The sequence below is a fragment of the Melanostigma gelatinosum genome (assembly GCF_949748355.1).
Source record: "Melanostigma gelatinosum genome assembly, chromosome: 14".
Taxonomy (NCBI): Eukaryota; Metazoa; Chordata; class Actinopteri; order Perciformes; family Zoarcidae; genus Melanostigma; species Melanostigma gelatinosum.
This window is the reverse complement of record NC_136647.1, coordinates 22,527,597-22,815,954: the sequence shown is the minus strand read 5'-3', so window position 1 is coordinate 22,815,954 and position 288,358 is coordinate 22,527,597. Positions and strand designations below refer to the sequence as shown.

The 288,358-nt window shown below is 44.6% G+C and overlaps 4 protein-coding genes across 6 annotated transcripts; 2 read left to right on the top strand and 2 right to left on the bottom strand.

Annotated features, from left to right (window-relative positions):
* Positions 1-110,904: 110,904 nt before the first annotated feature.
* Positions 110,905-117,670, bottom strand: LOC306787730 (pannexin-3-like). 2 transcript variants are annotated; one of them, XM_079282978.1, is made up of 6 exons: positions 117,622-117,670; positions 117,221-117,413; positions 113,596-113,738; positions 113,131-113,345; positions 112,037-112,788; positions 110,905-111,591 (listed from the first exon to the last, which is right to left on the bottom strand). In XM_079282978.1, the coding sequence occupies exons 2-6, from the start codon at positions 117,402-117,404 to the stop codon at positions 111,533-111,535; spliced, it is 1,353 nt and encodes a 450-aa protein (XP_079139104.1). In that variant the 5' UTR covers positions 117,405-117,413; positions 117,622-117,670; the 3' UTR covers positions 110,905-111,532. The 2 variants fall into 2 exon arrangements, with proteins under 2 accessions (XP_079139104.1, XP_079139103.1); XM_079282977.1 differs by lacking the exon at positions 110,905-111,591 and having other exon boundaries at positions 111,613-112,788.
* Positions 117,671-119,737: 2,067 nt separating this feature from the next.
* pknox2 (pbx/knotted 1 homeobox 2) lies at positions 119,738-228,150 on the bottom strand. Its single transcript, XM_079283953.1, has 12 exons — positions 228,062-228,150; positions 204,257-204,338; positions 168,240-168,346; positions 165,487-165,623; positions 136,422-136,593; positions 132,349-132,534; positions 132,032-132,167; positions 129,836-129,933; positions 125,485-125,604; positions 125,183-125,259; positions 124,426-124,598; positions 119,738-122,658 (listed from the first exon to the last, which is right to left on the bottom strand). The coding sequence occupies exons 3-12, from the start codon at positions 168,324-168,326 to the stop codon at positions 122,378-122,380; spliced, it is 1,467 nt and encodes a 488-aa protein (XP_079140079.1). The 5' UTR covers positions 168,327-168,346; positions 204,257-204,338; positions 228,062-228,150; the 3' UTR covers positions 119,738-122,377.
* Positions 228,151-229,852: 1,702 nt separating this feature from the next.
* Positions 229,853-236,397, top strand: tmem218 (transmembrane protein 218). The gene is made up of 3 exons (XM_079283842.1): positions 229,853-230,276; positions 231,242-231,344; positions 235,736-236,397. The coding sequence occupies exons 1-3, from the start codon at positions 230,173-230,175 to the stop codon at positions 235,868-235,870; spliced, it is 342 nt and encodes a 113-aa protein (XP_079139968.1). The 5' UTR covers positions 229,853-230,172; the 3' UTR covers positions 235,871-236,397.
* Positions 236,398-249,146: 12,749 nt separating this feature from the next.
* Positions 249,147-276,554, top strand: robo4 (roundabout, axon guidance receptor, homolog 4). Of its 2 annotated transcripts, none has more exons than XM_079284231.1 (19): positions 249,147-249,270; positions 251,745-252,068; positions 261,485-261,642; positions 262,075-262,195; positions 262,322-262,460; positions 262,576-262,703; positions 264,609-264,724; positions 264,811-265,042; positions 265,137-265,258; positions 265,380-265,551; positions 265,661-265,858; positions 267,349-267,391; positions 267,627-267,739; positions 268,430-268,753; positions 268,999-269,103; positions 269,254-269,389; positions 270,548-270,775; positions 270,957-271,288; positions 276,079-276,554. In XM_079284231.1, exons 1-19 carry the CDS (start codon positions 249,213-249,215, stop codon positions 276,267-276,269), a joined length of 3,240 nt encoding a protein of 1,079 aa, XP_079140357.1. In that variant the 5' UTR covers positions 249,147-249,212; the 3' UTR covers positions 276,270-276,554. The 2 variants fall into 2 exon arrangements, with proteins under 2 accessions (XP_079140357.1, XP_079140356.1); XM_079284230.1 differs by having other exon boundaries at positions 270,954-271,288.
* Positions 276,555-288,358: the final 11,804 nt, after the last annotated feature.

The window sequence follows — 288,358 nt, the reverse complement described above, 5'->3', positions numbered from 1 at the left end:
AAGAGGAGCAGTGCGGATTCCCTCCCGGCCGTGGAACAGTGGACCAGCTCTTTACCCTCGCAAGACTACTGGAGGGGTTCTGGGAGTTTGCCCAACCAGTCTAGATGTGCTTTATGGACTTGGAGAAGGCTTTCGACCGGGTCCCTCGGGGGTTCTTGTCGGGGGTGCTGCGGGAGTATGGGGTGCCGGACCTGTTGCAACAGGCCATCCGGTCTCTGTACAACTGCAGTAGGAGCTGTGTTCGTATTCTCGGCAATAAGTCAGACACGTTCCCGGTGGGTGTTGGCCTCCGCCAGGGCTGCCCTCTGTTACCGGTCCTGTTCGTGACTTTAATGGACAGGATATCTAGGCGCAGCCGGGGGGCGGAGAACGTCAGGTTCGGTGCCTACCGCAAGCGAAGGAGTTCAAGTATCTCGGGGTCTTGTTCACGAGTGAGGGTAAGATGGAGCGGGAGATCGACAGGTGGATCGGTGCGTCTGCCGCAGTAAAGCAGGCGCTGCACCGGACCGTCTTGGTGAAGAGGGAGCTGAGCCGGAAGGTGAAGCTCTCAATTTACTGGTCGGTCTACGTTCCTACCCTCACCTATGGTCACAAACTCTGGGTCGTGACCGAAAGAACGAGGTCGCAGCTACAAGCGACCGAAATGAGTTTCCTCCGTAGGGTCGCCGGGCTCAGCCTTAGAGATAGGGTAAGGAGCGCGACCCGACCCCGGAGAAGCGGTAGAAAATGGATGGATGGATGGACAATAAAATATGATAAACAAACAATTAACTGTACGTTAAAACAAGTATATTATAAAAGTGGCAAGTGTATTTTAATATATAAAGGATGTACAAGGGTGTGTAACAGTAGGAAATTGTCCTGGGGATGTCAGAGTCACTGGTGGGTTACATCGGTTCAGTGGTTCCCAAACTTTTTTTGTCGAGCCCTCCTTTGATGGTATAGGAACATTGTAAGACACGCGCCGCAAGCACACCCCGTCGTCAGGTCCGTAAATCCTCGGAACAGGACGCGGGGCAATCCGACCGAAAAGGCCCAGACTAGAGGTTTGAACGCGGGTGCCCGAAGACGCTCGCGCGCCTCTGAGGGTTGGATCCCCCGAACGGCTATAGACGAGACTTTTTACTCGTTTCTTCGTGGAGAAAAAGGTACCATTGGAAAAGCTGGTGTCGGTGACAACAGACGGCGCTCCCGCGATGACTGGCCGGCATGCAGGCTTCATTGCGCAATGCAAAGGTGACCCAGACTTCGCAAAATGTCTACATTACCACTGGATCATTCACCAGCAGGCGCTATGTTCAAAAAGTTCAAAGTTCAAAGTTCACTTTATTGTCAAAGTTTCCACATGTGTTATGCATACAGAAAATTCGAAATGCCGTTTCTCGCAGTCCCACAGTGTAATATAGACATGAACATATAACATATAATAGAATAAAAGAATAAAATAGAATAAAGGTGCAAAAGTAACCGGCTTTAATCATGTGTTGATACGAAAATATCAGAGATGTGATACCTCTGACTTTCAAATGTTGAAACGGATTAACAGAAATAAAAGTTGCATGTTTAAATATGTATGTGTGGCTATACCATCATTGTTGTGGAAATCATTATTAATAATTATTGTGAGGAATAATTAACTGACATGTGATCAAACAGTCTCTTCACATATATTATTATTATTAAGGTGATCTGTGCAACTTGATTATTCAGGAAGTTTGTATCAAACAAGTAGCCCTTCGTACTACTCGGTACCCTTGAAGTAGCTCTCAGTTTAAAAAAGGTTGGTGACCCCTGCATTATAATATATAAACTCTATAAAATATTTGTTTGTCTTTCTAAAATAAGTACATATCACTTCACTTTTCCACTTCACAGTTTATTGTTAAGTATGTTTTACTGAAGAAAAAAAATAGCAATAATAAAATCAATTTCCAAAAAGATTGGACTTTAGATAGCTTTCAAGTAGTGCAGACATATTAACTGCATTACATTCTTGAATATATTTTTAAGTAAAATTTACTTAAAATGTTAAAATTGAAGTTGGAAACAGTGCAACAACTTACATGTCCACATTTAACAGCAGGTTCTCTCAAACAAGAAAATAACATATCCAGCAATGATTGATTTACTTTGTTCTGATTGCTTTCAATAAAAGCTTTTTGTGACAGTTTGTGCTGTCTTTCAATTATGTCCATTCAGGACATTTGTTTAATGCATTTCATTGTTTCTTGATCATGATTTAAATTGACGATTTGAGTGCCACAATGTAGTTTCAAGGTGCTTATTCACATGATCGGGGTGGTGTTTCCAAGTGTCCAAGGGGGCTCTCGTGTACAAGAGGTTACACGAGAGCCCCCTTTAAAGGGGGCTAGAGGGGGGGTGACAGAGTACACAGGTGTACAATTCATTTTTGCGAAACAAATAAAATGATATTTGATGACATGTCATATACCTGTGTAACAAAGACATTCTGGGCGAAACCATGGGAGCCATTTTACACACTGCAAAACACAATTATACATGAATTAAGATCATATCTAGAAGATATCTATACGTTTTACCACAATACCATGCAAAAAACTGCGTACTATGCTCTTTGTTTGGGTCTCTCATGAGAAAGCGCGCAGTGATCATGGCGGATGAAGACATTCCGGAGGGGCGTGATTCGACCCTGCATCGACTGCCGTTCTCGAAATCACTCTTTCAAACCGTTCAAAAGTTATTTTAGTTAAGCCAGCCAGAGCTCAGTAGAAAATAAATTGGGTAAAAAACTTAGCTTTTGCTGATTTTCGTGACGAAAAAGGGATTTATTCCATTGAAATTTGCAGCAGCTGTATTTCCTGTCTCCCCTTCCTGTCTGTGACGTGAAATGGCGGCTCTGAGAAAATGAATGAGAAAATGGTAGAGGATTCAGCCAGCTAGACCAATGAATGTAGACAGGGGGGTTTTGCCAGCATATCGAGATTTTGACTGTGTAAACAGAGCCAGAGCTGCTCAAACACCCCCGCATGGCTTCAGTTAGACTTTTCCAGATCCAACAAGGTGTCACATGATTAAATCGGCCAATCACAGGCCTTACCAAGCTTCCAATACACACACATTATCAGGAATTTATATTTTGAATGACAGATATGACAGCTCAAAACTGCTCAAAATGAATCCAAATGATGCCAAACTGCTTTATTAGGATTATTGAACACTCTTAGTGATAAGACAAGTTAATATATAGTTAATATTTAGTTATATAGTATATAAAATTTGAATACAGCAGCGCAACTGCTGGTTCCAAAAATGAGAATTCTGCATGCCTTTGCTTGGTTTATGCTGGCCTGCTTCACTCAATCGAAGTCAAATCTGTTTTAGAGACTGTAAAACCTGTTGTGCTATGACTGTGGCTACTCCATTGACATTTTAGGCATTATTTCAAGTAATATTTTAGACACAAGTACTTTTTTTCAGGCGAACCTGAAACTTTTTCAATTTGAGCTGTGCCATATGTGTATATGTTATTAACCAGTATAATAACATATATATATATATATATATATATATATATCGTGTTAGATCCTGGGTACTTCTGGCCCGATACGGGGCTAATTACTGACTCAGCTCTCTATTAAAAGATTCTCGAGCTGGTGTTCTGGCGAGGGAACTCGCCTGGCTCCGCTAACTGCCGTTACTCCCGACGTCTACCCTGCTTCCTCCGGTCAGAGCGCACTCGGCCGAGAGACCAGTCCTGGCCCCGGGCGCTCCCACCAGTCGCGTCGGTTATGGCAGCTTCCCTCTTATGGATCCGTGCTCTTGGTAAATGCCAGGTTAGATTTTAACGGCTAGGATTAATTCTTGCTAAAACCGTAAGGGGTTGTTAAGTGGATTCGGTCTCTAGGATAACCTTTCAGAACTCAGTTGTTAGACATACAATAGCTTTAACTTTTTACTGTCACGAGGAACTCTTTACTACATCAGCAAATTAATGCACTTGAGAATTTCACTTTAAATGCAGATTAGATATTTATTGCAGGTTATATTTAGTTAGTTTGCAGGGGTTACAGCTACAGCTCACATAAAATGTCACTACACATGATTAGTCAATTTAATTATCTTCTTCGATTATACTCATTAGTTTTAGTCGCCGAGACGGCTCGGTTGGAGCTGGATTTCAATGGTGCGATGATGGTTCTTTTGGAGTTGTTAGGAGCGAAGGTCCGGCCGGACCCTCGGTCCTCCTGCTCTGCAACGGAGCCCGTTCAACAGTTCCTCAAAACTCAGTACAAAGTCTTTCTAGGCTGCCGCGGCTTCTCCGTCGTCCAGATGTTAAAAGTCAAGCAGTGGGGAGAGTTAGAAACTTCGTCTTTTAATCTCAATGTCCACGAACAGAGGTCTCCTTTCCGTGAACAGAGACGAAGCCCTCAATACATCAGTTGCAGGCGTCTGTATCTTCCTCCGATGCACTTGGTACGGCATCCGCGATGAAATCCCAGCTTGCTCTCCGCAAGCGTCTGCTTATATTCCTCATATGGGCTGTGATCAGCCCCCACCTGTTTGGTCCATGACTCATCCCCCCTCCCTCTGGAAAGGGCGTTAAGCCGAACATTGCCTGTATGACTCATTTATTTCATCAGTTTCTAGATCCTTCTCTCGACTACACCCAACATCTGGTCTTGATTACAGCAATGTCATTCTTGCCCAATACATTTCTATTTCAGCTCCAGTCTCACACAGAACACACAGAAACATTCATTACATTTGTTTAAATCACTTCTATGCAGTTAAACATTTGTTACATAATTGATTAAAACATTTCGTTATATTTATTCATACATTTTATCTGTTTGATTTCACTTCAGATTTGAATATATGCTTTGCGCTCACAGCCTGACTCTCTTCTCCCTTGAATGTGTCGACATGTTACCGAGGCAGCTCTGAGAGGTCAACTCTTCTTGACACCCCCTTCTTGAGGTCTCAAGCTGCCGCACCGTGCCCTAGGTAATCCTCTAGGAACTCGTCGTCGTCCTCGGCGGTGATGATGAGAACGTCATCCTCCGGCTCGGACTCGTGTTGCCAGCTGTCGAGCACCATCAGGCCTTCCAGGCCTGGTGGCTGGAGATCCAGGAGGGCGTTGTCATCTTCCTCGTCATCTATGGCATCCTTCATCTGCTCGTCCAGGCTCAGTACCAGGGCCAACACATTCTGGTTCAGAATGCTGTCTGGGGAGAGGGAGGCCGGAGTAGGGACGGGGCTGGTTGCTGCTTTGTCCTCCTCCTCGCTTGGAACTATCAATCCTTCAGGGATTACCTCCACCAGCTCGCCGCAGTCCTCGTCGTATCCCCACATCCCCATTAGATTTGGTACTACTCCTGCGAGCATCGTCTGGCTACCCACGTCTCGGTGTTCCACACCCGTGATGCTTGCCGTGTCGTTGTCTTCTTCTGGAGTTGGTACTGGATACTGCAGGGCGGGCAGGCGTGGTCCAATGACGACGAAGCGGCCATCGGTGAGGTGGGTGCTGGACACCCGGATGCCATCAGGATACGCCCATATTTTTGTGTATACTGGGCAGTATACACCATCAGCATAGAGCAGGACCTCCGGTGGGGTTCTTCCAGCGGAAGTCCACACTGGTTTTGCTTTAGCCTCTAATTCCATACAGTCGACTACATTCATCGCAGGCATATAAGGGGTACTTCCTTTGCAGAAGAGGCCGCTGGCTGCTCCTACCGGGAATTGCCCCAGGTAGCATTGGGTGCACCATAGGGCTTGGTTTACCTCCCACAGGTGCAACATTAGCTCCGGAGGAATCCCACAGCGGACACAGCAGACCTCCTCCTGAATGTTGTTGAACACAAAGACTTCATTAATCATTACATTTTTCAGCGCATTTTTACAAGCCAAGCTTTAGCAAGCAGGGGGTGGTCTTATTTTCATTCTTTTTTAAGGCCCCCTCTCATTATTGGAGCGCTTTGCAGAGCGCCGTTGAGCCAGAGAATGCAGCCATGGAGATGCCAACACCATTGGAGGAGGTGTTAGGCCTGGGCTTGTAGGCCTAACCCTTCTTGGAAACAAAGGCTCATACAGCATGAGCCAGGCTGCTATCCCGATTGATGATTCAGAACCCGACCAGTAGATGGCGACAGTTATGCCCCAACCTATGCCCCAAAGAGCAATGGCGCCGATCTTGTGGAGCCAACGCCCTCTTCCTCTTTCTTTCATAGCCATGGTCATGACCACGAGATACGTCAGGGCCGCAACCGCCAGAAAGGCCTCGACGATTGCCGAGACCATCTTCAGGGGGTTGTAGAAAACTGCAGCGACGTCGATTACCAGCCAGATGATCACCATTCCACCCTTTACTAGACCGCAGCGAGTAGAGTCGATGTGGATTCTCCCCAGGAGGTATGTAGCGAACCATGTCAGGGTAAGCCACAGCGATCCTCGATAGATGTTTTCAATCGCTGTTTTCAGACACCCTACAGCCAGGGCCAGTATTCTTAGCGGCTGATTCATGGACCATTCGCCCATGCAACAGTAGAAGAACCATATGATCTCAAGGACCCAAAAGTCCAGGTCGGTTAAGCGAATAAATGGCCTGCATCTGCGTGCTGTGTCGGAGGAGTTCTGTAACGCTTCAGTTACACTCATTCCGAAGGTGGTCATGCCTGGAGGTACAATAGTTGTGGTGTTGGTCATACTCACTCCGAAGGTGGTCATGCCCGGGGGATAAGTGGTGTTCATGCCTGGAGGTGCAATGGTTGTGGTGTTGGTCATGTTGGTCATCTTGGCTTTCTTAGGTTTAGTCGTTCTTATTTCAGTATGAGGCTCTTGGTTGAGGTCCCGGGTCAGCAATGGCTATGGCGCTCCTGTTGTTCACCCTTTATAGGTGGGTGGACTCCTCCTTCCTTCGTGGGAGGAGTCCCTTCTTCACTTCTCCTTTTTCCTTCAACTTCCCCTTAAAGCACGAGGCAACAGTGGCTGCTACCCCGCCCTTAATGGCGGCACAGATTATCAGGCCCAAGATCACAATTCCAACTATCATCATCAAATAAGGCCAAAGCCAGGAGAACAAACTCCCCATCCATCCCTTTATGACCGAGAATCCTTCTCCAATCTTCCCTGCCACTTCTTCCACTACGATGGTTGCGGTCCCGGCTATGGAGGCGCCCGTTAGTTCGATCCAACTGCACTCGTGTTCTCGTCGGCCGCTCCCGCAACTCAGCCAGTGTTCTTCTGGCTCGTAGCATGTTCCGTTCCCGTAGAGGCGGTTAGCTCCTACCCATTCAAATCCTTTGTCTTCTTTACCTTCGCAGAGGCTTTTCCTGAAGGCGTGGCCCTCAGCTAGAAAGACTGTAGGGTCGGTTACTGGGGGAATGATTTGGCCGTTCACGTTCACTCTGTCTTTCATGCGATGGCCCAGGATTAAGTTGGTACAGCTGCTGGTCAGGGGCCCTGACCGTCTCCATTTCTTGTCTTTATCCTTCACCCAGGTTACCTCTTGCACGTGGGTTTCATATTCTGTTCCATAGTGGGTCTGGCAATGGTCTTCCCATCCTGGCACGGTCTCACAATGTCCCCCAGCCAGGCTGATGTTGCAGGTCGTGTTTCCTCGATTGCATTCCATCTTCCAGGGCCGCGGGCCTACATATGGTTCTGGTCGGCTCCAAACCCCAGGCCAGATGTCTCTTTCTTTCGAGTATACTGTGGCCAGGTACTGATACTTCACCCAGTAGTTGTTGGTTTGAGTTAGACATGGCACCACCCATTCTAACACTTCATCCTTCTGTAGGCCCCACCAGGTTGAGCTGTCATCCCGAGTGTGGGCCTCTTTCCATGCCTGCAGGGTTCCCTTGATCGTCTGGTTCGTCTTCAGGCCTGTGCAGTCATATAGCCACGTTCCCCAAGCCCGATACCACTCTTGCCAGAGCGTGCATCTCGGGGAGGCGCCGTCGGCTAGATACTCTGTTCCGTTCAGAGCGATGAACATTTTGTTGGTCACACAAGTGTCAATTTTTTGGAAATCCCCTCTTGGGGCTGTCATTAAATCCTCGGGTTTCGGCAGCTTTTGTACATACATGTCGGTCGTCCTTGGTCCCAAAAGGCCGTAGCTGGCTCTGGAGTATCCCTCCGTGAAGGCTCCTTTGAAATGCGTTAGCTCGGTTATCCATATCCACGGCAGGGTGTTGTTGAGCCAGGCCTCGTGCCGGGCATTAGGTTCGGGTAGATAGATGAACTTATGAGCCTGATACTGTGGTTTGTTTACCGGAGTTATTACGAAGTAATTCTGACCTTCGCAATAAAAGAACACATTCCAAAAGCACTTATCTAGGAGAGGGAGCTTGTTCTTTTTACAATGCTGCGTCCATTTCCTGCTCCGATTTCTCCGAAGACTGTCACTTGACTTGAATAGTGGCAGCTGCGGCTGCCCTTCTTTTTCCTCTGGAACCGTCTCTGAAGCCGTAGGTTGTACTTCCTCTTCTTCTTCCTTCTCCTGCGTGTCATTCACGGCTCGGCTGGTGAGGTTGTTCCGCTGGCAGTCGGTGGAGTTACCTAGTGTGGTGTTACCTAGTGGCCTCACCTTAACTGTAACTTTCACCCGCTGTGGTTTACGTCGCGGTTGTGTGGCCTCACAGGTGAGATTGTAGTGTCCCCAGAACATTCCTTCTGCCGGTAAAATCATCAAACACGTATCATTGCGGTGGCTCGCTGCATAGGTTACCTCGGGTTTCCAGTATCCCTCGTTCCCTTGCTCTGACCATGAGACACAGGCCCATGAACAGTACCAGCCTGGGACACCGTTTTCGGGGTAGATCCAATTACACTGTGCCCGTTTTTCTTCTTGTGCTTTCTTCATCATTACCGTAATCTTCATCTCCGCTTCCAGCGTAGATACTTCATCTATCCTCCATGTCGAATTCTCTATTACCTTCTGGAATTCGCCTGCCCAGTCTGTTTCTTCACCCGTGTCGTTGATTTTCGAATCGTTGATTTTCTGTTCCCAGATAGTCATCCACGCGATGATAGTAGCTGTCAGGTTCGGAGCCGTCCCACCCCCTTCTTGGACTTGATGGGTTGCATTAGAGCCAACCTCAAGGTCCAACCAGGGCGAGGCGCGCTTCTGTCCAGCGAGTTGAGAGAGAACGATCGTTCCAGAGTCGACCGTCCAGCATGTCTGGTCGAACTTCTTTGTGGTAGTGTAGGACACCCTCACATGAGTGAGGGCCCATGGGATACTACCATAGTAGTACAGTATAGCCAGGACTAGGCATAGTCCTGTTAATACTGCGACTACTTTAGCCATTAAGCAAAGCCATAGTCGGTTTCCATTCCGAGGTCGTTCACTTGATTGGTCCAGTCGCTTGCCGGGGCGTCTTAATGAGACGGGGGTAAAGGTTGAGGATCGCCTAAATTCATGAACTCTCCCGTGAAGTAGCGGGAGATCCATGGTCTCGGGTTCTGCAGTGCTCGGGTCGGTAGCACTTCTGGAAGAGGTGCTAGGCATCCGGAGCTGAGGCGCGGGGGAGAGTCAGGATCGCACTGACTAATCCTGCCCTTCAGTAGCTGGTGATATAGCACCGATGGGTATCTGCCAATGGCTAAGTCCAGCCCCCTCCACACCCATTGGTAATAGGTGACGATTAACGAGGGGGAGCAGGGGGGGGGTCCAAAGCAACCCTCGTTCCCAGCCTTTTTTTGGAGCCGCAGCCATGCGTACACCTGCCTGTCCACCGGGTCGATAAGTTTCCGGACTTTGGCAAGAGATGCGTATAATGGCTGGCCGTCGTCCGTCTGGAGCTCTGTTACTTTAGCCCATGCTGCAGCGGGTTCGTGAAGGGCAAACCCCCAAGACCGCAATCGGGAAGGAGGCAATGCCCTCATGTTCAGGCATGGGTCCGGGTTCGGTGGGCCAAGGCCTGGCAGGCGGTAATGCACCGTACGCAACTGCATGTCTTGGTTCTCAATTACACAGCGCGCGCTGTTTTTCACGTGGAGCGCTATGAGACGCTGCATGACCGGGCTGGTGGTCCAGAGTAAGTTCTCACCGAGCCAAAGATCAACATAGTCGTCTTGCAAATAGTCAGCATAGTTAGGACCCCAGCGCAACTTCAATCGTAGACCCATAACTGTGATGAAAACGGTATTCAGGATCCAGGGGGACTGGTCAGGACAAGGGAGGACTGGCTGCAGCCACCACGGATGGGTCCAAGTGACCATGGCTCTGTCATATTGGAGTTGCCATCCTGTGCGAAAAGCAGTCAGTAATTCCGCCTTCCCGGGTATTGACAGGTCAAACGAGCGCCTATATTCGCCATTGCTGCAGAAATAGGCGCCGGATCCACAGAGGCCTTTGCGGTACGCAAAATCGCGTTGGGGTCTGTCCAAATAGACACTTTCGTTAGGCAATTGCAGATATGGCCTTTTTTGCGCGAGGAGAGACAGATAGACTATTGGTAGGTCCCTGCAATCTTTGTTTGGCGGGTTTGGCAGCGACATGTTGACAATCAAGATCCGTTTTTTCCAGCAGCTATACTTTCCTAAGTGCTGCTACTGCGAGGCTTTCCACCCCGCTGCAGTTTCTGAAATGACTTCCGTGCCCAAGCGGTCAAACCTTTTGCGTCTGCGCGTGGGTTCGGAGGAGGCACCGCCTCATCCGCTCTGGTCAGCTCCACCCCGACGGAGTACACACCGTCGAATGGAACCATCACGGTTTTCAGCGTCACCATGACGCGCATCGTGCTGGCCTCCCATGTAGGCGTTGGTGCTCTGGCCGCCCAGGAGCCCGGTAGTTGCATAACACCGTCTCTGCGCCACCCCTCTGGGGTGACCGTGAAAATCTTACTCTTTTCCTTGGTCCTGGCACAGGTGTGGTGGAAGGCATCCAGATCCGTGATGGTATACTGGAGATTTGTGCCGCGAGCACCAGCTTCTGTTGGCACCGGGGCAAGCTCATGTATTGGTACATCAGGATCACAAAACACATCTTCGATTAACAGACGCCAGGTTGTGAGTTCCCAGGGCCCCAGCCACCCCTCTCGTGTTGCCATTTCTAAGCGGCAATCGGGTAAGGATGCTGCAGTGGCTGCGTACCCTGGTGCATCAGGGCTGCGATAGACCCTGAAGGCCGCTGGGATCTGTATGGAAGCCAGCGGTGGGTTGGTTACCTCAGCCTGATCTGGGCTGTATGGCCAGTTCCTTTGCACCGACTCCCACCAGGATCTCATGGGGACATCACTATGGTTTCCACTTGCTTCTTGTGGGTCGCCGTTGAGTGGGCACATATATGGTGCCGAGGGTGTCCCAGTCTCCGCGTCGGGAATTATGTCAACCGGAGCGGCAGCACCCTCACCTTCCCAAGAGGCGGGAGCCAGGGTTTGTATTGGCTGAAGAAACTTCCTCACTTGCCATCCGTCGGCTGTTCCAGCACGCACCAGCATTCCATTCTGAGGACTCTGAGTCGCTGTTGTATTGGGGTTCGATTTCCTGGGCTGCTATGCAGCTCTTTTAGGTCTGTTATTGTCATTAAATTGTAGGGGCCTAGAGCCCATACAACTCCTTTCCAGACGCCAAACGGAATCTTTTTGATGGTTCCGTCGGCTAGTTGAACAGTCAGGTGTCCTTTTGTTTCAAGGCATTTGCGGGTCATCGACACTTCGGCACCAGTATCTACCTGATAGGGGATTCCATCCACGTCGGTGTATATGTCGTCCCCCACCCAATAGGCATGATCCACTGTGACCCGCGCCCGCTTAGCCATTACTTTCTCTGCCCTTCGCTCCCAGCTTCCATGCGGGAGACACGAAGGGCCTGTTTCTGTTCTGGCGTCAGCTTGTTGTAATCCTCGGAAGAGAGAAAACCGCTCTTGTTGGCTGGTGGGGGCCGTGGCCCCTCCTGTTGTTGATCCGGCTGGGCCCTGTGGTAAACGCCCTGCCTCTGGAAGCCTTCTTGCCTTGGAGCTCCCTGCTCCCTCTGGTTGCCTTGTGGACCCCGCTGAGGTCCTTGCTCTCGCGGGTAGCCTTGGTAGCCTTGAGAACCCCTCCGGAATCCTGGCTCACGCTCGTAGTTTTGTGGACTCCTCTGGAATCCTCCCGACTGCCTTCTCTGTGTCTGTGAAGGACCGGGTCCCTCTGTGGGCCTTGCGTTGTCATACGAGGGCCTGGGAGCCGGCGGCTTCGGCTGGTTTCCTTTTTCTCTTTTGTCTTCCAAGTGTTTTTTCTTCAAATCCCACTTTCTTACTGTTTCTTGGATTTGCTCTGTGGTACTTTTGTTGATGTTTAGGGTCACAAAATCGATGTCATTCATTAGGCCCTTTGTCAGCTTCCTAAGGACTTGCACACTTCTGTCCGGCGGAATCGCCTGTCGCAAGGCGTACCACGCCTGGGTGAGAGTTTGCCCTTTGTCTAAGCTTTTTCTTGCCTTGTCGATGTGTGACTCCTCGTCTTCGCAGTCTTCCAACACTAATCTTCGGTAGTGCTGTTCCGCGGTTTCTTCGGGACCCATTGGTTGGTCCGTCACATGAGCCAGCCACAATCTTTTCGCCTCATCGTTTGTGGAGCTAGCTTTTACCATAAGCCATTTCTGCGTCAGATATTCTTGCACCGATTCTTTTGGGTCTCGGTTTGTCACCATCGCCTTGATCTTTTTGAACTCACCAAAGCTCTGGGTGGAAGCCTGCATTTTTGTTATGCAGTCGTTTTCGTCAGCGGTGGTGGGACAGCTGCTTCGTGCGAGGCCCTGCCCTTGAGGTGGATGTTCGTCTTCGCTGTCCGAGATGTCGTGCTGCAGCGCTTTTTCTTCCTCCGCAGCCAGCTTGTAGGCTGCTTTCTTCAGGCGTCTCAACATGACGTCGTACACGATTGTCACAAAGCCTGTGCGAAAGTTACCCGTTAGCTCCGTGGCTGTTGCGAGGGAGCCGTAGGTCGGGGTCATTAGAAAATTCGCCCATTCTCCTTTTGTCGCGTAGACCATTGTTCCTTTCATTCCCTCGAGGTCGTGTATCCATATTTCTGGAACATCATAACCTGTTTGACCGACCTCTGGAGCATAGGCTTTTCTTCCGTCTTTGGTGGTCATGGGCCCGTAACGTTCGTCTCGGGGGAATTTCTGCGAAGCCGTGTACACTGAAACAAGGGGCAGCGCGTTCTTCTTGCCTTTTCTGCTTCCCATCTTCAGGTCGGTTATTCCTCCCGGAGCCTCGTATTCGATGGAAGTCAGGCTTGGCGCTGTTTCTTCTTCATCTGAACTCACATCTGCGTCTTCTTCCCGCGCCTCTCTTTCTGGCTCTGCTGACGGCGAGGCCGGCTGAACTGGTTCTGGTGTTCTCTGTGGAGTCCTCGGACTCTCCCTGATCCCGCCGGGACCTTCGAACCTTATCATGGGCGCTTCTCCGCCTCCGGAGTAGCGCATTCTCTGCATGCCGACGGACTCTGCTGGGCTGGGGATCCCCCGTGGTGGTCTGGTTGGCCCGGGGGATTCCTCTTCTGTCTGTACCGCTACTGTCCGGGGAGAGGGGATTGGAGTTCTTCTTTCCTTTGGTGGTTTTTCCTGGCTTGAGCTGACCTGTGGATGTCGCTCCTCCCGTCCTGACGGACCGGGTGTTGATTCCTGGTAGCTCCTCTGCTCGGTCCTGGCTTCTTTCTTCAATCTTGCTGATTGCGGGAGCCGTGGCAGAACTGCTTTCACAACTGGGGCGTCCTCGTCCTCGTATGTCGGCGGTCCTGCCCTCCAGTTGTTTGGCCCCTCAGTTTTGAAGAGGGGTTTCAGTATTCTCTCTTTTCTCTCGTGGTATTGGGCCACCGAGGTGACTATCACCAACTCGCGGATGTTGTACCACCCGTGGGAAGCTTTCATCAGGAGCTGCAGAATCCTCATTGCCGCTTCTTCTGCTACCTCCCATGGTAGGTTGCCGGACCGGGCCCCGTCGTTACATATAACGACTCTTTTGAAGGACAACTCGCTCGCTCGGGTGACACCTTTTTCTAATGCCTCCTCTATGCTGTCCCGATAGGCGTCCAGATTTTCGCCATCTTCATATCTTTCGATCGGTACGTGTAGCACCGCAAAATGGCTTGATTCTCCGCCGCTCGTAACCACCACCTCCTCCTGTCTTTGTCTGCATCCGTGGAGGCGCACCTCAAGTTCTTCTTTGTAGGGGCTGCCTGCCTCTCTTACCAGACTCTTTCTGAACCGGGAGATGTGAGGCTTTAGATGTGAGTTGGTTAAGACAACCAGTCCATGGCTGTCTATGTCCCAAGGCTCTCCGAAGTGGTTATATGCGGTTAACCCTGTCTGGTTTGCATATTTTTTGGTCCCCTTGGGCATTTTTTTCAATTTTTGAAGATGCTCTTCTGGGTTCGGGGAGTGAACATGTCTGGTCTTACCCCGAGCCTTCTTGGGCCTCCCCGTCACCGGGCCGTTGTAGTCCTGCAGGACCTTTTTTACTGCAGCGGCAGCGGGAGTCCCGGATTGCATGAAGGGCGGGAGCGGTTGGTACGCATCGCTTCCGTCCAGCGTTGAGTCGTCCCTCACTTCGTCCTCCTCCGCGATCTCCCCGTCGCCGCTGCTGTCCTGTCCGTCTCCTTTGTCGGATTCCGAGGACGCCCCCGCGGAGGAGTCCGTGTGCACCTCGGTCCCTTGGGTGCTGAGCTGATCGTCGCCGGTCTCCTCAGTATAGCTTGGGTTGTTGGCTATGTATGCCGCCATTGCGTCTTGCTCTTTTTTATTTTCTTTATAGCGGGAGGTGGCTATCACTTTCTGCTTTATAGTCACTGCCCCCGCTCCGGTTTCTGCGGCGAGCATCTTCACGACCGAGTCATATTCTTTTGACGGGCTAATAATGGTGACTATTTTTCCTTTAATAACCCTCATTACTACTAGCCACCATTGTAGCCACTCTCCCACTTTCTGTTTGCCTGAGGGGGGTCCTTCACACCCTACCACTGCCGCCACCATTCCGGACTTATGGGTGAGGGGAGCAAGATAACCCCCCTCCCTTTCGCAATTCTTTTTTACTTCTTCTCCCACCTTCGCTCTATCTGCTTCTTCATGCAGCACGATTAGGTGTTGTTGAATAGATTTGTCCCAGGAGTCCCATCCTCTGCCATTCAGGATGATCTGATGTTGGACGTTGCTTCTGCCTCTTGGAGCCGGTATCGGTGCTCCCGATGTCGCTCCTTGTAATCCAGCGGCGTCCGCGTCCTGGTCCCTGCTGTCGTCTGCTGCCTGGTCCGGGATCGATGTCGCTGGCGCGTCCTGCTGAGTCGTCGCCGTCGTCTGTGGGCTGCCTTCGTCGCCGTCGGGTCCGCTCTGCTGTCCGTTGGCGATTCCTCCATCAGGGCCGTTGGCTCGTCCCGCTGGGTCGCCTCCGCCGCCATCGGATCCTCCGGGCGATACGTCCATCTTGGACTTTGTCTTTGTCTTTGTTGTCTCGAGTCGCCTTCTTCCCAAAGCCTCTCGTCGCGCGTTGAGGAAGGGATGGGATCAGGCTCTGGTCCCTCTACAGGTCGGGCGAGTCTGGTCGATGCTCCCCGTCGCCTGCGGATTCTCCTGTGTTGGCCTGTAAATACCACACACAGCTTCGATTCGTGGATGTCTTCGCAATCGGACTTCTTCGAGGCTTGGGCAGCTTTGCTTTCTACCACAACGCCTCACCTCAGGTCTTTTCGTACACGAACGACAGCCTCTCTTAGCTGCCGGGGTTCTTCTTTTGGACTCAACGTACTCCTTTTCCGTCGAGCCCCACGTTGGGCGCCACGTGTTAGATCCTGGGTACTTCTGGCCCGATACGGGGCTAATTACTGACTCAGCTCTCTATTAAAAGATTCTCGAGCTGGTGTTCTGGCGAGGGAACTCGCCTGGCTCCGCTAACTGCCGTTACTCCCGACGTCTACCCTGCTTCCTCCGGTCAGAGCGCACTCGGCCGAGAGACCAGTCCTGGCCCCGGGCGCTCCCACCAGTCGCGTCGGTTATGGCAGCTTCCCTCTTATGGATCCGTGCTCTTGGTAAATGCCAGGTTAGATTTTAACGGCTAGGATTAATTCTTGCTAAAACCGTAAGGGGTTGTTAAGTGGATTCGGTCTCTAGGATAACCTTTCAGAACTCAGTTGTTAGACATACAATAGCTTTAACTTTTTACTGTCACGAGGAACTCTTTACTACATCAGCAAATTAATGCACTTGAGAATTTCACTTTAAATGCAGATTAGATATTTATTGCAGGTTATATTTAGTTAGTTTGCAGGGGTTACAGCTACAGCTCACATAAAATGTCACTACACATGATTAGTCAATTTAATTATCTTCTTCGATTATACTCATTAGTTTTAGTCGCCGAGACGGCTCGGTTGGAGCTGGATTTCAATGGTGCGATGATGGTTCTTTTGGAGTTGTTAGGAGCGAAGGTCCGGCCGGACCCTCGGTCCTCCTGCTCTGCAACGGAGCCCGTTCAACAGTTCCTCAAAACTCAGTACAAAGTCTTTCTAGGCTGCCGCGGCTTCTCCGTCGTCCAGATGTTAAAAGTCAAGCAGTGGGGAGAGTTAGAAACTTCGTCTTTTAATCTCAATGTCCACGAACAGAGGTCTCCTTTCCGTGAACAGAGACGAAGCCCTCAATACATCAGTTGCAGGCGTCTGTATCTTCCTCCGATGCACTTGGTACGGCATCCGCGATGAAATCCCAGCTTGCTCTCCGCAAGCGTCTGCTTATATTCCTCATATGGGCTGTGATCAGCCCCCACCTGTTTGGTCCATGACTCATCCCCCCTCCCTCTGGAAAGGGCGTTAAGCCGAACATTGCCTGTATGACTCATTTATTTCATCAGTTTCTAGATCCTTCTCTCGACTACACCCAACATCTGGTCTTGATTACAGCAATGTCATTCTTGCCCAATACATTTCTATTTCAGCTCCAGTCTCACACAGAACACACAGAAACATTCATTACATTTGTTTAAATCACTTCTATGCAGTTAAACATTTGTTACATAATTGATTAAAACATTTCGTTATATTTATTCATACATTTTATCTGTTTGATTTCACTTCAGCTTTGAATATATGCTTTGCGCTCACAGCCTGACTCTCTTCTCCCTTGAATGTGTCGACATGTTACCGAGGCAGCTCTGAGAGGTCAACTCTTCTTGACAATATATATATATATATATATATATAACAGATATATTTACACATATCAGCACATCTCACAAGTGTTACCTGTATTATACAATCAAAATTATTAAAATAGACAATTGTTGTGGAAATAAAGCTATCTTCCACACTAAGAGCGGATTTAAGAGGACAACGAAAGCTCTCAAGAGGCGTTATGTTATATCAAAAGCAATAGGTTTATTATCAACAGAGTTGTACAGCCCAGCAGTTATATGTGCACGGGTCTCTAAGGCTTCTCTCTCAGTCGAGATCCACCGCAGAAGAACGCTTGAACAGAGCAGCGCAGTAATTCATATAGGTTCTTCTTATGGAAGCCCATTGGTCAAAATCAAAGAAGCAGGCGGAGCTTGTTTGTACAAGTAAGCCACCTGGTTGGAGCCTGAGCATATCCGCCCACACTGGCCCATTCCAGAAGGCGTTGTCATCTATCAGTGTGTGGTGAAATGTTGTAGACTGTGGGGGCAGGGGCGTAGAAACTAGTTTAGTCCCACCGTTGGGGCGTTTGTCACTTCCCTAAAACTGTCTCATGTATTGTTTTACTTAAGATAGCGGCCCATCCCTAAGGTGGCGGCTCTCTCTCTTTTGTGACGCAGTTTAATCAGTATTTTTCACTGTCTACTCCCTTGCCCTAGCGTGACTTCTGTCTGTTGCGTAAGCTGCTATATTACAATACAATGTAGTTGCAGAAATACACTCTTTATTATGGGTATGCAATTTTTGAGCAGAGGCCTAAAAATAGGGCTAGTGTTCAAGAGTTAATGTAGTGGGCTTCATACTGTCTGCCTTCAGTATGTTAAGACACACCTTCTTAGCTCGGAGCCTTCTAGCTCTGCTATAGCTTGATGAGGGCTAACGTAGGAGACGTACCGCACCTCAACGGACCTCACCGGTAGGATTTCGCAAAAAAGAACAGCGTGTAGGCAAAATACACGTGTTCCTAATCCAGTTTGTAAGTGTGCTTCATACAGTAATTCAGTCACTTCAAATTTCAAATCAATATACTTTACCGGCTTGCTGCGGTCTGTCCCTCGTGGCCAGCCTTCAGAAGACGTTGATTGTCGGACACTTTCGCCTAAAATTCCTATTTCTACTGATGCAGACTTTTGTTAAAACGGCTCCGCGCAACCTTTGGTCGTGCGCACTCCGAAAGTGTCCAACGATCCACGTTCCTTCAGCCTTCTCCGAGTCCAGTTGAGAGATCATGTTCCGGGAGTCACCAAATTTGTTAGGGTTTAAACAGAAGGATGCGAGGCTTCAGCAGGCTGCAGGGAGATTTCTGCTTCAAGCTTCCTACTGCGCACGCGCATCAGAAAAACGGAACTGGATCCCGTTTAAAATGAAACAATATTTAATGTACTACACAAAGTTCACTTACAAACCGAATCAACTATCAATAGTAATGTTCTTGAGAACAGAGACCACATGCACGCATCCTCCTCACAGGTCTGGCCACTCCAGGTGCTGAAAAAGAGGGGCGGATGCAGTCTGAGGAATGCTCTCTAGAAAAGTATTTTATATGTCATAAAACGTGTGACTGATCCTCCGTTGTTCAGTGATTGGCTCCATTTGAATTCTGTCCACTCCCTGGATCGATCCTTCAGCGAAACATCTTTCTTGGCTCCACCTCTGGTTAGTTGTCATTTGACCCATCCCATCCTCCATTTGCTGCATGGCTCACTCAGAATCCCGATCTGACCCTCAATACTATTCTTACAGTTTTAATACCTTGAGTGACTATACTTTTATGATTTAATACATTCAATGAGTTAATATACTGTAACATATAATATCCTCTATAAGTAAGAATATTGTAAACATATTGTGACTAATATATTATTGTGACACCACTAGGGGTGTTATTTAATCCTACTTATAATGTGTTTAATACTGAAATTCTCCACAGTTTCCAAGAGGATGGCGTCTCCTCTCCGAGAGGTGAAATGGGCATTAATCAGCTCAGAACGGCAGAGCTTCCTTTATCAATATTCAGGGCCCAGCCACCTTAAAGTTCTGTATGTTAAACATTTCCCCACATAGCTCCGAGGAGCCTTTAGTAGTCAGTGTCTGAGGGAGGAGCTCACTGTAGAATTTATATGAAGACTTAAAGTGTTATGAAAGCAATATAAGTTTCTGGGCTGTTTTTATAGAATCAGCTTTTTTCCACCAACTGTAATGGCAAAGTGAACTCACTGAACCATAACAAGGAGTTGATTCCCAATATAATAACACACAAGTAGCACCGCTGTAGACGACAGACTAAAATAACCAAATATGAACATTTCACCACAATTTCACTCTGTAATTGAAGGAACACGGTGTTTTTCAACCTGGCCCCCATTTCATGTTTTGGTGTCTAATTGACTAATGGGGACAGCTACTTCTTAAATTGGTCTAGTATTGAGAAGGAACGCTGCAGTTGCTAAACCCGCTACAATGTACTCCTTCCAGGCCAGGCAACTCCTTTCCGTCAATGTACGTCCACTAAAAGTGCTGGTTTTTGCCAATGACAGGCTCAGATTGTTATCATACATGTTTGTCCACATTATTCTGTGTTCTACACATGACATCTATTGCTTCTGTCCATCCTGGGAGAAGGATCCCTCCTCTGTTGCTCTCCCTAAGGTTTCTCCCTCTTTTCGCCCCGTTAAAGGGTTTTTTTGGGGGAGTTCTTCCTGTTCCGATGTAAAGGTTCCAGGACAAGAGGATGTCAAATGTGTACATATTGTAAAGCCCTCTGAGGCAAATTTGTAATTTGTGATTTTGGGCTTTGAATTTAATTATGGAAAGGACCAACAGAAAAATAAAACCTTTGTCTTAATCTTTTGCTCCATCCACTCTGTTTGTGATTGTGTCATTTGACTTGTTGCCGGTAGCCATTGGTAGAAACGTGAGTGAGAGATGGAGTTCCGGTGTTATCAGATTTCGTTGTGTTGGAGGACAGCAATCGTAGCTTTTCAATATCATGAAAATATGGTCCTGCAGTCCTGGGTTGTCAGTCCGTACCGTCTACCACCGTCTTCAAACCCGTACCGTCGATGCCGCCTGCCATCATGAGTCGTACCACGGGTACCACACAGTTGACTCTGCCTGCCTTCCAGTGTCGGTCCATGGGAAAACCACATTGTCGATCTCGCCTGCTATCCTGTGTTGGACCACGGGTACCACACAGTATCTTCTGCCTGCGTTCCGGTGTCGGTCCACAGGGAAACCACACTGTCACTCCTGCCATCTGTCCGGTGAAAATAAAGTCTGTTCTGTATCGGATTCTGTGTCCTGTGGTTGCTATTGGATCCTATCCTGAACTCCCGTGACAATTAAACAGATCGGATCAAGTGGTAAAGAAAAAGGTTTTATTTCTCTGTGTTGTGGAAATTTATCATTTCGTTCTTTCAGTTATAACTTGTATCGCTTAAACCTGTATATATGCAGATGATGCTAAATAGACTAATTAAAACCCAAATAATAAATGTTATCATATCAAAGGCATATCATGTATAGCTTGATATGACGTCATCCTGATTTCCCCACTTAATCCTCTGCGCAGGAAAACAATACCAAGGCTGGGAACCTGGTCTGGATGCATCGGCAGGCAGAGAAGGAGGACATCTGCAAGGGGCAGGGGGCGGGGGAAGACGAGATAATGTGCATATATACTCTGCTTTAACTATTCATTGTTAGTCCGCCGAACCATCTGTGGGGAAAGAGCTCTATCCATTCCGCTGAATTATTGTTAGTCTGTTCAAAAACTGTTTTTTATATTTTCTCATCTGTTATTTCTCACAGGGAGGTTAAAAAGATTATTTTCCACCACACTCTGTACACTGTAAGACATTTCAAGTCAGTTAAACTTGCAAACGAAAGTTCACCTGCTGCCTTGAAAATGTGAGTGTTAAGAATGAAGATCGAGTGAACAGACTGAGATCGAGGCGTTTAGCTCAATTCAAGCAATAACATTTATTTGTGACAGAAGTATTATGTCCAGCAGTTAAACGTGCACGGACTCTAGCAAAGGCAAAGAGTGCAAAAGTGAAACGTAAAAGCGCTTATACAGAGTAAGCAGGCGTGTCCATCTGGTTTTCCTTGTGGAGCCATTGGTCAAAATCAAAGCAGAGGCGGATTTGTTTCTAGCATTCAAATAGCCTGATGGAGCACTGGGCAACTTCACCCACAATGGCTCACGTCCGGAACCCGCCTTCTCTGGAACGTCACTGTGTGTGAAATGTTGGTGTACAGCATATTGTTAACACTTAAGGTGCAGAAAAGGAAAGGGTGCAGTTCTAAACTATTTCGAAATCTCTGTGTGAATAGATAAAAAGAGCTCTTCTCCTACTCTAAGATGGCAGTTTCTGCCCTAATCTGGTGGTTTAAGCAAGCGTTACTTTCAGGGCCACTGTATCTGTTCCTATCGTACGAACGGGTGACGGAATGCCCCATTCTGCGTTTTTGACCTACTTACAGTGACCTCACAACTCCGCAATATAAGCTTTACAAGTATAGCGCATATTATTTAACACTGAATGAATATATTTTATTTACAAATCCCCCTTTTCACACCTGCTAGGTGTGAACTTCTTAGACTGGTGTGTCGTCGTCTAACTGGGAGTTAGTCAATGAACGCAACTCTGGCTCTTCTTCCTGGTCCCATGACCCCTCTGGGTCAGGGGCCGGCAGGTCTCCATTCAACAGTGGATAAGCACCATGTGGAGGCGGCTGCCTTTCCTTGGAGAGAGCTGTGGTAATAAGACGGCCTATCAAAGTTCGGAGGCAGGGGATGCAACAACAGCCACAGGTGATGAGAATAGCTAAGAAAACCGCAATGGAAGCCGCTATGGACATGATGAGGGCCTTCCATTTGCCAAACATGGATTCCATCCAATCAGAGAAGGGATTGTCTATGCCTGATGCCGCATGCATTTCTTCCGAGAGGGTGCGCAGACTATTTAAAGCCCGAGTGACCGAACCGTCTGGGGCAGTGTTGTTCGGAATGATGGTACAACACATTTCTCCAAACATTGAGCAGACACCCCCTTTTTCAGCTAACAACATGTCCAAAGCCATTCTATTCTGCATAGCCATAAGAGAGGTCGGCGCGAGTTGTGCGGCTAAGCCTTCAACGGCGTCCCTAGTGAGGTTAACAAGACGCAAGACATTGTAATGGACATAGTTTATGCGGTCCACGTTTTTGTTGGGAGTGATCGGAAAGAAGGCTGCGATTATGGGAATGTTTTCAAAACCTGCGGCGACTTGGTCAGCTAGTTTGTATTCGTTAGGAACGCCTCGTGGGATGCCTATTGAGTCTATATAGGTGGGGCCTCCAGTAAGCTCGAAGGAGCCTGAGGCAACTTCTCTCTTGATGATGTGTCGCCTTCTGCGTTTGGTGAGAGAAACGGCTAGACCGTCCGCTCGTGCTAATCTATGACCTATTAGGGTAAGGGGCATTCCGAGTCTGACCATTGCACAAGTTCCGACGGTTTTGCTAGCTTCTATTCTAGGTACCAAGCGCAAGTCTCCGCAGTAGTAGAATAAACCTGCTCTGGCCCAGGGCCCAATGTCTGAGCCATCGCGGGGCTCATTACACCAATCAGGGGAAATTTTGCCCACATTCAGCTGTGGTCTGACTGCTGTGAAATTAAAACACATGTACCTGTTAGCCTGACCTCTCATGGCGGAAAATTGGCCCAATTTTGTTTCATTTACGATAGGTGGAAATATCGCGGCAAGTGTGGTACAATTTGTGGGCGTAGCTTGTCGTGTGAGACCTATCATACAGGCATAGCCCTGAGGATCAGTTTGCGGGTAGAGAGGGGCTGGTTCGGTGAACATGGCAGGTCGGGCGGAGGCGCAGGCCACGCACCCTGTCATATTTTGTCTGTTAGCATTATCAGTGATTTAACCAAACAATTTAACCAAACATTATCATTGCCATAACCTGTGGACCTTCGCAAGACCTGCAGGGGAGTCATTCCAGTATAATCTTGAGAAAACACTACGGGAGTGTTGGCAGCTGGAGATGCCAATGCTAGGGCAGACTTGGGCTGGGTGTGTTCGTTCTCTACCTGGGGGAATATGTTGATCTGGATACCGACCAAGGGATCTTTGTGTGCGATGTCGACGCCTAAGATGATCCATGCCCTGGTGTTACCGTAAAGACTTGCTGTGATGTTGTTTATCGAGAGGGTAAGAGGGTTAGTTGTGGCGCTAAAATCTCTCTGTAGGCTAATTTTGCTCCACCACCTATACGCTGGGCTGGTGGTTGTCAAACCATTGGGGACCCATCTTCCGGTGTACTTAGTTACAAGACCCCAATGACTGCACCACCCGCCCGTAACTGGTCGGGGCGTGCCGCTAGTCTCGCAGCTTTTCACTATTGGGGGTGTGCCACAAAGATAAACATTATAGCCCCGCCAACCCCTTATATTGCCGTTACAGGTTACAACGTCGCACAGATCAAATGTGTATGCACTGGTGGAACCGGCTGTGTAGTTCAGAACGAGTTTGGATCCACATGCTGTTGTATGGACCAATATTGGGGTGTTACGTCTTGTTCGGCTGTGAGTCATCGGGGATGGACAGGAAAAAGGGGCAGGTGAATTAGAAGTCTGATTTGGGAAAGGGGCGGTAGAATTAGATGGGTGCTGGTGTGTCTGATACATGGTTTGTAGTCCCCACAGCATGAGGGCAGCAAGTATCCCCATACCCACCCCCATCATAGTTTTCTTCACCTCGGCGGGGTCTACATGAGGGGCCCCTAGAGAGCGTCTAGACTCTCTGTGCATTTTTCCAAATTAGTGCGAATTTCTCCCAGTGTTCTGGTTGGTACCTGGTTGGTGCTGGGACACAATGTGTCAGGTGGTGCCAAATTATTTCTGCATTATTGTAGCTCACAGTTTCAAGTTAAAATAACTTAACCATGTGTATACAACTTGCCATTTCAAGTTAAGAGGATTTCAATTCTAAATTGGTTTCAACTTACATATAAAAGTTAACTGCAAGTTTGCTTTGTCAGAAAATAAAAAAAATTAAATCACCCATAATTCTTACTGCCGATTTAAAAATATAGCATTTATTTGATGAAAAGATACACAAGCTTGAACATTGTGTTTAAGTACATCTCACACATGCCGACACTAAATAGCTGTGTTTAAAACAATGTTACCACATACAAGTGGAGGCAATCTGAGAGAATGGGGTTGTGGACATTTTATGGACCTCTTTTAACTATCTCACATTTGTCACAATACAACTGTGAGATAATTAAAAGAGGTTCATAAAATCATCCACAAAAATGTTGCATACTAGTACCTTAAACAGGCCATAACATCAATACAGTCATGTTCAACACATAATATTAATATATAACGTATGTTGACAAATAGAAGTGTTGAGGTAAAATGTGAGATAATTAATAGTGTCATAAAATCTCAATACAAACAAGAACATTGTAAACACAGAAAAAGGGCATGACATAGTTGCATACTTTGAGAAAGGGGGAATGAGAGAAGAGATGCAGAGGTAAAATGTGGGATACTGGAACTTTATAAAACAATTCTTAAGATTTTTTTTGTGTTTTCGTTATAAAAGTTAGTGCATCGCGAAAGTTGTTTTAATGTTTAAACAACCAACCTACAGTTCAGAACAGTCTGTAAGGTTTTTCACTTTTACATTTTTCAACAAAACTTCACTTGCTTTGTCTATACCCAATATGCAACTCCTGTTAAACCATGAACAGTGTTTGTATGAACAACAAAGTTAGAGTCCAGAATAACAGCCTCCTCCAAGCAGGGACTTCAGATATGCCTTCATTTGTTTACTTGCGATATCTGAGCAGTTTGTTTCTGAGCCCATGGACTCTTGCTGAGCATTGGTCCGGTTTAATGTTCATAATGACCTTCTGAAGGAACTCACAGGTGAACTTCATATTCCGGGGGTACTCCAGGTTAAGGCAATAGATTGCGGCCATTAACATGGCAAAGCCTGTGGGGATGTCTCCGAGCTTATGTAGGATGATCTTCTCCTCTGCTACCACAGCCACATTGAAGACTTTCAAAGGAAATGCATCATGCAGAGTGCCTTCGTGTCCAATCAACAGTCCAACCTGCATTCCTTTCATGATCACGTCAAGGTTTTCTCCATGGGCCTGAAGATGTATAAAGACATTCAAATCTTAACCGACATCACCAAATTTAAAACATAACTGCCACTCTAATTAATAGACTATAATTTATTTATTTTTTCCAATAATTTGAAGACTTATAATATCATCAGCTCTGCTGCAGTAAAGCTACCATTACCAGCTCAACCAATAGTAATAGACAGGGAGAGCGCTGAAGGGTATGGTAATAACTCTAATGAACATGAAAAATGTTACCATTGTCACATTACAAAAATTTAGTGTAGTAAAGGTGTAAATACAGTTTCTTACGTCACACATCCGGATTATGTCGGTGGAATCCTCTGAAAGATAGCATGGAAGACCAAGCAGGGCGGCTGTTCTTCGGTTTTGGTTTGTGTCCTAAAAGAACAGGCAAGAGTAGATTAATGTGATACCAAAGCTATAATCCTAATTTTAATACACAATAACAAGAAACTTGTTTTCAACACAGTACATACCTCCTTTTGCAGACACTGCAGCACACCGCTCAGACGCAATCTCCTATTCGATGAAACACCTGCTTTGTACAGCTCTAGAAGACTTGGCACCAAGGCATCTAGTCCATCCAGGAATGACTCCAGCAGGTCTTTAGTGACAATCCTACTGAACTCGGCACTCAGCTGAAACAGACAGATGACAAAATGCAGAGAAATATGTATGAGTGAGGGAAAATAAGAGCACTATTGAAATGAAAATACAGGATTTATATGCTATACTCGGTTGGCAAAACATTACCTGTCTTTCACTAAACAATGCAGGCCATCTGTCCATGACTGCAGAGATGAGTGGCTCGTTACCAATGATTTCACTTCTTCTTTGCGAGAATGTTGCAATCATCAGATCATCCAGAAGCTGTGAATCTGGTTCTTTCTTCTGCACTTCTAGAAGCATGGTCTCGCGATCCTTCTCAGATTTACTGGCAGTTTGTCCCTCAGGTGGCTCTGGCAAGAAATGGATCTCTCCCTTTTTTGACCTCTTGAATGGCTTGCTGTTTCCCCCCCCTTTTCTTTTATTTACAACAACTTCTGGGCATCCAGCTGCCATCATCTGCTGACGATAATTGCCCATCTTGAATCTCATGCTGAACACCCAGCAATACCATCCTTTACCAGACCCTTGCTCCCTGAGACAAGGATGCTTTGCAACCAGAGCTTTGGCTACACATTCATAATGGTCTTTACTTGGATAGGCAGTGATTTTTGATACGATATCAGCTAGCCTGTCCAGTATTTCACTCTTCACACCCTTTGAGAGAGTCATCACAGTTCCATCCTTGGCATTGGCATCATTTGCTACCCTCAGCTGAAACTCAACGTCATGGGAGAAATCTGGAATAACAAAGGGATCTGGCCATTCTGTTGAATCAGCACTACTCGGGGAACCAACGCCTACAGTATCCAATGTAGAGTCAGAAACTGGTCCAGAAGTGAACAAAACCTTCAGTGTAGCTCGTTCGGTTGGTAGGTCCTTGAGGTCTGTCAAATTGCAGAGTTCATTCCAAAATTCTGGATCTTCAAACTGTAAGATGAAGCTCCCTTTGAGGCCCAGAGCGTTGCGTAGTACCATACATAGCTCATCGACTGACAGGGGAATATTCTGTAGGGTGACGCGCCTTATTTCCTGGGGTGAGACAATAACTCGAAGAAGCATTGTTGAGAAGGAACCAACAGCTGAAACACAGAGAAAAAACAAGAAAACTTGAAAATGAGTTGTAAGTGATCTGAAAGAAAATGAATCAGTAAAAAAATAAACGGTAGAGGGTAGATGTATGAAATTGTACAGTAAAAGAGGAGCATGTTCTGCAGTTAAATGTATGTGATTGCATTGGTCAAGCATTCATCCTGTTAAGCGGTCCAAGATTAAGGGTGGACATTGCGCAACCTCAAATCAAACATTACCTTAATGTAACATGAATGTCCTTGGGGTGATGAGCAGCTTTCCTTCAACAGGGTATGCAGCAAGGGGGATGTAGTCATTCAGACTGTCAGGATCAACAACCACAGTTACTGCAGGGTCTCTTTTGGCGAGCTGGTAACACCTGAGATGCTCCATAAAGGCTGCTGTGAATAGTTCCATAATGAATGATATGCCACCATCCACTACACAGATCTCCAGTATTCTTCCAAAATCTGGCAGTCCACTTGTCTGTCCAACTGAAAGCACCATTCCTTTAGAATATTTAGTCCCATTCAAGTAAGCGATGGAGGTGAGTGAAACAGAGTCCAGACCTGCAAACTTATTCCATATAGCCTCTCTGATAGCAGCATCCAAGATGCCTACGGACTCAACTGATACTCGCCCAGTCTCAATGTTTGGCTTGAAAATAGTTGGCATTTCCAAATAATATGCCAACATCAGTTGATGTCTTGTGGCCAGAGTGTGCAGAATATTTTTGAAATTGCAAGCATCACGAGCTACCTTTTTAAAGAAAGAATGTTTGGCCTCAAATCTTATTGTCCAATACTCAATTACTGGACCATATTTCTTGATTAGCACAGGATAATGTTCAAGGTAATGATGTTTTGGGCGTAATTTAGTACCAGGAAATACTTCTAAAAGCAACTGTCTGTGGTCAGAGATCTTGGCTTGCAGGTAGCACAGGGTCTCTGTCGTGAATGAAGGGCTGGATAACAGCTCCACAATGTCTTTCAATTCAAGGACCACAGACTTGGTCTGTGGTCTGTGGTCCTTTTTTCACTCTCTGGAATACGGTGGCCAATTAAAAGTGGAAGAAATCTCAGAAGGGCCCAGTTCTCATGTCCATTACCACCAATTGTTCCTTTTTTTGAAAAGTTTGTTTGTCTTATCTGAGGTCTGTTAGTTTTGTCACAAAATTGAAAGGGAAATGATGCTATTCTATCATTTAGGTAATTCAATGTGAAATACCTTTTAGCAATCAGAGCTGACAGACATGCAAAGTTCCACAGGCACAATTCCTTCTAATGCATCGTGCAGAAAATCAGGTGGAAACCCTTTTGCAGGATGGAAGTGGGCAAGTCTTCTTAAAGGACAGTCTTTCTTCAAACCATCAACACATGAGGCATCAGTTGTCTCAAGCACATTAACAGCTTCATCATACAATTCTGGTGTTCTCAAAGTAAAAGTCTCACTTCTGACATCATGCTGCTGAATGTCTTTACGGCTAGCCAAACAAAATCTGCAAAACTTGTCAACATTGAAAGACTCTTGGTATCCAGTGTTAGATCCTGGGGTACTTCTGGCCCGATACGGGGCTACTTACTGACTCAGCTCTCTATTAAAAGATTGTTGAGCTGGTGTTCTTGCGAGGGAACTCGCCTGGCTCCGCTAACTGCCGTTACTCCCAACGTCTACCCTGCTTCCTCCGGTCAGAGCGCACTCGGCCGAGAGACCAGTCCTGGCCCCGGGCGCTCCCACCAGTCGCGTCGGTTATGGCAGCTTCCCTCTTATGGATCCGTGCTCTTGGTAAATGCCAGGATAGGTTTTAACGGTAAGGGAATTTGGGCTTTATGGCAAAATTTAACATGGGGCTTAGTGGGCCACCGACACTTGTGTGACACGGTGACAATGTGTCGGACAAACGGCCTACCTCCCATGCAAACTTTTTGGAACACTTGGGCCGTTGAGGGCAGAATGTGTAGGAAGTGGTCAAATCCTATAGATGGCGCCCTTGACCAGTGGCCGAAAAAGTGGGAGGGGCCAGGCCCAAAGGGGTGTTTTGGGACTTTCGGGTGGAAACCATGGAAACGGACGGGGAATGGACCGGTCAAGGTCCCGCCCATAGAAATGGGCGGGGCATGGCCAAATGGGGCGATTTGTGCCTCTCGGGTGGAAACCATGGAAATGGATCGGGAATGGACCGGTCAAGCTGGCAAACATGGAAATGGGCGGGGCATGGCCAAATGGGGCGATTTGTGCCTTTCGGGTGGAAACCATGGAAATGGATCGGGAATGGACCGGTCAAGCTGGCAAACATGGAAATGGGCGGGGCATGGCCAAATGGGGCGATTTGTGCCTTTCGGGTGGAAACCATGGAAATGGATCGGGAATGGACCGGTCAAGCTGGAAAACATGGAAATGGGCGGGGCATGGCCAAATGGGGCGATTTGTGCCTTTCGGGTGGAAACCATGGAAATGGATGTGGAATGGACCGGTCACGCTTCCAAATGGGCGGGGCATGGCCAAATGGGGCGTTTTCTGCCTTTCGGGTCCAAAGCCTTGGAAAACATGGAAACGGATCACGTATCACCATATGATGCCACAAACATGTCGGAATGTTCCTGAAAAAAAACAAAATACTTCCCAAAGGGCTACAGACTTCTCCTTTGGCATGCTGACTCGGGTCATCGGAGGGAGTGTGTGGTGCAAAATCCAGACAGTTTCAACCTTCTTTACCCGAATTATGGTCAATTGTTACACATTGCACAAATTGCACCAATTTCGGCCCCTGATCCTGTTTCTGGGCACCTTAACTTGGACCTACGACCTCTAGATTTGGATCATTTAACCTACACGACCCTCCCTTCATTTAGAAAAACAATGTATTCCTTTATCTTGCTTTAAAGTATTTTTAATGAATTAAAAGACTCTTAATGATGTGTACATGTTGCTGTTTCTGTTGGGTGCAATAAAAACACTTGTAACTGGCTTATCATTCCATAATTGACATATGATGGACATAAGAGGACACTCTACAAGGTTCAATTGGATTCAAGTCGTTAGCATGCTGCTACCGGAAGTTAGCTTTCCCAAGGGTCTACAGATATCTCGCTTTAGATCCTGCATCAGCTTATCACAGGCGACTGATTTATGCAAAAATCAGGCACTTCCAACCTTTCACTGCGATTTAATGGCCTGTTTCTCACCTGCCAAAACAGGCCGAAAGATGAGGTCATATGCCTCAATTTTGACCTTTGGGGCTGTTTTTGGGAACCTTAACTTGCAGCTACGACCTCTATATTTGGATCATTTAACCTACACGACCCTCTCTTAATTCACAAAAAACAATGTATTGCTCTATCTTGCTTTAAAGTATTTTTAATGAATTAAAAGACTCTTAATGATGTGTACAGTCATTAGCATGCCGCCAACAGGAGATAGCTTTCCAGAGGATCTGCAGATTTGCTGCTCCATGTGCTCATTCAAGTCATCAAGGGGAGTGTCTCGTTCAATTACAACACAGTTCCAACCCTTTTCTGAGAAGTTATGACATTCAATACTTTCCATTCAAATGTAGTCGGAATGTCCCTTTTTGGAAAATGGGCCATTTCGGATTGAGAACAAAGGTCAGTTTTCCCTCAGTTTTCACTCTTTGGTTTCGGCGGGAGATTTTTGCCGGCCCCTAAAAACACAAATGAATGACATTTTTGACATGTAGTTGACAATTCTTGGACAAAATTGAACACTCTACTGGGATTGATTGGTTTTGTAGCATTAGCACGTTGCTAACAGAAGATAGCTTTCCAGAGGGTCTGCAGGTTCTATTGCACCATTTTCACATTCACGTCATCAAGGGCAATGTTGTCATGCAATCTCCCTTCAAATTTAACCATGTTGTGAGAAGTTATGACAAGTTGAAGGATGGGCCGTTTGGGTAATCACTTTCCATTCATTTCATCCTTCAAAATGGACCCATTCAAATGTAGGCCAACTGCCCCTCTTCCCGCGCAGGCATGCTAAGTGCTAGGGAGTCCCATCCAACTTGAATGTGCCTCATTGGGGCCTGTCTACAACATATTAAAAAAGCAGGGCTCTGACATCTTCAGAAGTAAAAATTGGTCTGATCTCATCAAGAGTACGACAGGGTGTACAGCTTAAGGACGTGTACCCCATGCTGAAGTCTGAGTTTGATACAGGCAAAAATCAGTTCTAGATAATCTAGAGGGATTTTTTTCAGGTGGTCATATTGTAGGCCTTGTCCACAATGTGTGTGCACAATTTGGGGGTTCTAGGACCCATATTTGATAAGTTATGGCCATTCTTGCATATGGCAAAAAATAAGCGAATAAGGCCCCAATTAAGCCCAATTAAGCCCTTTGTGGGTGTTTTTGGGGACCTTAACTTGCAGCTATGAGGCCCAGATTATAGGTGTGTAATGGTGACGAGCCCCTCTTTGAAGCAGAAAAGGATTTAAAACCCTACCCCTTTTTAAAGTATAAACATTTTGAGAAAAGACTGGTAAAATCTGGATTTTGACCACTTTTTAATATTGGTCAATTTTCAAACACTTGTAAATGGCCTTCTTTGATGAAATTCAAATATGATGGACAGTACAGGACCCTCTTCAAGGTTCAAGTGGATTCAAGTCGTTAGCATGCTGCTACCGGAAGTTAGCTTTCCCAAGGGTCTACAGATATCTCGCTTTAGATCCTGCATCACCTTATCACAGGCGACTGATTTATGCAAAAATCAGGCAGTTCCAACCTTTTACTACGATTTAATGGGCCGTTTCTCACTTGCCAAAACAGGCCGAAAGATGAGGTCATATGCCTCAATTTTGACCTTTGGGGCTGTTTTTGGGGACCTTAACTTGCAGCTACGAGGCCCAGATTATTGGTGTGTAATGGAGACGAGCCCCTCTTTGAAGGAGAAAAGGAATCAAATTTCTACTTTGAATTAAAGTGGACATTTAATAATAAATGTAAAATGCCATGAATCACTATGGGAAAACTGTACAGAATTTCCCGTTGATATTCACACCATTTCATCTTGGGGCAGAGGTTGACTTAATGTGAAAATTTAAGCCTCCTAGCCCATTGTTTTCTAGGTGTCTTTAGGCAGAATTGAGTCAAAAGGCCGTAATTTCTACGTGTACGGAGTTTACCATAGCAGAAAGTGTACCATCGCAGAAAGTGTATGGAATTTCCCCTTGATTTTCATACCACATGGTCATTGGCCAAAGGTCGACTGACTGATAAACTTTCAGGGTCCTAGCCAATTGCTTTCTATGGGAATTTGGGCCGAGTTCGGTGAGAAATCCATAATTCACTATGGGAAAAGTGTTTGGAATTTCCCCTTGATTTTCATACCACATGGTCATTGGCCAAAGGTCGACAGACTGCTAAACATTCAGGGTCCCAGCTCATTGCTTTCTATGGGAATTTGGGCCGAGTTCGGTGGGAAATCCATTATTCACTATGGGAAAAGTGTTTGGAATTTCCCCTTGATTTTCATACCACATGGTCATTGGCCAAAGGTCGACTGACGGTTCAATTTTCAGGGTCCTAGCTCATTGCTTTCTATGGGAATTTGGGCCGAGTTCGGTGAGAAATCCATAATTCACTATGGGAAAAGTCTTTGGAATTTCCCCTTGATTTTCATACCACATGGTCATTGGCCAAAGGTCGACTGACGGTTCAATTTTCAGGGTCCTAGCTCATTGCTTTCTATGGAAATTTGGGCCGAGTTCGGTGAGAAATCCATTATTCACTATGGGAAAAGTGTTTGTAATTTCCCCTTGATTTTCATACCACATGGTCATTGGCCAAAGGTCGACTGACGGTTCAATTTTCATGGTCCTAGCCCATTGCTTTCTATGGGAATTTGGGCCGAGTTCGGTGAGAAATCCATTATTCACTATGGGAAAAGTGTTTGTAATTTCCCCTTGATTTTCATACCACATGGTCATTGGCCAAAGGTCGACTGACGGTTCAATTTTCATGGTCCTAGCCAATTGCTTTCTATGGGAATTTGGGCCATTTCGGATTGAGAACAAAGGTCAGTTTTCACTCTTTGGTTTCGGCGGGAGATTTATTCCGGCCCCCTAAAAACACAAATAAATGACATTTTTGACATGTAATTGACAATTCTTGGACAAAATTGAACACTCTACTGGGATTGATTGGTTTTGTAGCATTAGCACGTTGCTAACAGAAGATAGCTTTCCAGAGGGTCTGCAGGTTCTATTGCACCATTTTCACATTCACGTCATCAAGGGGAATGTTGTCATGCAATCGCCCATCAAATTCAACCATGTTGTGAGAAGTTATGACAAGTTGAAGGATGGCCGTTTGGGTAATCACTTTCCATTAATTTTATCCTTCAAAATGCCCCATTCAAATGTAGGCCAACTGACCCTCTTCCCGCGCAGGCATGCTAAGTGCTAGGGAGTCCCATCCAACTTGAATGTGCCTCATTGGGGCCTGTCTACAACATATTAAAAAAGCAGGGCTCTGACATATTCAGAAGTAAAAATTGGTCTGATCTCATCAAGAGTACGACAGGGTGTACAGCTTAGGGACGTGTACCCCATGCTGAAGTCTGAGTTTGATACAGGCAAAAATCAGTTCTAGATAATCTAGAGGGATTTTTTTCACGTGGTCTTATTGTAGGCCTTGTCCACAATGTGTGTGTATAATCTGGGGGTTCTAGGACCCATATTTGATAAGTTATGGCCATTCTTGCATATGGCAAAAAATAAGCGAATAAGGCCCCAATTAAGCCCAATTAAGCCCTTTGTGGGTGTTTTTGGGGACCTTAACTTCCAGCTATGAGGCCCAGATTATAGGTGTGTAATGGTGACGAGGCCCTCTTTGAAGCAGAAAAGGATTTAAAACCCTACCCCTTTTTAAAGTATACAAATATTGAGAAAAGACTGGTAAAATCTGGATTTTGACCACTTTTTAATATTGGTCAATTTTGAAACACTTGTAAATGGCCTTCTTTGATGAAATTCACATATGATGGACAACACAGGACCCTCTTCAAGGTTCAATTGAATTCAAGTCGTTAGCATGCTGCTACCGGAAGTTAGCTTTCCCAAGGGTCTACAGATATCGCGCTTTAGCTCCTGCATCACCTTATCACAAACGACTGATTTATGCAAAAATCAGGCAGTTCCAACCTTTCACTACGATTTAATGGCCCGTTTCTCACTTGCCAAAACAGGCCAAAAGATGAGGTCATATGACTCAATTTTGACCTTTGGGGCTGTTTTTGGGAAGCTTAACTTGCAGCTACGACCTCTAGATTTGGATTATTTAACCTACACGACCCTCTCTTCATTCACAAAAACAATCTATTCCTCTATCTTGCTTTAAAGTATTTTTAATGAATTAAAAGACTCTTAATGATGTGTACATGTTGCTGTTTCTGTTGGGTGCAATAAAAACACTTGTAACTGGCTTATCATTCCATAATTGACATATGATGGACATAAGAGGACCCTCTTCAAGGTGAAATTGGATTCAAGTCGTTAGCATGCTGCTACCGGAAGTTAGCTTTCCCAAGGGTCTACAGATATCTCGCTTTAGATCCTGCATCAGCTTATCACAGGCGACTGATTTATGAAAAAATCAGGCACTTCCAACCTTTCACTGCGATTTAATGGCCCGTTTCTCACTTGCCAAAACAGGCCGAAAAATGAGTTCATATGCCTCAATTATGACCTTTGGGGCTGTTTTTGGGAACCTTAACTTGCAGCTACGACCTCTAGATTTGGATCATTTAACCTACACAACCCTCTCTTAATTCACAAAAACAATGTATTGCTCTATCTTGCTTTAAAGTATTTTTAATGAATTAAAAGACTCTTAATGATGTGTACATGTTGCTGTTTCTGTTGGGTGCAATAAAAACACTTGTAACTGGCTTATCATTCCATAATTGACATATGATGGACATAAGAGGACCCTCTTCAAGGTGAAATTGGATTCAAGTCGTTAGCATGCTGCTACCGGAAGTTAGCTTTCCCAAGGGTCTACAGATATCTCGCTTTAGATCCTGCATCAGCTTATCACAGGCGACTGATTTATGCAAAAATCAGGCACTTCCAACCTTTCACTGCGATTTAATGGCCCGTTTCTCACTTGCCAAAACAGGCCGAAAGATGAGGTCATATGCCTCAATTTTGACCTTTGTGTTTGGGGACCTTATCTTGCAGCTATGACAGCTAAATTTGGGGGAATTCATATTCACAAGCCCATCTTTAAAGGGGAAAAGGAATCAAATCTCTACTTTGAATTAAAGTGTACATTTTCAGAGAAAAGACTGTTGAAGGCCATATCATCCTTATGACTCAGAAAGGGACATTTCACCTACATTTGACTGGGGTCTCGTTTAGTCCAAAAATCCCAACCCGATCGGCCCTTCTGTTCCCAGACGTCCCAAACAATATCTAGAGTAGGCTCTGGGCTAGGAGGTTGACACTTATGAGGGGGCATACCTGGGAACAGCCAAACAGGTGTGCAAACTTTCAACCAAATCGGATGACTTTGATTTTTGGGCAAATTCAATGACATTGCCTCAGTTTGCCTGAGATACCAAAATTTCACAATTTGAGGGGCTAGCCCCACCAAACTTGGTGTGTGTGTTCATATGAAGCCACAGACCCTGTGTACCAAATCTGGTGGCTGTAGCACATTTAGATCTAATTGCACCATATATGGTGACGAAAAAGGGCCGTCCCGACTACATTTGATAGGGCTCTCATGTAGGCTGCATCTCCCACAAATCCAAGCCTGAATGGCATAAAGTGTCCCTACAGGCTTTGGGGACACCCGGGACGATAAGTGCCACTTGGGTTGGGATTTTTGGCATAAACGAGAGCCCCATCAAATGTAGTTGGAATGACACTTTTCCAGTTATAAGGGTATTTGTCTTTGTAAAAGGGCCATTCCGACTACATTTGATGGGGCTCTCATGTAGGCCGCATGTCCCACAATTAGTGCCATTTGGGAGCTTATCCTTAGAACTCAGAAAGGGACGTTCCACCTACATTTGACTGGGGTCTCGTTTAGTCCAAAAATCCCAACCCGATCGGCCCTTCTGTTCCCAGACGTCCCAAACAATATCTAGAGTAGGCTCTGGGCTAGGAGGTTGACACTTATGAGGGGGCATACCTGGGAACAGCCAAACAGGTGTGCAAACTTTCAACCAAATCGGATGACTTTGATTTTTGGGCAAATTCAATGACATTGCCTCAGTTTGCCTGAGATACCAAAATTTCACAATTTGAGGGGCTAGCCCCACCAAACTTGGTGTGTGTGTTCATATGAAGCCACAGACCCTGTGTACCAAATCTGGTGGCTGTAGCACATTTAGATCTAATTGCACCATATATGGTGACGAAAAAGGGCCGTCCCGACTACATTTGATAGGGCTCTCATGTAGGCTGCATCTCCCACAAATCCAAGCCTGAATGGCATAAAGTGTCCCTACAGGCTTTGGGGACACCCGGGACGATAAGTGCCACTTGGGTTGGGATTTTTGGCATAAACGAGAGCCCCATCAAATGTAGTTGGAATGACACTTTTCCAGTTATAAGGGTATTTGTCTTTGTAAAAGGGCCATTCCGACTACATTTGATGGGGCTCTCATGTAGGCCGCATGTCCCACAATTAGTGCCATTTGGGAGCTTATCCTTAGAACTCAGAAAGGGACGTTCCACCTACATTTGACTGGGGTCTCGTTTAGTCCAAAAATCCCAACCCGATCGGCCCTTCTGTTCCCAGACGTCCCAAACAATATCTAGAGTAGGCTCTGGGCTAGGAGGTTGACACTTATGAGGGGGCATACCTGGGAACAGCCAAACAGGTGTGCAAACTTTCAACCAAATCGGATGACTTTGATTTTTGGGCAAATTCAATGACATTGCCTCAGTTTGCCTGAGATACCAACATTTCACAATTTGAGGGGCTAGCCCCACCAAACTTGGTGTGTGTGTTCATATGAAGCCACAGACCCTGTGTACCAAATCTGGTGGCTGTAGCACATTTAGATCTAATTGCACCATATATGGTGACGAAAAAGGGCCGTCCCGACTACATTTGATAGGGCTCTCATGTAGGCTGCATGTCCCACAAATCCAAGCCCGAATGGCATAAAGTGTCCCTACAGGCTTTGGGGACACCCGGGACGATAAGTGCCACATGGGTTGGGATTTTTGGCATAAACGAGAGCCCCATCAAATGTAGTCGGAATGACACTTTTCCAGATATAAGGGTATTTGTCTTTGTAAAAGGGCCGTTCCGACTACATTTGATGGAGCTCTCATGTAGGCCGCATGTCCCACAATTAGTGCCATTTGGGAGCTTATCCTTAGAACTCAGAAAGGGACGTTCCACCTACATTTGACTGGGGTCTCGTTTAGTCCAAAAATCCCAGCCCGATCGGCCCTTCTGTTCCCAGACGTCCCATACAATATCTAGAGTAGGCTCTGGGCTAGGAGGTTGACACTTATGAGGGGGCATACCTGGGAACAGCCAAACAGGTGTGCAAACTTTCAACCAAATCGGATGACTTTGATTTTTGGGCAAATTCAATGACATTGCCTCAGTTTGCCTGAGATACCAAAATTTCACAATTTGAGGGGCTAGCCCCACCACACTTGGTGTGTGTGTTCATATGAAGCCACAGACCCTGTGTACCAAATCTGGTGGCTGTAGCACATTTAGATCTAATTGCACCATATATGGTGACGAAAAAGGGCGTCCCGACTACATTTGATAGGGCTCTCATGTAGGCTGCATGTCCCACAAATCCAAGCCCGAATGGCATAAAGTGTCCCTACAGGCTTTGGGGACACCCGGGACGATAAGTGCCACTTGGGTTGGGATTTTTGGCATAAACGAGAGCCCCATCAAATGTAGTCGGAATGACACTTTTCCAGATATAAGGGTATTTGTCTTTGTAAAAGGGCCGTTCCGACTACATTTGATGGAGCTCTCATGTAGGCCGCATGTCCCACAATTAGTGCCATTTGGGGGCTTATCCTTAGAACTCAGAAAGGGACGTTCCACCTACATTTGACTGGGGTCTCGTTTAGTCCAAAAATCCCAGCCCGATCGGCCCTTCTGTTCCCAGACGTCCCATACAATATCTAGAGTAGGCTCTGGGCTAGGAGGTTGACACTTATGAGGGGGCATACCTGGGAACAGCCAAACAGGTGTGCAAACTTTCAACCAAATCGGATGACTTTGATTTTTGGGCAAATTCAATGACATTGCCTCAGTTTGCCTGAGATACCAAAATTTCACAATTTGAGGGGCTAGCCCCACCAAACTTGGTGTGTGTGTTCATATGAAGCCACAGACCCTGTGTACCAAATCTGGTGGCTGTAGCACATTTAGATCTAATTGCACCATATATGGTGACGAAAAAGGGCCGTCCCGACTACATTTGATAGGGCTCTCATGTAGGCTGCATGTCCCACAAATCCAATCCCGAATGGCATAAAGTGTCCCTACAGGCTTTGGGGACACCCGGGACGATAAGTGCCACTTGGGTTGGGATTTTTGGCATAAACGAGAGCCCCATCAAATGTAGTCGGAATGACACTTTTCCAGATATAAGGGTATTTGTCTTTGTAAAAGGGCCGTTCCGACTACATTTGATGGAGCTCTCATGTAGGCCGCATGTCCCACAATTAGTGCCATTTGGGAGCTTATCCTTAGAACTCAGAAAGGGACGTTCCACCTACATTTGACTGGGGTCTCGTTTAGTCCAAAAATCCCAGCCCGATCGGCCCTTCTGTTCCCAGACGTCCCATACAATATCTAGAGTAGGCTCTGGGCTAGGAGGTTGACACTTATGAGGGGGCATACCTGGGAACAGCCAAACAGGTGTGCAAACTTTCAACCAAATCGGATGACTTTGATTTTTGGGCAAATTCAATGACATTGCCTCAGTTTGCCTGAGATACCAAAATTTCACAATTTGAGGGGCTAGCCCCACCAAACTTGGTGTGTGTGTTCATATGAAGCCACAGACCCTGTGTACCAAATCTGGTGGCTGTAGCACATTTAGATCTAATTGCACCATATATGGTGACGAAAAAGGGCCGTCCCGACTACATTTGATAGGGCTCTCATGTAGGCTGCATGTCCCACAAATCCAAGCCCGAATGGCATAAAGTGTCCCTACAGGCTTTGGGGACACCCGGGACGATAAGTGCCACTTGGGTTGGGATTTTTGGCATAAACGAGAGCCCCATCAAATGTAGTCGGAATGACACTTTTCCAGATATAAGGGTATTTGTCTTTGTAAAAGGGCCGTTCCGACTACATTTGATGGAGCTCTCATGTAGGCTGCATGTCCCACAAATCCAAGCCCGAATGGCATAAAGTGTCCCTACAGGCTTTGGGGACAACCGGGACGATAAGTGCCAATAGGGTTGGGATTTTTGGCATAAACGAGAGCCCCATCAAATGTAGTCGGAATGACACTTTTCCAGATATAAGGGTATTTGTCTTTGTAAAAGGGCCGTTCCGACTACATTTGATGGAGCTCTCATGTAGGCCGCATGTCCCACAATTAGTGTCATTTGGGAGCTTATCCTTAGAACTCAGAAAGGGACGTTCCACCTACATTTGACTGGGGTCTCGTTTAGTCCAAAAATCCCAACCCGATCGGCCCTTCTGTTCCCAGACGTCCCAAACAATATCTAGAGTAGGCTCTGGGCTAGGAGGCTGAAACGTATGAGGGGGCATACGTGGGAACAGCCAAACAGGTGTGCAAAGTTTCAACCAAATCGGATGACTTTAATTTTTGGGCAAATTCAATGACATTGCCTCACTTTGCCTGAGACACCAACATTTCACAATTTGAGGGGCTAGCCCCACCAAACTTGGTGTGTGTGTTCATATGAAGCCACAGACCCTGTGTACCAAATCTGGTGGCTGTAGCACATTTAGATCCAATTGCACCATATATGGTGACGAAAAAGGGCCGTCCCGACTACATATGATAGGGCTCTCATGTAGGCTGCATGTCCCACAAATCCAAGCCCGAATGGCATAAAGTGTCCCTACAGGCTTTGGGGACACCCGGGACGATAAGTGCCAATTGGGTTGGGATTTTTGGCATAAACGAGAGCCCCATCAAATGTAGTCGGAATGACACTTTTCCAGATATAAGGGTATTTGTCTTTGTAAAAGGGCCATTCCGACTACATTTGATGGAGCTCTCATGTAGGCCGCATGTCCCACAATTAGTGCCATTTGGGAGCTTATCCTTAGAACTCAGAAAGGGACGTTCCACCTACATTTGACTGGGGTCTCGTTTAGTCCAAAAATCCCAACCCGATCGGCCCTTCTGTTCCCAGACCTCCCAAACAATATCTGGAGTAGGCTCTGGGCTAGGAGGTTGACACTTATGAGGGGGCATACCTGGGAACAGCCAAACAGGTGTGCAAACTTTCAACCAAATCGGATGACTTTGATTTTTGGGCAAATTCAATGACATTGCCTCAGTTTGCCTGAGATACCAAAATTTCACAATTTGAGGGGCTAGCCCCACCAAACGTGGTGTGTGTGTTCATATGAAGCCACAGACCCTGTGTACCAAATCTGGTGGCTGTAGCACATTTAGATCCAATTGCACCATATATGGTGACAAAAAAGGGCCGTCCCGACTACATATGATAGGGCTCTCATGTAGGCTGCATGTCCCACAAATCCAAGCCCGAATGGCATAAAGTGTCCCTACAGGCTTTGGGGACACCCGGGACGATAAGTGCCACTTGGGTTGGGATTTTTGGCATAAACGAGAGCCCCATCAAATGTAGTTGGAATGACACTTTTCCAGTTATAAGGGTATTTGTCTTTGTAAAAGGGCCGTCCCGACTACATATGATAGGGCTCTCATGTAGGCTGCATGTCCCACATATCCAAGCCCGAATGGCATAAAGTGTCCCTACAGGCTTTGGGGAACCCCGGGACCATTAGTGCCATTCGGGTTGGGATTTTTGGCATAAACGAGAGCCCCATCAAATGTAGTTGGAATGACACTTTTCCAGTTATATGGGTATTTGTCTTTGTAAAAGGGCCGTCCCGACTACATTTGATGGGGCTCTCATGTAGGCCGCATGTCCCTCAATTAGTGCCATTTGGGAGCTTATCCTTCTGACTCAGAAAGGGACGTTCCACCTACATTTGACTGGGGTCTCGTTTAGTCCAAAAATCCCAACCCGATCGGCCCTTCTGTTCCCAGACCTCCCAAACAATATCTGGAGTAGGCTCTGGGCTAGGAGGTTGACACTTATGAGGGGGCATACCTGGGAACAGCCAAACAGGTGTGCAAACTTTCAACCAAATCGGATGACTTTGATTTTTGGGCAAATTCAATGACATTGCCTCAGTTTGCCTGAGATACCAACATTTCACAATTTGAGGGGCTAGCCCCACCAAACTTGGTGTGTGTGTTCATATGAAGCCACAGACCCTGTGTACCAAATCTGGTGGCTGTAGCACATTTAGATCCAATTGCACCATATATGGTGACAAAAAAGGGCCGTCCCGACTACATATGATAGGGCTCTCATGTAGGCTGCATGTCCCACATATCCAAGCCCGAATGGCATAAAGTGTCCCTACAGGCTTTGGGGAACCCCGGGACCATTAGTGCCATTCGGGTTGGGATTTTTGGCATAAACGAGAGCCCCATCAAATGTAGTTGGAATGACACTTTTCCAGTTATATGGGTATTTGTCTTTGTAAAAGGGCCGTCCCGACTACATTTGATGGGGCTCTCATGTAGGCCGCATGTCCCTCAATTAGTGCCATTTGGGAGCTTATCCTTCTGACTCAGAAAGGGACGTTCCACCTACATTTGACTGGGGTCTCGTTTAGTCCAAAAATCCCAACCCGATCGGCCCTTCTGTTCCCAGACCTCCCAAACAATATCTGGAGTAGGCTCTGGGCTAGGAGGTTGACACTTATGAGGGGGCATACCTGGGAACAGCCAAACAGGTGTGCAAAGTTTCAAGCAAATCGGATGACTTTAATTGTTGGGCAAATTCAATGAAATTGCCTCTTTGCCTGAGATACCAAATTTCACAATTTGAGGGGCTAGCCCCACCATACTTGGTGTGTGTGTTCATATGAAGCCACAGACCCAGTGTACCAAATTTGGTGGCTGTAGCACATTTAGATCAAATTGCACAAGTACATTTCATGTCACCCAACACCATACTGCCTGAATGGCAACTTTTGTCCCAAAAATATTGTTCCGCTACAATTTAACGCTGATCCAAGATATCTACGTTTGAGGGCGAGATATTGAACGGTTGAAGAGATATGGCAGTTTAAAATGTCAATCCTGAAGTCTGCGGAGGTGGCCCTCGAATGTCCCTTTCGGTCTGATTCGTCCCCCCAAATGGCCCGATTTGACCCATTCGGCCCCCCAAATGCCCCTTTGTGTCCCCGGTGACATGGGGCCTATTCTGCCATTCCGGGGACAGGCCCCCCTAATGTCCCTTTCTGTCCCCGGTGACATGGGGCCTATTCTGCCATTCCGGGGACATTTCCCCTAATGTCCCTTTGTAGGCCAAATGGCCCGTCCCGAATGGCAGTTTTGTTCCCAACTCAGTTTTGGGCGTTTGCCCCCTGGTGGTCGCAAACCATAAAGGGACATTCGGGCACATGGGTCAAAAACTTTGGAAAATCATAACTCGCTGACCGGAGGTCCCAAGGGAACGCCGTTCCCCCACCTGAGACCTGCCACCCTGCCCTACGGGACGAGCACCCCTCCCGATTTTTAGCGGCACTCCTTCGGTCCGTTAGGTCGGGGACAAAAAGACCCGATTTTATCCTTCTCGCTAATACAATTGTACTCAGACTGTCCCGGAGCGACCTAAGGCCGGCTAGGATTACTTCTTTCTAAAACCGTAAGGGGTTGTTAAGTGGATTCGGTCTCTAGGATAACCTTTCAGAACTCAGTTGTTAGACATACAATGACTTTAACTTTTTACTGCCACGAAGAACTTTTTACTACTTGAGCAAATGAATGCACTTGAGAAATTTACTTTAAATGCAGATTAGATATTTATTGCAGGTTATATTTGGTTAGTTTGCAAGGGTTAAGCTACAGCTCACATAAAATGTCACTACACTCGATTCGTTACGTTAATTTTCTTCTTTGATTATACTCATTAGTTTTAGTTGCCGAGATGGCTCGGTTGGAGCTGGATGTTCAATGGTGTGATGAAAAGGTTCTTTTGGAGTTGTTAGGAGCGAAGGTCTGGCCAGACCCTCGGTCCTCCTGCTCTGCAGCAGAGTCCGTTCAACAGTCCTCAAAACTCAGTACAAAGTCTTTCTCGGGCTGCTGCGTCTTCTCCGTTGTCCAGTTGTTAAGAATCGAGCAGTGGGGAGAGGAAAACCGCCGTCTTTAAATCTTATTGTCCACGAACAGCGGTCTTCTTTCCGTGAACAGAGACAAAAGTCCTCAATACATCAGTTGCGATCGTCCGTATCTTCATCGGTGCATTTGGACAGCACCCGTGTTGAAATCCCAGTGTGCTGCCTGCAAATGTCTCCTTTTATCCATTATTTGGGCTTTGTCGGCCCCCCTTGTTCAATACATGATCTCATCCACCCTCCCTCTGGAAAGGGCGTTGGGTTCTGAACAAGTCCGGACAAGTCCAGGCTTCATCCTGTATCCTGCCTGTATGACTCATCGCTTGCAACAGTCTCTTCCTAACTCCACCCATAACATCTGTCTCTGATTTCTGTCAAGTCATTCTGACTAGCACTTTTATCGCAGCTCCGGTTACACAAGACATTTGTTAAACACTTATTTCAATTGTTAAATCACTCTATGCATTACACATTCGTTACATATTGATTAGACATTTTGTTATATAATGATCATACACTTTATCTTTCGATTACACTTTAACTATTGATTTCTGAGTATATGCTTTGTGCTCTTATATCCTGACTCTCCTTTGAATGTGTCAACATGTTACCGAGGCAGCTCTGAGGGGTCAACTCTTCTTGACACCCCCTTCTTGAGGTCTCAGGCTGCCGCATCGTGCCCTTAGTATTCCTCTAGGAACGAATCATCGTCCTCGGCGGTGATGATGAGAACGTCGTCTTCCGGTGATGATGGCTCTGATTCGTGTTGCCAGCTGTCGATCACTACCAGGCCATCCAGGCCTGGTGGCTGGAAATCCAGGAGGGCGTTGTCATCCTTGGCATCCTTCATCTGCTCGTCCAGGCTCAGTACCAGGGCTATCACATTCTGGTCCAGAATGCTGTCTGGGGAGAGGGAGGCCGGGGTAGGGACTGGGCTGGTTGATGCCTTGTCCTCGGACCCACGATAAACCGCTAATCCCTCAGGGATAACCTCCACCAGCTCGCCGCAGTCCTCGTCGTATCCCCACATCCCCATCAGATTTGGTATTATCCCTGCGATCGCTGTCTGGCTGCCCACGTCACGGTGTTCCACACCCGTGATGCTTGCTGCATCGTTATCCTCTTCTGGAGTTGGTACGGGGTACAGCAGGGCGGGCAGGCGTGGTCCAATGACGACGAAGCGGCCATCGGTGAGGTGGGTGGTGGACACTCGGATGCCATCAGGGTACGCCCATATTTTTGTATATACTGGGCAGTATATACCATCAGTGTAGAGCAGGACCCCTGGTGGGGTTCTCCCAGCTGAACTCCACACGGTTTTTGCCTTTGTCTCTACTTCCATACAGTCGACCACATTCATTGCAGGCATATAAGGGGTACTTCCCTTGCAGAAGAGGCCGCTGGCTGCTCCTATCGGGAATTGCCCCAGGTAGCACTGGGTGCACCATAGGGCTTGGGTTACCTCCCACAGGTGCCATATCTGCTCCGGGGGGATCCCACAGCAGATACAGCGGGCATCCGCCTGAATGATGTTGAACACAAAGACTTCATTAATTATTACATTTTCAGCGCATTTTTTACAAGCCAAGCTTAGCAAGCAGGGGGTGGTCTTATTTTCATTCTTTTTTTAAGGCCCCCTCTCAGTATTGGAGCGCTTTGCAGAGCGCCTTTCAGCCAGAGAGATGCCAACACCATTGGAGGAGGTGTTAGGCCTGGGCTTGTAGGCCCATCCTTTCTTGGAAACAGAGGCTCATACATCATGAGCCAAGCTGCTATCCCGATTGATGATTCAGAACCCGCCCAGTAGATGGCGACAGTTATGCCCCAACCTATGCCCCAAAGAGCAATGGCGCCGATCTTGTGGAGCCAACGCCCTCTTCCTCTTTCTTTTATAGCCATGGTCATGACCACGAGATACGCCAGGGCCGCAAACGCCAGCATGGCCTCGACGATAGCCGAGACCATCTTCAGGGGGTTGTAGAAAACTGCAGCGACGTCGAGTCCCATCCAGATGATCACCATTCCAGCCTTTACTAGACCGAAGCGAGTGGAGTCGATGTGGATTCTCCCCAGGAGGTAAGTAGCGAACCAGGACAGGGTAAGCCACATCGATCCTCGATAGATGTTTTCAATTCCTGTTTTCAGACACCCTACAGCTAGGGCTAGTATTCTTAGCGGCTGATCTATGGACCATTTGCCCATGCAACAGTAGAAGAACCATATGATCTCAAGGACCCAAAAGTCCAGTTCGGTTAATCGAATCACTGGCCTGCATCTGCGTGCTGCGTCGGAGGAGTTCTGTAATGCTTCAGTTATACTCACTCCGAAGGTGGTCATGTCTGGAGGTTCAGTGGTTGTGGTGTTGGTGGCGTTGGTCATCTTGGCTTTTTAGGTTTATTCGTTCTTATTTCAGTATGAGGCTCTTGGTTGAGGTTCCGGGTCTGCAATGGCTATGGCGCTCCAGTGGTTCACCCTTTATAGGTGGGTGGACTCCTCACTCCTCCGTGGGAGGAGTCCCTTCTTCGCTTCTCCTTTGTCCTTCAACTTCCCCTTAAAGCACGAGGCAACAGTGGCTGCTACCCCGCCCTTAATGGCGGCACAGATTATTAGGCCCACGATCACAATTCCAACTATCATCAACAAATAAGGCCAAAGCCAGGAGAACAAACTCCCCATCCAGCCCTTTATGACCGTGAATCCTTCTCCAATCTTCCCTGCCAATTCTTCCACTACGAGGGTTGCGGTCCCGACCATGGAGGCACCTGTTAGTTCGATCCAACTGCACTCGTGTTCTCGTCGGCCGCTCCCGCAACTCAGCCAGTGTTCTTCTGGCTCGTAGCATGTTCCGTTCCCATAGAGGCGGTTAGCCCCTACCCATTCAAATCCTTTGTCTTCTTTACCATCGCAGAGGCTTTTCCTGAAGGCGTGGCCCTCAGCTAGAAAGACTGTAGGGTCGGTTACTGGGGGAATGATTTGGCCGTTCACATTTACTCTATCTTTCATTCGATGGCCCAGGATTAAGTTGGTACAGCTGCTGGTTAGAGGCCCTGACCGTCTCCATTTCTTGTCTTTATCCTTCACCCAGGTTACTTCTTGCACGTGGGTTTCATATTCTGCTCCATAGTGGGTCTGGCAATGGTCTTTCCATCCTGGCACAGTCTCACAATGTCCCCCGGCCAGGCTGATGTTGCAGGTCGTGTTTCCTCGGTTGCATTCCATCTTCCAGGGCCGCGGGCCTATATATGGTTCTGGTCGGCTCCAAACCCCAGGCCAGATGTCTCTTTCTTTCGAGTATACTGTGGCCAGGTACTGATACTTCACCCAGTAGTTTGTGGTTTGAGTTAGACATGGCACCACCCATTCTAACACTTCATCCTTCTGTAGGCCCCACCAGGTTGAGCTGTCGTCCCTGGTGTGGGCCTCTTTCCATGCCTGCAGGGTTCCTTTGATCGTCTGGTTCGTCTTCAGGCCCGTGCAGTCATATAGCCACGTTCCCCAAGCCCGGTACCACTCTTGCCAGAGTGTGCATCTCGGGGAGGCGCCGTCGGCTAGATACTCTGTTCCATTCAGAGCGTTGAACATTTTGGTGGTCACACAAGTGTCAATTTTTTGGAAATCCCCTCTTGGGGCTGTCATTAAATCCTCGGGTTTCGGCAGCTTTTGTACATACATGTCGGTCGTCCTTGGTCCCAAAAGGCCGTGGCTGGCTCTGGAGTATCCCTCCGTGAAGGCCCCTTTGAAATGCGTTAGCTGGGTTATCCATATCCATGGCAGGGTGTTGTTGAGCCAGTCCTCGTGTCGGGCATTAGGTTGGGGTAGATAGATGTACTTATGAGCCTGATACTGTGGTTTGTTAACCGGAGTTATTACGAAGTAATTCTGACCTTCGCAATAAAAGAACACATTCCAGAAGCACTTATCTAGGAGAGGGAGCTTGTTTGTTTTACAATGCTTCGTCCATTTCCTGCTCCTATTTCTCCGAAGACTGTCACTCGACCTGAATCGTGGCGGCGGCGGCTGCCCTTCTTTGTCCTCCTGAGCCGTAGGTTGTACTTCCTCTTCTTCCTCCTGCGTGACATTCACGGCTCGGCTGGTGATGTTGTTCTGCTGGTAGTTGGTGGTGTTACCTAGTGGCCTCACTTTAACTTTAACCCGCCGTGGTTTACGTCGCGGTTGTGTGGCCTCACAGGTGAGATTGTAGTGTCCCCAGAACATTCCTTCTGCCGGTAAAATCACCAAACACGTATCATTGCGGTGGCTCGCTGCATAGGTTACCTCGGGTTTCCAGTATCCCTCGTTCCCTTGCTCTGCCCATGAGACACATGCCCATGAACAGTACCAGCCTGGGACACCGTTTTCGGGGTAGATCCAATTACACTGTGCCCTTTTTTCTTCTTCTGCTTTCTTCATCATTACCGTAATCTTCATCTCCGCTCCCAGCGTAGATACTTCATCTATCCTCCATGTCGAATTCTCTATTACTTTCTGGAATTCGCCCGCCCAATCTGTTTCTTCACCCGTGGCGTTGATTTTCTGTTCCCAGATAGTCATCCACGCGATGATGGTAGCTGTCAGATTCGGTGTCGTCCCACCCCCTTCTTGGACTTGACCGGTTGCATTAGACCCAACCTCAAGGTCCAACCGGGGTGAGGTGCTCTTCTGTCCAGCGAGTTGGGAGAGAACGATCGTTCCAGAGTCGACCGTCCAGCATGTCTGGTCGAACCTCTTTGTGGTAGTGTGGGACACCCTTACATGAGCGAGGGCCCATGGGATACTACCATAGTAGTACAGTATAGCCAGGACAATGCACAGTCCTGTTAGTACTGCTACTACTTTAGCCATTAAGCAAATCCATAGTCGTTTTCCATTCCGTGGTCGTTCACTTGATTGGTCTAGTCGCTTACCGGGGCGTTTTAATGAGACGGGGGTAAAGGTTGAGGAGCGCCTAAATTCTTGAACCCTCCCATGTAGAAGTGGGAGATCCATGGTGCCTGATTCTGCAGTGTGATGACCGGTAGCACAGGGTCCGGAAGTGGAGCGGGACAGCTGGAGCTGAGGCGCGGTGGAGAGTCAGGATCGTACTGAACAATCTTGCCCTTCAGGAGCTGGTGATATAGAACCGATGGGTCTCGGCCAATGCTCCACACCCACTTGTAGTAGGTGACGACCAACGAGAAGGGGCGTGGGAGGGGTCCAATGCAATCACCGTACGCATCAGAATGTAACCCAAGCCATGCGTACGCCTCCCTGTCCTTCAGGCTGACAAGGTTCCGGACTTGAGCGAGAGCTGCGTATAATGGCTGGCTGTCGTCCATCTGGAGCTCCGTCACTTTAGCCCACATATCTGAGCGATTCACCTGCGCGTGCATCCAACTCCGCGATCTGGTAGGAGGCAAATCCCTCATGCGCAGGCCCGGGTCCGGGTTCGGTGGGCCGAGGCTTGGCAGGCGGTAACTCACCGTACGCAATGGCATGTCTTGGTTCTCAATTACACAGCGCTCGCTGTTTTTCACGTGGAGCGCTGTGCGGCGCTGCATGACCGGGCTGGTGGTCCAGATCATATTCTCACCCAGCCAAAGATCAACATATTCGTCTTGCAAATAATCAGCATAGTTAGGACCCCACCGCAACTTCAGCGGTGTACCTTTCACAGTGATGAAAGCGGTATTCAGGATCCAGGGGGACAGGTCAGGACAACAGAGGACCGGCTGCAGCAGCCATGGATGGGTCCACGGACCATGGCTCTGTCATACTGGAGATCCCAGCCTGTGCGAAAAGTAGTCAGTAAATCCACCTTCCCGGGTACAGTCAGGTCCGGGGAGCGCCCATATTCGCCATTGCTGCAGAAATAAGCGCCGGATCCACAGAATCCTTTTCGATATGCAAAATCTCGTAGGGGTCTGTCCAAATAGACTCTTTCATTTGGCAATTGCAGATATGGCCTTTTTCGTGCTCGGAGAGACGGAGAGACTCTTTTTAGTTTCCGTCCTTTATTTGGTTGGTTTGGCAGCGACATGTCGACAATCAAGTTCCGTTTTTCTGGCAACTATGCTTCTTAAGCGCTGCTACTGCGAGGCTTTCCACCCCGCTGCAGTTTGCGAAATGACTTCCGTGCCCAAGCGGTTAAACCCCTTGCATCTGCGCGTGGGTTTGGAGGAGGCACCGCCTCATCCGCTCTGGTCAGCTCCACCCCAACGGAGTATACACCGTCGAATGGGACCATCACGGTTCTCAGCGTCACCATGACGCGCATTGTGCGGGCCTCCCATGTAGGCGTTGCCGCTCTGGCCGCTCTGGCCGCCCAAGAGCCCGGTAGTTGCATAACACCGTCTCTCCGCCACCCCTCTGGGGTGACCGTGAAAATCTTACTCTTTTCCTTGGTCCTGGCACCGGTGTGGTGGAAGGCGTCCAGATCCGTGATGGTATACAGGAGATTCGTGCCTCGAGCACCAGCCTCTGTTGGCACCGGGGCAAGCTCACGTATTGGCACATCTGGATCACAATACACATCTTCGATTAACAGGCGCCAGGATGTAAGTTCCCAGGGCCCCAGCCACCCCTCTCGCGTTGCCATTTCTAAGCGGCAATCGGGTAAGTTTGCTGCGGTGGCTGCGTACCCTGGGGCATCAGGGCTGCGAAAGACCCTGAAGGCCGCTGGGATCTGTACGGAAGCCAGGGGCGGGTAGGCAACTTCGGCCTGAGCTGAGCTGTATGGCCAGTTCCTTTGCACCAACTCCCGCCAAGATCCCCTGGGGCCAGCAATACGGTGTCCACCTTCTTCTTGTGGGTCGCCGTCGAGTGGGCTCATAGAGGGTGCCGAGGGTTCCCCAGTCTCCTCGTCGTGAGATGTATCAACAGGAGCGGCAGCAACTTCACCTTCCCATGAGGCGGGTGCCAGGGTTTGTATTGGCTGAAGAAACTTTCTCACCTGCCATCCCTCGGCTGTTCCAGCTTGCACCAGCAGTCCATTTTGCTGGAGTACGGAGCAAGACGCACAGAGGTGCAGCCTGTGTCCATCCCATTGGCAGACACAGTCCTTAAGGTTCAGCTTCGTCCCACGTAGATCCCACTGGATGACGAAGAGCAACCTTGGTGACATCTCTATACGACATAAACCGCATACATATGCATCCAAAACCTTCACTGGTTTGTGGGTCATACGGTTAAATTATTTTCTTCTTCCTGTGACCCGGAGTGGTTTCTTGTTTCCGGGTCCCTGCCATGTGAGGTCAAGGGTGGTCGGCTGCAGGCAGACCACACAATCATTCTTGATTTCTCTCCATGTCAATACTTCTTTCTCCTCTGAGAGAAAGCCTTTCTTTGCATATTCTAACTTCTTCAGGGCTCTTCCTGCCCAGTAGTACTCCTTCTCATGTTAACCACCCCTTTGACATTGGCCACTCTGACAAAGGGTGGTAAAGCTTGTATGTTAGTGGCCATTCTTGAGTTCCTGGTTTTCTCCTAGTACGGAACTGGCTTCAGCTGCCCTACTCCTTGGATTCCTTTCTTCTTGAGTTGAACAGTATTACTGTCCAAAATCTTGACAATTATGTCTGATTTATCGTACTTGGCCTTGACTGCAGAGTTAGAAGCACCGACCTGAGCCTTGATCCAGACGCGCTGTCCTACTCGAAGTGGCACCTTTTGTTCAACCTTGGGCTCTTTATCTTCTGAGCCCCGCCCCACTTCCTGTGATGTGAAGGGGCGGCGCATCAGCTCCTCCGCAGGGGAGGGCCTGTCACTTCGGTAGCGGTCGTTCAGGGCCTTGGCGATTTCCAGGGTCTTAGTGCTCCATTCTCTCGAGTTGGCATTTTTCCCAATCCAACTTTTCACCAAGCCAATGGTCCTTTCCACCACCCCGTTGGCCTGGGGGGTGTATGGGGGAGAGTAGATCCTCATTACCCCATGCTGTTGGCACCACTGGTCCACTTTTGCGTTGCGAAAATGCGTTCCGTTGTCAGTCCTGAGCTCTTTAGGCAACCCTAAGTAGCCACAGACTTGGTCCAGCATGCTAACAACACTGTTGCCATTAGCTTTTCTTACTGCTTTTGTGGTTACATACCCTGACATGGAGTCCACTAGCACCAACAGGTACTTTTCTCCACTTTTACCCGGTACCCCTAAGGGTCCTGCCACATCCATGCAGATAGAACCCCAGGGTACGGTACTTTTAATGGTGAGTCCTCCCACTCTTTGTCCTCTCCTTCCTGCATTGTATCGACCACACAACTCACAGTCTTGAAGGATTCTGCGGACTTCTTTTTCAGGAATCCAGAGTCGCTGCTTTTCCAGTTCCCTTCGCGTTGGAACGGTGCCTGCATGTCCAAGTGCTCCATGCACTGCTTGCACCACCTCCTTCACATTCTCTTCTGGGACTACCCGTCCTTGGGGCAAATCTTCCCACTTCTCGATCCCAACAAAGACAATTTGTCTCATCTGGACGAAACGATCCACTTCTTCGTTTCCTTGCCAATGAGTTCCTGCTCGCGTGTGGGCCCTCTGGTGCACCACTTCGAGCTCCATTGTTAGCCGCAATTCGGCAATTTTTCTCCATAGGTTTTCGTGAGCTACTTTCTTGTTTTTAGCACTCTCAAAACCATTTTCTTCCCATATGGACAGGTCTTCGTTAAGGGCCTGAGCACAGTAATAACTATCAGTTATGACTCTAGCTCTTTTCACCTTTCTTCGCTCCAACTCGAGCAAACCTTCCAGTATCGCTGTCACCTCCCCGGTCTGGGCACTGCCGGGGACTTGGCCTCGTTGTCTGAAGCGCTCCTTCTCCTTGTGCTTGAGAATGAAGCCCCAGTAGGCTTTCTCGTCTTGTCCTTTTCGCGAGCCGTCGGTGTATAGAGTCCACTCTAACGGTTCGGATGGCGTCTCGTCCTGAGTCGTCTTTTTCTTACTCACGGGTTGTGCAGGGCCGATTTCGAGGTCTGGGTCCAGCAGGATGTCTTCCCAACATCCCCACCTCGCGTTCGTCGCCTTCGTGCTCTCTACTGTGGCTTTTCTTAGGAATCGATGGACCTGGCTTTGCGTGAGGACCCTGATGCCCTGCCCTTGAGCAAGGTCTTTCAGGGTGCTCCAATACCTTGCCAGAACTGCCAACTCCTTCTCTTCTGCTGGATATTTCTTTTCCACGGAGGACAGGGTGTAGCTCCACAAAGTGACTATTCCCCCGCCCTCGTTGCACACTTTTACCACTGCGTCGTCGTCGTTGCAACTGACCTCTGCCACCAGCTTCGTTGTAAGGCTTCGTGGCGCCAGCCGCAAAGCTTCTTTAATGGCTGTCCGCAGGTTTTCCAAACTGTTTTGATCCGTTGCGGTCCATTCCCACTTCTTGTGGGCATCTTCTGGCTTTTCTTTTCTTAGTTTTACATACAGCGGTCTTGCATACTTCTGGTAGCTAGGGACATGGTCCCTAACGTAGTTGCAGAGTCCCAGCACCTTCTGTAGTTCGTTCAGCGAGGTTGGCGGGTCGATCTGCTCCACTTTTTCCCGGAATCCGTCCGAGAGTCCCAGATCGTTGGAGACCTGGAACCCCAGGTAGTTCACTTGAAATCGTCCAAATTGGCATTTTTTCAGATTCAATTTCAAGCCTGCTGCTGTTAGTCGTTCTGTGACTTTTCTCAATTTTTGCAGATGTTCTTCTTCGGTGTCATCTGCAATGAATACATCATCGATGTAGATTGTTGTCTCTAGGCCGTCGAGTATGTCCATTACGGCCGACTGGAAAACATTCGGAGAGTTTTTGTAGCCTTGCGGTAGCCGTTCCCAGACGTACGCTTTACCTTTGTGGGTGAACGCTGTCTTGCCTTGGGAGGCTTTGGCTAGCCTCAACGAGAGAATGCAGGATTTGTACCTCTTTAGTCTCAGTGTTTTCAGCGTCCCTTGGGGGTTGATCAGGCTGGCTCGGTTGGCGACAGTCCTGCGGTTGAGGGCCTTGAAGTTGATAACAGGTCTCCATCCTCCTCCCGATGACTCAGGCTTTTTGACTGCCTGTATTGGGCTGTTTGTGATGGGATTTGGCTCCTCGCGCACCACTCCTAGTTCGCTGAGCTCCGTGACTATCAGGTCCATTTCTGCAACTGCCCCGGGATTCAGGGGGTATTGGCGGACGGGCGGGTGTACACCCCCTTCTATGGTGTGGGTGTACTTCGCACCCATGTCTCCACAGTCATTTTTTAACCTAGCCACTCCGGCTTTGGAAAGTATGTCTTCCAGCGTTTCTTTTCCCTCCGGGGAAAGGTCGCTGTCTTCTATTTGTTGCTTGGTCACTTCTGGAATGTTCACCGGTTTGTACCACTCCGGTGATAACGATCCCATTTGGATTAGTTTTGCCCCGAGGATTCTGAGTCGCTGTTGTATTGGGGTTCGATTTCCTGGGCTGCTATGCAGCTCTTTTAGGTCTGTTATCGTCATTAAATTGTAGGGTCCTAGAGCCCATACAACTCCTTTCCAGACGCCAAACGGAATCTTTTTGATGGTTCCGTCGGCTAGTTGAACAGTCAGGTGTCCTTTTGTTTCAAGGCATTTGCGGGTCATCGACACTTCGGCACCAGTATCTACCTGATAGGGGATTCCATCCACGTCGGTGTATATGTCGTCCCCCACCCAATAGGCATGATCCACTGTGACCCGCGCCCGCTTAGCCATTACTTTCTCTGCCCTTCGCTCCCAGCTTCCATGCGGGAGACACGAAGGGCCTGTTTCTGCTCTGTTGTCAGCTTGTTGTAATCCTCGGAAGAGAGAAAACCGCTTTTGTTGGCTGGTGGGGGCCGTGGCCCCTCCTGTTGTTGATCCGGCGGGGTCCTGTGGTAAACGCCCTGCCTCTGGAATCCTTCTTGCCTCTGAGCACCCTGCTCCCTTTGGTTGCCTTGCGGACCCCTCTGGGCCCCTGGCTCTCGCTGGTAGCCTTGGTAGCCTTGTGGACCCCTCTGGAATCCGGGCTCACGCTGGTAGCCTTGGTAGCCCTGTGGACCCCTCTGGAATCCTCCAGGCTGCCTTCTTGGTGTCTGTGAAGGACCGGGTCCCTCGGTGGGCCTCGCGTTGTCATACGAGGGCCTGGGAGCCGGCGGCTTCGGTTGGTTTCCTTTCTCTCTTTTCTCTTCCAAGTGCTTTTTCTTCAAATCCCACTTTCTTACTGTTTCTTGGATTTGTTCTGTGGTACTTTTGTTGATGTTTAGGGTCACGAAATCGATGTCATTCATTAGGCCCTTTGTCAGCTTCCTAAGGGCTTGCACACTTCTTTCGGGCGGAATCGCCTGTCGCAAGGCGTACCACGCCTGGGTGAGAGTTTGCCCTTTTTCTAAGCTTTTTCTTGCCTTGTCGATGTGTGACTCCTCGTCTTCGCAGTCTTCCAGCACTAATCTTCGGTAGTGCTGTTCCGCGGTTTCTTTGGGACCCATCGGTTGGTCCGTCACATGGGCCAGCCACAATCTTTTCGCCTCATCGTTTGTGGAGCTGGCTTTTACCATAAGCCATTTCTGCGTCACATATTCTTGCACTGATTCTTTTGGGTCTCGGTTGGCCACCATCGCCTTGATCTTTTTGAACTCACCAAAGCTCTGGGTGGAAGCCTGCATCTTTGTTATGCAGTCATTTTCTTCAGCGGTGGTGAGGCAGCTGCTTCGTGCGAGGCCCTGCCCTTGAGGTGGCTGTTCGTCTTCGCTGTCTGAGATGTCTTGCCTCAGCGCTTTTTCTTCCTCCGTTGCCAGCTTGTAGGCTGCTTTCTTCAGGCGTCGCAACATGACGTCGTACACGATCGCCACAAAACCGGTGCGAAAGTTACCCGTCAGCTCCGTGGCTTTTGCGAGGGAGCCGTAGGTCGGGGTCATCAGAAAATTCGCCCATTCTCCTTTTGTTGCGTAGACCATTGTTCCTTTCATTCCCTCGGGGTCATGCATCCATATTTCTGGAACATCATAACCTGTTTGACCGACCTCTCGAGCATAGGCTTTTCTTCCGTCTTTGGTGGTCATGGGCCCGTAGTGTTCGTCCCTGGCGAGTCTCTGCGCAGCCGTGTACACTGAAACAAGGGGCAGCGCGTTCTTCTTGCCTTTTCTGCTTCCCCTCTTCAGGTCTGTTATTCCTCCCGGAGCCTCGTATTCGATTGAAGTCAGGCTTGGCACCGTGTCTTCTTCATCTGAATTTACAGCTGCGGTTTCTTCCTCCTCCTCTCTCTCTGGTTCTGCGGACAGTGAGGCCGGCTGAGTTGGTTCGGGTGTTCTCTTTGGAGTTCTGGGACTTTCCCTGATCCTTTCAGGAGTTAGGAACCTTAGGATGGACTCTTCTTCTCCTCCTCCGGCGTAGTGCATTCTCTGCAGGCCGGTGGACTCTGCCGGGCTGGTGATCCCCCGCGGTGACCTGGTTGGCACGGGGGTTCCCACTTCGGTCTGCACCGCTACTTCCCGGGGAGAGGTGCTTGGAGTTTCTTTTTTCTTTGGAGGTTTCTCCTGGCTTGAGCTGACCTGTGGACGTCGCTCTTCTCGTTTCGAGGGACCGGGTGTCGATTCCTGGTAGCCCCTCTGTTCTGCCGCTTCTTTCTTTAATCCTGCTGATGACGGGAGCCGTGGCAGAACTGCTTTCACAGCTGGGGCGTTTTCGTCCTCGTATTTTGGCTGTCCTGCCCTCCAGTTGTTTGGCCCCTCAGTCTTGTAGAGGGGTCTCAATATTTTCTCTTTTCGCTCGTGGTATTGGGCCGCCGAGGTGACTATCACCAACTCCTGGATATTGCTCCAACCGTGGCAAGCTTTCGTCAGGAGGCGCATAATCCTCATTGCCGCTTCTTCTGCTACCTCCCAGGGTAGGTTGCCGGACCTGGCCCCGTCGTTACATATAACGACTCTTTTGAAGGACAACTCGCTTGCTCGGGTGACACCTTTTTCTAATGCCTCCTCTATGTTGTCCCGATAGGCGGCCTGTTCTTCGCCATCCTCATATCTTTCGATCGGTACGTGTAGCACCGCATAATGGCTTGATGCTCCGCCGCTTGTAACCACCACCGATGGCTGGTTCTCTCTATATCCCTTGAGGCACCCCTCAATTTCTTCTTGGTAGGGTTTGCCTGCCTCGTTTACCAGTCTCTTTCTGAACCGGGAGATATGAGGCTTCAGATGTGAGTTGGTTAAGACAACCAGTCCATGGCTGTCTATGTCCCAAGGCTCTCCGTAGTGGTTATATGCGGTTAACCCTGTCTGGTTCGCATATTTTTTGGTCCCTTCGGGCATCTTTTTCAATTTTGGAAGATGCTCTTCTGGGTTCGGGGAGCGAACGTGTCTTGTCTTAGCCTGAGCCTTCTTGGACCGCCCCTGCACTGGGTCCTTGTACTCCTGCAGGACCTGTCTTACTGCAGCGGGAGTCCCGGATCCCATGGAAAGCGGGAGCAGTTGGTACCCATCGCTCCTGTCCAGCGTTGAGTCTTCCCTCACTTCTTCCTCCTCCGAGATCTCCTCGTCTTTGCTGCTGTCCTGGTCGTCCCCTCTGTCGGACTCCGAGGACTCCTCTGGCTGGGAGTCCGTGAAGCCCTCGGTCCCGTTGGTGCTGATCCGATCGTCGCTGGGCTCCTCAGTATAACCTGGGTGTTTGGCTATGTATGCCGCTATTGCGTCTTGCTCTATTTTATTTTCTTTGTAGCGGGAGGTGGCTTTTACTTTCTGCTTTATAGTCACTCCCCCCGCTCCGATTTCTGCGGCCAGCATCTTCACGACTGCGTCGTAGTCTTTTGACGGGCTGATTATGGTGACTATTTTTCCTTTAATCGTCTCCATTACCACTAGCCACCAATGTAGCCACTCTCCCACTGTCTTCTTGGTATTCGGGGGTGCTTCACACCCTACCACTGCCACCAGCATTCCTGATACATGGGTGAGGGGAGCAAGATAACCCCCCTCCTCTTTGCACCGATCTACTTTTTCTCCCAGCTTTGCTTTTTCTTCTTCGCGGTGCAGTTCGAGTAGGTGTTGTTGGACAGAAACGTCCCATGTGGCCCATCCTCTTCCGCGCAGGATGACCTGCTGTCGGACGTTGCTTCTGCCTCCTGGATCCGGTGTCGGTTCTCCCGATGTTCCGCGTGCTCCAGCGCCGTCCGTCTCCTGGTCCTTGCTGTCGTCTGCTGCCTGGTCTAGGGGCGATGTCGCTGGCTCGTCCTGCTGAGTCGTCGCCGTCTGCGGGCTGCCTCTGTCGTCCTCGGGTCCTTCTGCGGGCCTTCCATCTGGACTTTGTCTTTGTCTTTGTTGTCTCGAGTCGCCTTCCTCCCAAAGCCTCTCGTCGCGCGTTGAGGAAGGGATGGGATCAGGCTCTGGTCCCTCTACAGTTCGGGCGAGTCTGGTCGATGCTCCCCGTCGCCTGCGGATTCTCCTGTGTTGGCTTGTAAATACCACACACAGCTTCGATTCGTGGATGTCTCGCAATCGGACTTCTTCGAGGCTTGGGCAGCTTTGCTTTCTACCCCAACGCCTCACCTCAGGTCTTTTCGTACACGAACGACAGCCTCTCTTTGCTGCCGGGGTTCTTCTTTTGGACTCAACGTACTCCTTTTCCGTCGAGCCCCACGTTGGGCGCCATGTGTTAGATCCTGGGGTACTTCTGGCCCGATACGGGGCTACTTACTGACTCAGCTCTCTATTAAAAGATTGTTGAGCTGGTGTTCTTGCGAGGGAACTCGCCTGGCTCCGCTAACTGCCGTTACTCCCAACGTCTACCCTGCTTCCTCCGGTCAGAGCGCACTCGGCCGAGAGACCAGTCCTGGCCCCGGGCTCTCCCACCAGTCGCGTCAGTTATGGCAGCTTCCCTCTTATGGATCCGTGCTCTTGGTAAATGCCAGGATAGGTTTTAACGGCTAGGATTACTTCTTTCTAAAACCGTAAGGGGTTGTTAAGTGGATTCGGTCTCTAGGATAACCTTTCAGAACTCAGTTGTTAGACATACAATGACTTTAACTTTTTACTGCCACGAGGAACTTTTTACTACTTGAGCAAATGAATGCACTTGAGAAATTTACTTTAAATGCAGATTAGATATTTATTGCAGGTTATATTTGGTTAGTTTGCAAGGGTTAAGCTACAGCTCACATAAAATGTCACTACACTCGATTCATTACGTTAATTTTCTTCTTTGATTATACTCATTAGTTTTAGTTGCCGAGATGGCTCGGTTGGAGCTGGATGTTCAATGGTGTGATGAAAAGGTTCTTTTGGAGTTGTTAGGAGCGAAGGTCTGGCCAGACCCTCGGTCCTCCTGCTCTGCAGCAGAGTCCGTTCAACAGTCCTCAAAACTCAGTACAAAGTCTTTCTCGGGCTGCTGCGTCTTCTCCGTTGTCCAGTTGTTAAGAATCGAGCAGTGGGGAGAGGAAAACCTCCGTCTTTAAATCTTATTGTCCACGAACAGCGGTCTTCTTTCCGTGAACAGAGACAAAAGTCCTCAATACATCAGTTGCGATCGTCCGTATCTTCATCGGTGCATTTGGACAGCACCCGTGTTGAAATCCCAGTGTGCTGCCTGCAAATGTCTCCTTTTATCCATTATTTGGGCTTTGTCGGCCCCCCTTGTTCAATACATGATCTCATCCCCCCTCCCTCTGGAAAGGGCGTTGGGTTCTGAACAAGTCCGGACAAGTCCAGGCTTCATCCTGTATCCTGCCTGTATGACTCATCCCTTGCAACAGTCTCTTCCTAACTCCACCCATAACATCTGTCTCTGATTTCTGTCAAGTCATTCTGACTAGCACTTTTATCGCAGCTCCGGTTACACAAGACATTTGTTAAACACTTATTTCAATTGTTAAATCACTCTATGCATTACACATTCGTTACATATTGATTAGACATTTTGTTATATAATGATCATACACTTTATCTTTCGATTACACTTTAACTATTGATTTCTGAGTATATGCTTTGTGCTCTTATATCCTGACTCTCCTTTGAATGTGTCAACATGTTACCGAGGCAGCTCTGAGGGGTCAACTCTTCTTGACACCAGCAACTGAGTGTGCACCCAAATTGTCTGCAGACACATACAAAACAGTACCTTTGACATAAGACCCAAGTCTTTCTACAAATAAACCTAGTCTCTAAATGCTGAAGATCTCTAATCAGAGGCTCCAAAATCTTGCTGTAACCATAGTGCTTTATGTGTACAGTTTTGCACAGTGCAGCTAAATAAATTGATGATGTTGTTGATCTATGTCTTATAGGTAAGTTAGCTATCACCCAATACACACCACACACTTTATGTTTCTTTCTCGAAGTCCCCAATGGATTACAAACTTCAAAATCGTCAATGTACAAGCCAAGAGCTATGCCTAGTTCTTCAGTGAGAAGTTTGTTTTCTTTAAAGTATTCACCATCTTGAAATAAACTGTATTGACCTTCCCGTTCATTGGATCTCTGTAATGTTTGAAGAATTTCACTTCTTTCCAACAACTTACTTAACACATCTAAAATAGGAACATAAACAAATGAATGTTTTTTTTCTTGTGCATTTAGTACATACTCGACCGGTTTAATAACCGTAAAGTTATTTCTATAAAATGACTGCCTTTTACGCTCTGTACCCAAAGGCCCCTCCCTTGAAAGAAATTTGAGTGGGTTCAAAGATTCCAATTCATCAGACAATAGTGTTACAACTGAGGCATCTGCTGCACAGTTATTTTCCTCCGATACTTTCTCTATAATTTTCTTAATATTTTGATGAGCAAATTCTCCAATTTCAAATAACTCATCAATTACCTCCTGTACTGCTGAATTTGAAACATGTAAAATTGTTTGCATGCGGAGAACTAAAGATGCCAACTGATGTTTAATGGCCTCTCCATTTTGAAGAGTGGGTTCAGCCGCAGGTACAGAATCATAAGGTGATGCCTCAGTATCAGAAACAGAATCCTCTTCTATTGCATTTGTAAGCGTATGATGTACAAAAAGCTCTGGTCTTAAACTATTTAGGGTGGAAAACTTATGATTGCGACTTCTATGAGCAGTAAATGTTGACAGTACACTAGACTTAAATAAGCAACCTGCAAATGGACACTTAACAGTTTCCCTGTTCCTCAAATGAGTCTTCAGATGAGCAAAATATGTGTTAATGTTACTTGGCTCTGAGAATGTACACAAATCGCAGGACAACTTATTCACAATTGTATGACCTTCTTTCAGATGTTCCTTAAAATGTCTTTTAAGTTCAGCTTGGTTTTGAAATGTCTTCAAACATTCATCATAAATACAGACAAGGCCTAAACACCTACGATGATGTCCATGATGCTGTTTATAATGCTGGATTATTTTTCCTTGTCCATTGGAGGAGAATGCACAAAACCTACATTTCCACGTCATGAACTGGACATTCTTGATGATATCTGTAAACAGAAAAAAAATAAATGAATTGCATGTTTAGTGAAAAAAGCAAATATATGTATTCAACACAAATACAACATTTATTTCCTTTATGATTAAATTATCAATCTTTACAATTTCAAAATACTTAAAACAAAAACAGGGATCAAGTGATTTTGAAGCAAACATCCTCGAGATTAGAAAAAAAATGATAAACCAATTCATACATCTAATTTTCAAATACACTTATTCAGTTTATTGAGTTAGCTAAATCGTGTGCAGTATAATAATAGCCCTGCAAGAGTTTCAAACTTGATGATGGTTAAAATATTCAGTTTTAGCTTTGTTTTGTTATAAGTGAGACAATAGATTGTGATGTTGAAATGTATTACATTTACTTGTGTAGAGTACGAGAACCGCCTCTCAATATAATCCAATTCAACAGCGCAAGTCTCAGGAATGAGTAAAGGAAGTCTCTGAAACCCTCCAACCTGTCAAAGATTACTAGAATAATACATATATAATTTATTGTTTAATTGTTAGTATCAACTTGTTTGTAGACCATTTAGTGCCAGGCCCTAACCTGCATAATATATCTCATTATGTATGTCAAGTCTAAACATTACAAAAACAAACTACATAAAGTTGTACTTTTCAACAGTGTAAATAAAATATATTCATTTACTGTTAAATAATATGCGCTATAATTGTAAAGCTTATATTGCGGAGTTGTGAGGTCACTGTAAGTAGGTCAAAAACGCCGAATGGGGCATTCCGTCACCCGTTCGTATGATAGGAACAGATACAGTGGCCCTGAAAGTAACGCTTGCTTAAACCACCAGATTAGGGCAGAAACTGCCATCTTAGAGTAGGAGAAGAGCTCTTTTTATCTATTCACACAGAGACTTCGAAATAGTTTAGAACTGCACTCCTTTCATTTTCTTCACCTTAAGTGTTAACAATATGCTGTAGATCAACATTTCACACACACTGACGTTCCAGAGAAGGCAGGTTTCGGACGTGAGCCAGTGTGGATGAAGCTGTCCAGAGCTCCATCAGGCCATTTGAATGCTAGAAACAAATCCGCCTCTGCTTTGATTTTGACCAATGGCTCCACAAGGAGAACCAGATGGACACGCCTGCGCACTCTGCTATAAGCGCTCTTTGGTTTCACTTTTGGCACTCTTTGCTTTTGCTAGGGTCCGTACACGTTTAACTGCTGGACATAATACTTCTGTCACAAATAAATGTTATTGCTTGAATTGAGCTAAATGCCTCGATCTCAGTCTGTTAACTCGATCTTCATTCTTAACAACAGTTAACATTAAACTGGCTAACAGCACTATGGCCTCACTGATCCTGTCTGCTGATGTGGAGACACACTGCTGGTAATAGGAGGGGCTGGTTGTAACAAAATGTCAACTGTTTGGAGACCCTTCACTGAACAAGGCTCAACTATTTGCGTTTAACCTACAATTGACGTTCGACGTAGTTAATTCAACCATTTGCCAGCTCCGTTTGTCTGTGTAAAACATACCAGTGATGAAGGGAGTTGACTGCAGAGGGGAGCGGTCAAAGACACGTGTCTGAATAATTCATATCGTCTCTACTGGAGGATTTGTTGTCATTTTAAATGAATGTTTTTACTCTACGACAGGAGTAAACTATAACTAAAAGTCCGTCTCTTCATCTCTGTGCAGTTTCTACTCTGCTGTCCGCGGAGTTCAGCATACTCTCGTACAAACATGCACGTGCGCACACACACACACACACACACACAGCAGAGAGAGAGAGAGAGAGAGAGAGAGGGAGCGAGAGAGGGAGGGAGAGAGGGAGGGTCGGTCAAAATGTCTGCTTTCCAGTCTTTGCTCTGAATGCAGTTGCGTTCCTAATGAGCGGCATGCTCCGCATTAATATAACGTTAAGTAACGTTACTGGCATTAAAATATAATATAACGAGGAGCAAAGCATAGGCAGCGACTCAGCCATTCAATGTGAATCCAGTAGGCATGAGCTACTTTAAGACAGTAACGTTAGTGGAGGCTAGCAAACTTGCTGACTAATGTTAGCTAGCTAGCTAGCTAGCTCGTTTTTCACTTGGGGGGGTGGAGGTGTTCAGCGAAAAACTTCAGTGGCACATATAATAATGAATAAAAAATAATCCTAGCGAAAAAAATCCTCACTGCGCTCTGTTCTGTCCACTCTTCTTGTTGCAGGCAGAAAGTAACGTACTCTTCCTCCGCCTCGAGTCATTGGCCGTTGTCAGGTATATAGTGCCCCTCCGCCGGTGGCAATAGTCCTTTCTTGTTTACCACAAAATGCCGATATTTTTATTGGAATTTAAGTATGTGACTTATCTGCAGTGTTTAACCAGTAGATTATGTAAAAGCTTCAACCTGGCCATGGTTTAAAAAAGAAAGTTTCCCTAAAACTCAAACATTGCAGCAAATGTTTTTTTTCATTCCCCACTCCCGCCTTCTGTCTCTTTTTTTTTTTTTTTTTACTGATAACTTAAAATCACAAGTTCAATCAAAACTTCAAAATCTCAAAAAGTCAACACAATGAATTACTGTAAGTTTACCTTTCAAGAACTTGAACAGCTGAGTTCAAAATGTAAAATGTGTCAGAGCTCTTTGAGTTAAAGAGAAGAAGTAAGTGGACATAACTAAACAGGGCTGTGCTGTTTTACAGTGTAGGTTTTTTCAATTATTGTGTCTCTTACAATAACAATCTGAGCCTGTTAATGGCAAAAACAAGCACTTATAGTGGAAGTATATTGACGGAGAGGAGTTGCCCCGAGGGATTACATTGCAGCCCGTTTAGCGGCCGTCATCTGTAGCGTTCTCCTTCAATACTGGTCCAATTTCAAAAATATTGCTCACTTTGGCATGGGAAAATAGGGTTCAGGTTGAAAATTACAAAGTTACCCCTTGAGTCGGAGCTGTTCCTTAATGCATTCCTGACAAGGGACCACTAAGCCTATTGTGTTAACTGTCAATTTGTTTATAAGAGAGATCCCATTATGTTCTATAACTGTCCAGATAACTGAACGCTGCATGCATACTGTATTAAACTGCCTGAAATGCATTTACATTTCAGTTGAGGATGGAACTCATCAGTTAAAAGGTCATACTCTTTTTATTGCTGGTCTCTTAGGGTATTTAAGCTGACAGCCATGGGCTCAGCATAATGCATTGGTAACGTGTCCTGCATGAGTAGTTTTGGGACATGACTCAACGCTGAGAAAAGCAGCAGCAGGGTGAATACGCAGGATGAATGAACTCCACACAGTCCTCTACAGTACCTTAATAAAATGAAAATCCACTGAAAATGTATCAACCCACAGGTGCCTCAACTGAAAGGTTTTCTAAACTGAGACATCTCCACCTCGCCATCAGGAAGGACACCCGAGTATAGTTCCAAATTAACACAGCTGTACGTTGACAAAATGCTAATCAGATCTATTTGCTTTGAGGAGGAATAATAATGACCATCCTGTCCCATCAGATAAATAGAAGCCCACGAATCCAATTAGAGCTGGCTATTATGATGGATGAAATGCACTCACTGTAATGGTTTGTTAATAAAACGCACAACTGCACGTTTGCACAACAATGGTCGAATTAGGAGAGACTGTTGGGATGTGATCCAATTGTATAACACATCTGCAGCCGCTCACCATCACTGTGATTCACTGGTGTTTGAAGTGCCAAAATTGTGACAGATGAGTGGAAATAATGGTAGGTAGCAGAGTCGCCCCGTGACTGAGTGCTAGGCATTTTGGGTAGGAAGTCATGCATGTCCTGTGGGCGGACAAAGTGCCAACAAGCCAGGGGTACAATCAAAAGTACAGAGAGAGCTTTGTGAAAAATAACTGAACTTTCTTTTGTCATCTATCAGCTGCTTCTCAAAACTAAACAGATACATATGATACATATGAACTGAAAATTATCAGCGGTTTGATCCTATTGTGATGCACGGACTTACAGCAAAATACGGAATGACAGCAGTGCAAAGAAATGTTTGTGCCACTTGTGTAAGGAAAAGCCAGAAATAAATATATTAAAAGTCACATCACTCTTGTAGATATTGATTACCAAATAATTTGCTCAACGTGACATGTAGTCAGGTGCTAACTTCTGACCATATCCCCCTTGTGTCGTTAGCTAAGCCACGAGCATCAATGTATTCAAGTAGCATTCATCATCAGATAATAGTTGAGTTATTTCATTCGTTACCTCTTTGTGTCTGCAGTAGTTTCATAAACTGTAGGTGCAATTTACTATTGACTAATTTGTGATTCAGCGCTAATGGAAAGCTTGGACTTAAAATAACTCTAGAGGCCTAGAGCACAAACATGGCTTAAGGTTTACAGCCACTATTGTGGCTCTCTAAAGACAAATAAACAACAAATAAACAACTCAGAAATGCATAATACTCAAATGCGACTATTTGACATCCAAACTTGTCATGCAGCAATTTTCATTTGTTACAGTTGCAACAAAGGTTTAACTAGATTTGTTCAGGAAGAATATTATTGTTCGATATTTTTGGTAGGGGTATAGGACAATGCTTAATTTGGTTTTGATCAGATACTAACTAATACTGAGCCAGAATCTGCAACACCGATACCTTTTATTATTATTAAAAGGAGCTTTTTTACTTTCATGTAGGCGAGAGCAGTGTTTTATGATATATGACATGAATGTGTCATCAATAGGCTAGATCTGAATTTGCTCAGCTAACACTGCAATAATGTGTCGGGTTAATCTAGTTAGGGTGTGTATCGATGTGCCAACCCCTACCTATTGATTGTCTGTCTGAGGTAAACCTGTTGTAAAGCCTAGCTACTCTAAGATAGTTCATTGAGTTTCCTGTTAGTGAAATGCTCTGAAATGATTTGAGTTCCCGCTGGTTATGCATATGTATAATGGTGCGTTCACACCAAACGCGGCGCGAATTATTCGCGTGAGTAGATTACATACAAAGTCTATGCACAGACGTGATGAGACTGGAGGGACGCGAATTTGCGATGGCGCGGCGCAATTGACGCAAATTCGCCAAATCGCCCCAAACGCGTGAGTTGAAATTTTTCAACTTCAGCGAAATATTCGCGTTACGCCCCGGCGAGATAGCCTATCAGCGTTGAGATGTTTCTCCTGTCATCACTGACTGCCGTTGTTGAATCAGGAAATAAATACTGTAGCTGTCTGTGGTCACCCAGACCTCTACGATACCTCATATCAACAGAGACCGGACCAAACTATGTGTATGCATGTGTGTGTGTAAACCATACGGTACAAACAATGAATAGACGCTGCCGTATTTACGTCTACATTACTTTATTCTGAGTGTTGGTGGAGCTGCTACTGATTTATGTCTCATCTATTATTAGCCTCCAGCTGTGCCAGAATGGGATCGCCATGTTTTAACAATCCAATGGCTTTAGCAAATAGCAAACAAGCAGCCTGATCTCAATAATATAAGTGAAAGACCTCTTGACAGCACATTGCATTGTGGTGGCAGTTTATTCGTCAAAATTACGTGCCACCATCACAAAAACAATTCCAATGGAAAGTCAATTGGGATCGTTTGTCACAGGTTCAACAAAAATATGTTTTAATCAAAGTCTGCATTGGGAGGAAGTTAAGATGGGTGGATAGGTCGAACACGGGACTTTCACCCAGGAGACTGACTTTTCCTCTGGTGAAGTACCAAAGCTGCATCAGAAAACAACTGTCCAGACAGAGCAGAGTATTTTAATTACAAGCTGAACACAACACACCCACAGAGCTACAGGTGTATAAGAGGCCAGCCACATTAGCCCAGTTTCATGGCAGGTCGTGAACTAGTCATGAAATGCAATCTGTTGGTTCTGGCTACAGAGACACAAATTGTCAGGTTATTTTTGTGTCACTCAGCACAAAAACAATTCTAATGAAAAGTCAATTAGGATCCTTTTTCGTGGTGGACACAAAGTAAATGCATCCACACGACTATGTAATGGTCAGACCTGGTGACCTGTGTTGGGATCTAAAGGAGCGTGTTTGGGTTATCAGCATTTAAGAAACTGAATTCTTGACATCAATAGAATTATTGATGTATGTAACAATTATTAATGATTATTAATATAAACGGGGCACCACCCTGCGAACAGGGACCAATAACCAAACGATAAAACTAAGTCTCATAATTAGTAGTCACTCATAATGTCAATAGTCTGCGTATGACTATACATTCAGTGACAGTGAAGGTTTTAAGTTCGAGCACAGGCTACTACATACAGTCTTATCAAATACATATGCACAAGTAATCACAGACGACTGCTCCTTAAAGTATAACAGAGTTTATTAAATCGAAATAATAAATGATAAAATCAATTAATATTGCAACCAACCAACGTTATCATACAATTTTATATGCCTAAACTAAAGAATGAATAAAATGGATGAGGGTGTATGTCTGTGTGTGTATGTGTGTGTGTGGGTCTGTGGGTGAACAGGAAGGAGTCTTACAGCTACGCTAAAGACTACAAAGATGGCGGCGTCGAGTGACGCTGGCCAAAGGGGAGGGGCCTTAAGAACTACAGCTAGAAACTACAAAGATGGCGGAGTCGAGTGACCCGGACAAAATGGCAGAATGGGGCTGCTGTACGTAATTCACGTGTGCCGATGCAGCACGTGTGTGAGGCGCTCGTTTGAACGAGGTTCCCCAGGGGTAGAGCTAGGAGCTGTGTGTGCGTGTTACGTGAGAGGAGGAAAGAGAAAAAGGAGCGAGAACTCGAAGTGAATCACGCTTCGGCGTGCGATGTGGTAGGGGGCCTGATTGCTGGTTCTATCATGCATAAATATACCGCTGTCGTCTTTGAACTGCCGGTAACTTATGCCGTGATAAACCACGCACCTCAGCTCGCTCACCGAGTCGAGTTAATGAAAAGAGAACTTCCACACGGAGTGGAAGACAATGAATGAAAATAATCCCAAAGAAACAGTCATAGCAGTTAATACACGAATACAACGGAACTTCTCTGGTCCGTAATGATTGCGTAATATCTCGATATCACGCGACAGTAATTTAAACACACAAAAACACGGGAATATCAACATATAAATGAATGACCTGAATTAAATTTACGTTAATTTAAGCTAAGCTATGCCCAAATGCCAAGAACCTTACTTGTCGATGCTTCGTTGCAACGTTGAAGTGTTCGTGAGCAAAGCTGTCCGTTTTCCTCGTCGGGAAGGGGGACAGGGGGGGAAGCTTGCGGGTCGGCGCGGCTTTGCAGCGGGCGCTGTGTGTCGCGCGGCGTTGAGCTGGCGCTGTTTCGGTCCGTCGTGGCGTGGCTCTGGAGCAAACGCAGACGTGAACTATCCTCGCTGCAGGGAGGACAGTTTAACTTCGGCTGAGACAACGTGGTCCGTAGGTCTCCCGGTAATCATCGGTCAGGAGAGGAGCGAGGCTTCGTCGGGCTCCTCTGTGCCGGTTTGTGCACAAAATAAAAAGAAAAGCGGAGAACGGATCGCTGATGCGGGTTCGTCTCGCGGGCTGGTGGAGCCGTACTCAAAGTGGAACACTGTCGTTTCGTCCAGCAAAACGGCTCGTGACCTGACAGGGTTTGAGGGTTTGAGGGCCGTTGTTTCCTCGTGGCCAGCGTTGCGCTGGCGGGGAAAGTTGGTTCTTCTGTGGCCTGGACGGGGGGGGGTCCGGGCGAAGAGAGCGGTTGTGTGCCTCCTGTTAACCCCGGAGGGAGAGTTGGAAAAAGCTTTGAGTTGGGGGAAGCAGATAGTTTTATAGAACAGGGGTCGAACCACAGGGGTCCTGGGTTCGCCTGGCCTTCGGCCAATGAGATTGGACCATAGTTTTTTGGGGGGAGGGGGAATTCACACCTGAGTGTGAAATTTCACCCAGAGGAGGTTTGTTCTCTTTGAAACTACAGGTCAGGATGAGACCTTTGCTTGAAACAGTGAAGGCCCGATTCTCTTTGTCCACAGCACATGTTTAAGCCATAGGCCAGAGCCCAACACCTGGGATTAAATAATGAGAAACACCACTTATGATTGGCAGGTGGATTGGTCCAACAGACGCAGGATTTTCAAGCCAAGCGACATGAAAAGAAATGCACAATTTGTGTCACTCAGCTGGAAAGCAATAGATTGCATTTTGTGACTATTTCAAATGTTTAAAAGAGACACACAAACTGTTACACTAGCAGCTGTAGATACGGTAGTTTGCTGACTAAGACACAGACTGTTGATGGATATGACTGTACAGTTTAATTCAAAACTGTGTGTGAGGTTTGTTCTTTACTGGCTATATATTGAGCATGTATTTACCCTTGTTGTTTCGAGCAGAGGAGGAGATTATTCAAGGTGAACATCAATAAAAGAGTTCCATTCACTACCAACATGAATGAGCCTTAAGATGATCAGGATTCCCTTCAGGTGCACAGCTTCAACAACAAGGAGACTGCTTGCTTTTCTAGCAGACACACTACTTCATCTGGATTGTTCTCCTGTCCAGGCAATTTGAATTCATGATGCAATTTTGCTTCATGGAAATAATCTACTCTGGTCCACTCTGTCATCTTTTATTCCATGCTAATGAGTAATTGTGCTCAAAAATACAGATTTGTCTGGATAATCTGAGATTGGATGCATGAATAAATGAAAATGCTGGTCCCAAATGATTCTGACCTTTACCTGTGTGAGATGAAATCCTGCTGGGTGATACCTTACTTGAACTTCAATTGAACGAACAAGTACCAGCTGAACATGCGCTTCAGCTACAGCAACAAGGCACATCTCTGAATATGTTTTGTTCGCTCACAGTAGGTGCAGAAACAATGGCATGTGTTCATATATCTCTCCTGTAATATACATTGCAGCTATGTATTTTCTTATAGGTCAAAGAGTAAACTTGCATATAGATGATCCCACTTTTTGGACGAGCTAATGATCACCAAGGTTTAAAGGTTTCTCCCGTACAGCATATGTCAGGTTTTAACTGCATAAAGTCTATTTTACCAGAGTGCTCAGGGGGGAAATACCACCGAACTTGAGTGGAAAGGCAAATGTTAATCACACACACATAAAGCAGGGCCAACAAGTCATTTAAATCTCATCAAGAAGTTTAATAAGAACAATGATATATGCTGATATGATTACTGTGTTTTGCAGATTTAATGAATTTGAGAAGGACTTTGAGAAGGAGCAACAAATTATATGTTCTATCTCGAAGCTGATAAACCATATGAAGTAACAGCACATGGTCACAGACATTACCATTCTCAGCCAGTTAAACAAGATAATTTACTCCTCCATGTTTTCTGCCATGCATGCTCTCTCACCAGAAACAACATTATTGTTTGTGTTTTCAATCACAGAGAGCTAGAGCTGCCTTCAGATCCTACATGTATGTTTGCAGACATGTATGTTTGCAACTCCATCCATCGGCACCAGCATCAGCCCAGCACCCTTTTCAGTTGGTGCCATAACCACATAGGCCTCTGTGCTGTAAATCCATTTTGAAAGTTAAATTACTCCTGAAAAAAGGAGCAAAATAATTTTCAAAAAGGACATTGTCTAACATATTTATTGAAGAAAAGAGACGAAATGGACTAGGCGGACCTTCATAACTACAGGTTCAAAAGGATTAAACAGCTTTCCCACAATCCCCCAGGGAAAGTTCTGTTCTGGTTGTTGTGACCAAAGCTAGAACTGCTGCAGAAAGTAGAACTAGACCAATGAACTGCAGAGGTCAATATATCGTCCACTTATTGCAGACATACTGGTTTTGGTGTTAATGTCAGCCAATTGGTAATAATAATAATAATAATAAATGAATGAATTTCAGTGGTCCATGTAAAGACTGTTTGTTTATGTTCGGTGTTTATATTTAAAATAAATAATATCTGCTGACATATTGACACCAGATTCTTTTTTTAAATACCAGTTATCAATGTTATCAAAAAATCCAGTAGAGGTTGGGCAATAACTTGTTTGCAATCACGTGACTATTATGATGCGCGGAATTCAGATGGAGGACAGGAAGTGAAGAACTGATTTACTGCGTGAATTGGAAATGGAGCAAAGTGAATTCATAGAAGGGTTGGTTGAGTCTGCACCCAGCAGGTATCGCCAGAATATAGAAAGACATATTGGATGTTATCCCTACAAAATGCCACAACTTGACTGATTTGCCCGGTGTGGAGGCGATCCACAAATAGTTGTCATTTACAGAGAAACCTTTTGAGACTTTATAATAAGAATATTTAAAAACACCATGCACTCTTTATAAGAGCTTTCAAAGACACTGAGAAGCCCCCAATTAAAAAGACAAAAGAAGATGTGAGTGCTGTTTAGTTGAGCAGGATGTCTGAAAATCAAAGTGTCCAGCCGCACCTTCTGCCGTGTGTGAGATGCTTGGATATAAATTATCTTGTCTACTTAAATACACTTTTAATGCATTTAGCACTTAAACAAAATAAATGCATAAAACAAAACAATATTACACAGCATGAAAACATAAAATGTACATAACAAAAGCAGACACTCAACAACAGAAGGGGGGGGGGGATTAAATAGTGTTGGAGCTAAAATGGCATTTTTAAGAGCAATTGGTCAGAATTATTGGGTTAGGGTTAGGATCATTACAGAAATGTGGATGGTTTTGACTTTGATCAGGAGGATCTCAACTCCTGTATGAAATAACTGTTTCCTCACTGTTCTGAATTATTATAAGCTATAATAACCTGTTTATGGGTCACATATCTTGTCTGCATGCGTTAGTTCCATGTTGTTGACTTTGTAGTTGCTGTGGCTGTTGACTTTCTCTCAGAAACTTTGATTGACTTTCATCATCTCTGACCCGGCGTCATCACACTTTCTTGTGAATAATAGCAAAAAGTCTGACAGAGAAAAGCTAATTTTTGTTCTCTTTAAAATTCCCAAACGATCAATCAGCATTGTGAATAGATTTTTCACAGAGTGATTCAAGGCAACCTGCTGAGCCTAACGTACATGGTCAACAGTCCCCGCAGTCTGCCCCTCCACACGCCCTCCTGAGATTGGCAAATTGCCTTGCATAGCATTACACAAGAGTTTTCTTTGAAAGAGTCTCCTAGTTCCTTCTCTTTGTAAATCAGGGGCTTGATACAAACACAAGTACACAGTAATCCCTCAAAAGAGACAAACAAGGTTGAACCAAATGATTCACTGGCTTCTGGGTTGCAGGGAGCCAAGAGACCTCTTCAAGAAGTACTACCTGAGACTTCCACTCAGCACTTCTTGTATTCGTATTAGTTAGTTGCACTTATTACATTTGTTTCTTTCTGCACTGTGCAGTTGCTCTGGTTCATGCTCTTAGATGCTTGTTTAAAAAAGGAGATGTAGTTATGACTTCTGGTGACTAGTAGTTCTAGCCGGTCTATACCGATGTTGAATACACTTATTGTAAGTCGCTTTGGATAAAAGCGTCTGCTAAATGACTGTAATGTAATAAAAATGTAATAAGACTGAAGAATTCAAATAAAACAAGAAGAGGTGTTGTTTGTTTCTCCTCACTATGTAAAAATGATATGATTATAAGAACCTGCCAACTTACATTTTTGTTTTAACCAACTGATGAAAAGCTGTGATGTTGCTGCTATAAATGGTCAATGCTCTCTAGACTGAACACGTTTGTTTTTTTTCCATGTCAACAATCTCTCACTGACTTTAAAACCAACCTTTCACAGGCACTGATAAACAATGTTGTCCTGTCCCATGGTTGTCAGATTGAAAACACTCAAATGAGTCAATTTGGAAGGCAATGGCAAATGACCTATTTAGTTGTTTAGGTTGAGAGACTTGTTTGTATTCTGGACACAGCTGGTAGGATTTATTCTCGGAAAAATTTAACGCCAAACACAAAGTGTTTATTTTTATGTTTCCTGTGGGACAAACCTTGGTTTGTGTGGAACATATAGGGAAAAGGGTAGAGAGAGCACAACTGCTGTCACCTTGGCTGAGCAGACAAAGAATTGAACACCATACAAGAGACAACAATGAATATAGATTTATGATGTACAAAAGGGACCACATCTGTGCCAAATGTAAACACCCCCAAAGATTTAGAAAGAGCTCTCAAAGATTAGAAGGCAACATGACTTCTCTTTTCTCTTTGTGTATTTTTCCCAAGCTTATCTCAGTCCATTTAAAATGTGTTCATTATTACTGTATATTGGGCTCCATGTGTCTCAATAATTAAATTGTCCTTTCAACGAAATTGAGCAGATGTATTTTCAGTGGTATGTATCCACATACATTATGTGAATATGTTAATGAATCCCATTCATAAAAGAGAGGAACACTGATATAACCAGGCTGATATGAAATATATTTATGAAACGTAATTTTGGTTCAGGAACATCGATAGCCAATTCATCCCCTGGTTTGCCGAAAAGTGTAATGACAACATTTTTTCTGGCGACTTGTGTTGAGGATTCAACACATTCATATTCACAAGGCACAACAATCAATGACATCGACTTCATAAAAGCCTTTGTCATTTCCCTGTCATCTGCTGTGGATTTACAAAGACCACACAAAAGCAAACACAGTCATTAAGCTTTCTGGCAAATGAATATGTGCAATCATCCTGGCTTACATTGTGTTTGTCTATCGTATATGCCACTAAGCACAATATTTACACGGAAAAACTGATTGTACAGCCCCGCACGGTGTCTCACATGTGCAGGATTTTCAGTGAGAGGGTTGAGGACAGCAATCCCTTTGTCCCTCTAACGTTTGAGTAGGCAGTCATCTTGGATGCAAATTAAAATATTTGAAAAGAGGAACAGCCTAGAAATGACAACGCCAAGTGATCCAGCCTTCTATAATATTCACATTAGGGATGGAACTGCCTTCACGCGGCTGGAGATATTGGCAAAGAAAAATGAGCACATTCTTTTGTTAAAAAAAGCACTAAAGTTCTGTAAATCATGCCTATAGACTATTAAGTTCTGTAAATCATGCCTATAGACTATTGATTGAGATTAATGCCCAGGCTCATGGGAATGAGTTCTAAAACAATAAGCCATTATATTGGCCAATTGATCATTTGAAAAATCTAGAGCAATCCTTTCCACATGCAAGAATTAATGTCTCTGTGGTCCATAATTCATTAACTGCATGGCATACTCATTGGCCTTTTTTCAACCTAAAATGCAAAACGAGAAAAAATCTCCTGCTGACTTGTTACATAAAGTCACTGGACATTCCCTGATATCTCTCAAGGCCATTCTGCATTTCCAAATTTCCTTGTTGTCTTTCAATGTCAACTTTTTAAAATGTACATCCGTAAATGGACAAAACCATTATCTTTATCAGGTATTTTTGTTGCATTTTTGTTTTGCTTTGTTTCAATTATCAACATTAACAACGTGTTTAAAGCGGCTCCATTAATCGGGGAGAAAATACATTTCCCTCCAAACGTAAGACAATGCAGTAATGGAAATGCAATATTGTAGGAGACCTGGTTGGTGAGGGACAATGATGTCAGTGTAAAAGGTTAACCAATTGTGCACCATGTCTGGTGTCTTTCAAAAAGTAATGAAGTGTTGTTATGAATTGCAGGATTCTTCTTGATTAAACTCGACACACAATACTTGTCATGTCCCTGCAAACCTAATGCCCCTATACTTAAAGTATGATGATGGTGTGCATAATTTGAATTAGTGTCACAGTGGAGGTAACCTATAATCACGTCTAGTCAATGGTCGTGTACAAACCATTTTGTCGTGGACGTGGATGACCTCTCTAGTGTCTCTAGCAGTTCAGGCACATTGAATCGCCTCGGCTTCTTGTTCTCAATGCAGCAAACAACTTTCAAATGTGTGGCACGTTCTTAAAGGTGCTGGAAGACATGCTGATGACCCAGCAAGTGATATGCTGTCATTAAACATTTGAGAAAAAAAAAACTGATGTCAGATCTCATGTGATGATTATAAGCCCTGTTCCAAAGTTGAAAGATTTGTCTGTACCTTCAATTGCAGCAGAGCCAAAGGTAGCCAGGCTGCAGGAGGATTGAGAGAGTGGATCTAAGTGGCCTCATTTTGCAGGAGGGAAGCTGGGCTTTCACAGACTTCTGCAGGGCAACGACATCGGTATATCCAGGATGTCCACACACCCTGCAGGCACTAAGAGCTTTTGAAAATCTGCAAGCACACAACACATTTTAATCATCAGAGGGACACAAAGAAATGCTGCATATCGACAGTCACATAAGCAGCTGTCAGAGGTTGGATTAGTAAGAATATCAATTGTAATTCCAATGCATCTTGCTGGGTTGATGAATATCTTCCGTTTCTGATGGAGGGGGCTGTTGGATTTTGCTATTTTATCCTTGTTGCTGTCATGTTGGCGTGTGTGTTTGTGTGGACAAGAAGGCTCTGTCAGCCTCCCTCTGAGCCTGACGTGAAGGACTGAGCAGCAGATGAAAACTAGTCTGGCCAATAGTTCTTGACAACAACACCATCAGACTACAGCACATTGCTGGTACTTGATGTCGCGCCCCAGCAACTGACATCCAAACTGATTTGCTGGCTCGAGTCTGAGGCGCTGAATTGCAAATCGACTGAACTCCAGCAATCCTTTTACAAGAAGGACAACTTCTAGGCCAGGTTGACCAGAATGGCTGAGAGAGCAGAAGAGGAATCTAACTTTCAAAACGAGTCATTTGCCCTTTCGAGATTGCTTTGCGTATTATTGAAAAGAATTGTATGTTCATGTATGTTTTTATACTGTACATATCAAACAATGTAGCTTTAATGAAGCCTGCCACTTTCACACCTAAGACCTTTGTACCCTCAGTGTTATGATCCCTCAGGCTACATCCACACTAATACGTTTTCAAACAAAAACGATCTCCGTCCACACGGCCGTTTCAGCATCGTTTTCGGAATGATCTCCGTCCATACTAACACGCCTGAGAACGAATATCACGTGACTCTTCACGTACATTGGGAATGCAGGCGGGTGCCGGTGTAAACAGGAAGTAGATTGGTTGCGTAAGTTTAAAAAATACGACAGAGTAATAAAGTAGTCTTTAATAGTGAAAGGTCACGCTTGATACTTAAGATCTTTCTCTAAAATCTCAAACTGACACATTTCATGGTGTTTTCATTTTTAGACTTTAGACTACAACGCTGTGGTTCTTATTCTATCTCTCTCTCACACACATCAAATTTACTTTAAAATGAACACTTACACAATGGTTTACTAGATTATGGGTCCATAAATGTGGTCAACACGCGTCTCACTCATTTCCTCAGTTTTGTTGTTGTCTGTTCTCACTCGTAGCTCTGCTGGTGTCTGAAGTCTCTATGGTACTGGACAGCAATCAATGTTTTGTTCCTTTATAGTTTATGTGTGTGGACTTCACAATAGTTGTGCAGAACTAAATAAACATTAATAAGAAAAGGTAAGTCCTCCATTTTGTCTCTGTCTTCCCCTCAAAGCCGCTAACAGTTTCCCCACTGGGGATTAATAAAGTGTTCTAATCGAATCGAATCTAACCGTGACTTCAGATGTCCGCTCCGTAGGTCTGATAACGCCGCTGGTCACGCCGCTCGCTAATCGCTCCAATAACAGCTGCTGCCTCTGCAAAAATGCAGAATTTAACTGAACAACAGCTGCTAGTAAAGACAACAAGGTCAGCATCACCTGTAATCAGTTGTCCATGTTAAATGAACCTGGTAGTCGATCAATAATCAAGGCTGCTGTTGTTTGTGATTTTCCGGGAAAGGCTCACGTGATACGTTTTCAAACATTTCCGTCCTCGGGAGCATTTTCAAACGTATCCATTTTTCGGTGCTTGAAAACTCCGGCGTAGTGTGGACGCTCAGTGTAAACATAGCAAAATGTTAATTATTCATTTTAATAAAATTAATTACTTTATTTTAAGATGCACATTTTTCAAAAGCTTTCTGTTATGTCAGTTATTCTTCAATCCAGCCCTTATTGTACTTGAAATGAGAAGAACATCTATTTATGTATTTCTATTAGGGGTGTAACGGTTCAAAAAATTCACGGTTGGGTTGGGTACGATACAGTGGAGCCACGGTTCGGTACGTTTCGGTACAGTAGAAAACTATAAATGCCAGAGAAATGTACTTGATTTAAAATATATTTATTCATTACAACTAACATCATGAAGTTATTCTTTGACTTTGAACAATGATGAATGAACAATGAACTATACCTGAGTGACCCATCTTCTGGGGTGTCTTCTTAGCAACACATAAGCATAAAAAACACAAACTGCTCCTTAATATTATGTAGTATTGTTACTTACATCTTGTATTGTTACTCACATTTTGCAAAAGAGATTTTTAATCTCAATGGGACTACCTGGTTAAATAAAGGTTCAAAAAAACAAAACGTTCTTATTCAAACGTATTGTTCGGTTCGTCATGCGTACCGAACAGTGAGCCTCGTACCGAACGGTTCAATACGAATACGCGTATTGTTACACCCCTAAATTCTATGTATTATTTATAATCCATCCAGTTAAATTTGAAAACTAAGAATAATAATTGTTAAAATATAATTGATGTGTACTTTCTTTATTTGATTTGATAGTTGTTGACTACACAGAGACGTTACTACTACTAGGCTTCTGCAATATATTTTTATATATATGGCACTGAGTAGCGCGAGTTAGATATTATTGTCATGTTTCGGACATTTGCAGAGGACACTTTCTCAATCTGGACCTTTTGGAATTTTAGTTGAAAACCCCTGGTCTAAGGGAATAAAGGATTGAGGGAACATTCCTTATGGGGCTGAGAGAACATGGAGCTAAGGGAAAATAGGGATGAGGGTATATGGAGTTGAGGGAACATGGGACTAAGGGAACATATGATTAAGGTAACATGGGTCTGAGAGAACACAGGACTGAGGTGACATGGGGCTGAAGGAACACAGGACTGAGGTGACATGGGGCTGAAGGAACACAGGACTGAGATGACATGGGGCTGAAGGAACACAGGACTGAGATGACATGGGGCTGAGAGAACACAGGACTGAGATGACATGGGGCTGAAGGAACACAGGACTGAGGTGACATGGGGCTGAAGGAACACAGGACTGAGATGACATGGGGCTGAAGGAACACAGGACTGAGATGACATGGGGCTGAGAGAACACAGGACTGAGATGACATGGGGCTGAAGGAACACAGGACTGAGATGACATGGGGCTGAGAGAACACAGGACTGAGGTGACATGGGGCTGAAGGAACACAGGACTGAGGTGACATGGGGCTGAGAGAACACAGGACTGAGGTGACATGGGGCTGAAGGAACACAGGACTGAGATGACATGGGGCTGAGAGAACACAGGACTGAGGTGACATGGGGCTGAGAGAACACAGGACTGAGGTGACATGGGGCTGAAGGAACACAGGACTGAGGTGACATGGGGCTGAAGGAACACCGGACTGAGGTAACATGGGGCTGAGAGAACACAGGACTGAGGTAACATGGGGCTGAAGGAACACAGGACTGAGGTAACATGGGGCTGAGAGAACACAGGACTGAGGTAACATGGGGCTGAAGGAACACAGGACTGAGGTAACATGGGGCTGAGAGAACACAGGACTGAGGTAACATGGGGCTGAAGGAACACAGGACTGAGGTGACATGGGGCTGAGAGAACACAGGACTGAGGTAACATGGGGCTGAAGGAACACAGGACTGAGGTAACATGGGGCTGAGAGAACACAGGACTGAGGTAACATGGGGCTGAAGGAACACAGGACTGAGGTGACATGGGGCTGAGAGAACACAGGACTGAGGTAACATGGGGCTGAGAGAACACAGGACTGAGGTGACATGGGGCTGAAGGAACACAGGACTGAGGTGACATGGGTCTGAAGGAACACAGGACTGAGGTGACATGGGGCTGAAGGAACACAGGACTGAGATGACATGGGGCTGAGAGAACACAGGACTGAGGTGACATGGGGCTGAAGGAACACAGGACTGAGGTGACATGGGGCTGAGAGAACACAGGACCGAGGTAACATGGGGCTGAAGGAACACAGGACTGAGATGACATGGGGCTGAAGGAACACAGGACTGAGATGACATGGGGCTGAAGGAACACAGGACTCAGGTAACATGGGGCTGAAGGAACATAGGACTGAGGTAACATGGGGCTGAAGGAACATAGGACTGAGGTAACATGGGGCTGAAGGAACACAGGACTGAGGTAACATGGGGCTGAAGGAACATAGGACTGAGGTAACATGGGGCTGAAGGAACATAGGACTGAGGTAACATGGGGCTGAAGGAACATAGGGCAGAGTGAGCATAGGGTTGAGGGACCATGGTGCTCATGGGGATCACAGGACTGACCCCATCGTAAAGATTCTATTAAAGCAATAAAGAAAATTACAGTTTTATATATTACACGTATGACAGTTATAAATCAGTTTTCCTTTTGCACATGCCATCTTTATTTATTAGTACACAGTGTACTAACCATTATTTGCCATTCTAACTGACCTTCCTCTTCCTAACCTTATGATTGTGGAAATCAAAATCAATTCATCATTTTAGGTTCTATCCTTTTTCTACTTTCACATTACCTCATGATGCATGTAATTTAAAGTCTTGAATATTTTGTTGGTTCATTTTCATATTTCTTCATTACAAACTCGCAGGTCCTTTGAAATCGCCCTAGTGGTGGGTGGACTGCAAATGTTATTCAGGGTTTTTAATCACTTGTATGAATCTGCCTGCTCGGCTCTTCAGCGTGGCTTTAACCTAATGTAATTTAGCATAAAGGAACATCATGCACCGCACAGAGCAGGGGGCCTCAACACATATTTTGACGTTAATCTTCAGCACATACACACACACACACACACACACACTTTTTCGCCATACAGGCCCGGTTGTGGTTTGGATGGACTACCCTTTCCTGAGGCCCCACAGCTTTGGCAGTTAGGTTAAAACACTTCAAAAAATCTGAAAAAAATTCAGCTCACTTCAGATTTCATATACAACCTGCACAACTTCAATACACAGCAACCTAATTCTATAGTGGTATAGGCAGACATTTCTATTTTTGACAAAAGTGTGACTTATGAGGACCAAAAAACACTGTTGGGTCTTTAAAGGAACAATAAGCCCGCCCTCCTCATTAACATAAATACACACTAACCTGACAGGACACAGCATTACTGGAACAGTTCATTTACAGTTTTTTTCGATTGCTAAAACACATTTCTTGAAACGGTCACCCATTCTCTCAAAACTGTAAACACAAAACCTCATCTTCAAGCACTATTTACAAAACCTCTGAATCCTCTTGCAAAATGAAACTTTCGCCTCAAAACAGTTTTACCTGTGCTCAAAATCAAACACTGCTCTCAAATCATAAACAAAGTGATCAAAATAAGATACACTATCAAGCAGTCAGTGAACAATACACCAATAAATAGAAAACACATTGTTCAAAACATATAGTTCTCAGGGAGAAGTAGATTTTTAATCTCAAAACAAATTTCATATGAACGAAAACATGTTCCATTACAGTAGCTCAAAATTGATCAGAAATGACTAATGTGCTTTGCTCTTTGCAATTTCTTTTGTTCTTCCTCCTCCTTGTACCCCAATTTTTACAGTACTGTACCCTGCATCTCACAAACGTGTCCTTTGTCTCTGCGATACTGTAATTACAGTTTTTCTCGATTGCTAAGACACATTTCTTGAAACGGTCACCCATTCTCTCAAGACTGTAAACACAAAACCTCATCTTCAAGCACTATTTACAAAACCTCTGAATCCTCTTGCAAAATGAAACTTTCGCCTCAAAACAGTTTTACCTGTGCTCAAAATCAAACACTGCTCTCAAATCATAAACAAAGTGATCAAAATAAGATACACTATCAAGCAGTCAGTAAACAATACACCAATAAATAGAAAGCACATTGTTCAAAACATATAGTTCTCAGGGAGAAGTAGATTTTTAATCTCAAAACAAATTTCATATGAACGAAAACATGTTCTGTTACAGTAGCTCAAAATTGATCAGAAATGACAACTGTGCTTTGCTCTTTGCAATTTATTTTGTTCTTCCTCCTCCTTGTACCCCTATTTTTACAGTACTATACCCTGCATCTCACAAACGTGTCCTTCGTCTCTGTGATACTGTAATTCTTGTTCTTTGTTGATATGAACCTGCAACCAGTCAAAATCTATTGAGCAGTCAGTGCTGTTACTGTAACAAATAGAAAGCACGATGTCCTCTCACATTGTTTCTTCTATCCATTCTCAGACTTTCTCCTTCCCACCTTCAACCACCTGTTTGCTCTCTGAACTGGCTTATATTGGTTGTGTCACATCATTTGATACAAGTGAAATCCATTTTGAGTGATTGTGTTTAATCAATGACATGTGTTCTCTATTTGTATTTGATTGTTGCCACTTGTGTTTACCAGTATGGATGACATGTGCATTAGAGTGCAGAATGTGTTTTGAGACTGAGAATGTGTTTAGAGTTTTGCTGAAAAGTCTAAGTGAGATCTGCAAATTGTGTTTTACCATGTGACACAGTTTAAGGTATTGACAACAGACTGCACAATTAGCTAAATGAGTTCAGGCAACTGAGAACTTTGTTCAGCCAATGGGTTTTAGTGTTTTAGCAATTGAGAAAAACTGTAAGTTGAAACTCAGGCCACAAGGAACCAGACTTAATTTTTTTTGTAAACAACTCTTGTTTGACAAACAACTCGACAAACCGGAGAGAACAAGAGAGAGAGACAGAGAGAGCGAGAGAGAGACAGAGACAGAGAGAGAGAAAGAGAGACAGACAGAGACAGAGAGAGAGACAGAGAGAGAGACAGAAAGAGAGAGAGAGAGAAAAAAAGAGAGAGACAGAGAGAGAAAGAGACAGACAGAGAAAGAGACAGACAGAGAAAGAGAGAGAGACAGAGAAAGAGAGAGACAGACAGAGAGAGAGAGCGAGACAGAGCGAGAGAGAAAGAAAGAGAGAGAGACAGACAGAGACAGAGAGAGAGAGCGAGACAGAGCGAGAGAGAAAGAAAGAGAGAGAGACAGACAGAGACAGAGAGAGAGAGCGAGTGAGCGAGACAGAGCGAGAGAGAAAGAAAGAGAGAGAGAGACAGAGAGAGCGAGCGCGACAGAGAGAGCGAGAAAGAAAGATAACTGTTTTTTTCAGCTGTTCCCCGATTCCGAACGAAGTCTCTGACATTTTGCACAGTTCTTTGTTCCAAGACTGGTCCTTCTACCAACTTGCAGTGACTGCATTCGTTCTTGGAGGCCAGGTGACCTTTACGAATGTGATTTTTGAAGCTGCATTACTGCTGCAACCAAATGCATCGGTCTCCTTGCATGAGATTAATGTGTTTTGTACATGAATGATAATGGGGTTGTTGCCGTGATAACTTCCTTCTCAAAATCCTTCCATAAAGTATTATTAGCCATTGTGAATGTTATGGCTTCTGATAAACCTTAAAACTATTACTAAAACCCGCTTAAAGCTATTTCCAAGAGTGCCGAGACAAAACAATAAAAAGTGAGTCAGTCGGTTACTGTATAAATATGTATGGACTACAACATATTTTAAATAGGATTAGTCAAGCCTGCAATTTTCTTACCAGACCAGGAGTCTCTGGTCACAGTGAAAATCAGGGTGAAACATTTAAATGGGTCCAATGAGTGTAGTAGACTCATTCATGTGTGCCTGAAAGGGGTATAATGAAATTCACTACGGTCATGTTATGTTTTACTTTATAAATAATGATACATTTTTTGACAGATCTATTAGCCTATGTTGTGAACCAAGGATTATTTGTCATAAGTGTTTCATTATAGAATGGTTTGTACATTAGAACACAGCAAATATACCGACCCAATACCCGACCCAATACCCTAATATAAATAATGTAATTAAACTTAAGTTTACCTTTCCAACCCTGTTGTGCAAATATTCTTAAAAAACAAAGTGCTTGACACACACACAAACAATACTGACTTACACTTGGACAAGCATTTAATGAGATGGCTGTCCCAATAAAACACACGACAGTCAGGCAGCTGCACACACACCCTACCAACATATTGGTATATATTGGTATATTTAGACAATATCTCATGTCCTCATATACCACCCGTCTCTATAAACCAGAAGAGGTGACTACACACACACACACCCTACCAACATATTGGTATATTTAGACAATATCTCATGTCCTCATATACCACCCGTCTCTATAAACCATAAGAGGAGACTACACGCACACACACAACATATACATATATACATATATATATATATATATATATACACACACATATATATATATACACACATATATATATATATTCTTGTGGAATATCTCTATGAATAGTCGGGACAAGAGTGTAAAGTGTTTTCAAATCAATGTCAAATGAAACAGTCTTGATGAAGGATCAAAGTTGTAATAGTCAATTTATTTGCTTGCAAGCAAAAGAGAGAGCAGTTCTCAACAGACACGTATCGCAGAGTCTTGTGAGGAGTACCCTAAAATGATCTTCATGCATGCTACCTTTATACCCACAGACAAGAGAAACCAGCTGAAACAGACCAGGGGAAGAATGATGGGAGTCAGACATTTGTGTAAACTGTGCAATGTCTGGTATATTCTCTGCAACAGCAAAAGTAGGCCTGGTTCTATGTCGAGGCCATATATGGCCTGCAAATGTCTCCTCCTGTGCTCTGACCTATGTGAATGTGTATGTTTATGTGGAGTTTTATGTTAGACCTATGTGAATGTTTATGTTTATGTGGAGTTTTATGTTAGACCTATGTGAATGTTTATGTTAATGGGGAGGTTTATGTTAGACCTATGTGAATGTTTATGTTTATGTGGAGTTTTATGTTAGACCTATGTGAATGTTTATGTTTATGTGGAGTTTTATGTTAGACCTATGTGAATGTTTATGTTAATGGGGAGGTTTATGTTAGACCTATGTGAATGTGTATGTTTATGTGGAGTTTTATGTTAGACCTATGTGAATGTTTATGTTTATGTGGAGTTTTATGTTAGACCTATGTGAATGTTTATGTTAATGGGGAGGTTTATGTTAGACCTATGTGAATGTTTATGTTTATGTGGAGTTTTATGTTAGACCTATGTGAATGTTTATGTTTATGTGGAGTTTTATGTTAGACCTATGTGAATGTTTATGTTTATGTGGAGTTTTATGTTAGACCTATGTGAATGTTTATGTTAATGGGGAGGTTTATGTTAGACCTATGTGAATGTGTATGTTTATGTGGAGTTTTATGTTAGACCTATGTGAATGTTTATGTTTATGTGGAGTTTTATGTTAGACCTATGTGAATGTTTATGTTAATGGGGAGGTTTATGTTAGACCTATGTGAATGTTTATGTTTATGTGGAGTTTTATGTTAGACCTATGTGAATGTTTATGTTAATGGGGAGGTTTATGTTAGACCTATGTGAATGTATATGTTTATGTGGAGTTTTATGTTAGACCTATGTGAATGTATATGTTAATGGGGAGGTTTATGTTAGACCTATGTGAATGTATATGTTTATGTGGAGTTTTATGTTAGACCTATGTGAATGTTTATGTTAATGGAGAGGTTTATGTTAGACCTATGTGAATGTATATGTTTATCTGGAGTTTTATGTTAGACCTATGTGAATGTGTATGTTTATGTGGAGTTTTATGTTAGACCTATGTGAATGTTTATGTTTATGTGGAGTTTTATGTTAGACCTATGTGAATGTTTATTTATATTTCATCCTTACTGACCGCCAGAGGCAGTGCTTAACACTGGATATCTTCCGTCGCGCGCATGCGCAGGTCGAATATTTATATCAACAAAGTCACGTGTGACCTCGGATGACCACCGTCGTCTATAAGTTCCGGTGTCATACTGAGCTCAGTCCTTTTTTTCTTCTCGCGTCGCAGGTTAGCTACCATGGTAGCATAAACAAGGATGTGTCTACGATCAAGACATATTAGAGCTCGTCGCTGTAGCCTTGTGACTACCGGTCGGAGTTGCGGTTCTCTCGCCCTCCAAAGGCTGCGACGAGCTGTCCCTCTTTGGAGGGAACGGTGTGTTCGCTGTTCGGACATCGAGCCCCGGACTGGTGGACGCCCCTATCATCGGTCGTCACCAGTCTGATAAGGGCCAGCTAAGTCGTGATGACAGCAATCGGTAAGATCAATTAACATTGTTTTCTATAACAGTTGTTTGTTCCACGGTTGGCAGAGCGCTTCCGCTCTAGTAATCGAGTGGCGCGCTAACGAGAGCGTAGAATTACGCGGTCGGCCCGCCCTTCACAGTGTTACGGCTATCACAGTTAGCAGAGTGTTCCTGCTCAGGCAAACTTTGTGAGACACTAGATCCGCATTGGCGTTGTGTACATGGAGATTTAATCTTTACATCTGACGTAATTCGCAGTTAGCAGTGTCTTCACTCAGGCTAACTTGGATGCTAGCTGGGACTGCGTCCATCAACTTTGTAAACCTTACGGCTGTCACAGTTAACAGAGCGTCCCCGCTCAGGTTAACTCAGTGGGAAACTAGCTAAACAAAGCTGATACTGGGACTGCGTCCATCAACTTTGTATCCTTACGGCTGTCACAGTTAACAGAGCTGTCACAGTTAACAGAGCAGCCCCGCTCAGGTTAACTCAGTGGGAAACTATCTAAACAAAGCTGGTACTGGGGCTGTGGCCATCAACTTTGTAGCATTACACCGATCACAGTTAGCGGAATGTGCTCGCTCAGGCTAACTCGGTGAATGCTAGTTATACTAAATCAACATTGAGGTTGTGCCCATTGATGGTTTTTACGCATTACGGCTGTCGAGTTCGCTCCGGCTAACTAGACTAAGCTAATACTCGGATTGTGTCCATTGATTGTTGTAAACATTATGGACATATCGGTAGCGGATATCAGTTAGCAGAGTGCCCTCGCTCAGGCTAACTGGTAGCACACCAAGAGTTACAGCACCTGTCCAAGTGAAGAGTGTCCTCGCTCCCCTCTCACTGTAAGGACTGTGGTTTTTTTTTTTTGTCCGTTTTCACAGTAGCAGAGTGCTCTCGCTCAAGCTAACTGGTGGGGCACCAATATCTGCAGCAACTATCCGAGTGAAGAGAGTGTCCTCGCTCCCCTCTCACTATGAGAACTGTTTTCCTGACCTGTTCCACAGTGGCAGAGTGCTCTCGCTCAAGCTAACTGGTGGGACACCAATATCTGCAGCAACTAGTTTAGTGAAGAGTGTCCTCGCCCCTCTCACTATAAGGACTTTGCCTGACCTGTTTCCACAGTGGCAGAGTGCTCTCGCTCAAGCTAACTGGTGGGACACCAATATCGGCAGCAACTATCTTAGTGAAGAGTGTCCTCGCTCCCCTCTCACTGTACGGACTGTGTTCTGTTTTGTCCGTTTTTTACGGTAGCAGAGCGCTCTCGCTCAAGCTAACTGGGGGGACACTAATATCTGCAGCAACTATCTTAGTGAAGAGAGTGAGCTTAGAGAGTGTCCTCGCCCCTCTCACTATAAGGACTTTGCCTGACCTGTTTCCACAGTTGCAGAGTGCTCTCGCTCAGGCTAACTGGTAGGTCACCAATATCCGCAGCGGCTGGCCAAGGGAAGAGTGTCCGAAGGATCACTCGCCACTGACTGCCCCCTGCCTGTTCTCTCAACATTCAGCAGAGCACTCCCGCTCGGACTGATTTGGAATTCCGCATAAACTAGTGGGACAAGGGTTCCACCAGAATCGCGGCCATGTTAAACTCTCCCGGCTGTAGGACCTGTATAGCTCCTCTTCAGCCGGAGGACGGCCCTGACCTCTTGCCCTAGCAGGGAGAACCCAGGCAGGACCTGCGGCATCACGCCTTGAGCAGTAAGGTCTGCTAGGCTGGCCGAAGTGGAACACCTGATGCGGGAGGTCTACCTCCCCCTGTCAGGGCAGCTGAATCCAGACCAACCTACCCTGGTCATTTGTATGGCGCTTGCACGCCGGGCATACACAGCAGCTGGAACATCCACCTGTGAGTGCCTTCTTCAGGCACCTTCCCGCACTCACCACCTTTTCTGTTCCTCCCTCCGAGGAATATCTGAGGGAGTGGCGTGCATGGTGGAGACACCAGGGCTCTCTCCCGCCTTACATCAGACCATGCAGGAGGTGGCAAATCTGGCCTTGCACGTATGCCAGCCAGTTAGACGACTATGGCGTCCATCAGTTTCCCCTGAGGAGACTCTGAGGCCCGATGCCAGGTGCCCTCGACCCAATGTCGGGTCAAAGATGACCTGCTATCCAGGGCTTAGGACACAGCAGCGCTGTGCACCGTATCGACAACTCCCTCTCCCACCTCATGCTTTCCCTCGCAGATTCTCTGCAGCGGGCTACTTCGACGCTTCTGCTCAGTGATGCTTCATTGCAGGCGTTTGCGCTCATATCGAGGGAACGTGGATGTATGATGTCCACCCTGGTTCAGACTCGCCGCCAGGTTTGGCTGGCGCCGTCACCCCTATCTGAGACATGTAGGAGGACCCTCCATACTGTCCCAGTGGAGCCTGGTGAGCTGTTCGAGTCAGCTGCTGTACAGGTGCTTCAGCAGACTGTTAGAGCTAGCCAGACCAGGCAGCAGTTCTCTGGTCTTTGCAGGGACATGCCTGCACCCCCAGACCTAGGGGTCCCATTTTTGGCCCACAAGGCCGTTTTCTCAGCCTCCAGCTTACCCTAGTAGCCGCAACAGGCCTCGGCGTCCTGCTGAGAGGCCGGGCCGCTACCTATACAACCCTACTTATGTCCCCGTCCCCCCCGGCAGGGGTGCCAGGAGATGTCTCCAGGCCGGCTGTCGGGGTTCTTTCTCCCATCAGCGGATTTCCAAGGGAGAGTGGTTCACGTCTATTGACGCCTTTTCCCATGGTGCATCACCACAACTTTCAGTCCTGGGTGCTTCCATTCGGACTCTCCCATCTCCCCATGGGTGTCCACAGTGTGTTACTGCTGTCCTTTCCCCCTGCAATCGCAGGGCGTGAACATACTGCCGTACTTAGACTGGCTGACCTAGGCGCCGTCCCGGCTTCAGGCGCCACAGGACACTGCTCGCCTTCTCTCACGTGGCCCGGTGGGCCTCAAGGTGAACATGGAGAGGAGCTACCTGAGCCCTTCTCAGAGCATAACCTTCATTAGTGTGGCCCTATGAGGGCCTGTCTGTCGCCCCAGTGCGGATGGCTGAACAGCCTTCACTTGGATGCCAAGTGGCACAGATACAGGGCAATGATATTATCGAAACAGTGTCTATTCATCTATTCACTATCCCCATGGAGGGAGTGCATATCTGGCGAACAGTGTCCCAGGAACCGAGCCCCAGGGGCTCGGTTCCATTCCACCAGGAGATTGTCACAACAGATACCTGCCTCTCAAGGCGGGGTGCAGGGTGACAGAACAGGACAGCCTGGGGGCAGTTGTCTGCTGAAAGACCGCAGGTCCAGGTTCTAGAGCTAGCGCTCGAGCACTTCCTTCCATGTTTGAAGGGAAAGCATGTGCTTGTCCGGTGGACAGCACCTCTGCTGTGATTTCCCATGAACTATCGATGGGGCACCAGATCTGCAGAAGTTGCTACGGGGATCACCGTGGCCTTCTGACTTGGGAGGCCCCTCGCCTGACCAGCCTGTGGGCAATGTACCCACCAGGAGAATGGAACAAGGTTGTGGTTTTCCTGTTCCGTTACAAGCCTCCACAGGGAGAGTGGCGGCTGCATCCAGACGTGTCGACCCACTGCCCCCACTGGGTCTCCCTGACGGAGGACCAGCCCTCTGGGTCAAGATGCCCTGGCTCACACGTGGCCAGAGGATCTTCTTTATGCCTTTCCACCAGTCCCTCTGCTTTTGCTATAAGCTTGTCAGAGTTCTTCCCCGACAGGAGGGATCTCCTGTCGCAACTAGAGGGTCGGATTTGGCATTCCAATCCCTGCCGCCTTCAATTAGGGGTCACGGGAGGGCCCGACCGGATTCTGAGTGGCTGCATAGAACCAGTCTGACGGACTATTCTGAATGCCAGTGCGCGGTCTACCTGCCTGCAGTACAAGAAACAGGTGGAAGCTGTTCTCCGACTAGTGTGCGGCTCAGAACAAGGTCCCAGTACAGCGCCCCGTGCCTGCTGTACTGAGCTTCTACAGTCCCTCCTGGATAAGGGCCGGTCTCCCCTGCATGCGACCTACCCTTGGTACTGGACAGCTTATGCTGGTCCTTTTGAACCCCTGGCACAGGCGGAGCCTAGATGGCTATCAGCAAGACGGTTTTCTCCTTGCTGTCAATTCAGCTCAATGTGGGGGCGAGCTGCATGCCCTATCAGTGGAAGAATCATGTCTGAGGTGGAACTCAGATGGCTTGGGTGTCACTTTCTGGCTTAAGGCAGTGTTTCTCCCAAGGGGGTGGATACATTCACATATAAACCGGCCTATCCAGCGGGCAAAGTTGACCCCCCCCTCCCCCATCGGGAGAGGAGAGGTCAAGGCTGCTGTGCCCAGTGTGGGCCCTCAGAGCTTATATGGAAGCCACCGCCTGCATAGTCAGTTATGGTGAGCCTAAGAAAACACTAAAAAAAAAAGGAAAAACAGCACCTGTCCCACTGGATAGTGGAGGCCATTGCCGATACATACAAGGCGAGCGGCTGTGCTCGGCCATCCGGGGTGAAGGGTCACTACCAAGAGTGTCTCCACACCGAGGGCAAGCCTGAGTGGTGTGCCTGTGGGGGATATATGTGCGGCGGCCTCATGGGCATCACCGAGCACATTCACCAAACACTACAGAGTTAACATTGCCGACCCTCACCCACTGGGGAGGGTTCTTGGCCAATTTTCTCTGCCGGAGCTATAAGGGGTAGTTACTGTGCTTCCTCGTGACTCTTTTGGTATAAGTCATCCAGTGTTAAGCACTGCCTCTGGCGGTCAGTAAGGATGAAATAGAACGAAAGTTACGAACGTAACTACGGTTTTTTCCTATTACAATATACACACATATATATATACATATATATATACACACATATATATATATATATATATATGTGTATATATATATATATATACATATATATATATATACATCCATATATATATACACACACATATACATATATATATACACACACACACACACATATATATATGTACATATATATATATATATATATATGTATATATATATATTGTAACAGCCCCCCCGGGGTGGTCAGGGGTGTTACTGGACAATATGCAATACTTATAAAGACACGGAGACTTAAAGACGTGGCAATCAAATACTTTACTGGGGTATTGGTAACGACACAGCAGCCACACAGCCAATACAAGTCCGTTAAGCAAGAGAAGGGTCTAGGTGCAGTTCCGGGGTCTGATACACAAGGCGCAATTCTCGTACGGTCCAGGGATTGGGCAGGGGCGTCGTTCTCCTCCAAGCAGGGGTCAGTAGCCGGGGGCAATCCAGTTGGGGTAGTCTTCCGTTCCAGGGTCGGTTGCTAAGTAGTCTCACAATATCTCACCGTCTTGAATGGTTTCACCTAAGTTACTCCCCCGACTTCACATCTTCCTTCTCCTTTTATATCCGCCCATGAAGCTCCACTGGCCGGCTCTCTCAGGTGTGCCTTGTTGCGCTGATTGCCTGCTGGCACTAAGGGAGCGTGTGCAAAGTGCAATCCATTTCTCTCTGGTAGTCTGTAGTATCTTCCTGCCATCACTACTCCCTGGGCTCGCCCACCCCGGCTGCCACACACCCCCCCCTTAAATCTGACCTGGGGGGAGGACTGCTCCAGGAACACCAGGCGTCCCTGCGGGACAAGGCATCGGCGTTTCCGTGAGCGGCACCGGATCTGTGGACGACAGAGAAGGCATAGGGCTGCAGAGACAGAAACCAGCGGGTGACCCGGGCGTTATTTTCTTTATTTCTCGACATCCATACCAATGGGGCATGGTCGGTGACCAGAGTGAACTTTCGTCCCAATAAGTAATATTTGAGCTCGCCCAGGGCCCACTTGATGGCTAGGCATTCTTTTTCCACTGTGGAATATTTCTGTTCCCTGGGCAAGAGTTTTCTGCTGATGTATGTTATCGGGTGTTCCTCACCATTTTGTACTTGGGCCAGGACGGCGCCTACCCCGGTCTCTGATGCGTCGGTCTGGACCACCAACGGTTTCTCAAAGTCCGGGGTCACCAACACTGGTTCTGAACACAGCACCCTCTTGAGGTTCTCGAAGGCCTCCTCTGTCTCTGCTGTCCACTGGATCCGCTCTGGCAGCCGGTTTCCTGTTAGGTCCGTCAGGGGAGCTGCAAGGGAGGAAAAGTGGGGGACAAATCGCCTGTAATAGCTCGCCAGTCCAATAAATGCCCTTACTTGTTTCTTGGTGAGGGGGCGGGGCCATTCCCGGATCGCCTCGACCTTCCCTACCTGGGGCTTGACGCAACCTCGCCCAATGGTGTACCCCAGGTAATCCGCATCTCGGAGGCCGAGGCGACACTTTTTGGGGTTAGCTGTTAGCCCCGCTCCCCTCAGGGCTCGGAGCACGGCGTCGACCCGACGCAGGTGGGTCCCCCACTCCTCCCCATGTACGACGATGTCGTCTAGGTACGCCGCGGCATACTCTCGGTGGGGCCGAAGGACTTGGTCCATCAGCCTCTGGTAGGTAGGTGGGGCCCCGTGTAGACCGAAGGGGAGCCGTTTGTACTGGTACAGCCCCTCGGGGGTGGCGAAGGCTGTCTTCTCTCTGGCCTCGGGGGCCAAGGCCACTTGCCAGTAGCCCTTCGTGAGGTCCAGGGTGGTAATGAATCTGGCACTCCCTACCCGTTCGATCATCTCGTCCACTCGTGGCATCGGGTAGGCGTCGAATTTGGAGATCTGGTTGAGCTGGCGGAAGTCATTGCAGAACCTGACTGAGCCGTCAGGTTTGGGGACGAGGACGATGGGGCTACACCAATCGCTTCTGGAGGGCTCGATTATGTCCGCCTGCAACATTTTGCGTACCTCTGTCTCAATGGCGGTCCTCCTGGCTTCTGGCACCCGATACGGCCTGAGACGTACCTTCTTCCCAGGTTCGGTATGTATGTGATGGTGGATGAGGTCGGTGTACCCCGGCTCTGGGGAGAAGACGTCCCGGAATCGGTCCACTAGCTCGCGGAGGTCTTGCTTTTGGCTGGGGGTCAGCTGCTCTCCCATGGGGACCTCTACTGCCTCCGTCTTTCCTGTGGTGGGAGGGGAAGAGAGAGAGAGGGAAAATAGGGCCTCACGGGCCACCCATTTTTTTAGCAGGTTAATGTGATACACCTTTGTTGGATGTCGTCGCCCTGGTTGTCTTACCCTGTAGTTCACTTCTCCTATTTTTTCCATTATTTCATAGGGTCCATTCCACCGAGCCAGGAATTTGCACTCAGATGTGGGGACTAATACCAGGACTCGGTCCCCCGGGCTAAATTCTCTGGGCTGGGTTCCCCTATTGTAGACCCGGGCTTGGGCAGTCTGGGCCTCGGCCATGTGTTCTCGAACCATCGGCCAAATTGTTGCCATTCTCTCTCTTACCTCTTCCACGTGTTCCACCAGCGTACGGTGGGGTGATGGCTGGTGTTCCCAGGCCTCTTTGGCCAGGTCGAGGAGTCCCCGGGGCCGTCTTCCGTACAACAGCTCGAAGGGGGAAAATCCCGTGGAGGCCTGGGGAACCTCACGAATGGAGAACATGAGGAAAGGGAGCAGCTGATCCCAATTACGTCCGTCTGCCTCCATGGCTTTCCGGAGCATCCGTTTCAGGGTCTGATTAAACCTCTCTACTAGGCCGTCTGTCTGCGGGTGGTATACCGACGTTCTTAACTGGTTTACCTTCATTAGCCCGCACAGGTCCCTCATGATTCTTGACATGAAGGGGGTCCCCTGATCAGTCAAGATCTCGTCCGGGATGCCTACACGAGAAAATAACATCATTAATTCCCTGGCAATACCTTTGGTGGCCATGGTCCGAAGGGGAATGGCCTCTGGGTAGCGAGTGGCGTAATCCAGCACCACCAAGATGTACTGGAATCCCTTACTGGACCTTGGGAGGGGTCCCACCAAATCCATCGCAATCCTACTGAAGGGAATTGAAATAATGGGTAAGGGGATCAGCGGATTGCGATGGTGCGGCTGGGGGGCGACCCGCTGGCAGTCAGGACAGCTCCGGCAGTAGTCCTCCACCGTTTTTTTCACCCCGGGGCAGTAAAACCGGGCCTTGATTCTTTCCAGGGTTTTCTCCACCCCCAGGTGGGCCCCCAACAGGTGGGTGTGGGCCATCTGGAGCACCACCGACACAAAAGGGCGGGGCACCAATAACAACTCAAGGGGTGCCCCGTCCTTCATTACCACTTGATACAACAAATTAGCTTTAATGGCAAAGTGAGGGTAAATTATTTGTCTTACCCCATCCATGGGTTTGCCGTCCACCACGGACACCTGTCGCAGGGCATTTTGGAGGTTGGCGTCCTCCAGCTGGGCGGTCCCGAAGCGTCCCGCTAGAGGGGCAGGCAGGGGTTGGTCCTCGGGGTTTAGTGGGAACAAATCAGCCCAGGCGTCCTCACTGGCCTGGCTTGGATCCCTTTCTTCGGGGGCTGGCAGAGGGTCCTCCTCCCTGGCTGGACGAATGGCGGCTTCCGCGGCCCGGACGGCGGCGCTGGCGGCGCCTTCTGAGAGGGGGGACGTGGAGCTCAGGGGGTCGGCCCCCTGAAACCCACACAACTTTCCTGGCGTGCGGTGTGGTTTTCGTGGTGGGGCTTTCTTCCCGTTGGCCAGGCCTCTCCATAGCCCCGGGAAGACAGTGGAGTCCCTTCCGATCAGGAGGTCCACCGGTAGGTCGGGTACCACCCCTGCCGGTCCGGTGCTCTTCCCCTGGGTGGTGTGAAGCTCTAGGATCGCGGTGGGGTAGTCTCTGGTCTCCCCGTGAATACAGGTGACTGATACTGTACTTTTCAGGTAGGGTAGCTCGACGAAGTCGGGGCGGACGAGGGTGACGGCGCTGCCGGAGTCGACCAGGGCGGCCGCGTCATGCCCGTTCGCTCGTACTGGGGTGAGTGGGGCCGAATCGCCCTGTTGGGCCCAACAGGTGGTCAGTAGTCCACAGGGGTGACTAGTCTCGCTAGCTGTGGGCATGGGGGCGTCCCCCCGCTGTGGGCAGTTCCAGGCAATATGTCCCATCTCACCACAGTCATAACACCTGCGGGTGTCGGGGGTTAACAGGGATCTGCGCTGGGGGGTTTCCACGGGAGGGGTCCTCATGGCCGGCTCTCGTGGGGAATCTCCATGTTTCAACAGTCGGGGCCGGGTGGATATTTCCATCTTGGGCGGTCTTCCCCCACGCACCAGAGCCTGCGCCGCTTGCCAGCCCTCCATTACCTCAGTCAGTTCCTCGAGACTGCGGGGATTTTTTTGTCCTGCCAATTTTTTTGCTTCAAACGGTAATGACCTCAGTAACTTATCCATGATTACCCGATCAAGGGGGGAAAATGAGAGGGGCTCCGACATCAGCCAGGCGGTAGTGATCCGCGTGATATCATACAGTTGCGCTCTTGGAGAGAGGGTGGCATCATAATTCCACTCATGAAATCGCTGCGCTTTTGTCAGAAGAGTCACCCCGCTACGCTGAAGCACTTCCTCCTTCAGTGCTGCGTAGGTGACGGGTGAAATATTGGCTAGGTCTTGGTAAGCCCGTTGCGCGGTGCCCGTCAAAAAAGGAGCGATCAAGTCTGCCCACCGTTCCTCGGGCCATTGTTCACGTTTTGCAGTGATTTCGAAAGTCAGAAGGAAAGCTTCCACTTCGTCACTGGCTGTTTGTTTAACCAGGAAGCGCGAGGGATTCACTCGCTCCAGTCGTTTCACTTCCTGTTGGTTGGTTTGCAACTCCATATATTTTTCCATTTGCTGGTGGTGTTGGTGGTGTGTTTGCTGTTGAAGTTGCAGCATTTGTACTTGCATCTGCATTGCCTCTTCGTGCCTCCTCTGAGTCTCCGCATTGCTGGCTATGAGACCTGCGAGAAGCTCCTGCACAGGGTTGGGCGCGGACATTTTGATGTCGATACGACGCGTAATATAAATATTAGATATTGTCCAGAAGCCGGTTAGAATGCCCACATTCTCCACCAATGTAACAGCCCCCCCGGGGTGGTCAGGGGTGTTACTGGACAATATGCAATACTTATAAAGACACGGAGACTTAAAGACGTGGCAATCAAATACTTTACTGGGGTATTGGTAACGACACAGCAGCCACACAGCCAATACAAGTCCGTTAAGCAAGAGAAGGGTCTAGGTGCAGTTCCGGGGTCTGATACACAAGGCGCAATTCTCGTACGGTCCAGGGATTGGGCAGGGGCGTCGTTCTCCTCCAAGCAGGGGTCAGTAGCCGGGGGCAATCCAGTTGGGGTAGTCTTCCGTTCCAGGGTCGGTTGCTAAGTAGTCTCACAATATCTCACCGTCTTGAATGGTTTCACCTAAGTTACTCCCCCGACTTCACATCTTCCTTCTCCTTTTATATCCGCCCATGAAGCTCCACTGGCCGGCTCTCTCAGGTGTGCCTTGTTGCGCTGATTGCCTGCTGGCACTAAGGGAGCGTGTGCAAAGTGCAATCCATTTCTCTCTGGTAGTCTGTAGTATCTTCCTGCCATCACTACTCCCTGGGCTCGCCCACCCCGGCTGCCACAATATGTATATGTATATACAACATATATGAAATATATAAAATACATATATAAAATACAACACTCACTTTCAACAAAACCCATGAAGCGAAATCTAGCAGGCAGCATGTGTTATGTAGACAATGGGCACAATGGGCTGGCCACTGCGTGTTGGAAACACTGAAACAAAAGCAATATCAGGGGAATTCTGCTAATTGAGAATCGGGGAAACAAAGTTTGCTTCAATGAGAATAAATATTTATTAGCAACGCCAAGCTGTTTCAAGGTGAAGGCCTTCATCAGGGTTTCTGAAACAATTCATTGAAAATGCAGATATATGTTCATGAGACTGAATACAACATTAGAGACAGCTGAAATAAGAGCCATGCACAAACACAGGATAGGATCGTGCGATGCGTCACATACTCTTCCCAGAGTGGAAAGAACTTTATGTAGCCAACGTTTGACCTCATGGTAAAGACGTGGAGGACCAAAGTGCAGAGACTCAGAGCCTCAGTTGGTTTTAAGTCACTTCAAACTCAAAGATCTTCTGCACTTGATACTTTGGTGTTGTCTGTTGCACAAAGTTTTGCAATACTGAGTATGCAGAGGCACTGTGCTACATTTCTATTGTTGGGAAAATGACGATTGTGCAGCTCTAGACCAAATCAAGTCTCCAGAAAATAAATGTTGCCATTGTACATTACTACAGACGACGGGATTCTGAACTAAAAATACTTTTCACATGTTTCACATCATCCTCCTATCACGCTTGAAGAAACGCATAATGCCAAGTGGTTGTCTTTGTGATATCATTGGTTAGTTTTAGGTAATAAAACTACTTAAGGTTAGAATACAGATAATGGTTTATGTTAAGATAATAATGCAGTGACGTAATAACAGTAACAACGTAACGACCGGAAATAAAAAGAAACTTCCCTTAGTAGACTTTCCAGGGAACATAACGTGATGTAACAAACGTAAAATCAATGTTAACTTTTAGTGACACGCACATGTCCTTATCTAACAAAATGTAAAATGAATAAATGTATCGTTTTGGACTTTGGCTATGCTGCCATTAATAATCAATTCTGTCAGCTTCCTACTGATCGGAAGTCTGCCAATGGCCATGAAGTGGAAGGAGAAAGGTTTTATTCATAACACAGGAAATCAGGGATTGCTTTGGATTTAGTAAATGGCACACTGTTACAGCAATTCTGGCGTATGTACTCAGTGCTAACCCGAAGATGTTTGCGGAGGAATAAAAGAACGTGAGGCATCACTTCTGTTCAGTGGAACACTTTTTTGTCCAAAGTAAAACTTAATCGACACATGTCAACTTCAACACTTCTTATTGGCTGTTCTCTTTGTCCATCACACAGTACCTGAATTAACTCTATAAGGTCTGCACATGACAATACAAATAGATAACATATAATTGAGAACACATTTCTTCGTGTATGTTAACACACACACACACACACTGTGTTTTACCAGGTTTGCTGTGAAATGCGAGTTCTGTGATGAATTGGTTTTGCTCTTTCCCACTGATACCACTGGACAACACCACGAATTGAATTTGCCACTACAAGGGAGAGGTCAAACTGTTTCCAACTGTTCCACTCATGCAAATGAGTTTGGGTCTTTGGAAATCGTCCGACATCAAACTGAATGGACCCGACACATTCTCAGGCTCCTGAAGAGCTGCATAACCATGTACCTGATTCAGCATGAGCAGTTACACCAGCAACATGGACTCATTCAAGGAAATGAACGTGGTGTTTTCTGTTGCGTCTCTTACAGAGTTTGGAGCCTGGTACAGACTCATCCTTTATGTGAGATATATTAGACACCGCCTTGCACTACAAATCTGTCTCAAGGTCTATCATCCTGCACCAAACTGGATATTTGGGATTTTATAACAGCTTTCCCCTGAAGGCATTTCCTTGCATCTTTTGATCTTTCAAGACCAAACTTAGTACATCGCCTTAGGAGAATACACACACCATTTACTGACACACTAGTAAAGGCAGTTAAGGAGGAGGTGGTGGTGGGGAACGGGGATGTTTACTGCTTGATTGCAATTACTACAGACACAAGGGACTAAGCCGTGAGTGTGGTGGATGAAATGTGAATTACTATCATGTATAAGTGTGAGGATCAAATCACTTGTATTACTGCTGGGTTATGTTTTCCCATTAGTTAGTTTGTTCGTTGGCAGGAAATGTCAAGAGCCTAAGAACAGATGTCCAATGAAATCTGGTGGACAGATTGGACCTATTGATTGGATCCTGGTCGTCATCTGGGCGTGGGGTTTCTGCCATTTCGAGAATTACCATTTCCTAGCCACCATTATGATACTAACAGAAGTAGACTTTATTTCAAATCCCAATAATATGCTTGCAGAGTCCAAAAACTGATGTCAATGAAGGGTTTGAATGTGACAGCAGCTTGAATAATGGTTTAGTGCTGCAGCGTTGAGCATCTTTAGTGTTTGAACTTAAGCTGCATTTTGTACAGATATATCAAAATCTAAATGTACAAAACCATAAAAATAAACTCATGAAGCAAGATTAGTGTATGATTATCATCACACCAGAAGACGTAGGCCTGTAAAAGCAATGATTACAGATATGTCTGTGTTTGCATGTCGCAGCACTTGCTCTCTCTAATGTGATGTCAGTTCTTTTGTCAAACAAGCAGCTTATTATTTTGGAGTATGGCGTGTAAATGACTAAATGAATAAATGAGCTGAAATGATCCGGTCACACTCACTCAACACTCTGCAGTGGTGGAGCAGAGAAGAGATAAATCCACCTGTCAGGACATTATCAATGTCAGCAGCTGACAGCACTGACTCAAATACAATGTCAGCCCCACCTCTTCCTGTGTCATCCCACATCCTTACCTGCTGACAGCTGTTCTTGACTTTGGCACCTGAGGTAAGCAGCTTGCCAGCACGATGAGTCGGCAGTGAAGGTCAGACCTGGCTTTGTGTTCCATAAATGCAGTTTCAAGCAGATCTTTTATGTTCATGTAAGGAAGAATTCTGCAGTTGTTTTCCCCTTTTTTGTTATGTTAGTTATGTTATGTTACTAAAATTGCATCATTACAATCACTTTGACATGTTTAGTAATTTGAAGAGAAAAGAGAGCTGTCATGTGTTTCAATTGTGTAGAAATGGGATTATGTGTATTTGTTGGAATGAGCAGCCTAGAACATTGTGCTCAAGTAATAATACTGTTACTTTAAATACATAGTACTCAAGTAAAGCTGAAAGTATTTGTATAAAAATGTAAACCACAAATAAATGTAATCTGAGTTCATTGAACAACAGAAAAATGTATTTTGAACCACCTAGTTGTATATTTGCATGATCAAAAGAATCGCTAAGTGGATCAAATTAGGTTTCAAAATAGTGAAAACAAGCATTATCCTCTGCTGTACACACTGGGGCATGTCGACTCAACGCTCTGTATTTTAAAAATAATTCTCATGTCAAAGAAACCGCCTCGTGCAGAATCTCGTGTTTTGGATGTTCTCATCATATTATCTGTTGGTGATGTGTAGGTGTTTTTGTTCCGGTCTTCTGATACCTACCCGTCCACCTGCTCTCATCCACGGCTCTTTGAAGCTCAGTGCGATACGTTGTCTGGCAAAAACGGGGATTTCGGGGCCATGGAGGTTCACTGTTGGGCTACAGCTGGTCTGATGAGGTGTCTCTTGGTAAAATTGTGTTAGGGTGTGGTTGCCTACACTCCTACACAGTAGTTACTATAGACTACTTACTAATTATAACACACACACAAGGCAATTTACAGTATGCTGATAACTCTTGAAGCGTGAGGCGAAGACAACAGTATTTGCACTTTTTGGTGATGCTGATTTGACTGATATAGGCCACGCCCATTAGTGATTATGACATTTTCCCACCATTTGGGATATTTTGGTGTACAAATTTGTTTTCCCTTGTTTGGCATGTATTTCATCAAATTGCTACATACCATGGACATAGTTCATTTGTGGGTATCACACACCATTTGTATGTAATTAGTGTACCAAAGAGTAATGCATCAGACCAGGCCTTTAACGGGCCATGGCTCTTCAATCTTTAATTTGATTGCAACCAAATTGGGAATGTTGTTCATATCGTCACATTGCACAGGTTGTTTTTCTAACATCTCATACAATTCTACCTACAAGGGGCACTACAGCAACAACATGCTATTTCTGCAATGTGGTTGACTTATGTAAAATGAAACCTGGTAAACAAATTCCCCATGATCATGTGTGTCGTGTTTAGAAATAAACGTGAGAACAGACTGCTCTTAACTCAACTCTTTATTCCAAGCTGCTCCGGTACATTAACGTTACCCCACAGTCCAGACCCCTTCCCAGGTTACCCTGCTTCACCCCCATTCCCCTGGGTCCTAAGTCCCCCCACGTACAGCTTCCCATAACATCTATGTGACAAGTATTTATAACAAATACCACATCTCCTCTTTCTAGAGAGCAAAGGGTAGACTGCCTTTGTCTCCTCAGACCTTAGAGGATTATTCTGGCTCTTTTGTTGGAAGGTCTGTTCCTATCTAAATCCTGACAGAACATTGGTAACATAGCCTCTGTGATTATTCAACCAAACATACTTGGGCGTTTACAATTCTTTATATTTCACATGTGCTCAAACTACACTTTTAGAAAATGAACATAGGCTGGATTTCTTTTCTATCCAGTAACCCGTAACAACCACATAACTTTTCTTCTTTTATTTACAAGTTTACAGGTTAAGCCTACGAGGTTTAACAATGGCTCTCCCAGACCTAGATCTGAGTGTAGGAGTCTCTGCAGGTGTGACTTGGGGTATCACAGCAGGTGACACAGGAGTCTGCTCAGGAGTAGTCTCTAGAGTTTGTTGCTGTGATGGAGAACCTCTGTCTCGTGCCAATGTGTGTAGAGGTATCAGGTGCTGGCGGTTGCGTCTCACCACCCCCTGGGGTAGTTCCACTAAGTAGGACCTTGGAGTGGAGTGGTGCCGAAGCACAGTTCCAGATAACTTTGCATCAGTTACCCAAACCTGTTCTCCTGGTGACAAAACACTGAGAGTTTTGACACGGTGGCGCCTATTGTAGTTCTCAGCATCTGATATCCCCTTCTCCTTCTCCTTCGAAGCAAACGTGATGCTGTCAGGCAGTGCAGGCCCCAGCTGAGAAGGAAGAGTTGGCACTGTGGTGCGAAGACGTCTCCCCATGAGTAGCTGAGCTGGGCTATAACCACTCTGAAGTGGTGTGTCTCTATAGGCCAGCAGAGCCAAGTAGGGGTCTCCTGCCTTTTTCAGTAGATTCTTCACGGTCTGAACTGCTCGTTCAGCCTCCCCATTACTCTGCGGAAACCTTGGGCTGCTGGTAACATGCCTAAACCCATACAAAGCTGCAAAGGAAGTGAAGGCCTGCCCAGAAAACTGTGGTCCGTTATCCGACATCAGGACCTCTGGAATGCTATGGCGGGCAAAGATTGATTTCAAAGAGTCAACGACATCGGTGGCCCTGGTGTGAGACAATGGTGCAATCTCTACATACCTTGAGAAACAATCAACGACAAGGAGATAAGATTTGCCTCCCAGAACAAACAGGTCCGCCCCCAACTTTTGCCATGGTCTTTCAGGGCGTACTGATGACATGAGTGGCTCCCTGTGATTTTGTCGCTCCTTTATGCATGTCCTGCAGTTGAGCACCATTTCATTCACTTGCTGGCTGAGTCCAGGCCACCACACAGACTGGCGAGCACGCTCCTTGCACTTCACCACTCCTTGATGTCCTTCGTGTATTTTGGCTAGCACATCATTCCGCATCACTGAAGGTATTACAAGCCGTGTGTCCTTCAGCAGTAAGCCATCTTTCACTGTGAATGTAGCTCGCTCTTGCCAGTAGCTTTTTAGCACAGGTTCCTGTCTTGCGTGTACGGGCCATCCTTCTGTGCACAGCGGCATGACACGTGAGCAGACACTGTCAGCTCTCAGCTGCTCTCTCAGCTTTTCCATGTATGTGGGACTGACATGTAGACTTTGCATGACACAGTCCACGTAAATGTTGGTACTCTCCATTAGCTCCTGTTCTTCCGTGGACCTACATGATTTCACAGGTGAGCGTGACAGTGTGTCTGCTGTCCAAAGTGACTTTCCAGGCACATGCTCGATGGAGTATGTGTAGCGCATCAGCCTCATCCTGAAGTGCTGGATTCTCGGCGGAAGAAGATCCAGTGCTTGTGATCCCAGCAGGTTGACAAGAGGTTTATGGTCAGTCTCCAGGCAGAAACGTTTGCCTATCAGGAAATCACGGAACCGTTCACAGGCCCATGTGAGACCCAGAGCCTCCTTTTCCACCTGTGCGTATCGCTGTTCTGTTGGAGTAAGCGACCGCGATGCATATGCAATAGGCTTCCATTCCTCCTCCCACCTCTGGAGAAGAACACCTCCCAAGCCATACGATGATGCATCCGCTGATACTTTAGTGTCTCTGTTCGGGTCATACATGCCCAACACAGGAGAACAAGAAAGTGCTCTTTTCAGCGTTTCAAACGCCATGGCCTGGTTCACATCCCAGACCCAGCAATATTTCTTTGAAAGAAGGTCGCGAAGTGCCTTGTCTTTATCGGCCAAGTGAGGAATGAACTTTCCCAGCTGATTGACCATCCCAAGAAAACTCAACTCACTGACATTTGTGGGCGCCTTCATCTCCATGATGGCCTCTGTTTTCCTTGGATCAGGGCGGATGCCTGTGGATGTGATGATGTGACCCAAGAAGACCAACTTGCTCTTCGAGAGTTCGCACTTGTCCACATTCAGGGTGATGCCTGCCTTTTCCAGTCTTTGTAGCACAGCATGGAGCCGAGCGTCATGCTCTTCTTGATCCCGCCCCCACACCAATATATCATCGATGTGGCAGACCAAGCCTTCTAGCCCCTCTGTGACCTCAGCTATCATACACTGGAAATGCTCAGGTGCTGAGGCAATGCCAAATGGAAGACGGTTAAAGTGAAACCGCCCAAAGGGTGTAATAAATGTTGTGTACTTGGCTGATTCCTCAGCAAGTGGAACCTGCCAAAACCCCATGTTGGCATCCAGTTTGCTGAATATTTTCGCTCCGGCAAGTGTACCAAGGCTCTGTTCCACTGACGGCAGAATGTACTTTTGCCGACACACATACTCATTCAAACCCTTCCCAGGTTACCCTGCTTCGCCCCCATTCCCCTGGGTCCTAAGTCCCCCACGTACAGCTTCCCATAACATCTATGTGACAACAAGTATTTATAACAAATACCATAATGTGCATGACATATTCAAGCACTATAGGTAACAATAGATAACTGACGTATATCTTTAATGTAATATTCCACTCAAAGTTGAACCTATGTCCCTTGTACTTACTGTGAAAATGCAATGTATGTTTTGACAATTTACAGAACGGTGATTATTGTAAACAAAACATCCATCACCAGATGCCACAGCAGGAGATGCAGCAATCACACACATTTTCTTCAAGAAATGCAATAGTTTCTATTTGTCCTGAGCTGTGCGACGAGAAATTCATTAAAAAAAAGAAGAAAATGTTTGAAGGGCAACAGTTCGTGTTTGATGAAAAATGTTTCATAAAATGTGGGTTTTATCCACTTTTGCTTCCAAGACTAATTGAGCCTTGTGCACATATGTTAGTAACAAAGCCCTGCACTATTATATTATCAGCTTCCTGCTTGATGACTGCACTGAACTACATAAACACAGAATCAGCAAGATAATTCATCTTGTGCATTGTCTTCTTCATTTATTCAGCCTCAGATGGTGTCAGATCATTATCTCACTGCTTGCTCTTGCATATGTTTAATGAGGAAGGTTGAGCTTCATAAAGTGCAAGATTTCTAGATATTCTCCACGAATGTCTGAGATTTTAAGGAAGAAATCCCTGACAACTTAACAGGAGAGTGAATCTTTTAATTAACATGACTGTTGCACTGGTTTGTATTTCCTGCAGCAGCAATGGTGCTTTTGGTGATAAGAAATTACGAAGTACTCAACATTTAAAGTGTTAGCCAACATGGCGAAGCAAAGAAAGAAGGGCCACTCAATCTGAAAAGAGACAAAGATTAGTCCCTCAGAGAAGGGAAGCATGCTCAAAGAAAACCTGTGAGTCAAATGTAGAGTGAAGATGTGAAGATGTATTCCTGCTCTCCATGCTGAGAGGGGTCAATAAGGACTGCTGCAGATTGGCTTGTTTTGTCTCTTCTAGTTCCTCTAATTGGCCACAGTCTATTATTCGATTATATCGTTGAGTACCGTATACAATGCAAAAGCACTGAAGCAAAGGCTCCTTAAGTTATTGAAGATCTTGCTAAAAATCTATAACAGAATTTTGGTTAAAATGTTGGAAATATCTTGTGTACAATTCTCATCTTAAGAAATATGTCCAATAGGTCTTGTTGAATTGTATTATGTCCCACTATAATCACACCCACGCCCTGACAGGCAGCCATGGCCTTTCAAGGCTCCTCTAATCACTTCGACAGCAACACAAAAACTGCCTGTGTGTGTGTTTTTCTGCTCGGCGTGGCCATCGCTTCTGATTTAAGGTTCTGTCTCCATTAAGTGGCCTTGTGAGCAAGGAGGTGAGCTACAGTAGATCAATTGTGTCATGAACTGGAGGTCACCTCAGCTGTGCTTACCGGTTTACTATCAGCTCCTGTCTTGCACGCTGTCACAACTTTAAATTCACTTTAAATTCTTTAAGAGTCTGATCCGTGGGCATCTAACCTTGGCTCCTTTACAGCCAGCAATCGAAATGGCAAAACAGGGTATTAGTAAAACCACAACACGGAGGAGTTTTGCTGTATTTCATGTTAGCTACAGTTGAACTTAAAATGATTCAACCCCCATTGAAAATGAGGTTTATTGGCAAAATTGACAAACTTTCAGCTGTTTTCAATAAACATCTCAAACAAGGACCATTTAAATAGCTCAACACTACTAATACTACAAGTGGTTTCTCAAAATTCAACAAAAAAACTTCACTTTTCATGACGACTGCAGTCTCAAAATGATTCAACCCCTTCATGACAAGCATCTTTAGTAGAGCACTCTTTTGCTGTTATGACCTGATGCAAATGTGATGCATAGCCAGACTCATGTTCTGACAGTGTTCCTGAGGAATCTTAGCTCATTCCTCACGGGCAATGGCCTCCAGCTCTCCAATATTCTTGGGTTTGCGAGCAGCAACCGCCTTCTTCAAATCGAACCAGAGATTTTCTGTGGATTTTCAAGTCAGGCGACTGTGACAGCCACTCTAGAATCTTCCAGGACCTTTTCAATGTGACTTTCACAGATGTAGTGCAATGTATAGAACAGTGCGCAATGTTGAACATGCATAACATGTCGAGCTTCTGCATCCCTTGTCAGATGGCAGCAGGGTGTGGCTGGGTGGCTATTGTCCTTTATGTCCTTTGTGCAGGCACCAAGGCTCAGTATGGGTACCAACGATGTTCTGGACGGTTTTGATCAGCCGCTACAGCCCTCCGTGTGTTTACACAATGGAAAGAAAAACAATTAGTGCACACTTAACTGATGTTTTATCTATTCCCATCAGGAATGGATAAAGTTGATTAGTTGATTTCTAATGCGGACCTGAGGGAGAAGTTTAGGGCAGATAGAGTTGTCAAACTGTATTTGCTTGGATCCCGGACAGAGCCCACTGCTGGACTGTGAGCTGCATGACTCATGGAAACCCTGTGATGGTATCGGGCCTCAGCATTGTTTGGATGTAACAGAGTCATCGCCGTGAGCCAGGCAGGCTAGAATGACAGCGTAGAGCAGGGGTGTCACGGCCTGCCACGGCATTTTATGTGGCCCGCGAATCCGCCAGCAAAAATGAAAAGTTAGATGTGAAAATAAAAATATCCCCATGGTCGAAATTATGAGATAGAAAGTTGAAGTGATGAGATAGCATGTTGTCTGTGTGCCAACATTAAAACTATCACAACAGGTGGACAGGAGATGCAACAACCCATAAAGAGGATTTCCAACAAGTGATCGTGCCTTTCTCAACATGCGTACTTCTCTGTGCTTGTGAACTCGTGGACTTGTGAAACGTCATCAGTCTCAGCCCAAGTACTGTTCCAATTCAAAGTTCACATCGAGCCAAACACGGTCCTAATGCCCGGATGTGGCTCCGCCCATTTTACCGGGGATGCATCGGAGGTGACTTGTCTGTACTTGGGACAGCCAAATATCCCAGAATGCATTTTGCACCAGCAACAGGAAACAATGGCGGAGGAGAAATCACACAACTGGAAGTTGAAACTTTCGAAATACTACTGTTGTTAAGTCACAGAAAGTAATTTCAGGATGTTTTGAGGCGAGAAGTTAGTTGTTTAAGCACCAAATCTGTGGTCAGTTTGTCAAGATTCAGCCGATTTAAAAATCTGCTCCGACGATTTCGGAGATGTGAGGTGTTGCTAGCGGGATCTGATCCACATACATTTATTTATTTATATATGTATATATATATACATATATAATTGTATGTATGTATATATATTAGTGGTGTCACGGATCGATCCGTGATCCGTTCGGATCACCCCTCACAGTTTGGATCACTCGTGAACCGCGGATCAATCGAGTATTTTTTTTCTTTATTTTTTTACAGTGTAATCATAGTGTGTATGTGGCGGGCGTGGGTGGCTCAGCTGTGGAGGGGCGGAGTGTGGGAGTGGTTCGGGGAATGGTGCCGGGAAGGGACTTAATTAGGCGCAGCTGAAACTGATCCTGATTGACTCACTCTCAGCTGTATTTAATCCCACAGTAGTGACGGAGGCAAGAGGGCAGCTCGGGAAGAGCACAGAGTTATGCTGGGACGGACAGCACGGAAAACTCCCGCGGCGTGTGCTCGGAGGCAAGGCAGGAACGCACACGGCCAAGCCCAGTTAGGATGTAGGAAAATAAAAACCATTTGAACCTGTCATTCCACCTGGCGTCATTGTGCTCCCCAGACCCACCGGGTAGCAGAGAACCTGCTACAGTGGAGCCCAACGTGGGGCGAGCACGGAGACATGGACGGAGCCGCACCGGAGGCGCCGACGCAGACGATTATGGTGCTGGGCCAGATGCTGGGAGGGATCGCGGCCATGCAGTGGGACCAGGCTGAGGTGAACCGGCAGTTCCTGGGGGCGCTCCAGGTGGAGCGGCAGGCCCACGCCCTGGAGCAGCTCGCGGTCCGGGCAGCGGCAGGCCCGCCGGTGACGCCCCCCTCTCCATTGGCGGGGGTGGTCCTACACAAGATGAGTGCCGCCGCCGACGTGCAGTCATTTCTGGACACATTCGAGGCGATGGCGGAGGCGTGCGGCTGGCCCGTGGCAGAGTGGGGGGTCCGGCTTCTGCCTCTCCTCACGGGGGAGGCACAAACAGCGGCCCTGGGGCTGCCACCGGCAGCGAGGCACTGCTACGCGGACGTGCGTAAAGCTGTCACGATCGCCTGGGCCTGGCTCCAGAGGACCACCGGCGGAGGTTTCGTGAGGCCAGACTGGGACCCGAGGACCGGCCCTTCGCCTTCGCTCAGCGGCTGAGGGACGATGCCGCCAGGTGGCTGCAACCAGAGAGTCCAGGGGGGGCGCAGAAAGTAGTGGAGAAGGTGGTCCTGGACCAGTTTGTCGGGGCGCTGCCTGCTCGCACGTCAGCTTGGGTCAGATATCACCGCCCCCCGACCCTGGGGACCGCCATCACCCTGACAGAGGACCACCTGGCAGTTCATTCCAGCGGCCCGGGAGACAGTGGCCCACCGCCCAAGACAAAAAAAAGAGGTTAGGGGGTTTTTGGGGCTGGCGGGTTATTACAGGCGGTTCATCCCCAACTTCGCAGATCTGACCAGCCCCTTGACCGACCTGACCCGGAAAGGTGCCTCAGATCCGGTCCAGTGGTCGGAGCAGTGCCAGTTGGCGTTTGAGCAGGTAAAACAAGCCCTTTGTGGGGAACCACTCCTTCATACACCTAACTTCACGGCTGGGGGCCGTGTTGTCCCAGCAGGTAGAGGGGGTTGACCTACATCATGAACATGATCTACATCAGCCGGAAGCTATCCGAGAGGGAGACCAGGTACAGCACGGTGGAAAAGGAGTGCCTGGTCATCCGGTGGACGGTCGACTCCCTGCGCTACTACCTCCTGGGACGCTCTTTCACCCTCTGTTCGGACCACGCCCGCTCCAGTGGCTCCACCGCATGAAGGATACTAATGCCCGGATCACTCCGTGGTATCTGGCTTTGCAGCCTTTTAACTTCAAGGTGGTCCAAAGGCCGGGGGCGCAAGTGGTCGTGGCCAACTTCCTCTCTCGCCCTGCTTCCCCCATCTGTCAGCGACGGGGGACACTCCGTTGTAGAAAACAAAGGATTTCTAAATCTGGTTAAAATGCTTGAGCCACGCTACGAAATCCACTCACGCACCCACTTCAGTGTGAAGCTGTTCCAGGCCTCTATGGGAAGGAAAAGACTGTAGAGACTGCTTTCACCACACAGGCGGAGTGATTCTTAGTCCGGTGCTGTAGACACGCCCCCTCTGTGAGAGTCACACAGACACACACCTGGGGCAGGTGCTGTAGACACGCCCCCTCTGTGAGAGTCACACAGACACACACCTGGGGCAGGTGCTGACAGAAGCATCAGAGTGAAGCTAGACAGGCCCAATAGTATTCCAGTCACCACAGAAAGGTCGACCCTCTCCCCAGACAATGGAGATATTCTCATCTTTTTGAAAATAATGTCACAGTAATGGTAAACATTATTGTGTATTTGAATGGCATAACCTGACAGGAAGTAAACACAGACCCAAGTTGTTGCTGAGCAGTTCGGTTCAGTGTAAACAGTGGAAGCTAGCCCACTGGCTGTTTCTTTCTTTCAGTATTGATGAAAGGACGAGGATATCAACATACCTCATGTTGCACTTAAACTTAACAGAATTAACAGAATGTATTATTTTTATTTATTTATTTCATTTTGTTTCAAATTGGACATCTTCAATATTTTTGTTTTCATGTAAGGCTATAGCCCAAAGTTCTTTGCTTTAAGTGTTCTTGAAGTTCTTTAATTAATAAATGGAAAGCAAAGTTATATTTGTTTCCTCCCCTTTTCTTGGTTGATCCGAAAAATTATCCGAACCGTGACTCCTGAACCGTGATCCGAACCGAACCGTGAGGTTTGTGATCCGTTACACCCCTAATATATATGTAAATAATAATATACCATTTTTGTTTTTAAATGAAAACGAAAACAGCAGGGTTGTCATATTTAGTTTGATTGTAAAAATACTTTACAGAAAAAACCCGATTAAACTTATGAGACCAGCTGAGGTGGTGATGTCATCAAGTTAGCTGCTGTTCCAATTGTCTGTAGGGCTGCAACAACGAATCGATAAAATCGATGAAAATCGATTATTAAAAGAGTTGGCAACGAATTTCATTATCGATTCGTTGTGTCGCGCGATTATTCCGCCACTCAATAAGTCGCGGAGATGTTTGAGTATAAAAAAAAAGTTGAGTTGAGCCATTTGCGCCGCCGGTCTTGCCGGGGGCTATTTGTGTTCATTCGCACTGGACACGCCGGAGAGGGGGCGTGGCTTATTGCCCTGAAAGCCGTTCAACTGTCTGCCATTAACCATGGAAAGAATAACCTCTATTTCTGCTTAGTGGGTGTTATGTTAGGAGTAGTTACATTTACAACAGGCCCTTTGAGGGCGACCCTGATGCTGATGTGGCCCCAGAGTGAAAATGAGTTTGACACCCCTGGCGTAGAGCAACCCGAGGGCGCCTTTGATCTTTCATTTCACTCGATCAAATCCTGCTTTTAAGTGTGAGCATTGTGCCCAATATGTTGGAAAACACTGAGTGCAAACAGTGGAAGTTGGTGTCCGGCCTGCTGACGTAGCTGAACCCGATGAAGATTGCCAGCAAAATTCTCGATTCCAAAAAGGCAGTTCTCCAATCGCAGCAACACCAGCCTTCTCACATTTACTGACTCTGGGAAATTGGCTGCGGCACAGAAGGTTTTACAGACTCTGGCAGAGGAGTCTGGACCTGCTGAATGCCTGATAAGGCTGATTTGAATGAGACTGCATTCCCTTTTGTTTTGATTACAGGAATTATAAATATCAACACTGACCCCACTTGTGATGTGGCCCTAAATTAATATATTGCAGCTATCAAATCAATGCGGGCAGTCTGGTTTCGGCATGACGCAATTATGCCCTCAAGTGGCCAGAGCCAGCCAGCTACAGCACAGACAACAGCAATGGCATCACAAACAGCAGACAGCTCTATGTCTGCCTTTATGAGGCTCTGAATTAAGTTTATTCTTCAAAATGCACATTTGAGAATATTCATCACCATCATCTGTCTGCCTTGTTTCTAGCTCTGTTCCTGATGGAGGATGGAGGATGGGATCTGATATGCAAGACAGACTTCCTTTAGTTTTACAGCGGAGCAGCGCGGAAGCCTAACAATTATTATGACATAGAAGAAATCTAGGAGGTTAAAAATGCCTTGACTGTAAATTGGCCCGTGGCTTGTGACTACCAGACTGAAAAAAACACACGCATCGTTTGTAATTGGACTTCCAAAGGAGGCACTTGTTCATTATAAGTCTCAGATCTACATTTTGCTCCTGCTGTATCAATGGCCCCTATTACCCACTAGGCAACTTGCCGGCCTTTGTGTCTTTGAATACATCAAAATAATTGCACGCTTTCTCTGTGGATAATTCACAGTTGCTGCACAGTAGTCATTCGGGGTTCATTCGGTCAACACACATGGTGGCACAGTGTGCTACATATATTTCCTTCCCAGGGCTGCTTCTTGTAAGAGAGGCAGTGGGTCTCTAATCTGTGTCCAGGGAGACCTCCCCTCTGATGGCGTTGGGTCACTGAGGAGCACACAGCTAAAGTGGATGCCACACATTTACTATCTGGTGATTGCTTGCTGTATCATCTGTTTAATTATCAGTTAACATGAATTACAAGCACGTTGATCAAAAGCAACTCTCAGTTAAATAACAGCTGTGTTGGAATGCAGACACATACAACCCATGCTGGATTCAAATGAGCACATTTGAATAAAAATGTTATTTAATGCTCGTAAATACGGTGACGCCAGTGACAATTCGTACAATATTGAAAATAGTCTACATATAAACTAATAAAAATGCAAACGATGACCTCAACAAGAGTATTTTTTTCTATCTTCTATAACAAAAGAATCCAACATCTGAGCACAGAAACAGCAGTGTTTGACTTCCTCCACCTCTGAAATTGCATGTTCTAAAAATAAAAGCACAAGAAGGTTGAGTGGCTCTGTGCTGTCCTTAATCAGTTTGACTTTGTGACGCACTTACCCTACCTTATAAATAAGATGACTCAACTGCAGAACTTAAAACAAATATAATCATGGATGCATGAGGATATTGATGAAGGAAACACGCATGATTACACACACTTCATTTATTTACTATGACATTGGATAGACCTGGTAATTCACAGACAGATACAACTCTATTTGCTCTTAACGTAAATAACAGTAGAAAGAAGCAAAGAAGAAAGTGAACAATCTTCTAAGTTCATGGACAGTATATTACTGACAATGGAATATAGAGTTGCTGCTGACAATGTTTTTCTGCCTCGCAATTGACGAACATACGTAAGCCCTCATAACTTCTCACATTATGATAAATATATTTGGTACATCGTAATACTACGCTCATACGTATGCTTTGTGTTCTCTCACCATAATTACAACAGACACTTTAACTTACATGCTCCACTTTGACCTCTAGCCATCACTGCCTCCCTGAAACAATACACAAATCTAAGAGACAGAAGAAGGTCTGTGGCAGCTTCATGCCAGAAAATAACATAAACTAAATCCATTGACATTTTCAGCCTGAACACTTTACCCTGTAATTCTAAAATAGGTTTTTATTGTTGGTCTTCAGACCACGGGAACTCTTCATTGATGTCCACAGCCTTTGTGGATACAGTACTCTTGAAAATCGACTGTAGAGAGTGTCCCAACCCCCCCACTGATATCACACTGATTCAGTCCATAGGAGGCCTAGTAATGACTAAATGGTGCAGTCTCCTTCAACTCATGGTAGCCCTGGTGGTTTGGCTCTGTGAAGAGACAGAGAGGGCAGTTAGGGCCAGGAAGTACCACAGATCCATCTCCTCTACATTAAGCAGTGCTTTTAATATACTCTTTTAGAAATACAGGCAGTTCAGTCTGGCTTTAAAAACAAGAAAGAGAAGAAGCAACACAATAAAGAGAGAAAAATACTTAATTAACAACATTTGTATTTACTTGAATTTGCTTACAGTTGCAAATGTTTCTCAAACTGCTTTCTCAGGTCCACCTGGATACGAGCTTATTGTGTATTCAGTGTCTGTTCAGAGAGAACTGCTTATGCTGTCTTAAATTTGAAGCACTTGCTATTTATTTTTCAGAGCCTGTATCTGTAGACTGGAGGTCACTTAATAATTTTCTGTACATCCCAGATTATGAAGGTAAAAATAGCCACTAGCAGAATGCGTTTGAGTGTGTAGATAAGTGTTACGGTACCGAGACTCATATTCTCCTCCACCAGAGGCCTCGTCTCGCTGCAGTTCACTACTCTTCCCTGCGCCGCTCCCAGAATAGTCATGATATCCACTAGGTTGAGCTTCCCTTCCTCCTTGGCCTCCTCCACCTCCTCTGCCAGCTCCATCGCAGCCTCCTCACGCTCTTCCATCTCCTCTTGGGTCAGCATTGCACTCAATCCCTGCCCTGCGGTGGTGTTGCCCACCTGTGGTGGCGCCAGCGAGCACAGTGCCCTCACCTTCCCATAGGACATCAGGTGAGCTACGTTGGCACGCAGGAACAGCAGGAGGACATTGAGGTCGTTTAATGGGCAGCCCAGTTTACGGCGGTTGATGAGGTCGAGGGCTGGGAGGACCTCGTAGACAGAGAAGAAGGTGGTGTCCCAGACGAAGAGCCGAATCAGGCTGAAGAGGACGATAGGAGCCAACAGGACGTAGATGGCACCGTTTGCCACGCTTATCACCTGAAAAACCAACTGGCCAATCATTTTGCACTGAACCAGTTCAGGAACCCAGTTCTGATCACGCAGCATGCCCGTGCGGACAAAGCAGCTGAACTCGTCCTGCAGGAAGGCAGACAGGTGGAAGTAGGCCAGGTAGAGACAGGCAGCTGTTATGAAGGTCAAGAGGAGGAAGCCTCGCAAGAAAAGCATGCTGACGAGGAAATAGGAGTTTTGCTTGCACTGCATGTATCTCTCCAGAAGAGGGTACTCAAAGTATCGCTTCTTCTTGGCCCTGCAAATGGACAAGGGAAAGCAATTCAGCACCATGTTCTCCTTCATGTTCATCAATCCCAGCTGGGAGCACCCCTACCCAACCCCAATCCTAGGAGCTGCCAACAAGATGACTTCTGTATACCCTTTGAGCAATATTTCTTACTAGCAGATATTTTTATTTGCTACTGCAGTGACCCAATTTCTCTTTTGGAATCAAGTTTAATCTAACAAGGCATATTCTAGTTTGGGGGGCAAATCAAATCAAGGCTCCCTGAGATACTGAAAACATGGATATGGAAGCATTTTGTTTAAAAAAGACATAAACAGCAACGGATATTATTATATAACGCTGGTCTCTTACCTTTGCAGTTCGGCCTGAAATGTGAGGGGGTTCTTAGTGTTCTGGCGCATGTCAAGAATGCTCTGGGCCATTCGGATCGAGCGGTTGTACGACTTGTCCAGTTCGTCAATTATGAAGAGCAGGTCTGAGCCCAGCGTGGGCATGACAAGCTGGCGCCAGATTAGAGCCGGCAGGTACATCAACACTGCCATGGCCAGAAGAGAGTAAGGGAACATCTGGATGGACAATGAGAGAAAAGAGTTGAATCAAGCAGTTGAGTCAAATCAACAATGACTTCACAACCCAAAAAAGGTTTTAGCAACAAAGCATACTGTGCTTCATATAAAATGTGGCACACTGACATTTTTAACTGAAGTTTTGCAAGTTACAGCGAGGAGAAAGAGGGTTTCAGCAGTTTAACTTCGTCAGCCACTCTCGGTGGGAAAAAACAAGTTAAGCACGCTTGATCAGAGTCTCTCAGCTTACTTTGTGTACCCAGAGCGAGCGCTCCTCAAAGTTCCCATTGCTGTCAAACTCATGATGCATGAGAGAGTCCCAGCAGTATGTGTCGACATAGCTGGCTTGCTTCATGGTGAAATTGCTGGGAGGGAAACAGCTGATCTGAGGCCCTGCAGAATAAACAAATGTTGATTTGTAACAGTATCTGCTAATATGGGGAATAACTATCTGCTTTATCAAATTGCCTGTAAGCAGTTGCTCAGCACTTGATTTCACACACACACACACACACAAACACGCACACAACCTTGTACTTCTATCTTTGTGAGGACACTTACTGCTGTCATGCATTCCCTATAGCCCCTGCCACTAACCTTAACCATCACAACTACATGCCTGACCCCAACCCTTTTGTCAGTTGGCCCTAACCAAAGCCTAATTCTAACCTGAATTTTAAAAAAACAAGTCTGAACCTTAAAACAGGCGTTTGAAGGTCCGTCCCAAAGTGAGGAGCAGCCAAAATGCCTTCACTCTCCAAAAATGTCAAATTGGTCCTCACAAAGACAGCTGTACAAGTAGATAGATACACACACTCACACACACACACACACACACACACACACACACACACACACACACACACACACACACACACACACACACACACACACACACACACACACACACACACACACACACACACACACACACACACACAGTACTGTGGGTCCTCTACCAGACATGAACATGTGAGTTTCTGCGTTCCCTTTTCTTTTCAGTGGAACATCATTTCACTGGCGAAAGCATATGTTTCCAAATGGCAACCTGGCATTTAAAACCCTGGGCCATATTTGGACTCCTCCACCTTATATTTAGTTCACCTTGATATAACCACATGTAGTCCAACCACTTGAATCCATGCTCCATGCACCCATCTGTCATTTCCCAAGGGTGCTCCACCCTAAAGAAGAGAGCTTGGGAGGGAACACACCAAGGGTGTGCCCCACTTAATGCAGAGCCTTAAAAGAAAAACATGGAGCTTCTATTTTTTTTACAACACCACATCTGCCCAGCTTTCTGTAAGTAGAACCATACTGCCACTAATTCACTGTCAGGATGTCATTTATCCTGCCAGTGCACCTCTTTATAACTGTTACACGGTCCAGATATACTCCAGCGTGTGTGTATGTGTGTGCAATTAATCAGCCGGATCTTAACATATTGATGGCGACACCTAAAATGTAATTTTTGGCAGCTGAGGTTATGATGGAGGATATTCATTTTGCACTTAGATACACAAGAAAGAAGAGGTTGCGGTTTGTATTTTTAGACTCAAACTGATTATGTATTGTCTATGTTGGTTAGTTCCCCATATGGTTAGCTATGTCAGATCTATATTCTTTCACATACTGCAGGTGAAAGCTATTTGGTACAGCAGCACCGGCCATAAGGTTCCTCAAATTTCAGCTTTACTTATCTTAAATATCATATACAAATTGCCCAAAATGAATCTACTAAATGTACATGATACATTGAGATATTAAAAAAAGTATTGATTGTTCATTCATAACATGTTTCACGGCAATGCATATGCATTGTGGGCCAGCTTGTAAAGACATATTGAAACCCTATTAAAAGCAGATTCTATGGGAGGCAAACATGGTGAGGCTAATGTTGGGGACAGATGGTAGAAGCCGTGAGCAGAACAGCGGTTGGTGCATCCATTATTGGCAGCCCCGTAATGAAATGATGTTAGTGTGTCATTTCTAAAGAGGTTTTGTCGAGCTGTCACATTCTTTGTCTTCAGAGTTTCACAAACCCCCAAAGGCAGCATGGCAGAGCAACTCATGGAATCTGCTTTGAATTGTGCAAAACATGTTACAAACATTAAACACATAAGTGGAATTTGTGTTGTTGTTGTTACTCAATGTTCTTATGTTCTTGGTTGTAATGCTATATTTTGCTGAACTGAAGCTGCATTGGCACTTAGCTTTGAGTCACTGTGAGTGCTGTAGTTATAATACTATCTGACGCCACTGTATGTTCCAATGCAGCTCACTGTGGGAATCCGTTTTTCCGCTATAGGTGCATGTGTGGGCGGATGCATTGACAACTCACCCTAAATAAAAACAACGACAGCAGATGCCTTCTCATGAAATCTTGTAGAATATTCTCCCGCTCACTCCCAACCCCTGTGAACCATTTGGCAAAGTGAGGCAACCTACATTTCTGCCACTGCTCCTATCTCCGACTCCCACTCCCCAATTAACGTTGGCAGACCGTCCCCACATGTTGTGCTTTGTACAAGCATTCTTGGCTGAGAGTCCAGGTGCAAGTAAACCAGACTCCAGACAGCAACGCAATCAAGCACTACTGTGGAACTGACAAGCCAGCAGATAGGCAGCCAAGATCCATCAGTAGAGCCACGCACCCCCGCCACCACATCATGTTCTACGACCCCCCCCCCCCCCCCCCTCTTGTTAATCAACATATCCTCTCATTTGACTCAAACAAGGGGGAGCTGCCACAGAAGAACTTGGCCTTGTAATTACAGCGTGCCAGCGTTAGTGAACGCTGCTCTCAATCATCCCCATGGCAATTAGCATGAGGAGCATCCGGCTGATTGCAGACCAGCTCTGGAGAGACAACGTTTAGTTCAAGCCTCCTCAACGGCAGACTTGTACTATAGTATTGCCACGTATACTTTGGATTGTCAGCTCCGCTCTTTGTGTTCCTTGAATGACCATGGATGGACAGGTTGTTGGCATGTTTCATGTTAAAAACCGCCCATTGTTTTCAGAACATGTTTTTTTCCTCTGGTCCAAAACACTAGGCAACAGCAGAACAGTGAATGAAGATGAATGGAGTCCAAGAAGATTGTGACCTTATGTTTTCGGTAATATTGTGTTGTCACATCATGATTGCTGCGGTGGTATGCACTGTATTATGCTGAGGAGGTCACATGGTTACATGGTATTTTTCAACTTGGACACAATCTCTCATGTTTTTGTGTCCAAGTGACGAAAGAGGACAACACTTTTTGAAATTGGTCCAGTATTAAGCAGGCAGCTGCTTAAGGGGCTGCAAATTAAATGCTTCTGGGCAGTTGCCCACCGTCAATGTGCGTCCACTAAGAGTGCCTGTTTTTGTTTCCCTTTAATGGAGTCAGTCTTCCTTTTATGATAAGTTGTTGTTAAAGTGTTTTCTCCCTCTTGCTTTACGGAAAGTGCCGTGAAATGACCACTCTCGTTGTTGTTGCTTATACATTTAAAAGGGAGGAGTGAGGATTGGGAAGATGTACTTTAGTGAAAAGATCAAAGCCTGCAGGGAAAGAACACAGACATGCTCACTTGCCATGATTCAGGACTTTAAACTCAGCTTTGAAATGATACGTTTGGGTCACTACTTCAGGACATTCTGTCCAAACCCTTGTGTTTACGTTGAACTAAATACCACGGGCCACAGGAGTTTCTAAGTATGATATTCCTCCATATCAGAAGGACAACCAAATGCAGTTTAACAAGTAGAATATAACAAATCAAGGACACATTAACATATGAATTAACAGAGGATACCGCTTAACAGTGTGATTGAAACACAGAAAATACTTTCACATGGTTTAAAGAAAGGATAGAGACAGGGAGTTGCTCACCCAGGGAGATCTCACGAGCGAAGGCCATGGTCACCAGCATCAGCGGAAGGCCGACGGACACAAACTTGATGACCTTGTCCAGAGGAAGCTCCAGCTCCAGGTGGCTGATCCGGTTTAACACGGGGCTGTCCTGCAGCAGGGCATCAGATAGCATGGCCTTGGCCGCCGCCTGAGCGATGGACATGTTGAACTCCTACCCAGTGATAAGAAACGGTTTCAGTACAAATCAGACTGCTTTCCTGTCTCTACCCATGGTCTCTCTCGCTCTTCACTAAATGTGATACAATAAAGCAGAAATACCTATAAATCTGCATTCATAAAAGAAAAAAACTTTTCCTATTTGGGGGAAATTCAATTAGAAATGCAAATCACATTATTCCAAGCAAATGTCCTGAACATACCGTAAGTCTTCCAGCTTTCTTTGAGAAAATATGTTTGCAGAGTCAAAGAGTTCCTCTAAAGACTGGCATGGTGTTGGAATGATGCTTAAGTATTCAGGGAGGGCCTCTGTAAATGAGAGGTTGGATCTGGGCTGGACCGGGCCGAGCCGGGTCTGGCTTTAATTACAGGGAGGACATCTGGGAGCATGTAGGCGCCCAGATGGCACTGACTGCAGCAGACCTCCAGCACTCAGTCACACTGGGCAATGCAGTTTGCCCAGTGTGTGTGTGTGTGTGTGTGTAGCACGGTGGCTATGGCCCACTTCAAACAAGTGAACCATCGCCAGTGGCTTTTTCAGCCTCTGTCATTGGGAGACTATTTTTACTGCTTTACAGCCTCAGAGCGACGGCTGGCTGAGATAATGTAGCATACAACAGGGATGGTCATGTTTCTGTTCACTGCAGTATATGTGTTATAAGAAAAACTAACAGTGTGTAAACATGTATTTGCTTACACAGATCTGACAGGACTCGAGAACTTGAACTAAAAGGAACAAACTAGCTTTTGGCTCGTGCATGCATGGGATCTGTGTTATAGTTCTGTGTAATAATCTGTGCTGTAAATGAGGGAGAGCCACAGTGCAGTTCAGTGTCAGACATGGTGTGTTGAATTGCGTTTGAAAAAAACAAAAGGGTTTAAAAGAACAGCACCGCTTTGTGAAATACTTCAAGTAAAAGGTTCAAATCAGCTTGAAGTCACAGGATCTATGCACATCAAACACAGGGTTTGATTGTTGTAATCACACTTTTTTAACCTGATTAGAATGTAAGTCATGGGGGATGTAAGTCATGGGGGGCAGAATCCACAGCCAGCAGGGGGCGACTCCTCTGGTTGTATATCTATGAGAAAATGACTCTACTTCTCTCTTGATTTATTCCCTCAGTAAACATTGTAAACATGAGTTTATGTCTCAATCTCTAGTTTCAAGTCTTCTTCAATACAGCATGATGTTCATTTAGTACATGATGGTCCATTTAGAGTCACACAGACCATAAAGCAGGGGATGCTTTAGGGCGGGGCTACACAGTGATTGACAGGTCTCTACGACAGTGTTGTCCCGGAGTTGTCCGTGTTTTTGTCTTAAAACTTTAATCCTTGCAGTGTGTTCTCAGTTCATCAAAGTTAATTGTAACATTTTGGTCAACCAACAATACTGTACTCAGTGTTCAGTTGTAGTTAGCTCCACCCTCTTCTGGTTGCAGATGCTAACGGCCAAAATGCTGAGAAAGCTTCACAATGACACCTTTACAGCAATTGGATTGGATGCAGAAATATATAATATGTCAACAGCTTCACGATGCGCTACACATGTGGTGAGTAGAACATTTTATCATCCTGAATAACTGAAAGGTATGAACGCAAAAGGAACAGCTTCCTTTGTAGAACCCTGCCATGGTCTGAGGTAAATCCAGCTGTGTGTCACGCAAAGGATGCAGCGGTGTTTCCTGTTTTTTGACCTTTGGTTTCACGCGGGACACGAACAGTGGTCACCGGTGAAAGTTCTGTGTTTATTTGGCCCACAAAATCTATAAAATAATCTATCCCTTTTTTCACATATTCTTATGAAAAAAAGTATTTTTGCTGACCATTCTGGCATTATTAAATATTGTATTTATTGAACCTTGAACCCTGCTGGTCTAAAGTGAACCACACTGTACCCTAACAACCCCAAAACGATGCTGGTAAATGATTTATGAGCGGTTGTGCTGCTGTATATATGCTGCCCATGATCAATTAAAACGCCTACTTTATACTGCTGCATGGGATACATTCATACATTTACATTTGATCCTACTTGCTGTTTTTACTGGTCAGCTGCTACTTCCCTCCTGCTGTACAGAGAGTCCTGTGGAACAAGAAGAAATGCTGCGATGCCCATTCTCTCAAACGTTTTATTAGATCACTTTTAAAATACGATGATTTCCTCCCACACATGAGACCTTGTGAGTGTTGCTCTCTCATGGTAATGGTAACGACAGATATTTAATAAATGATGCCGCAATTAAAGAATGACCTTTTGTAGGGGGGGGGGGGGGGGGGGGGGACAAAGCAAGGATGCTATTATACACAAGCATTACAAGCCGTGTAAACAACAATATAATGTGGCTCGGGCAGCAAACACCCATGGGAGTGATTACCATTTTACTCCGGGAGGAGCAGACTCCACATGTCAGAAGCTGAAGGCTGTGGTGGAGAGAGCTCTGCTGGGCTCTGGTAGGCGGGGGACCATTTGGGCGGGCATCTTCCAGCCAGTTAAAATCACAGGCTACAGCAATAACCAGTGGGTGGGAGACTGCACATGTGACAGGAAAATGAGGGAAGTTAAACCAATATTTAGACGACTAACTCTATAATCTGGAAATAGGTTACAATGAAGCCGGAGCACGAGGGGGATGGGACATGAGCCTCGCTCTGTTAAGATCCTGGCTTGGATATGTGCAGCGGGAACAACGCTCCCGTTAATGATCGAGTGTGTTGTTCTTTTTATTTGGTGCTTTTCATCTCTGAATACTCTCGTGAATCAAACTGTTTGGGAATCTATGGCCCTGCATGTGTTTGCTCAGCCGAAACATATGCAGAACTTTCACATCACAAAGTCAACATCAGTACCTTTACATGTTTTAATTATTAAAATTGGGCTATTGAAACACAATAGATTATGACAACCAAGTGTATAAATGAAATATAAATATTCCCTATTGTCTGTCACTTGCTCTGGAAGATCCATTTTTTTAAAAAGCAATCAAGAAAAGAATATTATTGAGCAACATACTTCACGATGGACAATCAGAACATTCAATATAACATCTTTTCACATTAGAAACGAGCGCCTGCATTTGTGTGTTTTAGTACAAAACAGAGAGCTGAAATAGTTTCACAGTTTCTTCAAAATCCTTCACATGAAATTGAAAGAGACGTCGCTGCTGAGTTTTTACTCTCTTTCTCGTTTTCCTCGGAATTGTCATCTTTGTCTCCTTGAAAGAGTTTGTCAGTAGCAGACAGTCGGCTCTGTGGGTTGGGGATTCCTGGCCTTGTCTGTGTCCTTTCCCTCTGTGTGGAGCTGTGGCTGAGACAGTTCGTAGAGCGCGGCAGTGCTTTCCGTGCTCTCGTTGTGTGACCGATTCAAGGTCACGAAAAAAAAAACACAAGCAATTCTCTAAGACTGACTTGATGGCTGAAGTATGTGCATGGCCACCTGCTGATACAACTTATTCAGAAAGTTTGCAAAACAGGGGTCCGCCACATACTGGACTCTATGGTCAAAACTCCCCTCCAATCACGGGCATGCAGTTCAGGACAATCAAGATGTGCCTGCAAGACCTGCATGTCCTCCTTGAGCCGGTGAATGTGGTGTGCTGGGCGTGACCACTCACTGTCTTTTTGACCCCTGCAGGATTAGGCCATGCCTCCACCCAGTTCAGGTGTGTGTTACCTGGGGTGGCTTCGTTGCTGTGGGGGCCAAGCTTATAAAGAAGTATGTGAGCTGCGGTGAATAACCTTCAGCCAGTCAGGATCAGACTGGTTTGGTTGATGTTATGTTGCGACAGGGCTTGTATTCCTGGGGCTGTGATTGGCAGGCAAGCCTTATGCAACTCTTCAGTGGACGAACACGTGCTCGTGATTGGACGAGAGTATTACCCATCGAGTCCAGCAGAGGGCTCCCCATGTGCTTATAGACCTGAGGTTACAACAACGTAACCTTCCGCTACGCAGAAGCAACTGCCATTGTCTCGTTGTTCCTCGAGCTACCATCTGAGGCCACGCAAAAGAAAAAGAATAAATATGCAAGCCTTTAACACCAGAATGCAAACATATGAAAAATCTGCTGCACATATAAGTGTAGTCAGTCACTGGTTTACTACAGTTTTTTTTTTTTTTCTTTTTTACTATTTGCACATGAGAGAAGAAAAAAATGAACTAAGATTGTTGAAAAAGTCATGCTCTAAAAGGTTTGCTGGAGCAATGAGTCAAGTGTTTCGCTCATGAGGAAGAAACACGGCGACCTGAGAACCTATGGATCATTGAAAAGGCGTGAACGATGTCGCAGCAGTGGAATCATGACCTACTGCACATATTTGGACAGCATTCCCATTTTTTTGTTGTTGAATTCTCTTCACTCCTATTTTAGGAAGCAAAATGACACAAACTGCAATGTTACATGTAGATCGTTAGTTGAAAATTGAGAGAACTTTCAGTAATTGTACGGTGTCATGATATTTGGACAGATTATATTCAATTTTAAAAGTAGTTGTTTTTCACGTACATACACATCTTCTTTTTTTGATCCACTGTTCCCTTTTTCAGTTCACAGTAAGCTTTGCTTTCAAAACTGCCTTAAACTTTCTCAATTTAAAAGTGGCAGCGATCTCTTCAGCTTCTGAGTTCCTGTGCCATTTGTGTCCATAAATAACAGGAGCTATAGAGTTCAAAAATGTGCTACTATCCAAATATTCCGAGAGCTCACTGCATTAGAACATTCACTAGTAAAATGAAACAACACATATTCATCATGAAAGTCACATCCGTCCTGTGTAAACGTGATCATGATGGTCATTGTGTCTGACGAGAGTTGCTCTACATCAGAGTCTGGTGAATATGTCCTCACATGCTCTCAAGAGTCACTTAGCATCCGAGCTGTCCGAGTTCAGGTTTGAATGAGGCTGTGCTCAGGGGACACGTGAGGTCAAAGTTCATGTGGTTTTTTCCTCTCGTCGACTACTCTAGTTCCTCCCTATGCTCCATGTGCAGATCTCTCCTTTCTCCTCCTCCTCCTCCCCCGGTGGACATTAGCCTCCCCCTGTCATTTTCCTCCTCTCCCTCCTCCTCCTCCTCCTCCTCCTCCTCTTCCTCCTCCATCCCTTCCTCCTCCTCCTCTTCCTCTTCATCCTCCTCCTCGGTGCCGTCCATGGAGTCATCGGCTCCCAGCATGGCCTGCTGCATGGCCAGGGTGGCCGAGTCCGAGGACAGCGACTGGAGGCTGTCCATACTCAGCGGGTCTGAGGGGAAGCAGAGAGACAGAGAGGGGGGAGAATATTCAAAACCCAGTGACAGACCACATCCATTCCCTCCGCATTCATCCGCGCTCCCTTCTGTACTCAAGTTGCTTTCAGCAGCTAAGGTACGGTGGCCCAGGGAGGCCATTTTAGTGACTTTAAGTCCCAGTGAACCAGAGGTTAGTGTCTTTGTCTCCTGTACTTTGCTGGCTATTTACAGTTACAAGAGGTTAAGCCTTTACATTTGATTGGACAGCGAACAAGTGTCCGGGCCTAGAATGATGCAGAGCTACAGAGGGCTGTGGCTCCATGCACACCTCCCTGCACTACAAGCTGTAGATTGATTGAATGGACATCAAATTACTGGTAGAAGTTGGCCGGTAGCTTATAAAAGCAATAAATACAAAATAAATATAAAAGCATGTTTTGTTTCAGAGGCGAAACAATTAGTGGACTTTGATATGGTATATACACACAATTATTATTCTTTTTTTGAAGAACATATGCACATATTTTAGAAATAGGTGAACATTTGACCGAAATGTGATCTAAAAGGTTTAAGAATAAATGTTTTATTTCATCTCAACTTTAAATACCAGCGACAGCATGGTGCAGACTCATTGATTGCACTTGGTTGATTCAGAGTTTAATTAAGATGGTGGTTGTTTACGAATGTAATGTCATATCAGAATATGTTAAGTTATGTATTTGGCAGTACTTACACTGAATACAAAGGTGCATACTAATTATGCACAGTTTACTCCTGCCTAGAGGCACAGCGTCCTTATGTCATGGCCTGGCTGTGCTTCTGCTTATCTCAGTGTTCAGTGTCTATTATGTCTCTCTCTCTTTTGTCTCCCAGTGCCCCCCACTTCTTCCATGTTTTATGTGTGCGGATGTATGCGGGTCTCTTCCTGTCCTACCATTAACCTGGGCCCAGACTACCGTCACACCTGCCTGTAATCGGCTACTCACCTCCCTTAGCTCACACACCTGCCATTCGTCAGCTCTTCATCTCTGCAGGATATCCACCCCGGCTCTTCGCCAGATCAGTGTCTCAGCTACTGTGGTTGCTACACTTATAAGCCGAGCCTATAAGTTGAGTTCATTGTAGTCCTGTTTCCTGTCCTGCAGGATTCCTGTCCTGCCATGTCTGCTCCCCCTGTGAAACCTCAGCCTGCCCACATCACCCTTGTCCAGCCTGGTCTCTCAATAAACCTTCGTAAAACTCCACCAACCTCTGTATTGTTTTACATGGGTCCATCCTTATGACTCCACAACTAATGATCCAAATCTTCCCCTGTCTGAATGAAACCTACGCTGAAGAATCTCATATTACTGCTGGCTCCGTTACAGAGATGACAGTGAAGTTTGCTTCTCCACGCTGCTCAGTCTTTGCCTTCTACAGCTGCAGTGCAGAGATAGCACATAATAAAATACACCCGATGACTACAATCTATAACCTAAGATGGGCCATGGATGACTGAAATATATTTCTCCATCTAACTATCCTCTCGAGAGTTGGACCCCTCGTGATTCCGAACACACACTCAGATCTAATTTAAGATTCCCGTAGAACAAATGCTGATTTTTTTACCCACCAAGAATATTATACTACTTTGTTGTTGACTTTTGCCCTCACGTCTTCTCACATAAGTAAAAGTCAATAGTGACATCTAGTGGGGACATTTCAAACACAGTGTTTGAATTGAAAACTTAAGGGGTTGTTTTGTCTTTTTCATTTCCTGGGAAGTGTTAGCGTTATCTTACTGTCGGAGTTGTTTCCTGATCTGTGCGCCTGCAGAACTCCAGCCACGATGGAGTCGGGCCAGAAGCGCTGTGTCGGACGGTGCTGGGACTTCATCTTCTTGGCTTTAGGAGCTGGGTCTGGGTTACTGGCGTCCAACATGGGCTGAAGGATACGCCGACGAGCATTGATGAACCTGAACAAGAACAGGACAAGGCTTTCTTCTTTCCTGATATACAGTCCATTGATCAGTCATGTCACCTATATATCACCAAAGATACCAATTCTATAACATTGCCGTCATCATTTTTAAATATTAATTTTTATGAAATACAGTATTAACGGCTAGTACAGACATGTACAAGACAATTGTAAATGATGGGAAATAAAACACATGCTAGATAATATCATTTAAAAAAGCATCTTTCATCTCAACCAATCAGTGGATCAAAAGGCTGAATTCCAAAGTAGCAAATTGTGCACCTCTTTTCTTCAAATATCTTCCATATCTAAAAAAAACTCAATACTAATCCTAGAGATCAAAAATATATCAAGGAGTGACACATGACAAGCAGGGAGGCACACTTTGTTCTGAGGTGTACCTGCTATATAAAAGCAGGAGATGGCACCACAGAGCCAGCAATGTGCTGGGGAGCGACAGTATGTTCAAGTCCAACTCAATCCTCCACTCCACACATAACTCTACTACAATAATAGAGTCTTCCTGTCCCCCTCCATGAGGACTTGAGGCAGTATTCTTATAGGAATACAGCATCTTACCAGTTGTTCACTTGTAAAAGCGTTAGATTAGTTTGTGCTGCGATCTGCCTCTTCTCGTCTTCTGTTGGGTACGGGTGCTGAAAGAAGGAAGAAACAGAGTCTCAGTTGTTAAAGCACTTCTTCTCTAGTTAACAGCATTTGTGTGACACTCCCTGATTAGCTCTGACTTCTAATGTGAGAACACTGAAATGCTCTACTCTTCATAAACCTCTCCATATACATCCCTCACATCATCAAATAGCTGCCACTTCAAAACATTTCTCTTGAACAGGCCAATGTGTATGACTCACACTCTGCCTCACCATGAGATGCTGAAAGAGCCAGGAGCGCATGATGTTGGTGGCGTGTTTGGGCAGGACCCCCCTCTTATTCTTTGACTTCTTGTCTTCGCTGTCCAACAGGGACGACAAGTCCAAGTTTACCTTTACAATAAACACAGGAGGAGAAGGGAAGGGAAGAAAGGGACAAAAAAGAAGTGGATGGTAGGTCTTACTTATTGTTGCCACGGAAACAAAGGGAGACTACCAATTACCTATCTTTTTTTCCAGTGACAAGGGCAGAAACACCTCCTCAGGAGTCACCATGGAAACTGAATTTGAGTAATGACTTAAAATATGACTTAAAATATCAGAAAAGCAGCGCATTGACTGTGGTAACACAAGAGGGTCAGTCGTCCTGTTGGTGCTGCGACGAGGAGCATAAAGAGTCGAGGGTCAGCCGAGGCTTTGGTCTAAAGTTTGGATTTCACACTTTGGTGCTGAATTAGTGACGCGCTACTCCAAAGTGTGACTGTGTTTGTCTTTCCTTTTCATTTGTGTTGAGCTAAGCCTGTCTTTGTGTTCAGTGAGAAATCATTATTCAGATGTTATTGTTTGGAGTGCAAGTGCTGAAGGACGAGATGCTCTCAGAGTATTGACAGTGTTTGGCAGCCTGCGGTGCATATATGGATGTGTGTGTGAGTCCATGGGTTTGGTCTGGCTGAGCCGTACTTGTGAGGACCGACTTCGTTGTCCACTGTTCTTCTTTTTTTTATTCATTGGTTTATTTGAACGGGACTGTGCACATTAATGAAAACATTTCTGCAAATGTGCCAGAGTTAGCCAAAAGGCTATTTTTCATCTGTAGTCCCATCTGTAGTTGTGAGGACATTTAGGGCTGTGATGGTCATCCGTGGGTCTGTGGTCAGTGAGGGTTAGTAAATAGTGTGGCTGTTCCAGGTAAGAGGAGAACTGAGAAGAAATGGTAATATGTTTCTTTTTATCGACAAACAATAAAAGAACCAAACCACCAGTGATTATATCAACTAACAAGTATTTATCAATGCCTGATATCTCTTCCTTCCTCTGTGCCATAGAGCTCCAGTAAAAACACATCAATGCACTGGGTGACATGTTCCTTCATCACCATGAACACACACACTAGTTTATTTTGACTCAATCCTACATACACCGTCCCGCTGCCACAAATACTCATAAGAGCACACAGTGTGGATTAATCCACCACTGAAAATAGTCCCCGAAACATGACATATTTTACTATTTAAGAATCGTTTCATTCAGTCTACAGTGGCCAGTTGTTTTAGGAAATGACTGAGCCTATTTAAAAAAATAAACAATATATTTGTGAGCCATTAAAAATGTATTCAATAAGAATCAATGGAATTGGGGCTAAAGTGCAAGAGGCAAGGTAGGCAATTCAGAAAGTATTGGGAAATGCACTCATTAATTGTTACGGTCTTTTAGTGGGATTTGTTTAAAATCACAAAAATATTTAAAAAAACACTAGATTGATTCTTTAATGTCAATAAATGTGAAATATTTTTTAAATGTGATTTCTTGTGTGTGTAGGAAAGTGTCATGTGGCGACTCCCCTCCTAAATGGGGAGTTCTTTGTGTCTTCTTTGACACTGTTTCTATCCATACACATGCACCAAGTCACATGGCACAATGTCTTTTATTGCCTGCATAGTTGTACTAATGTAATATTAGACATAACTTTTTACATTCTAATTGTACCATGCAGTACCATCCACTTTGAGTTTTTTTCATGATTTCTTTGAAAGAGGTACCCATTTGTGAAGGCTACAACACTTCAGAGGGGAGCATACTGGATGAACATTTCTTATGCATAAGCATGGAGGACAAAAAGCATGAATAAATAAAAGTCTTCTAAAGAATATAAAATTGATAAATTTAATGAAGAGCGTAGTAGTAGAAAGAATGCCTGATGTCTTGGAGATAAATAACAGACAAAGCTATATGCAGCCAACAACATGCAGTCCCCCCCCGCCCCCCCCCCCCCCAAGAGGCCCATAAATACACATCCACACATACTAACATCCCCCTCTCATACTCCCCACACGAAACAACAGTCCTTACAGTTGCAGCTCGGTGTCACGTAGATAACCCCTCCTCTAATATTATACCCCCCCCCCCCCCACAGCCCTGGGAGTGTGTGTGTTGCGGGGGAAAGCAAGGTTGAATTAATTGGCGGCACCGAGCTTGTGAGTGTGATTACTCAGGGCTTGTCGGCAAAGTAGCAACGGGGCTGTGTTCAATTCCCAGCCCGCATGTAGCCCTCTGCCTCAGCTGGGTCGGGCCTATTCACAGAGGCCTCCTTTGACTGTCAAGCACAGAATTACCTGCCTGAAACTGAGCCGCTCTTCAGGCCACTGCCGCTGCACAGGGATCACTGTTTGAACTCCCAGTTTTTATTTATATCTATAAGCGAGTGTTGAGACTGTACAGTCCAGACAAAGACTGGCCGCACCAGTGATGCTTTCAATTCACTTAGCATAGCTCAGATTTCTTGAACTTCTTTGTATGAAGCCAAACGGAGACATTCGTCCTGTGAGCAGACCTAACAAGGGCTCAATTGCCTGATGGCCTCTACTCTCAATACTCTTAGACCGCCATCCCAACAGAGGAGGGCCTGTGATGGTGGATACAACAGGAAAGTCATAAAGGTTCTGTTTGCCAACAGTCATCTCCTACATGTAGATTATCTTTCAACAAAACAATCACACTTTTGAAAAGACATAAATAACATTCTAAATGCTTACCGCTGGCCTAAGAAACATGAAGGCAACAAACAACGCATCATCAGGGTTAGATGCTATATTGAGCTGTGATGAAATGTTAAATTGTTAAGCTCAAGTTAATAAGCACAGGTAAGCAAGTATCAAATCAACTCTGACTCATCATTCAGAGAAAAACGGAGGGAATGATTAAAAGAAACAAAGAGAGAGAGAGAGCACTGAGGCTAAATAGTGGTTCACTAATAGCAACGTTTGAGCACAACTACAGCTTTACAAAGCTTTTTACAGTAGGCTTCATCTCTAATATTAGCCGATGGTTTGCCCCTATGCATGACTATGATCAAATGACTTATGTTGAATGAGTTAGCTTTCAGCTAAATTTGTAATTGACCCTTTGCTAAGCCTTGCATTCTGCTCCTGCTACTTCAGCTGTCACTAACAATTACAAAGCTAAACTGACTGACGGGTCTAAAATCTGCGTTTGAAGGGATACAGGTTGTTAAACTGATTCAGCAGTGAAAACCGGTTAAAAAGACAGAAGCTAAAGCTACAGATCACAGTGTGAAAGTAAACCAGCACATCACCTGGAGATACATATGGAACACACTCAATGAAGGAACAACAGTGTTGCTGGAAAGCCGATTGGTCTTTATTCACTCTTACAATCATTAAAAAGCAAACGCAGCATGTGTATACATTCAGTATACCTTCAGTAGCTAGCATAGCATAGAAGTGCTAATGCTCGTTAATGATGTGCTAACATACTCTGCTAATGTTAGCTCCACCAGTTTTTAAGTGGAAACATAACGTTTTATGAACGTATATCTCCTTCCAACCTCTCCGGGTAACCAGTATTACTATAACAAGCTCCACATCCACTAAACCGGCCTGACCATGGAGACTATCTGAAACGATTAAATACGATTCTATAGAGCAGAGCCAGATAGTTGTTGGACGCTGGTCTGGGTTGGCCGATGCTACGCTATGATAATAACCAGTCTGCTCATGGGCGTTGATTACTAGGAGCAGGTATGAGGCTCATTCATCTCCCAAACAAGCTAACACTCAACAGACAAAAGAACTGTGAGTATCCTAAAATAACTGCAGAAGCCTTTTGAGTTGGAAAATGGGAAATATTAAGACCACAAATGTGGCCTTGTGTCATAAAAGAATCCAACTCCAGGAATTCATGTGGAGGCAACTGTTCTAAAGCCTTTCATGGAGAGGAGATACAACATTATTATACATACTGATGTATTAAAGGTTGAGTGAGTAGGAGAAAAAATGCTGTGTATTATTTCCTGTATCCGTGTAAATCACACCACGTAAAATATTGAATCTATAGATAGTCTTAAGTGCATGTCTTTACATGACTCGTTCACAGTCAAACCTGACAGGATCCTTTAAGTGCCCTGAACATCATAGGAAGGAACTATTTCCATGCTGTCTGTCAGCGGGGGTGCTGTGTTCAGACAGAGACAATGAAAAGGTGCCCGGGGGGGTTTCTGTGAGATGTAAAGAGCTTCTTTTAATAATAACAAATGAAGAGTTGCTGGCGAGGGCACAGGGAGGGAGCGAATGTGTCGGCTAAAGCATCATCGGTCAGACGGCTTTACCTGTGAGTTCTGGATCTGGATGGTTCCCGGCGGCAGCGCCTGCGTTAACATTTGCCCTTGCGATGTCACCATGGCAACCGGCTGGTACAGGGTCCCACCTGAGGGGATAATTTACCATCATGAGTATCAAGTGGCTTCAGCAGCGACTGGCAGCCACATCTCGCACTGCCACCGGAGCATTATTAACTTCTTGTCAGCCGCACAAACAAACACAAGACAAACGAGAGACGACATGATTCAATTCGAGGTGCGTTGATGTCTTTCAACCCAAAAGAAGAAGAAGAAGAAGGGAGGGAGCTTTTGCTTCTGGCTTAATTAGTCTTGATCAAGACACTCTTATCAAAGTCTGTTTGAGCTCTTCAGTGTGTAGTGATCAAAGGCAGATATTGATTTATTTTGGGTTAAAAGGGATTTCCGGAGGGCAGGATTAACATTTCACTGCACAGGCTTGACATTATAAGATCATATCAGCCAAGCAATCCAACATGGGAAGGATACTATCATGGCTCTCCTAGACACATAGTGTACAGTATACATACTGTATACACAAAGCTCTGTCACTAATGCAGGCTAACCAAACTGATTCTTTTTTTTACTAATATGCTCATATATATTTGATAATAATGATTATTAATGCAACCATGTTGATTTTGCATCGTAGTAAACTACTTTTAACATTCCAAATTTTTGGAAGAATATTAAAGATAATAATAACCTTTATAGGACTTTTCTAAATGCAGTTACAAAGAAATTGTACATTTTGAAAATAAATGTGGTTATACGGCAGAGAAGAAAATGTTAATAAATAAAAATAATGCCAATGATGAAAATAATATTAATTTGAATAAATTTGCGTTAAAAAACGAGGTATTTGTGCCAGGCAACAGCCCTCTGAATAAGCTAGAGCAAGCAACGATGGTGTTGTATGGCTAAGAGCTGAGTAAAGGGTGTGGCAGTAATCTAAACTAGAATACACTAGAGAGTTGAATACTTTCTCGAAATCCGAGAGAGTTGAAAATGAATTTATGTTGGCTTAGGCGAAAGCATGATGGATCTAGTCTCACTTTATTTTCAAACAAAAGTCTAGAGTCAGATATCACTCCCATGTTGCATGTCCTGTGATGTGATGACTCCGTTGTGACTGGAGGGAGGGTGAAAAGAGGGAGGCCAAAGAAAGGTTTGGGTCATCTAGCTTTTCTCTTCCCAACATGACCAGATCTGGCTTAAATTAGCTGTGTCACCATATCTAAGATGTACATACAGCTGTGTGTCATCAGCGTAGAGGTGGAATTTTGTCTAAAATATCCATGACCCAGTGGCTGCATATACATGTTAAAAACAAAAGTGGTCCCTAAATGAACCCTGGGGGACTTCACCGGTGGGCAGGTATAAATGAGGCTCCTCCATTGGAGACATTACAACCTCTGCTAGTATGGGAGACACAAAACCAGAGAGCCAGAAGAAGAACATCACTTGGATATCACTGAATAAAAACTTCAATAGAGTAGACTTTATGCCCGTTACAAATTAGTATAAATTGGTAACAGTAACCCTAACCCATGCAGGTAAACAGTTCATTTGGTGAGCAGAAGAAGCAGAAACCCATCTGCTATCGTCTGATGACAATTTAGCTTTTTAAGATAAACTGTAAAATGGCTACTTGTGAAACAGTCCGATCATAGATGGCATCTCAATTCCCGCAGGCTACACCGGAAGCCCAGAAATAGTGTCCGTTGGCCCCAGAGGCTAAATTGTCATCAGACTGCTAGCCGATGGGTTCCAGGATTGGCACATTACTCACCGCTAGTAATCATTTAGTGTCTAGTAACTAATATAACTTGAAGCATTAAACATAATTGATCTACCTTCTCATTCTGCCCCTGATAATGAAAATTAAAGCACGAATCTCTATAATTCCCAATAGGTTTTGCATATCACGATGTTTCCACCATGCATACAGACAGTAATACCATTCAGTACTGGTACATACAATGATACAATCTTGACCATTGGAAAAATGAAGGGTTTAGATTATAGACATACTGTATTCCCATTAACTGAAACCAGAGAGATGCAAAAATAGGTGTATTGTAAAAGCAAGTGTGATCATGGAAAATGTCATGTATGTCATATTATGTCCGTGGAATGTATGTGGAATGTATGTCCTGGTGTTTATGTGTGTCATCACATGCTTACCCGATACCACTTGAGAGTTGATGGTAGTCATGGCGATATTGCTCTGTTGCAGACCCCCAGCGGGCACCAATATCCCTGAAGGGTTAACAGAGCTGGAGACAGAGGTCATGGATGGAGAGGAGGTCTGAATTAGTTCCTGGGGGATCACAGAGAGATATTAGTGAGCAAATGCAAAGAGGCAGCTCTACTGTTAGTGACTGAAAAACTCCCAGAAGCAAAATCTACCTGGTGATAAATGACAAGGTGTATCTTGGGAAGTGCTACTCAGAGAGATACCATCAAGGAAGTGTAAGATCCACAGAGAGTCCATGACTGACCTGCTGCACGTTGAGACTGGTGTGTGACGGGGAATAAGGTCCTCCGAGGTCGTTACGGAGCAGGTTGTCGCTGTGCATCTTGGTCTTGAGGCAGGTGATGTAACGGTTGCAGAAATCTTTACAGAGCTCATTGACCTTCTCTAATTCTAATAGATGGATTCGCAACACCTGAATGGCCTTTACCATCTGAGGGAAACAGAGACCAACCGTGAATAGATCACCTCCACAACATACAACAGAACTGATCACTTAAAACACTTAAAATCTACCATATAGCATGAAGCAAGACTTATTTGTTTTCTCCAAAACATTCAGGAATGTCTATGCAGAAATTTGGGTGTTAAAAGCTCTGTGGGGCTCTAATGAAGCACAGTGCTGCTTTGAGCTTACTGCTACCTAAATGCTTGCAATCATACAAACACCTCCAGTTTGTAATGAAGGTTTTTTGGTCAACATTTTCAAGACTCCAAAGTCCAAAGAGCGGCAAGCTCCCTCCTCCGCTGAAGACATTATAATGTGAACCTCATGCGTACAGCTGGTGGATTGGTGCTTTCAGATACAAATTCAGGGATTCTTTTAATTTGGTTGATTTCAAGGTTTAATCTCCTTTAAAAGTCAACGCAGGAAACCCATTAAAACCCCTTAACACTGGTGCACATGTGCCCCAAATGACTGGATACAAGTTAGCTCTAAATATAGAGCATACATCATTGTTTCTCAACTGGTCTGGCTGCGGGACCCACCATCACCCCTTAATGACAAGCCAGGACCCACCACCCATATCTATATTCAAGACGTCTAGTAGTAGTAACGTCTCTGTGTAGTAAACAACTGTCAAATCAAATAAAGAAAGCACACATCAATTATATTTTAACAAATATTCTTCTCATTTTTCAAATTTAACTGGATGGATTAGAAATACATGAATAAATGTTCTTCTCATTTCAAGTAAAATAACAGCTGGATTAAAAAATAAATGACGTAATGAAATTCAATTTAGAAAAAATATTTTCACTGAATTACGCTGCAGCTTTAAACTCAGTCCATTCAGGGTGAAGTGAAAAATCCACAATATTATATTTTTCTCATCTTCCAAAAAGATAAATTAGTGTTTGAAGAATTCACCTCTATGAGTCTGTCCAGTCAGAGTCCAATGACTCTGGTCTCTCTGGATATTTCTCTCTTTTGGAAATCGTTCTATGATTTGACTTTCACATCTCACAACTCAACAGTCCTGCTCTGCTCTCTGTGTCCTCGTCTCTCCCCGTGTGTACATCTCACTCAAGTCAGGAAACTTGTCAGAATACTTATTTGATTGGCTGAGCTGCATCACGTGATGTGATTCACAACGCATTGGTCGGTGTTTTTCCTGCACCACTGAACAAGTGCCGTAAATGCTGGAATAATTCCGCTGCATAAAAGAAATGCCTTTTTTTTGTCAGGCAAAGGCCCGCGACCCACTGAAAATGGTTGAGAATCACTGGCATAGATGATCCCCCATATTAGCTCTCAAACACACATTTGGCCACGTTAAGTGAATTAATTAAACTCTAAGACACTAGATGTGAGATGGGATGTTTCCAGTAGGTTTTTAGAGGGTGAGATGTGATGATAAGAAGTGCCATGCAGCGGCTTCCTTTATTGATGAGTGGAGTGACATCCACTTTTATTATTTATTCCAGAGATGCATATAGATTGCAAGTATATCCAGCCTCTAATGTAATATAATGCTGACAGGGCAAAGGTACAGGACGCTTCTCTACTGTCTGTCGGCCTTGTGGGCTACAACATTCAAACTAATCTATTAAAATAGCTTATTTTCATCATAATAATATGATAATGACGTTGATTAATTAGTATGTTCAGTTGAAGGTTTTGTCTGATCAATACAGTCCTCTTAATTAGCTTCACCAGATGAATCTGTGTCACATATAGTAGCCTCATCCCTCTGTCTACTGTCTGGAAATGGAATCTGTGCTACAGGGGCTTGCAGAGATTAGTGTGTTCCATTTTATATTATTTGTACACTTACTACTTTTTCAAAGCTTTCAACTGCATCTCAGGGTCTTTTACAGTAGATGAGGACTGTGAGACGATGCAGTTGAAAGCTCAGAACAGCTACGTGTAGATATTGTGTCATACAGTACATACTGTTCCCAAATGTCAAGAATGAACCTGAAACTCAAAGTCTGTAGCTGTTTCCTAAGCCATATCCCATGTTACTTTATTAATGAAAGCTTATCAATCAGCCATTACTTTTAGAACACTAAAGTAGGCTTTCCATGTTAGAACTCAGTGAGAGGTAACACAGCCCTTCTTTGTCATAGCTGAGTCACTTATCACTGAAGCCCTAAGAGGCCATTGATTAAAACAATCTGGTGATCCCTTTTCTAATCGAATGTAAATAGTTTTCTCTCCTGTGTTTATGACTTAAGAACAGGTGAATTAGTTTTTTCTGTCAGAATGTTGTTTGTTGCTGTAATACTCATTTTGGCCACAGAATACTCAGGTGCACCACTACCCCATGTTCTAAACAGGACTAAAAGCATCCGTGGTCTTCCATGTGAATTTTCATTTCTCCAAGCACTCTGAACACACAGTAAATATATTGTGTGTTAACAAGTTATGTCAATTAAAACTCACCTCACCATTGAGAGCATGGGATAGTGGTGGCCAGAGTGAGTGTAACAACGAGAAACACTTGCTCCTGACCAAAACAAAGTCACCTGCTACGACCACTTTCTTTCACCTGTCCTCCCAGAAGGAAAATAAAGCAGTTTGAAGCTTTCTACTTTTTCTGAAACAATTTACAAAATGGATTTTTAGATTTTCTTTTTTTCTCCTGCATCTCAGGGCTTAAGAATCTAAAATTAGCCTGCAAAAAAAGTAAAACTATAGCCGAAATGGCATGCAAACAAAGACTTGAATACAGCATTCAGACCATCATGGGCCGTTAATTATTCACTGAAACGCGCTCCAAAGGAACTCTGAAGGCTGATGAGGCAGGTTTCTGCAGGTGTTACAGACCGATATTTCCGAAGATGTTGAAGAAAATCTCCCCACACCATAGTGAACTATTGCTCTACCCGCAGAAAATAATGAATGAAATGATTGCAATAGCAGGGGTCAGAGAGGAACTTCAGCCATATTAGATACTGATGGACAGATGTCTGATATTTAACAGACTATTTCATTGAAGTTGTGTTGCTAGGAAACTGCATGGGCCCAGGTTTATTTCCTCATAATGGCCCAGAATATAATTAGAATATTGTTTGGAACTATAAAAAGATTAGAATCTTGAGGGTTTATTTGTAGTAAAGTGTTGTTGTTTTTTAAACAGGAATAATGATTCTGTATTTTCTTGGGTTAATTGACCATCAGCAGGGCTCTTCTCCACACCACACTGTGCAGCACTCTGCAGCACTCCCTCAACGCTACCACTCAAGGTCAACACAATGGACAGAAAAGTGCTTGGCCAAGGAGGAGATAAATCAGCGAATTAAACTGCGCTCGCTTAATCAAGGGACCAGTAACTCTTTGTCCATCGCAGCCAGTCAGGCCCAGTGTAACGTTACTGTCCTGTGGAAGAGTTAGTGCCCTCTGGGAGGGATGCCCGTACCCAGTGCCTCATAAAACACACAGATGCAGGGTTAATTGACTGTTCAGCACTTGTCGGCCTGTAGACCCGAGTACTGTGATGGCAAGAGAGCACATTCTTTTTTTTCCTTCTCGGGTCTGTCTTTGTCTCTGGCTTCAACTCCTCCCCCTCTTTCTCAGTGAATATGATCAGCATCCTCATTCTCTTAATTAGTAATTACTGCTAGCTGTTGTGCAAGGGGAAGTGCAGGGGGAGGATGGGGAAGATTACATGAAAAAGGAGGGAATGATTAGGAGTAGCAATAATGGGATACGCTGGAAACAGACAAACAGCTATGACTACAGCTTCATTATTGTTATTTTCTCTTATTCTACATTTAAGTTGAGCATGCTCCCTAAACTAACTATGTTATCAAAGTGGCTGAAGCGTTCCGTGTTGGTACTGATTACCAGGTATGGGATAGCAGTTGTCTTACCAAGTTGTCCAGCTCTGGATCCTCACTGAAGAAGGGCTTGTGTTCTCGCTCCTGCTGATGCACAAAGTTCTCAATGTCCACGTCAAAGCTGGCTGACGTGATGCATTCAGATCCTTGTGTGGCCTGCTCGCATTTCTCAAACAACAACGCCAGCAGGGGGAACAACGGATGTCTGGGGAGGAAGAGAGGGAGGGGCACAGTGTGTGTCAGGTTCTAGGGACTTCTTTCATGCAGTAAATGTTGGTCATCATCAATCCATAACTATTGAACATCTTCATTTCACTGTATTTCCACTTCAAGTTAGACGGTAATTCATGTATTTTAGGAGTTTGGGGCATTTTGTGTGTGTTGCAATGAATGAAATTGATGCAGCCACTAGTTTTATCTCAGTTGGAGGTGTCCAGCTGTGCGACTGTGCATGTGGGAGTGGCCATTTGACATCATCCTGTTTCCATACCATACTAATCCCATCAAAATATCACTTGAGTGCTTTTCATGGACCCTGAGCAGAAATTAGCCAAGGACTCAAACCTGCACACACACACACAAAGTTCATATTCAGAGACCGTGAGAGATGGCATGTTGATGCATCTCTGTGTCATTTCATTCTAATACTTGACTTTTGAAAACAGTAACATTTCCCTTGACAGTGAGTGTCAGACTCAGTCCTCACTCGAAATGAGTTGATGTCCTTAGAGGACAACAATGTCAGCGTCCTAAAAAAACTGATTTTGAATTCATTATTTTCTACTTCAAAGTTTAATCTTTCAGCCAACATCAGTCCTGATCATAACTACCAAATATTAATTTTCAGAATTCTAACCCTTTCAGTGCAAGTATTGTGGCGTCACACAGGGCCAGGTGCTAGATGGGCGCTACTTCCCCTTTAAGGAGCAGCAGCCACACTACAAGATGGCCGCCGAGGCAACAACCACAGCTCCCAGAAGGCCTCACCACTCACCCAGGTGTGTGTTTAGGCCACCTGATTGATTTTGTCTGTTTTTGTTAGTTTCCCTTGCACCACCCCACCCTAGCCTGCTCCAGTGACCTCCCATGACGTTATGTTCACACAAGGCCACTGCTGTTATGAAAAAAACCACACACAGTAATTACATTTTTTTTCTGTATACTAAATTGTCTTTAATGTTTCAATGATTAGCAACAACATTGATTTTGATGCATTTTCATGCTTCTGCAGGAAACCAGGAGAATAGCATGAATTTGCACTGGCAAACACGAGAAAATAGCTCAATCTGGTGGGAAATAATAAAAACTACAATTTTGAAGCCAGGGCTCAATATTGAAAGCCTGATATAATAGAATGCATGATTTAATGTTTTCAGTAGCTCTGCTGGAGGCGCTCTGTCCATCAGGTCTGATGACCAGTTCATCAGAAAGACATGAAGTCAGAAGGATATCAGTGTCTGCTCATTCAGTTACAACTGATTCTCTCGGCTCTGCAGCTGCATCTCCATCTTCTTTTCACGCTTTCCAGACACTACAGGCGCGATTTTCCCCTTTTTCTGTAGTTTATTGCAGAAGTGCAGGAGTTAACATTTGCTTCTTGATGTTGATACTTACATAATATTCCTACAATGTTCATATATTCTATCGTAAGAAAGTAAAAATTATAGTTTATTAGAAAAAATTAATAAATATAGAAAATAATAAGAATAAAAAGGAAAAGATTAAGAAAATAAATGTACAGAATAAAATGAAAGTTAGTATGATGGCTAGTATGTTGTTGTGTACATAATGCCACTTCTAACATTCATGTACACACCACAGGAAAAGAATGAGAGGCTGAATCATTCAATATTGTTCATTTATGATCCTATCTAATCCATTATTCCATCGTTGCATATATTCTTGTTCTTGATTCCTGATTATATTGTATATTTCTGTCTATTTCTAGAATGCTGTTTACATATGCCTTCCAGTTATTAAATAAAGGTGCACGGTCTTAACCATTGTTTTATGTTTCATAGTATCCTGTATGGATATCTGTATATTCTATTGTGAGTTCAGATGGTGATGCACCTAAAATAATACATTCTGGTTCAAGTGTTTGAGTTTGAAAAGTGATAAAGGTTATAATTAATTAGCAGAATGTTTATGTAAGATTTGTATTATTTTCAACACAGCTACTCCAACAGTGTGCTTTAATGGATGCTGCACATTTGGATTGTATCTTGGTGTGATAAAGAATCCTGTGTTTCCATCAGTTCTCCCTTTAATGTGATTTTCTCTTTTGAGAGTTGAATTAGTGTTACTTTACTGAACTGGTTATGTTACAAAGTATTATGATGAGATGACATTTGTATTTACATTTAAGCCTGCTTTCAAATAAACAGATTTATTTGACACATTTCTTCCCAACTCAACAACACGGCCCTGGGTGTCTGGTCTTTCCACCATACAAAGACACATGGACTGTCAATAGACTGATAGCATGGAAAAATCAAAGAGAAAATAATTCAAGACATAGGAGCTCCCCTCCAAAGCCCTTCTCCCTCCCTCGCTGTACTGTTAATATGACATTCCCTAAAGGACATGCTGAACATACGACAAGGTTCAGCTAGAGATAAAAAAAAGATCTTTAAGTGGGAAGGATATGGTCCAGTGACAGCGCAAGGCTTCCCAGTGTCACCTACATTGTTACCATCTGCCTTTTATAGGGAATGTCACTCACATAAGATCCCCCGATACACTGTGCAATGGTCCATACTGTGCTGCTAAATGTAGTACAAGCCAAATTATTGAGCATTTCCACTTGGAGGAAAGCTGCTGCCCTGATGGCCATGGTGACAGAACACAAGCTTAGAAAGGCGACTGAGTGAGAATATATGAATATGTTTGCCCCAGACACCACTATTTCATCGCGGTTGTTATACGTTCCCCTTTTGGCGTCTAAGGGATGCGGGGAGTAACGATGTTAATGAGGGTTAACAAAGGAGTATTTATTGCAAAAAGGTTAACTGCTTACACGGCAGCAAAAGAGAACTACTTTCTTATCAAAAGAAAGCAACACTGCTTGACGATGTACAAACAGCACATATGGCTTAAACACACGCTGGAACACACGCTCACACCCAGCTTCACTACTGCGGTTTTGGCCCAAAGGGTTGTCCTCCTGGAGCTCCCCTCCTTTTATAAGCAGTGAGAACTAATACTCCATATCTTGGTACAAGTCATTCAAACACATCTGTGCTCAAAGGCATAGCCACGACTGTTTCTTCATATTATTTAAAGTATCAAATAATCTGATCTATTGTGATAATCCATATCTGAGTGCTTTCACACCGAACCTCTTTGGTTTATTCAAATGAACTCAGGCCTTTTTGTTTCAGTGGGAAAGCTGCCAATCAAACTCTGGTCCAGACAAAACCAACCTGCCGAAAACAAATCTCTGCATGACTTGAACATGAAAAATCTAAACGCCTAAATACTACGAAATGTAGCTATCATCACTGATATTGTCAACATATCACTGTCACAGGAGTGTTCTCATGTTCTTCAAGACAGCCACCATCACTTCTGTACCTAAAACGTCTGCAGTGTCCAGTCTAAATGACCAACGGCCTGTGGCACTCACCCCCACTCTGATAAAGTGCTCAGAGTGTGGCTCATCAAAAACAACATCCCGTGTACAGAGGAGCAATAGTAAGCATCCTGACTGAAAGATTACAAACCGGGACAGGATGTGCACGGCCCAGGACAGGAGGGCTCTACAGCGGGTTATTAAAACCCCCGAGAATATCACCCATCCACTGAACATCAGGATTATTGGTGAGAAGAAGAGCCTGCAAAGAGCACAAAGGATAGAAGACAAGACCCACCCGGACACAACTTCTTCACCCTGCTGCCGTTTGGAAAGAGATGCAGAGATATCAGCTGCCGTACCAAGAGACTTCAGAGCAGCTTCTTTCCTCTGGCTGGGACTGTGTGTCTGCAGGACTCATTCTCCACCAATCACCATGTAATGTACTTTGTTTGGTTTTTCTTAAATGGGTCCGTAAACTGCATTTTGTACGCAACCCTGTTGTACAATGAAAATAAATGAACCTTGTAACCTTGTGACTACATCGGCAGAACGTCCACTGTCAAGGAAGTGATCTAATTAGTATCTCTATTCATTCACATCATGTCTTGACTATTCATTTTTACAGCTTCTCATTTCTTGGGTAGCTCTTTGTGACATCCCAACAGATAGAGAAACACAAGGCTCAGGCAGTGCTGCACGACTGGCTGTCACAGGAATTTGATTTTGGATTTAAGTTTGTTTCTAGTAAGTGAGTGGGACCACAAAGAGCTTAAACCAGAATATCATTCTGCTCCAGGTTTAATTGTTAGCGATTTAACCCCTTTAACCCCTTTCCCACACTTTCTTTGTCATCTCAAGTCTGTCCGTCTCCATCCAAGACACAGCATCGAGTTTTAAGAGAGAGAAGAGAAGTATCACATGTAAAAAACGAATGACAGCCATAACTTTTTCATATCTATTTATCAGGTTTTCCATCATTTAAAAGCCTGCATGTACTAATGTTGGTGGAAAAAAGATTTACGTGAATGTGGAGGAGGGTGTCGCAAGAATGAGCAACAAATCTACAACAATCCATAAAGGTTAAATGAACAGCACAATGCATAGATTCTATTTTCCACATATTGGTAGCCGTTTCATAATGATCATCGTCATATTTTTCTCACATTTCTATGTGTGTTGCAGGGGCTGCACTGACATGGAGGCAGACTGGGCCCCTGCTCAGGCTCTAACCCATGGCTCTCATTTGCAGCCTTTAATAGTCGTCTATATTATACTCTAATCTGCCTGATCCCAATTTAATGCCGCTCCCTCAGCCAGACGTGGCATGAATACTAAACAGGAGGGTCACGTGCTGAGTGGAGAGCCTCTGCCTTGTCTGTTTAATGTCTGCTGGTAGAGAAGAACCCAGGTGGGGGAGGAGGAGGGGGGAGGGGGGGGACTAACAGAGCAAACGGGGTGACTCTCAGCGCTGAAGACGGTGTCTTGACTAGTTATTTACTCTCACATTCCGTCTCTGTGTTATTTTTATGTTATCACGTAGTGGTTCATTCTGCCGATGCGGTGAGATCATTTAACCTTCTCTTTTTTTCTGTGACCGTTAATATCTACAAACAAGGACGACTACGACATGTCAGACAGATAGAGTCAACAAAATGACACTTTGTTTGGGTCGTGTATTGCTCTAGAAACATAGAAGCGCCTGAAAGAACGCATCACAGATATATGCTGTCAAGGAGATGTGGCACTGCAGGGCCCAAGGACCCAGGGGCATTGTGGGTAGAGCTGCAGAATACACAACCCCTTTATTGTCTGGTAAATATATAGACTCTCTTAATGCCTGTGCATGACAGAGAAAAAACACCAATAGCCAAGGTACAAATACAGCAACTACAGCAATTAAAGGTGGCAATCCATATGATAGCAGAATATCTTACATGTCAAAGAAAATGTTAAGTATTCGTCACAGATAAATAAATACACACAATAATGTTCACAGGTAAAGATATAAAGACAATAAAGAAGAGAGTATTATGCACCTGAACAAAACAATTCGCCGTGTTGCTGAGAAGATTTTCTTGTTTCAACAAGATCCTTTTCATGTTATAACTAAAATATTTGTCGCGTTATTATGACATATTTTTTAAATTATTATTATTATGTGCCTACCAAACCTAAGTCCAGAGCACAAAAGAAAGGTCTGGCTCCACACGTCATCATTCTGCTGTTGGGAAAGGAAGAATTACTACCTTGCATTGTATGCCTCCAACAACCAGTCGTGTTACAACACAACACAAAATGTCCTCACCTCATCATTTTATCCTATTACGTATTTGTGTGAAATTATCATAACTAGATTATTAATTCTCGTTTTATGAGTTATTGGGTTCAAGTGGACTTTTGTGCCATATTTAAAGGGATTCCCTCCAGGCATTCCTGAGAGTTCATGGGAAGTGACTGGACGGACGGACAGCCCGGAGACATAAATCCTCCAGCCACTACTGCTGTTGGGGTGGAGGAATAAAAGCACTCCGGCCTGTTGAGCACAGGATGCACGATCTATGTCTTCTGGAATAGATAACGCAGAGAGCAGGAATACACGGCTAATGGCAGACTCATACCAACAGTCTGCATCTGGTGAGTTTGACACTTTTGTACCAAAGGATTCTCTTTTTAATAAGAATCGTTTCTTTGTTCACATCCTCATCAATCAACAAAAATCTCCCTAATCATCCCAACTTGTTGAAAGCTTTTATTGTTAAAATCAGTAAAAAGTCCAGTCGATGCCTAAAGAGACAACATGTGACTGTTTTTACAGCTTGATTGAAGTTGTATTGGATGCTTAAAATGAGACAGGGCGTCTTTAATATCATCTGGACTGGCAGGATGGTAGGAGACCTCTACCCAGACAAGTGGACGTTGACAACCGCAAATCTGATTCAACAAAACGCACAATAATTATGCAACGGCTCATGAAACAATGCAACAGCCATAACATATAAAAGTAACCATCCTGCCACATTTATATCATTGTTTTATGCTCGAGCGAAATACGTCTCTTGAAGAACTGACAGCACCATTCTTTTTTCTTGCTGCAGCAGCATACCAACATTTATGGAAGTCCTGAGGGGAAAATGAGAACAATGTCTGTGTTTTCTTTTCCGATCTGATCTAATTAGCTTTCTCTCCTGTGTTTATGACTTAGGAACGGGTGCCACCTGTTTCATGTCAGACATGTGTCAGACATGAAACAGGTGGCAAAACAAAAGGTTTTACCAGGAGCTTTACTTTTATTTAAAAAATGGAAAGGTTTTATGATGGCGTTCTTACAGGTGACTTTTAATTCCTCCTTGCACTTTGAACACAAGGTACATGTGTCTTGGTGAGTTATGTGAATTACCCCCCCCCCCCTCCCCCCTCTCTCTCTCCTTCCCTGTCTATGAGCCCTGCCTATCAAATAAAAGCAAAAAGGCCCCGACAAATCTTAAATAAAAAAATAAAATAGATCTCCGGAGTTTAATGTGTTCTCACTTTCTGCTCCGGGCTTCCGTAAACTCATCACGTTATACTTGTTTTAACGAGATACTCTGATTTTGTTTAATTACCACAAAGTTTTGTGCTATACCAAGATTCATTGATATGTTTCTACAACAAGAACATTTTGTTGTTATAATGTATTCATAAGAAATATATTTATCTTGTGATGAAGTGAAAATCAATAGTTTAATATTTTTTGTGTTGGCAGCTGGCACATATCGATAGGCTGCTCTGTAAAATACACCAATAGTTGGATGATGGTGCCCCTTCTTTTCTCTTTTGCACCCAATATGATAATATAATATCAATCTGAAAATGTTTAAAGCTGTCCAGTATGAGTAAAGCTTTATTATACTGTACTATGTTATTTATTGTTTTCTATTGTAATTTAATGTGACATTTCCATGATGTGAAATCTTAGAGTGAACCAAGTGATACTTGAATCTGTATTGTATCCTAATTGCAGATTGGTATGTTAACAAACCTCTCCACTAAACCCAAACTGTTGAATCTGTTGTTTGACAAATAAAGCATGTCTTGTTTAATGGCACTGAGTCTGATTAGCATTCAGAGTCAGTAGAGGACATTAAAGCCAGAGTGCATTTGTTCAGCAGACTTTGTTGAGCTGAAATGCTCTTGAAATCTGTAAACAACGTGTTGACATACATGCTGAGGATTTTATCTTGACAACAGCAGCTTTGTAAAGGCTTGATGTGGACTCATTTGCATTGAATATTTTATTTTTGCTTTATTTAGTTTTGCTTGCTGCTGCTACTCACTTATAGATGTGGCAACACACATTACTTAACATGCATGGTGTATGTGGAGCCATTGAAGCAAAAGTGCAAGATGTTATAAGAAAGGTTTATTTCTTTAAAAAAATAATTTGAATTTAGATATTGAGATACTTACACCAATAAAGTAAGGAAGAACATCTTGACTTGAATGCTGTTCCCTCCTTTCTTGAGGAAATGTGACATATGTTTAAGATCATTATGGGGCTTTTAATATTAGCGGCATACTTTAGTGTCTGTGCTCTGTGGGAATTACTGTATGAGCTCTAGCTTGTCATTGGTGCTCTGCGGCTACCGGCTAAAGCTAGCAAAGCAATCAGGGCTTGCGTGAGGCGACGTCTATCCATGAAGACGTACCACTGTGCACATCTCGGACTGAGGTAAAAACACTACCTTTCGGCACTTTCTATGACCTTTACACAGGAAGTTGGGATTAAGGTAGATGGGGCGTGAAAAGGCATGCACTTTTCTGAACGGGAATGTAGCCGCATGTGTCTGCCCACGTGTGTGTGGGGGTGAGTGCATGGTCACATTATGTGTGCTTCCCAGTCTCCCACTACCTCCTGCAACCATCCTGAGCCCCCCCGTGTCGGCTGCCAGAAGCGGCAGGTTCTATCTGCAGTGCGACGGAGTGGAGATTGCCGGCTGAGGGATCATTATGAGGGCCATAAAAGAGCGATTTACAGGACGGCCAGTGAGTGGAGTCAGCACGGTCCCCACCCTCCAGCGCTGCACCGTGCTGGGTCACCAACGAAAAAGCCCAAAATGGAGAATCAGAGGCCAGCGGGGGAATGTGATGACATAAACATGAAGGTGAGGGACGTGGCGGCTCTAGTGGCATCTGCTTTATGGGCGGTAAGTCAGAGGCTGAAGGAGGAAATAAGGCACCACTGGAAGTTTGATTAGATGGCAGCACACTTTTAAAAGCATGTCTTATAGGTGGAAAGGTATCGAAATATTTAAAGACATATTGTTATTAGTGAAAGCTGACCAAATGCAAGAACTTTTCTGGAGGTGAATAAACCTTTTGGTGAGATTATTTTATCTAATACAAGGCCAAGAATCAATCGCAGCAGTTGTTTTTTCCATTTCTATTCATGGAAAAGAATCAGAAAACAGCAGACACCAGAACAGCTTCTCTCCGCTGGCCGTCACTCTGAGGAACACCTATTCATCTTGCACCATTACCTCTGTTTGCACTATTACCACCATGCTGCACTAATACCTCAAATCCATTGTCATTGTTCTTTATGTTCATTTATTAACTTTTGAATATATATTTAAATTTATATTTGACATAGTAGTTAAATATTTATGCTTACCTCTGTTCTACTTTGTTATCCTTGTTTTTATTTTTTTAATCTTCTTGTTTATTTGTATATTCTATGGAAACTAGAGTCAAATTCCTTGTATGCGTACGCAGGCCAGTGTGTAGTATTTGGCGACATCTAGCGGTGAGTTTGTAGATTGCACCAACTGAAACTTCTCCTTTGTGCCATGCATGGAGCAGAACTATGGTGGCTGGTGCAAAAGCGCAAATGTCCCGATGTAGAGCCAGTGTCTGGTTTGTCCGCTCTGGGCGACTGAAGCATGGCTCTGTGAAGAGGACCTGCTCTGTATGGAGATATTAACGTCTCATTTTAAGCTAACGGAAACACAAGGATTCTTATTTTCAGGTGATTATACACGAAAGAAAACATACGTATTAATATGATATTCAATTTCTGCCAATACATCCCCTAAATGCTACACACTCTTTCTTATGTTTGTTGTGCTAGGTATCTGTTAGCTCATATTTCAAGAGTTTCTTGTTGTTTCACATCTGTCAATATAACTTGAACTATTCATTTATGTTTACTTCATATCCATTTGTCAAATTGACTTACATTAAATTGTATTTACTTAATTTTGTGAGGTTATTCTAATGTAAAATGGCAAGTGAAATAAACTTGTTCTTTCTGAATGTGTATATATATATATATATATATATACACACAGTATGTATATATATATACAGTATGTATATCCATCATGACTCTTATACCTCATTGTCTAATAGTCTTAGTTATACTGGAAAAGAATACATCCATACTAGAAGCTCAATAAGAGACTTTCAGAGGCTGATGAATGGAAGCAGGACAACACATTACTCAGAATAGAGAGCTAGGACAAAATAAACATTTAAAAATCTATTGTACAATTCCATCACATGTGCAACTTCAATGTGTTCTACAATCAAAAGCTCCACAACAGCTCCCGAATGGCCCACTACTGTTTACACAGTCAATGAACTTCCAATGTCAGCAGGAATCATCTGAAGGTGGTATCTGGTTTTCTCCTGCAGTACAACATGTTAAACCTGCAGATGCAGAGCTGTACATGAAAACCAGCTCAATCAAAGCAGCGCAGACGTCTGCGGAATGAGTCATGTTTTCCTGCTTTAGTAATAATCTAGCAGGCCACCAAGGGGGAACAGACAGAGGTGGGGGTGGGGTTTGAAGGTGTGTTTGTGCGTGTGTGTGTGTGTTAGAGAGAGCGAGAGAGAGATGGAGGTCCCTCACACTCTCGGCTCCCCACTGTTTGCCAGCCTAACCAGGCCTGCTGTAGCTATGTATATTAGAAGGCAGTTTGTGAGAGTCCTGCTGCGTTTGTGCCCTACAAGGCCCCCGCTTCCCCAGGCTACATGTTTTACACACACACACACACACACACACACACACACACACACACACACACACACACACACACACACACACACACACACATATACTGTACACATGTGCACACACACACAACCACACACACAAAGAACCCCCGGCATTATCTGAAAAAATCCTTTCTCCTTTTTTTTACTTTTCAAACTCCTCTTTTCATTCTCATGTTTGTTCCTGAACTTCACTCGAGGTTCAGTTTCTCTGAGGCTTCATTCTAGTGTGTGGTTTGTACAACATAGTCCCAACACCAGGACATGAGGAAGAAGTGTAGTGCACACACACCCGTCACAGAACCTTTCTTTTGTTGTCACCAACATCACTTGCATTCATTATACAACACAATGTTGTCATTGCTACAACTTTCCCCTTCTCTTGTCCTTCTATTCATTACAATCCTTTAAATCAATAAAAAAATAAAAAAATAAAATGTCCAATGGACCAGAACCCTCCTATAGATCTTGGGGCTGCCCATGGCATGATAACTAAATCCATAGCACATTAAAAGTGCCGGCCCCCACTCACCCTCCCTGACTGCCTCCTCCATGGGGCTGCACTGCACCTCTGCAAAACCCATGTTGCCATTGTTGTTACATTTTTGGAGGAGACTACACTGAGAAAAAAAACATTTTTGGCCCTGTAATTATTACCTTGATTATTTTTGTAAATTTTACAAGAAATTATCATTCCAGTGCTGTTACTTTAAAATATCACCTTTTATTTAATGTGTTACTTGGTGTTTGTTTGTAATTGTGTATCCTCATTTTTACAAGTAATATCTACTAAACTACTGTATTGAATGCACTACCTGACACAACAAAGTAAATTGTACTTTGGGTAATACAAGTGAAACCTGGCAACATATAGCGCGTACTCAGGGAGTGACGTCAGAGGAGATTTAGCGCTTTTTTCTTCAGCAAAACAACGGAACAGCAGAAACAAGGACGGCAGCGTTTCACCTGAGGAGAGGAACTTCATGGACGGGAGCCATTGGGGTAGGTTATATGTTTAATTAATACTCTACGTTGCTGTTGAGCCTTCGGTCAAGTCTGTGTTTGAGTTGTGAACACTGAAGACTAGCGAACTGGTCAGTTTAGCGTGCTAGCTAGTTAGGCTATCATGCTAGCTAACGTGGGACAGCATTACAGACATGGCTCACGGCGCTACATTTTGTGGACATGTTTTTGGTGGTTTTGGTCGCGACTTTACAGGGTTCTCCCTTGAAAAGTTGTTGGCCTGGGGACACGGTGCTCGACCAGCTGCGGTCCGTCGACGAGGGGGAGGGGGAATTACTTCGGTTTTGTGAAGCCCACTTCTGCCACACAGGTGCTTTGCTGTGCTGAGTCACGCACACAGCGCGCTGTCTCTCGGACATCCTCAAGTCCAGCCGAGGTCGAATGAGGGAAATGTGACAAGACAGGGAGTCATAGCTGAGCAGTAACAAGCACACTCTGGTCATGTGCTAAAATATATCCCATACGTGGTGGAATTAGTGACTTTAGAGCGAGTCTAATACACTTAACATTATTTTGTCACTATCATATTCTGACATATTTTTACAGGAATTTATATTTCTGTCATCAGTTTTAAACTTGTCTCTTATGTCTCTATACAATGCGGTGTCCTTGATGATGAAGGCTGTGGGCATGAAACAAGGTTCCAGTACTGTGTTGAGTTAGTGCCACATATCAACATGACCAGGCCTGCTGTGTATCTCAGTATTAACGTCATGGGGACTTGTTTATGTGGGGATAAAACATGCTATCGATATGAAGATTTAAGCCAAATTCAGATTTAATGTTGTGTGTTCATGTTTTAACATAATTTCTCTATATATTTCACAGAATATTAAAGGACGTTCACTCTCAGCAAGTTGACATCAACAGTTGACGCAAGGTAAAATCAACTAAGTTAGTACTGTTATAGTTTAACTTGACATATACATTTGAAGTCGTAGTTTGTGTTGCTGCTCAATAGTACATTATACTGGCAGGACTACTGCATTAATTGTTTTAGCAAGGTACCTCATCTTGATCATGTTTTTTATTGTCTTTTGTTTCAGATCAATGAGGAGTTCAGAAGAATAACCACAGTTCATCTGGAGCAAACCTTTTTGTCGAAATTGGACAATTGCACCACCAACTTTCTGGAGATACTTGGGACAAAGGGCGGAGTTGCAGGAACCAAGACCCATGCTGGATTCACCCAGCCTGGTAAAGTTTAGATATCATATATTAATATTATATAAAATTATGTTGGGCTCATATACACTGAGAATAGATACATAATGACGCATTTGAACACATTCAATATTTTTGTTAGTTTCCCCCACTATTGTCCTTTTTTGAGAACGCATCAGACTCGAAGACATAAAAATGAACATTAGTAAATTTGAATTTCAAAGATGTCATTGAAGAGGACTATGCTCAACATGTCATGAAGATCCTTGTCATCCATGGAAATGCAACACAGAAAGGCTTCACTCCTGACAATGTGTTCGTCGTCATCAAGGGAGAAGAGGTTCTTGATGACTGTCAAAGTGTGGCAAAGGCTTGCCTTCTGCTCATGGACTTCATTTATGCGTATCTAAGTGTTGTCAAGCAATACTCATCGTTTCTAATTGAAAGTGTTAAATGACTAAGCGTTTGTGTCCTTTAATTTGTTATTGGCAGCACTGATTTAGAAATGTTTTGTCTGGCAATGCCAACCAGATTATATATGTTGGTGTTGGTGTGTGTCGGTCAGCAGTGACCTCTTTCACAGTTCACAAGTAAAGCTGCTGCAGTTTAAAAGAAGATGTTTCCATTGTTTACTCCCACGATCAGCTGTTTGCGCTGAGGAAACCGCGGCCGCTGCCCGGCGTCAGGCATGAGATCCCGGCGGAGCTACGGAGGAGGGCTTGGGGCTAAGACGTGAGGTCTTTGGCGAATAAGACGGACAAACTCGGCGCGCTGGTAAAGACTGAGAGGGACTTCCGTGAGTGCAGCGTCATGTGTTTCACGGAGACATGGCTGCGCGCGGATTTTCCGGATCACAGTGCGTCGCTTCCCGGCTTCAGGACTGTTCGGGCGGACAGAGACGCTGTACAGAGCGGCAAGAAGAGAGGTGGCGGGATTGCAGTGTATGTGAACGAGAGGTGGTGCAATCCCGACCATGTGTGTGTGAAGGAACGCTTCTGTAGCCCGGACATTGAACTGTTGGCTGTGGGGATGCGTCCATATTATTTGCCGAGGGAGTTCACGTCCGCCATTGTTGTGGCTGTGTACGTCCCCCCCATCAGCTGATGCTGAGGCAGAAGTGGACACCATCCACTCCACTGTCTGGATTGCAGATTCAACATCCAGGTGCGTTTTTGACTATTATGGGAGACTTTAATCACACCAATCTGGATAAAGCCCTGCCAACATTCCACCAGTATGTTGACTGCCCCACTCGGAACAATAAAACTCTGGACCTTCTGTATGCTAATGCTAAGGATGCATACAGTGCCACTGCCCTTCCCCCCCTTGGCAGGTCCGATCGCAACCTGATCCTGTTGACACCCAGGTATGTTCCTCTGGTGCAGAGGCTGCCTGTGACCACCAGGGCTGTGAGGAGGTGGTCTCAGGAGGCTATCGACGCCCTGCAGGACTGCTTTGAGTCTACGGAGTGGGATGTGCTTTGTGGACCACACGGGGAGGACCTCAACAGCATGACGGACTGTATCACTGAATACATTAAATTCTGCGAACAGACCGCCATACCATCCCGGACTGTACGCTGCTTTCCCAACAATAAACCTTGGATTACCAGTGACCTGAAAGTTCTTCTTAACAAGAAGAAGGCAGCTTTCAGGTCTGGGGACAGGGACGAGCTCAGGACAGTCCAGCGTGACCTGAGGGTGAAGCTCAGGGAGTGCAAGGACACCTACAGGAGAAAGCTGGAGGCCAAACTCCAGCAGAACAACGTGAAGGAGGTGTGGTCAGGGATGAAGCAGATAACCGGCTTCAAGGTGGGAGGCAGACAACCAGGGGGCTCCCTGGAGAGGGCCAACGAGCTAAACTGTCACTTCAATAGGTTTAGCTCTGAGCCCTCATCTGTCTCCTCCACACACCACACCTCCCAAACACCTCCCCCTCTGTCCCCCCTGGTGAGCTGCATGGACTCAGAGCCCTCCACTTCAAAGGGATATGCCACCACGGACATAATGACCCCCCTCCCCCCCCTCTCTGTGACGACTGACCAGGTGAGAAGACAGCTGGAGAGACTCCACCAAGGCAAGGCTGCGGGACCTGATGGCATCAGCCCCAGGGTCCTGAAGACCTGCGCCATCCAGCTGTCTAATGTCCTTCAACACCTCTTCAACCTGAGCCTGAAGCAGGAGGAAGTCCCGGTGCTGTGGAAGACGTCGTGCCTGGTTCCTGTACCGAAGAAGACAACACCATCTGGCCTCAATGACTATCGACCAGTTGCCCTCACATCTCATGTGATGAAGGTGCTGGAGAGGCTGGTCTTGGCCCGCCTCCGGCCGCAGGTGAAATCCTCACTGGACCCTCTGCAATTTGCATACCAGCCTCATGTGGGGGTGGACGACGCCATCATCTACCTGCTGCAACGAGCTCAATCGCACCTGGATGGATCCGGTGGCTCTGTGAGAATCACTTTCTTTGATTTCTCCAGTGCATTCAACACCATCCAACCGGTGCTGCTGAGTGAGAAGCTGTGGGAGGTGGGGGTGAACGCGTCCACCGTCTCCTGGATCACTGACTACCTCACGGGCAGACCACAGTTTGTCCGACTGGGCCGTGTGCTGTCTGATACGGTGGTCAGTGATATTGGAGCCCCACAGGGAACTGTTCTGTCTCCCTTCCTGTTCACCTTGTACACCACTGACTTCCAGTACAACTCGGGGTCATGCCATCTGCAGACGTTCTCTGATGACTCTGCAGTGGTCGGGTGTATAAGGGACGGACGGGAGGAGGAGTACAGGGCAGTAGTGGATGACTTTGTGGAGTGGGCCGGTAGAAATCACCTGCGTCTGAACGTGGCCAAGACCAGAGAGATGGTGGTCAACTTCAGGAGGAAGACGACGGCTCCACAACCGCTCAGAGTTCTGGGAGAGGATGTGGACATGGTGGAGGAGTACAAGTACCTGGGTGTCTCCATCGACTCACATGACTACAATGCTACACGGCTGTTGCTTGTTGTTGGTGATCCTGGCTCTACTGTCCAGGTTGTTTAGTTTAGTTTACTAGTTGCTAATTTTATTTAATTAATACCACTATATTCATGGTATATACTGTGCATTTCTATTTCTATTCTATTCTAGCTTATTTTTTATTAATATATTCCTTCAATTCAATATCTGCTCTGGTATTTTATTGTACTGTAGATATTGTGCATTCCATATGTTATATTTTACTCTGTAAATTGCTGCTGCTACAAACGAATTTCCCCCTGGGGATAAATAAAGTTTACATCTATCCATCTATCTATCTATCTATCTATCTATCTATCTATCTATCTATCTATCTATCTATCTATCTATCTATCTATCTAGAAGCCTTATGTTAAGACAATTTTATTAAATAACAGTAGCCCAGTTTAGAAAATGCAACAGTCATATTTGAATAGTTGTGTAGAGAAGTAGTAGATAAAAGATATATTGTGAAAATATTACTGAATATTTCTCAACAGAAAAAGTAAAGAAAAGCTTGTTAAATATACATGAAACACCTAATTGATTTCTACTGGGGTTTGTAATTCGATCCAAAGGTAGCCTGAGTAAAGATTACTATAAAAGGCTCAGTACATTTTATGTCTAAGGGAGAAATGTGCAAGTAAAAGTTGCTTGCATATTTTGGATAAAAACCAATTCTTACTGGCAAGTAAACTTAACTTGACAATTCCTGAGAATTCCTGAGTGCAAATTGTTACCTAGCTTTTTTCAAGTAAATGTTACTTTTTTTTTCAGTGTAGATTTCTTCTTCGCTTACATTTTTTCACACACTTTTTTCATTTATTATCATTTATTTATATATATTTTCCGGCCTCCTCTTCCTCCTCCTCACACACACCTCTGGAGCATACGAAATATGTATACTTAGTTCTCCCACTTTAAAACACAAAGAAAAAAATCTGTAACAAATTCAAATATTAGTTTGTATGCATTGCTGTGTCGTACTGTTTTGTGGTATTGTCTGTATATTTTCTTTGATCAACTTTACCTTTTTCTTACATTGGTCTAATACAGCGGTTCCCAAACTTTTTAGGCCACGCACCCCTTCTACGTCCAGACCGGGTTCACGCACCCCCATTCCCCCCCCCCCCCCCCACACACACACCTTTAAAAAAAAAGAAGCAACAGAGCCGCATAAAAATCGGATTAATGAGAGAACAGTTTGCTCGCGCGTGGCGTTTGTTTACAAGATAAAAAACACCAAAAACTCTTCCTGCACCGTGCCTTCGAAAAGGTAACGGACGTACACCAGACGATTGGCCAGATTGGCCACATCTGTAGGCTCGTCTACTTGCAGAGAGTAAAACTCACTCTTCTTCACGCGACCGACTAATGTAGCCAGGATGTCTTCGGACAAAGCATCGATGCGCGCGACACAGTGTTGTTGGACGCGGGCTCACGTCCAACTTGTTCGCTTCTCTCTCTCCAATCATACATTCCACCATCTCTTTAACATTTTTTTCCCTCTCCACCACCGCCTCTCCTTCTCCCTATTACGCAGTCAGAATACTACCACAACACGCCGCCTGTCTCCGGCAGAAATGCGCTCATACACACACGCACCTCCCCAGCAACGAGGCACATCACCCGGTCACAATACCTCCAGAATGTCCCCGGGTGAAATCCGGGACTTGGTTTTACGGTTCCGAGTGGCCGGCGCTCACCCGTTGGCGCCGGGATGCGAGGTCTCCAGCCGCCCCCGCCGCGAGGCACCCGATCGTCAGGTCTGTCAGCCCTCGGAACAGGCCGCGGGTCAATAACTCGTGGGTGGCGGGGCAGAGGCGAGGCAGATCACAGAAACATCATAAAGACTAGAGTACAGCAAAGATATGTTGATGAGAAACGTATTTGTAATGCGTCAAACACAAACGTAATCAGGGAGAAAATACGTTTGTGGTCAAACGTAATTGAGAATGCATTTTAGTTTTGGGGGAACGTAATTTTTAGGAGCCAGGACTGCACCGCCATTACATTTTTTCTCTCGCGCACCCCCTAGAGGCAGCTCGCGCACCCCCAGGGGTGCGCGCACCCCACTTTGGGAATCCCTGGTCTAATACATAAACCCAAGGGCAGAATTAGGCCTACTGTAATATATATATATATATATATATATATATATATATATATATATATATATATATTAACGTGTTAATTTCGCGTTAACACATTAATTAATTAATGGCAACAATTATTTTATCGCGCATTAACGCATTTTTTAAATTTATCAGCATTATTTGTTTATTTTATTTTTTTAATTGAAAGACAAGAGATAAATACATAGACATAACAAGAGGATGACAAGAACAGTGGGATAAAAGCCAGCATACATCCTATAGTCAGACACTTACATGTTAAGTGTCTGCTGAGTTGACCACGGCGATTGGACTGTCTGCTGACATTACCGCAGCGATGTCCAGTAGTCTCCAGGGAGAGCAGCGTAAGTCGCCTTTTCTCTACGGCAACTCTGAAGGGACATCATATCTCGAATACAAAACGATAAACATGAGACAGTCTGACTATAGGATGTATGCTGGCTTTTATCCCACTGTTCTTGTCATCCTCTTGTTGTTATGTATTGTCTCTTGTCTTTCAGTTAAAAAAATGCGTTAACGCGCAATAAAATAATTGTCGGCGTTAATTAATTAATGCGTTAACGTGAAATTAACGCGTTAACTTGCCCAGCACTAATATATATATATATATATATATATATATATATATACGCCCATCAGTAGGCCTATATATATATATATATATATACGCCCATCAGTAGGCCTATATATATATATATTAGTGCTGGGCAACAATTACAATTTTTAATCGCGATTAATCGCATAATTGTTTCGCGATTAATCGCATTGTTTATGGCAAAGTTCAATAATGAATTGAAAAGTAGTGTATTGCGCACTTTTATTTTTAAAGTACTGCTGTATGAATAAAAGTGCAACAACATTTGGTTTGCAAACACTTTAAACAAAACAGGTTATTTTTAACAGCAGTATTCCCTTTACACAGTAGCAGTTATAACACAGTTATAATGATTTAGCATCTAGCCAAAGTTCAAAGAAACAAAGAAATGAAGATAAAACTGTTTCTAGAGGGTATTACTTGAAGGCTGTGAAGTCCAAATACAGTTTTATTCTCCTCTGTGTTTGCTGTGGGCCACTCTTCTTCCAGGGAAAAATAACACAGATTACTAAATTTGCCCAAGTAAAAAAGAAAAGAAAAAATTGTGGACTTCCTTTCTCACCCAAACTCAAGCGGTGAGGAAACTCGTAAAAACGGGTATCTGACAGAAACAGCCAATAAAACCACTTGAGCTCTGACACAGTTTCCTGTGTTCACCAGCACACGCTGACCTGCTAAATGGAGGCGGCACAGCCTGTTTTAAGCCCATCAGACGGTGAGTCTTTGCGCTGCTGGAAAAGAAAAACAGCGCGGCGGTCAAGGGTGCATTGATGCATCGTGGAGGCGAGGATAAACAGACTTTATGGTGCATTACAGAGGCAGACAAACACACAGGCGAGCACAAATGTGGCCAACGGCATCCTTGGACGTGGCAAATTAAATGCACTCCCTCCTGTCGTGTACGACATGAGAGGTCTCCAAATGTTCATGCCATTAACGACGAGCGCACATACAAGCATAAACACACCCAAGGCTGGATACATTCCTGTACGTCTTGGAGTTCTGCGGCTGTCAGCGTGACGGCATGTTAACCTTCCTTCAATACACACACAAACCCTTAAATCCAGTCGCAATGCAAAACACCATGGCTGACCAGCATGAGAGAGGCTTTCAGCAAAGACCCACTATGGAGGGGAGTGAATGATAATATGCACCATACAGGGCTCCGCACTGCATCATGGGGCAGCTTTGAAACAGGATCCCACCACTGTCAAATCAGAATAAATCTGCGTCCTGTTTTCCTTCACTTGCTCATACGGTGTGTTGCATATCATCGACAACTGCAGTTCAATATGTTTAATAAACAGGTTCCTGTAAATAATATACCCAAAGAAAAGATTTATTCTAGATAATTCAGGTAATAGCTCTCTGTCCGGAATAGTGTGTAGTCGGGCTGTGCAAAAATATTGATATAGCTTAGTATCGCGATTCGCGATATCTTTTTAAATGATAGTGAATGAATATGTCCGCCATCAATACATAAAAACAATCCTGTTTTAAACGTATGTTGCCTCAAATCCCTGTGTGTGTGTCAAACAACCTCCTCCTCCTCCTCCATGATATGTGAGGAGGAGTACTCATCTGTGATATATCATTTTCACAGGTGAGTACTTTGCATTTTAGTGTTATTTCTTCGTCATGCCCCACGGTGTGTAAAGGCCTTAATACTGCCTGTGAGGACTTATGACAAACACACTCGTCTTACTGGTTATCACTGATACCCTAAGTTCTCTCCATGTCAAGCAAGCGAGCAGTTAACTCTACACAAACTGTCAAAGCGTGACCTTAAAACAGCTCATTCTGGTAAACACAGCTCTTCAGCCAGAGTTGTTTCCAAGCATCACAAGGACTTTTCTGGTTGAAAAAAAGGACTATTATGATGTCTCTTATTAATTAAGTGCACGTTTCCATCTCTGCGGCGAATCAGCTTCCATCAGCTGAAAACGCTACATTCGCAACCTACAAAAACAAAAGCCTCACTGGCTTTTTAATAAGATGCACAGAATCCAGAAGGATCTTTATTGTAAATGCCACAACTCATTAGGCTAATTACCCTATCACACATTTACTCCGCTGCTAATAATGAAGTAGGCAGAGAGGCAGAGAGAGGGAGAGAGAGGAAACCACACATCTCCTCATAAAGTTGGCATTCTAGCAATTAGTGGAGAGAAACATTAAAGCCCACACAGACTTCCTGAGCAAAATAATTAAAGAAAATTGGCAGAGGAGCTGATTCTCCCTGCTTTTCTCTTTTCAAAGTCTACAGCCCCCATATGAGCAGTGTGTGAGGCAGGAACACTGGCGGATCAGACTTCTATTAAAAAAACCAGTGCTTTTTGTGTTTTTTTGTGTCTTTTTTGCATAATTTGACTCACTGTGGAAGACGGTGACTTGTGAAGTCAAATTTAATTGCGATTATAACAAGGTAACAAGGTGCGTTTAGTCATTAGCTCATCGCATGGACAAAAAAATAATTCCAGAAGTTCTAACGTGCTCTGCCTCCTCTGGATACAGAACAGCAAGGGTTTTCACTTAAGAGCTTCAAATAATCATATTTTAACAGTACATGCTGGTGAATCCTCAGTGCTGATCACAACATTTTAATTGGCCATCCTACACATTTACAGACTCAGCAGGCTCCTCATTCTGCATAACGCCATTTAACCGGCAGGAAACTTATTTTATTCTCATCCTACTGTGTCGCATAAATACACTGATACTAAACAGCTATACTGTGTTTGCCTGTAAAAGGACAAAATATGGACCCTGATAGTCTTCAAAGGGTGTTGTGAAAGTGCAAATACTTAATTGCTGGTGTAGTAAGATAATGAATCATCTAACTAACTGATCAACTTATCCTCATACAACGGTTCGCCTGCTATCTGTGCTACGACGGTTCAGCAACACGAGCGATCAGAGCGCCTGTGCTCGGTTCAGTCCAGGCAACACGTCTACTTGGTTATAGGACGAGATGGGGCTAATGTTGGAATGAGGTGCGTTTGTTACGCAACTCACGAAGGTGACGTTAGTTAAGTGCATATGTTACGTGACAGAAGTTAAAATAAATGAATGTTGATTTGTCTGCAGACAGTGCCCTTTAGCTGAGGCGTGATTCTCAACTGATCAGCATAGCGACGTTGTGTGAAACTGCAGTGACATCATATTTAACGTGTGGTCGCTATTGTCGGTAGTTTGGCTATAAAAGCCGGCAGGGTTGGTGCAGGACGTCATGTGCAGCACTAGTGATGATTCTCTCTCAATCAGTTTTCTGCAGTGTTTTAACTCCACCCTCTAACTGCTCAGCTCGCTCGGAACCTGGACTGAGATGGTACCAAAACAAAATACCAGTTACTATCCACAACTTTTACTGATGGAAACTTTAAAATCAACGTTCTAGGGCAGGGATTCCCAAAGTGTGCTGCCTCTAGGGGGTGCGCGAGAGGAAAAGTGTAATGGCGGTCTGATGGTGTAATAATATTAAATATAAAAAAAAATGTAATTTAAAAAGTGGGATTTTTCACAAAATAAAAACATGAATTATAAAAATCCCCTTTGTAAGATTTAAAATTAAAAACGTACAATTTAATAAATGCACTTGAGCTCCTTCCGGCAGACTTGCCGCCAGTCGTACACACTAGCCAGCCTAGCTTGTGCAGCTAACGTCAGCTAACAGCGAACTTCATTCATTCAGCAACATTCATGCAAATATGCTAAACTGGCTGAAATCGGGGAAACTGTCAGGTGGGACATCTGAAGCTATCAGTCGTAAAAGAGGAGAGGGAGAGAGAGAGAGAGAGAGAGAGAGAGAGAGGATCGGAGGCGAGGGGAACGGAGAGGTGCGTTGGGGAGAGACCGGGAGAAGAAATCGAGCCAGAGTCAGAGGAAGATGAGACGGAGGAGACCGAAAAGGAGGAAGGGATAGCACAGACAAATCGGGAGCACATCGGCCCATCGCGGAGTCAAGGTGAAAAAAGAGGAAACGAGAGTGAGCATCAGACTGGGAAAAAAAAGAAGAAATATGATGAAAAGTATCTGTGTCTGGGCTTCACTTGTATTGGCAACGCAGATTCCCCAAAGCCACAGTGCGTGGTGTGCAGTGAGGTTCTGGCTAACAGTCTGAAGCTCTTATTTACGTCGCCACCTGAACACCAAGCATGCCAGTGCAAGTCAAAAGCCTCTTACATTGTTTATATCGAAATTGGAGGAGTTACAAAACAGCCAAAAACAACTGGAGTCTCATTCATGTGTTGGGTCTATAAATGACGCACTACGGGCTTCATATCTGGTTACAGAATAGCGAGAAAGGGGCTACCGCACACAATCACTGAAGACGTGTGCTTGCCAGCTGCCAGAGAGATGGTGGAATGTATGATTGGGGAGAAAGAAGCAAAAAAGTTGGACATGATCCCGGTGTCCAACAACACTGTGTCGCGCCGCATCGATGCTTTGTCCGAAGACATCCTGGCTACATTAGTCGCTCATGAATTTTAAATTAAATGTGATAATCTGCCTGTGATAATAATGTTAACACCATGTCATTAGTGAGGCACAAACCTGTCTCAGTCAAACAGGCAAAGCAATGTAATGAAACCGTGTTTTTAGTTCAAGGGTTACTGCTTTCATTTCAACAGATTATATTATGTTTCTGTGTTATTTATGTTGGAGGTATATAAAGCGTGCACTGAATGGTCAGTAGCATCGGTTCGCATTCCTCACCTCACATGGGCGCATTGATTAGTATTATTATTAGATCACATGTCATGTTTACACAGTAGTACTTATATTATTTACCATAGCTGATTTATTTTTGAAATGAATGTAAAAAAATTGAATGCAAACAAACAGAAGGGTAAATATTTTGTCCAAGGGCCAGATTTGTCTCGCGGGCTGTTTGCCTAACACTGCCATAAATGATTATTTTACGTTTCTGTATACGTCTAAGTTACACACATGTTACATGTTACATGTTAGCGAGCCACCTTTAGAATATTGGGTGACATTTTTGTCCCACTCTGCTAGGCTAACCGTCTTGCCCTGCTGTCAGTCTTTATGCTAAGCTAACCGTGTCCTGACTGTAGCTCCATACACACAGACATGGGGTTGATTCTCATGTCCCTCTCAGAAAGAAAGAGAGTGAGTTCCAGCCCTTTACTGCCACACACCACACAATCAATACACACTGCTGCAGGTCCACTTCTGTGCAAACTGTTTTACATTAATCAGCACATCCAATACAGGATACACAGATCCCGGCTCTTATAGAGGCCAATCAAGATGCTAATAAAGCACATGAGCATTATTAACTTTAATATATTCCCTCTAGAAGACAACAAGAGAGACCATATTTAAATTAACTTATAAATAATAAGGTCCATCAGCGCTGCAAACATTCTTGTTGTGTTTAGCTGCTACTGTGAGCTTCCTCTGTTCAAAACATGGCTGCTCACATCAAAGGCAGCCTTGTATCTCAGAGGAGTCGCTGAGGACTTTACAGCAGCTCGCCTCAGGCCTGAATACAGGGCCCCGCACACCTCCTCCAACAGCAGCGGTGGATAGCCGGCGGTGGGACCCGAGGAGACGGGCTGCACCAGACGGCTGCTGGGCGGCCTCGCGTCTCATTCCACTCAACAAATCTAGTAAGTTGTTGGTTTGCTGCCGACACAGGCTCGATTAAAAATGTCTGTATTTTGAATAATTTACTTCATAAATAGATAATACAAGCTCATTATAAGGGTGCATCAATATTCTAGCGATAAGCTGAGAGAGGAGGGATCTTTTTGTACTGGAGCTTTGGGTTTCACCCAGCAGTGGTTTTCTTGCTTATTTCCCACTCCTGACAAGGTGGTGCCTTCCAGGGCTTCTACATGGTAAATAAAAGAATACAGTTTGGAACACATGTCTGTAGGCTGATCTGTAAACAACCTAAGAAAATAGGGTGACAAAAGAGAAAGAAAAGGCAAAAAGCTTATCTACACCTCAGCGTAAACATTGTCAGAGAATATCTCACAATGCTTTTACTCAGAGCTTAATGCAAATGAATCTGAAAGTTTACTGAAAGAAACCGTGTGTAGCATTCTATGAGTGATTATACGATAATGGCCTGAAACTAAGAATCTTTGCTTTTTCTTGAGCTTAGAACGAGCCAAGATAGAGCCTTTGGTGTTTTTTCCGTCACCTGAAGGCCACCGTAGTTCTTCCACACGTGAGCCACTGAGTGCAAAACCGTGGAACCGCCGGCCGCCGACTGACTTTCTTTGCTGCTAAAATAGTGTTATTATGGTGATAATTGCCTCTGAAGGTTTTGCCCTCTGCACCTCATGTTACAGTCTTGGACAGGGCTGAGTGAGCGGAGGGTTATACAGTTGGGTGAAATCTGCAACCACACCACTACATGGCACTAAATCCTATACACTGTCCCTTTAGAGAGAGTGCACTAATATTTTTGAGAATGAAAAAGGATTCTTTCCAGAAATTCCACACTGAACCAGTACACAAAGATGGTTCAAATGTATTGATTTGACACTTGGAATCTTTTTTCACAAAAGTGCATTGGCCCCACTCAGTAGGTTCATATACATTTGGACTTTCTCAAAACCAAAAAGTCTTAGCCAACTCGTAGCTTACTTCCAGAATGAGCACTTTACCACTTGGAGAGCGATGCTTACCTTTGAAAATGACTGTTGGCGTGAAAGAGAAATAAATTGCGTTTTACAATTACCTTACACAAAACAACGCTGTTTACCAAATGAACATCACTAGATTTAAATGTGTTACCCCTCTTGGGTTTTTATAACCAAATACAGTCCGTTGTCACTCCCAAGCTGTCAAAAACAGGAGCTTAGTCAGTGTCTCTACCCTTCAAACTATGACGCTCTACATGGCCGTGGTTAGGAAGTCTGGTGACGTAGCATGAAGAGATATTATGTCAGGTTGGAGGGTTTATAAAAAAACACGGGACCGCTGGTAATGTCCAGTGTGAAACCAAAAGTCAGATTTATTTTAAGTCAACATATAAATTATGTGACGTAAAATAACGTAGATTACATAGATTACGTAAACATAAAAAACGTACTTATTTGAACCCAAACCACTATCGTTTCCTAAAGCTAACCAAGCAGTTTCCTGTGAAGACAAAAGTTTATTTTGAAAAGATACATGAAACGGTGGAAATAGGCTCATCCGAAAACGGAATCTAGAGGTGTACGTAGAGCGTCACATTTTGAAGCGTAGGGCCACCGACCAATCATCTGTATTTGACGAGGTGGGAGGGGTTAACGTGTTGCCCAATACGATGACTAGAAAGCATTCATTCATGTATCCATTCATTCATTGTCTCACCCTAATAATCAGAGTCAGACTCCCAGTCCACACTATGCAGGAGTCAGAGAAACAGCCTGACTGCTGCCAGCACATCAAATGCTTATTTCAGACTTAATTTATTCAAAGAAAAGAAAAGTAAATTGAGGGTGCTTCTGCTCGCCTTTGATGAGTGAAAGCCTTTACTGAAGGTGCTCTTTAGTTTACCAACGACACTAAGTGAAAATTGAAAGAGGCACTTCAAGAACAGTTTTTAACCCTTAGATGCACGAGTGACTGGACCCTACACTCTTCCATAAGTGGGTCAAAAATGACCCATATTAGAAAAAATGTGTTGTTATGCCATTTTTGTCATTTTGGTTCAGAATAATCACTTGTATAATATTTTGTATTTTATTTAGGACCACACAAGAATGATTTCATGTTTGAAATATCTTTATTTTTCACCTTTTAACATTTTGAAAAAGAAAATTACCCAGAACAGCAATAGAAAAATGTGAACATCCATTGTGTGTAACTGTCCAGTCATTGACAGTTCCTCTCTCTTTTCCATGTTTTGCCTTCTTGTCACATCACTGTAAGCAGTTCAGACAAACTACCCGTTTCTGGCTGTGATCATTGCACACAGGTACATTGCATTTCCCACACCTATTGTTGACTTTGCGATCTTTGTTACTTGGGCAGATCTGACACCTCTTTCTCTTTGGTTGGCCCTGTCTGCTTCTTTCCTGTGGCTGGGCTGTGGCTTTTGTCACCCCACACCTTTCCATTGCTTCAATAATCGGGGTTTGCAGTTGCGGGCAGCCTTCCAGTCGACTCCTCATGTGTGGTGTGACAAGCTCCTTTGACAGCTCTTTGAGGAAGAGCCGTCGTGCATTGGTGATGCCGCTCTTGAATTCTGGGTGCTGAGCCGTGAAAAAGGTGTAGGCATTCAAGGTGGCGATGTCAATTATGTTGTACCACAGCACCATGGGCCACCTCTGTGTTTGGCGCTTGCAGGTGTAGGTGCCAACCATCTGGTCAGTGGTGTCTACACCTCCTTCCGTCTTGTTGTAAAATGTGATCACTTCTGGTTTTTTCTTTCTGCTATTTTCATCCACTACTTTGTCGTGGTGCATCGTGCTCAGGAGCACAACAGCTTTTCCTTTCTTTCTGACATAGCTGACCATGGTAAGGCTGTCGTTGAATCCAAACTCTGTGCTGTGAACCTCCCTGGACTTGGAAGGCTTCATCAGAGGAGGGATGTCTGGCTTGTTCTGACGTAGAGTCCCCACAAGAGTGAGATCCTTCTCCAGGAGATGCTGCGCAAGAGGCACACTGGTGAAAAAGTTATCCATGGTGATGTTGCGACCTGTGTTTCTAAATCTACTACACAACTGCTGGACAATGTTTTCCCCCAGATTCTTCTGAACTTCTTCCCCTGGTTGTCTCCCCGTGTAAACTATACCATCTATTGCATAGGGGATGCGTGCATCACAAACCCAGAAGATCTTTAGGCCGTACTTGGCGGCTTGCTTGGCATGTACTGTAGAAACTTGCACCTACCCCTGAATGGCACAAGCTGTTCGTCCACAGTGACACAATCACTGGGGATGAATCACTGTCTGCAGTTGACCAGGAACAGGTCCCATACATAGCGGAAGGCTGCCATATGGTCTGTTTCCAGTCGGAAGGCTCTGGTCCTCTTATCATCGAAGCGCAAGGTACGGCGAATGTCTTCAAATCTTCCAACAGCCATAGTGGCCTTGTACATGGGATTATGTAGAGGACTCCCAAACAGCTCACGGACTGATACATCCCAGTTCTTCTCACTTCCTGCAAGCAGGGTCAATCCAATGAAGGCCATGAATTCATCTTTGGTGACATTTTTCCATTATTTTCCTCTAGCTGTTGCTACTCTCCGTCCTTCCAAGTTTGTGCACTTCATCACCTCTTGTATTATATCATCAGTGATAAAGAGCTCCCATGCGTCTTTTGGTGAGACAGTGGTGCTAAGCCCTTGTGCAGGCCCTGACCGACTTCTGAGGATATTGTGGCTCTGTGTTCTGCCCTGGGTGGGAGGTAACTCGCTCCAGTAAGAGCCCTTCCGACTCATTCTGTTGGACATGATTTGGACACTTTCTTCTTCAGAGGACACAGAAGAGGAATCTTCTGAGTCAGATTGATCCTGTTCAGTTGGATTTCCAGGTGGACGACTGCCACTGCCACCTGGACAATAGTCTGGGTCCTCATCATCAGAAATTTCAGACTCGGAGTCCAACCCCGTTACTGCCTCTCCATCATCCAGCATCTGTAGGACCATTTCAGCTGTGTATCTAGCAGCCATGACACCTTGGATGAGGAAACATAAGAGTAATGTTTTCAATAGATCAATATGTAGCTATATAAATAAATACACACACACACACACACACACACTACATATAGGAATGTTAGCTAACTTAGTTAGCTAGCTAGTGTTAGCTAGTTATAAAGTAGGCTAATTTGTTGATAAATAATAACAACAGTCACGAAAGACACACACAATATTATATGAAGATAATACTTACACGTATCAGGTCTTGCTGTGTAAAATAATCTTCCTGAGGGGTGACACTTCTGATATAGTCTGTGTGGTCCACAGTTAATTTATTCCTGACAGAAACAGTTGATAAGAATCAAAGGTTCCCATTGGATTCCATAGAAAATGCATGCGGGTCATTTTTGACCCACTTATGGAAGCTTGGGGTAGCAATACAAAAACTACAATTTCTTAAAATGTATAAAAGGTAAGTTAAAAATGTAAATGGCATTATATCAAAAACATGTTTTTTGAGGAATACCTGGAATATGAAATGATAACAATTTTTCATTACGAAGATATTTCAAGAAAACAACCTCACCGGGTCATTTTTGACCCGGTGAGGTTGTTTTCTCATGCATCTTATGCATCTAAGGGTTAAAAAGGGTTAAGTCATGGCTTGTTTAAGGGAACATATTAATTAACACACCAGTGCTTGTGGCCTTCATCAGCAAGTAGCACATCAAGTCAATTTAGTACAATGTTTTGTATCAGGCTAGAGAGGAAATGCAATCATCATTTCAAAGAGAAGAGAAGGGAAGAGAAGGGAAATGCAAGGGCAGAATGGTCCACATTGACAAGCACTCACATCTATTTACCTAAAGGCAAAGTGAATTCATCATTCCATGATTTACAATATCATCATTCACCCAGGACAGAATTATGACACATGAACCTCTCATGGGAGATTGAACCAACCTGTAAACGGCCCTCTTGTCAGACTCAAGCTGGGCCTGGGGGTCAAGGGTGACACTGACAGAGGTATTTCCTGTTGCAGAGGCTGCTGGGATATGGACCTGTGGGGTCTTGGGGTTCTGCTGAGTGGTGCCCGTCATCTGGTGACCGAGAAAACAATGACAAAATCAACTTTGCATTTAAACAACGGTATATTTTGTTGCTGTTCAGGTGGTTTTCCGGTTGGTTCTTTGGCTTAAAGGCGTTCATACATCCTGGATGTGCCGAATAAACAACATGAACACGCTAAATTCCTGCCTGGGATTATTTCGCATTAAAACCAATGGATCTGGTCTTTGGTGCTTTGGCAAGGTTGAGAGTAATAAAGTTTGCCATCTTGGTTCAGAGTACGGAGCCTCTGTGTTGTGTCCATTTGTGAACATTTTTAATCAAGCACAGCGTGATTGGTTGAGGCATATATTTGCGGTATTTAAAAGGCCTTAAGAGTTGATGTTGGGGGAGAGTGAAATGGATCCTTTGGTTCCCAGCTGCTAATAAAAGGCCAAACCTGCTCCCCCTGTCAATCATGACCGAAATAACAGGTTTATCAACGATGTACAATCTTAACATGGACTTCTTCTACTTCTTGGAATAATCGAGCAGTTTGACTTTTCAAAAGCAATCAGGTGCAACATTCAACTGACTAGCAACGAGGATGTAGCTGGAATAAATCATTGTTGCCGACATCAGTAGCCTCGTACTGAAGCTGTTAAGCAAAATGAATGAGATCGGATAGATCCAGTAATTGAACAAGGCACGCTCCGGTCTCCTATAGAGTCCTGTTAGATGATAAATATTCAATGAGCAATATGTTCACAACAGGCCATACTGCTGAACCACACATACGGTATTTCTGTTGCTCTGGAGAACGACAGTACCAGTGCTGGTTGATGGAGGAATCATTGTAGAATCTGTTCTTTGGGTGATATTTGTTGGGTGGCCAGGGGAGCGAACACGCTTTACCAATACAATCCATTGTCTTCTTCATCTCTCTCCACCCCACTTTGTCTCTCAGCCGTTCTCTCTGAGGATATGAGTCTAACAACCCCCAGCCCCGTTGTCTTGTTTTTGCGTCGGGGTGGGGTGGGAGGAAGCTTCACCCCACCTTCGAGCACCAAATGGGAAATAAATTAGCTTCTTCACACTTAACTAGCTCTCATTTGCATTTGCCGAGCGCGCAGACTGCAGCTCGGGAGCTCTCCCACGGCACTAATCCTCTGGGCGAAAGCAGACAGAGGTGGTGTGGACCAAAAGGAGGGTTTAGGCGGCCGGGAGAACCCGCTCCACCTCCCCTCCATGGGAGGGTCTGCAGTGTTACACACAGACACAGTTAAGGCTACAGTAATTACAATGACCTCTTGGTGGCATCACGTGTTGTGTTGAACACGGCAGGCTGGGGCTCGACCTCTTATCCTCACACTTTGACATACAGTATGTATCACTCTTGTCTTAATTATGAAATGCAATTCAACCTGATGAAAAATAATTGTAATATTCCTGTAGAGACTTCCATTTGGGATGTCAGCTGTATTGGAGTTGTGCTGGTTAGAGCTCTAAAAGGGAGTTATGAAATACTGTATTTTGATTTGTCAGCAGATGACTTTGTGGCAAGAAAGTAAGATATAGTTAGTTGTCATTATTATCACGATTAGACATAAAGCATTTGTGTCTGTGAGGAAGTAATGCCACTTCAACAAAAGCCGAGGATTAACTGTGAGTGGTTTACACTTCCTGTCCACACCCGTCTATAACACATCATAAACATGCTTAAAAGGTGTTATAATCGGTTTATAGCACGGCGTAAGTAAAGATACATCATTAAAGCTTCTGTATACAAGATAAACATAAAAAGGAATTCATTCTTACTTGAATTAATGACCACTTAGAGTAACTTATAATCACATTATAAATAATTATAACAGTGGTTATAATACATTGTGTTATGTTATCAACTATGGGAATTATAATACACGAGGATTCTGACCAGCAATTATAAAGTATTATGACACTTGACCGTATTGGTCATGAAATGCTTTTTGATGTGTTAATATTATTGTCATAAAGCATTATGAATATTGATTAGTGCTTAGAAGTATAATTATATACTATCAGCACATTTTAACACGTTATAAGTATGTTTATAATGCATTATAGACATGTGAGTCTTATTATCATATTTATGTGTACTGTTGTAAATATTACTTAAATACTATAGAGTCTGTGTAAGCAATTCATTATCTCCCATAAACACATTCTTCGACTTACAGTGTATATTTGTGTCATTTACTGATTACCATGACAGTGTTAGTTGGAAGGAGCATTAACTTATTTTTTTCTTGCACAAAAGAATATCAGCTGCCTGCTCTAAAAATGAAAGGTCATTAAATCACTGCATATAAATGATCAAGACTAAATGAGCAGCAATCTATGTTAAAGTTTCGGGGGGGAAAGCTGAACGCTAATCTGCTTGATTGATTTGTTTGTCATCAGATGATGATTCACACTTTTAGCTGAACAACAATATATGTTTTCACCTGAGCCCCGCCCACTCGAACCAGGATAAAGAGCACAGATAACACACAGACATCTACCGAAACAGTTAAGACTGTTCTAACTCTGACAGAAAAGCCCCATCGCTTCCAATGAGACCTGCAAATACAGGCCTTCAACATTCACTCTCAGGTACCATGAGGTCAAATTCTGATGAAGCCTCTGACCTGTTGACTCTCCTGGTACGATGGTGGAGGAACGCTCTGGGTGGCCATCATTGTCACTGCAGGTGCTGGGGACGCATGTTGCATCATGGGATAGCTTCACATTTAGACTGGGAAAGAGACAAAAACAAGGGCAACATAAATCCAGTGCAAGGAATGACTGAAGTATTTTACAGCAGCAGCCACCAGGCGCTGCTATGATTAAATAATGATTCTCACTCTTCTCTTCCCCCTTCTTCATTTACAAATTGAATTCTTTGCTCCATCTCCTCTGCATGTGTTGCATAGAGCCGACAGTCAGCCGGGATGCTGCATTAATACTGAGTGATCTAACAATGCTGCAGAGCAGAGAGAAAACAAAGCAGACTTAATCACGGAGCGCTTTTTACAGAAATACTTTACAAACCAGCGGGTTCATAATGACGGCGCAAACAAACCCGACCACTTGTTTACTAATTACCGACCGCCATGCTTGTTTACCAATTACAGTACAGCTGGCTTTAAAGCAAAGCGTCTTGGTGGGGTCACCGTGGTCGCCTCTATGTGTTGGCTGCTGATGTTGTTGTCGCGCCGTTACCGAGCCAATCAAGAGGGCTAATTAGGGCTCTTGTTGGCGGGCTAATTGCTATTGGCCGGGACCCCACAGGGCTGAGGGCGGTACCCTGCGGAACACGGCTGTAACAATCACGCCCACCCCTACTGAAGGAGCTAATTGGTTCAGGGGTATGTTACACACACACACACACACACGGACCCCCTGCCATCGCCCCATCTTACTATAGGGGAGCTCAGCAGGTGCTCCATCCTAAAGCTATATGCAACCTATGTGTACACCCTGCATGGAAATGTGCTGTAAAATAACTGTTTGACGTGAGGGGGTGAAAGGGTGTTTTGATAAATGTTAAGGGGTAAACTTAACAGAACCTTTTATTTTTCACATTGTATAGTTTTAACCTTTATAAAAGATGAATGTAAATCCAAATGTTGGCTGGTTACCTTCAGCCCCTGGACTTATTGGAAATATCTCTTCTACTGCCACATTGAGCCTTGTGTGGCCATGAAAGGCAGGCAGCAATTACAACGGACTGGTGCACTCGGACTGCATGACGTATTGACGTGGAGGGACACGCTTGACTGTGAACGAGTGAAATGCAACTGGAACATCTGAGAGAAATCTCTGTGCCGGTTGCAACAACGGTTCAGATCTACCGCTTCAGGACATGAAGATGTGCAGTAAATCTGCCAGACCGCTAAAGCCCCGGATTTGCGACAGAGGTTTGAGTTATGGACTGATAAAAGAGAACTTTAATCTTCCAACAATAGCCATTCAAGGATCTCAGAAATACTATAAAAGGAATATCATTTAGTGATGTCATACAAAATGAAATATACCATAAAGTACTCACTACATACGAATACTACAGGAACAGTACTGTCCCGTCAGAGACGAGGCAACTCTGCAAATCTGCATGTTTTATAACGTCATACTGAGCTCCACGCGTGCTGCGTACGCACATGTGTGTGTGTGCACGACTGTTTGCACTGTGTGTGTTCACGCTTGTTTGTGTGCCATGTGCATGTCTCCATGAGTCATTTTGGTGTACTGATTGCGTCTCCTGGTTTCTGTTCTCATTCCAACCGGTATCAGCTGAGAGGCATCTTCTCTGTTATCAGTCCTCATTTTAATTGCAAATGCAGCGAGCGTGTTAGTGATTAAATGGAAAATTGCACATTAATTGATGAGACTGAAGATAAAGCAATTCCAATTACTGCACTGTATTTTAGGCAGCCTCTCAAGTTTAGCCCAGCCCTCCAAGGAACGGGCCACCAAATGCCAAATTTGAGCAGGCAATCGTGCATCCATAAATACTGTATGCACACACAGGGACATAATGAGCACAAACACGTGCCATGCTATGGCTGCTGAAGCGTGAATGTACATACAAGAACACTGCAAAAACACCAACAGACAAGACGTTTAACGGTGAAATTAAACACGCAGAAAAAATCTTGCCCCATGAAACTGAAAGTACAAATCCACAATAATCGTCTGGCAACCGCTCTCTCTGAACTCGCCAACGCTGTACGCTCACACAATAAGTGGTAAAATTCACTTTGAGGACACATGACATGTTTGTTCCTCAACAAAGGCCGTTGAATTATTACAGAGTTCATAATGCATATCAATTGAAAAGTGCCTGTAGTCGCAATGAAAATTCAAAAGCAAGCATAAAATGGAAAATGAGAAGTAGGCATAAAATTAGTCCTGCAAACATCAAAGGGTTTTGCGACTTTGGATTGGAGGCCGTGGTACTCTTTCATCGGATTCTGTGTCTATTCAGCATTCAATTTTCCAACGATTCTCAGGCATGGAATGGCTCTCTGCTGTATTGATGTAAGGTTAGTCAGTGGCAGCGCTGCAGTTTCACCCCGTTCAACACTCTGCAGTGGAATGAAAATCCATATCTGGTCACGTATGATGTGATCACTGCCTCTGGCCTCCACACTTCAACCGTGTCCAAAGCTTTTCCTTGTCCGCTTTGGTTTGAGGGTGAATTCATTGTACGGTGTTGAACTTCTATCAAACGTGGGATGGGAATGCTTTCTGCTACCAACCAAGGCGATGATCCTCCTTGTGATTTACCGTCAACACAGAGAACAATCCCTGCACTCCAGCTTGTGACCCGGCAGGATGTTAGCACCAGATCATTAAAAGCAGACAACGATGTGACCCTCTCTCATGGTGATTTATCAACACTCTGCAAATTCATACCAACGAAGCAGTGAACAGGAGGTGTCGGGGTTGACTGAGACACAGGTACATTCAATCCTCACACGTGAAACTGACAATAGCCCCACGTTGGTGACTTGATGCCGCTAAGACTGTGATGTTTTGATTTGTAAAGCGCCTCTTGAACACAGCTCAACTCTCTCTCCTACCAAACTCAGACTGGGTGAGGACTGAAGTGGAGGGCAGTATGATGAGTGTCGCAAGAATGAACATATAACTAGAATTAGCGCCTCATGGATGTTTGCCTCCGCCAAGCAAGCAGTTCATTATTTTCATCATCACTTCTTCCTTTTTTTCACAGCCTAAGAACTTTACAGCCTCTAGCCAAAGCTGTAATGTTTAGGAGGTGTGTGCTGAATACGGGGGGTCTCGGGAGTACTGAGACCCCTTGATTGACACTTCAGACCCCTGAAAGCATCAACAGCAAAATGTCGGGGGGTCTCCGATTGCCACTGGGTATTTCGCACACTGGTTAAATGGTTACCATTGTCACAAAGCTGAGTTTGTTGGTAATGTAATTAGTTTTGCAGGTATTTGGTCATAAACCAAAATACTTAAACAGCCAAACGTTGCTCTGATGAAATCACCAGAGTTATTACATTTCATTCTGAGGGGGAAAATTATTATCTTGCTTCAAATTTCATGGTAATCCCAAAACATTTCTCCCAAAACCACAAATGGTGACGCTTAAAGAAAAGTCAGGGGGTCATGAGGGTTTGTTGTCTGGGAACCACGATTGCTTATATCTCATCTTTTGTCAATCCATTCCACAGCTGTGGGGTATTTCAGTCTGGATCAATGTGAATGTTTGTTGTGTCATAATATGCCCAGCTCGTGTCTCTCCTTTGTTTGATTGATTAATTCATGTGTTTATATGTTATATATTATATTTTGTTACTCACCTGTCCTCTCATTTCAAATAAGTTGTGATGGTCGGCCCGCCCTGATTGGTTTCACCTGTCCCTCGTTAGCCCTGACCTCACCTGACCTCCTGCTCACCTGTCCCCACTTCATCACTCAGTCCTTTGCAATTAGTGATAGAAGATAAAACCTAAGGCAGAATTCGAGTCTGTCAACTACGACAGAGTATTAGAGCCACTGTTTATATTAATATCAATCAGCGATTTAGAGTATTAAGTCATAATATTATCATAGCATGAGCCTGATAGCTCTGTCACCGTCTCCACATCCCCTAGCTTACAGACGTCTGTCTCCAGACTCCAGGCTGCCATTGAAAAGCTTTGGGAAGCAGTTGTGAGCTGCACTTTATCGGAGGTGAAGTTACATTCGTGTGGACAACTAGCAACACAATGGAGGGATTTCACACGACCATACAGCAGAGCAATACTGTGATGCATAGGGCAGGTTATTTTTGTTCTTGAAATATTCTCGTATTTTTATGATTTTTTTGTTCCTCAAAATATTACAACTTCTCAGAGAACACAGAAATGTGGAATATATATTTAATGTGCAGAAAATGTTGAAATCTTTCTGAAATCACGCCTACATGTGTGTTGACTCAGCAGAGATAACATAAATGACAAAACTGATCAACAGCAGAATACATACTTGAAAGCAATACAGAATGCCTGAGAGCCTTACTCAATTAGTTCCATTATATTCTAATATTTGGTCATCCTATATCATCCTATATAAATTTATTTTACTTTATGTATGCATAACCAGAATGCAGGAACTATAGTGAAATACACTTTGTTTTTAGGTTTGTGTTTTATTTGTTTCAAGTCGTATTTGATCTAATAGTTCATTTGTTTAAAATAAATTGTGTTGATATTTGTGTTTACTTCATTTAATATTGATTACCAACGAGCTCTTCTTCAGACCCTCTTCATCAACATTTGCATGCTGTTTTCAGCTGACTAGTAAAAGCCTCTGAATCAAATGATAGACAGTCCATTTGCTCTCATAACCCACAGTTTGGGAAAAAAATGAAATAATTTCACAGACAGAGAAATGAGCCCATTACCCACAATGCCAATTTCTTAAAAACCCAAACAACATCAGTACAAAGGCGTGTCTGATTTAGAGATCAATTTAATCTTCTCAGATTCCTGAAGGTTTTTCATAAATAATATCTTGCGCATATTCATGAAAACAAAGAAGCCGTATCATAGTTTTTCCACCCGAGGCTAGATTCACTCACTCACAATGTTGAAACCGTGACGGATTGCAGCACCCATTCTGATCCCAGATCTGGTATCACATGTACGCGCATGAGGGGGGGGCATTTCTGCACATCCTCCAATCAAAATCTCATTTAATCTGCCCTGTTTGAGTTTGTTGGTTAAGAGGTTGACCTGCGAATGCAATGAATAACATTTGGAAGTGGGCTGTGTCACCTTGGTCAGATATTATGCATCTCGATGCCCATGCGAGAGGGGAAGATGAATAAATAAATCAGGTGTTTCTGAATATGAGAAGGATCTAATCATGGCCTTATTGTCAGGCCTGATTTACAATGCAAACACCGGGAGCAGAGGCCTTGATGGCGTTGGGTAAAATGGTGGAGGGAAGGGCTGGTAATGAGATTGGGGCAGGGGGAGGAGGGGCCTTGTGTACACATTCTGTGGTCCGACTCAACACAGAAATCGGAAAACACACAGATCAGAGCGCATTCACACACACACACACACACACACACACACACACACACACACACACACACACACACACACACACACACACACAGACACACACACACACACACACAGGCATGCATGCAAACAGAGGCACGTATATTAATGCACGAATGCCAACATTAAAGAGAGCACAGAGAGAGCAAAGCTTCAACCAGTGTCATCCTGAGGGCAACATCACACACACGGAAAAAAAAGGTTCTTAAATGGTTCTTTAAAAGGCAGTGTGGTTCCACGAAGAACCATCCCCTACTAAAGAACCAGTTTATCTATTGGATGGTTCTACATGTTTTTCATGTGGTTCTTTGGGATATTAAATGGTTCTTAATTCATGTTTGAGTTGTTGAATCGTGGGGGATGGGATAAATTAGAAAAAAAACTACCTTGCATGATCTGGGTGTGGGGTAGTTAGCTGCCAGCTGATGCGTATTGTGGCATCACAAGGGGACAGGTTGTGGAGGGGCGCTACATCCTCACCCAGGATCAGGGCCCACAACCCAAAATGGCCGCCGGGCTAGAGACTACAGCTCCCAGACTGCCTCATCATGCACCCAGCTGCAGGTGCTTAAGGCCCCTAATTGAGGCAGGGCTGGGAAACGGAATAAAGGGCAGAGCACCACGGCAGAGGGGGGGGGCCTGGAGTAGGAGAGAGGACGCATACCTGGAGGAACCGAGACCAAAGACTTTGCAGGGTGGGAGTACTTTGTTGGATGAAGAACCCAACAAATATATATATATATTTATGTGTGTGTATGTATATATATATATATATATATATATATATATATATATATATATGAAAGTTATGGATCTGGATATGTAAGTATTTTCTCATTGACGAAAAGAGTAATAGAGACAAACTGAATTTTATGCTTCATACTTCATGCTCCAGCTCAGTCCTAATTGTGTCATTATTTATTACTGAGCAAACAGATGCAATGGATGCTGGGGACGACGAAAGAAGTGCGAGCCACCACAGTGCAACAATGAAGCAGGAGTACCAAAAGACGAGGCCCAACTTGGTCATCATTCGCCAATGCCTCCAGAGAGTACAGAAGACACGATATTCAACAACACTCTACTGCAGAGGTCTTAAAAGAATTCCCCTGCTTCTCTATTCCAATCTTGGTGAGTGTTTTATCTAATATATAACACGTGGTCCAGTGTTTCCCACAGGATTTTGTGAGACTGTGGTGGGTGGACCTCAGACCCTGAAATGGACAGGTGAACCAGCTGAACCAGAACTTAAGACAGAGGGCAATTTGGGAACAATTAGCTATTGGTTTGACAACGCATATGCCCCCGGGGAAAGGGGCTGTATTTCTGTGGTTCCAGTGTAGCCGGCAGATATCCAGGCCCAGACTTCCTTTTCAGTGCGCTGTTTGTTTACAGTCTGATGAGCAACTTAAGATGTGAGACTGGAGTTGAGAAACGACGTGTACAACAAGATGGTTTTATAAGTAGCCAGTTTACAAATAATTTCAAACCAATAAATTGCCTCATTAATCCATTTTCCCTTTAAGCCTTTTAGAATATCCCATACACTGTGTTTTGTGTAGAAGTGCTCTAAAAAGTTGACTTGACGTTTACCTAGATACTGTTATCCAAATCAACACTCCTGAGGAAATTGGTATGACAGTCTCAAAACTTTGCAGAATCAGAATTGTGACATTTATTGAAAAATGATTTGTCATTTGCAGGCCAGTTGGTGAATGCAGCCATACTCCTCCTCCCATCGGTCTTCAAAGAAAATGCATCACAGCTCTTTGCAATAGATAAGGTTCATCATTTGTGTTTGTGGGGGGCAACTTGAATTAGTTTATTTAAAAAAGGGAAATATATTTTCAGAAAATTAGGATTAAGTGCAATTTCATAAATATGACAACTAATCTCAACAAACTAGCATTTTATGTGCAACTAAGCATATCAGAAAGCTTTGATCTTTAAACATTACAGAATACAGCTTTACATTTCAAATGTTTTGTTTCAGGAACTACTAAGCCCAACACCCACAACTGTCCTGAGCAGCAGCGATGGCAAGCCCCTGAGTGACGGCACAGATGTTTTTGTAGCAGTGGATGGACAAAAAATGATGGTGGACAATGAAGACGCAGACGGTTCATTGGCCGTGGGTGTTGTGTTGGCCCTCTATCATCTGAAAAAAACATTTTCATTTTTGGAGGCATTCATCCTGAAGCTGGACACACGGTACCTGTAGCTGTGCAGAGTGGCAAATGCTCCGAACATTTCTTAGATAGGACACTGCATGTAGCACATGGATTACATTGTATAGAGTTGATTTCTGACAATAAAGTGAAGTGCAGTACATCTACAGGCGTTTGTTTTATCCAAAAATCAATTTGCCATCATTTCCGTGCATGTAAATGATGATTTTATAGATCACCACAGAAAGGATCCTGGAATATGTCTACAAAAGAGTAGGAACCCTGATTCCATTGTTATGCTGTTTAAATGTAAAATCAGTTCTTTAAAGAACCATTTATTCCTTGGAAGAACCATTTCTAACCAGTCTATCCATTAAGAACCATTTGAAAAGGGTTCTTTATGGAACCATTTGGGACCATAAAGAACTTTTTTGAAAATGGTTCTTTAAAGAACCTTTTTGTTTTTAGGTTCTTCAAAGAACCAGAAATGGTTCTTCAAAGAACCAGAAATGGTGCTTCAAAGAACCATTTTTTGAAGGTTCTTCGAGGCACCTTTGTGGGTTCTTTAAAGAACCGTTTAAGGAAATGGTTCTTTAAAGAACCCTGGTTATTCTATGGCATCACTCCGAAGAAACATTTTCGGTTCCAGATGGCACCTTTATTTTTCTGTGTGCAGGAGTCTATTGCAGGAGTCTAGCGCGCGCGCGCACACACACGCACGCACGCACGCACGCACGCACGCACGCACAGCCGGAGGCGAAGATAGTCTCACCAGTGGTCTTGGGGCTTCAAGTTCTCCCCCCGGCTAGGGCGAGCTTCACACATAGCGCAGTTAGAACCCGGTCCACACTCCCAGACCACCTCATTAACCTGAGCCAGCAGCCCCCTCACCCTGCTTGATGCGAAAATATTTCGCATCAAAACTATTCATACTGGTAGTAATGTGAATTTGTGACAGTTGCAACGCTTTCTCAATAAAAGGTTCCGATAGATGGGGGCAGGCTGAGGACTACCAGCATCCTACTGAACCAGAGCAGAGTGACAGTTGGTCTGGGGTAAACTGTCACATAGCCTAAGCTACTGTAACACATGTTATTGAGTTTCCTTTTAGCAAAACGCTCGGAGTAAATTTGAGTTCCCTCTGGTTAACATAGGGTGAACAACTGCTCATATTTCAGAATTGTCCCAATTCTTGGGATAATTCTGAAAAATGAGCAGTTGTCTCCATTTCAAAATACTGTCCTGTTTGTCCCAGAAATCAGACTGAACCTAAAGTTTTGATTAGTTATAGCCTAATAACACATTCAATACTGATCCTTGTGATACATTAATTAGAAACACGCACATTGTTATGTCTGAAGCCTACATGAATTATGGCTGTTGTAGTTTTTTCTCTTTTTCTTGCCGTGCACAGTAGTGCCGCACATTTTTGAACAACGCATCGTTTCAATGTTGTTGAAAGAAAACATTTACAGAGCAAAATTAAACCATCCATCGCTGACATGGAGACCATGTCAAAAATATAACGACGAGCAAATTAATCGCACAAAAAAGAATGATGAGTAGTAGTTCTCTTGAATACCTACGTTGAATACACTTATTGTAAGTCGCTTTGGATAAAAGCGTCTGCTAAATGACTGACTGACTGTAATGTAATGCAATGCCAAGGAGAAATGTTTGAACGTGATTTCTTCTGTGATCTGGATGAGTCTCAGTGTCTGAGTCTCAGTGTTACCGTATCGCTAATACTGCAGCTAGGGTCTGTTGTTGAAATAGAAACACACAAAGCTGCAGCGAGTGCTCCTGTGGTCACCACTCTGCTGAGCATGTTCCCATTTAGATGTAAATCAAGTCACAAAGAGCAGAGAGCCACTCAGCCGGAAACAGCTAACACAACGTTGTGCTGCGTTCAGTCAGTGGCGGCCGTGCATTTTATACCTGCTGGCCTACTGAGCTACGGTTACTTGTTTCTATTGGTGTAACATCACGCATTCGTATCAAACCGTTTGGTACGAGGCTTGCGAACCGAACAATATGTTTGAATAATACTAGTGCATTTGGAAAATGCAGAAGCTTAAATTGTGAGAAATATAATGTTTTCCGTGGACTGTGCTCACGTAACAGACAACGGGCTGTGTGACCTTTTGAACCCGGAACAATAACAAAAAACAGCTGAGCGTGTGTTCAGAGAGGCTAAGCTAACTAGCTTAGCGGGGAAACAGCAGTTAGCTGTTCCCTACTGATTCAAACGGAGAATCAAATGTACGTCAAACTAAAGATCTGATTGGTTGAAGACTATGACAATCAACAATATGGTCCCCATTTACTTAAACTGCAAAGGCTCTCTAGCAGGCATCGGGCCTCTGTCCTTACATAGAGACATAGGGGCTGAATCTGATTGGATAAAAGCTCTCCAAGCTGCACTGGAAGCAGAGCAACAGAGGAAGACTGTAGCTGTGCAATGAGAAAATAAGATAATGGGGAAAAAAAATGATGATACATGTAGTGTATTTGTGAAAATGATAAAATATCTATAACTTTGTGGTTCTGTTTAGGTCAGCAGAGAAGGCTTAGCTGGCCCTGACGGCCCACCACTGCGTTCAGTTCAGTATGAACCTCCACAAACCCGCCGCTGAGTTGTTCATAGAGCGAGAGGAGAAATGTATCAAATGATCACAAGCTCGACTCAGCGATAAACAAATTGGAATGCTCCAAATTTGTTAGGGTCTCACAGGGTTACATCTGCACACGGTAACTTCACACTTCAGCAGCTCAGTGGGGGAAACTTAGTGATTTAAAAAAAAATTATAATACGCTGCGTCATCATTGTGAACATGATGCGTAACATGCGTTTTCCTCTTCTCACTGACTTCTCACTCAAAGGCTTCCTCTGACTCGTCCTTATCAATTTCCAATGACATTTTTATGCTTGAATTTAAATCTATAACCTTTCCAGATTATTCTTTCACGCTGAACTTCTTAATGAACGCCCTTCACATATTCAAATATGCCCAACAGCCATAATGAAGACACAGGGAATTCCCCCGGGTATGGCAGTTTGCGAGATTCATTGCCTTCTCTCTAACTGCTGACAATGTGCTCCAATCTGACTGCAATTCTTGTTTTCTTTGTATTCATGCAAATGTTTGTTTGGATATTACGGATTCCGGTTTGATTGTGTCCCTTCCTGCTTTTAAAAAATGAGATTAGAGTCTCAAGTAAAATGGATAGTGGTAAAACTACAGTACAGTGTAATTCTCCAAGGACAAGTGGTTTGCATGCAAATAACCTTATTAGCATAGCTGAAAGCCCCTTCTCTTAATGAGGTGAGGTTTTTTCTGAGGAGGCTAAACATATAAGACAAAGATGAAAAGAATATTCAGGCTGCAGGTAAATGGTTGCACCATCTTTCATCATTTGTATCAAGAGGTGCCTGATTTTCAACATCTTTTATTTTGACTTCACTAAAAAAAGTAAGAAAGAAAAGCAAAGCAACAAAATTCATATTCATGTCTCTATTCTATTCAGGCTTCTTCAATTAAAATGCAGAACAAAACACCTTCAAAACCTGACGATTCTTTTTCATTGTGTTCTAATGGTCCAATACCCATAATTCAGATCATGGGTAAGTATTTTGCAAGGCAGCTGGAATCTGGAGATGTCACAAGATCACGTGAGAATCGCTGGATCAAAAAGTGCTGGTGTTCGTTAAGCCAGAGCACGGACCAATCAGCGTCCTGTGAGGAGCTACTGGCAGCTATGGGCGGGGCTTAGGTGTGCAGATGACAAGGAGAGGCGACTGTTTGTTCAAAACAACAATGGCGGCTCCTAAAGAGGTTAGCGTAGATGCTGCGATAGCATCAGTTATATCAACTGGAGAGAATTTCTTCATATAAAGAAAAGCTATTCTCAATGAAAGATGTTTTAGTTATTCTCCCTTACTTGCTTCGCTAAGAGTTTGATTGACAGATGGTTCATCCAATCACCTGCCACTTGTTTTTTTGAAAGTGTCTGCCCTTTTCCAAACAGCTTCGAGTGACTGCTTCTCGAATGGTTCTGTGTAACAAACCATCTGACGGGTCAGGTTAGGTAAGTAGTGTCTGTTACATACTCCAAGCTACATCCTCATAGATATGGCAGAGGCATTGGATTGGATAACAAGATGTGACTACACGTGTGTATTAGATATAGTGCTGCATATCAGATTGATAATGGAAAATATATTAAATCCGCACGTACAAGATTGATCATATGATTGATTCCTGTGTCACATGATTAGCACAATAATCAATCAATCACCTTAGTCAGAACAGCGATATATTCCCAGTGAGCACTCATTAATGTGGAACCAGCTTCTCATTGGCTACAGCTCAAACATGCCAGCATGGAGGTTTGTTTCCTCCCAGCAGGCTGCGGCACGCTCCTCAATCCTGCTACTTAGAAAATAAGAACATGGACATGGACATGCTCCACCACATACACAACACGTGGCGAACATGGCCACCAAATGCTTGTCGGACCTGCTTCAGTGAACTTATTTTTGTTCCAGCTCTTCCAGATTTACACAAACTGGCGTTGTTTCCTAAAACAAACGCATATACTCACGCAGGCGCATGAACACACGCACAGACACACACTCCTGGGAATCGGGCGGGTGGAGCGTGCCAACATTGCACTCCTCCACCAACAGAAATAGCACTGCAACACGTCTGTATGGTCCAAAAGACTCAGAGAACCACACACGAGATGATGTCTAGTGGATCTCGAGCCATATTTTTCTTGCTGTCGACTAATCTAATGAAAAGACGCAAACCAGCAGCGAATGTCTGTGATGAACGTGAGCACTGCAGTTCATTTTGACTCAAGCTCACATACACCATCCTGTTGCCGTATACTCACTAGCACATCTAATCAGCAGCTAAATAGCGCCAGCAAATGCACTATTTACTCCTACACTGGACCAGACGCCCATTAACACCCACTAATATCTGGCTTTTGTCTTAATTGGGTGAGGTTATGGTTGGCATTCATTCTCGGGAGGAATGACTCTGCAGTAGTCAGGTATTTATCAGCTCCAGCTCTGATTGGCAGTGACGCGCAAACTTTCTTCCCTTTTCCGGTGCAATTAACGTACAAAACATGCAATTAATATGCTCTCCTCAAAGCCACCAGACTCCATTCAAACTCAACAGAAACAAAATCACCAGCTTTGGTTTGAGAAATTTAAAAAGAGAGACTGAATAAGTAACATATTAAAAAAAGAAGTAACCATGTTATCGGACCTATCGGGAATGTCGGTTTGGCGCTGAGAGAAACTCCACGCGTAGTATAACAGATCCAAACGTTTCCTCGCCATGATTTCCCCGTCAGCACACGTCTGTGCCGACCGCCCTTGCAGAAAGTATAACCGAGGTTTTATCCTTCAAGGTTGGAGGGAATGGTAGGTCACATGAGACGACCTGACAGGTCTCCTCCACATCCTCCAGAGGATAAGAGACATTTTCATCAGCGCATTCAGGATGTACGGCTTCATTAATTATGTCTTGATTAATGTCACCAGTCCTTTCTGCTGAAATCAAAGATGAAGATTAGGACCACGGTAGATAAGTGAGCTGATGTTTTATTGAAGACGTCCTGTTGTCTCTGCCAAAGACATTCACGGATGTTTTAGTACGAAACATACACAAGTACTCCCGCATGCACCTTGTAATCCATTCAGCTGTCAATGTCTCGGCATTTTGATGCAGATGCAGACACACACACACAGGAGGAGCATTTCCTCTGCTAAGCTGATAACCATCAGAACACTGAAGGCAGAAAAATTCAAGCTGAAATTGGAACGGCCGAGTTCACGGAGAGGAAATATATTCTACAAGAGTTTCCCGCTGAATCCTTTCCAGACACTTTGCTCTGCATCCCCCCCTCACCGTCCTCCACTGTCATGTTGGCTGGCACATACATTGTGCAGCTTATCTGCTGTTGCATCTGTGAGGTTTCTCTTTTTGAAATGATATCTCCTTATCACAGTGAGTGAGTGCCATCCATGTCAACTTCAGCTTCTGGTGACATGACTGACACAGGATGCAGGGTGTCTTATTCACTTTAAGATGTACCTCTACACAGAATGAATGATACAGTCTGGTGTGTGTACACAGTGCACGATTTAATGCAAAGAGTTGACAACTCAAACTCAAAAAAGAATTTCACTAAAGGGGATATGAGACACTGCAATTCAACGGTTCCTTGCTGACTACACCACTGTGTCAGAGAGGTGTTGGTTACTCTTGCAGCAGTAGTTGTGGTGTTATATCAGTGCGTGCACACTGAACACAGTATCTTGTTCAACTAAATGTTGTCTCACATCTGTCTCACTGTGTTGCTATAGCCAAATTCTTAAAGGATAAAACCTTTTTGTTTTTGTTGTTTGTCAGCTGGAGAACCCCACGTCTGCTTATGTATTCCATGCTCAATACCTGCCTGTTCTCTGAAGCTGAGACAAAGATTGTAATGTTTGTCCTGAGGGTGGCGCCACATATTCAGCTCATCGGCTAAGCTCTTTGGCCAACCCTGCCTCCTAGAAATTACATTAACTAAATTGTTTTGCCCAAAACATTTTGATGGAAATGTAACTGCTGGCTGGATTCCGTTTGGCCATGTTTGTGTGAGTGAAGGAAGTGCACGGTTTCAGTAAGGAAGTGTGGAGGGAATGGTAAGCGTTCAAAGCGCAGGGCTTTGTTTGCATTCTAAGTGTGGTTAGGTTTTGGTTAACACAAGCACTTAAGTTAAGATTTGGGGAAGATCGTGGTTTTGGTTAAATGCAAATCAAGTCAACATGTTGCTTATTGAGCTGCAAGTCATTTTTGTTTTTTTTAATACAATATAGCAAGACTGCCATATTTCCCCAACCTAATCCAAAATGATGAGTGAAGAAACATAAGCATAAAAACATAATCATGCTTCTGTTAAGAATGGATACTGTTTTGTAAGAGGAGATATTGTAGGGAAGATAAACATTGTCAGTGAACTACCTGCTGATTCGGTTTTTGTGACTCATGTATGCTCATTAGAAACGCTAATATTATGTTGCTAAGAAAAGTCCCTCGAAAGGTATTTGCTGTTGCATATTATAAATGAAAAACGTTTCTAGGAGACAAGGTTGCTGTTTGCTTAACTTCAACCAGTGTGTCAACTCAGCTGTACTTTGAGCTAAGTAAGGTTTACACGTATACCGTAACCTCATAAAGACGCGAGCATTTAGCATGTCAAATGTAGCATCTTTGCTTCGCATGATAACAGTGGCATGCAAGCAAACCAATCCAGTATCCCAGAAAATCCCTTTAGAGTTGAGATGGTCTGTATATCCAAATCATAGGCTTGCAAGTATAAATCGGACGAATGTTACCATGGGAACACAGCTAATTCACAACATTTTAAAAAGTCAGTGGGTTCAGGTGTACGTCTGTCTCAGGAAAAGAAAGATAATATTAGAGGATGCCACATTTACTGTAGGTTTTATAGTTTACATAACAGGAGCTTGCTGTGAAACTGTGAATTCAGCTTGGGTTGGAGGTCTGAAATGAACACACTCCTCATGATGAATTGGTTATTTACTTTTAAGATACTAACTATAGCTAGACGTAAAGGGTCCAACTGAAAATTGCCGTTTTACAGAGTTGACAGATTTTCATCCACCAAAACTGGCTGCAATTCCGACATATAGAAATGCTTTGATTTGATTTAGACACAGTTACAAACAGGAAAGTGATGTCTTGGATCCGTCTTTTTAATTTAAACAGGGGGTTGGACATGTCTCTGCTCCTGAACAGTGTTACAGGCAGCACGTCCCCCCGGGCTGCACGGCTGATGTTTGAGGTTTCACGTGGAATTCTCCTGAACTCTAGTGTAGGTGTGAATATGCTGATAATTGGAAATGTTCTACCAGACTGAAAGTCAAATATCACTTTAAATGGACCCAGGAGTCTGCAGAAGGCCCTGTTGCACTACCACCCACCACCACCACCTCCCCTCACAACCACACTCCCTCACAATGAGATCATATATATTTGAGAGTGGTGGGGGATTAATGAGAAGGGGATTAGCAGGTGGGTGGCTCTCTCTCTATGTGTGCTTGTGCATGTCTGTCTGTACGCAGTGGTGTATCGTAACGAAGTAGAAATACTTCGTTACTGTACTTAAGTCGTTTTTTTGGGTATCTCTACTTTACTTTACTACTTATAGTTCTGTTGACTTTTACTTCACTACATTTTGCAAAGAAAACTGATACTTTGGTTTGACTCCGATACATTTCCCCTGAAACCTTCGTTACTCGCTACAAAATCAAATCTATATTTAGAAACAAAATGAATCATGAGAGCAGCGTCGGGGACTGTGGTGGAACGGAGACTGCAAGCAGGTTTGGTGAATCAGTGGTCCTAGCAGCAAGTTAAATCATTGGTTAATCACGTTAATGCACAATTGCAAACAAGTGCTCTCAAAGCCGCGGTGTTTTGATTCCCAGTGATGCCCAGGATGCTACATGCTATAGCTAGCGGGCGACTACATGAGTAGCATTCATGATGGAAGCAGAAATGGAAGCACCTGCTACTCCCGCAACAAACGACGGTGGTGACGAAGACCAACACCCGTGGATCGCTAGCGAGTTAGTGAGCTGAGGAGGTGTTGACAGTTGTGCAGCACTAGTTGGCTAACGTTAGCTAACTTAACGTTAGCTAGCCACCACACCATAGGATTGACGGGAGCCGAGAGACCGCAGCATTAGCATTAGTGTTAGCGTTAGCATTAGGGAAATCCTTCGCAGCTGTGCGCAAGCTGTCTGTGACGCTGAACACACCTCTACCTGCCTCAGCGGCCTGTGAAAGGCTATTTAGCATCGCAGGACGAGTCTTCAGCCCAAGAAGAGCGAGACTGAATTCTCGCAATTTTGAAAACCAACGTCTTTTGAAGATGAACAGGACATTTTTCAGTTTCAAGTAATGACTGTGTTGCTGCTTTAGTATTGATCATGTTTTGATATTTGAGTCATTTTGTGGATGATCAGATGGAGTTATGATGGTAGCAGTCGCCCAATTGCAGATTCAGCTTCAGCAAAACCTTTGCCTATTGTGTTCAAATCAGGCCCATAGGAGTTTACAAGGCAGGTGTCCTTTCTCACAACACTGACCTGATGCATCAAGTGGATATTTTTTGCTGAACATAATATGATGCATTTGCCCTCTACATCCTCTAGTCGGAATGAGCATACTTATAAACGCACTGTTACAACTCCTTCATAGTGTCATATTGCTTTTCGGAGAATGATGATGATAAGTTCATAGTAGATGCAAAAGTATACTTATGTACAATATATTATGTTGAACATTGTTGCTCCTGGATGGATCACAGCCAACCCAATTATGTTCAACACAGCGTCCTTGGTCATGGTGCCACAGCACTTAAAAGAATAAACTTCATAATTCTCAAAATTCTGACTCTTTGCTTTTTTATTAACAGCATTTACTTGTACTTTTACTTTCAATACTTAAGTACATTTAATATCAGAAAATTACTTTTGATACTTAAGTACAATAAATATCAGATACTTTAAGACTTTTACTCAAGTAGTATTCTAATAGGTGACTTTTTACTTTTACTGGAGTCATTTTCCAGTAAGGTATCTTTACTTTTACTCAAGTATGGCTTTTGAGTACTTTATACACCACTGTCTGTACGTCTGTGTGTCGGCAGTGTTAGCCACTTGAGTGTCAGCAGAGATTGGTTGGGGAGGGCACGGTGGTGAGTTTGTCTTGGAGGGACAAGGCAGGCGGGCAGAGAGCCGCTGCAGGCCAGACAGAAGCAGAGGATGACTGGGCAGACCGGCATGTACGACAAGTCTGCATCGGGGAGCCCAGCCAGGGTGGTGACGGATCAGACTGTGAGCATGCAAAGCAGGGTGTGAAGAGAAGACATCTGGAAACTTGGTTTGGTGGAGGTATTGCTATGTTACAAGCAGCAAAACTGTCCAACCTCAAATGTAAGGATTCATTTGTATTTCATTCATAAAATTCCTGCTTATAAAATACACTAACCCTGTTTAGAGTATGTCACAAGCTGTTTAAATACCATCAAAACTAATCGAGACTGCTTCATTGTCAATGTTGAATAGTTTACACTGTAATCTCAGATGTATATGTTGAACTTTAGCTGCCAAATTGCACACAATGTCAGGCTTCATTATGAGATCATGAAGAAAAAATAAATCATGTGCAACAACAGTCGAGCTTCATCCTGAACTGACTGACACATGGCACTGAGAGAATGTCTGAGTATCAAACCTCAAACTAGCCGCAGCTCCTTGTTTCTGTTAACTGTTAGCCTGTTAGTTAGAAATGTTGCCCAATCTGCATCATCAAAGGTCCTGCTGCTTTGGCTGCTAGCGGTTCCTGTTCGACAACAATCACTGGATCACTCTGATACTGAGGAAAAACTCTGAATCTGATGATTAAGAGATACCATCAGATAACATGAGCTTGCAGTAAAAGTGCAGTGGAACCAAATCTGAAGGCATGTAGAAAAGAAGTCAGGCAGAGGGGAACAAGCAGAAAGTGAAGTGGCGCTGGAGTCGTCTGAAATGTGAGTAGACAGGACGGGTCAACGAATGGCAGCGGAGGAAAGTGTGGTTTTAGTGGTACTGAGTAACTTACAAAAGAGTATCATACTGGATTAATGCATGACATACAATAAGGTTGCTGCTGCATGATATTTATCATTATTCTACAATTTCAGGTCAGTGGCTGGATAGTTTTAAAATGGTGTTATAACGCATTTGGCTCCGGAGGACGGTATGTGGGGATAGCCTTACGCTCGTAGAGTCAACTGCCCAGAGTGTGGAAAAAACAACAGTACGCATGTCCATGGCCTTAGGCTACGAGAGCGGATGGCACAAATCTGATACCATGTGGGGCTGATGCTCTGCTGCAATCTGATTGGATATTTGCCAAATGCCGAGGTCGCCATTTGCTTGTTGTTGACATGAGTTAGTATGTCTTTTAAAGAAGATAGTTATTGTGGTTATCATGAACAGTGTTGATTATCTTCTACCCCACAAAAGTGAAAGACTTTATTTTGAAGAATGGCTTGAGATTAACCACTTGGGTGCCAACCATAGAATGTCAATAAGAAGTGGACTCTTCGCCCATCGGTTGGGGACTGCTGTTTGGAAAACTCAAGTTTGGCATTTAGGCAGTCGCCATCTTACTTTTTTGCAACCAGAACCGAAAGTGCTTTATGGTCAATTCTAAATGGGACCATAATTTACTAAATTAATGTGTCGTCATTGTATGATAACTTAAGAAAAGTCAATCCTCATCTTGAGTGCATTTTCCTATGATAGCCTTCAAAATAAACTTCCGTCATCACAGGAAACAACTCAGTTAGGTTTAGGCAACAAAACTACTTACCGTACTTTCCGGGCTATAGAGCGCACCGGTATATAGGACGCACCAGCTGATTTTTAAAAGAAAAAAGAATTTGAACATAGATAAGCCGCACTGGTCTATAAGCCACAGGTGTCCCCGTTGAACAGCAAGATGCTTTTAACAGTACTAAAGTTGTCTTCTTCTATGAACATCATAACATGTCGCTAGCTTCTAAGCTAATTTTAACATTACGGCCAATGGGGAAATACTAACCGATTAGCATTAGCGAATATAGTGAATATAATATATATTCGTACATCTTTTCATGCAGATATACTTACAGACTAAGGTCTCTCAAGGCTACCAAACTGAAGAAGTAAAACGAAGCAGCGTGTCTTCTCATTAGAATCTAAAAGCAACGAGGCAATAACTTATTGCGCGTAGCTGTAACTTCTGAATACCGTAGCTGCAACAACAGGACTCAGGACAGCAGTTATATTGCAAACCAAGATGATTTATTTCTCTCACTCAAAAACACGCACACAAAAACACACAATAACTGTCGTTGAACAGCAAGATGCTTTTAACAGTACCGGTACTAAAGTTGTCTTCTTCTCTGAACATCATGTACTAAAGTTGTGTTCTTCTCTGAACATCATAACATGTCGCTAGCTTCTAAGCTAATTTTAACATTACGGCCAATGGGGAAATGCTAACCGCGATTAGTATTAGCGAATATAGTGAATATAATATATATTCGTACATCTTTTCATGCAGACATACTTACAGACTAAGGTCTCTCAAGTCTACCAAACTGAAGAAGTAAAACGAAGCAGCGTGTCTTCTCATTAGAATCTAAAAGCAACGAGGCAATAACTTGTTGCTCGTAGCTCATCTTGGTTTGCAATATAACTCTGCTGTCCGGAGTCTGCATTTGGGTCCTTGAACACACCACATCATGTACCGGTACCGTCATGGCTGAATGGCTGAATAACAACGAATGGCTGAGATAAAGCAGACTATCATCATACCAGCCATTGTAAACACAATTATACATGAACTAAGATCATATCTGGAAGATTTGCCACAATTGTGAAAAAGCTGATCTTCTCATGCAGCGTGTCGACGTTGCTCATAGCTCTGAATAGCATTTACGGCTAACTGGCTTGGCCAGTTGCTGCTAGCACAACAGCTGTTCAGAGCTATGAGCAACAACAGTTACCTGTATTGCTTCATTGCTTTTCGTTTGGTAGCCGTGAGAGACCTTAGTCTGTAATGCAAGTATGTCTGCATGAAAAGATGTACAAAGATATATTATATATTCGCTAATGCTAATCGCGGTTAGCATTTCCCCATTGGCGGTAATGTTAAAATTAGCTTAGAAGCTAGCGAGTCGGACATGTACTGTTAAAAGCATCTTGCCGTTCAACCTTTTGTGTTAACAGTCCTAGTGAGAGGTAGGTCAAAGGTACTTCATCCATATTGTAGCGACCCTGTCAGTAACAGCTGGTAGCAGAGGGGTTGCTGGTAGCAACTGTTCTGTGTCGGGAGCCAGTAAATGTTGTGTTAGACCGGAACCGGAAGTTGTGGTTGTTGTTGTGGTGGAGAAAAGCTACGGGAAAATCCGTATATAAAGCGCACCGGGCTATAAGCCGACGCCTCAAAGCATGGGGTAAAAAGTAGCGGCTTATAGTCCGAAAAGTACGGTAGTTAGGTTTAGGAAAATATCGTTGTTTGGATTGAAACTGTGAAAGAGAACATTATGTCAGATTGTGAAATTGTGGAAAGTAAATCTGTGCAATATTAGTTGTTGCCCCACCCTTTTTTTTCCACCTAAAAAAGCCACTGAATGAGAAGACCAAATACCGAGGCCAACACCAGTGGTGTTTGCTGCTCTTGGCTGGACGGCCTCTGTTTGTCTTAGTGTCGGGGGGCAAAGAGAGCCGGCAGCCGAATGGAATTCTTGGAAACACCAAACAAACCCATATTAAATTTCCCCTGAAATGCCATGGGGAGAGGTGTGGGGTGTGCGTGGTAGGGGAGGACAGACAGAGAGGTGGACAGCGGAGGTATAGGCACACAGGCAGGGGAGGGCGGGAGAGGAGAAGGCCCACTGTGAAAGAAGAGTGGGTGGGTAGAGAGCTCAAAATAAAAGGGAAAGTGGGAGAGAAAGGGGTAGGACGACAAGGAGAGACAGAAAAAGAGATGTTTGCCGACTGTAAGCCAGACATGAAGAAAGTCGAGAGGGGACTGGAGAGTGTCCCATGCTGCAGGTAAAGGAGTAGTTCGAGGAGAAAAGATGGTAAGAGTAGAAAGATGGAGGTCAGGTGGAACTTTGAAAGCCACTAGAGAAGCATGTTTATGCCCCTTTGAGAGTCTCTGTGTGGGCACCTGTGATGTAGCTCGAGAGCCTCTCCCGGTGTTTGTGGGGGAGTGTCAGTGTATAGTCGTAGCCCAGCTGCTCTAGTGCCGTCATTGTGGGTAAGGTACTGTAATATCACTGTTCGTCAGGTTTGAATATCTTTTGAAGCTGAATATAGCACAGCTATCAGCGAGCCCATGTGGTGTGTTTACTGCCACAGAGGAGAAATTCAGCAGCGATGAAGTGGTCTGACTCTACACTGGAAGAGGGAACGCACTGCGCTTGTGATCACCTTGCACCTGCGTTTCAGTAGAAATTTGACCAGTTTTATAATTAAATGTACAGCATGAAAAACAAGCATAGATAACCAATGGGTTTACAACCTCCATGATCGTACTGATTAGTTAAGCATCAGTGCTATTGCAGTTTTTCATCATAGCAACATCAAGCTAATGTACTGCTGTAGCCAACAGTAAGGTAGTTGGTAGGTAGATTTGATGCCTGTCAATTTGAGCCAAAGATTGTCTTTTTTAGCCCAATGTATCTGCAGTGAATGTGGTGATGTCACCACGTATGAGTTCCTCATGGATTTGGATGTGTGTTCCCAGATTTGAGAAAATGACATCAGGTTGTGTGAATCAATCAACACCAAGTCTTTTGACGTGAGTTCACTGTAGTCTGAAATAGCGACCGGAGGTTAAAACTACGACAAGGAACTGTCATTTGTCTTTGCAGGCACCAGATTCCTTGCAGGGTCTGACAGTCTTTCAGTCCTGGTTCTGGTTCTCCCGTGCCTCCCTTCCCTCCAGTGGGCCCGGCACTACGTCCTGGGCCTCCAGCAGCTTGGTATCAGCGTCAATGTTAAACAAATTTTCTTTTCTCTGATTTTAGTTTCAAGACAAACCTTCTTGTACACAGAAACATTTTAGAATGAATAATGTTGTGTTGTAATGTGGTGACTTTTAAAAACAGCAGGAAAACTTACTTTGAATGTGTTAATGATCCCCTTACTGTACAAAAGGTCTTGATTCATTGTCACAAAATGACTGGTTTGCCGTTCAAAAAAAATGTATACATTTTCAGGGTGTAGTTACTCTTTAAAGGAGCGGAGGAGAACAGCGGCAAAGAAGAGGGAATACCCAAACATGTATACACACTGGAGAAACAACAAGTAATGCCGTTTGTCAGGTTTTAAATGGGGAAATAACTCTCCCCGACTATCAGAAACACAAAAGTGCAGGTGCCTCAACATGAAACCCCCCCGAGGAGAATGTTTAACAGACGAGATCTACAGTCCGTGAGCCAGATCAAGGTCTACTTTGAGGTCCTACAGCCTCACATTCTCTCTCTCTCTCTCAGCTGAAGGGACATCTGGAGCGCATTAAGGCACTAAGGACACTGGATCTCCGCAGAGCGCCCGGCTGGATGGGTGGCCCACCGTAGCCCCCTTTCAGCAGCCGGGCCCGACCCCACCTGATTGATAGAGGGAGCCCCACACGCACACACTGACAAATCCCACACAGTTGACATACAGCATGGACCAGTGAAACACTGGCGGTGCTGCTAACATGGATTAGTATGGACACGTGTACTTCTGCCTTTCTCTGTGTTTAGTTTGGCCTATCAATCATGCATTGGGTATGTGATACACTTCATGTGCTGCACATTCCTACAATGTTAGCCCTTATAATACATGTGACTTTAGAGCTAGTGTGTTGAAGTGCATTGTAATACAACTTTGAAATCAATAAACAGAAACTGGCTTGCTTCTAATGTGAGCAACAACTCCTGACATATGGAAGTAACAGGGGAACATGAAGACAACTGTGAACTTCATTGACAACATGCAATTTCCATAATGCCTGAAGACTCTGAAAGCATTCCCCGACACCTCATTCAAGCAAATAAAGATTCAGATCAAAGCCCATCTTGTTTTCAGGACTGTCCCTTTTCATTAGAGCGTGGGATAAACACATACAATTTGTTCTCAGCAGATGCTCCCTATGCGACTGGAAAACACAAACTTTTTCAAAAGGAGGAAAGTTCAAAGAACCTCCTCATTCCCAGTAAATAGCTTTGCCTGATTTGCCATTTCAAATAAATTGGCCAAAATTTGCAATTCACAGGAAATCGTCCCCTCAGCCGCACAGAAGAAGTTAATCCATATTTCACGTTTGAATATAAGATGGAAGCGGAAGAAAAAGGGGAAGATAGGTAACTCCTTGCCAGGAGATGAGGAGCGGGAGGGGAGGGGAGAGAAAGGCGAGAGAATGGGAAGAAACAGGCGCCATTTAGAGTAAATGGCATCCAAAAACCCTCTCCAATTATCTTTGCCTGCCATGCCAGTGAGACTGACTTAATTAAAACGACTTGAGAGGGAGGGGAGAGAGGAAGGAACTGCCAGTGATTGAGGGGGCAGGCGGGCGACGTATCTGCACCGAAACACAAAGCGCAGGCATCGCACGGGCTGTCCACCACTCTCCCTTTTCAATTCCTGACTTCAAAAGAGAAGAAATGATAATAAAAAAGAGAGGGGCCCCTCACCATTCTCAGCCATGTAATTGCGCTATTTAAATCCTACATTTTTATCATTGTTAGAATATTCGTTGAGGGGAAAGAGGAATGTATAAAAGTGGATAGTAAAACTGTTGTTTTTTCCATCTGACTCCCCCCCCCTCCCTATAATCCTTCTGCCTTTTTCTGAGAAAAACCTCTGACGGTGACCTTTTCGCATGAGGTCTGTTTCTATGGAAACAACGTCCAGCCCCTCTATGTTTGGTGTTTTCTTGTCATCGTGCAGCCAAAGATGGCCCACTTGTGACTAAGTGGAAGGAAGCATCACATTTAAAGGTTTGTGTATGTCTTGTATTTCATGTTTCCACTGGTGTGCATCTACAGGAAGGAGGCAGTAAAGACATGAAATAGTTTTTCCGACATGGTTTTTGTTTTTTGCCCCTCAAAGCATCAAGACATTGTCTGAGATGCAATCTGATGATGCACCGTAGAAATCGGACATTAGGTCTCACAAAAAATGATTTATTCTGCAGAAATGTTTAATCATGAACCGATGGTTCATAGTATACGTTACCCACTATTATAAAGATGTTTGTGATTCATCTGATATTTTCATCTGATACATGGTTAAAACAAAAAACTAAATAAATAAAAACATGGTGAAGAAACTTTATAATATTTTTCATGAGGTATGCCTTATCTCAACATTCGCAATTCATTTGAAGTTTCGCAATGCATATCACACTGGTGTGATATGCATTGTGAAACTTTGGTTCTTTGTATTTCTTTAGAAAACCTGTCACAAGACTTTTATTTTGAAAAGTCACTGCAAATCCGAATTACCGTTTGGTGGAATGAAGTATTTTGCTTCAGTATTTAAAGTATCACAAATGTCAAATAACACAGCATTACAAGCATGCATTACAGGAGGTCAAACTGAACGAGGTTCAGGTGGTGTTAATGTACGTTTAAATATGTGCATACATTTACATCTAAATATCAGCCAATTTAGATCCAAACCCGCATTGCTTCCAAATACTTTTAGAACTCAGTGTACTTTAAGAAAACATGGGAGTAAATTGAAATTCCATTTCCACCAAATGTGCTGCCGATGTCAAGTCAAGCTCTTCTCCATAAACACACACATTCACACTCCCCTCACACCTTGATCAGCCAATACACAGCTAACACCTGTTACTGTGCTTTTGTCTTGTGAGCTTATTGTAATAGACTGTGCAGTATATTTCTCGCACAAACACAACACAAACTCAGGCTGTTTCATCAAATGTGTATGCACAGAAGGTTGGTGGGCGCTTTAATTTGAAGTTTAAGTGTGAGAATACACTGTGGACGATAATTGCCAGGAATCGGGCAACCGCTGTCTCACATTGGCTGGAAATAGGCAACGGCAGCTTGGATAAAAGTCAAAGTAAAGAAAAACAGCAATGATTAAAACTTTGAAATGACCTGTCGCTGTATTTGCGAAAAAAAGTTACAATATTTTAAAGTTGGAAAACAACATTATAAAGAAAGCTATACTTCTTAAAAACAAACTGGTTCTTAATGTTAGTAAAAGCAGTTTTCTTTCACAGTAAAATCATTATTGCATTTGATTAGACACTGTCTGAGAGGTTTAGAGTATGAAGGAGAGAGAGAATAATGGAGATGTTATATTAATGTTTTGTTTAGTAATATTATTGCATGTTTACTTTTTTTGATGCTTTCATGGCAATAAAGCAAAATTGAATTAGAGGGAGGGAGAGAGAGGGAGAGGGGCCAAAGCCAAGTATCTCCACATATCCACTTTCCCTCTCGCCCATTCATCCCGTCTTTCCCGCTTTTCCATCTCCAGAGCCCTCCGCTCCCCCCCCCCATCTTCCTTCTCATTCCCGCCATTGCTCGCTCCTCTTTCTTCCCAAACCCACATTCTCCTCTTTTCACTGATCACCCCCTTCCCCCTCCTCCTTTCCCTTTTACCCCGGCCCTTTCTCAACGTCTTGCCCTGCTCGGGGAGCTCCACATTCCCTTGTGCTGAGCTTCGAGAGCAGTTAGAAAGACAGAATATTAATAATGTCATTCTGGTGTGACTGTGGTGGTTTGTTGGTAAAAAGTGACGCTCCGTGCACGGCTTTGGGCCCCGTCAAACATTGTCTCAGGTAAACAGTCAATAGCAGAAGTCTCTGAATTGAAAGAGATGCAGATAAAGTGAGGATCGACTCCGCGCCCTTAACCTCCAGTGCTCTGCTTCTCACTGGTCAGATTGCCCCCCCCCCCCCCCCCTCGCACACACACCGACACACTGTACACACACACACAAACACACCACCACAGTCGTGGCTCCAGTTGCCAGGGAGACCGCCATACCTCTGGCTCTGACCCAAGAGGTTTGGGACTGTTTTTCAAGCCCCACCCCCCACCCTAAAAAAAAAAACGCAGGAGAGATGGCAGCTGTAGGACAGCTGTTCCTACCAGGCCCGAGTCGTCAACCACAACCGTCGTCCCACCATCAGCCTGTACGGCATATTAGGGGACAACAACAGCCCGCAGCCCAGATGATGAGACACATCTGCCTCACTGAGTAGAGTCTTCAGAACAGTCTACGCAAAAGAACCTGAGGAATTTATTCTGCTCTCAGTTCTTCTGTGCACACAATCATGTTTGTTTATTTCCTTTGCTTTAGCAACTTAACATTATCGGAGCTAACCTTATAGCTCACTGTGTTACTAAAGGAGGACGAAATGTTGTATTGTGGTTTACAGTCAAATGTCGTCAAAATTCATAACTCCAGTAAATGCATACTAGCGTTTGCATTATATGGTAAATAGTCTTACCTCTGCTCTCTGCTCACAATAACAGTCTGTGGATAAATGGCCTGAGTCCCACTGCGTCCAGCGCTGCCTGTGTTCATATTGCTGAGTTCCCCTCTATGCAGACTCTATGATTCCTATGTGCTTGTTGTCTCCAAAATAAATAATTACTCATTGTGAAGACGTAGCCATCCAGAGCCCTTCACCACTGAATCAATGATGACACTTTTATGTGATACTCAAAACTGCAAAAAGTCAAGAAATATTTGCTGGTAACGTTATAGCTTGATGATCAGTCGTTGACCTCGAAACTGTAACACACGGATTCTCTCCCATAAACAGACTAGCAGATACATAACAGGGTTTGTGGTAGTAGAACACTTTCCAGTATCCATTACCCCACTCACTCTATAATGCTTGCTTCAGATAGGAGAGTCGCTTGATTTGGCGTGTAAGAGAATTTGGCAGGCGCCTGGTCGACAGGAGCCAAAAAGGCCGTTGGGCCGAAACCAGCGGTCAGACAAACCGTGCCGGCTTTAAGATGCCGCAGTAAATGAAAGTATAGGGCGACTGCAGAGCGCACAAGGTAACTATATTCCTGTGGGGAGCAGAGCCATTTCACCATGATGGATGGCCGCCTCTCAGTGCATTTCAAGGGCAGACAGATCAGTACGGGATCATTACTTCAGCCAAGGGTTGGTTTAGTGGACTGAATGGGGAACTTTGTTAACGTGACTGCACTCAGCATTTTGTGGAAGAGGTAAAAATGCAAATACATTGTTTCTGCATATATTGTAATTCAAAAAACCACAAACAATAAAATGCTTGTTTTTCCCGATATACATCAAAATAAAGAGAAATAACAAAAGAATCCACATTTCTGAGAAATATTTTCTTGCAGCATGTTTCTTCTCTTGTGGTTTGGTTGGAACCACAGTGAATAAAGAACAGATATCTTCATGGTAATGAGAGCAGAATTCATCATCGGGTAGCACTAATAACGGGATTGTGCAACGGAAGTGCTCCGAAATATCATTATGACCTTGTGGGTTTCTGATGCCATTGGCCGGCCTTCAACCCATATGCAGAATTATAGAATGAGTTATTACCGTGGTCTCATAACATCCTGTTGTGCTCAAGCCATGTATTCACATCCGCCCATGTTTGCACCAATCTAAGTCTCTCTCTGTCTGAACGAAGTGTGAAATGTGTGGGAGGATTTGGACCGGACTGTCCACGCACTTCTAAAATATATAATTTACACATAAGTGTCGCAGTTACTTTGCCAAAAAATGAAATAGTCGCCTTGAGACGGCATCCAAGAGCGTGGGACACATAAAAATAGCTGCTTTTCATGTTCAACTGGACAGCAAGAGGAATCATGCACACTTCTCAGTCCATCCGTGTGTCTATTTCTCCACTGAGTCTTATTGTCTTCCTCTATATTAAGCTAGTAGTCCTCTAGAGAAAGACTAACCTGTTCTGTTTTTTGCATCAGAGTGTCAGGAAAAGGGAGCAGGCTACATTAGAACAGTGGTGATTTGGCTCTCCCCCTCCATCTGTTTTGTTTTCCTTCCATCTCCCTCTTTTTGATGAGCTGGGTCTTCAGTCCCCCTTATAAAATCCCATTAGCTCTTAATGAAGTCGGGCTCCTAGCCTCTCGGCCTCACCTCATTTAGCACGATTGTCTGGCGGCCATTAGCATGGAGGCAATTACAGCCGCACGACAAGAGTAATTGGAAATGCCGACAGGGACCCTGAGAAATGGGAATAAATAAATATTTAAAAAATATTCAAATGAATAAGATTCCATTCAGATGACGGGGAGGGAGCCGCATGTGTCTCAGTTAAATCAACATAATTACAATTCGGGCTGGTGGGGTAAAGAGCCCGGGTGAGGCAGGAATGGATATGGATGGATTGGAAGGTGATTGGCCAAGCACAGAAGTAGCAAGTGTGGTGAAGGGGAAATGTGGGATCACACAGTGAAGCTAATAATGTAAAGCACAAGCGTGAGACCAAATTCATGTAAGGAAGAGGTCAGAGAGAGTACGTTCACGCCAGTTCGCCTTCCAGTCTCCCCTTACTGAAGTCGGACCTTAAATTCTGCAGCAAAAATAGAGCCCAGAATCATTTCAATACCTCATAAAATCCTCGTTACACCAGGCCAGACTGCAGGCCTTAGAGTCTGACACATTCTTTGCTGAAGATGGTGTGATATCCACCTGGGCAAGAGAGGCTCAAGGAGTTCCACAAGCTGCAGAATGGTGTTGCACTTGAAATGGCAGCCACGATTTCATATCTGCCGAGACGTTAAGCTTGAATCTTACCAGTTTAATAGCAACAGCTTTTCTTATTATGTTACGACAACTTCATTTAACTCAATTCCCAAAGTTATGAAGTAATTGTGATTAATATTAACTTCCAGACGTCTGGATTTAACTAAAATCTCTCAGAATGAGCACATGAGCCTGGCAGCGCTAAAGTCACAACGGAGGAAACCTGCTCCTCAAACTCAGGAGGAAAGGCTAATTAATTTCTCTCCATGAGCAAGGCTAAATGAGGCCATAAACACTTTACTGCCAGCATTCCGCTAGCATCCAATTTGTAACAGCATACTGTGTTTGGGAGATGAAGTCCTGTGATGAATTACAGCAGGTTATGTGAGTTTGTTCCTCACAAAGGAGGTTATGATCTGTTGGTCTGTTTGTGTGTTCATGAGCAGGACATCAGGAGAAAACATTAAAGATTCTTAATTCTTAATAAATATTAGATTTAATAGATTTAAGGAAGCACTGGTAGCATCTGGTGTGGATAGCATAGCATGAACCTACATGTGTATTGGGCTACTGGGGTCGTATGAGCTTTTTGCTCTTAATACCTGAATTACAACTCATAAAAGCAAAATATATATATTTTTGGGGGTTTTTTTTCAAGTCTTTGGTCCAACATGCATCAACCTTATTTACCACACTTACTCCCACTCAACTAGGTTTTCCATGAGTTAGATTTGTTTATTCCTACTGTCCAATACAATAGCATTGTTTTTTCAACTGGTTGCAAAATTGCAAATTGCAACGTTAATGACAGATGGCGCTACGGCAACATTAAAGCTAAATGGTTAAAGTTGGTGCTCATTAGTTTGACTCACTTGGACTTTTGCACAATTGATCATTGTACAAACATCCCATGATTAGGTATTGTCCAACAATACAAAGACATAGTACATGTCTATATGGACCATGGTGTGCTTTTTAAAATGGATATGAAACAAGTCAAAAACCTAATAAAATAGAATCTACATAAACCAGGTCTGGAAAAGACTAGATATGGTATGACTCAATAAAAATGAGGTTTAAAGACCCAGTGGATTTAAAAAATACATTTCCCAGTTGTAATCCCGTTTCCTGTGTTAATTGCTATTTTGTCATAAATGAAATATATGTAAAAAACATATATTTCAAAAGAGCAAAGATCTCCTTGGAGAAATGCTACGCTGGTCAAAATGGAGAAACGAGAGTGTCGGAAAGCTGAGCGCAGGTGGCGAAAAACTAATCTCCAGGTTCACTGTGACATCTATAAAGAGAGACTTCGCAAATATAATTTGGAACTTAGAAATGCAAGGCAGTCATTCTTCTCTGACATCATAACCAAAAACAAGAACAATACACGTGCCTTATTTGCTACCGTCGACAGGCTAACAAACCCTCCAGTGTCGGTAGCTGCTGAACTCCAATCCACCTGGGCATGCAATCAATTTGCCTCCTTTTTTACTGACAAAATTCAGAAAATTAGACAAGCAGTCAGTGCCTCCACACCAACCACAGGATATGTGTTGTCCCGATCTCTGAATAACATCCATTCAAATATCATGACACAATTTCATTCAATCGACCGTAGAAGCCTAGAAGACATTATACAACATCTGAAGTCATCCTCCTGCTGCTTGGATATTCTACCAACACAATTTTTCAAAAATATTTCAAACTGCATGACCACTGATCTTTTACAAATTGTAAACACATCCCTTCTCTCAGGTGTCTTCCCACAAGCCCTAAAAACTGCAGTTATTAAACCGCTCCTAAAGAAGGCTAGTTTAGACTCCGCAACGATGAAAAATTATAGGCCAATATCAAACCTCCCATTTTTAAGTAAAATAATTGAAAAAGCGGTTTTCCAACAGCTGAACAACTTCTTGTCCGTAAATAACTGCTTTGATGTTTTCCAGTCAGGCTTTCGACAGAACCACAGTACTGAAACTGCTCTTGTTAAGGTCTTCAATGACATCCACTTAAACATAGACAATGGCAGAAGTTCAGTCTTAGTGTTACTAGATCTCAGTGCTGCATTCGACACGGTCGGCCATGCCATACTCCTAGAAAGACTAAACATCTGGGTGGGACTCTCTGGCACAGCACTTAACTGGTTTGAATCCTACTTGAAGGACCGAGAATACTTTGTGTCTGTAGCTGATTACACATCAGAGCTGACTAAAATGACATGTGGTGTTCCCCAAGGTTCAATACTGGGGCCTCTTCTGTTCAACATCTACATGCTTCCACTAGCTCAGATTATGGAAAACAACAAAGTGTGTTATCATAATTATGCATAATTACGACACACAAATCTACATAACTATGTCACCAGGGGACTATAATCCCATACAAGGGCTGGGTAACTGCATTGAACAAATCAACAACTGGATGTGCCAGAATTTTCTTCAATTAAACAAAGATAAAACAGAAGTAATTGTTTTTGGTACCAAGGACGAACAATTGAAAATCACCGCTCAGCTTCAATCACTGATGTTAAAACCCACAAACCAAGCCAGAAATCTAGGTGTAGTTATGGATTCAGACCTCAACCTGAACAGCCATATCAAGACAATTACAAAATCAGCCTACTATCACCTGAAGAATATATCAAGGATTAGAGGGCTTATGTCTCAACAGGATTTGGAAAAACTTGTCCACGCATTTATCTTCAGCAGACTGGACTACTGTAACGGTGTGTTTACAGGTCTCTGTAAAAAGTCTGTCAGAAAGCTGCAGCTGATTCAGAACGCTGCAGCTCGAGTCCTCACTAAGACCAGGAGGGTGGATCACATCACTCCAGTTCTGAGGTCTTTGCACTGGCTTCCTGTCCAACAAAGAATTGACTTTAAAATCCTGCTGTTGGTTTACAAAGCACTGAATGGTTTAGGGCCAAAATACATCTCTGATCTGCTGCTGCCTTATGAACCATCCCGACCCCTCAGGTCGTCTGGGACCGGTCTACTTTCTGTTCCCAGAGTCAGAACTAAACATGGAGAAGCAGCGTTCAGTTTTTCTGCTCCACATATCTGGAACAAAGTCCCAGAAAGCTGCAGGTCTGCTGAGACCCTCAGCTCATTTAAATCAAGATTGAAGACCTTTCTGTGGTTCAACCTTTAGTTGAACCACATTCAATTGATATATTAATCAATTTCCTGCATTTTACTACTGAATTTTATTTCTTACACTGTTTTTTTTTTTTTTAATGTTTTAATGCAATGAATGTTCTTAATTGTTTTTAAATCTCCTTTTCTTTTGCCTTATGTTTTGATGCTTTTAATGGTTTTATGTGAAGCACTTTGAATTACCTTGTTGTTGAAATGTGCTATACAAATAAACTTGCCTTGCCTTGCCTTGAAGACAATGTAACAAGTATGAATCTAGCCTATGACCGACAAAACCTTGAAGAAACTTTCAGTACTCAACAGAAAGCGTTGGACCTCAGAGGCCATGAAGTGCACTGAACACTTGACGTTCTGTGCTAATCAGTCAATGGCATGTGAAATATACAGTATTCTACAACGTTAAGTACAGTTAGAAAAAAATAATTGAACAATGTGTGTTATCAGATTACTTGATTATTAGATCAAACGGAGAACTCGCCACTGCCTGAACCAAAAGGACTACTTGGGAAATCTGGGAGGCTCTGCCGAAACAACAGCAGGCTGCAGGCTTGGTGCCAGATTGCCATGGCATCTCTCTTATCAACCCCCCGACTCCACCCCGCCCCTCACTCCCACCGCCGCTGTTGCCCCCTTTCCTGCCTCCTAAGCTGAATGACAGGTGGCAGAAACCCGATCAGCGCGGGCCTTCATCGAGGAAGCACTCCCATCTCAAACGGGCACGCTGCCTGCTCGCCCACCCGAAGGCCACACAGCACAGGGGCTTCTGAGGCTGGACGGAGTGTGTGTGTGTGTGCATAACTGATGCAGGGGATGGGGGAGCTGGGCTACAATGGCAACAGAGGCCTGGGAGGGAGAGAGGGGTAAGGGCTATAATGGAGTTTTTGGCTGAAGAACCAAGCGGCGGAGCTGGCAGCGGGTGTACAGGGCTCAAACGGGAAACTGGAGGCTGGCTCTTACAATAGCCAGCGTGAGAGTCCCAGAGGGTCGTCCACAATAGCGGGGCAAACGGCTGTTGTCAACAATGACCTCCAAGGCCCCACTGCTTGGACTGAGATTGTCCCACCCTTCAGCGCTTCCCTTTTAGCGCTGCCATACTGTTAATGCAGGTATTGTTATTAGGGACATGAATCTGGAACCTGTGTGCGTTTTGTGAGTGAAGTCCTGTCACTTGGATTTGCTTGTAAGCTTTGGCTACTGTGCTACAATATATAGGTTTTGATGGAAACAATACATTTCCAGAAGTTTCTCGAGTTCAAGCTGTAACAAAATATCCTTAACCCATGTAAAAGGACCATCAATCATCAAAACAGACAACGAGACATTACAAAGAACTTTACTACTAGTAGACAGACTCATCAGCACCTCATCTCAGATTTGAAAACCTATTGGCAATCACAAGTGCAGCGGAGCATCTTGGCGCGAAATTGGAAATCCAGGGAGTAACACAGGCCTGTCCTTGTGCAACCCACTGCCCCTGTTCTTCATGAAAAAGTTTATTTGTCTAAAATAGCTCTACAAGCAATCACCCCATGGGCTGCAGTGATTGAGAGTGGAATTGAGGGGGGCCATGTAGGGGGGGGGGGGGGGGGTCTCCAACCAGGAGGAGATTTAATTAGTGAAATCTCATTAAGTCTAACAAAATTAAGCGTAAAACAATCCTTGGTGGGGAGTCGTGCTGGAGGTTTTTGGGTGGGGAGAGTGAGGGCAGCGACGGGGAACACTTAGGGGCCGAGAGTACATGGAGACTAACTGCGATTAGTCTGGCCTGTATGTAGGAAGAGACAAATGGCTCAGTATAACCAGATCTCCTCTGGCATTCGACGAGAGACATCCATGTGTGCACAGATCCCCCTTTTGTCCCAGCTCTTATTCTGTCCACGGCCCCTTCACAATAGAAGGACATTTACAGAATTTGACTGCAAAGACTAAATTAGGATTTAGAAGAATTTGACAAAAACAACACTTCATAATAAGGGGTTGATGTTACAAGAGTAGGATAATGACAGAGGATAGCAAGTCTGAACCCTAGAGCTAGCAGGGGAAATGCTGCTGTTGTGCAATAACCTTTACAAGATCATCAATGGACGCTTTGGTAAAACTTTGGATTAGGTCCAAGGTCCAACGCCTTTTTACAATATCTGCACATGGCTATCATTGGGAAAGACTGTTTTTATGGCATATAAACTGAGGTTAGGCAACTAAAACACTTGGTGGAGCTGTGGGAAGGATCATAGTTCCACTAGATCTGTGATGAGATGCAAGCTCCATTCTCCTGCATGAAAGTCAAGCGCACCACACACCCGTCCGCCGTCCTGACCTCCAAATTGATGCTATCCGCTTTGCTACATCAGTGCTTCATATGAATGTCAGATGAAAACTGCGAGTTACGAATCATCCAATGTTGATCCTATATTCCAATACGTATATTCCCAGAGGTGTAGCTGTGTCAAAATGAAACATGTAACACATCCCTCAACAGTGTGACTGTCAATACTCCCTTGTGTTGGATCCACGGTTTAAGACTGGTGTTACTGGGCAGCTGCAGATACTGATCCAAATGATGACAACCCTACCCAAACAACGAGACCCAATGTGAAATGGACCAGAGAGCGGTCAGACCTGACCTAATGACAGTTGGACCCAATTCAAAATGCAGTTCACCCAAAAAGATCACTATGGAGAAAGAACAAGAAATGTGATGCTCCTACACACAACATATTTCTCCTGCAGGGATTATGATGCACACATGGAGGCACGTCTGCTCCAAATTGTCCAGGTGTAACAGACATACTGACACAGTAGACATGCAGACCCTAGACCTGGTTAGACTGAAGAGAATTTGGACCTGGACCGATTCGGGTTCCAGGTTGAGTCTCAAATACTAGGAACTCTCCAAATCCAAAATGCTTCTAGACAGCGATTTCCACCTAATTTCTAATATCATTGTCTCTGGAAGGACTGGAGTGAAGGTGGACAACAACAACAACCAACAATAGGACAATTCTGACAAGCCATTCCGTGTGCATGATCTAAGCCTTCTAATCCCGATATGTCAAAACCACATTAGTATTAATAACTGGTTGTGATAGTCCTGTCTCATGATCTGTTTTTGCTTGATTCTAAATAGAGCGTGTGTTGTGACAGCATTGTTAGCTGCTGCATTAACTAAAGTCATCACAGCACGCTACACACTGCTAGTTATCAGAGCTACTGCAACATGAACACTTCATTATCTTGTCTGAGAAATAATGTCAGACAACTTTCTGTTGATAGCAATATTTCCTAATTGGAAACAATGGAAGCCATCAGAAAGAAATGGTCGTCATTTTTTATCTGCGCTTATTTGCATTTACTTTTGGTTGCCATTGTCTCACTTTTTCTTGTCAAGACCAAAAACAAGCAGACACGTTCACTGCCTGGGGTCACATGGTCTCATGGACTTATTCAGGAATATAACATTTGTGGAAAACATGATACAACTTGTACTATGTACAGTGTAAGTTGAGGAACAGCATTACAATTTGAATGTCGTAAAAATTCAATCACCCAAATTCCCATTTGGTCAAATTCATATTCATCCTACTGTAAGCAAATAGTGCGTTTGTTAGAGAGTGAATCATTAATCACTAAAAAAGCACAGTTATAGAAGTTCTAGCAAGATACAAGCACAAACAAATCTAAAATTGAATTTAGAGGCTAAAGAAATGTCAAGAAAATGTGCTCAAGTGATTGAACTGATCCTCAGGTTTCTACCGGCTTGTAAGTGAATTTCTATTATGAAGCACATTGCACACAGCTTTGTTAATGACACTTACACAAACACAAGCATACATCTGGTTTATCAGGTTTATAGGACGGCAACTGCCAACTTACAGTTGGCTTGCCCACAGCAACGCAGCAGCTTTCAGTGTTGCTCTCTGCTCCGCGGCCCTCTATCCAACTCTCCACACAGAGCCTGCAGACAGATGACAACGTTTAAGCTATACAACTTAATAAGGTCAGCATTATTACTGAAAAGGACATTAAAAATGGCGGCATGCAGACGGTAAGTGGAAAAACTGTAAAAGATGTCCATGCAAGCAGGGATATGTTGAACTCCACTCCTTTACTGGTGGGATAGAACGTCATTATCTGCACCTGATAGAACGCACTGATGGACTCTGAAGCATCAGTATCGGTGCGGACACAGTGCCAGCGGTTGATGAATCAGTCTGCTTCACATGCCACAACTGATACGTTTGGAGGATAAAGCTGGTGTTAAACTGATGGATACTTCATGACTTTGCCTAGCATGTCTGTGGCTCTCGACCCCAGCCCACTGGGGCGCACACAAATGTATATTAGTATATTCTTTTCTTTTTTTATTAATCTTTAATCTTCTAAAACTGCTGGGCTCTTAGCAAACGCTCCTCAAACAGGAGGAAATAGTGCATTTGTGGGGGACTATTTTCAGCGGCAGATTAATCCACACATGGCGCTCTAGTGAGTATTTGTGGCAGCAGGACGGCGTACGTGAGATTGAGTCAAAATAATAGAAGATTTATTTACTGCTGGTTCTGGTCTGTTCATGGGGTTTGTTGGCGATAACAACATATATAGACTACACCAGCCTTTTCCTCTAATGAAGGAAACATCCTGAAAAGCGGACACTAAATGTTAATCATGAAGCTAAAACTGATAGAATTGGTTGTTTACCATTCACACATTATTCCAGTAGTGGTAGGTTCTTCAGTTGAGACTGACAGGAAACAAGCGGATAACATGTGAGACCCTTGTTGCACTAAAACCAGGGATGCCATGGCAACACAGTATGCATCTGAGACCAAAGCCACATAAATCACTTTTGACAACGCAAATCCTTCAAACGCTTCTCAGGGTCTTCCTCAGAAAAAAAAGCACGATTTTATATTTTTCCGAAATTTCCGAAATTACTATTTCCAAGGTCAAGAATACCTTTTTACACATCCACCCACCCATCATCCATCCATCATCATCCATCCATCAATCATCCATCCATTATTATTATTATGAATAAAATACCCATTGCATTGTCAAACTCTGGTTGAAAGTTGAATTTATGAAGCAGCTCTCTCTTCAATAACTTAATCTGGACTCCGATTGCTTGAGTACTGGAGGGTTTGCAGTACACATTTTAATACCACGGTACTTGTATACAGAAATAGGTGATGTGTATGGCATCAATATATACATGTGTGCTTTATTGGTTTGTATTAGGTTGTTATAGTAACTTGGCTTACAGTCAATTCATCATTTAATGAAACTCCCCATCAGTACAAACAAAATGCATCCGATTATCATCTTCAAGGATTTGGTGAAAACAGAGAGGTCAGAGAGCCTCTGTGACTCAGATTCCGTTAAGCAGACTGGCTGGCCATGTCTGAGCCACACGGAGTGTAGCACAGCAGAGAGAGTTATGGTGCACATGCAAAAGATTTAAGTTCAATCAAGCATTCAGGGCTGGACAACTGATCTTTCGCTTAAAGTCCCTCCAGAACAGTGGGAGTGTGGCCGGGCCTCACAGCAGGCCGCCTACCTCCAGCAATCTGCTAACACAGAGCCTCTGAAGGGATGGTATTTACCCGGTCCCGCTGAGCTCAGTGGGGACTACTGTGTGTGTGTGGTAGGTAGGTAGGTACTACCAGAGGCTAGTGGAGGGGGGGGACTGGAATGAAAGCTGTGGAGAAAAAATTCTCTTCTTTTAGAGTTTTATCCATCTCTCTAAAGGCGGGGCAAGTGAAAAAACAATAAACTAATTAATATTCTATCCCACTGTCATGCACATTTTAAGAAAAGTCAATTAGGAGTGTTTGCATCATTTGAGATGAGGCAAATAAGGTGGTTCATTGAACATGGAATGGATCAACATCCAAAGGTTTTATGAGGAAATTGCAGAACCATTTTCTGAAGATTGTTTTCAAGAATTAGTGTTGGACAAGTTTTCATTTTTTAAGCTCTCAACTGAAACCAAAAAGCAGGATTGTGGCAGCTGATGCTCTATTACATAGTAATACACTTATTCACAAAAGCTACAACACATATAAAATATATTTAATGTTGTTTTGGAAACTGACTCGGTTGACATTTTCTTTCCAATCCCATATAGTCCAATTCCTCCCAACCTAATTCAAATACACGCTCTTTATTTGGAGGGAAATCCAGCTGTGGTTGGACCTGGCTTTATTTCCACGATGCTACAGTAAAAGACGTGGAGTTTTGAAACTTTGAAACTTGAGTTTCACTTCCAAACAGCCCCCTCAGACCATGGGAGATTTGGGTGAGGGCATTTCTTAGGTTTCTTACGGCCACAAAGAAAACATTTTAGCCTTTCAGTAATCCTTTCCGAAGCCCTCCCTAAGCTCCAAGGGCCCTTCCTCCCTCGGTCATTCCTTGCGGCCCCGTCTGGTATCCTGGAGGAGCGTCTCTGTATACTGAAGCCCGCCACACACACCATTCGCCATCCCTTGCATGACCCCTCTGGGACCCAGCTGACCTTCCTGTTGACGTCAAAGCAAACCAGAGCGGGAGCCGGTGCAGCGAGGGGCTCCACCCAGGGGGCTGGAGGTATAATCACGGTGTTCCTCACAAAAGCCGCAGAGGAAACATTAGCATTCCTGAATCTGCCCCCCATCACTCACACTGCAGCCTCTACGTGTGGTCACAGTTACACATACACTGCCAGTCAGTATATTGTATTTTACGTTCTTACTATTTCTGCTATTCTATACTTCTACTCCACTAAAAATCAATGATTGTACTTTGTACTCCCCTACATAGATCTGACAGCTACTTTGCAGATTCAGATTTTATATGCAAAATAAGCTTCTCGAGGATTGTTCGAGACAATTGTAGAAAATTCAATCTTTATAGCCCCAAAAGAGGAAGTTATTGTTGCAGCATAAAAAGAAACAGAAACATACTACAATATGACAACTGAAGACATTAACAGTGCTGGTACTATCACTCCAATAAAGAGCTCAATAAAGGGTTCATGAGGGCCTCTGCTATTGGTCGCCACAGGCAAAGCTCCTCACAGTCTAGAGGAGATCTGATTTGTAGAGCTTAAACATTCATGCATTTAGTCGATTAGCCGATGAACAGAACATTTTACAGCAACTACTTAGTTGCCTTCGTTTCTCTGTTTTGTATAATTGAAATGAAATCTCTTTGGGTATGTCACCTTGGGCTCTGAGGAAAGCTGATGATCACGTTTGACACATTTCTTTCTCCCTTTCTTTCATTTATATGTTAGGTTAACTACTGTGGCCGACGCAAAAGCACAAATGTCCCGATGTAGAGCCAGTTTTTGGTTTGTCCATTCTGGGCTACTGTAGAAACATGGCCGGCTCTGTGAAGAGGACCTGCTCCATATGTAGATATAAAGGGCTCATTCTAAAGTATCTAAAACACAACCAGTCTTTTTTTCAGGTGATTATAAACGAAAGAAAACATGCTTATTCATATTATATTCCAATATGTCTTATATTTCATGCCAATATATCCACATAAATGCTAGATACCGGACCTTTAAGTAAGGAATCTGGGTTCTTCCACAATATATGAATCCTGATACATCCACAGTCAATGAATTCTGCATTAAATCAAACGTTACATGTTAAATGTCATGTTACAGCATTGTTATGAGTTGGAGTATTGTGGACAGCTGTGCGTCTTGTGAGATGGTTGTCTTATTGCTGCACTGTGTACAACAGTTGCTCATATCAATAATGGGACGTGCTCCGATGCATCAGGGAAGCCCTAGGAGGGAATCTATTCTCATTTGATTTCACTTGCGTTTGTGGCAAAGCAGGTTTGGAGAAGACACAGACATGATTAAATATCCACTACTTCCTGCTAAACTTCCTCTCTGATCATATGGAGGCTCAGTGCAGCAGAGAGAAAACTCCAGATGGACATCTTTAAGATTCCCAAATCCTCCTCTTTTCTCGCTCGCAGGAGCTTTGGGGTCAAGGTGTGAAGGGAGGACCAAAAGACCCGTTTCCCACAATCCCTCTGCAGCTATAGCCCCCCAGCTGTTCAAGGGCTTCCATAACAACAGCTGCGCAGAGGTTTAGTGGTTCATGTTGCTATGACAACAGCAGGATCAATTGGCATGCACAGACTCAGGGCTAATAGCAAAAGTGACATTATACCATCATCTCGTCTCAATAAAACACAGGCAGGTTTTTTACTGCACTGAGATTCGGGGGGGGACATAAAAAAAATAAAAGAGGCAAATAATTAATTTTGCATGATAACGCCCGTGGCTTGTGCGCCCAGAACTCTCAGGAATCTCCCACGCTTAATGGCAACCAACCCAGCAACCTCACACTTCAAATTCATTCCCTGGCATTGAAGATACAGAGTGTGATTGTTTCCAAGCTCAGACAATAGAAGCTAAATAAATCCTGATGCCCGGCAGCTGTATGCGCCACAGATCACTGACCGGCAGGATGTGCGACAATCAGACTTCTGTTCTCTTGACAAACAGGATATCTGGTCACCGGACCACCTTCACAGTCAGACAGTATGAGGTGGCGGGGGGGGGGGGGGGGGGGGGGGTTACACTATTGTACCGGACCACGATGAACCAACCTCAGCTGTGCTTCAGGTTTACATTCAGGACAAAATAATTTCAGTCTCAGGAGACGTGTCACAAGCAGAACCCTCAAACGCGGTGGAAGTGACAAAGCTCGGGGTTCTTGCAGCTTTTATCCGGCCAGCCGAACTTAAACCGTTTGAGGCTAATTCCGGGGAATTACGAGGGGCTCACAATGACAATAGCAGGTATTCCCACAGGAGTAACCAGAGCTGGAGCGGCGTCAGCACGGGTTTAAGCCTAACATTTAACGAGCATGCAGCTGATACAGACAGCTGAACCAGACAAAACACAGCACAAACACTCACATTTAGTCGACACTAATATGAGCACTCTATCCAGCTGCAACACAGCTCACTTCCAGCCTGACAAAAGGCTCTAACTTTGTGTCTTTCCCTTTAATCAACTCTTTGCTGATATTTGACATTGATCATACCTCCCTGTCTCACAGAATATGATAGCCCCTTGTGAACAGTGGGGCGAAAGCCAAACAGGAATCCACTGCTAAAAATACCCACGTCGTGATGAGTCAGGATGGATAGGCAAACAAAAAAGAGGCCAGTCTAATTTCCTCCAGTCTGGGCTTTGGAGTTCCAATCCTCAGTGCCACCAGTGGATTCCTCTATTTATTGAATCGAGCTGCGTCAAGAAGAGAGAAAATAAATGCCTGCAGAGTAGTGGGATACGGAGAGATTATCCAAACGGAGGCTAATGATGTGCAAAAAGAACCACAGCGTTAACGAGAATAAAGGTGCAGCCAGGAACATAAAAGTGTTTGTACTGAGGTGTTTGGGGGTATTTAGTCACACTGTGTTGCTCTGACAAAGACTTCTCTACCGTGTCTATGTCTAGGCCACATTATAAATGCACAGCTACAGTGTAAATGTTCACTATATGCTACTTCACACAACATACAAAAATGTAACTAGTTTTAGTGTAAAAGGAAATAAAAAGATATATTTTCTTTTTTTAATCTTAAAACACTTAAAATTGCAGAATATAAAATATAAATAATAGCTTTTAGCTTTTATTTTCCTCAACTCCAATCATCAGATACAATTAATTAAAATGTATTCTATTTAACTTGTTAGCTCGCTAACTTAGCTGATGTTAGCTTGTTGGCTAAAATTACGAGCTACTATTACTTTATATTATCTAATCATAAATGTACTGAATATATATATGCAGTATATGTATAATTAGATATGATAGTGAAAGCTGTATATTCTAATAACATGTAGAAAGAAGCACAAGGGACAGGAGTTGAAAATTAGCGACAGCAAACTCTGTGTGCAGTTCATCAGTTTTATTTTAAATTAGTATAAAAGGAAATGTAAAGATATTTTTTATTTTTTCTCTCAATCAAAACACTTAAAACACATATTTTCCCCCTTACCTCCAATCATCTGATAAAATGAATTCTAATATATTCTGTATCTTGTTAGCTAACTAACTAAGTTTCTGTTAGCTTGTTAGCTAAATGTTTTCGCTGCTATTACTATAATATATAATCATACATATACTGAATATATGCAGTATATGTATGATTAAATATGATATATTTTAATTACTGTACATGTAAAATCCCAACTAGGAAACAAGAGTTTAAAATGACCAACAGCAAACTCTCTCATCAGTTTCATGCCCTGTATTGAACTATGATAAATAGCATCGTCGATCAAATAAAATACATTTCAATTCAGATTCAAATATCCTTCACTGGCTGATGGAGTTATATGAAGAAACTTAGCTGGCGCGAGGCAGCTCGCTAAAAAAAGCTGGTGCTCAGTGTGTAGTGTGTTTAGGTAAGCTCCCGAGCCAGAAAAATAATAAAGCTAAGACCTAGACTGATGTGGCACACACACACACACACACACACACACACACACACACACACACACACTGGACCATTCCCTGCAATGGACACACACCCATCTCATTATGACATAAGGAAAATATAGATGAATATAAAGGAGTTCAAATGAAAGACAGATTGGACTGTTGGTTGTTCTGGGGCTTCACTATAGTTGATCACTGTCAATTAAAGCCTTGCTGATGGCAACATCTCTCCATGAATCAACCTTTAAACGTGCTAATACTCTCCATGATTTTCAATATTGTATATTTAGCACTGTGCAAAACACTTTATTATATTCCAGCCCATTTTCCCAAATGCAATAACGGTAAGGTGGTGAGGTACTGCACATGGAGTCTATCGTCTGAACTGTGCTTCTTAACCTGCTGTAGGCTCATGTGCTCTTTCACTTACACAAAGGCTAATACAAGGATGGGTTCCTCAAGTGGGCCTCAGCAAGCTCTCTATCCAAAGCTTCGGAGTGGTTCTGTTTGGTTTTCAACCATGTCACACTTTTTTGTGCAACACTATGTTCAACATTTCTCCCCCCACCCACTCACTCAGTGGCCTGGCTAATCTGTGGATAGCTTCTGAATCATTTCACTGGTGGGAGGAACTCAAAAGATCTTGAGACGTGGTTCTGAGTTAATTTGATATATTTTGACAGTAAAAAGTAAACTACTGCTTTTTTTTACAAGGATATACAAAGTTAATAAGAGATTCATATGGACTCCTCTTACTCCATATAGGAAGCCCAACATAGCAATAAACGTCAATGTTAGACTTCTGAGAAAGTATGTCCATCCATTATCTAACACAATAACATAATAACTCTTATCTAACTAGATTGCTGTAGCACTAGCTAGCTAGTTGAATTATTATATTATATTATTCGCTTTAGACCATATTTCTGATGCCATTGGCTGTAAAATGGTTCTTAAAGGGGCCGTGTAAATGAGATTTGATTTAAAACAATACTAAGTTTTCTATTATTACATAACTATGCAGACCAAAAAATATTCATCTCATTTAACATACCTTGTTACTCATAACATATCTTGTTTTGTCTCAAATAATCAAAAAGACTTAACTAAAGTGAAAATAAGTAAGAGGGATCACTACGTATGCAGAGTATTGTACTTGATATATGGCCTCAGTGGAAACAGGAGTCTATCACTCCAGAGGCAGACTTGTTCTACAAAACAATACTCAATGCTAGACTGAATTACTTGCTGGGACGAGATATTTCTGCAGCTCAATATCCATGAACCGCACAGCAAGTGTATCTGAACAGAAGATGAAAGTGATTCTGCTTGAAACAGCATCGGCTCCAGAGAAAACAAGCTGTGTTGGTCCAGGATGGACCGGCTGTCATGCTGCTGGACACGAGACCTGCTGGATTTTACATTTCAGAGCAGGGGCTCTGCTTCTTCCTGCCACGACTGACATAACAGGCGGGATCCAGCTGAGGCTGCTGTTGTGATATGGGGAGTGCATCTAGGAATGGGGAGAGTGACAGGTATGGAGAAGTCTGTCTTTTTCAACTCAAGAGTGTGTTTTCTGCCATGACAGATTCCTCATGTTAGCAGAGAAACTAAACTCAACCTATCATTTCATTCAGCTCACTTTTCATTCCATTTTTCACTTGAAAATGAACAGTTTCAAGTCTGAATGTTTTCTTGATATCAAGGTAGCAGAGAGAGAGGCGAGGTCCAGTAGGTGGGTGTGTAAAGCCACGAGCTGACCTAAAGCTGGTCGTAGTGGACCACGAGGGGATCCTCCCACCCCGACCCCGAGGGCAGACCTGGACCCCACCCGCTGAGTGTGTAAAACCATTTTCGGTTCCTTTTTAAACCACTGCGGGCCGCATGTAAACGTGTTCGAAGTCTTCACTGAAACCCATGCCAATAGCTTGTCAGATTGCCAGATAATCGATATGAAAAAATAGAAAGAGTAGTTGAATCTTCATATTGAGCAGCCAAATTGGATTTCAATCCAAAATGTCTGATTCGGGTACAACCCTAATCTCATCGCTGCCAAAGTCTCAAACTGTTCCTTTCCCTGCTGCCAGCTATCAGCCTCCTCTTACTCTTACTTCTTAATACTAATGCAAGACACAGCCCTACTGTACATGACAAAACAATCTCATATATGCAAGCACATGCAAACTGAAATGTATGTCTACACTGCTGTATGGTATGAGGTAAACGGATGGTAAAATAATGCAGGAGTGATGACATATGCAGGAACAACTGATGTCTTCATACTTCAGCTGTCTCTAGACTGTCAATAACACACAGAGAGACACTGCAGAATATCTCTGGTGGAGTCCTCCCTTCTTTCTCAAAACAAATGTGTAGGCCAGTTAATTGAAGTCATCATGCCATATCCGCCTCAAGCGTTGTGTTCAAATCTTCAATTAATCACATGAGCAATCTCTCAATGATGACAATTTTCCAGTGCAAAATGCATTGAGCAAAACCTGGAAACGAGTCAGCATTTTTCACTTCCGGTTCAGATTTTTGTTAGATGCCTGAAATAATGTCAGCGGTAAACACAAGCTGAAGATATTTTAACATTTGGTTCTACAATATAAAATCAGTAAATATCCCTCTCTCGAATTCTGAAGCTTCTAAAATATAGACGCTTGCTAACGAAGACATCACACATACAGCCTCATGATATACACTTTATAGCCTAATGTTAGCTTTTTGCATTTATGCTTAAAAAAATCATAAAGTGGTGTTTAGTTATGAAGATTATCTCGATGGACAAAACATGTAAATGTTTGTTTGCCACAGATCTCATCTTCTACAATAATCCAAATTCCAATGGAAACATCCCATTGATTTTGTGTAATGCTAACTACCTGTCGGCCTGCAGAAATATGTCATCCCTGCTGCACTCTATATGTGGGGAAACACCCTGAAGGAATGAGATTTCAATCTTCCTTTAATTAATGATCCCTTCCGGCATAGTTATGGCCTCCATGACATAACAGTGAAATACATATTTAGGGCGCGATGGAGGGAAAAATGAAATGTGTTTATTCATGTTCAGTGGATTCCAGACTGACTGAACTCAGTAGTGCACTGATCATCCTAGAGGACTACAGTTAATGTAAGAGGTCAAGGAGACAATTTCACAACCATGAATCATGACTGCCTTCATAGCGAGATATTGTATGATCACAATAAACACAACCATCAGCAAAATTAAGGACTCAAAATTGGATACAGCGGGAAACATGCCAGGTTACTTTACTTTAATAAAGGAGACTGCTTTTATGCAGTGATCATCAAATTAGCGGCCCGGAGGCCCCATACGGCCCCGCCAACGCTTCCCATCAGGCACAAAGAATAGGAGGTTAAAGAATGCAGAAAATGTGTGCCGGTATTTCAAATATCTAGCTTTTTTTTTTCTTTTTTCTTTCTTTCTTTATTGAAGCAATGCCTAAAACAGTTGAGACCTTAACAAACCCCAAATATGTGTATTTGACCAAATGTGTGCTTGGGCACACATCCGTCGGTCAGCTTATTATGAGGGATTAGCACCTCGAGGCAGGAGTCAGCTCGCAAAGCTAAAACCTTAGAACCGGTTAAAGTTGATGATTATTTACTGCCAGGACTGCATTCTGCAATTATGTTATCGTCGTTACATATTTTACCCATCACTCAACGGTCAACTGCCTCTTTGATGGAGGTCTAACAGTATTTAAGTTAAGTATATGGAGTTATATTAGTACTAATATAAATATTAGACAATAATTGGCAATTGCCTATATAAGGCCTATAATATATATTATATAAAATTGCGTGTGCAAATGAATGACATTAGCAGAAGCTATTGTTTAGCTGCCGAGAGCACAATCACTAGTGTCTAATCTTCCGTACATCCTATATTTTGCAATCACCGATTCCAAGCTGCTCTGCAGTCACCTGCCACAATGATCTTCACATTTAGCATCTGTGTGTCCTTTACTTTGTTCCTCATGAAGAGCTTTGTGCTGAGAGGCGAATGAACGAAGTGAATCATCTTATCAGACACCGTTTTGGATGATGACGTTTGCATGTACGGTGGCTCTGAGTGGCCAAATAACCCTGACGGATGCGGAAAAAATGCTGGAAATGGAAGCGGTTTTAAAAACATGAACAATGGACAAACTTTGTTGGCTTGTAAACATGATTGACTCAAGGTGAGGTCATTTTTAAACGTGCAATAATCTCAGACCAAAAATACAGACTTGTTGTTTTAAAGGCCTTTAGTGTCTTGGGAATAGTGACTGAGTGAACGGGGAGTGATTCCAGACACAGTCTAGGCCTTCACTTTCTTTCAGGAAAAGAAAGGCCTTCATCATGTACATAAACAAAGATTTTCTAGAAGAAGCATCATTCTCTTTGTGACATGGATTTAAACAGACAGAGTTTCACTATTTCAATGAAGGTAACACTTTTAATATGCTATATGTGTAGAGCATTTTATTGTCTGGGCAAGAGACAAACACAATGGACTTGGCAAAGATGGCCGAGGCAGAACTCGGAATTCCCCGTCACCGTCTGAAGTGAGCTAACCTTTTTTCTTCCGTCCTGGTGAGAATCCAAAGGAAGAGAGTTAACTGTTTCACTGACATGCTGGATGTCTCCTTCAGTTGTTTGCTCCGTGTGCACACAACACTCATAATAAAGCATGATATCCCCGTGGACTGAGCCTGAGAATTTACTGACGGTCAGGTGTTCTCTGTAGTCTCCACGGTGCATTTCCAACCATTAGAAATGCACCGCTCGTTTCACAGCCCCCCTCAGCCAGGTAGTTAAAGGCAAAGTACTTTCTGTCCATTTCCCCCGAACAGAAAAATAGTGTCTTTAAATTTAAGATGCTCTGCCATCTGTACTAAATGCGCTTTATAAATACCACTGACCACGAGGAGAGAGGGGGGCGGCAGCGTGTCGGTTCACTGAGACGAAGAGAGACTGAGGGATTCACACAAGCACACAGGCTTCTGGAAATAGAAAAAAAGGAAAGCTCACACATCCGCAAATTCATTTCCTCGTACACACACACACACCTATATATATATATATAGGCCTGTATTGAAGTGGGCGTCGTCATCCCTCGTCTCTTGCCATGTCTCACCTTCACAGTCCGACTGACAGAACTCTCCCAGCCACTACTCTCAGAGAAGCATCCCCCGCCTCCGTGTTGACCTCTATCTCTTAAAGAAGTACACTAACTTTTCTGGGGAGTGGCTTTTTTTTTTGTTGCAAAGTTAGGTTGGAAGAGGTTTAAAAAATATAAATCATCCACGTCTTCCCAGTGGATGCTTTTCCCACGGCTTTTCACTACAGCAGGATACTTGATAGAAACCAACCTGCTCAAGGCCGAATTCAAAACTCAACTTGATTCAAAGTTTGGTTTGACTGCAGGGCACAGTCCTAGACACGGGTCACTACACACCCTGCACGCTTGTTTTTACGCTCTCCATTGTTTTATTGTAGTACACAAAATGAAGTGTAATGTGCACAGCTGTTCAGATCCCACATCTCTCCTGCAGTGAATCTCTCGTGAACATATAAACTGTGCCTACAATGGCCCTCTGTGTCACTATGGGCATATTTAGCATTGCCTTTCACTGTCAGCATTTGACCAATCTACTTCGGAAGATTTCATCGACTAGTCTGACGCCCCAAAAAACTTTTCCTTCAAAGCTAAACCAACAAATCCGACCAGCAATCAGCACTATCGCGTTTCAAATGGCCCAGTTACACCACGCTGACACCGTGATGACAGAGCCGTGGCAGCAGGGAGACGGGCACAGACATACCACGGGGTAGTGTGAGACACCCGGCGAGAGCCATGACACCTCCGAGCTGCCTCACGTACGCTGACTGGCAGCTGTTTGGAACTCACTTCAGCATGCAGCCCTCATCACATCTATGAAGTTACTGAAGGAGTGGGAGTGTCACTGCTTCTTTCCGTTTGTGATAATGGAAGTCTTCTAAACTCTGTTCTGAATTCTTCGGAGAGGCTTCATGACCTCTTTGAATGCAGACTTTAGTTTTTGGAATGTCAATGAGTTTTGATTTTAGGGCTGGATTAGATTATGGAAATAATCTAATATCACATTTTTATTAAGGGTTGATGACACAAAATATTGAGACAGTGTTTTTTTTTGATAAACAACCATCATTAATGTGGATATAATGACTAAGTGGTGAATGATAGAACAGCTAGAACAGTTCAGATACGGTCATCACTTTACTGTCATGCAGCCTCTAAAACCAGGAGAAGACACGAGACCATAATACGATATCTAATCTCATATCACGATATTGATATAAGCCCTATTTATAAATTGTGTGGGTTGTATGAATAACGAGGGTATCTGTGGAGACTCAGTGGTGCCCTTCCCCGTCATGCTGGGTCTGCTGTAGACACAGAGATGTGAAGAGAATCTTTGCAGTAGAGATCTTTCTCAGAACGCTTTACCTTTCAGTCGACAAACAGAAAAGAAAAAACTTTACCCCAAAATTGTGTGAAACATCTTACTCTCAGTGTGCTGGTGCCTTTTATTGATAATTGCAGGAATTACATTGAATTGAATTTATATAAACCATCTTTTTTCAAATAATGGCTGCAATCACATTGTGAATATGAATTTATTTCCCCCCCTGAACAACTCAGTGAATTGAAAGAAAACAAACATCTCAATGCTGAAAATAGCTCATTATGTTTGTGTTCTTTGGCGCAGGTTAGTGAAAGGTGTCACTGCCAAAAATGCTGCAGGGCCAAAAACAAACTGAAACATTTGGCGTCAGAGAAGTTGTTCTTGTTATTTAGTGGTGAGAAGACAGCAAGCATCCAATGCACTGCTATTGCAGTATGACCAAACTTTTTCCTCATTCCATCTATAATCTGAGAGGCTGATTTATGGACAAAGTCATTTTGAATCTGTGGCTCCAAGTTTCCTCAAGTTAAATATAGAACTTTTGAAAGGCCTTTTAAATGAAACTGTGGACATGCAGAGCACAACTTCTACATCACTGCGGGTTCACATTTCCCTCAATTTATATAAATCACTCTGCACTGGAGTTTAATACACTGTGAAAATTGGACTTTAATTGGGTGGTACAATTTGAAGTTATTGCATTTTTCAAAAAGTCCCTGTGTCTTTATAGGCAGTTCAGACTGACTCCAGGCAAGGCATCGCAACTGGACTCAGTCCTGATTGGCTCCCCTCATTAAATAGCTGCTGCAATGTTTTCAAGCAGGGCACTGCATTAAACTGGAAAAGCAGGTTTAGCTCATTTCAATAGAAGAGCTGCTGCTGTCGGTCAGTCACGGCCATATTAGGACTTAGTCTACCATCACCGCCGTTTAAATAGTTCAACTCAACCTCTGAATGAACTTTGCTCGTAAAAGGCAAGAAAAGAAATGGTTCTCCTGGAGTTATTGTATATTTACATAATATTATGGAACCTTTAACCACATTTGAGAACAACCTGTAAATATTTTCATGGCCAACAGTATAAAGGAATGTGTAAAATGTGATATGTTAAAATAAAAAAGTTGCACAGAAATTGAAGGGAACCCTTAAAAGTAGCTTCTGGCAGAAATCTCCACTGAAGTGATGCACATCTGTCATTTGGATTGGACCAGATCGACGCAGCAGACAGCTGCTGAAGTCAAATAGCATAGCGGTCTGTCTTTTCACAATAGTCTCCATTATGCTCCTATGTCTTGTTATGTCTTCTGCAAAAACACGACTGTCTGCTCGAGACCTCCAAACCAGAGAGAAATACATTACAAGGAGCTTTACTTTGCATGAGAAGTTCCCCCAAAGCCGACACACGCTACAAAATAAAGAAGAATATTACCAATCTCGAGATTTCTGAAGACACCTAAAATTGATGATAAGATATCCCACTTCTTCCTGAATTCCTCACTTTTCAGGAATGTCTTGAACAATAGGTTCTTTGGGAGAGCGACGCTCCTATCGTGGCACATCTCCTAACATGCTAATTGCCCCGCACACAGTTTGAGTTCATTTATTATGCATGAAATAATCTAATATGATGACTGTGATAATTATGCATACACAGATAAGATAAAAGAGTAGTAACCAATTATGAAGCGGGAGTTGGGAAAAGTAATTATTCTTTGTAGTGGAAAGAAGTCTCGGTTCGAGAAAAAGAGAGAAAATAAATGGGGGTTCAGGCTTCTTCTTCTTCTCTTTCCTTCAGTTCACAGTGCTGCATTTAACATGTGGAGTCATGTCTGCACTCCGTGATAGTTTAAGGGACATTGTCTTGATTGAGCACACAGTAACATCGAAGCATTGAAGTGTGTATGTGCTGACAAACATAAGGTGCTTTCTGCACAGGTTCATTTATCATGTGACGATGCCCTCGGAGACTCCACACACAGTGAGTCTGACATGTACACGTCACGACTTGAAAGAGGCAACATGATTCAACGCCTGGAGGTCTCGCCAGCATCATCGAATCAGAGAGGACGCTGAGAGGAGCGGCCAATCAGACGCTTGTTGTGGAGTCATTAAACATTCGTCAAATCAGAGCTGGTCGAACCGCTGTACAAACACGCTTCACGCCGCACAGCTTTCTTTGACTAATTGTGCGCCTGCCGCCACAAATCACAGGAAACAGAGACTCTGCAGTGGTTTCATTTTTTCCTGGGACTGAATTATGAATCCAACTTTTACGTGAAGAAATATGGCAGACTGGAGTTTGAGCGGGCTTATGTGCTCAAAGTGAGGGACAGAAATGTCTCACGGCTGCTCTGAAAGCAAACTTGATGACTGAGTCACTGCTGCAGCAGACAAAGAAAAGAAGGGGTGATATAACCACAGAAACATGCAGGATTAATACACTATGAACAGACATCATCTGAAGGAGGATTGTCTGACTGACTCGAACTAACAGCACATTCATCTGACTCAAGAGTCCGCACGTCATGTTCACACTGCTCTGGAAACCTCAGTCGCCCGTTACTCAGTCCACGTTCTGTCGCGGACCGCTGCGGTTCTCTCCTGATTGCTTGCAGAGTCTAAACTCACCGACACCAGTCAACAAAGCAGAGTTGTCCCGAAGACGGCCTCTGCAAACAACACTAAAGTCCCTTTCAACAGGGTCATATTTTCAAACACCAGAACTGGGAACGGGCTCTTAGAAGAAATGTCTTCATGTAGGTTTTGATCCTGCAGTCGTTTCAGAACAGGAAGTGAAGGATAACGAATGTGAACAAAGAGACGAAACTAACCATCAGCCCGCCTCCTGCTCTGGAGCTTTAAACTAGAGGTTAATGTCAGTGGCACCCGTGTTTCCTTACACTCTCAGCAAAGTCGTAATGTTCAGAATGTAATGAAGTGAGAAGAGGGGGAAAGCAAGGACGGGGAGTACGGCAAACACCACAACTGCTGTTTCATACGGACAGCTGATGTTCAGGAGAACCGGTCTACTGTGTGATTCTGCAGAGAGGACATTTCCACATTGGAACTCTTTATAGATTACTGGCATGATTTAGAGTGCATTGTGTGTCCAACGTAATACTTGGAAAACAGGTTTTGTTTCCAAGGAAGAGAGTGCTGTGGTCATACAACGTGCAGGACACCCCAGGTCAGAGTCCTGTGTGTGTTTTTCTTTTCACTCCATGAAGTGTGTCAGAATTCTGCCCCTACACAAATAGTTTTGTTCATTAGTGGTTCTCAAGTAACAGCAGAGGCTGAAGTGAATCATCATGTTTTATCCGCCTCGCGCTCAAACTAGCAGAAGACGAAGATAGATAGTTATGCGCAGTAAATAGTTTCGCCTGCATCCTCCAACGTCCCCCGACTGAACTCCTGTTTCCAGGAGTGTAGAAATGTCTGCTTGCACTTCAGCTCGTTAACTCTGTCTGTACCCGCTGCCATTTTATCGTGAGTGCAACTCTCACCAGAGATGGGAAGGAAGCGAGACGGCTCACTCCTCAGCTACTTCCACCGTCATCTCTGTAAAAAGATTGAGTTGAGTTATTTGACTGGCAGGTTACTGGCCCGACGTGCCATTTCACTTCCCCCGGGCAAGCTGGCATTATTTAGAAAAGAGCGTGGTTAAAGTTAGTCAACGAATGTGTGTATTTTTGTTCAATGTTAATATAGATTGTGCTGAAACTTGTGCTGAAAGTTACTCTTTGTTGTAACCAAACACGATAATCTTTCCTAACCTTAAACATAACCATTAAAAGCTATTGATCACGCTCTTATGTGGATATGGACTTGCAGGTTTATATTGTAGGAAAACTAATTCAATACTCTTTGCAGATGCATTCGGGTTACAACATGTCGAGACTTGGCAGATATGTTCATGAAAAACATTTCCTCATTAGGTTAATTGAAATACATAATACATTACTTGTGCGTTTTGTTAGTTTGTATTATGCCATATTCTGAATATATGTTGTGTAAAGTTGAAAGCTACTGGCTAAACAGTTGAACTCCAGGTTAACATGAGACGTGTGTTTTACAGTGTAGGAGGTATTTAGATATGAGGTGACATAAATCCAGCAGCACTGAGACATCCGGGATGCCAAAAGCCTTCATGTAACATAATATAGGAATAAAACAGTGCGGTCCTCCTTTAATATCTTAAGAGCGACAAGTCTTATGAAACGCCATAAAAGATGAAGCCTTCCATCGGAAAATGTAGTGCACTTGGACTGAAGCCTGTGCTGTCATAAAGTCATGGTGCTTTTATAGCCGGGGACAGAGAGGAAGTCATTTTGCAGCTAATAAGAGCAATCACTGAAATGCCTTCTGTCCTTGCTGCTGTACAGCGCTCTTACTCACGTCCGTTGATAAGCTGCACACTGGATGTGAAGAGAAAGACGTTTCTGTTAAAAGTCTCACGCCAAAATAAAGGAGCAGCTATAGACCGAGCCAAAATATTGCCCTTCAGATCAATTGTGTCCTGGAGTGCAATAAGCTGAAACATTCAGATGAGATGTGAGTGGCAGAAAAGAGCAATACACTTGAATAATATCTCTGGAGAGGATTCTGAAAAACGGAGCCGTGTTCCAGTAAATAGCCCTTTGGAGGTCACAACTTTAGCGCTGTTGCATTTCTATTCAAAGTGCAGCACACTTCAATGGGCAGCTCTGCCAATAATCAAAGTAGAGGGGTTTCAAAAGGCCATCTCGCACCAGTTCAAAGCGGCAGCATTTTCTTATGTCTTGGGCTCCCAACCCGTCTCCTGCTGCAGCTCGTCTGTGTATTAAAACAGCTGCAAATGCACCAAGAGTGAAAGACAAGAACGTCAGGAGGTGGTCAGAGAGGCCAAAGTACAGTAATATAATCAGTAATATAAGTTATCTGGGGGGGGGTTTACAAAAAGATCTTCTGTTGATGTGTACTTTGTCTGTCCTTCTTCCGCTCTGGACTAAAAGTTAGTCTGACTCACAGAAGAGGACCAGCAGTCAGCAGTGCCGAAAAACAGCTGCTAAACCTGCAGTCTGAAACCACTGGAGTTTAAAGGGATACTTTATACTTTTCAACCAGCTTTTCATCCTTAATGTCGGTAGTATAAACAACTGAACATGTTCAACATCCTCCATGTTGCCAGCACCCACAGGCCTCCACTTATTTAGCAGAAAAGATTTGCCAGTCTCTCTCCCAACTGGTGAAATACCAGGCTTGTTCAGTGGTCTGACGCTTCCAACTATGGCTCTAGGTTCCCCTCTTGAGTCAGCTTTGGACGTGTCAGTTCCCACTCGTTACATGCATGGTGTCTTTTCAAAATAAGACACTGCTAAAGGCTGCTAAAGGTATCAAGCTGCAACCACACATTTGGATTGGGCAAGAGAAAGCCAGTGCCACTGATTGTGTGAACATGAAACGCATGGTGTCAAGTCCGTGCTAGAGGGCTGCAGGAATGACTTCTAAAACCTGCAAATGAGTCGACATCTCTACGCTTTCGGTTCCCTAGTCGCAAAGTCAGTGGGTTGTTTGAATGTGTTTTTGGTTGGATGTGTGGTTAACACAAGATGAAAGGATTTGAACGTGTTGTTGTGCTGTACAAAATACATCAGTAAATACCTCTCTGGTGAATTAAAAGGTGCTTGCTAAAAAGTGTCGAAATGAGACGACTAAGCGTCCTCACTGGAACACAGTCCTCCTTTAGCTCAGTGCTGGGGACGTGAAGTCATGTGACTTTAGCCTAATGTTCGATTTTTAATTCTGCTGACTGTATTCACATTTCAAAATTGATAAAAGTGGTGTTCCAGTGGTGCAGATTATCTTGCTGAACAGAACGTGTAAGTATCATAAACGTTTGTTTGCCATTTGACTCAGAACTCAGTTTAAAGAGAACTCAATATTTCCAATAGCAGCGACCCCATTTGGGCCCATTTATTCACTCTGGAGGAAGCACAAACATGCAGCCACACAGCACTTGGTGGGATTTTATCTGCTATGATCTGCTGTTGAATTCAAATCAAATATTTTGAACCTCACCCAGCTCAGCTGTTACCAGAACTCTCAAATATAATGAATTCAGGATTTACTGGCAGGCTTCATATTTCTCTGTGTGAAGCTCTGCTCATTTATTAGGATTATCTACATTCCACCAGAGATAAGAACCAGCGGCACAATGAGGTTCAGAGTCGTGTTGGAGGTCTTTAAATGCAGAATATATAATAAGCTGTTGCTAATTTGAGTTTGTGCTTGATCCTTGAATAATACCACAGATGTCTAAAAATATAGGTCTTAATTGTTTTTCATGCAAAAATAATGACATCAAAAGCAATGTATGCCAACACTATGAATACTGGAGACATCAGAGTGGAAATGGACGACTTCTTACACGTCTCAACCACAGTAAACACGATCTATGTGTGCATCCTGCTAGTGAAGAAGCTGAGCTGTATTGGACTCCTCCATTCTATGCCATGACTTCGGCTTTTTGGAATGTGTCCCTGCTGGGTTTTCATTTCCTCTGTCTGGAAAAAAGGAATGCAATCAGAGGACTGATGCTAAAATCATTATCTAATGACTAAAGCCTTTGTATGACTTCTTCCATGCTGTGGCGTTCACTGTTCATGCACACATCACATATTATTGTGTGGTTTGTTTGACTGTCTGCAGGCCAAATTGATTCAAATGTGCCGAGCTCGATCAATCAGTGACTCACATGAAGACCAATATTCTTTTTACAGCCGAATATGTCGTGATGAGAGCAAATACCGACGCAACATGTTGCTGTAATCATATGTTGTGAAGTAAAGCGACAGAAAATGTGATTTGTTATTTTGTAGGCAGTGAAAGGACGCTCATTGTTTCACACATCGATGACGTTACCTGCGTAAGGGCTGCACAATTAAGCGAGTATCACGGTCTGGGTTCTCCGCAATGAAATGAACATGACCGACTGTGATATTGATGTTTAAAAGGCGCGCTGCACTCACAGAGAACGCCACTGGATATTCAATCACAGCAGCCAGCCACCAGGGGGGATCCAGAAGTTCTGGCTTCCCTTTTGGGGAGCTGTGCGCTCACTCGGCAGGAGCAGCCAGAGTGATCATGAAATAATTGTGATCTCAAGATCGATGACACATTGTTGTCATCAGTGGGCAATACAACACGTCATCGGGTGAGAATCTGAACGAAGAGTTTCATTAGCTAGTTGATGACAAATAATCTGAAATTAATTCATGAAAACCAAATTGCATTGTTGATTTAGTTTGATCTGTAGAGCTGCAACTAACAATTACGTTCCTTGTTGATTAATCTGTTGATGATTCTTTCAATTCATCCACAAGTTGTTTGATCTATAAAATGTCAGAAACTGGAGACGGTGTTTCCCAAAGCCCGAGATGATGTCCACAAATGTCCTGTTTGTCCAAACCTCAAAGATGTTCAGATTTTTGTCACAGAGTAAAGAAATGTAAAAATATTCACATAAAACCAATTTATCGATGATCAAAATAGTGGAAGTTTGATTTAATCGTGGGGCTATTTATTATAAATGTTCTACTTATGTATCACGCCACTCTATAACAATCACCGTCTGACTGCAGGTTTCAAACCAGACCAAACTGCATGTATTTCATGACATCTCTATGTCCTTCCAGGAACAAAGCTCCGTGATGTTGACAGCATGGAGGGTCACTAATTTGCCTGCTGCTCCTCTTGGAGCATAAATCAAGCCGATCCATCTCTCTCCGACCCTGCTCCCTGGTGGCTTACTTAGAGCCATGCCAACGCAGCGCTGGCTGCGGAATGAGCAAGGGTAAGCATGCAGGGGCTGTCTTTAAGCTGAGCCATCTGACGGTATAAACAGGCCTCCGTCTCCTCTTGAGAGCAATAGGGATCAAGCGGGCTTAGTGGGCATGACCTGTGGGGGGCCCGGACACGGCCCCGAACATGCAACACAACACAATTGTCTTAAAGATTGCTGCTCTACTGAACATGTGAAAAACTAGCCGACATCACATTGCCCACGGGCCCGGAACAGGACCTAGATGCACTCCGCTGAGGATACCCGGCAGACTAAAGCCTTATGAATAATTCTAAACATCCTCTGGCTTTTTTCCTGCCTGATTTAAGAGAGTGAGGCCCTACACAACAAATTACACATCTCACAATCGGATTGCTGAGAAAAGGAATCTTGCAAAGTGAGGCCTGGTACGAGACCCTTAAAAGAAAGAAACCTTGGATCGTCTCAAGAGTGATATATTGGTTTCTTCTGCACCATGCAGGCTGGAATTAGAGGCAAAGGCGAAAGGAAGTGACAAGACATTTGCTTTGTGGTTTAATTTCCTCGATTGCTTTATGGCCATACATAAATGCTTAAATTGGTTTGTAACATATGCTCTCCTCGCTCTGTTTACTTCCTTCATTTAGTGTGACTGAATCACTTTATTAGCGATTATCCCCCAAAAGCTGCAGGAATGCACAGCACCACACCTCATCATCTAATTTGCCCATATAGTAGGAATGAGAATATGCAAATACTGCAGCAGCAAATTCGCCCCCGGGCTGCTTGTCCAATGACACAAATCATCAATTAAGATCTCAGCAGGGTTTGGGGATAAACTAAATTGGTATTAATCCTATCTGACGATATGTAGAGCCGTGTGGGGTTCATCACAACAAAGAACAAACATCACGAGTGAACAAACATCACTCGTGTGTGTGTGTGTGTGCGCGCACCGTCAAGATCCATTCTCAGCTGAAGCGTACCACTTTGAGACACTGACAAAAGGTGCACAATCATTGTATAATGATCATCTTTTGGTCTTCAACAGCAACGAGTCTTTCAAAACGGTTTCTTTCACTGTGGTGCGAGTTTAGCTCCTCATGGGATTCTGTGCTCAGCACTCCGCACCTGCCCAATGTGTTTGACGGAGGGAGCTAAAGTGGTCTAAATCGCCATTGTGATTTGTCAGGGAAGCAGATGATTAGTAAACAAATGGCTCAGGCATATTAATTAGGCTAATGTACTCCCAAAGCTCACACCATTGCTGAGAGGGGCCTTCACTTTGCAATATAGAGTTGTGACGTTAAGTGACGGACACTGGAGTTATATTTCCTGAACTTTCCACTTAGCAACGTGTTTTTACCAAATCTGTGTATGTACAGGGACATGTTTGTGATATTCGAGAGGCCGAGATCAAAGCAGAATGAGACTGAACAGAGGACTTGACTCATAAAACTACCAACACAGCAAACTACCTGCGAATCGCTGCCTTGTTTTAACAGAATGATCGCACAAATAAAGTAGAGACACGCTGTCTGAGGGACACAGCCTCCGTCAAATCACACTCACAGCATTTCATGTCGGTCGAACGTCTCCTACGAGTGAAATAGTCATTCGGGCAATTTTGGAATAGAGTGGTCATCTGAAATAGAAAGTGGTGAGTGGCTCACAAAGAAGGCCAGTGTTCAGTCTAGAGGGGTTTCGCAGGGCTGGGAGTAAACATTAGACCTCACTGAGGTGCAGATTAGTTGAGCATTAAATACTTCAATCAAAGATGTATTAAAATTGTTTTAAAATGCAGACAAGTGAGGAAGGTAGGCTTTTTTTTGCTGTATATTTTTTTCTGGAACTAGCTTTGACACTAGCTTTGTATGAAAAAACTATTTTGTTTAAATGCTGTACATTAACTGCAAACAAGAAATGTAAATGACGGCTGTCACAAGTTACACATAAAAAACTAGATATTCACAAAAGGTAAGCTCTTTAAATCAATGATTTTAAAAAAGAAACTACATTTTCAAATAAAGGTGGTAGCATATGCATACGTATATATTCTTCAGTTTGATATATGCTGTGTTAATTTGTTTGTTTTTGTCAAAAACAAACAAACACAGGCACACACACAGAGAGAGAGAGTAGCACTGTGTACTGTACTGTCTACAATACAATTTATTATGAACAAAGAAAACTGCCGGCTTAACTTGGATTAAATATGGGTGTAAGTTATTTTACTCTGAAAATCCTTTGCCGTTATTTTCTTGACAAACACGTAAATCTTACCAGTCAAAATAAAAGCATTTTACTCGAATAAAATACACCACATAACTTCACTTAACAATACGGGTTTTTTCTTCTTTGCAAGGCAGATTTACACCATCAGATATTCACTGTAAATTCACAAATAATCTGAATGCCATGTACAGTCCGGTGCTCGTTGACAAAGCCGTAATAAAAACGCCAGCTTCCTGCAGCTACATGCGCTCATTCTGTCTCCGGTCACTGTTATTGTGACAATTCTCTAAATGACAATCTTTCGCACTAAAAGCACCCCCCGTTAAATTCAACACATCCTACATCCGTGCATCACAAACATTGCCGATACATTCTTTTTTTTAAAATCCAAACACCGCATCAAGCAAAAGAAACAAATCCACTGGTCTCTCAGTCCAGCACAAAAAATGCATCTCCTCTCTTTTCCCTCTCTCTTTTTCTCCCCCTCCTCTTCTCCCCCTCCCTCTCGCTCTCTCTCTCTCTCTCTCTCTCTATCCCTCCCTGACTCGCTCTCTCTCTCTCTCTTTCTTTCTTTCCCTCCCTCTCTCGCTCTCTCACTCTGGCCTGGCTGGCTGGCTGACTGTATGAATAATGTCCTGCCTTTTGTAATGAAGGGGGGGGGGGGAAGGACGCTGAAGTGGTAAAGCCCTGCTCCCATGCACTGACATTGAAAATGAATGACAGCTTACCTGCATGCCAATCTTCATCAGACTGACACTGGGCTGACAGCACAGCCTATACTCCTCCACACAGCCGCTGACGTCAGCCGCGCCTGGCCCCTCCCACCTCCATCTCCGCTCCCCGTTTTTTTCCCAACACCGGGCTGCTGATGCCTTCCCGTGTCCGTGGGAAATACGGCACTCACGCGTGGGGCTCCGCGAGAACGGTGCGGGGATGTTGGTTGGAGGCGATGAAGCACCAAAAGAAAGAAAGACCCGATATTCTTCCTGTATTATTGTTTTTTTTTTTTCCTGATCAGCTTGAATGACACATTCAATATTTACAGTCAATAACCGGCATTTGTAACATAACACACAGCGATCAAAAAGATATGTCCCCTGTGTGCTATTTTGAAATGAATAGAAATAAACTTGCCTGTCACTATTATTATTATTATTCATATTTTAATAGTTTTATTGAGTCACTTCAGTTGGTTCCACATATGTTGTGAGAATGAGGTGTCTGTGGTGAATGTGACACAAGCTGTGACGTGAGGAAAATATGACTTTGGCCTACATGAGAGATTCAGGGTTTGGTCTTGTTGCCAGAAACACAATGAATACCCTGTCAATTTTGTAATTTTACAATTAATGCACTCATTGTGGCCTGTTAAACTACTGATTCATAGTCACCAAAGCAACATTTATGTATGCAATCAATGTAAAGTTAAAAACTCCATCTCATAATTAGTTTATTCTTTAAATGTGTTTATTGAATGTGTTTTTGTATTGCTTCATCTAATAACTTAAATTCGGTTATGTTCTTACCTATTCAGGTTGACCAAAGATTGAGCCTTAATAGCTCAAAGAGAAACTAGACCCTGAACACGAGGCTCCTCTGTGTGAGTAGGGATCAGAGAATAATGCTCTCTCCATGCTGGTCGTCTTTAATCTATTGGATTTGTTTGAGGTTGCGGGAGGAACTCAGATCATCTGGGGGAGTTTCAGGCAAACACAACGAGAAAACCAAATTCCCCGTAGAGTTTGGTGTAAATTAGGACTCGGTTTGCTTTACGGCTTTTGCTGTCAGTGGTTCTGAACATGATCCAGTCCTACCGTCTGCATAGTTATCCAAATCATAAATAAACACTGAGTGCTTGGATCTTACGAAGGTTACTCAAAGGCAACATGTCTTTTCCCAGTAAACACGCAGAGGCACCAGCACTTTGAGCGGGACTGGGGCCTTTGAACCGCGGAGCTGGCTAGCCCCCTGTCGGTCCGCATTAATAATTGCATGCTTCAAAAAGACAGGTGGGATGATGGGAACCAGAAGGCTGCTGGTAAGATAGACATTTCTATTCAGACCCAAATCAGCTCAATCTATTTTGCCCTGCCAGCTGAAAACACACGGAAGAATTGACTTGATGTCAAAACAACAGAGTTTAAGTTTAAGTAGCTAAAGCTGGTGGTAGTTATCCATTTGCTACCGATCCTGACCCCTAAATGACGAGTTGATGGACCTAATAGCGTATTTATATGGTGATAAGAACAAACATTAGAAAAAACGCTTCTCGAGATAAAGAAAATGTGTGGCCTCGAATCAATAAGAGATGTTTAAGTGTACAGAAGAAAAGTAAATGATCAAACGTAAATTGTATGAATGGTAAAAACGAGCTGGGTGAAGTTCTGCAGTATATTCGACACTGTTCGGATTTTTAGTAACGATGCACGTGATTGGCCCGTCGTGAGTTGGTGTATCCAATCAAACCCCAGTTTGCTGTTACCAGGAAGTAGAAGACGCGACGGACAACGCTTTATCTATCGAACTGGTTGAGAAATGACGGGTTAATGGACAGCTAATAATCATTCTGAAGGGGGGGGGGGTCGAACATCGATCCATTGTTCACCGTTTCACGAAGCATGCAGCTGTCTGCCTCAGCAGAGCTAGCAGTGACAGCTAACTCACACTACGGTGGAAGTTACAGTAATTAAGCTAATGTAGCTAACGTTAGCTAACCTTAACTTTGTTGTTACTGCATTGCTTACGTTATGTCACGAACGTCGGTCGTAAAAACTCATTTGACCAACTTCACGTGTTACTGTTCTGTGTGTCGGGTAAACTAACTTTAGTTACCGTGAAAATGGCAAGCACCGTTTTGGAAGTCGGCACGGGCGTCTTCGTCATTGCGATCGTTTGGATTGTATTTCTTGTATTTGGGATGATGCTGCTGAGAGCATCTGCAAAGTGAGTGAGAACAACCCTTCCACACACTCCTTACACTAACCCGGTTAGAACGTACATGCATTGATAGAGAAAAGCCCAGGTTATCTGTGACAGTGAATCGGTCAGTTAATCCCGAAACATTTCCTCACTTTAATGTTGGTTTGAATGTTGGCCAAAGCACACCTCTGCTGGAACACACGCCTCTTCAACAGTGGCATTAGTAAGGTTTCCTCAGAAATTCGGCAGTTGTGTGAGAGGTTTATTTCAATAAAATGCGGAAAAAAACAATACTTTTCATAAACCCAGCTCACTGTTGAACACAGTGGTGTGTTTAGCGGAGGACAGATGTAGTGATGTCAGGAAACTCAAAGCTGAAATAAAGTCGAAGTCAAACTGAGTGAACTCAGATTCATAACAGAATTTAAGCTGTATTGAGCAGTTATGAATCAATTTCTGAAAAAAATGTAACCTTGACCTGGATTTCACACAGAAAGATTGCAACTCTATCATTTTTTGCCACTTAAATATTTTCTTCTTTCCCTAGATAGAGCAGCACATATATCTATTTTACCTAAATGCTATGAAGCAATGAGGCTTTCCACACATACTGCTGTACTGATTGATTGATGGGACCATGTTCTTTCCAATCCCTGCTTTCAGTACTTGTGCAAAGACTACAACAGACCCTGGTACTATTACAGTTGGTTCATTATCTTTCTAGAATGCACTGTGACACCAAACATTATGCACTTGTGTAAGATGCAATTACAGTACAGTCTAAATGGGGTGAAACATGGTGCCATTTACTTGATTGGAAAGTTAACAACTATTTAAAAACACAATAAAGAATGCCATTGTTTTGATTGGTACTTAATAATGACATTATCCTCAGAAAACCCTGTGTTTACTGCAAATCAGCAGTGGGGGTCCTCATGCTGTCCTTTTTTGAACTGTGTATGTGTGTTTTGTGTCTTTTTGTTTGCCAGGTTAGGCATTATCCCCATATTCTTACTGGCTCTCACCATCACTCTGGTGCTGGTGTTGTTCCCGCGCAGCCCAGAGACAACCCCCCCTTTCAAAGAGACGGAGGTGAGCTGAATGCACATTAAAAACTATTTTGCACGCTATTAAAATGCAAATACCAGAGAGAAAGGTTTTTACATAAGCGTTCCTCTACATCAAGAGGCAATTTAAACTTCTACCGCTGCCAAAGCTATGACAAGGAACTACTCCAAATCAGTGTTCTCGACCATGTCTTGCATTAAAAGCACAGAGTCTCGTGTTATGATGGTCTGTGCATGATGACAGCATAATGTAATTCAGTTTGGAAATAACAGCAGGCCTGGATGTTTACAGTTTGATGAGGGCTATCTGGCTGTCATTACTCCCAAATGTTTTGTGTACGGAGGCCGCTGAGTGAATATGAGGATTCAGAGCCCACAGACCAACGACTTCAGCTCAATGGTCATCTCATGCACACCTTTGTGCTCCCAAAAATGATATTTCTGTTCTCTCTTCTCATGCATCATGAAACATTTAAGAACAGTAGCTACAGTCAAACAAACTTATCTTTATCAAAGATGTGTGGTCTTTCTTATATTTGAGTGTGCGTGTATATGGTCCCAATGCCGAAAGGCAAAGCTCCGATCATGTGTGCTTGTTACTCAGAACACAATGTGTTTGTGCTGATTGAGGATATAAGCTCTATTTAGGTTTGAGGTAGGTGAATTTAAACAACAAGCCATCCCAAACAAAACCTCAACTCTGCTATAAGCCGTATCCACAGTGCTGTCAGCCTGTAAATATCATGTGTCATTGTGCGCGCCCGTCTGTGTGTGTGCTTGCATAAAGGCCTGCTCCGCTTTATCTTAGTCCAACAGCAACACAGAACAAACACTCCCCCCATGTCGCCTCGGGGTCGTGCCAGTGAGCCAGCCAGATCTGCCAAGCAAGCTGCCACCCCATAGAAATAGCGAGCTCGCACTTTATAGCCTTTGTGCAAAGGCAGATACCCGACCAGCAACAGAGAGAGGCGGCACGACGCGGCTTCCTGGGTGTCTGTACAAGGCGTACGGGCAGCATGAACCCATGGGGACCTCACAAACTGGTTCTAGTGTTTCAAAGAGCTCACATTTAACATCCCTTGTAATATTGACACCTTATAATGCTTTCAGAAATCATCACCAACCATCAGTCTACTTCGTTTACAGTTCTGTACCTTTATTGATTATCAAGTAGGCTGTTATTTCCATAAATTGTGAGGGTATATCATTAATTAGTGAAGCAATTACAAATATTCTCAAACAGTAGGTTATTTCATCAATTGGATATTTTTACCGTTTGCTTATTTCAATCGGTAGTTTTTAGAATTAAATGGAATACAACTTTCATTGTCCACAAATGTGGAAAATTGCTCATTTGGCATGACATTAAAACATTCAAATATAAACATAACAACAACATTGACAGTATGTATCCTAATAAAAGACAGTATCAAGAATATAAGCAATACATCTCAAGAAATAAAGATTTCAATTGAGTCTGTAAGAATTGAGCAGAGGGATCGCTGAGCAGCCCGAGCATCGACTACCTCCTGTCTGCTGAACCTTAACCCGAACCCCCCAACCCTAATCCTGCCTCATCTTTGATCATTTAATCTGAAACAAATCAATTCCAACTGACCGTTTTCATACAGAGCCAGAAAAACTGATGTTCTAAGTATTAAGAATCCTCACGTGTGATCATTAACAGAATTCAAACAAAGGCACAAATGCATGTGAGGGTGAAAACCCGATTTACTGGCGATGGCGTCTTCTGAAGATCATGTTTTGATGTCCACTCATTTTCATTTCCTGAAGTCTTACATATAAGCAGAGAGATGTGTAAGAAAAGCCTAACCTATTGCTGTTGAACAAAAGTCAAATATCACAGTGCCAATTAGGCCAGTCCCAGACTGAGGGGGGGTCATACTAGACCCCACCCCCTCTCCTGTCTGCCCGTCTGCCAGCTACCACCCGTGCGCTCAATGGCACATTAATAAAACATGGCCCACACTTTGGGTTCCTGCTTGCTGTGTAATTGGCAAATTAAAAAGTGAGATGTGTTAAATGCATCCATAAGAAACAGCATACATCACCCCCCACCCCACCCCCTCTCCGAGACATTAAGCGGATAGACACACACACACACACACACACACACACACACACACACACACACACACACACACACACACACACCTACTGTGATTCCACAACAGCCCTGTGGAACCTCTCTTCAGTCAGCAGTAGGGCTCACACTGCTGCTTCAGGGCGTTTTCTCACTTTGTATTCACATATTCACGGACGGCTCATGATTGAAATATTAACACAGACCCAGAGCTACGAGTGAAGCAATGATTAAATCTGTCGAACTTTATGAACTCCAACTGCGCCTAATTTAAGCAACATCGATGCTAATCTCGATGATCTATTGTTTCTCCAAGTCGTGCGCCGGTTTGCTAAAGACCTGTAATCCACTCGTTACTCAGGATCAGGCAACAGCCGGCGCCCCGGAATCAGCTTTTAGTTCAAACGGTGAAACAACGAACATGCCATGTCTTCAAATGCACTGCTGCACGGGTTATTCCCCGAACACACAGGGCGAGTTCCTGTACGGATCAATAAGCACTTGTCTGTGTGTCCGAGCCCACAGGGTTGAGAGGCAGAGCTGACATGGATACAATCAGGAAGTACAGTAATAGATGAGGTATCTCTTCATCAAGTGGTCACCAATCAACCTGTCAGCACTCTCACTGCTTCTGTTCAATAAACTCAGGTTGATCAGTGTTCCAATATCAGCACTCGTCGTTCTGTAACTAGGAAACGTTAACATGCTGACTTTATTGTTAGGCTTTTGTCAATTTTAAACATATTCTCGCGTGTTATGAGATGACATGTTTTTGTAACAGCAGTGGAGACAGTGTTGAATGTGGATCAGTCACATCTAGCTGCCGCAGTATCGGCACAGATACAGATCTAATACGTTGACTCAGTTTATCACTCATTAAAGGGAGAGTTTAGTTGTTTTGAAGTGGGGTTGTATGAGGCATTTCTCCATACTCACTGTATCACTTACAGTAGATGACAGCACAGAAGCAAAGCGATATGTACTGCTGTGGACGCAGACACCTAAAGGTGTCGGTGTGAGTGTGACTGTATCTGGAGTATTTCTGCTGGTTCAGACAGCTATACAGTGCATGTTTTTCTGACAGGGAACCGACGCTGCTATCTACCACATGCTCTCGCCAGAGCCACCAGACTCCATTGAAAGAAACAGATGAGCGGAGTCGCTGGTCCACTGCTGCCTCGATCGGTTACTGTGTTTGTATTATTGTGTGACTTCAGCTCATTTGGATTCACCAAAGTCACACAATAACACAAACTAACTAACTGATTCTAAAAGGAAAATGACATTTGTTTTACCCAGGCTGCAGTTCCCCGTGGGTAATGGCCCCAAGACAAGATAAACTGGAGAAAATATTCTTAATTTAGCGTATGCTAAAGATGAGCCTTTCTTTTAGGTGTCTAACATATGTGTTCCTGCTGCCTCGACCACAGCAGTACATGGCTTTGCTTCCCTGCGGTAACTCCTGTCTCGCTTCTCCAAGCCGAGGGCGTGGCGACCAATCGTTCATTTCTCTCAAATAATAAACAAGTTGTAAATAGAAAACTATGTGAGAGTGTTTACTGAAGAGGTCATGAGGGAATTAACTTATATGTCTGCCACCTTTCTACCATTTAGGACCCGAAATGTACCACTAGAGTTTGTTTAGGTTGTACTTGAAGTCTCTCAACAGATGAATCACACAATACAGGTCTGCAGAATTCGGCAGTTCATCATTCAGAATCATCTCAAATGAAATCTAACTGTGCAGCCAAATATGCATGTGTTCTCTCAAAGCCTACGTCTGGCAGCAGTTAGCAGTTTATCACAAAAAGAAGCCAGCGAGAAGGTAACCCAAGTAAAGATGTGTGTCAATGTCCAGACATGTCATCTGGCATCAGCCAGTCATTCTACAGCAACATGAGTGGACCCGGTGACCCTTGCTGTCTAAGACACTGGATCAGACATGTTGGATGAGCGGCCCTTGAAGCTTCCAGTGTGCACTGTCACATCAATTCAACTTCTGGTGACCGTCAGTTATTCTGCATTCTCAACTGTTAGAAAAATAAATGATATCAACTTTGAAGGCAAGCCGTTATTGTAATGTCTGTTTGTGTGGTTTGTCTGTCTGTAAACCGAGTACCCATTGATAGCCTCACATAAGGCTACATGCGTCTACACAAAGCCTTCCTGAAGGCCCTCGCCTGACATCTAGTGGCTAATAGAGGAAATACAGAATTTTGAACAGCCATGCTTTTCCCATGCATTGGATACTGTTTACTGTGTGTAGTTCCTGAGAACTCCTGACGGTGAACGGGTACACTCTTTCTCTACAGATAGTGGACACTTTGTTCATCGGACGCTACGTGCTGCTGGCGGTGGTGAGCGCGGTCTTTCTGGTGGTGTTCTTCATGCTGCTCCCCTTTCATTTCCTGGAGCCCGTGTATGCCAAGGCCTTAAGAATGCAGTAGAGCTGCCAGGGTGAGAGCTGGCACGGGGATCACATCGCTGATGTACACAACTTAAGAGAGGCAGGGCATGACGAGAGGCCCCCGCTTCACAGGATGCCTCCCAAACAGAGACAGCAGGAGAGCAGTGTCTTCTTTCTTCATCGCCAACTGTTTATGTACAACCAGCAGAAAGAAATATCCAACAGCACCCAGCTTGTTTTATTGTATCAATACATGAGATGAAGAAAATGTTGTTTCACTATTTACACTACAGTACTAAAAGTGTTCAATACTCCCTCAACTTGATTTTGTCAAGTTCGGGTGTTGGTGACATGAACCCTGTAGAATGAGTCTGAGAGAATGTTTATTCAAATCCTAAATGCATCTCATGTCATGTTTACAGGTGTTTGAATCTGGGAGATTGCATTTCTGTCTTTTCTGACATTGTTAATACAGGGAATCTTTTTTTTATTACTAAATTCAATTGTTGTTATGCATTACTTCACCTTAATGATAACTTGTGGATAATAAATAGCATGTTTATTCTATATGTCTATTTTGTTCTGTGTGACAGTTAGTGTAGATAAAATCACACATTAAAAAAAGACATAATATGAAGTGACACAACCAAAATAGCATCACATTTTTATTCAGTGTTTCATTAATATGCGTATGTGATGAAATGATGTCTACATATCTCTGGTTCCCAGATTCTTCTGTGCTGAAATGCTGAAAATCTAAACGGTACATAATAGCCATATGGCTAATTCATGGTGCCAGAAAAGCATTCTCATTATACATATTTCATTTAGATATATGTGAATCATATCATATCATATGTGAATATTGTCTACTAATCGACTCAACTAGTCAATAAATGAACTAGTTTATTTGAAACTGAATGGATAAATAGCCCTCTGGGCCTGTCTAGTTGCAGTTTCTTCACATGATTCCTACATTATTCGTATTTTTGTATTTTGATTGGTCCCTTTATCTATAAATATTAGCAGATTGTTTATGTTGATATTGTATATTGTAAATGTAGGTTCACTGCTCTCTGGCCAGCAACATTTCATCTTGTTTACTCTCAAATCCAGCGACAATCGAGTTTGCACGACATAGACTCAAAGTCTTTGAGCTAGAGTCCAAGTCACGTTTCGTCTTTGAGTTTGAGTCCAAATCTCAAGTCTTTGAGCTCGAGTCCAAGTCAAGTCTCAAGTCTTTGAGCTAGAGTCCAGGTCAAGTCTCAAGTCTTTGAGCTAAAGTCCAAGTCAAGTCTCAAGTCTTTGAGCTAGAGTCCAGGTCAAGTCTCAAGTCTTTGAGCTAAAGTCCAAGTCTCAAGTCTTTGAGCTAGAGTCCAGGTCAAGTCTCAAGTCTTTGAGCTAAAGTCCAAGTCACGTTTCGTCTTTGAGTTTGAGTCCAAATCTCAAGTCTTTGAGCTAGAGTCCAAGTCACGTTTCGTCTTTGAGTTTGAGTCCAAATCTCAAGTCTTTGAGCTCGAGTCCAAGTCATGTCTCAAGTCTTTGAGCTAAAGTCCAAGTCTGTCTCAAGTCTTTGAGCTCAAGTCCAAGTCATGTCTCAAGGCTTTGAGCTCGAGTCCAAGTCATGTCTCAAGTCTTTGAGCTAAAGTCCAAGTCAAGTCTCAAGTCTTTGAGCTAGAGTCCAGGTCAAGTCTCAAGTCTTTGAGCTAAAGTCCAAGTCTCAAGTCTTTGAGCTAGAGTCCAGGTCAAGTCTCAAGTCTTTGAGCTAAAGTCCAAGTCAGGTCTTTGAGCTAAAGTCCAAGTCAAGTCTCAAGTCTTTGAGCTAGAGTCCAAGTCAAGTCTCAAGTCTTTGAGCTAAAGTCCAAGTCATGTCTCAAGTCATTGAGCTAGAGTCCACGTCATGTCTCAAGTCTTTGAGCTAGAGTCCAAGTCTCAAGTCTTTGAGCTAAAGTCCAAGTCTCAAGTCTTTGAGCGAGAGTCCAAGTCAAGTCTTTGAGCTAGAGTCCACATCATGTCTCAAGGCTTTGAGCTAGAGTCCAAGTCATGTCTCAAGGCTTTGAGCTAGAGTCCAAGTCATGTCTCAAGGCTTTGAGCTAGAGTCCACGTCATGTCTCAAGGCTTTGAGCTAGAGTCCAAGTCATGTCTCAAGTCTTTGAGCTAGAGTCCAAGTCAAGTCTCAAGTCTTTGAGCTAGAGTCCAAGTCAAGTCTCAAGGCTTTGAGCTAGAGTCCATGTCATGTCTCAAGGCTTTGAGCTAGAGTCCAAGTCAAGTCTCAAGGCTTTGAGCTAGAGTCCAAGTCAAGTCTCAAGTCTTTGAGCTAGAGTCCAAGTCATGTCCCAAGGCTTTGAGCTAGAGTCCAAGTCATGTCTCAAGTCTTTGAGCTAGAGTCCAAGTCAAGTCTCAAGTCTTTGAGCTAGAGTCCAAGTCAAGTCTCAAGTCTTTGAGCTAGAGTCCAAGTCATGTCCCAAGGCTTTGAGCTAGAGTCCAAGTCATGTCTCAAGTCTTTGAGCTAAAGTCCAAGTCTCAAGTCTTTGAGCTAGAGTCCAAGTCAAGTCTTTGAGCTAGAGTCCACATCATTTCTCAAGGCTTTGAGCTAGAGTCCACGTCATGTATCAAGGCTTTGAGCTAGAGTCCAAGTCATGTCTCAAGGCTTTGAGCTAGAGTCCACGTCATGTCTCAAGGCTTTGAGCTAGAGTCCAAGTCATGTCTCAAGTCTTTGAGCTAGAGTCCAAGTCAAGTCTCAAGTTTTTGAGCTAGAGTCCAAGTCAAGTCTCAAGTCTTTGAGCTAGAGTCCAAGTCATGTCCCAAGGCTTTGAGCTAGAGTCCAAGTCATGTCTCAAGGCTTTGAGCTAGAGTCCACGTCATGTCTCAAGTCTTTGAGCTAAAGTCCAAGTCTCAAGTCTTTGAGCTAGAGTCCAAGTCATATCTCAAGGCTTTGAGCCAGAGTCCAAGTCAAGTCTCAAGTCTTTGAGCTCGAGTCCAAGTCATGTCTCAAGGCTTTGAGCTAGAGTCCAAGTCATGTCTCAAGTCTTTGAGCTAAAGTCCAAGTCAAGTCTCAAGTATTTGAGCTAGAGTCCAGGTCAAGTCTCAAGTCTTTGAGCTAAAGTCCAGGTCAAGTCTCAAGTCTTTGCGTTAAGCTATTCATGAAATAAACTACTAGCTGGTCCAACAGCTAGGAAGGTGCATCGTTAGTGTATGTGTGTGTATTAAGAGCTTTAAGTGAGAATTGGGCAGGTGATTTATGAAAAGAAACATCTACTACTAACGCCTAGCGTCCTTGGGCGCCAACATTGTCAAACATCTCCATTTCGTCACAGCATTATGTAACATAACATATGTAAACAACAGTTTCTAGTAGATTTCCCTTTGAGGGGTTATTTAGAAGCTGTGTATGTGTTTTGCAATTGTGCATTGCTATTCTACATTTTGGTTACGCATTTCGCCAACCATTGAATCATATCCTGTACTGTGTTGTCAGTACTTTGACAAACACAGAGCTTCATTCACATGGTTATGATGCTGATTCCATGGGGTATGAATAAGCAGATGATAGCATATAGCATAGAGAGTAATGAGCTTTTGCAGTCTGGAGGCGCAATTCTAAACACTTGCCCCCCACCCCCCTACCCCCACCTCCCCCACCTTAAAAGTGTGAAGCCCAAGGAGACGTGGAGTGGAATTCCAACCAGGATGATGAAAGAGAATCTAATGAATCAAAACCAATCCTATTAGTTCCAGCCCACATCGCCATACTATGGTTCTTTTTCCGTGCAACAATCCACCGCATGATTTCACACAAGCTGGGGAACTGGGGTATTTCAGCACGGTGGGACAGGGGATCTAAAACCTTTCAACCTGGAGGGACTTGTTGCCTGTAATTGACCGCATGATTACCGCAAAACATGATCTTAGCCCCCGCAGAAAGTGGCACTGAAAAACGAGCCGATTAGAGAGCAATGGAACTAAAGGAGAGGTTCCAGAAACTCCCTTTAACATTAACAAAACATCTTTGGGTTCTATCACTTTGACTTGTCAGCAAGATTGCCAATTTGAGAACATTCTGCTGCAGTTTATATGTCAAGGTGACAATGCAAAAGATGTCTGCAACAGTTCCTCACTGTCTTGAAGTCTGCAAAGTCAAGGTCTCCAAAATCCCCATAGTCTATTCCTTGGTTTGCTCTCTGGTTCTCACACACTCTCTCACTCTACCTCACCTTTTACATCTTTCTCTCTCCCACATCTTACTCTTTCCCTCCACCCTTGCCTCATTTTAATTTTTGCAACTAAACTCTGTCTCTGGGGAGTGGGAAACTGAGAAGAACAAAGAATGTGGGGGTTTGAGGATCATTTGGAACTGTGAGACAGAGTCTTTGTGGCGCAGCCAGCTGGACATATAAAGAGATGGGGGTGGGCGAGATAGAGAAAGGGGGAGCAATGCAAGGGCAAAGAGGTGTGAGCGGAAAGCTCAGGGTGCTCGGTTTTGAAACCGCGGAGGGGACGGGGTGCGCTCCTCTCCTCCTCTCCTGCATTCAGATGCATTGAAGCAGAACTCCTGGCTTGCTGTTCACATCCTCAGCCATCTTGCCCTCTGTTTGTGATACGGGTACCGTCACCGCCCCACCCAGCGCTCACAACACTGAATATCCATTAAAGATTTCGGGCATAGTTGGTGCACTTATCCCAAAATAATGTGTTTCAGTTCATGTTAAATCAAGCAGACGGCAATGTTTGCAATCCTTTCAAAAAGTCTGGTAAATAAAACTTGATGAGGGCTCCATGGGGTAAAACTAAAAGTGAAGGACTTTATTTTAAATCCTTATACAGGCATGGATTAAATAAGGGTTTATGAGTCAACAAGTGGATGTTTGGCAAACCTAAAGACACCAGAGCTCACTCGCTGGGTATTTCACTAAGCTGTGAAAGAGTTGGTGATGGAACGTGGAAATTTACTGGGCCCTTGTCACCCAAGCAACGAACTTTGGAGCCAAGAAGAGTTTTTTTCTCAGCGCTGCCTGGTCGTGCTCTATTATGCACTTTTGTGTATAGCCAGGGGATGCTATAATTGCAACACACACTAGGGGGGTGAAATCCTCAATCTGAGACCCTGGTGTTGCCTTGGCCTTTTACCTCTCTCTCTCGGGAAGGAATTACCCTGCAGCTCTGCCTCTCGGTTGGACCATGGTTAGAGATTAGAGGTCACGTCGCTCACCAATAGCCCTCTGCTGCTTGGACATGACACCCCATCGCGGGGCTGCAGCTAGGCCCCATGGGGGTTCCATTTTGACAGTACTGAAGACACGATTGAATATTGGCCAGGCTTAGAAAGGCAATAGCTACACTGATCAAAGAAAGTGTTCACAATAGTGTAACATGGGTGGCCACAGTGATCCATGGAGCATGCTCAGTTCCTGCTCAGCTACAACTTGCCTGCATTTCAATATTTTAGCTTTTGGATTGACCTACCTTTTGGCCCAAACCAACAGAAGTGATGTGATTTAGAAATATGACTTGATGCTCATAAAGATGACATGAAGATGTGGTATTTCATCAATTTCACATCGAAGAATAGGTCCACAATTTTTAAAGTCTTGTTTACAGCAGCAGTCAAGTGCCCAGAACACTGAAAACAGTCTGATAGTCAATCAAGTGGCTGTCTTCCAAAGTTAAGATCTATTTTGGGAGGGCTGCTCGGGCCTTGGCTTTGCTTTCCTCTGTCGCTCTGTCCCTGCTGCTTCCAGGCAGGACGTCCCTGAGGTGCGTGTGTTTTTGGTGTCGCTTGTTCGTGTCTTGGCAGGTTGGCGGCTGACTGTGTGGCGTGGGTGCTGCATTTGTTTGATTACTATCAGATTACATAAATTCTAGGTTGAGTTTACTAAAATTGACTTTAAATCCACATCGACAAAAGGCTAGTTTGCATCTTTGTCACCTGTTTCATCCCTGATGAGTTTGAACCCTTGATTTATTGCAAATTCTCTCTTTATGGTTTCCTTTCCCCACCAGGCTCCAAGCTCCGCTTCCTGCCTGATTAGTTTTACCAATCCGTTTGCTTAGCCCAGGACTTCAGCAGATTATCACGGGCCATGGTAACATCTTCATCACAAAGAAGATGATGTAAATACTGTTGGGCGAGTCAGCCTCCTCCCAAATCTCTGGGATTACATCCAGAGAGCTTCTGATGTAATGGGTGTAGATCAGCTCAAATGGTGAAAATCCCTGATGACCAAATTAACCTGTTGCCTGATTCCTTTCAACCGAGCCAAGTATGTCAACACCAATCTGTTCAAATGGTGTAGAACTAACTGGGAGACAGATTAGAGGTATGCCCGACCTTGATCACCTCAGCCCTTGACAATTCAGGGAGAATAGGCTGTTTACCTCCATCAACTGTCTGTACACAAGAACATTTCTATCATAAAATGATCAGAAAGTAAGCTAGCCTCTACTTTCCTGAAACATTCAGCTGGCTTGGGATCCGTTTTCTGACAGAGCAAAAGGTTGCAAGGAAAAGAAAAATCATATAATGTTGAGAGAGAGGCTCTGATATCTCTGGCAAACTTTCTCATTTGGAGATTGTCTGATGTTTTATCTTTTACAGCTTACATGACTGTTGTCCTGCTCTGCCATGTCTTTCCTCGTCTCTCCCTCTTGTGTCGCGGTGTGTGTAAATGTCACTCGAATCAGGAAACTTATCAGAATACTCATGTCTGATTGGCCGAGCTGCAACACGTAACAGCTGCAACAAATCATGTGTGTGCGGCTTTTATTTTAAAATGGGGTGTGTGTGTGTCTGGGGGGGTCCTCTAAAAGTCTCCAAGACCTGAAATGACTGTGTGTGTGTGTGTGTGTGTGTGTGTGTGTGTGTGTGTGTGTGTGTGTGTGTGTGTGTGTGTGTGTGTGTGTGTGTGTGTGTGTGTGTGTGTGAGAGAGTGTGTGTGTGTGTGTGTGAGTGAGTGAGTGAGTGAGAGAGAGGAGTGCAAGTGTGTCTGTGTGTTTATCAACATCACTAATTTGTGCACTCTAAGCTGCGCAATACACACCCATTATAAAGTCAGAAAAGGGCTGAAAAATCATAAAAGTTAAATTGCTGCAGTTCAAAAAGTTTAAAAGATATCAAAAATTATGATTTATGCGGCAATAGTTGAGGGTTTTCTCAACATTTGAAAGTTGAAATGGTGTCTGTAGCTGAAAGTATGAGGAAGTTGAAGGATTTGAAAGTTGAAGAAGTTTAAGTGGATTTGAAAATCTTATCCATAGCAACCCAATCAAAAAAAAGTTGCTAAAAGCTTAATAATTCAAAATGTTTAAAGACAGACAGAGAGAGAGAGACAGAGACAGAGAGAGAGAGAGAGAGAGAGAGAGAGAGGGGGACAGGGACAGAGAGAGACAGAGACAGAGAGAGAGAGAGGGACAGGGACAGAGACAGCGACAGAGAGAGACAGAGAGAGAGAGAGAGAGAGAGAGAGAGGGACAGGGACAGAGAGAGACAGAGACAGAGAGAGGGACAGGGACAGAGACAGCGACAGAGAGAGACAGAGAGAGAGAGGGACAGGGACAGAGAGAGACAGAGACAGAGAGAGAGAGGGACAGGGACAGAGAGAGACAGAGAGAGAGAGAGAGAGGGACAGAGAGAGAGAGAGAGAGAGAGAGGAGTGCATGTGTGTCTGTGAGACTGGATGTTTACCAACATCACTAATTGGATCAATCGCAAACACCTGTGAAAAATTCTCCATAGAGATCCCATTGAAAATAAAAAGCTTAATAATTCAAAAAGTTTAAAGGTTAGAAATATGAAAAGTCATAGCACCCCTCTGGTGAAAGAGCGGAACATTTTGATAGTTGAACGGTTTCTGTAGCTTAAAAAATGAAGGAGAAGAAGAGGTGCGACGGAAGAAATAGAAGTTGAATAAAGATTCGAAGAACAATAGTTGGAATGCTTAACAGCATTCCAACAATAACCTCCTTTTAACCAATGCCATTTTACTAGGCTACACATAATTTAAATACCGGTAGATGCTGTAGTATATATAAATAACTTGCAAAACGTTTTAAGTATGCAGTTTCAGTTAACAGCTGACCTGTATTAACTCTGTCATGTTCAAAACATGACATCTGTCACACTTCTGTCCATCCTGATAGAGGATCCTCCTCTGTTGCTCTCCCTAAGGTCTCTCCCTCTTTTCTCCCTGTTTAAGGGTTTTTTGGGGGAGTTTTTCCTGTTCTGATGTGAGGGTCAAAGGTCAGAGGATGTCGTATGTGTACAGATTCTAAAGCCCTCTGAGGCAAACTTGTATTTTGTGGTTTTAGGCTATACAAAAACAAATTGAATTGAATTGAATAGTCCAGGTGTCAGCAATAAGGTTAAACATGGGCCAGTTTTAATATTTGACAGGTAGAAACACATTTTTGTTTGTTTGATTTCTATAAACCAATCACAGTGTTCCACATCATCTAAATTGGACTGCTGCTCTCAGGCTGCTTAAGAATAGCATGCGCACACAGTTATCTTCATTACTTAAACCTGATGCTAATTAGTCTGATTGCTTGAATTGGAATTTCCTTTTTATTCTTTTAATTTACTTTTATGGAACCGCTTTAGTCCCGACTGAATCGTTAGGTTTATTTAAATCAGGTTTTGGAAATAAAGCTCCACTTTTCTTACCTTGCCTTTTTGAATGAGCCCTATGTTCTTCCTGAACTCCTAGACATCGTTGTCAAAACTTACCTTTCATAAAAAATAAAGGTAAGACATTTAAACATGTGAAGTGCATGTTGTTGGGAGACACCAATGCAGTGATGGTGTCTTGTTTACTTCTGTACTTGCTGTATTTCCATGGTTTTGTGTTGTAATTCTGTATTTGATATAGAAATCTGTCCTCGTGCATTTTAAATACATTATCATCAGGAAAGTCAATCATGATATTCATAAAAGACTGATTACGTGACAACAACCAAATGACCCTAGTTTCAGTTGCAATGAGGTGTCTGTAATTTGGGGTATTTTGGAAACTATCGACAGTAATTTTTTTATAGTAGCCCATTTGATGAAATGCAGTGTAATCTCTGTCCACTCTGGGAGTCCACTCAAAGCAGACAAACCCTGTGTTTGAAATTAAAGCAGAACATACTGACAAGCTTGACTTGGTTTGCTTCTCATGGGCGAGCCAAGATGATGTATGAGACTCATACTGTGCAGACAGGCAGCTACAAATTTGCTTGGCTAGTTGACTGGTGGGAGGTTGGGTACGGAGTTGGGGGGGGCTTGAGTTGTCACATTAAAGCAACGCAGTGAAAGAAAAAGAAGCCTTTGTACTCATTTTGTCTTTTCTGAAACTGTTGTTTTGTCAAAAGAAAAACATTCTTCTGGTCCGATAATTTACATCTGAGCATGAGAACTAAAAAAAAGAAGAAATCAAAACTGAAATCAAAAAGTGTTCTGCTGCATCTGATCAGTCACATGGTAGACATTTGATTAATGGAAGTGATCTGACTTGGGAAAACAGGCCTCTCTGTGTTACCTCCCCCTTATTTCAACCTCCTCCTCCCCTAGACTGAGCCTTGTTTTCTGCCCCCCCCCCCCCCCCCATCCCATGCAGAATGAATGGCACAGATGTTGTTGTAACAAGACAGTACCCCATAGTCCCCTTTCCCCTCACTACTCGCTCAGCATGAGGTCTGAAACTTGTTTTTTGATCATTGTTTCCCCCCCGAGTTCTCCTACCGCGGGAGAAAAAAAAGGACCCAAAGAGGAGGGAGATGGGGAGACCAAGAGCAGCCAAATTAAAGAGGGAGGGAAGGGGAGCACACAGCCATGTTTGAGGAATATGAAGAAAACATACTGTTGAACTATCTCTGAATAACCAGTGGAGCGTAGGACAGGTCACACGTTGGATGTTTGTGGAGCCAGTTCACTTTTTACTGAGGGTATGGTCGGTGCAGCGGCGCTGCAGTAGGGATTCCAGGTCTTGACTGAAGATGCGGGTCGGTGTGTGGCTTCTCTGGGTGTCCTGGTTCTACACCTGGGCAGAGTTCTCGCAGAGGTGCGAGTGCCAAGACGCGTGTCCAACAGAGTCAGGACTGGACAGGAGGTCAAAGAGCCGGGTCAAGGAGCATGTTCGTCACGGTGTGGGACACAAGCACACGGCTCACAGGAGCAGGCCGCACCGCAAAACAGGTGAGTCTTTAAAACCCACACAAGGTTTCAGACTGGAGGCACGCAACACTGATGCTGCAACCTGCTGCAGAGGAAGCCATGAGCTAGCATGCACGGTCTGTGCATTTAGTTCTTAAGGTAAGAAGGCAGTAGAGCTGAGATCAGCTGGTAAATTAGGTCATTTGAAAATGATTCTAAAATATAAATAACATGCTCATTGTTTGGTAGACCACAGTGCTGTATGTGTCAAAATTATAATAATGATTGTAAATTCAAGCATTTTTCCCCATTTAAAATGATTTTTCTTTTCTTTTCCGCAAATCCAAGATGTAGAACAATATTAACTCTTCCCTTTGTCACAAAGTGAGATGGAGAACATTGAATGTAAGTGACAAAATACAGTAATGATCATACACCAAATACAGAAATATTTCTTGTTTTTGCATCTCATGGGCAATGCATGAACACATTCTTTTATTTGCCAAAAAGGTTTTTTCACAGACAAAGGCACGTACAATGTAGAATACAGAGAGTCCAAACTCTCACAAGCTTCTAACTTATTAACTGATCTGAGATCTGAGAGGTTGGTGCTGTGTAGAAGCACATATCTCAGATGAAGAACACTCATCTACTGTATTCAACTGTATTTGACAGTTAGTCCTAAACAGAGCTAATGTGACAGCAGATTTCTAAAACATGTCATCATTTTAAAATCATGTTTATAAGTAATTATATCGTTTAAAAAAGTTCTGAAGTATTTAGAACAATGTTATGGATATTTTGAGCTGTTTGAGGCTAAAAGATACAAAGTTGCACTGCCTTTGAGGAAGGAGTATGTTAAGACAAATACAAAATAAAATGTGTGTACAAGATTTCACAATCGTCCAACTGTTTGAATGTCCTTTTGGTTTTGGTGCCATGGGGAAGCCATCTGCCTAAAGCCCCTATGGGAATCATAATCATGTTCCAACTGTGTGAAATTTAAAAAAAGGTGTTAATAACCCAACACCGATCTGCTCTCATCTGAAGGTTTGATTGCAACGTGCAACTCTGTTAAACAGTCAAAGTGTTGCATGTGCTAGAGATGGATTATTTAACTAATTTATTAGAATTTGAAAATGGAATGGTGATGGATGCAATTACATTCTGTCAACACAGATTGTATTTTTAGTTTTATGCTATCTTAAAAGCTGTTACTCATGTCGACAGCGCTCGTTGATGCCTTTACAAAACACACTTGAGTTACACTCAGAACTTACTCTGAAGTCACTTTTTATCGCGTTCCTCACTATAGCTGACACTTTCTTTCTTCTCCCTATTCCGTCCCCGCCCTCCACGCCCGTTCCAATACCCCTCCTGACCTCTGGTCTGGAGCCTGAAAGAGGTCCGTTCGCTGGGCACATCGCGGCGCGGCACCATTCCCATGGGTTGTGCTGAGCCGGGACTCATCCTTCATCCTCTCGAAGGCTTTTGTTGCAGACTGAAAGCTGGCCGATGCCGGGGCCATCAAACCCAAGTTGTTGGATCAATATAAACATCCATCACTTAGCCGGGGCCTTTCTGAGCCTCACAATGAGCCGCTCACTAAACAATGCTCCATTTATGCGAGCCATTGGGAGGAATGAAGTAGCCGTAGCTCACTTACTTCTTGCTCTGTCGTGATGGAACTTAGTTCACTTAGTTTTTTTATCCTTCACAAAGTTACGTCTTAGCTAAATTCCATTACCTTTTTACACTTTATACCATCACAGCACCTCCGTTTCCTATGTGTATTGCATTGTGGGAAAACAGTGTGCACACACAATCTAGTATTATTTTAATATACTCTCTTTTCCTGCTGGATTAGCATAGAATAGGTTTAGAACACAAAGCAGTATTTTCTATCTACAAAGTCAATTTCTTTCCAATTCAGTGATTTCCGATAACAATACAAACTGCTTACATACAGTTGTACTTTGTGGTCCCATTGCATGAGTGGAAGATACATAATTTCCTTCTGTTGTTCAGAGATATAGGAGACTCTGAACTTCCTGTTTAATAGCAGTGTTGACAGAGATGCTGCCACAAATGGTCAAAAACAAACAAACAAACAAACAAACAAACAAACAAGCAGCCGAGATGGAAGAGCTGCTTGTGTTCATCCACTGCAGCCATTTCTATTTGATTTGTTAACCATGAACAACTATATTAATACATTATTCAATATTTGAGCCATACTCAGACTGTCCTGTGGGGTTTCAGTCTGATCTGTTGGGAAGCGGAGGAGTTTGCCGTGGTTACCAGATAATATATAACAATAATGTCAACACTGTATTTTAATGCTGTGTTTTCAGCAACAAAACCGACCAGGGAAAATGACCAGCGTCCTTTATTAGTGGGATTAGTGGGAATTTGTGTTGCACAGTGAACTATTTGGCATACAGTTGGCATATTTAAACACAGGATATGAAATAAAATTTGTAAAATAAATAATTGTATTAATTTGAACAAAGAAACCAAAAGCTCAAATAAAATCTAAGTCAGATGCCATGTGTTGTTCAATCGATCACCTTACTACAATTAATAGCATATTGATTAATGTTCCCTCTTTGTATCTTGTTGTTGCATATTGCTGTCCTTGCTGTTACCTCTCAGGCTGTCATGGACACAGTAACATCTTACTCTATGTGTGAAAAATCTAAAAAGGTGAATTCTCTAAAATCTTCGTAATAAAGAGTTGTCATTGCCAGAAAACCAGGGGGAAATTATTCTAAGAAAGTTTGTATGATGGCCTACATTTAGCTTCATTTTGAATAATAAATCATTTGTTTTTTTACCATCGCCAATATCCTGTAAAGCAAACAAGCAGTATGGGACGTAGCAATGCATTTTTTACTCACATTCTTAAAAGATAGATGACAAGATATATATTGTAAACAGCTATTGGCCATTACAATGGAGCGTACGTGTCAATAGGGATTTTATTTTGAAAAGTCCACCTGACAGGAAGCCTGATGTCTCTACATTACCTTGACGTCGGCGCGCTTACAGAGAGGCGGCAACGAGTTGAAGTTGGCGCTGATATTCATTGTGGGACGCTGTTCTTCAAGTTGGAAGTTGGAAGTAAAATGTAACATGTGGTTGTAGTTCAAACCAGAAGAAGCTGGACTCTCACGCCAACAGTTCGCGTCATAAAACGCTATTTACCAGCGGGTTCCTGAAGTATCTCTGAGTGTTACCTTCACTGTCAGTGATGAGCAGCGGTTTTTTCAGCATCGTGTTGGCATCAATGTTCAGTCTTCTCCTGTCAGGTAAGAAGCCCACGTTTGACATTTGGAATCATTCATGTGTTAACTTACAGCACGACATGAGCAGACAGGTGCGACAGATACAAAGCTGGACTCAGTCCCTCACTGGCACGCTTCATGTGCTCGTTTAACATCCCTGAGTTAAAGACATCTACCCAGTAGACATTAGGCTTCTTCTTGATTCTACTTCCGTGAAGTGTCTTCAAATGGTGCTGATGGTATACTTACCTTAAATAATAGAATTAGGCTCTAAAGCCCTATTTATCCTATGTATAGCTGCTGTGTCTTCAGCACCACAACGCCATCTGTACTGGTGATGCTAAACCTCCTTCTCCTCTTTGAATAGTAGCCGGTACATATATGGTTCATACACTCCTGTACATTATCCAAGGAGAACTAAACCAGTGACAGCAGCTTTCACTCCCATTGCAAACACACAATAAGATAAATTACACCGTTAAAGTTTCATTTGCCAAATAATGAGAGATAGTCCAACTTGCCAATGAGCCAACATCAGAAGCCCTCTCTGCTAACCCTCCAGGTAAAGTCATGTGTTACGTCATCTCCGACCAATCATTTCTCTCTTATTGACTCATCTGAGATCATTTCCTCAATTGATTGATTCATCGTTTGCTGTAAAATGTCAGAAAATAGTGAAACAAATGTTCATCACAAGTCCAAGTTGATATATTCATATGAAACATAACTTTGAGGACTGCACTACAGTAAGCTCTTTATTGTAACGGGTGTTTTGGCTGCATCTTCTTTGCCCCTCTTTACTCGGGGACAGTGGGCTTAAACAGGCTGCTGTTGGCTGTCATCTGAAGGGGTTTCCAGCAGTGAGGGTTCAACTCAGATACTTCCAGCCTCAGTGGCTGTTTTAGCATGAAGTTACTGCAACTTGTTTTTTAAGATTGTTCTTTTACTTTGTCAATGGTGAAATTCCACTTATGGAGCGTATTTAGTTCTGTTGCGGATATGCTGTTGATGGGGGAGTTCCAGTTTGCTTTTGTTCAGGGTCGATGTTCCCGAGACCCTCCAGCTTCCTCTCCTGTCAGGAAGCTGATCGCAGTCTCCCCGTTTCCCTTCACTGTGGTCATCCAACTCCACGGGAAGTTCAAACAATGGCATTCCACTGCTGCAAATAGACATTGTTTGCTGGTAGCGATGGCTAACATGTGTTTGTTGTGGGAGTTGTAGAGAGTTTAGATGAACTCAGATGTGGGGGTGCATAGTGCTTCAGGTGTGGCTCTTTCTATACAGGAACAAAATAAGGAGCTCCAATTGACACAGTGTGTTTTGTGAATTTGTATCAGTGGCGGTAATGACACATGTGATGGCTTAGCCCACACCTATGGGGGTCCGTATCATATTCACGGCATTGAGGCTCTATTTTACAATCCTTTTGAAGTTATAGAAAGCCTAAAAGTCTGAACATCATTGGCAGAAACACGATGGTTGCCAGAGGAAGAGAAATCCTCCTTTAGAGCCGTTATCCTGTTTGATATTTGAATGTTCTCAAACTGTCTTCATCATCCTGAACCCAGGAGACAACAGGTGTTGAGGATGACTCCTTTTCACTCCCGTCACCTTCAAAGTCGCCTGATGTTACTATTTTGAAGTTGCATAACAATTTGGCGTGAACAGATTACTAATCTTGAAATCTTCACCTGTCCTGCGAGTGTTTCGCCGAGCAGTTAGAGAGACTGAGGGGAAATGACACCAAGCTGAAGGTATCATCGTAAAAGTCTGCCAGTCGTTCACTGAGTTCTAGCACCGCAGCAAGCCGTAGCATCCACAACACAGACATGATCACAACCAGTTCATAGCAGTGACCTGTTTGTGTTTTTATGTAAATGAATGTGCTATCAGGAGAGAGGAAGTTGGATCCCAGCTCCACTTATTTCTGTCATGGTGGAACAATCATGCTGTCCTTTCTTTAAGGCCAGCTTGCTGTATTTCTGCTGCTTTCTCTGCTCTTCTAATTATTGGGCGATAATTCAACATGCTCATATATCTTCTTTCAATGGACTCGTATCGTGATATATCCTAGAAAAGCCTCGTGTAGTTACATCACTCTATTGTCTCAATGTTAGTACTCTGTATTTGTGTGCATGCATGTAAACGTAGTCACTGTATAGCTGGAAATATATTTACATTTTTACTTCATAATTTCACTTGAAACTGTTCTGTTCATTTTGCACTAAAGTTGTTAATTCATTGAGATACTCAGTACTTTTTGTTAAGTATTTAACTCACACAGGAGAACACAGAAACATCTTTAGCATGTGTTTATTCCATACAGACAGAAAAGCGGCTGTATTAACATGCTGTATATCGTTCTCTTGATATAAACTGCCATATCGCCCAGCCTTATGCTAAATGACCTTATGCTAAAGCAGCTTGTCTCTGCTCTGCTGCTGAACATACCGTGGATGCTGTTAACAGTCTCTACAAAATCTCTGTGTGGTCCTCAGGTTCCAGAGTTCATGGACAGGAGTCGCCGCCCCGCATCGTCCACCACCCAGCTGACGTGGTGGTGAAAGTGGGGAATCCCGCCACGCTCTCCTGCCGGGCGGACGGCAGCCCCACGCCAACCATCGAGTGGCTGAGGAACGGACGGCCTCTGGAGACGGGGGGAGACGGACAGCTGCAGCCCATCGTCTTATCGGAGGGGAGCATCTTCTTCCTGAGCGTGGGAGGGGGCAGGAGAGGTCAGGCGCACGAGGGCGTCTACACCTGCGTGGCCAGGAGCAGTGCAGGCACGGCCACCAGCCGCAACGCATCGCTGTACATCGCAGGTGAGACCGCGGCCCCTACCTGACCGCCGCAGACCTCTGGGTCCTCTCATTGTTGGACTGTTCAAGTATGTGTGATTGAACTAGTTAGCAACCGAATGCTCCGTAACTATTTGTGTTTTGTCTCTGAGGAGCTCGTGTCCACCTTTAGCCACAACATGGAGCCAATCGTTTTCATGCTCAGCTTCAAACAATGCACCATCTGCATGAAGTCGTACACTGACATCAGTGATCTAATCCTTTTTACAATCCACAGCGAGAGAAGATGTACCTTCATCATTAACATGACTATAAAACAACATTGTTTCTGGCTGCACACCAGATAGTTGAGGAAACCGTCTCATTCTAAACTCACCAACAGGTGGACGACAGCATCACATGCTATACTGCTCATTCACCTGAAGTTGAAGGGCAAACTCACCACCTTCATGTGGACGTCCAGTCAGTCTTCATTATATATGTAGTCGATTGATGCATTCGATTCCTCAGTGCTGCTGTATTGACCCAGAAAGCTGAGTTCTCCTGCTTCTAGAGCAGTGCCTACATGTACCAGGATGCACTGCACACGAGCTTCTGACACCCGGTGGTCCCCGCCAGCCGTGTCCTCTTCCACAGGTCATGCAGCCTCAGCCGCTCCGCTGCATCTCTGTGGCCGTATATTCTGTCTGAAATATAATACGGCTGAATATCTGAGTCAGCCAAAGCTCTGTAACAAGTATCCTCATCCAAAACGTCTTCTGACCTCATATTGTGGAATGATATTATCACTGTTGGAGACGTAGCCCGTTTGCAATACAAGCAGGAGGGTACCTTCTGTAACCATGTGTCTCTTCCCTTGTTCTTGCTCTCATAAACAACAAATAACTCAACACACAGGAAAGTTGAATCCCTAATTCCTGTGAGAGGAGACGGATGGGAGATGCAGGCCTGGCCAACACACACACACACACACACACACACACACACACACACACACACACCCACAAACACACCCACACACACCCACACCCACGCACACACAAACACACCCACACACACCCACACCCACGCACACACAAACACACCCACACCCACACACACACACACACACCCACACGCACACAAACACACCCACGCACACACACACACACACCCCCACCCACAAACACACGCACACAAACACACACAAACACACCCACACAAACACACACACACCCACGCGCACACAAACACACCCACGCCCACACGCAAACACAAACACACACACCCCCACCCACACACACACACAAACACACGCACACAAACACACACACACACCCACACACGCACACAAACACACACACCCCCACACACACACACACACCCACACACACACACAAACACCCACACCCACAAACACCCACACCCACACGCACACGCACACAACCACACCCACACAGAAACACACACACACGCCCACACGCACACACAAACACACACACCCCCACCCACACACACACACGCACACAAACACACATACCCCCACACACACACACCCACACACACACCCCCACACACACACAAACACACAAACACCCACGCCCACACGCGAGGAGGGCTGATGAAGATGTATGTGGTGGCGGAGGCAGAAAGGGAGCTGTGCTGCAATATGAATGTGTGCTGGGCAGCTGACTGACCTGAGGCCGTCACTGTTTACTCCTCTGGATCCTAGTGGTCCTAGTTTCTTTAATTCTATCTCGAAAGGACTTTTCCACATGTGGATGTAGTGTTGGCTGTTTCTACCCATTTTCTTCTTCTTTTGTAGGAGAAAGGAAAGCTCGTCCCTCCGATGCTTTCACTTGCCTGAGTGTAAACCGGCTCTAACGGCTGTTTAACTGCCTGCCTTTAGTAATGAGTAAAGCCACTCCATCACAGTGATGCCACTTGAGCCTGCTGCATGCACACTGCACACTACACAAGTACAAAGTTGTGCTTTAGTTTGGTGATGGTGTGTTACAGTCCTCATTCAGGATGCATGCAGATGAGTGGTAGAGAGACATGATCCCTGAACACTGCTCTAAACATAGTGATTGTAATATGTAACTCAGTCTAATATTTATGTCATAAACAGCAGGCAGACATGTACAAATATTGCTAAGAGGTAATCATTTCATTACATTTATTGACATCTAGTTTACACTATGATGTGCACATTATTGGAATATGCTGCAGCCATATTCTAGTTTATTGACAATAATTCACCAAATAAAAACAGGCCGAAGTTTATTAACGTGACCCTTGTGTTTTGATGACATTGGCTTCACATTGTTTGGCTTCTCACAAACACTGCTGCATTATGGGTAAAACAATAATCATAACAAAGTCAGCCATTATATATATAAACTTTACTAAACCCAATATGTAGAAAAGTATTGACTTGGTAACTCTTCCTTTTGTCACAAACAGCTTGCAGGTGAAGGTGCCGAAGATATAAAGGACCATTACGGATATTTATCACACCAAAAACGCACATATTTTATGTTTCATGCTACATGGTCTGCACATGAACAAAGCTTCTTTTTTTATATGTTGTCCTACATAGAGAAGTTATTGTTTGGGGTCAGTTAGACTACAGAGAGGTCTCACCCCCTGATCAACAAACTGTTCAGATTCACCCATAACATGAAGACAGATGTGGGTTTTGGGAGGAGCAGTCAACATCAGTCCCAGACACGCAGCATGAGAACATCATGTTTAAAGATGAGCTTTCTGAAAGCCTCATCTTCTGAAACATGTCCTCAGTTGGAATTCATGTTTAGAGTGTGAAGTATCAAGGTGATTAGAGTGTTAAGTATGTGTTCGAGCTGTTAGAGGGCTGGGATCTCCAGGACACGTGCATGTTTCTGACATCCGTGAGACAAACTCACGACTGAAGGCTCTGGAGATGAATATGTGTTTATGGGACATTGTTAGTCTTCATGTTTGTTTCCTGTGCGCCCAGCTGATGGTTAGACACCTAATTTGAGATGTTTGCAAAAAATTCCCCTGACAGTTCAGAGTACAGTGTCCATGGCTGTTGATGGGAGAAGACCCTCTAAAGTTACTGAAACCTTGATGTAACTGTCTCAGTTTAATACTGAGGACCCTACATGACCTCCATGAGGAAACAAGACCATCGGAGAGAAGGTTATGCCTGCCCTCGGGTCTGATTGCCCTCAAAAGACAATCAGACCAGCAGAGACCGGTCCACCGTGGACAGACCCAGATCCTCCAGCAGAGACCGGTCAGACCCAGATCCTCCAGCAGAGACCGGTCCACTGTGGACAGACCCAGGTCCTCCAGCAGAGACCGGTCCACCGTAGACAGACCCAGATCCTCCAGCAGAGACCGGTCCACTGTGGACAGACCCAGATCCTCCAGCAGAGACCGGTTCACTGTGGACAGACCCAGATCCTCCAGCAGAGACCGGTCAGACCCAGATCCTCCAGCAGAGACCGGTCCACTGTGGACAGACCCAGGTCCTCCAGCAGAGACCGGTCCACCGTAGACAGACCCAGATCCTCCAGCAGAGACCGGTCCACCGTGGACAGACCCAGATCCTCCAGCAGAGACCGGTCCACCGTGGACAGACCCAGATCCTCCAGCAGAGGCCGGTCCACCGTGGACACACCCAGATCCTCCAGCAGAGACCGGTCCACCGTGAACACACCCAGATCCTCCAGCAGAGACCGGTCCACCGTGGACACACCCAGATCCTCCAGCAGAGACCGGCCCACCGTGAACACACCCAGATCCTCCAGCAGAGACCGGTCCACCGTGGACAGACCCAGATCCTCCAGCAGAGACCGGTCCACCGTGGACAGACCCAGATCCTCCAGCAGAGACCGGTCCGCCGTGAACACACACAGATCCTCAAGCAGAGACCGGTCCACCGTGAACACACCCAGATCCTCCAGCAGAGACCGGTCCACCGTGAACACACCCAGATCCTCCAGCAGAGACCGGTCCACCGTGGACAGACCCAGATCCTCCAGCAGAGACCGGTCCACCGTGAACACACCCAGATCCTCCAGCAGAGACCGGTCCACCGTGGACAGACCCAGATCCTCCAGCAGAGACCGGTCCACCGTGAACACACCCAGATCCTCCAGCAGAGACCGGTCCACCGTGAACACACCCAGATCCTCCAGCAGAGACCGGTCCACCGTGGACAGACCCAGATCCTCCAGCAGAGACCGGTCCACCGTGAACCCACCCAGATCCTCCAGCAGAGACCGGTCCACCGTGGACAGACCCAGATCCTCCAGCAGAGACCGGTCCACCGTGAACACACCCAGATCCTCCAGCAGAGACCGGTCCACCGTGAACACACCCAGATCCTCCAGCAGAGACCGGTCCACCGTGAACACACCCAGATCCTCCAGCAGAGACCGGTCCACCATGGATAGACCCAGATCCTCCAGCAGAGACCGGTCCACCGTGGACAGACCCAGATCCTCCAGCAGCGACCGGTCCACCGTGAACACACCCAGATCCTCCAGCAGAGACCGGCCCACCGTGGACAGACCCAGATCCTCCAGCAGAGACCGGCCCACCGTGGATAGACCCAGATCCTCCAGCAGAGACCGGTCCACCGTGGACGGACTCAGATCCTCCAGCAGAGGCCGGTCCACCGTGGACGGACTCAGACCCTCCAGCAGAGACCGGTCCACCGTGGACAGACCCAGATCCTCCAGCAGAGACCGGTCCACCGTGGACAGACCCAGATCCTCCAGCAGAGACCGGTCCACCGTGGACAGACCCAGATCCTCCAGCAGAGACCGGTCCACCGTGGACAGACCCTGATCCTCCAGCAGAGACCGGTCAGACCCAGATCCTCCAGCAGAGACCGGTCCACTGTGGACAGACCCAGATCCTCCAGCAGAGACCGGTCCACCGTGGACACACCCAGATCCTCCAGCAGAGACCGGTCCACCGTAGACAGACCCAGATCCTCCAGCAGAGACCGGTCCACTGTGGACAGACCCAGGTCCTCCAGCAGAGACCGGTCCACCGTAGACAGACCCAGATCCTCCAGCAGAGACCGGTCCACCGTAGACAGACCCAGATCCTCCAGCAGAGACCGGTCCACCGTAGACAGACCCAGATCCTCCAGCAGAGACCGGTCCACCGTGGACAGACCCAGATCCTCCAGCAGAGACCGGTCCACCGTGAACACACCCAGATCCTCCAGCAGAGACCGGTCCACCGTGGACAGACCCAGATCCTCCAGCAGAGGCCGGTCCACCGTGGACACACCCAGATCCTCCAGCAGAGACCGGTCCACCGTGGACAGACCCAGATCCTCCAGCAGAGACCGGTCCACCGTGGACAGACCCAGATCCTCCAGCAGAGACCGGTCCACCGTGAACACACCCAGATCCTCCAGCAGAGACCGGTCCACCGTGGACAGACCCAGATCCTCCAGCAGAGACCGGTCCACCGTGGACAGACCCAGATCCTCCAGCAGAGACCGGTCCACCGTGAACACACACAGATCCTCCAGCAGAGACCGGTCCACCGTGGACAGACCCAGATCCTCCAGCAGAGGCCGGTCCACCGTGGACACACCCAGATCCTCCAGCAGAGACCGGTCCACCGTAGACAGACCCAGATCCTCCAGCAGAGACCGGTCCACCGTGAACACACCCAGATCCTCCAGCAGAGACCGGTCCACCGTGAACACACCCAGATCCTCCAGCAGAGACCGGTCCACCGTGGACGGACTCAGATCCTCCAGCAGAGACCGGTCCACCGTGGACGGACTCAGATCCTCCAGCAGAGACCGGTCCACCGTGGACGGACCCAGATCCTCCAGCAGAGACCGGTCCACCGTGGACGGACTCAGATCCTCCAGCAGAGACCGGTCCACCGTGGATAGACCCAGATCCTCCAGCAGAGACCGGTCCACCGTGGACACACCCAGATCCTCCAGCAGAGACCGGCCCACCGTGGACAGACCCAGATCCTCCAGCAGAGACCGGTCCACCGTGGACGGACTCAGATCCTCCAGCAGAGACCGGTCCACCGTGGATAGACCCAGATCCTCCAGCAGAGACCGGTCCACCGTGGACAGACCCAGATCCTCCAGCAGCGACCGGTCCACCGTGAACACACCCAGATCCTCCAGCAGAGACCGGTCCACCGTGAACACACCCAGATCCTCCAGCAGAGACCGGTCCACCGTGGACACACCCAGATCCTCCAGCAGAGACCGGTCCACCGTGAACACACCCAGATCCTCCAGCAGAGACCGGTCCACCGTGGACAGACCCAGATCCTCCAGCAGAGACCGGTCCACCGTGGACAGACCCAGATCCTCCAGCAGAGACCGGTCCGCCGTGAACACACACAGATCCTCAAGCAGAGACCGGTCCACCGTGAACACACCCAGATCCTCCAGCAGAGACCGGTCCACCGTGAACACACCCAGATCCTCCAGCAGAGACCGGTCCACCGTGGACAGACCCAGATCCTCCAGCAGAGACCGGTCCACCGTGAACACACCCAGATCCTCCAGCAGAGACCGGTCCACCGTGGACAGACCCAGATCCTCCAGCAGAGACCGGTCCACCGTGAACACACCCAGATCCTCCAGCAGAGACCGGTCCACCGTGAACACACCCAGATCCTCCAGCAGAGACCGGTCCACCGTGGACAGACCCAGATCCTCCAGCAGAGACCGGTCCACCGTGAACCCACCCAGATCCTCCAGCAGAGACCGGTCCACCGTGGACAGACCCAGATCCTCCAGCAGAGACCGGTCCACCGTGAACACACCCAGATCCTCCAGCAGAGACCAGTCCACCGTGAACACACCCAGATCCTCCAGCAGAGACCGGTCCACCGTGAACACACCCAGATCCTCCAGCAGAGACCGGTCCACCATGGATAGACCCAGATCCTCCAGCAGAGACCGGTCCACCGTGGACGGACTCAGATCCTCCAGCAGAGGCCGGTCCACCGTGGACGGACTCAGACCCTCCAGCAGAGACCGGTCCACCGTGAACACACCCAGATCCTCCAGCAGCGACCGGTCCACCGTGAACACACCCAGATCCTCCAGCAGAGACCGGCCCACCGTGGACGGACTCAGATCCTCCAGCAGAGACCGGTCCACCGTGAACACACCCAGATCCTCCAGCAGCGACCGGTCCACCGTGAACACACCCAGATCCTCCAGCAGAGACCGGCCCACCGTGGACAGACCCAGATCCTCCAGCAGAGACCGGCCCACCGTGGATAGACCCAGATCCTCCAGCAGAGACCGGTCCACCGTGGACGGACTCAGATCCTCCAGCAGAGGCCGGTCCACCGTGGACGGACTCAGACCCTCCAGCAGAGACCGGTCCACCGTGGACAGACCCAGATCCTCCAGCAGAGACCGGTCCACCGTGGACAGACCCAGATCCTCCAGCAGAGACCGGTCCACCGTGGACAGACCCTGATCCTCCAGCAGAGACCGGTCAGACCCAGATCCTCCAGCAGAGACCGGTCCACTGTGGACAGACCCAGATCCTCCAGCAGAGACCGGTCCACCGTGGACAGACCCAGATCCTCCAGCAGAGACCGGTCCACCGTGGACACACGCAGATCCTCCAGCAGAGACCGGTCCACCGTAGACAGACCCAGATCCTCCAGCAGAGACCGGTCCACTGTGGACAGACCCAGGTCCTCCAGCAGAGACCGGTCCACCGTAGACAGACCCAGATCCTCCAGCAGAGACCGGTCCACCGTAGACAGACCCAGATCCTCCAGCAGAGACCGGTCCACCGTAGACAGACCCAGATCCTCCAGCAGAGACCGGTCCACCGTGGACAGACCCAGATCCTCCAGCAGAGACCGGTCCACCGTGAACACACCCAGATCCTCCAGCAGAGACCGGTCCACCGTGGACAGACCCAGATCCTCCAGCAGAGGCCGGTCCACCGTGGACACACCCAGATCCTCCAGCAGAGACCGGTCCACCGTGGACAGACCCAGATCCTCCAGCAGAGACCGGTCCACCGTGGACAGACCCAGATCCTCCAGCAGAGACCGGTCCACCGTGAACACACCCAGATCCTCCAGCAGAGACCGGTCCACCGTGGACAGACCCAGATCCTCCAGCAGAGACCGGTCCACCGTGGACAGACCCAGATCCTCCAGCAGAGACCGGTCCACCGTGAACACACACAGATCCTCCAGCAGAGACCGGTCCACCGTGGACAGACCCAGATCCTCCAGCAGAGGCCGGTCCACCGTGGACACACCCAGATCCTCCAGCAGAGACCGGTCCACCGTAGACAGACCCAGATCCTCCAGCAGAGACCGGTCCACCGTGAACACACCCAGATCCTCCAGCAGAGACCGGTCCACCGTGGACGGACTCAGATCCTCCAGCAGAGACCGGTCCACCGTGGACGGACTCAGATCCTCCAGCAGAGACCGGTCCACCGTGGACGGACTCAGATCCTCCAGCAGAGACCGGTCCACCGTGGACGGACCCAGATCCTCCAGCAGAGACCGGTCCACCGTGGACGGACTCAGATCCTCCAGCAGAGACCGGTCCACCGTGGATAGACCCAGATCCTCCAGCAGAGACCGGTCCACCGTGGACACACCCAGATCCTCCAGCAGAGACCGGCCCACCGTGGACAGACCCAGATCCTCCAGCAGAGACCGGTCCACCGTGGACGGACTCAGATCCTCCAGCAGAGACCGGTCCACCGTGGATAGACCCAGATCCTCCAGCAGAGACCGGTCCACCGTGGACAGACCCAGATCCTCCAGCAGCGACCGGTCCACCGTGAACACACCCAGATCCTCCAGCAGAGACCGGTCCACCGTGGACAGACCCAGATCCTCCAGCAGAGACCGGTCCACCGTGGACACACCCAGATCCTCCAGCAGAGACCGGCCCACCGTGGACAGACCCAGATCCTCCAGCAGAGACCGGTCCACCGTGGACGGACTCAGATCCTCCAGCAGAGACCGGTCCACCGTGGACGGACTCAGATCCTCCAGCAGAGACCGGTCCACCGTGGACGGACCCAGATCCTCCAGCAGAGACCGGTCCACCGTGGACGGACCCAGATTCAGCAGTCGGAGCTCCAGCGGGAGGTGGAGAGCTCAGTTCCAGGCAGCAGTGGCTCCTCCTCTGATCAGGAGCAGAGCTTCTGCTCTCTCCTCCTCCAGTCTGAGAGCCAACACCGACATCAAGCTTCTGAAGGCCCGTGCTGTATTGCTGGGCCCGCTGGAGGGAAGGGAGGCACGGGAGAACCAGGACTGAACCGAGGAGACTGTCAGACCCTGCTGCACTAAAATGAGAGATTTTTCAAAGGGAAGCTGGTGCTCAGAGGCACTACCGCTTTGTCCACAGGGAGCGCCAAAATCAACACAAAGTGATGTTTGTGTGGTCTGACCCCGGTCTGTTGTTGCAGTGTTGCAGGAGGAGTTCAGTTTGCAGCCCAGTGATGTGGAGGTGGCAGAGGGGGAGGTGGCTGTGTTAAGCTGTGGCCCCCCAATGGGACACCCTGAACCGAATGTCATCTGGAAGAAGAATGGCTTGCCCATCAACAACACTGACCACCACTACACAGTAAGCCCTCAGCCCTAGCATGCATGTGAAGGCAGTTTTACATTGTGTCTGAATTAGACAGACCGTTTGAAGTAAGACGTCCAGCCTTGTAACATTTCTACACTGCACTAGTCTGAGCTGAGTCTGTAAGAGCAATGTGAAGGCAGCAGCAGCAGCTAAACAATGCACACGTCAAGAGCACGGTTATCAATTTGTCACTTAATTATCAACTCTTATTCACTTCAACAACGTGTCCGTAGTTTAGTGGATCTAAATCTGTCAGAGATGCAGGACATGGAACTTTATGGACTGATGTGGTTCTTTAAAATCCACCACATAACTGTTTGATATTTTAATCAGAATAGAAACTGTAACAATGTTTAAATATTGTCACGGTCATACACCAGTACCTAGTCAGACGTGTGTGTCTCTGCTCCTGTGTCTGCACTGTAGGAGCTGAGTGGGAGGCTCATCATCGCCCCTGCAGAGAAGACCCACTCTGGTGCTTATGTGTGCGTGGCCAGCAACACCGGGGGAGTGAGGGAGAGCAGGGCGGCTCGGCTCTCTGTGCTGGGTGAGCCCACCTTCCCATAGCTGCTTATTAGTACTGCTCTAACAATATCACCGTGGACCCCAGCTCCATGTTCACACGACAGCACAGTGCGGTACAGTAGAAAGTTTCTCTTCTCGTCCACTGCAGCCAAGCCGGTGTTGGTGCTGAAGCCAGAAAATGTGTCCGTGAAGACGGGGGAGTCTGCCCAGTTCTACTGCCAGGCTAAAGGTGACCCCCCGCCTGCTGTGGTCTGGAGCAGAGAGCAGGGGCCACTGCCCAACGGCAGGTACTTCAGAAATACACACTCCAATCATAGAGGGAACTTGAGTGAATGTTGTTTGATGTGATATATGTTTGCATTCAGGGGAAATGGGGAAACTAACTGCTCTATGTGTGTTTAGATATCTTGTAAACCCAGACCACACTCTCCAGATCCACTATGTGACAGCCCAGGATGCTGGGAAGTACACCTGCACTGCTGTCAATGATGCAGGTGTGGTCACTGCCAGCGCACAGCTCCTAGTTGAAGGTGAGGTGATGTCTGAAAGAGCAGAATCACTGACTGCTTCTCAGTTCACAGTTTTGTTGCCTGCCGGCCGACTCAGGGCCTGTTAATGCTGTTTGTGGTCCATCCTGGAAGAAGAAGTTGGACAGGAGGCTCTCATCTGTCTGTTTACACGTTCACTAATATGAAGGTGTTATTGGAGCACCAGAGACAGTGGAGTTTGTAGTCGCACGTGTGTATCAGTCGATTTGAAGTCACAGAGTAGAATGTTTTAGGAGTTCTGTAATTCTTCATTGCAGGTGCACAAATCCTGTTCTACAAATCACGAACTAAGAAACTCACACGTTCACATTGTTGCTCCAGTTACTGCAGTGAATATTGTGCAAAACATAGATACACAAATAACAAGTTGTCAAGTTACTGCTGACTATTCATTCCATGTCAGGTGTTCTGCTCCAACAATACCGTCATACAAAACACTGCAAGTTGTGGTTCAGCAAATGAAATGTCAGCTGTTTGGGGTTAATAAGAGGTTAAGAGCCATTCACGAGGCTGGATTCATGCTAATGTTGTCAACCAGATATTAACATTGTCCAGAGACAGCGCGCTGCGCCCAGAGACCGCGCGCTGCGTCCAGAGCCGGCGCGCTGCGTCCAGAGCCGGCGCGCTGCGTCCAGAGCCGGCGCGCTGCGTCCAGAGGCCGCGCGCTGCGTCCAGAGGCCGCGCGCTGCGTCCAGAGCCGGCGCGCTGCGTCCAGAGGCCGCGCGCTGCGTCCAGAGGCCGCGCGCTGCGTCCAGAGGCCGCGCGCTGCGTCCAGAGGCCGCGCGCTGCGTCCAGAGCCGGCGCGCTGCGTCCAGAGGCCGCGCGCTGCGTCCAGAGGCCGCGCGCTGCGTCCAGAGGCCACGTGTAATCTGATTCATATTGTTTGTTCGAAGGGAACCTTATAAACTTATAAACTCATTTAGTTTGAGTAAGTGTGAAAAACGTTACTTACCTGCATAAAAGCGAAAAACTGCCGCACACCGTCCGTTTACAGCATTTCATTCGTGTTACACATTATAACAGTTCCATATATCTACACCAGACCCAGGTACAAACTTTGTCCAAACCAACTATAAATGACTTTTATAGCTTTTTTAAAATGAAATCACAGTGATCCATTATGAGTATGACTTATTTTCTCTCCTGTGTTTCTGATTTTTCTGGTGCCAGGATCATCTTTTTAGGTTCCTTCATTTTCTTTTTCATCTGTGGAAACAAGTGAAAATAAAGCCTTGCCAGGTCGTGTTTGTCATGTGTTTTCATGTGTTTTGTTGTTTAATACTCATTTGGGCCACAAGAGGCTGAAGTGCAGCACTACCCGTGTTCTAAACAGGACTAACAGCGTTCATCTTTTCTTCCAGGTGAGGTTGAATGGGGTCGGGGTGCACTTCAGCCTCTTGTGCCCTAATGAGTAGTACAACAATCACTGAAACTTGTCTTGGCAATACCTTTTCTTTTGCCACCTTATTTCCACAAATAAAGAAATGTTCAGGAACTTTTATCCTGATTGTCCTGGCAAAAACAACATTCTCACCTGTTCTGAAGTCATAAACAGGAGACAGTTCATTTTGCAGCCTATGCAATCAAGTCATTCAAAATAAAAAATGCATTACTCATTATCGCCTTACAAGAATGAAGCCGAGGTTGCCTCAGTCCAGACCTTAGAATCCTCCAACTCCATCGAGTCTTAGTGGACGGAAACGAGTTGACAGTTCTGTCTGATATTTAGGAGACACAACACCAACATGTTGCTCAGTGACGCAGTCGTTGCCAACATTGTCATCTGGAGAGCGAGTTACAACCATCACATCTGCTTTAAATAGTTTTTGTGAGTTCTCTTGTTGTTTACAAACCTGTCCTGTCCTTTTAAAACCCTTGTGTTTCCAGAGGCTACCAGCAGTAAACAGAGAGACCTCCACAAAGAGCTGTCAGCCTTGCGAGTTGCTCTGGAAAACGTCACCATCGTGACCCCTGGGTCTAACATATCGCGAGTACAATGGAAGGTAAGGGCAATCTGATTCAGATCGTTTCAGAGACGGCGTGAATATTTCAGGCGTATGATCCATGTGGTGTTTCCTCTTCCTCTCAGCTCCAGTCCCTCCTAGCCCAGCCTCACTACCTCGACGGCTTTGAGGTGCTCTATCGCTCTCTGCTGCCCGCCAGCTCCGACTGGGCAGCGAAGAAGGTGGCTCTGCCCAGCTTCCAGGCTCCTGTGGGCCCCTTGAAGAGGGGCTACAAGTACGAGTTCAAAGTTCGTCCCTATGGCAGCAGCCTGTATGGGAGGGAGAGCAACACCCGGCACCTCAGAGTCCCAGAGACAGGTGAGAAATGATCCGATTTAGGAGTATTTGTGTTTCCTGGACTGTACAGCCATGTTGAGAGGATAACAGCGAACTCCTCCTCCTCTTCATGCAGTGCCCAGTGCCTCTCCACTGGCTGTGTCCATAACAGTGAGCCATGAGCAGAATAACACCATCCATTTGAGCTGGGGGCCTCCTCCTCATGAAACCCACAACGGGATCATACAGGGATACCAGGTAATCACTGGAGAACACTTCCTGACACTATGTAGCATCAGCCTCTACAGAGTGGAAACATAATCCCAAGATGCTGCCTTTGTGCACCAGCTGTAGCACTTCATGCACTCTGTTTCTCCAGGTGTTTTGTGTGGAGTCTGAGGAGCAGCAGTACCAAAACTGGACAGTGGACAGCGGCCAACACGACCTCGAAATCTCCACCCTCAAACCAGGGAGACGGTATTGGATCACCATTGCAGCCGTCAACGGGGCTGGAGTGGGAATGCTGAGCGACCCTCATGGATTTGTCATCAGTGAGCAAAGCGACACACGCTAAAACTTAGCTGTTCATTTCTGTGTGTAATCAAAACCACATCACGGAGGAGCAGTTATAATATCTGATGTCATCTGTTTGCCTCTTAGACCCACAAATTGGCGGTCCCCCTGAGTCAGACGGCCAAACACGGGATCTGTCCCAGGTCCTGGCCCTGCTTCAGGACCCGGTGTTGATCGGCAGCATCGGCGCCCTCCTGTGGTGTGTTCTGATGGTGTCGGCTGTCTACCTCTTCAGACGCCACAGCAGGACAGGCCACCTGATGCCAGGACATGGCAGGGCTAAAGGTGCACAAAGCTCAAAACAGTCTCACTTCCACCTGCAGGACTTTCAGTCTGTGATTTCATCATGAACAAAGATGACTAAAGGGCTGTTCTATGTATTTATTCAGGCACTGTACAACTTTGAGGTATTTGTACGTCACTTGAGTATTTCCATTTTATGCTTCTTAATCCTCCACATCTCAGAGGGATGTAGTTTTTACTGTCCTACATCTCAGAGGTACATGTTGTAGTTTTTACTGTACTAAATCTCAGAGGGATGTAGTTTTTACTGTACTACATCTCAGAGGGATGTAGTTTTTACTGTACTACATCTCAGAGGGATGTACTTTTTACTGTACTACATCTCAGAGGGATGTAGTTTTTACTGTACTACATCTCAGAGGGTTGTACTTTTTACTGTACTACATCTCAGAGGGTTGTACTTTTTACTGTACTACATCTCAGAGGGATGTAGTTTTTACTGTCCTACATCTCAGAGGTACATGTTGTAGTTTTTACTGTACTAAATCTCAGAGGGATGTAGTTTTTACTGTACTACATCTCAGAGGGATGTAGTTTTTACTGTACTACATCTCAGAGGGATGTACTTTTTACTGTACTACATCTCAGAGGGATGTAGTTTTTACTGTACTACATCTCAGAGGGTTGTACTTTTTACTGTACTACATCTCAGAGGGTTGTACTTTTTACTGTACTACATCTCAGAGGGATGTAGTTTTTACTGTACTACATCTCAGAGGGTTGTACTTTTTACTGTACTACATCTCAGAGGGTTGTACTTTTTACTGTACTACATCTCAGAGGGTTGTACTTTTTACTGTACTACATCTCAGAGGGATGTAGTTTTTACTGTACTACATCTCAGAGGGATGTAGTTTTTACTGTACTACATCTCAGAGGGATGTAGTTTTTACTGTACTACATCTCAGAGGGATGTAGTTTTTACTGTACTACATCTCAGAGGGATGTAGTTTTTACTGTACTACATCTCAGAGGGATGTAGTTTTTACTGTACTGCATCTCAGAGGTACATGTTGTAGTTTTTACTGTACTACATCTCAGAGGTACATGCTGTACTTTTTACTGTACTACATCTCAGAGGTACATGTTGTACTTTTTACTGTACTACATCTCAGAGGTACATGTTGTAGTTTTTACTGTACTACATCTCAGAGGTACATGTTGTAGTTTTTACTGTACTGCATCTCAGAGGTACATGTTGTACTTTTTACTGTACTACATCTCAGAGGTACATGTTGTACTTTTCCTTTCGATTCCAGCAGGCAGTTTGCGGTGCTGCTGCCCCTCTGCTTTGTGACTTTGTGAACATAGGCGGCTCCTCAGTATCTTTCTATAAAGTTAGGGAGGGCTCATCCAGCTCTACAGTTTCACTTCTCATACTGTAAGAACCTTTTGCTCGAGCAGGTAAATGATATGAATACTCTCTCCACAGCTGTGTATAATCTTTAATACTTTGTATGTTTGTCTTTTAGGTTTGCGCAGACTAGCCGGTGAAGATCTCATCATAAAACACAGGTAACGTGCACAGAATTGTCAGAGCTTGGTGATGATGTGATCACACTGAAGTCATGTGAATAAGTCCAAAACCGCCAAAGTGTGGTTTAATGAAAGGATCATGACTTTGTGAAGTACGGTAGAAGCAGTGATCTATTCAGATTGAAGGACTCTACTCCTACGTAGTTTCACTCGAGACGATGCTAAAGCATGATGAAACCTCTCGAATCCTTTCCCTGTGCTGCCTCCTCTTCAGGATGGCGGCTCCAGACTCCCCTTGGATCTCTGGAGGCTGGAGACCTGCCTTCCACCAGAAGTATCAGGACCTCTGGGCCCACGGTCAGAAACATCCAGGACTCAGGGGCACCAGTGAGTACCGATTGCCACACTGAGCTTGTCTATTTGTCTGAGCTGGAGTTGGAGGCTCCTGGAAGGGTGCTTTCACATCTCACTGGTTTGGTTTGGTTCAGCTGAACTCTGTTTAACTGCTGAGGTTGGTTTGATGTGGAAGGTGTCAAATAAAAGGATGCTGTCAGTCGGCTGCCAGGTGGATGCCTCGTGTTTGGGGAGTGAAATGTTGTGATGGTTTTTGATTTTTGCATGAATTCAAAAGCCTAATTATTATTATTAAATCCATCTGCTTTATCGTCGGTGGTTCATTTGGTAACCATGGTAGCTCCAGTGCAGTTGAAACAGAAGTGTGTAGAGCTTGTGTGCTCCTCAGCTAACTTTAGCGGTGACTCATTTAACAGTATGTGAATCATAGCGGCCACACGGTGACTATCCTCTCCTTTTCTTATGCTCATCACTGTTTATGATACATGATGTCCAGTGGCTGTCTCCACTCATATTATACTCATAACCGGTATTTGCTGGTTAGTAATAAGCCAATGTGAACAAGAAACGGACCAGAACCAAAAGGCAACAATGTGTCTTTTTGTTTCCAAATGAGCTGAACTAGAGTTGTGAAAGACCCCATGTCAGTTTACCGATGATATTTCATCAGTCCTGATGAATATGCTCTGGAGTGTCAGTATATACTCCTCTGTGTTTCGTCAGGCCTCCCGGCCCCCTGGAAGGACTCTGGCCGCGTGGACTCGTCCGTCCCCATTGTGACCGACAGCTGTGGCGTTTACGGCACTTTCTACGTGGACCTGATGGGCAGCGGCCTCAAGACCTTCAACAGTCCCGGGTGTCGCCCCAAGATGCCTCACGGTCCGCCCCATCAGCAAGGAGCCGAGACCATCCAGATATTCCCTCAGCCTGTCGCCAAGACCCCGCCCCTCGGGAGCCGGGAGGCTCTGCCGTGGAAACAGGCCATACGGCCACAGCCCAAGATGGGCGTGCTGAGGGAGTCGTGGGAAAAAAGCCACAGCAAGCAAGGTGAAGAGTGGTGGATAGAATGTGATGTAGATACCATGAAGAAGAAAGAAGAAACCATTTTTATTGTCATATACATATACACATACACGGAATTTGACTTCTGCATTTGACCCATCCCTGTATATAGGGAGCAGTTCTGGCTAACCTGTCAGACATTGCTGATGCTTTGGTTTGAATATTTGACAATGTGTCGACATAGAATGTTGGGTAATGCGTTCTGGATTAACTTATTTGTTTCCCCACAGAGTTGCATGCAGTGAACAGCGTCCCCATAGTGCCGACCAGGAGCCAGGCTCGTCCATCCAGACTCTACAAACAGAGACTCAGTCACGGCCCATCAGGCCGGCACGGTACGACACTCCATGCGTTGTCATTGTTGTCCATAAGTAAATCAGCTAGAAATTGTACTGTAACACACATTTGAAATAATAGTTATTGGTTGCAGGTAATTAGTAAGTGTTTCTTATTAATATTTCTGCCTGTCCTATGTTTTTGTCCAGAGTGTGATCAAGTTACTGGCTGTCCTCGCCTGCTGCATTACTCTGCATCATTACACCTGGTGGACATGCTGCCCCCCCCACCACCAATGCCCATGGAGGATGCCACGGACACACACAGCCTCACCTCAGATGAAGGGTAAGAGTCACACACACACACACACACACACACACACACACACACACACACACACACACACAGGTCAGACTGGGTGGTGGAGGGTGGGAAATAGGCACCACTACATTTCTAGGGTACCATGAAGAGGTAGTGTGATGTTAGGGGACAGGACTCAGGGTAAATCAGATTCATCGATGCTTTGTTGAGGCTTATGTCAAACACAGCCATGCCTATCTATCTATCAGTGCAGTTGAGTCAATGTTATTCGAAACGAGGCTTCCTGCTGTACATCCTCTCCTTCTGGAGATCGACCCCTTCCTTTGAGTATGTTGTTGTCCTGTTGAGAGGTCCAAGAAATGGCCACACTTTAGTGGAAACACCCAAGATGGAAAAAAAGCGATAAAGATGTTGTTTGTAGGAACACAGAAAACATAGGATGTTTCCGTAAGATTCTTTATATTTCGTGGAGACAGATGAGTAAAAGCCGTTTGTGTCTCAGTACCAGCTGAGGAAACGAGAAAGCGCCAAACAAAAGAGTGTCAGGACGTCCAAATCATTGAAGAGTTTAAGATATCAGCAGTGATGTCGTCACTGGTAACACCTGGGGTTGTTGTTGATACATTTATCTTTATGAAGAATTTAAAACGTGCTTTGTCCAAGAGCAGTTCACTTTTCATATGAACCAATGCAGTACCGGGAAATGGATTTTATAAATATAGAAACTGGAATTTAAAATGTATCATTTTGAAACAGATTGACCCTAAAGTTATTATTGATCCCGCCATTGACAGCAGTTCAGCTGTCAGGTGCAGAATTGTAGAGTTGTTATGTTCCATCTCATCATAGTCTGACTGTATCAGGATACAAGCACACCATCTGCTCCGTGGTCTGGTTTGGAGTTGTTGCTGATGTGCGTATTGACCTCTAGCTGTACAGTTTCCTATTATTGATGTATTCCTTGTCAAATGAAGGAAGGAGATCCCTGCTATTCAACAACAGTTCAGTGTGTTACCTACAGGAATGTCCCGACTCAGCCTCTCAGTCAGTGATGTACGACTACTTACAGTCAACGTTTTTAGATGTAGAGGTGTTTTGCATGATGTGGAACAAAGACAACTCTGAGGCTCTGTCTGACTGAGAGGACATGTCTTACACGCCCATCTCTCGGTTGTCCCTCAGCTCCAGTCGTTCTACGAAGCTCACAGGGGACATGGGCTCTCTGCAGTCAGTGTGTGCTGCGTCAGGCTGCCGCGGGCAGCAGCGAGCCACCGACCACGGCTGCCCCTCCTACAGCCACCTGTCTGCTACGTCCTATTCCACGTCAGTGGATGGAGAACAGGGCGGCACGCTGACGGCACAGGAAGCCGCCCAGTACCTGGAGCTCAGCCCGAAGCCTGAGCGATGCAGGTAAAGATGCAGCACAGCTGCTGGTCCTAGTTGCTTCTGATCCCAGCTCACTTCTCTTGTGTCTGAGAAGAAACAACAGTTATTGTGTAGATGTCAACATTAATGCAACCATTGGTCTTTTCCATGCCAGTGTAATTGATAGCGCATATCTTCATGTGATCATGCCTCTCTCTGTCAGCAGTGCCTTGCATGAGCAGCACCTCTCCCCCACCCTGGGCTACATCTGTGGGCCAGTCCGCTCCGGTCAGCAGTACGCTGACCCGGCCACCGGTGAGCCGGAGTTCCCGCCGATAGGCTTGCGACGCCCCCGCCTCCGGAGCACGCCCTCCTCCTGCTACAGCGAATGGGACAGCTCGCTGTGGAACACCTGGAGCTCCGTCACGGACAGCAACATGGCCAGCGCTCGCACCAGCTTCGTCAGCTCGGTGGACAGCTGCTACACCAACGACAGCGCACACTTCGCCCGCCTGCTGGCTGCGGCGGCGGAGACCACGAGTGGAGCCTCTCTGTCAGGTAAGCAGAGGAGGAAGATGCTCTTTACAAATACTTCCTCAACAGGTTCTCTTCAGTCTGGATAAACAGGACGGTGTGTGTTGGCTCGAGTCAAAACAAACTACAGTGTGTGTGTTCATGGGGATGAAGGAACATGTCATCCAGTGCTTCAGTGTGCTTATTGTGTTGTTAATGGGGCTCTATGGCTCAGAGGAAGAAGGTATGTCAGGCTTGCTACTCTCCAGACTTCTCCTTTAAGACCGTGGTTGTGCTTTTCTACCGTCATGTGCAGAAGATGCTTGTTTTTCAGCCTCTTTACTGTAAATATTTCCATTTTTTTCTCTGTTTTACATCATAATAAAGTGAATGTCTTTGGGTTTTGGACAATACGAGACATTTAAAGACATGGACTCGGACTTGGAGCAACTGGGATTAATTGATTAACCTAGAAAATAATGGTCAGATGATTCAATCATGAAAACAAGCCTCCGTTGCAGCTTTAGTGTTATTTGAATGTGTCAAAAACAATGACGAAAACATCAGAAGAGAGTGGCTAGTGGCAGAGGGTCCTGGCCTGTTGTGTTGCTGCATTCCGCCACTAGATGGGCCCCTCTGTCTGTGGAGGACCAAGATGGAGCCTCATCAGCAGAGTAGGGAGGAGCAGACAGGAAATCTGTTGGTTAGTTTTGAGCGTTTTCATCATGGCAGGGGTGTCAAACTCATCTCCACTCTGGGCCACATCAGCATCACGGCCCCTCAAAGGGCCGGTTGTAACTGTAAGACTGTAAAACTAACTTCTCCTAACATATTGTCAAATAACTCTCTGCATTTGATTATTGTTTATTCAAGTGTAAACATATTGTACATGCAGTTCTATAAATGAAAAATGATATTTAAACACATTTCTGTTATTATAACATAAATCATTTTAATTGAGGGTTAAGAAACCCACATGACTCTATCAAAGATCAAACTATTAAAGAAAATCACAAAGACAAATATTAACTTTGTTCAAAGCTGTTTGTGTCACCTCTCTGCATCACTAATGTTCCTCCCTGTCGTCGTCCTGTGCATGCAGCTACATCCAAGAGCTGCTCACTGAGAGTCAGGTCTGATGAACATGATAGATGATGTATCCGTGTTGTCTGTGCTTTCATCAGCAGTTCATTAGAAACACAAGTACCTGCTCGTCTCTTAGCTGCTGTGTTGTTAGATTGCTGCTAGTTCATGAACTCGGTCTGCGATGGTGTTTCTTCACAAACTGACATTTGTAAAAGTCTGTATCTGGTCGGAGCTCTGCTCACATACCTTCAGCATGCACTGGGCTGTAGCTGTGTAAATATATTCTGCTGTGATTGCAGTCTGCCTTTTAATTCTTGGACAGTTTGATGTTTTTCTTGGAGGCTAAATTTAGCTCCGTGTTTGGTGTCAAAATGCCGACGTGAATTGTATCCTTCATCACCGACACGCCTCATAACACAGAAGACAGACCCGTTGTTCTCCTTGAAGCACAAACATGTATTCACTTTCACATCTTTCATTACATTTTCTTCCCTCTGCATCAATTTTTCTCTTCGTGGACATTTTGGGATTATTTGTGGATCTTTTTCAATCGTTGGAAAACCTCTTTACGGGCTGTTGCCTCTCCTGTCCACCTGTTGTGATAGTTTTAATGTCGGTACACAGACAACATGCTATCTCATCATTTCAACTTTCTATCTCATCATTTCGACCATGGGGATACTTTTATTTTCAAGTCTAACTTTTACTTATTTTTCCAAAAAAAAAAATAATAATAACAATAATAATTATATTTTATTTTTTCTTTGCTGGCGGATTCGCGGGTCACATAAAATGCCGTGGCGGGCCGGATTCGGCCCGCAGGCCTTGAGTTTGACACATGTGATCTAAGGTGTCACCAGGCAATTACTTAAGACCTTTCACCAAATTGAACCTCCAGATGAGTCCCCCCCCCATCACTCACTCTGCTCTCCATCTGCAGGCAGCGTTCAGCTTTTACCTCCACTTCCCAAAACTCTCCCTTTTGGCTGTCCTGTGCCTCCGCTGTCCTTCACACATACAGACGTGCGATGTGAAAAGCTCCTGAGTGCAGCTGTCTGCAGGTGATAATGCAGTCTCACAATGGCTGATGTTGAGCTCATGACTCAGATCAGGTCACACCGACCTCCTAATGGCAACTCTCTACCCAGAGCTGGAGCAATCTTTCCTCTTTCAGATCTGGAGACTGTGTGTGAGGGTTCTCCGATCAGGAGATTGGGGTCGATCACCAATCACTGGAAGACCTATCGGCCGATACCATCACTTTCTATTCATAGTAAAGCATCATTTATTCATTGAACTACTCTTAACATTGTATGTTAAGTATTACAATTAAAAGACGAGAAAGCATCATGAACTAACAACTGTTTATTCATTGGCAGGCAACATGTGCGACATTGTCAACTCTCTCTTCAGCAGAACCTCTGGTGCTGCTGGTGTAGTGGCTAGCACTGTCACCACGCAGCTAGAGGTTTGATCCCCGGCTCCGTCCTTCTGTGTGGAGTTTGCATGTTCTCCCCATTGCCAGCGTGGGTTCTCTCCGGGTTCTCCGGCTTAGGTTAGGTTAATTGTTGACTCTAAAATTGCCCGTAGGCGTGAATGGTTGTCTGTCTATGTGTGTCGGCCCTGTTGCCCATTGCCTTCACCTAGGGCTGGGCGATATGGCCTAAAAAAAAAATCTCCGATTTTTTTACAAAAAATCCGATTCACGATTTTAAATCGATTTTTTCCCCCAAAAAATTTTGCAGATGACAGAAGCTGTTGAAAACAATTTTTTATTTTATTTTGTGATGATTTTTCCTCGTAGGTTGATAAAAATAAAGTGCAAACAAAACCTGAACATTGTAGAAAGGTGCCTGTAGTATACAAAAAGTATTTGGTCACTCTTTTGTTTCCCTGAATCATTTAAATATAAAATTAAATTAAACATAACATTAAATGGCATTAAATAGTAGCCTTCCATTGTAAACAACTGTCTGTGCAAATGTAACTTTTTACAGTAAGCTTTAACTGAATACACTGATACAAACACAACATGAAATAAAATGTATGTGACCCTTTAACGTTCACATTTTCAAAAGTGCAACATCTGATCTAACATCAACATAACATATTTTGCACAGTAAATAAGTGCATGTAAACAAAATCAAGTGCATTCACAACATAACCAACAGTATTAAACAGTAAACATTAAACAGTAGTGCATGTTTTTCCTAAATCGCAGAGTCCAGTTGTCATTGATGTAATGCACCGTTAAACTTAGATAAGGCTGCATCACTCTGCTGGACCACAGGTCAGTTGTTGCGGAGTAGAACGACATCCCCTCCAGCTCCGCAGAGATCCTTTGGCGTGTACTATTGTACAGCCGAGGCAAGGCAACGTCAGAAAAGTGTTTACGGCTTGGTAGCACGTACCTGGGGTCCAAAGCTTTGAGAAGGTGAATAAACCCCGGCTTTTCCACGGTGTATATGGGCACCATATCTTTTGCGATATACATCGCGACTGCATCCGTGATGGCTTTCCACCGGGCACTCTTCTTCTCATGCGGAGTACAGCTGGTGAATGTCTCCAAAATGCTGGGTTGTTGTTGTGAGGTGGTCGCGGCGGCGGCGGCGGCGCTTGTGCTCCCGTCCTGCTGCCTCAGGGCGCAACATTTCTCCCACTCGGCGGCATGCCTCTGTTTGAGGTGCTGCATTAAATTTGTTGTGCTGCTTGATTTTGTGGCAACAGCTTTTAGACAGACCTTACATCGTGGTTCTGTTTGTTCTGTGTCAGATGACACGAACCCGAACCATTTCCAGACCACCGAAGACACATTCTTCCCTCTCTTAAAAACGAGAGGTTCACTGCTGGCCGCCATTGTTCTCGTTTGTAAACAATGCGCGCGCACTCTAGTACGGGAACCCCACGTGGGGGAGGGGTGGGGGCGATTTTCTCGATTTTCAATAAAACACATCGCCTTAAAGCACACATTCGAATTAATCGATTAAATCGATTTATCGCCCAGCCCTACCTTCACCCAATGTCAGCTGGGATGGAACACGTGTGGAACATGAACAGAACTACTCAGCGTAGAGACACTGCTTGATGTCTGTGTCATCCACAGCTGGGACTCTCTAGAGTCTCATACTCCTTGACGTGACTCACCTTCAAATGTCTGATGAGATCCGTGCTGGAGACATTTTTCGGTTGCTTTCTTCCACAGAACCTGCAAATGTATTGTCTTCTTCAGACACCAGGTAGAACCTCCAGACCTGTGAAGACATATTAGCGGCACGCAGAGAAATCGTCTTGAGCGTCTGCCGTCATTTTGGTTCTTCTGATCGGCATTCATAGAGACCACGATGAATATGAGCCGATTGATCTTATGCATCAAATCAAGAATTAAATCTGTGTCACCACATCGGGATGTGTACAAACTGCTGTCTATTTCTATTCTTATTGAACACAAGGAGCTTTGTCAGCAAGGGAACAATACAGCTAAATATTCAGCTTTACATTGAACGAGCCGTGTGCTTGTGTACAGACCTGCCTGGAGGGTTAAGAGCAATCATATGAAACCAGTGCAGTGCAGAACGTGCTTGTTTCAGAGCGGGACACATTGAGTGTGCGGAGCCTCTTTAGCTTGAATCCTTCACCTTAGAATAAACTATCACCTTCTCCACAGGCAGAGAGGTTTCTGTTCCAATACGATGCCTCCACTCCATATTGAAATGCATGTCACACGTCGTTCCCTCCTCTTCTGTGTTCAGACTTCTCCCCGCCAGCCTCCCCCCTCAGCGCGTCTTATCCGGCATTCTGCACGGAGAGCGACTTGTTCGGCGAGCTGGAGCCGGTTCCTGCGTGGGACTGGAGCTCGGCCTGGGTGGAGGAGATGGAGGCTCGGTGCAGAGCCCAGTATCCTGGCAGGAACGGCAGACCCTTCGACGCTGAGGGACTCTGAAAGATACAACATGGCTGAAACACCTCACAGCAACGGCCAGCCAGACGGACAGACACGACTCTGGCTGACTTGATTTCCCAGTCAAGAATAAATACATATCTGGATTTGAAATATAGTTGGAGCCAGCTCCGTGATGTTTAAGACACGCTGCTTGTAGACATCTGTAATAGTTTCCCCAATTTACCTCAGGCCAATCCAGATAACTCCTCCTCTCCGTATCCTCTCTGCTCATAAGAGAACAGCGTAATGAGAGACTTCCCTCTGGATGTTTTCACTGTGTTTAAAAGTGCCAGAAAGACACAAAGACAGGATGTGAGACGCTGAGGAATCAGTCATTAGGAAGAAGGAATGCAGCGCTGCAGCTCTCTCTACACACTTTGTTTCTTATCTTCATGTGTGTTGCATGTTTTATTCCTCCACAGAGCGGAGCAGAGGGACTTTGTACAGACTGTTTTCCTGATCAAGTGTATATATTCTGCATATTCAACAAATGTTATTTAAAGAATTTCAAACACATTCCAAATCATTTTCTGCCTTTCCAGATTATTCTGGGATTATTCATTTACATTTTTTTACATTTTAAGATTTGTTTTTACGTGATACACTTTTTATGTTTGTATCAGACATTCACATTCTGTAGTTCAGAATAGCAGAAGTAGAAAAGTTATTGTTAAAAAGTCCTTTCTTCACAATTAATTGAGCTAACTTCAGGTTTTAAATAACTTTAATTTTAGGACGCATTCAACAAAAGATATTGTGAAAGTTATGCTGCATTGATTCGTCTTTGCATGCTTTATGTTTTATGTAGAACTTCACTAATGTGGTAGATCTTTTACATTTTTAAGAATTTGTGTTTTGTTCACATAACAGATGTATTTTGTAGATTTGAAGAAGATCTTTGAATTGATTGGACTTTACATTTGGAACGTGTCCTGAATGAGCTGTGAAGTATAACTTCCTGACATGTTACATGTTGTCTGCAACAATGTTTGACTGAAGCTGAACTTATTTTCCCTTTTGACGTTGTTTTCTCTTATGGTGTCCTAAATTAAAACACCATCATACACGCTACATTTCATTGTGAAACATCTGGCATACAGGATGTATCCGCAGCTTCTCGTGGAGGGTTTCTCAGTGCGTCACTGTTGTAGTCTCTGTGGAAGTGAAGGAAGTGAGGTATCTGCACTACACTGTCCCTCTGTGGCCTGTGGGCAGGACTTCTGTTGACCCCTGCTGTTTAAAGGCTACGTGGAGCAGGGAGGGGATGCTTAGAACTCATCTGTTGGGCCTGATTAACCAAGAGAAACAATGCTGCTGCAGCTGATAATGGCTGCTAATTACAAAGCCGCTGGAGAGAATAATTAAACCAATCCATGTGTGTGTGTGTACAGAGACAGGGAGTGTGATTCTAACTCTAGTGGAACGTTAATGGCTCATCTCCAAAAGAAAGAAAAGATTTCACCTTTTCCCAGTTTAAAGCAGATTACCTGCAAACACTTGATATCTCAGTCAAACCTCAGAGTATTGGGGAGAAAAGCTGTGCGGCCCACAGATATTCCAATATGTATCTAATCTAATATGATTTTCCTCAATGACTTTGTGTTCAGGATGCAGCTGCAAAGCACAACACGCTCTTCTCAGAGTGTCGGGTCAAACGGGGATGTTGAGCTAAGAAGTGCTTTGCTGTCTGTTTCTCTTATCAGCTGTACAGGAGCAGCTGGACCACAATGTGTCTGCAGTTCTACCAATAAAGAAAATGCACAATTACAGTTGAAGAGTTATTTAAGATTAAGCACAGGAATAAGACATAGCAAACACTTCTATAGGGATTATAATCCTAAAGCCTGCGTTCAGATCAGATTACATCATAGCTACAGCCGGAAGTCATCAGGATCTGCTTTGTGAATATTAACTCCACAATCGCAGCACACCGGTATCCTGAGAGGAGAGCAGGCAGGTTATCAATGTCAGAGGGATGTTCAGACATATGGCAGAGAGTTTACACCGGAGGGACAGGAAGTGATCAACCAACAACAGAACAGTGTGCTGTTCAGGATGCATGGCAGCGTTAAAGGTTAGTGGAGACAGTGAGCTGGGGGGACGTGGTTATTTCAGGACGACCAGCAGAAAGGATACTGATGAAACCTGAAGGTGGCAGTAATGCAACATCATGGATGCCAACGGCCATCAAATCTATAAGAAGAAGAAGAACTGCTCCCCTCTTGTGCTGTCAAATTACAAGTCACTTTTTATTTCATGCACCAAGGTATGTTTGAATGTGTGCAGCATGGTTCCACTGAGACTGAATGCAACTCAATATTCTGATGATTGATTTGACTGTATTTATTTTGTGTATATTTCATGGGTGCAGGTGGACTGGTGCTTACACGGTCTGGGAAATATGGAAGAGTCCTCATGTTTGTCCAAATCCTGCGTATCTTTTATTTATTTATTATATTTTATTTATGGACATGAAACAATTCCAGTGTGGTCTTCTTCTTCTTCTTCTTCTTCTTTGCCTTTTTGGCGGATTGCAATAACTTTTAGCGCCACTTCCTGTTTTTATGTATATGCCGAACAGGATCTAGTTTACTACTTAGTCTGTAATATACTTGCTAACGATGAATATTACGATAAAAAGTGTATTGTTGTCGAATGATTTGATTTTAGTGCACATATAGACAGGTGCTCTTATTTGTCACCAGCTTGTAGAAATACAGAAACATACAGAAATAACTGAGACACTTATGGCATTATTTATGAATTTGGCATTATTCATTTAATTTGAATGGAATACGATAGTTTGATATTTTTAGTGCACACAATACTGTGACTTTATTATGGCATTATATTCAACAACGTTATTCATGGCATTTAAATACATTATTCATGATTCATTTTTATGGCATCGTCTACAATGGCAATATTTATGACATGTTCATGGCATACTATAATCTGACATTTCTATGGTTTACTCGACTAACATTTTTTATGGCACACTTTTACATACAAATGATATTTAATATACAATAACATGACATGTTTAATGACATGTTTAAGGCATACTATACAACATTATTGATTGCATTTTTGTGAAAAGATGTTTATACTATATTTCTATGGCAATTTCATGGTATAATATATTATGGGATTAAAAACTATACTTCAAAACATTTTGAATATGATTGTCCCACAAATAGTGCTGTCAAGTGTAACTTCAAAATGTTAAAGCAACTTTCAGATATTTTGGTTTCAATTTAGAGCTTGTTTTAGCCACAATGGTTATTGCCAATTCATATTCAGGAGGTGTACAGATTTATGAGTTTAATAATCTTCTAACTATTGAAGGCTATTGAGGGCTAAAGGGTTCCTTATCAAAACTAAATATCATTTCCAATTCACACCTGAGCCATCAGTAAAAGCATTTTCCTTTTATCGTTGATAACACAGTCAGTTGTTTTTAAATGTATACAGTTGTGGAGCCACAGCTTCATTCAAGCTTCCACTTCTGGTTTCACCGCCCGACTTTTGGTCGCAGCATCTAAGAGCCTGACATCATTCCTCACACTGTTACGTGGCCTGAATGTGTTCCATTATCACTCTGCTCTGACTCAATGCTCCTCCTCTGAGTTTGGTCTGAGTCATCCTGCTGTGGCATGCTTGAAGACTCAGCAGGACAGTATCTTTGTAAGTCTGTGTTCATCTGTAGGACAGGAATGTGTTGGTTACTTGGACATACAGGGTATGTGGTAGCATACAAACACCATTTGTAGGAGAAAGGCTTGTGTGTGACCACACCAGAAGACTTGTCCATCTTTCCATTTGTGCTTTTTCTTTCACTCTTCCTTAACTTAACAGAACACACATAACAAAAATTGAAGAAATGATGGGACTTCACTGAGCTCCACTTTAACCAAAAGGACTTCAAATGGCAATTAAAGTAAATATGATACCTCTGATCAACAGTTATGTATCTATAATGTGTCTGAAAAGTTGTTCGAGGACGACACAATAGTGTGATCACCTCACCTCTGTTCCCTCTGGAGCCCACCAGACTGTCCCGACCGTCAGCATGAGAAGGAGCAACAACGGTTAGCTACACGCACACACACACACACACACACACACACACACACACACACACACACACACACACACACACACACACACACACACACACACCCAGACGAGATGTTGATTGTATTGATCTCAGGTGAGTTATTTCTTACCTGTGTTGGGGTCTGGCGCCACCTCCTGGCTGGCTGAGCTCCTCACATGCTTTCCTTCCTCACTAAGCTCTGACATGGAGTCAGAGCAACATCTGCCCAGATGACCACACCTCCCGGCTCCGGCCAAACCTGACACCAACTCTCCATTGGCCGAGAAAAGGCCCCCCACTGTTGGTGAGACCAGGTTTATAAGCTGGAACACAGCTAGAATCTGTCTCTTCGCCCCGGACCTCCGTCCTGGCCACATGAAGACACATCGGCCTCTCCCCCCCTCCAGCACGACGCTGGCGACGCAGGCCCACGAGGGAGCCGCGGCCTTCAAGCCTCCTCAAAACCCTGACAGGTCACATGCCATTTCGCTGGACGAAACAGACAGTTGCTCCATTCTGAGTTAAGGCCTGATCCCGCTGGGACGAATCACTTCCGCGATCCGTTCCCCGCTTTTTCTTTTTGTGTACACGTTCCGGCAGGAGGACCACGACTAAGCCTCACTCCTCTAACTGACCGCCGATTCCCGGGAGACGTACGGACCACGTTGTTTCAACCGAAGTTAAACTGTCCTCTCTGCAGCGAGTACAGATCGGACCTGCGTTTGCTCACACGAGCCACGCCACAACGGACCGAAAACAGCGCCAGCTGCAAAGCCGCGCCGACCAGCCCCCCCCAGTCCCTCGAGGAAGGGACAATCCCTCCACGGACACTGACCCCTTTTTCCGAAGCTTCTACAAAGTAAGGTTCATGGCGTCTGGGCATAGCTTCGCATTAGCTTAGCATTAGCTTAATATAGCTTATTCATTTATGGTTGATATTCCCGTATTTTGTTGTAAGAAGTTACTGTCGCGCGATATCAAGGTATTGTGTAATCAGCGCGGACGCCGAAGCTCTGCTGTATTGTGTATTGAACTGCTGTAACTGTCTGCATTAGATCAGTCGCTGTGAGTGGATGCAGAGTTTGTGTGTTTTTACTTGAGAGATGTGATAAGAAACAATACGCTCATCTCACCGCAGTGATAAAGATCTGTTTTATTTGGGGATTATTTTCTTTCATTTTATTTCACTTTGTGTGGCATTTCTCTCGTCCTTGAATCAACTCTGTGAGTGAAGAGTGGGATCGCGGCTATCGTGCATAAGTGTCGTCAGTTCGCGACGCGACAACGGCAGCTTCTGTCAGATATGATCAGCGACCCTCACCCTCACTACAACGCGACACCGCACACAGCAGCTTGGATTCCCCTCTCTGCCTCCTTTTATTTCTCTTGTTTTCCGTAACTTGCATACACATAGAGCTCCGGCTGAGTGTGGGTGAACCCCCGCCTATTGTCCCAACACACGTGATGCTCCGGCACACGTGATTACATACAGCAACCTCTCCGCCATTTTGTCTACGTCACGCGACTCCGCCATCTTGGTAGTTTTTAGCTGTAGTTCCTTAAGGCTCCTCCCTCTACACACACATACACACACACACACACACACACACACACACACACACACGCACACACACACACACACACACACACACACACACATACTTACATACATACATCCTCATCCATTTTATTCATTTGACTTTAGGTATTAGGCATATAAAATTGTATGATAGTGTTGTTGGTTGCAGTATTAATTGATCTGATCATTTATTATTTTGATTTAATAAACTCTGTTATACTTTAAGGAGCAGTCGTCTGTGATTACTTGTGCATATGTATTTGATAAGACTGTATGTAGTAGCCTGTGCTCAAACTTAAAACCTTCACTGTCACTCCGAATGTATAGTCATACGCAGACTATTGACATTATGAGTGACACTAATTATGAGACTTAGTTTTATCGTTTGGTTATTGGTCCCTGTTCGCAGGGTGGTGCCCCGTTGTTATTAATAATCATTAATAATTGTTACTTACATTAATAATTCTATTGATGTCAAGAATTCAGTTTCTTAAATGCTGATAACCCAAACACGCCCCTTTAGTTCCCAACACCTGGCAGGAGGTCAGAAGCTGCGTCTCCTGGACGACAGCACAGAGTTACACAGTAAATATACTTCCAAGCTCTCCGGGTCTCCTCGATAGTTTGGTGATACAATACTTCTGTTTCTCAGCTAAATCCGTTTCCAAGAGTCTCAAGAGTTCGCTGAACACAGGTCAGCTTGGCAAGAGGTCAACCAAGTTCAAGTTCAAACTGACAAATCAGAACGGTCTGCTGACCTCAAGTAACCTCGGTTCGCTCGCTCTGTTTCCCCTACATTAACATGAGGCACGCGACAGACAGCAAGAGGCGCACAATATCTTCATTACAAAATCTCATATTTGATACTTTATTTCAACTTTATATATGTTTGGGAGCTGAGACCAATTCTTAACACTCAACACTAAGCATTTATTCAGACAACATATCCGAAGACGAGGGGCAGAAACATGTGTTTAAGACATTTTCCTCAGTGTCTCTCTACATAGACCTCATCTCTATGTGTTATTACTAACTGCACAGGCCTGAGGACTGTTATTATTGTGAGAGTCCAAGGGCTCTTTTGAAAAAGAGCATCTGTGCGCACGTTTTTATCCAACCAAGCAGATATCACACACAGCTAAGAGATGACGAGTCCCTTTGGTGAATGCTCTGTTACATTGAAGCACCTGAATACTACACAACCCATAATTCAATAAAACACCTTTATAAAATCTAGAAATATGTAGTTCGCATTAACACCGTGAAGTGGAGGATTGCATCATTTTAATGAGTAAAATGAAACAGTCCACCTGCAACCGTCATACACGAAAAGAATCTGAATTTTGAGTTGCATTCATTTCAAGCTGAACCATGGATGGAATAAAGAGTGTGTATTTGCACTGATATCATCTTTGATTTGATTTGATTTCAATTTGTTTTGTTGTTCATTAAGTCATCATGTCATCACTCCTTTGTTGTTTGAGTACGAGTGGTTGTGACTTTGTTGTATATTTCTGTTTTTAGTCTTTGGCATTGGCACACAGAGGTCGACCTCTCACTCAAATATGCATCATGTGCACATAGCTGGCACAGCTCGGGTACCTTCACTTACTGTCTTTGTCTCCCAGCGTGGCATGTTGTGTACAATATGCTCCAGAATTACTCCAGTAATGAAATGGGCTGCAGACCAGATGGGGTTATGCAGATATCAGGGCTCCTTACGTGCAAATGTGAACTAAAGCCAAGCCATCATTTTGCACTTTTTCACTTATTGAGTAATTTCATCACCTTTTGCTGAATTTTGTTGTTGTGTATATCATAACATATGATATTTTTGTTACGACCATCATCATTACCCGTGTTTTGTTCTACCTTGTTTGGGTAATGTCTGAAAAACGAAACCCTTTGAGGAATTGTGCCTGTACTAATACAGTCCTGTACAGTACATCTTTTATCACAAGAGGAGGAGGCTTTGTTCCACTGCAAAACCATGAAGGAATTAAGGTTGAGACTTTTTCATTTCTTTTCCATTTTTCATTTCATTTTGAAGATAATCAGCCTGCTTCAGTTGCAGTTATTGTCAGATGAAGTCTGCAATTAGATGTGAAGTCAAAGCCGACTAAAAACATGAATAATTACAAAAACAGATCAGACTTTCTACCACAAACATCATGTCAAATGTATTTAATCTTTATGCAAAGCAGCAAGTAGTGGATTATTTGTGTGCGTGTGGGTGTGTGTGTGTGTGTGTCTCTGTGGTGGACTGCCGAAGAGATTATCCTTCATATGTCTCCTTCACTAAAGGCCATATGTTACATGAAGCCCCCAGATCCTCTGAGCAGCACACACGCTCACTGATAGACCAGACCACACACTATGAGACTCACATAGTAATGAATCAAGCACTACTAGAATTGCGGCAGTGTATGGTTGATTGCGTGCAGCGTAATGTCTCAGGGAGACATCGATTATTGTTTCAATGTATGTTTTAAATCTCCTTTACTTTTTACGACTGAATTTTATTTCTTACACTGTTTCTTTAATTGTTTTTAAATCTCCTTTTCTTTTGCCTTATGTTTTGATGCTTTTAATGGTTTTATGTGAAGCACTTTGAATTACCTTGTTGTTGAAATGTGCTATACAAATAAACTTGCCTTGCCTTGCCTTGCCTTACTTTATGTCTGCTTGTCTTCCTCTTTCATATTTACACACACACACACACACACACACACACACACACACACACACACACACACACACACACACACACACACACACACACAACCACACACACAGATACATGCTTGCTCCACACACACAGATACATGCTTGCTCCACACACACAGATACATGCTTGCTCCACACACACAGATACATGCTTGCTCCACACACACAGATACATGCTTGCTCCACACACACAGATACATGCTTGCTCCACACACACAGATACATGCTTGCTCCACACACACAGATACATGCTTGCTCCACACACACAGATACATGCTTGCTCGCAGCCCTTGGGATTTGTGCATCACAGATTTTGGTGTATGTCAAAATACCAGCTTTATATAGCAAGTCAGCCAACCGATGACCCATATTAGACATGGCCTGAAACCATGGACGCACACACACACACACACATGGGCATGCATACATGTAGATTTACTGTTATTTAACCGAATGGATAATCACCATTCTAAGGCCAGACATAAACACATGGGCAGCGGCGTGTGAGTGTAATTAGCTGGGCTTCTATAGCTTTAATGTATAACAGCCACATACCGATACATCGGGGAATATCAGCCTGGTCATCAATCTAGACCCTTTTAACACTTTACATAACACTTATGTGGAACCTGCCTGTGTTAAATCATTTGGCAGTTTTACAATTTTACGTTTACGTACTCCCAACTCCAAGGCATTAGTTTCAATCCAATTACTTTATAAGCACCACCATTGACGCAACACGATGAAACTTTATTGATCTGTGTGGAAATGAGGTTAGTTTTCGGCCACAAAATGAATAGGATTCTACAGGGAATCGACGGAAATAGAGTGTAAGGACAGAAATAGAACATAACATGAGAGGAAAATAGATAACAGACACAGCAGCACATAGTCCAGGCAGCGCTGCTCCAGTGTGACGACAGGAACTGGGCTGTGTACATGTAAACAAATTCCTCCCATCATGCAGGCGGCAGTTCAGGTGGCAGTGACACGCTCACATTGATCGGCAGCAGTGGTTAACTGTGGCGTTGCATGCTAAAGTGGTAATCATTCAATTAACTTGAAATCAATGGTCCCCGTATGGCTGATCTGTTTCAATATTGCCTTGTCAGTCACACAGGGCCAGTTGACTGCTCCAACACACACACACACACACACACACACACACACACATACACACACACACACACCTACACACACACACACACACACACACACACACAAACACAGAGTGCCCCAGTGTCTTGAACATTAGCATGTTCACTGAGACATGGGGTTGCTGGTCAACTCTGGTTGAGTTACGGCCTCGGCTGCAATACCAAAATCGACACATCAAAGCCATAGTCTACAAACCAATGGGTTAGGGTCAGGGTCAGGGTCCACTACGTCCACTTCACAGCCTATGGCCCTTGTGCACGACACAAACTGTATATGAGAAATCGCCTCAGTCACCGTGACGTCTCTCATTGGCTTGTGGACATCAGTGAACGGATCACACTGTAGAGGACTGACCTAGAGGCTCTGGTAGTGGTGGAGACCTTTCGATCAAGGTAGCCCTGCCCTAAAGCATCCCCTGCTGTATGGTCTGTTTGACTCTGGACCATCATGGATGGACCATCATTTACTAAATGAACATCATGCTGTGTTGAAGAAGAATTGGAACTAGAGATTGAGATCATAAACTCATGTTTACAATGTTTACTGTGGCACACGCAGAGAGGCTGCGATGAGATTGTGATTTGATTTGAGTCATTTTCTCATAGACTTCTACACAACCAGAGGAGTCGCCCCCTGTGTGACTCCCCCATCGACGCTGTGGAGTCCTTCCGCTTCCTGGGCTCCATCATAACCCAGGACCTCAAGTGGGAGCTCAACATCAGCTCCATCACCAAGAAGGCTCAGCAGAGGATGTACTTCCTGAGGCAGCTGAAGAAATTCAACCTGCCAAATACAATGATGGTGCACTTCTACACAGCCATCTTTGAGTCCATCCTCTGCTCCTCCATCACCGTCTGGTACGCTGCAGCCACAGCCAAGGACAAGGGCAGACTGCAGCGCATCGTCCGCTCTGCCGAGAGGGTGATGGGTGCAATCTGCCGTCCCTCCATGACTTGTTCGCTTCAAGGACCCTGAAGCGAGCAAGAAAGATTGTAGCCGACCCCTCTCAACCTGGACACAAACAGTTCGAGCCCCTTCCACCTGGCAGGAGGCTGCGGTCCATCAGGACCAAGACCTCACGACACATGAACAGTTTCTTCCCATCCGTAGTCTGGCTCATAAACAGAGCCCAGGTCCCCCACTGACTCTGTCACCCCCAGGACAATTTCCTACTGGCCACTCCCCCGCACATCCCTTCTAGGTTTCTTATTTAAATACACTCAACACTTTTACATTACACTTATCTCTCACTGTTTATAGTCCTGTTATCTGTTCGTTTGTGCACATTATTTTATATTTCACTTTATTTTATATTTCACTTTATTTTATATTTTACTTTATTTTATATTTTTCTGTAAATTTTAATATGCTTCTACTTCTTGCACTGTGTTGATTGTTGTTGATTCAGTGTGGCTTTGTAGCACAAAGGCAGTACAAATAACTCTGTCTGCCTGTCACTCTCCCTATGATTGTGTTCATTAATGCATCTAAAATATTGTCATCTGTTGCCTGAATCTAGCAGTTCATCAGTTCAGTGGCTTGCTGGGTTTATGAAATACTTGTTCGTGTGGTCAGTGTTTCTGTTATCGTTACTTGAACCAAATTACATGGAGGCTAAATAATAAAAGGCTTTTTCCTTTCTTTGTTATAATTTGGGTGAACTGAGCCATTAACTGACAATATATCAGCATGCTACAATACATAATGTGTGAATATTGAGAGGACAGAATACACTTAAAATACAGTCAACATTAGTGTTACATTTAAATGCTTTTTATTCTCATGTGCTCAACAAGAAGCAATGAACATCGCACAAGCAAACACATTGCAATAATAAAATACTGCAGAAGTTAAAAATATTGGGATCAAATATAAAATAATAAATATATTTGTATAATTGTGTATAACTAGAAAATGCATTTCCTGCTGAAAATGCGTTGGAATGCTGAAATTTGAAATTAATTGCAAAAACATTGCTGAAAATAGATATCCAATTTTAAAAAAATTGCAAAAAGCTTAATAATTCAAAAAGTTTGAAGATTCCAACGATGAAAAGTCATATCACACCTCTCCTGAAAGAGCTGAACATTTTGATGTTCTAATGGTTTCTGTGGCTTAAAAAATTTCATCAGTGGTGATATTTGTAGTAGTAGAAGTTGTAGTAGAAGTATTATTCGTAGAAGTATTAGTAGCATTAGAATAAGTACTAGTAGCAGCAGTCGTGATATTTGTAGTTGTAGTAGAAGTATTATTAGTCGTAGAAGTATAAGTAATTAGAAGAAGTTGTAGAAGACGTAGTATCAGCAGTCATACTAATAGCTGTAGTATTGGTCGTAGTATTTAATATAACAGTATCAGTAGTAGAAGTAGTAGTAGTAGTAATAGTAATGGCAGTAGAAGAAGTAGCAGTAGTAGTACTAGTAGGCGTCGTACCAATAGCTGTAGTAGTATTACTACTTTTAGTAGCATGAATAGCAGTAGTTGTAGCAGTTGTCATATATGTAATAGTAGTAGTGGTAGTAATAG

Bases quoted from the DNA above. Each gene is read 5' to 3' on its own strand.
- tmem218 (XM_079283842.1), top strand. From the start codon at position 230,173: ATGGCAAGCACCGTTTTGGAAGTCGGCACGGGCGTCTTCGTCATTGCG. The intron at 230,277-231,241 runs GTGAGTGAGAAC...TTTGTTTGCCAG, and splicing joins CTGCTGAGAGCATCTGCAAA to GTTAGGCATTATCCCCATAT. The intron at 231,345-235,735 runs GTGAGCTGAATG...CTTTCTCTACAG, and splicing joins CCCCTTTCAAAGAGACGGAG to ATAGTGGACACTTTGTTCAT.
- robo4 (XM_079284230.1), top strand. From the start codon at position 249,213: ATGAGCAGCGGTTTTTTCAGCATCGTGTTGGCATCAATGTTCAGTCTT. The intron at 252,069-261,484 runs GTGAGACCGCGG...CTGTTGTTGCAG, and splicing joins CGCATCGCTGTACATCGCAG to TGTTGCAGGAGGAGTTCAGT. The intron at 267,392-267,626 runs GTAACGTGCACA...CCTCCTCTTCAG, and splicing joins GATCTCATCATAAAACACAG to GATGGCGGCTCCAGACTCCC.
- pknox2 (XM_079283953.1), bottom strand. From the start codon at position 168,326: ATGATGCAACATGCGTCCCCAGCACCTGCAGTGACAATGATGGCCACC. The intron at 125,605-129,835 runs GTAAAGCCGTCT...TTTATTGTAAAG, and splicing joins TCCAGATCCAGAACTCACAG to GTAAACTTGGACTTGTCGTC. The intron at 125,260-125,484 runs GTGAGGCAGAGT...TCCTTCTTTCAG, and splicing joins GGCTCTTTCAGCATCTCATG to CACCCGTACCCAACAGAAGA.
- LOC306787730 (XM_079282977.1), bottom strand. From the start codon at position 117,404: ATGTCCATCGCTCAGGCGGCGGCCAAGGCCATGCTATCTGATGCCCTG. The intron at 113,739-117,220 runs GTGAGCAACTCC...TTTATTCTGCAG, and splicing joins CGCTCGTGAGATCTCCCTGG to GGCCTCAGATCAGCTGTTTC. The intron at 112,789-113,130 runs GTAAGAGACCAG...GTCCATTTGCAG, and splicing joins TTTCAGGCCGAACTGCAAAG to GGCCAAGAAGAAGCGATACT.